Here is a 288,358-nt window from a genome sequence, read left to right on the forward strand (position 1 = left end):
AGAACAGATTTTCAGACAGTACAATTCCACTTGGCTTTGGGACTAAAACAAACATTGGGAAAATTGAAATTCAAAGACAAGGATACAAGAAGTCAAGACACGGGCCATCTCCTGAGCTTTGTGACTCTGCTTTCAGTGTGTCTCTGAGACACTTGAGTATGGAGCAGTTTGAACAAAGTGCCTACAAATGGAGATGCTTTGGTTCTTGCTTAAGGGTGTTATTATATTATACAGTATTTTGATTTCATCGGTTTGAGATTAGTTAATATTTTACTGTTACAAAGATCTTGCCCCTTCAGATGATGGTAATAGTTGAAAACCAAAAAACAAGTTAGAATAATTTTATAACATTATATTTTATTTTTATAATTTATATATAATTTTAATATATGATTTTATAATTTATAAAATTAAAATAATGTGAATGTCAAGGTTTTTAATCTTACCCTGTCCACCCTCCAACACTCCTTCCAGCCTAGGTCTTTGTCTACCAGTTTCTGACTTGTTTTCACAAATGCTGACTATATTGACTCTGTAGAATGTGCTTCTTACACTAGTAAGCAGCCCTGATTGCTCAAAACAAGCACAACATTGATCTCTTAAAAGAGGGGTCCACCTTTTTTCTACTTTGTCAGGCTCTGTCAGCTTTTAGCCTCGTGGCTAAGAGCAGAGAATCTAACTCAAATTTGAGTTTCAACGTGTTTAGACCCTGCAATCTGTCACCTCAAGTAAGTTATTAAGTGTTATACTTTCCTTATATGCAAAATGAGGCATAATAATACTAATGATAAAGGTGATTTATGGGGATCACGTAGGCTTATACATCTGCAGTGCTGACACACAGTGAGTGATCAATAAATGTTAATCATTTTATTATCTTTCCATCCCATCCTCAAAGATAGTTTAAACTTCCTCCTCACTTATATTATCTGTTCCTTTTAATTTCCTGGAACCAGTCCAGATCTACACAAGATATTTGGGTAGATTCAACCTAGACTTTCAGGAGCAGTGATCCATTGTTTCCTCCTTCCGGTCTCTCTTTTTCTCCCCTCCTCTCCTGTTGTTCCTCTCCTTCCCTTCTTTCTTTTCTTCCCTGCAAAAAATAAAAAAATAAAAAATAAAATTACTGAGGGCCTATTACAAATAAGTATTTTTGTAATCATTAAGGGTGAAATAATGATTAAAAATTATCTTTTTTATGAGGATTCCATGAATTAGTACTTCTGAAGTGCTTTTAGTATAATCTGATACATAAGTGCTAAATGTTTGCTGAATAAACCCAGGTTTCTGCTTTGTCCCAATGTCTGATCTTAATCTTCTATTTCCAATGGTAATCAGATTTTTATTTGATCCTCGTGTCTTCATGCCTGCTGTTATGACAAGCCTATTAATTACTTTGATCATGTCAGGACTGAGGTTTGCCTTCATAGTTTTATTTAGGAGCAGAGCAGGAGGAAGGAGAAAAATGTCTGCATTACCTCTTGTTTTCTCTTCCCTTGTGATTTTGGGAGTATTGCATTAATACGTACCAGACCGGCCTTCCATTTTGGGCCAGCAATGGCTACCATGCCTAAAACCCTGCAGCCCCATCCCTCAGTCGGAGTTATCCCATTAAAGCCTACCCAGTAAGCTCTGCTCTTTTAAAGAAGCATGAAGCTATTTCTCTTCAATATCCCTCTTTTTTAAAACATAAAATATCTCTAGTTCTTAATTGATATATAAACTAATATTTATAGAGAGGCTGCCAAATAGATGTTAGGCATATTTGTGAATAACTAGTAGCAGCCAATAGATGGAGTTGAAGTCTGGATAGTAAAAAATAGGGAATTTGTTTTTTTGTGTGTGCTTGTTTTTACTGAAGTATAATTGCTTTACAATGTTATGTTAGGGAATGTGGACTTCGTATTTATCTCTGTCTGTGACTTTCAGATAGTTTGGCTAGTCTTTGAGAATAGCTGTTTTTGTTTTTTTTTTTTTTTTCAATCAGTATTATTTTAAAATAAACTTTGTTTTGAAATATTTAGGTTTACAGAAAAGTTGTGAAGATGGTACAAGAAGAGTTCCTGAATACCTAAACACAGTTTTCTCTCTTATTAACATCTTACCTTTCTATGGCTCATTTTTCACAGTTAGTGAACCAATAGTCACTCATTATTAACTAAAGTCTGCACTTTATTCGAATTTTCTTAGTTCTTACCTAATATTCTTTGTTGTCGTTGTTCAGTCGCTCAGTCATGTCTGACTCTTTGAGACCCCATGGACGGCAGCTCGCCAGGCTTCCCTGTCCTTTATACTTGTTCTGTTTTAAATCCCTTCCAGGATATCATACTGCATTTCCTTGTCCCATTTCCTCTTGACCGTGATTACTTTTCAGACTTGGCTTGTTTTTGATGATCTTGATATCTTTGAGGACTACTGATCAGGTATTTTGTGGAGTATCTCTCAGTGGAGACTTGTTTGATGTTTTTCTCATAATTATATTCATTTTATGGGTTTTGGGAAAATGAAGTAAAGTACCATTCTCATCACATTATATCAAGGATACATGCTATAAACACAATATATGACTATTGATAATAGCTTTGCTTGCCTGGCTGAGGTGGTAACTGACAGGTTTCTTCACTGTAAAATCATTTCTTTTCTTCTCTTTCCATACTGGATGGAAGTCATCAAACTCAGTCCCCACTTAAGGAGGGGGGTGTTATGTTCCATCTTCCTGAGAGCTAAGTAGCTCCGTAAATTAACACTTCTGCTGCACAGGTTTGTCCATTCTCCCCCATGTATATATTCAATCATTTCTTTATATAAACATGAGATCATTGGTATTTGTTTTGTACCTTGGGTTATAATCCAGTACTACTTTATTTGGTTGCATAAATTGTTCCAGCTTGGGTCACTGGGAGTTCTTTCAGTAGGTTCTTATTTTTCTTCAACATACCCCCACCACTCTCACTGTGTGTGATTTCTCCCTCTCTTTCCGGCACTACAAGATGTCTTAGACGCACCTTGCATATTCCTTGCCCCAGTTCTAGGATCAGCCATTTCTCTGAAGAACCCTACTTCCTCTTCCTGGAGAATGATAAAGCCAAGATATAGGTATTGAGTGAGCTTCTTGCTATGGGGATGTCACTGCTTCTAGGCCAGTCTATTTAGCTGCTAGGAGGCCAGAAGGGAGGTTTAGATTACGCTGAGCAGTTGCAATGAAGAATAGCATGGGTTATATGCCAGTTGGCAGTAAAGTGAATGAAAGGTGAGAAATTGCCAGTGAAAGTAAAAAGGGGTAGAAGGGAAGTGGTAGCTTGAGGTGGAGCCTGGATGGTGACCATCCAAAAAATCCTGGGAGTTCAGTTCAGTTCAGTCACTCAGTCATGTCCAGCTCTTTGCGACCCCATCAATCGCTGCACGCCAGACCTCCCTGTCCATCACCAACACCTGGAGTTTACCAAAATTTATGTCCATTGGGTCGGTGACGCCATCCAGCCATCTCATCCTCTCTTATCCTCTTCTCTTCTTGGCCCTAATCCTTCCCAGCATCAGGGTCTTTTTTCCAATGAGTCAACTCTTCACACTAGGTGGCCAAAGTATTGAAGTTTCAGCTTCAGTATCAGTCCTTGCAATGAACACCCAGAACTGATCTCCTTTAGGATGGACTAGTTGGAACTCCTTGCAGTCCAAGGGACTCTCAAGAGTCTTCTCCAACACCACAGTTCAAAAGCACCAGTTCTTTGGTGCTCAGCTTTCTTCGCAGTCCAACTCTCACATCCATACGTGACCACTGGAAAAACCATAGCCTTGACTAGACCAAATTTTGTTGGAAAAGTAATGTCTCTGCTTTTTAATATTCTGTCTAGGTTGGTTATAACTTTCCTTCCCAGGAGCAAGTGTCTTTTAATTTCATGGCTGCAATCACCATCTGCAGTGATTTTGGAGCCCCCAAAAATAAAGTCTGACACTGTTTCCACTGTTTCCTCATCTATTTACCATGAAGTGATGGGACCAGATGCTATGATCTTCGTTTTCTGAATGTTGAGCTTTAAGCCAACTTTATCACTCTCCTCTTTCACTTTCATCAAGAGGCTTTTTAGTTCCTCTTCACCTTCTGCCATAAGGGTGGTGTCATATGAATATCTGAGGTTATTGATATTTCTCCCAGCAATCTTGATTCCAGCTGTGTTTCTTCCAGTCCAGCATTTCTCATGATGTACTCTGCATAGAAGTTAAATAAGCAGGGTGACAATATACAGCCTTGACGTACTCCTTTTCCTATTTGGAACCAGTCTGTTGTTCCATGTCCGGTTCTAACTGTTGCTTCCTGACTTGCATACAGATTTCTCAAGAGGTAGGTTAGGGGGTCTGGTATTCCCATCTCTTTCAGAACTTTCCACAGTTTATTATGATCCACACAGTCAAAGGCTTTGTCATAGTCAATAAAGCAGAAATAGATGTTATTCTGGAACTCTCTTGCTTTTTTGGTCATCTAGCAGATGTTTTCAATTTGATCTCTGGTTCTTCTACCTTTTCTAAAACCAGCTTGAACATCTGGAATTTCACAGTTCACGTATTGCTGAAGCCTGGCTTGGAGTATTTTGAGCATTACTTTACTAGTGTGTGAGAGGGAGTGCAATTGTGCAGTAGTTTGCTCATTCTTTGGCATTTCCTTTCTTTTGGATTGGAATGAAAACTGACCTTTCCCAGTCCTGTGGCCCCTGCTGCGTTTTCCAAATTTGCTGGCATATTAAGTGCAGTACTTTCACAGCATCATCTTTCAGAATTTTAAATAGCTCAACTAGAATTTTATCACCTCCAGTGGCTTTGTTTTAGTGATGCTTTCTAAGGCCCACTTGACTTCACATTCCAGGATGTTTGGCTCTAGGTAAGTGATCACATCATCATGATTATCTGGGTTATGAAGATCTTTTTTGTACAGTTCCTCTGTGTATTCTTGCCACCTCTTCTTATTCTGTCAGCTCCATACCATTTCTGTCCTTTATCGAGCCCATCTTTGCATGAAATGTTCCCTTGGTATCTCCAATTTTCTTGAAGAGATTTCTAGTCTTTTCCATTCTGTTGTTTTCCTCTATTTCTTTGCATTGATCACTGACGAAGGCTTTCTTATCTCTCCATGCTAGTCTTTGGAACTCTGCATTCAGATGCTTATATCTTTCCTTTTCTCCTTTGCTTTTCACTTCTCTTCTTTTCACAGCTATTTGTAAGGCCTCCTCAGACAGCCATTTTGCTTTTTTACATTTCTTTTCCATGGAGATGGGTTTGATCCCTGTCTCCTGTACAGTGTCACGAACCTCAGTCCATAGTTCATCAGGCACTCTGTCTATCAGATCTAGTCCCTTAAATCTATTTCTCACTTCTACTGTATAATCATAAGGGGTTTGATTTAGGTCATACCTGAATGATCCTGGGAGTGTTTGTCTCTAAAGGCAAGGATCTGATGACAATGAAGAAATTTAAGATGCAGAACAGGGTAGACAATTGATTAAGGAAGCCAGACTATTTTATCTGGAAATATTGTACGATTGCAATATTTTGTCACAATTTTCATTAATATTTTCCATTGAAACACCTCATTAAAAATATTCAAAGCAGTTGCTCATTACATATTGAATAATTGTTTCCACCTTCATTTTTTGGGTAATTAACTCTGAGATAGTTCAATATGTGATGGTAATATTTTAGCTCCTCAAAGCTGTGTCACATTATGTCTCCCATTTTACTGTCAGAACCAACCCATAAGATAGGATAAATATAAATTATCTCTATTTTACACTTAAGTAAATTGAGAGGCTGGATTTAAGTAGCTGGCTCAAGGTCATCCTTTTAACAGTGAAAGTGAAACTAAAAGTTGGGTTTCTTTACTGTTGCACTTACAATCTTACCACTTCTTGCCCAGGATTTCTCAACCTGGGCATTAATAATATTTTGGGTCACATAAATCTTTGTTGTGGGAGCTGTCTTGTGCAAGTTAGAATGTTTATTCACATCCCTGGTCTCTGTTCCCTAGATACCAGTAGCACACCTGCCTCCTGCAAGTTGTGACAATTTCTCTAGATGTTGTCAAATGTTCCCTGGAGGCAAAATTGACCTCATGTTAGAGAACTAATGGCCTTAGTTCATAACCTGCTTTTAAGCAATACAGACATTTCAGCAATTAGTTCAGTTCAGTTCAGTTCAGTTGCTCAGTCGTGTCTGATTGTTTGCGACCCCATGAATTGCAGCACGCCAGGCTTCCCTGTCCATCACCATCTCTCGGAGTTCACTCAGACTCACGTCCATCGAGTCCGTGATGCCATCCAGCCATCTCATCCTCTGCTGTCCCCTTCTCCTGCTGCCCCCAATCCCTCCCAGCATCACAGTCCTTTCCAATGAGTCAACTCTTCACATGAGGTAGCCAAAGTACTGGAGCTTCAGCTTTAGCATCATTCCTTCCAAAGAAATCCCAGGGTTGATCTCCTTTAGAACGGACTGGTTGGATCTCCTTGCAGTCCAAGGGACTCTCAAGAGTCTTCTCAAACACCACAGTTCAAAAGCATCAATTCTTCGGCACAGTCCAACTCTTACATCCATACATGACCACAGGAAAAACCATAGCCTTGACTAGACGGACCTTAGTTGGCAAAGTAATGTCTCTGCTTAATCTAGGTTGGTCATAATTTTTCTTCCAAGGTGTAAGTGTCTTTTAATTTCATGGCTGAAGTCACCATCTGCAGTGATTTTGGAGCCCCCAAAAATAAAGTCTGACACTGTTTCCACTGTTTCCCCATCTATTTCCCGTGAAGTGATGGGACCAGATGCCATGATCTTCGTTTTCTGAAGGTTGAGTTTTAAGCCAACTTTTCGCTCTCCTCTTTCACTTTCATCAAGAGGCTTTTTAGTTCCTCTTCACTTTCTGCCATAAGGGTGGTGTAATATGAATTGATATTTCTCCCGGCAATCTTGATTCCAGCTAGTGTTTCTTCCAGCCCAGCATTTCTCATGATGTACTCTGCATAGAAGTTAAATAAGCAGGGTGACAATATACAGCCTTGATGCACTCCTTTTCCTATTTGGAACCAGTCTGTTGTTTGATGTCTGGTTCTAACTGTTGCTTCCTGACCTGCATACAGATTTCTCAAGAGGCAGGTTAGGTGGTCTGGTATTCCCATCTCTTTCAGAACTTTCCACAGTTTATTGTGATCCACACAGTCAAAGGCTTTGGCATAGTCAATAAAGCAGAAATAGATGTTTTTCTGGAACTCTTTTGCTTTTTCGATGATCCAGCAGATGTTGGCAATTTGATCTCTGGTTCCTCTGCCTTTTCTAAAACCAGCTTGAACATCTGGAAATTCACGGTTCACGTATTGCTGAAGCCTGGCGTGGAGAATTTTGAGCATTCCTTTACTAGCATGTGAGATGGGTGCAATTGTGAGGTAGTTTGAGCACAATTGGAATGAAATCTGACCTTTTGGAATTGGAATGAAAACTGACCTTTTCCAGTCCTGTGACCACTGCTGAGTTTTCCAAATGTGCTGGCATATTGAGTGCAGCACTTTCACAGCATCATCTTTCAGGATTTGAAACAGCTCCACTGGAATTCCATCACCTCCCCTAGCTTTGTTCATACTGATGCTTTCTAAAGCCCACTTGACTTCACATTCCAGGATGTCTGACTCTAGATTAGTGATCACATCATCATGATATCTGGGTCACGAAGGTCTTTTTTGTACAGTTCTTCCGTGCATTCTTTCCACCTCTTCTTAATATCTTCTGCTTCTGTTAGGTCCATACCATTTCTGTCATTTATCGAGCCCATATTTGCATGAAATATTCCCTTGGTATCTCTAATTTTCTTGAAGAGATCTCTAGTCTTTCCCATTCTGTTGTTTTCTCTATTTCTTTGCATTGATCACTGAAGAAGGCTTTCTTATCTCTTTTTGCTATTCTTTGCAACTCTGCATTCAGATGCTTATATCTTTCCTTTTCTCCTTTGCTTTTCACCTCTCTTCTTTTCATAGCTATTTGTAGGGCCTCCCCAGACAGCCATTTTGGTTTTTTTTGCGTTTTTTTCCATGGGGATGGTCTTGATTCCTGTCTTCTGTACAATGTCACGAACCTCATTCCATAGTTCATCAGGCACTCTATCTATCAGATCTAGTCCCTTAAATCTATTTCTCACTTCCACTGTATAATCATAGGGATTTGATTTAGGTCATACTTAAATGGTCTAGCGGTTTTCCCTACTTTCCTCAATTTCAGTCTGAATTTGGTAATAAGGAGTTCATGATCTGAGCCACAGTCAGCTCCTGATCTTGTTTCTGTTGACTGTATAGAGCTTCTCCATAGTTGGCTGCAAAGAATATAATCAATCTGATTTTGGTGTTGACCATCTGGTGATGTCCATGTGTAGAGTCTTCTCTTTTGTTGTTGGAAGAGGGTGTTTGCTATGACCAGTGCATTTTCTTGGCAAAACTCTATTAGTCTTTGCCCTGCTTCATTCCGCATTCCAAGGCCAAATTTGCCTGTTACTCCAGGTGTTTCTTGACTTCCTACTTTTGCATTCCAGTCCCCTATAATGAAAAGGACATCATTTTTGGGTGTTAGTTCTACAAGGTCTTGTAGGTCTTCATAAAACCATTCAACTTCAGCTTCTTCAGTGTTACTGGTTGGGTCATAGTCTTGGATAACTGTGATATTGAATGGTTTGCCTTGGAGACGAGCAGAGATCATTCTGTCGTGTTTGAGATTGCATCCAAGTACTGCATTTTGGACTCTTTTGTTGACCATGATGGCTACTCCATTTAAGATATCAAATATTTAAAATTTAGAATACACATTTTTTTGTAATGCATTAGAAAAAAGTTCTGGCTGATTACAGTATTCACTAAATTTCAGAATTGTTTTTGTCTAACATATAGGACATCATTTACAAAGGTAATTTAATAGAAAAAATGATAAAAATGCTAATTTTAGGATTATAATCTAGGAGATGATAACATTTGCTCAGATTAGAGCACATACATGTTAGGATTTCAATCAAGATTAGATCCATTGAGTAAGAAGGTATTGTTCTTCATGGCCTTTTTAATTATAACATCAAACTCATTATATCACAGGGAAGAACAAATTACTATAGCCTTTCTATTCTCTTACTTTTGCTACAAGTTAATCACTAAAAGGCTGTGGCCTATAAGCTTAAATTACACATAATGGCCCATCTCTGGGAAACCTGCTTCCCATGTAATGAGTGTTAAACTAAAATAAATTTGCTTCACTTCAGTTCAGTCACTCAGTCATGTACTACTCTTTGCGACCCCATGAACCTAGCACACCAGGCCTCCGTGTCCATCACCAACTCCCGGAATTTACCCAAACTCGTGTCTATTGAGTCGGTGATACCATCCAACCATCTCATCCTCTGTCATCCCTTCTCCTCCTGCCCTCAATCTTTCCCAGCATCAGGGTCTTTTCAAATGAGTCAGCTCTTCGCATCAGGTGGCCAAAGCACTGGAGTTTCAGCTTCAACATCATCCTTCCAATGAACACCCAGGACTGATCTCCTTGAGGATGGACTGGTTGGATCTCCTTGCAGTCCAAGGGACTCTCAAGAGTCTTCTCCAACACCACAGTTCAAATGCATCAATTCTTCAGCGCTCAGCTTTCTTTATAGTCCAACTCTCACATCCATACACGACTGTTAGAAAAACCATAGCCTTGACTAGATGAAGGTTTGTTGACTAAGTAATGTCCCTGCTTTCTAATATGCTGTCTAGGTTGGTCATAACTTTCCTTCCAAGCAGTAAGCATTTTTTAATTTCATGGCTGCAATCACCAACTGCAGTGATTTTGGAGCCCCCAAAAATAAAGTCAGCCTCTGTTTTCACTGTTTCCCCATCTATTTGCCATGAAGCTTAGCTCTCAGGAAACCTCCTGACCAGGCCCATCCATGAATGACTACAGGAAGGAAGGAATTAATATATTCCTGCCAGAGTCTGACAGAAAGCAGGGCTCTACTTGTGCCCCTTTTAGTATAAAATGAGCCTGAATTCTCACTCATGAAGATGGTTCTTTGAGACACTAGTCCACAATCTTCTTGGTCTGCTGGCATTTTGAATTAAGTCACTATTCATTGCCCCAACAATTTGACTCTTGATTTTTTACTTTCTATGCAGCAAGCAGTACAAGTTTGGACTCAGTTGTTCATTTGCTCAGTTGTGTCCATCTCTTTGCGACCCCATAGACTGCAGCATGCCAGGCTTCCCTGTCCATCACCGTCTCCTGAAGTTTGCTCAAACTCAAGTCCATTGAGTTGGTGATGCCATCCAACCATCTCATCCTCTGTTATCCCCTTCTCCTGCCTTCAATCTTTCCCAGCATCAGGGTCTTTTCCAGTGTGTTGACTCCTCTCATCAGGTGGCCAAAATACTGGAGATTCAGCTTCAGCATTAGTCCTTCCAATGAATATTCAGGGCTGATTTCCTTTAGGATTGACTAGTTTGATCTCTTTGCTGTCCAAGGGACTCTCAAGAGTCTTCTCCAACACCACAGTTTAAAAGCATCAGTTCTTTGGTGCTCAACTTTCTTTATGGTTCAACTCACATCCGTACATGACTACTGCAAAACCCATAGCTTTGACTTTACCTTTGTCAGCAAAGTGATGTCTGCTTTTTAATACACTGTCTAGTTTTGTCATAGCTTTTCTTCCAAGGAGCAAGCATCTTTTAATTTCATTGCTGCAGTCACCATCCACAGCGGTTTTGGAGCCAAAGAAAATAAAGTCTGTCACTGTTTCCATTTTTTCCCCACCTATTTGCCATTCGAAGTGATAGGACTGGGTGCTATGATCTTCATTTTTTGAATGTTGAGTTTTAAGCCAGCTTTTTCACTTTGTCATATTAATGATACTATTGTGACAGTGCTTTTTATTTTTTATTTTTTTTTTTTTTTTTTGCTTTCTTTTTTTTTTTTTTTTTTTATTTATTTATTTTTTTTTAATTTTAAAATCTTTAATTCTTACATGCATTCCCAAACTTGAACCCCCTCCCACCTCCCTCCCCATAACAACTTTCTGGGTCATCCCCATGCACCAGCCCCAAGCATGCTGCATCCTGCGTCAGACATAGACTGGCGATTCAATTCACATGATAGTATACATGTTAGAATGTCATTCTCCCAAATCATCCCACCCTCTCCCTCTCCCTCTGAGTCCAAAAAGTCCGTTATACACATCTGTGTCTCTTTCCCTGTCTTGCATACAGGGTCGTCATTGCCATCTTCCTAAATTCCATATATATGTGTTAGTATACTGTATTGGTGTTTTTCTTTCTGGCTTACTTCACTCTGTATAATCGGCTCCAGTTTCATCCATCTCATCAGGACTGATTCAAATGAATTCTTTTTAACGGCTGAGTAATACTCCATTGTGTATATGTACCACAGCTTTCTTATCCATTCATCTGCTGATGGACATCTAGGTTGTTTCCATGTCCTGGTTATTATAAACAGTGCTGCGATGAACATTGGGGTACATGTGTCTCTTTCAATTCTGGTTTCCTCGGTGTGTATGCCCAGAAGTGGGATTGCTGGGTCATAAGGTAGTTCTATTTGCTAAACATTTGATAAAGGTAGTAAAGAGACTGAAATATATTTTTTAATTGCTCCAAATTTATACATTCTAAATTTCACTTTTCTGTGTTCTCTTTAATCTTATACTTTTACATACCTGATATTTGCATCATGGTAATTACATGGTATAATTTGCATCTTTTTTAACCTAAAATTCTATCATAAACATTTTTTTCTGTTGCTTACATAATATGCATAATTATCATTTTAATTACACCATAATATTCTATGTAGTTGTTAAGCCATAATCCATTTAACTTCCCTTGATGCTATGTAGTCAGGTTGTTTTTGTACCACAAATAACACTGCAACATACATCTTTGTGATTATTAAATTATATTACTTTTGGAGAGAGATTCACAGGAATGAAATTACTGAGTCAGGGTTATGAGCATTTTAGTGGATCATGAAATGTATTGCCAAATTGCTCTCCAAAGGGATTTACACTGCCAGCAGAAATATATGCTTGTTTCAGTTATATTACCTCCTTGCCAGAATTGTGTATTTTAATCCTTTTTTTCTATGTTTTATAGTTTAATAGTCACAAAATTCACTTTGTCTTCTGTTGTTGATGCTTCTGATCTAGGGTGTTGAGAAAAGGAAAGAAATATTTCGTAGATGCCTACACTTGCTATGCACCATGTTAGGAAATTTATACTCATTGCCTGAAATATTGACCCTAGCTCTGTCTCCCCGCTCCAGTGTTTCTCATCAGCCCTCTCCCTCTCATCAGCCTTTCACTTTTCTTTGCAACACTTATAAGTATCTGAAATTCTGCTACACATTTATGTACTACTTAATTTTACCAATTTCTCCAATAAAATGAAAACTCACTGAGTTTTGTCTTGTGTATTGTTAACTATGATAGTACTTGGCTCACAGCAGAGCCTGTAAAAACATTGTTGAATGAAAATATGAAGGATTTAATTAATTAGTCTCAGTTCATAATCATGTCATCTCTAATGACTGGCCACTGAGACTGTTTTGAGATATATGGTGCTGCCTTTTCCTTTCTGGGTACTCGCTCACTCCATCACTTTCTTTTTTTTTTTTTAAGTTTTTTATTTTTTTAATTTTAAAATCTTTAATTCTTACATGTGTTCCCAAACATGAACCCCCCTCCCACCTCCCCTCCCCATAACATCTCTCTGGGTCATCCCCATGCACCAGCCCCAAGCATGCTGTATCCTGCGTCAGACATAGACTGGCGATTCAATTCTTACATGATAGTTTACATGTTAGAATGCCATTCTCCCAAATCATCCCACCCTCTCCCTCTCCCTCTGAGTCCAAAAGTCCGTTATACACAGCTGTGTCTTTTTTCCTGTCTTGCATACAGGGTCGTCATTGCCATCTTCCTAAATTCCATATATATGTGTTAGTATACTGTATTGGTGTTTTTCTTTCTGGCTTACTTCACTCTGTATAATTGGCTCCAGTTTCATCCATCTCATCAGAACTGATTCAAATGAATTCTTTTTAATGGCTGAGTAATACTCCATTGTGTATATGTACCACAGCTTTCTTATCCATTCATCTGCTGATGGATATCTAGGTTGTTTCCATGTCCTGGCTATTATAAACAGTGCTGCGATGAACATTGGGGTACATGTGTCTCTTTCAATTCTGGTTTCCTTGGTGTGTATGCCCAGCAGTGGGATTGCTGGGTCATAAGGTAGTTCTATTTGCAATTTTTTAAGGAATCTCCACACTGTTCTCCATAGTGGCTGTACTAGTTTGCATTCCCACCAACAGTGTAGGAGGGTTCCCTTTTCTCCACACCCTCTCCAGCGTTTATTGCTTGCAGATTTTTGGATCGCAGCCATTCTGACTGGTGTGAAGTGGTACCTCATTGTGGTTTTGATTTGCATTTCTCTGATAATGAGTGATGTTGAGCATCTTTTCATGTGTTTGTTAGCCATCCGTATATCTTCTTTGGAGAAATGTCTATTTAGTTCTTTGGCCCACAGAACTAGAACAAATAATTTCAAGATGTGTATGGAAATACAAAAAACCCCGAATTGCCACAGCAATCTTGAGAAATAAGAATGAAACTGGAGGAATCAACTTGCCTGACTTCAGGCTCTACTACAAAGCCACAGTCATCCATCACTTTCAAGTATGGTCAAGCGTGGTCTATTTCCTTTGGCCAATGAAAGATGAGCAGAAGTGATGTGTGTCTCAGTGGAGTAAACTATTTAGGAGCTGGGCATACTCATCACTGTTCTTTTTTGCCTCTGCTAGAGTTAATGCCTGAGTTCCAAATAGTTTTCCTCTGCCAGTCGAGGTCTCAAATTTAGGATGGCTATTAAATAGATTAGAGCCTCCAAGAAACCATTGGTAAATACATTTTATAAACCAGAAATAAGCAGTAATTAATTTGAGCTAATATTTGAGGGCTGACTGTTACAGTAGTAAAATCTAGTGTAACCCTACTGATGCAGAATTTAGTGGGTGTTAAGTATGTGGTCTAAATCACAGAGCTGGCAGTGGATAAGCCAGGATTAAACCTGGTTCTGTCTCTGCCATTTCCTCTCTCCCAGAGTACCACAGGCAGTAAATAGGTATATTATTTTGTTAGGGCTGCGTACTACAAACTAGGTGGCATAAATAAGAAAAAGTAATTGTTTTATAGTTCTAGGGGCTAGAAATATTAAATAAAAATGTCAGCAAACTTAATTCCTTCCGAAGGCCATGAAGAAAAATTTGTACCATGTCTCTTGCCAGCTTCTGTCTAAGATTCCTGGTATGTCAAAGCATTACCTCAGTCTTTGTTTTCATGTTTTGTTTTGTTTTTTTCTTTTTATTGAAGTGTAGATGGTTTTACTCTCTGCTTTCATCTTAACACAGCAGTCTCCCTTCATGTCCAAATTTGAGCAAGCTTCAGGAGATAGTGAAGGACGGGGAAATCCGGCGTGGTGCAGTCCATGTGGTCGCAAAGAGTCAGACATGACTAGTGACCAAACAGCAACAACCACAGAAGGACACCAGTCTTACTGGATTGGGGGCCCTCTCTTCTCCAATTTGAGCTTACCTTGACTCATGATATCTGCAACCTCTCTGATTCCAAATAAAGTCACATTCTGAGATGCTTTAGGTTACGACTTCAACATACTAATGATAAGGGGACACAAATCGCAGATAAATACCATGAGCTTAGATAAGCATATACACAGTGTATAACAATTCTGTGACTACATCTAGATAAACCTGGATAGAAGAGAATTTACCTCACTGTTGATTCTGTTATCCTTATAGTGTTCCTGGAAATCTGTTGAATTAGAAGGAGCCAGCAATAATGAAAAAAATGGGAGTTGAAAAATTGCAACGTTATCTTTTTAAAATATATATTGTTCAAGTGAACAGTGTAAGAGTCTCAATTGATGGTGGCCCAGCTGGTATGTCCATATGTCTTTAGCATTTCGAGATTAAGACCAAGCATTCAGAATAAATATAAAGGCATCTCAAATGGTATGGATGTGTTCCCAGATGCTGTCACCATATGTCTTATGAATTTCCCATTTAAAAAATACCAGGTCTATATCATTTGGCTTATCTGGTATAATATGCAAGTTGATCTTCTAGCACAAAGCGCTGAATCCACAGATAAAGTAAAATAGAGAAGAGGGCTTGAAATGTTCATAGCACTGAAATTTCACTTTCAATCATTGCAATTTATGTTCTCAAAGGTTGAAATTTCATGTATAATAAAACTATTAATATGGAACCATATGCTAAAAGAATTTTCTAAGAGAGCAAACATAATGATTTGACATCTGAGTTTTTGCAGATTATGACTTAATATAACATCCAGAAATCTCATGTTATGTTTCTTCACTTTTAGTAGTGAGAAAAAAATACCCCAATTTAAGATATACTTATCAACATTGTGTATATAATTATGGCCCCACTTTTGATGATCAGATGACTTTAATTTAAACCATAGAGAGCCATCTGAAATCGTGCAGCAGCAAATAATTCAGAGTAGCAGTAGTGAAAACATCTATCATCAGGCCCACATGGTTTATTACATAAAAGAATCGAGTCCATTTTAGCCAAATTGACTTAATTTTATGGTGTAATTGCACCATGGTTATCTGTGTTCTGTTGGCATTCTTTAGTTCTTCTGTAGGACACAACTGCGAGAGATGAAATTTTAAGGTAGTGGATAGCTGTTGGGGACTAAATTGTGTTCTGCCCAAAATTCATATTTTGAAGCCTTACCCTCTAATGCAACTGCATTTGGAGATTATGATCTTTGGGGAGACAAATAAGGTTAAATGAGATCATAAAAGTGGATCCTAATCTGATGTAACTGGTGTCTTTGTGAGAAGAGGAAGAGATTCCAGGTCTCTCCCTTTCCCTCTGTGTGCACAAAGGAAAGGCCCTATGTAGACACATAGAGGAGACAGCTGTGTGCAACCCAGGAAGAGGGGCCTCACCAGACGCCAGTCTTGCTGGCACCTTGATGCTGAACTTCTAGGCTCCAGTACTGTGAGGTTATAAATTTCTGTGCTTTAAGCCACCCAGCCTGTGGCATTCTGTTACAGCAGACTGAGTTGACAATAGCAGACTGAAAGCATTTGAGCAGGTGGCTGAGGAAGAAAAACCCAAGACAAGAAGGAGAATTAATAGCAGAGTTCAGGGAAAGCCATAGGAAAGTGAATAGGAAGAAAATCTACAATCAGAGCTTCTGAAATTTTTTAGATCAAGGGTACAATGCCCTTTGTAGCTCAGTCGGTAAAGAATCTCCCTGCAATGCAGGAGACCCGTGTTCAATTCCTGGGTAGGAAGATCCACTGGAGAAGGAAGTGGCAACCCACTCCAGTATTCTGCCTGGAGAATACCATGGATGGAGGAGCCTGGTGGGCTACGGTTCATGAGGTTGCAAGAGCTGGACACGACTTAGCAACTAAACCACCGCCACGATGTCCTTTATATAGCCTTTTGTAACTTCCAAGACTTTATTTTATTAGAGCACTGAAAATGATTCATGTTCAAAAGCCTAGGTGGGTTAAAATATTTATATTTGTGTAGTGAGCCAGGATGTACATGATATAATTTAGAAAGATTACTTAAAGCATCAAGCTTGAGGTATTTGGGGGGGGAAAATCACTTTTCTTGATCTTGCTTCTGCTCCTTCTACTAAATAGTTTGAATATCTAAAAAAGCACTTTAATACAAACACATTTCTATCCACTGATGTAACCAGTATTTCTTAATTTGATTGTATAAAAATAAGTGACTGAATAATCACAATTAAAAAAGACCTAAGGGGAAAAGGGATGGGGGAGGGATCAGTTAGGGAGTTCATATGAACATATATACACTACTGTATATAAAATATATAACCAGCAAAAACCTACTGTATGGCACAGGGAACTATACTCAATATTTTGTAATAATTTATAATGGAAAGATATTGAAAAGGAACATTTTAGTATATTTTTTATTTATGTGTATATCTATATTCTTTTTGAGACTCTTTCACATATATATATATGTGAAGTGAAAATCGCTCAATCATGTCCTACTCTTTGTGACACCATGGACTGCAGCCCACAGGCTCCTCTGTCCATAGAATTCTCTAGGCAAGAATACTGGAGTGGGTTGCCATTTCCTTCTCCAGGATAACTTCCTAACCCAGGGATTGAACCCAGGACTCCTGCATTACAGGCAGATTCTTTACTGTCTGAGCCACCAGGAAAGCCCAGTGGCTTCCTTCCATATATATGGATATATATATATATATATATATCCTTGGAGGATAAAATGGCATCAGTTTTCTTGCCTGGGAAATCTCATGGATGGAGGAGCCTGGTGGGCTACAGTTCAAGGAGTTGCAAAAGGGTCAGACACAACTGAGCACACACATGCACACACATATTTACATATGTGTATATACATGTATACACCTAAACAAATATATGTATACCTAGATCTCTATGCTATACTCCTGAAACTAACACAATATTATAAATTAACTTTACTTCAATAAAAAAGTAAAAAATTTTAAAAAGAGATCTAATAATGAACAATTATGAGGTTACAAAATTCTTATGGATTAATATAAAACATATGTAACTTTCCTTTTAAAAAGAAAGCTTCGGAGACTTCACTGGTGGTCCACAGGTTAAGACTTGGCCTTCTAATGCAAGGGATGTGGGTTTGATATCTTATCAAGGCTCTAAGATCCCACATGCCTCCCAGCCAGAAAACTAAAACAGAACACAGAAGCAATACTGTAACAAATTCAATACTTCAAAAAATAAAAAAATAATAAAAAGAAAGCTTTATATTACATATATGTTAGGGAATTTTAGAGATACCACTCTATGTTTATATGTAGGTGTCTATTTAGGTCTCTCTATACCAACATTTGTGTATACTATACATATGATACATATTTGTGGGGCTTCCCTGGCTGCTCAGACGGTAAAGAATCTGCTTGCAATGCTGAAGACCCTGTCAATTCATGGGTCAGGAAGATCCCTCAGAGAAGGGAATGGCTACCCACTCCAGTATTCTTGCCTAGAAAATTCCATGGACAGAGGAACCAGGCTCACAAAGAGTCAGACATGACTGAGTGACTAACACTCAACAACAACAAATATATATGAGTGGAGCTTCCCAGGTGGCCCAGTAGTAAAGAATCCACCTGCCAATGCAGGAGATGCAAGAGATGCGGGTTCAAACCTTGAGTTCAGAAGATCCCCTGGAGTAGGAAATGGCAGCCCACTCCAGTGTTCTTGCCTAGAAAATTCCATGGACAACACTGATAGGCTACAGTCCACGGAGTCTCAAAGAGTCATACATGACTGAGCACACACAGCACATATGTGTGTGTGTGTGTGTGTGTGCATGCTAAATTGCTTCAGTCATGATCGAATGACTGAATATATCTATAATATAATAATATATTAATACTATAATAATTAATATAATGTAATAATAATATATATGATATCCATATAGACAGGCAGTCTTTGTACATTGTTGTGGAACCATAAAAAATAAAATGACCTGCAAACCAAATTCATGCATAAAGATCTTAACAAGCAATGGGAACTATTACAGTTAATCTGCTACCTTTATTTATTTTTCTATTTAAATTTTATTTTTAATTTAAGGATAACTTCTTTACAGTATTGTGTTGGTTTCTGCCATACATCAACATGACCATAGGTATACTTATTTCCCCTCCCTCTTGAACCTCCCTCTCACCTCGCACCATATCCCAGCCTTCTAGTTTGTCACAGAGCCCCAGTCTGAGTTCCCATTGGCAATATAATTTACATACAGTAGTGTATGTTTCCATGCTACTCTCTCTATTCATCCCACCCTCTCCTCCCCACCCCTAGTGTCCACAAGTCTCTTCTCTATGTCTGTTGCCATTACTGCCCTGCAAATAATTTCATCAGTACCATCTTTCTAGATTATATATATATATATATATATATATATATATGTATATGCACTAATGAATGGTATTTGCTTTTCTCTTTCTGATATGCTTTACTCTGTATAACAGGCTCTAGATCCAGCCACCTCATAAGAACTGACCCTTTTTTATACCTGAGTAATATTCCAATGTATATATGTACCACAGCTTCTATCTGTCGGTGGACATCTGGGTTTCTTCCATGTCATAGCTATTGTAAATAGTGCTGCAATGAAAATTGGGGTACATATGTCTTTTTCAGTTATGGTTTCCTCAGGGTATACGCCCTGAGTGGGATTCTTGGGTCATGTGTTAGTTTTGTTCCTAGTTTTCTTAAGGATTCTCTATACTGTCTTCCATAGTAGCTGCATCAATTTACATTCCCACCAACAGTACAAAAGCATTCTTCATTTCATCACAATCTTGTCTCTTATTCTTGTCAAGCATCTCACTTTTACTCAGTTCCTCTGGCTGCACTCATGGAGTTTCTCAGACAGTGGTGGTAGTGCCGAATTCCCATGGTCATTCATGCTAGATGTGAATTTCATTTTGAGTATTATCACCTTTTCTTTGCTGCACTTCATCTTTGTTAGCGATTTCCTCCTTTCAGTTGTGTAATTTTTAAAACTATCACATGGATTTATCAATGGGAGAAAAATGATAAATACAACTGCACACTTTGCTGCCTATGTGTGAGCACATTGCCGCGATCCTTGGCAGACTCTAAAAAAGTGATATGACAGTTTCTTTAGCTTGTTTTCCTTGTGCACTGCCTGCAACGGCTCTAGTAATTTTCTCTTTTAACATGATATGAGGGATGATTGCTGTGTTAGAACTCCACTTACTTAGCCAATGAACTGACTGCATTCCTGCTAGCATAAGCCTTGCAGGGATAAAGCCCCACATGGTGTATGATCTTCTTAATGTGTTGTCCCTCATAGGAATTCTCTAGCCACTAACAGATGGAAAAGAACTAGAACAAATAATTTCAAGATTTTGTATGTGAGTCAACTTGACCTCTACTACAACCACAGTCATCAAGACAGTGCAATTCTGCAATAGAACTACCTTATGGCCCAGAATTGAACACATGTAGTGTTCATCGTAGCACTGTCCAGACATTAGATGTCCATGAGATGAATCTGACATATACACACAGAGAATTCATTTGAATCAGTTCTGACATTATACAGAGTTAAGCCAGATAATACTATATACTTGTATGCAAGACACACAGATGCACTTTTGGACTTGGGGATGATTTGCCATTCTAACATGTCATGTGAATTGAATTGCCAGTCCTGACAGGATGCAGCATATGGGGATGACCTGTCATGTTTGGGAATGCATCGTGATATGATTGGTCACTGATCATTATGTGAGTGTGTTACTTAGCCACTTATTAATGAACTGAAGAGCTAGCAATAACATTGTGAAAAAAATGAAAAAAATGTTATTCGCTCAGTCATGTCTGACCTTTGTGACCCCATGTGTACCATAGACCACCCAGCTCTTCTGTCCATGGAATTCTCCAGCCAAGAATACTGGAGTGGGTAGTCATTCCCTTCTCCAGGTTATCTTCCCAACCCAGGATCCGACCTGGGTTTCCTGCACTGTAGGCACCTTCTGAGCCACCAGGAAAGCACATTATGCAATTAGTTATACCACGATACAGTACCTAAACTTTGAACTCTGTTGTTGGGAGAGTGGTGTTGTTTACCTGAACCATGTGTCTTTTGGGCTGCTAAAACACAGTATCATAGATTGGGTATGCAGAAGGGAATTGCAATCCACTCTAGTATTCTTGCCTGGAGAATCCCACAGACAGAAGAACCATGAGGTCACATACAGTCAGACACGACTGAGCGACTAACACACATAGACTGTGTAAAAGCAAACATTAACGATAAACATTACTTTCCACAGGCCTTGGAGAAGGAAATGGCAATTCACTCCAGGACTATTGCCTGGAAAATCCCATGGACATAGGAGCCTGGTAGGCTACAGTCCATGGGGTCACAAAGAGTCAGACACGACTGAGCGACTGCACTTACTCTAGAGGGTTGAAGTCCAAAATGAAGGTAATTGCAAACCTGGAATCTGAGGAGAGCTATCTTCCTGGTTCCAAGATATCTGTCTTCTTGTATGCTCACATGGTGGAGAGCAGCGAGAAATGAAGCGAGTTCTCCTATAAGGGCACTAACATCAAGAAGGCTCCATCCTTATGGCCTACCTGAGTCCTAAGTCACTTCAGTTCAGTTCAGTTCAGTCACTCAGTCATATCCGACTCATTGTGACCCCATGAACCTCAGCACGCCAGGCCTCCCTGTCCATCACCATCCCCGGAGTTCACTCAGACTCACGTCCATCGAGTCCGTGATGCCATCCAGCCATCTCATCCTCTGTCATTCCCTTCTCCTCCTGCCCTCAATCCCTCCCAGCATCAGAGTCTTTTCCAATGAGTCAACTCTTCGCATGAGGTGGCCAAAGTACTGGAGTTTCAGCTTTAGCATCATTCCTTCCAAAGAAATCCCAAGGCTGATCTCTTTCAGAATGGACTGGTTGGATCTCCTTGCAGTCCAAGGGACTCTCAAGAGTCTTCTCCAACACCGCAGTTCAAAAGCATCAATTCTTCGGCACTCAGCCTTCTTCATAGTCCACCTCTCACATCCATACATGACCACTGGAAAAACCATAGCCTTGACTAGACAGACCTTAGTTGGCAAAGTGATGTCTCTGCTTTTCAATATGCTGTCTAGGTTGGTCATAACTTTTCTTCCAAGGAATAAGTGTCTTTTAATTTCATGGCTGCAGTCACCATCTGCAGTGATTTTGGAGCCCCCAAAAAATAAAGTCTGACACTGTTTCCACTGTTTCCCCATCTATTTCCCATGAAGTGATGGGACCAGATGCCATGATCTTTGTTCTCTGAATGTTGAGCTTTAAGCCAACTTTTTCGCTCTCCTCTTTCACTTTCATCAAGACGCTCTTTAGTTCCTCTTCACTTTCTGCCATAAGGGTGGTGTCATCTGCATATCTGAGGTTATTGAGATTTCTCCTGGCAATCTTGATTCCAGCTTGTGCTTCTTCCAGTCCAGCGTTTCTCACGATGTTCTCTGCATAGAAGTTAAATAAGCAGGGTGACAATATACAGCCTTGATGCACTCCTTTTCCTATTTGGAACCAGTCTGTTGTTCCATGTCCAGTTCTAACTATAGCTTCCTGATCTGCATACAGATTTCTCAAGAGGCAGGCGGGGTGGTCTGGTATTTCCATCTCTCTCAGAATTTTCCACAGTTTATTGTGATCCACACAGTCAAAGGCTTTGGCATAATCAATAAAGCAGAAATAGATGTTTTTCTGGAACTCTCTTGCTTTTTCCATGATCCAGCGGATGTTGACAATTTGATCTCTGGTTCCTCTGCCTTTTCTAAAACCAGCTTGAACATCTGGAAGTTCAAGATTCACATATTGTTGAAGCCTGGTTTGGAGAATTTTGAGCATTACTTTACTAGCATGTGAGATGAGTGCAATTGTTCAGTAGTTTGAGCATTCTTTGGCATTGCCTTCCTTTGGGATTGGAATGAAAACTGACCTTTTCCAGTCCTGTGACCACTGCTGAGTTTTCCAAATGTGCTGGCATATTGAGTGCAGCACTTTCACAGCATCATCTTTCAGGATTTGAAACAGCTCAACTGGAATTCCATCACCTCCACTAGCTTTTTTCATAGTGATGCTTTCTAAGGTCCACTTGACTTCACATTCCAGCATGTCTGGCTCTAGATGAGTGATCACACCATCGTGATTATCTGCGTCATGAAGATCTTTTTTGTACAGTTCTTCTCTGTACTCTTGCCACCTCTTGTTAATATCTTCTGCTTCTGTTAGGTCCGTACCATTTCTGTCCTTTATCAAGCCCATCTTTGCATGAAATATTCCCTTGGTATCTCTAATTTTCTTGTAGAGATCTCTAGTCTTTCCCATTCTGTTGTTTTTCTCTATTTCTTTGCATTGATCACTGAAGGAGGCTTTCTTATCTCTTGTTGCTATTCTTTGGAACTCTGCATTCAGATGCTTATATCTTTCCTTTTCTCCTTCGCTTTTCGCTTCTCTTCTTTTCACAGCTATTTGTAAGGCCACCCCAGACAGCCATTTTGCTTTTTTGCATTTCTTTTCCATTGGGATGGTCTTGATCCCTGTCTCCTGTACAATGTCACAAACCTCAGTCCATAGTTCATCAGGCACTCTATCAGATCTAGGCCCTTAAATCTATTTCTCACTTCCACTGTATAATCATAAGGGATGTGATTTAGGCCATACCTAAATGGTCTAGCGGTTTTCCCTGCTTTCTTCAATTTAAGTCTGAATTTGGCAATAAGGAGTTCATGATCTGGGCCACAGTCAGCTCCTGGTCTTGTTTCTGTTGACTGTATAGAGCTTCTCCATCTTTGGCTGCAAAGAATATAATCAATCTGATTTCGGTGTTGGCCATCTGGTGATGTCCACGTGTAGAGTCTTCTCTTGTGTTGTTGGAAGAGGGTGTTTGCTATGACCAGTGCATTTTCTTGGCAAAACTCTATTAGTCTTTGCCCTGCTTCATTCTGCATTTCAAGGCCAAATTTGCCTGTTACTCCAGGTGTTTCTTGATTTCCTACTTTTGCATTCCAGTCCCCTATAATGAAAAGGACATCTTTTTTGGGTGTTAGTTCTACAAGGTCTTGTAGGTCTTCATAGAACCATTCAACTTCAGCTTCTTCAGCATTACTGGTTGGGGCATAGACTTGGATTACTGTGATATTGAATGGTTTGCCTTGGAGACGAACAGAGATCATTCTGTCGTGTTTGAGATTACATCCAAGTATGCATTTTGGACTCTTTTGTTGACCATAATGGTTACTCCATTTCTTCTAAGGGATTCCTGCCCATAGTAGTAGATATAATGGTCATCTGAGTTAAATTCACCCATTCCAGTCCATTTTAGTTCACTGATTCCTAGAATGTCAACATTCACTCTTGCCATCTCTTGTTTGACCACTGTACAAGGCCAGGGTTAGGGGCCGGGAGGAGCCACCCCATGTCTGAGGCCAGGGGCGAAGATCAACCCGTGTCCAAGGAGTGGTGGCTGCACTGGTGCAGGAGGGCCTAGAGGAGCTATCCCACGTTGAAGGTCAGGAAGGGTGGCGGTGAGGAGATACCCTTCATCCAAGGTAAAGAGCAGTGGCTGTGCTTTGCTGGAGCAGCCTTGAAGAGAATCCCCACGCCCAAGGTAAGAGAAACCCAAGTAAGATGGTAGGTGTTGCAAGAGGACATCAGAGGGCAGACACACTGAAACCATACTCACAGAAAACTAGTCAATCTAATCACACTAGGATCACAGCCTTGTCCAACTCAATGAAACCAAGCCATGCCCGCGGGGCAACCCAAGACCGGTGGGTCATGGTGGACAGGTCTGACAGAATGTGGTCCACTGGAGAAGGGAATGGCAAACCACTTCAGTATTCTTGCCTTGAGAACCCCATGAACAGTATGGAAAGGCAAGATAATAGGATACTGAATGAGGAACTCCCTGGGTCAGTAGGTGTCCAATATGCTACTGGAGATCAGTGGAGAAATAACTCCAGGAAGAAAGAAGGTATGGAGCCAAAGCAAAAACAATACCCAGCTGCGGATGTGACTGGTGATAGAAACAAAGTCTGATGCTGTAAAGAGCAATATTGCATAGGAACCTGGAATGTCAGGTCCATGAATCAAGTCACTTCAGTCATGTCCAATTCTGTGTGACGCCATGGACTGTAGCCTGCCAGGCTCCTCTGCCCCTTGGATTCTCCAGGCAAGAATACTGGAGTTGGTTGCCATGCCCTCCACCAAGAGATCCTCCCAACCCAGCGATTGAACCCTCATCTCTTAAGTCTCCTGCATTGGCAGGCGAGTTCTTTACTACTCCATCTCCAAACATTATCACATTGGGGATTCAGGGTTTAACGTGTGAATTTAGAGGGTGGTGGTGGATATCCAGTCCATAAGCATGCGTGTGTTTAGTCTCTCAGTTGTGTCTGACTCTTTGTAACCCCATGGACAGTAGCCTGCCAGGCTCCTCTGTCTGCAGGATGTTCCAAGCAAGAATAGTGGAGTGAGTAATGAGTTCTGCATCCAGGGGAATCTTTCTGACCCAGGAATTGAACCCAAGTCTCTTGAGTCTCCTGCGCTGGCAAAAGGATCCTTTACCACTGTGCCACCTACACTCCACCAGCAAGTATCTCCCAACATGAGGCTCAAATCCATGACCTTGAGATTAACAATCTCATGCTCCACTGACTTAGACAGTTTGGGCACTACCATGATAACTGAAGTTTTGAAAATCAGAGTTGCATGCACACACACAGACACACACACACAATCAAAGTATCAGAACTTGGCCTTATATTTCAATTATTATTTTTTTCAGGTTTTATCTTTTTTACTTCAATCTTTTTCCTATTCTTTTTGCTGAAATGTTTTCCTCCTCCTGTGTCTCGCTTTCTTGCCCTCTTTCTTTTGTGAATACAAAACACCTAGGAAGGCTTTCTTGGAAAACCTAGGAGACTCTGCAAGTTCCCCATTGCTCTCAGCTAAGTTCTGGATGGACAGTTCTCTAGCCAGTTCATCTCAAAAGCATTTTTCAGGGATAGCTGGAAATTGAGGACGAGGTCATTCTGGCTCAGATACAATAAGCTTACTCTCTGTTGTCACTTGTGAGTTTCTCATGCTTATCAGAATAAATTCATACTCTTCACCGTGAGTAACTCAATTAGTTATGGACCGCTTGAACATTTTTTAGGTCTAACTGCATGAAATCTGTGGTAGAGTCCCTGTTCTCCATTCATCTTTGCATCCACCACTCTGCAGTGTGATTTTGCAACCCCTCTTTCATCCCTTGGAACTTGGCCAGCCTTGGGACTTGCCTTGGCCTGCTGAATGAAATGAAATTGACAATGTGCCAGGCTCTTGCCTGCTTCTTCTCTGTTTATCCCCTGTGTAAAGGAGCTTAGCTAGTCTGATGGAGTTGAGAGACCATGTAAAGAAAATTTAAGTTGTCCAAAGAGAAGCCATCCTAGACTAGTCTATATTCAGATGGCCCCCATACATGGGAGAATGTCCAGTCAAGATTAGCAGAGCTGCCAATCTGGTCATGGGATTAATGAATGAGTCCAGCTCAGACTAGAAAAATAGCTCAGCTGAACCATAGATTTTTGAGAATAGTATTTGCTTATTGTTATAGCATTTAGAAATTTTTAAAGCTTGTTGAATGAATATTAACTAGTTAAATAGTATGTGCTGTTTATAGAGGCAGAGACTTTTTTAAAAAGTACTAACTTTAGCTGTTGCTGTAATCTATAAAAATGTCCTTTGCTTAGTTCTGAGATTAGGTAGCCAGTAAATTCCAAGCCAGTTTCCCCCTTAACATAAAACAGTCTCCTAAGACACTATTAGTGTCACCACTGCTGATCTATCCAACCTGGAGGAGTAGGGACCATGTCTCTCTTTCTAACCACTGTTTAGTCAGCATGTTCTTAATTATCTGTTGTACAAAATCACTCTACAAATATTTTCTGGATGAATGAAGGTTGAATGACCTTCTCGAGCAAGAGCAATACTTCTAGGGAAACCTGATTAATATTCAAAATGTCTCAATATTTTGGAAAGCATTTATTTCTCTCTTTTTAGAAGCAATTTAAAAATACACTTGTTTTGACTCTTGGGAAGAAAATTTTTTTTTACCCTTTTCTACAAATGATAGTGCTTCAGTGCAAAATGAAAATGCATTTATAAATGCAATAATATGAAAGCAGTAAAGAATCTGCTTGCCAAGCAGCAGGTGAGGGTTTGGTCTCTGGCTTGGGAAGATCTGCTGGAAAAGGAAATGGCAACCCACTCTAGTATTCATGCCTGGGAAATCCCGTGGACAGAGTAGCCTGGTAGGCTACAGTCCATGAGGTTGCAAAGGAGTTGGGCACAACTTAGCAAGTAAACAACAGTAACAAATAAGTCAAAGATGGCGTCAGTAAGAATCACCCTTGTTAATTACTGGTGTCTTTGAGACGTGCACTTTCAGCTTTTGTCTGATGGTTGGAGGTGATTGTGCGCCCACTCATCTCTTTTTACGAGAGATCCTTGTGAGCAAGGCCACAGATTTGAAAATGGCAATGTGAATTTTGAATTTAGATCCTATAATCCATCCATCCAGTCACTGGAAAGACTGATGTTGAAGGTGAAATTCCAGTATTTTGGTGATCTGATGTCAACAGCTGACACACTGCAAAAATCACCGATGGAAAAGATTGAGAGCAGAAGGAGAAGAGGGCATCAGAGGATGAGATGGCTAGAGGGCATCACTGATGCAATGGACATGAACCCGTGCAAACTTTGGGAGAGGGGCAGAGAGGCCCGGACTGCTGCAGTCCACGGGGATGCAAAGAGTAGGACATGACTGAACAATACATCCATGGCTCACAAATCTTGGGGTAAGGAGAGCAAAATTGTTTTTATATCTTGACCAAGTCCTGAAGCTCTATCACACCAACATTCAGCTATAATCTAAAGTGAAGGGGACAGAAAAAAAGAAATTGAATACTTTTATATTTCTTCTTAGAAGAGAATCATTCACTGAAAATCTGGAAGAAATTTTCTTAATTGATGTTTTAGAAGAAACTTAACTGACAAAATTCATTAGAAAAACAATGCCTGCCAAATGTGAGATCAATGTTTGTAAGATGTAAATAGAATCACTTGGTATACATCCAGGACAACTTTATAGAGCATGCAATAAAAACTTAATAAATGGTAACCTAGAGGCAGGAACAAGGCTATTTATCAGGTTGGCCAAGATGTTTCTTTGATTTTTAAGTAGAAGTAAAAGACATTTTTCATTTTCACCAAGTACTTTATTGAACAACATATTCACCATTTTGTTCCACTACCTTCTGACATTTTCCAGGCAACTTCATAATTCCTTTTTCCCAAAACTTTTTATCTTTTTGAGCAAAGAACTGTTCCAGGTTCCTTTTATACCTGGGGAATTGAATTTTTTTCCATTAAGAGAATTTTGTAAAGACCAAAATAAATGGAAATTCGAAGGTACAATGTCTGGTGAATACAGCAGATGAATTGGAACTTCCTAGCCAAGGTGCAACAGTTTTTGCTTGGTCATCAAAGCAAGCTTGCCATTTTGGGTCTTCCTGATGGAAAATTGTTGTTTTCTGTTCACTAATTTTGGACACTTTTCGACAAGTGCCACTTCATTTGGACTAACTGGGAGCAGTACGTTTTGGAATTAATCATTTGGTTTTCCAGAAGGAGCTCATAATAGACGACTCCTTTCCAATTCCACTGTATGCACAAAATCACCTTCTTTGGTTGAAGACTGGCCTTTAGTGTGGTCGTTGGTGGTTCATTTTGTTTGCCCCACAATCGCTTCTGTTCCACCTTATTGTACAGCATCTGCTTTTCATTGCCTATAACAATGTTTTAAAAACAAAACATTTTTGTTATGTTTCAGAATGGAGTATTGCATATGGAAATATGGTCAACATGACCAAGCTGGTGCAAATGATTTTCAATGCTTGATTTGGATATTTTGAGTATGTTGGCTCTCTCTTGTGTAGTGTAACATTGACCATTCTCAATTAATGTCTCGATTTAATCGTTGATTTCAACTGGTCTACCAGATCATGGAGCATCATCCAGCGAGAAATCTCCAGCATGAAACTTCACAAGCCACTTTCAACACATTCAAATCCGTGATAGCATCTTCTCCATACAACACAGATCTTGTTTTGCACTTCATTATTTTTTACCTTTCTTGAAATAGTAAAGCATAATATGTCAAAAATGTTGTTTTCCCTTCCATCTTCAGTATTAAAATGACTCCACAAAAATTCACCAATTTTGATGTTTTTTTCTAAAAATGCAAGCTGATATGACATCTGTCTACAATACAATCTAGCAAAACTGTTCCCAGTGAAGTTAAAGACTTAGTTAAAATAACTAAGCACTACTAAAACCAAGTTACAGAAAAATATGAAGGAGTGTCTGGCCAACTCAATACATCTATTCTTCAGCATGTTGCTCATACGTAGGGGGCAGAGTATGTGGTGGACTGTGTACCTGCTCAATATCCCAGGCTGTCTCCAGAAGATTGTCATTTGTAAATAAGAAAGTTGATGAGATCCCAGGGTGGCCCATTGGATGCAGGGGGTCATTTATCTGCCCAAAGGACTGGTCCAATCAGAACCACATGGTGCCCTTCCAAACATTCTCTAATCACTATGGCAATCTGACTTCCATCAGGATAGCAAGCATTCTTTATTCCTCTACCCTTAAGAAAGAATTAATACATGGGACAAAAATCATACTTAATGTTTTCAATTTAATTTTTAATATTTTGTTTGAAAAATACAACTCACAGCAGAGACCTATTTCTTCCCCTACTGCTCTTTCACATAGGAAACTATATGGTAAATGTAACTGAGATTTTTGGCTAGGATAGATCCTGAGAGAAGAGAGGCCCAGTTAGAAGTGGAATAGACAAAGTCTGTCAAAGAAGGTTCACCTCTCTTTTAACATAAAAGATCCTTTTAGATACTCTTAGGAATCAGATAAAACATGTGCAGAATTTCTGCCATGCAAACAGGGACTACTGAAATTTTCAGGCTGACCAATTTATACTGACCTGGGCCCCAGGTAAGTAGAATAAAAAGATGTCTTTATCAGAAAGATATGTGTTTGCCTGCTTTTATTAGACTATATATATACATATTTACAAATAAGTGTTTTTTTTAAAAAAATGTTTTCATTATTCTCAGTAACAGCATCATGGTTAAGGGCTCTTTGCTGACTTCTTGCCCTAAGCATGTGTATCTTTTTATTCTTCTGAATTTCCTTCATAGCAGGATCATTCATTATACAATCTTGGGTCCATGGCATTTATATTTACAGATGACATTACCAGTTTAAATCTGGATTTCTGAGGAATTTTTAACTCCAAGATTCAGATCAGGTTTAGCAAGGTACAAAGATATATATATATATATATATATATATATATATATGGCTTCCAACAAGAAAAGTGTGACTAGCTGGTTCCTTGAAGACTGATGCTAGAACTGAGAAAACAGACCTCTTTAAGTCTTACTGGTAATCCTGCCTCTTAAAATATTATGATCATTTCCTCCACTTTTATTTCCATTAAGTGAATCCTCCACCACTGTTATTGCCTTAAAAAAAAATCTTTAAAGAGTGTCAAGGCATTCCAAGCTTTTTGGTATTCTAAATTTCTTCCAGAACTGAACTTGATAGAGAAATCTGAAAGGTAGAAATAGGAATTTTCTGCTTTTCTGGTCCTACTGCAAGTAGTTTAAATCCTACAGTGATGAAAAAAAGTAAATGATGTCTATCTTGAGAGTAATGGAGAAGTCTTTGGTTATATTTACTTTTTGATTTCTGTTAAAACCGCATAAAAAATTAAAAATTTATTTCCTTTAGTTCTGTCAAGGTTAAGAAGAATCTTTTCAGTCAATTAACTACTTCTCACATAAGACAAAGTTACTCTGTGTAGCTTTGAAAATCACAGTTATTGTTGAGGACTATGTTGAATGGTTTTGTCATAGTCCAATTAATTTTCCTTATGTTATAACTTTCGTTCTTGATTCCACATGCTCAGTGTAAGGGATGCCCCTCAGGGCCTCGACCGAGGGGTGGTGTTAGGGCATGGGTGTGAGAGTTGCAGGAGAGACAGACCTCACACCTAGATTCTTGACATTATATTTAAATAAGATTATTAGTACATTATATTTTGAAAAGTGTTTATTCTTAAAACACTAATACCACATAACTTTTATAACTTTATTTTGACATTTTTTTCATCTTTTTGACAGATAGGTGGTTGCCCAGGACTCCACTGACCACTGAAAGGCCTCGATGTGTCCAGATAATATGGCAGCTGTGGCATATTCACAAAGAATGCTAAATCTGAATTTAAACTTTAACTGTCTCATCCTAGTTGTGTGGAGGTGGTCACATTATTTACCCTGCCTTGTCTTTATTTTTTTCATCTGTAACACTAAAGCCAAACTCTTAACGGTTTACCTGGAGCTATTGTGAGGATTTGGGATTGCAAAGAGTTGGACACGACTGAGCAACTTTCACTTTCACTTTTTTTCATTGTTAGGATTAGACGAAATAACAAAGTATAGTATACTTTCTAAACTATAAAGTACTACAAATATGCAAAGCAAAATACATTGACTATATTTCTTGCATTTATATAATTTAATCTGCATTGTCTGGGGGTGACTCTTTTCTATTTAAATTATGTGGAAACTTGGACTAGCCAAAGAATGGAGACTTTGACCACTCTTGAGATGGTTATCTGTGGAAAATTGTTCAATAAATAGGTATGATTGCTGGATTCAGTCACTTAGACTATCCTAAACACTGCCTGCATTAAAAAACTACAAGTTAACAATTAAATCACAATTGTCAGGAACAAAAATTCAAATAAATAATTTTTAATTATGATACATTACTTATTACAGTAAAAATTGGCATTTTCACCTTCAAAAGCAGAAGCACCAGTCTTAGAATTTATAGAATGAATGGTATTTTAAGTGAAATATAGCATAATATTATGTGCAAACATTATTTTAGTATAGAACATACTTTCTAAAAGTAAAGTAATATCACACACTGAAATCTGTTAGAATGGAAATAAGGTCATGCTGAATAATGAAATACAAACCCCCATGACTTTCAAAGTCCACTTCGAATGAAATATGGTATGCTGCCAAATAGAAGATACATGATAAATTAAAAAGCTTAACTAGCTCAAAGTGGAGGGACTTCTCACACAAATATGACTCGTGTAAAGGTTTCTTTTCACTTAGTCTCAGTGATTCTGTGAGAAATTAAAATGAATGTTTTATTTCAGAATTAATTTTTATTCATTGGTCATCACTTTTTTATTGAACAACTACCTACTCTGTGTGAGGATTTGTTGTAGGTTTAGGGGAGACAGAGAAGAAAGACACAGTCCTGCCCTTGAGGAGCTCACAGTCTAGTGGGGGAAACAGATAAGTTGACACTGATTTTTAAATTATAAAAATGATTAGACAACTTTATAAACCTTTTTTGTCATCAAACACACTTTGGGTGTTACGAATGGATGGTGAAAAGGGATGATGTCCAATGCAGTGAGAGACCATTTGCTTCAATATCATGTGACTTCTGCGAAGGCAGTGATGTGGTTCTGCAAAAAGAAAAAGGAAGTACCAAGTCAGAGTCTTGGGAAGACTAGCTTCATAAAAGACTTTGGTGTTTTTACAAATAATCAGTAGCCTTATATAAAACTGTAGCCCAGATACGCTTAAATTGCAAAAACATCCAGCATTATTTAAATGAGTTGCATATATTATTATATCAATTTAGCTACTAATTATATATTTTATCCAATATTCTTAATTAGCCAAATAGAGGAAAATGTTATACCTGCCTTTTTCAAAATTAACACTGAAATTTGGAGAGATAAATACGGTAATGCCAGACGTGTTAATATTCTGTTCAGCGTTAATGGAATTTTAATGCTGCATGTTGGAGTTTCAGATTAATTGCTCCCTGTGAGACAGATGGCATAGAAGTAGTGGTGAAATGTTCAGACTGAAATGGCATTTGCTAGCTGACAAAGATCCACTTTAAACACTTCATTTTTGATGCATGAATCCAGACTACAGACTGCAATCTCTGTTGTTTACCTCAACCAGAGAATTCTTTGTAGAGACTTTTTAACATTTTTTTAAGCAACTGAATTGTGTACAAAGGAACCCTGCGGAACTGCTAATATTTAAACGGTTTCAGACATGCAATATGGCTGCTGAAATACTGCAGTGGAAATCGATATGACATAATTAATCATGCTACATATAGGTCATGTCAGGATCTAACATAAGTGACAGCCCAAACCAATAATAGCAGCATTACAAAAGGGTTTTACCATCAAATTACATGTTTAGAATGTTTTTCATTGTAGCTTTGACTCTTTATTAAGTCAAAGATATCATAAATAGAATTTCACATAATGAACACATGCCCTCAGATTTCTTCCATGTATGTGTGGCACTTTACAAGTTAAGGTGTTTTGAATAGCTAAAACATTTTTTGAATGTATGTGAATAAATTCATTTTCACTGAATCGAGGCATATTAACCACAACTAGAAGAATATCACTGATGACTGCTTAAGGCATTTTTTTCTAGGTCTTAGCCACTTCAACCTACTAGAGAAAAACAGTATCAGTAAGAATCAGTAGTGACCAGAGCATGTGGACCTTTTTACTAATTCCTGATAAGCCCTTAGAAAGTTTAAGCTCCCATTTAAAAAAAAAAAAAAGTCCTGATAAAAATGTGGACTAATTCAGTGGCTCATCTCTAAGTTTTCTTGAGTATTCCCTCCAAAAGCACAAGCATGCCTTTAGGACAAAAGTGATCTTTCAGAGTTACAGATTGCACTATGATAGAATAAAAGCCATAAGAACTGTGGAAACAGTACATCATAGTTTTATTTCTAGTGGCCCCAGGGGGACTTGAAATCTGTGAACTGAAAAAATACATTTTAATACACAGTGTTTCAGTACAAAACTGACAGGAGTGTCACTCCTCCAGACAGGACCCAGCACATAGTAATTTCTGGAAAGATGTTAAGTTATAAACGGAAGATTAATCAGTCTGTGGCAACTGGTGGGTAAAGAAAGACTGAAGATGTGACACTGGAAAGAAACAAAAGGAGATTTAAACAAGAGGAAACAGATGTTGCTCCAGGCAGACGTTGCTGGCCTAAGTATCAATGTTCTCTTGCCCTAAATAATAATGTCCACGAGGCTCATTAAATTTACTAAAGATGATCCTGAGTGAAGAGGACAACCATCTCCTTGGAAAGCAGAACTGTAATACACTGCTTCTACTGCTGCTAAGTCCCTTCAGTCGTGTCCGACTCTGTGCGACCCCACAGACGGCAGCCCACCAGGCTCCGCCGTCCCTGGGATTCTCCAGGCAAGAACACTGGAGTGGGTTGCCATTTCCCTCTCCAATGCAGGAAAGTGAAAAGTGAAAGTGAAGTCGCTCAGTCGTGTCCGACTCTTGGCGATCCCATGGACTGTGGCCTACCAGGCTCCTCTGTCCATGGAATTTTCCAGGCAAGAGTACTGGAGTGGGTCGCCAGTGCCTTCTCCAGAAATACACTAAGTCCCCCACAAATGAATGAGTTCTGTTCTGAGAGAGAGTTCAAAAGTCCAACAATGTTAGCCTAGATAGCCAAATAACATGATCAGCCATATAGTACTGTACTGTAACAGGTTTGTATACTTTTCACACAAATGATACATAAAAAAAAACAAAGAAAAAGTAAAGAAAACATTTTTAATTTTACAGTATAGTACCTTGAAAAGTACAGTAGTATGGTGTAACAGTTGGCACTTCTTAGCAGTACCAGCTATGTCACCAATGCTTCTGGACATCCTGGGCTTGAAATAAAGAAACTGTACTTCTGTACTCTATACAGCACTGTAAAGTACACAAATGCACAACCACTTGCAGAGGATACACACACGTGACAATGTACGCCAGACACACGAACTAACTTATGTGACTGGACATGAGAATGCACATTTGCATCTTTGAAAATTAGAAACTTGAAGGTTCATATGTAGGGGACTTCCTGTATTAAAAGACCTTAATAAAGCAAAGAAAGTAACAGAAACAAATCACTGGTAATCAATGCAAGGGAGAAAACAAGCAGAGGAAAAACCAAGCGACAGGTAAAAAAGCTGGAGAGTGACAAAGAATGTGCAGTGATTGCAGGGAGAGCATATAAATTTTCATCTAAACCTGGGCTTGAAAGTGAAAGTGAAAATTGCTCAGTCGTGTCCAACTCTTTGCGACCCCATGAACTATATACCATCCATGGAATTCTCCAGGCCAGAATACTGGAGTGGGTAGCCTTTCCCTTCTCCAGGGGATCTTCTCAACCCTGGGATCAAACCCAGGTCTCCCGCATTGCAGGCAGATTCTTTATCAGCTGAGCTTCCCTTGTGGCTTAAACTGCTGCTGCTGCTAAGTCGCTTCAGTTGTGTCCGACTCTGTGCGACCCCATAGACGGCAGCCCATCAGGCTCCCCCGTCCCTGGGATTCTCCAGGCAAGAACACTGGAGTAGGTTGCCATTTCCTTCTCCAATGCATGAAAGTGAAAAGTGAAAAGTGAAAGTGAAGTCACTCAGTTGTGTTTGACTCTTAGCAACCTCATGGACTGCAGCCTACCAGGCTCCTCCGTCCATGGGATTCTCCAGGCAAGAGTACTGGAGTGGGGTGCCATTGCCTTCTCCAGTGGCTTAAACTGGGGCTGTCCCGAATACAGATAAAAGGTCACCTTAGAAACAAGGCATTGCACAGATAAGTGTAAGTGAGCTATTAAGATCTAGGGTTTGCCATTTAAAAGCACATTTTGGTGACCACTAGATCTTCTTTTCATTGCTTATAAGTTCCAAGCAATAGTCCCCCTTTCTTTATGCTAAGTCATAACCAGGTTAAACTCAAGGGTAACTGTGGTTCCAGATTGAGTCCACTTTTAGATCCCAGGACTCTGGGGAAAAGCCTGCTTTTTCTAATCAGTACCCTTACACTTTCACATCAGATTTAAGTTCTAACCTCTGAGATGGCTTTACCTAATTGGATGGAATTAAAAGGATTCTGCTTAGGACTTGTCACTTAAAGGTGGTAGTTAGAGAGATAAACAGATGAAAAGAGAACAGTGAAGTGACTATGCGTAGGGAAGAAAACATTAAAGGGAAATTTAATAATAGTTTCCAAGTACATGAAAGGAGTGTACAGAGAGCACAGGGGCCATCTGTTCATTAATTTCACTAACAGCAAACAAACCCAGACCGTAGAATGAAAGAGATGGACTATTAACCTCAGTAGGCTTTAAGAAATAAGATGAATTCTCTTCTAGCACAGGAATAGTTTTTTCCTGAAAGAATCTAGAGAAAGGACGAACTAAAATCCTTATCATCTATAAAACTCTATGATTCTCTATTATAACAATTACATGTATGTAAATGCATGATTTGAAATATTCAAATGGTATGATTCCTATGCAGGAAGTTATGATGTTGCTCACTTCCCCATCAGCATTTTTTTTAGTAATATTAAAAGAATCAGAATTGCACTTAATATTTTCAGTTCACCTGTATGAGTCAAACTAGGAGACAAGGGGTTTTGCCTTTTAATCTGGTTGAATTCTTTATATGAAATATTAAATCTTACTCATAGACAGGGCAAACTTTCAATAGGCAAACTAAAAATTCATGCACAGAAGCTTAATTCAGAGTCTTAAGAAGAACGTGGTCATACAATTCATCAGTGCAATTACACACACAGAGCTGTACAGAGAAGTTAACAGAGCTTGAGTCCAAAGAGCTGAAGATTAGAATATGTTACATCCATTAGAGAGTGTTCATTTAAGTCCACAGCAAGTCAGTGAGCAAAATACTGAATCCAGTCCTTGAGTGCAGAGGTCCCATGGAAAAATAAGTACTTGTTCCTGAAAAGTAGTTTTGGATTCTTAAATTTGATAAACTCTATGTCCCTAGTATGTCAATTTTTGAAGCTTTAAGTTCCATGTTAAAAATCTTGATTTTTTTATTCATCCTATATCCCAGTTGTACAAATTATACATTGAAATTTTAAAGTTACTTAAAACACAACTGTTATTTATTTATGACATGAAAATTTGGCAATAACTTGCTACTTAGTGAGATCTGCCACTCACCATTTTTCCTTGAAAAAATACAGGGTGATGCAAGAAACAGCACTTCAGATAAGAAAACATAAAAAGTTACTACTATCAAGGGCTATTTGATTGAGGAATGCTAAGTTGCCATTAATGAGTGAAATATCAGTGAAAAACCAAGATATATTTGAACAATAAATAATAAAAATAATAATAATAACCAAAATGACCTAGTATCTAGATCCCTTCTGGTTATAATGGAAACTTGCACAGAAGGACACATACTTTGTATTTGCCTTAGCTTTGCAACTCAATTCTAACACCAGTGCGCGCGAGCGCACATACGTTTATTGCCTTAATTGAAGGTGTTCACAGTGGCCGATTCCCATTATCCAGCTGAAGAGTCTTGCGAGACAGTCTTTAAAGGACCTTCCCTGTGAATTCTCTTCTTGATCATTCTCAATGGGTTGGATTCGGGACACCTACAAAATGTATTTTATTATATATTATTTCAGTGTTTTAAGTATTGACTTACTTGGATAAAGCACTCGTCTATTTAAAATCCGATGTTATATTGCTGGACCAAATGCTGAGCTTAAATACTGTTCTATTTCTTTCTTTCTGGATGATTATAAACAGCTTTTGTTTTTTAATTGGAAGTTATCAGCAATCAGCTTTTATGTTAAACATAAAATGGGATCTGAGCATATGATATCTTGAATTCAGTGATTTGTGTCTTCAACTCTATTGGTTAAGGAAGCTGTGTGGCACAGTGGATGCTGCAGTCAGGTAGTGTGAATGTCAAATGTTTGAAGGTGGGCTCTGCAGCAACTGACATTTTCACAAGCAGTTTAATCTTTCAGAGATCTGGCTTTCTTATCTGTAAAGTAGAAATAATAATACATATTTGAATGGATTTTGATTAGGATTAAATGAGATGAGATGCACAAAGGTCCTCATCTCTCTACCCAAACATATTATGGTTGTCCATAAAAACCAGAAGCAAGATAAAAAGTAAAAAAGAGGAAGAAAAAGAGAGAGAATAAAGAAGTTTTATAGAATTGGTTGGAATTCCAGGATGCTATAGTCTACAATTCTCATATCCAAACGAGCTTTAAAACCCAAATGTTTCTTTTTTGGTGCAAGCTCATTTGGTGGTGTTTCTTACCACCACTGGTGAATTCCTGTGAGGCAATTTGTACTCTGCTGTGCTGCAGAAATATCCATCTTTGATTACAAAGTGATGCTCAAGATCCTGCTTGTGTAACAATACACAGTATTTTCTCCTAAAATATAAAATAGTTTAATCCTGAGAAACATCTAGCACGAATGATTTAGGATACGGAATCACAGTCCTATAACCAACAATTGTTACAGACACAGCCTACATTTTACCAGAGGAAGGTAGATGGATGTCATATTCCCCAATACTGGCCATCTTTATTTTGCTATTTGCTTCTTCCTTCATTCACTGTGTCCTCTGATGAGGCAAAATGAAAAGGAGAAGAGAGAAGGAAGAAAAGCAGTCATGTATGAAGTGTACGCTCTAAGATTCAACTTCATCACAGTAGGTTTTCCTCCTGGTAGAGCCTGAAGTTGGTGAGTATTTCAGAAAAGAGAAATGATGTTAAGTCCATCTAAGAAGAAATTACTAGAGAACTTCAAACTTCAGGCTATGAAACACCGTAAAGTTCATCCAAGCAATTTCTTGTTTTAAAAAGTTGGGGATGTGAGACATAAGAGCTAAAGGTGACAGCACCAGAATTCTCTTGGGAAAGACAACTTTTTTGGAACCATTTCTTTCTTTCTTTCTTTTTTATGGTGGTTCTGTTTCAATTTAACATTTTATAATAGCTCTGAGTTTTGTTTCTTCTCAGGAATTTCCTTCTGGTACTATTTGGAGAAAGAGGCTAGAAACTACTCTCCGAGAGAACTGTTCCTCCCTAGAGAAAGGGGAGAACTCTAGGTGGCTTTCTCTGATAAGCTAATTAACCCAGAGGCAGGCCAAGCTTTTACTGGAGTATTAGCTAAAGATCTTATGAAATATTTCCAAGTCCCGAGGAGCCAAAGAAACTTCAGGCTTTCCACAATGAATCTTTAGAAGCACAGGTTCTCTAATTGGTTGCATGTTGGAATCACCTGGGAGCTTTAAATAAATACTGAGGCAACTCTGGAGACTTGGATTTAATTGCAATGAGGCGTGCCCTGGTCAGTGGGATTTTAAAAGGCTCTCCAGATGATTCTAAGTGTGCAGCTAATATTGAAAACTGTTTCAGAAATTCTGCAGGCCCAGCTGGATCCACGCCAACCGCTGGCAACACGTCCAAATCACCTGAGGTGCCTGATATACTACCAATCCCCTGGCTCAAGCCCAGGCCTACTGGATCAGATTCTTGAGACTGCATTCAGGAGTCTGGCCTTTTTTTTTTTTTTTCGAATGCTGCAAGTGATGGATTCCCTTTTACATCAGTCTGAGAACCACTGCCAAGAGGTATAGAAAAGTGATTAGTTAGCAATGTGAGCACTGTCAGGTATAGACAATCAATTCTTTCTTTAAAATGCTATCACTTCTTTGGCAAAAAGAGCATGGCCTACAAGAGCAGTAATACTGAATGTTTCTCAAAAAAAATAAAATCTTTGTGTTCTAACACTTCTGGGAATAGCTGCACGTTGCATTCCTTGTTGAGAGCTTCACGGGGCATAAGGTGTTGAGAAGATTTGCAATAAACACTTATGTTTCATTTTAGCTCAGTTTTCCAATGTACTGACATGAAACTCCATGCAAGTCTATTAATACGAATGTGTTCATGTTATTTGGTGGATGTCGGTATCCCTGGACTCTATCTGAAGTTTCTTAACTTCCCTAATTCTAACAACCTGTCCAACACTTTTAGTCCACAGTCACAACTACGTTGTCAACCACCAACCCTATTTACCTCCTGGCCTGTCTCCCTCATGCAATAAACTTTCTCCGGCCATTCTGGAAATTTCCCAACCAATAATTTTTTTCATCTGCTCTAGTCCATCTCACTCTTTCTCAATTTTATTTCTATTATATCCATTCTGTAGTCAAGTTGAACATTCTTTGATGGCATCCTCAATTCTCTTGCCCTAGTGCTCTTCTCTCACCTGCCAAACAAAATCTTGGTGTAAGCCGGTTCCTCTGGAACATCCTCTTCTCCCCTCTTTGGCTAACAGCCCTTCAGATCTCTCTTTACAGGATGTTGCAGCATCACTAAGTTTGGATAAGTCAACCATTTATGTGCTCCTCTGACAGGGAGGTCTGGAGTGCTGCAATTCATGGGGTCGCAGAGTCGGACACGACTGAGCGACTGAACTGAACTAACATAACTGCCATCACTCTGTTCTTATAAAATTATTCATAAATCTGTAAGTAGAGACTCATGAGACTGTAAATTCATTCGTCCTGAGAAATGTACCATAGTGTTTCTTATTTGATATTTGTTGCATGTCCCATAGGCTTCCCTTGTGGCTCAGATGGTAGAGTCCACCTGCAATGCAAGAGACCTGAGTTTGATCCCTGGATCAGGAAGATCCCCTGGAGGTGTACATGGCAATCCACTCCAGTATTCTTGCCTGGAGAATCCCATGGACAGAGGATTTACTGTACATCACAACTGATGATAAGAAATATAACTCACCCATGTGCCCATGCCTTGATTTACACTGATATTTTAATCTAATGAATGGCTTATTATTTCTTTCTTTCCAACAAAGGTCTGTCTAGTCAAAGCTATGGTTTTTACAGTAGTCATGTATGGATGTGAGAGTTGGACTATAAAGAAAGCTGAGCAGCTGAAGAACTGATGCTTTTGAACCGTGGTGTTGGAGAAGACTCTTGAGAGTCCCTTGGACTGCAAGATCCAACCAGTTCACCCTAAAGGAGATCAGTCCTGGGTGTTCATTGGAAGGACTGATGTTGAAGCTGAAACTCCAATACTTTGGCCACCTCATGCGAAGAGCTGACTCATTTGAAAAGACCCTGATGCTGGGAAAGATTGAAGGCAGGAGGAGAAGGGGACGACAGAGGATGAGATGGTTGGGTGGCATCACCGACTCAATGGACATGAGTTTGGGTAAATTCCAGGAGCTGGTGATGGACAGGGAGGCCTGGCGTGCTACAGTCCTTGGGTTCACAAAGAGTAGGACACGACTGAGTGACTGAATCACACTGAACTTTTAAAAACACATTAGATTTGCTAAATAAGTAGCCTAATACTACCTGTCAGAGATGAATCAAAGCATGTGGGTAATGGATCAACTGTATGATAAGTTCATATACAACCAGGCACTGATGAAAATTTCTTACTTAAAAAACTTGCCTATCTGGGCATGCCTGGTGCGTCAGTGGCGAGGAGTCTGTGCAGGAGACACAGGTTCAAACCCTGGTTGGGAAGATTCCTCATGGTGCAGAGCAACTAGCCCCGCAGAGCATAACTATTGAGCCTATGCTCTGAAGCCCGGGAGCCACAACTTCTGAGCCCATGGGCTGCAACTACTGAAGCCTGCATGCCCTAGAGCCCATTCATACAAAGTCCTGTGCATAAAGTTTTATATCAGATGTATTCATAATTGGGAAAAACTAGAACAGCCTAAATAGCCTTCAATTGGTAAACAGATTTTAAAAAATGGTGGTACATCCACACAACAAAATACCACTCAGCAATAAAAAAGGAAGGAAAAGAAAACAGGTAAAAAAACATGAATGAATCTCAAATGCATTAAACAAGGTGCAAGAAGTTAGACTCAAAGGCTATATACTGAGTGAATCCATTTGTATGACACCATGGAAAAGGCAAAAACATAGGAATAGAAAACATATTAGTGCTTGCTGGTGTCAGGAGATACAGTAGGAGTTTGCTATCATTTTAGGGTGGTAGAAATGTCCTATAACTTGAATATGGTGATGGTTACATGATGGTAAGGATTTGTCAAAAGTCACTAAAGTGTGTTATAAAAGGGAACTTTATAGGATGTAAATTATGCCTTTGAGTTCATTTCAGTCGCTCAGTTGTGTCCGACTCTTTGCAACCCCATGAACTGCAGCACTCCAGGCCTCCCTGTCCATCACCATCTCCCGGAGTTCACTCAAACTCACGTCCATTGAGTTAGTGATACCATCCAATCATCTCATCCTCTGTCATCCACTTCTCCTCCTGCCCCCAATCCCTCCCAGCATCAGAGTCTTTTCCAATGGGTCAACTCTTCGCATGAGTTGGCCAAAGTACTGGAGCTTCAGCTTTAGCATCATTCCTGCTAAAGAACACACAGGGCTGATCTTTAGGATGGACTGGTTGTATCTCCTTGAAGTCCAAAGGACTCTCAAGAGTCTTCTCCAACACCACAGTTCAAAAGCATCAATTTTTTGGCACTCAGCTTTCTTCACAGTCCAACTCTCACATCCATACATGACCACTGGAAAAACCATAGCCTTGACTAGACGGAACTTTGTTGGCAAAGTAATGTCTCTGCTTTTGAATATGCTACCTAGGTTGGTCATAACTTTTATTCCAAGGAGTAAGCGTCTTTAATTTCGTGGCTGCAATCACCATCTGCAGTGTTTTTGGAGCCCCCCAAAATAAAGTCTGGCACTATTTCCACTGTTTCCCCATCTATTTCCCATGAAGTGATGGGACCAGATGCCACGATCTTAGTTTTCTGAATGTTGAGCTTCAGGCCAACTTTTTCACTCTCCTCTTTCACTTTCATCAAGAGGCTTTTTAGTTCCTCTTCACTTTCTGCCATAAGGGTGGTGTCATCTGCATATCTGAGGTGATTGATATTTCTCCCAGCAATCCTGATTCCAGCTTGTGCTTCTTCCAGCCCAGCATTTCTCATGATGTACTCTGCATAGAATTTAAATAAGCAGGGTGACAATATACAGCCTTGATGTACTCCTTTTCCTATTTGAAACCAGTCTGTTGTTCCATGTCCAGTTCTAACTGTTGCCTCCTGACCTGCATATAGGTTTCTCAGGAGGCAAGTCAAGTGGTCTGGTATTCCCATCTCTTTCAGAATTTTCCGCAGTTTATTGTGATCCACACAGTCAAAGGCTTTGCCATAGTCAATAAAGCAGAAATAGATGTTTTTCTGGAACTCTTTTGCTTTTTTGACGATCCAGCGGATGTTGGCAATTTGATCTCTGGTTCCTCTGCCTTTTCTTGAACATCTGGAGGTTCACGGTTCATGTACTGCTGAAGTCTGGCTTGGGGAATTTTGATCATTACACTACTAGCATGTGATATGAGTGCAATTGTGCGGTAGTTTGAGCATTCTTTGGCATTGCCTTTCTTTGGGATTGGAATGAAAACTGACCTTTTCCAGTCCCATGGCCACTGCTGAGTTTTCCAAATTAGCTGGCATATTGAGTGTAGCACTTTCACAGCATCATCTCTCAGGATTTGAAATAGCTCAACTGGAGTTCCATCACTTCCACTAGCTTTGTTCGTAGTGATGCTTTCCAGGGCCCACTTGACTTCACATTCCTTTAGTAAACTCTAATTAAAAAATAAGGACCATTAAGCACTCCATGAATTTAGTCTAAAGGCCAAGTGGTACCTAGAATTTGATTTGTCAGTTAGTGAAAGCATTAGTTGCTCAAGTGTGTCTCTTTGCAACCCCATGAGTTGTACAGCCCACCAGGCTTCTCAGTCCATGGAATTCTCCAGGCAAGAATACTGGAGTGGGTTGCCATTTCCTTCTCCAGGGACTGAACCTGGGTCTCCCATTGCAGGCAGATTCCTTACTGTCTGAGTCATCAGGGAAGCCCAGTTATTGAGTTATTATTTGAATAGTTGATTGTTTCAGTCACAAAAGAAAGCACAAAATAAATGTATGGAAAGATATTCAAAATATACAAATGAAAATGAGGTACTTCATTTATTTTTGACCTTTAAGATGTATGAAAATTATTAAGAACAATTCTCTTATTCTTTTTATTTTTACTTTATTTTACTTTACAATACTGTATTGATTTTGCTGTACATTGACATGAATCCACCACGGGTGTACATGCATTCCCAAACATGAACCCCCCTCCCACTTCCCTCCCCATAACATCTCTCTGGGTTATCACCGTGCACCAGCCCCAAGCATGCTGTATCCTGCATCGGACATAGACTGGCAATTCGATTCTTACATGATAGTATACATGTTACAATGCCATTCTCCCAAATCATCCCACCCTCTCCCTCTCCCTCTGAGTCCAAAAGTCCGTTATACACAGCTGTGTCTTTTTTCCTGTCTTGCATACAGGGTCGTCATTGCCATCTTTCTAAATTCCATATATATGTGTTAGTATACTGTACTGGCTTACTTCACTCTGTATAATCAGCTCCAGTTTCATCCATCTCATCAGAACTGATTCAAATGTATTCTTTTTAACAGCTGAGTAATACTCCATTGTGTATATGTACCACAGCTTTCTTATCCATTCATCTGCTGATGGACATCTAGGTTGTTTCCATGTCCTGGCTATTATAAACAGTGCTATGATGAACACTGGGGTACATGTGTCTCTTTCAATTCCGGTTTCCTCGGTGTGTATGCCCAGCAGTGGGATTGCTGGGTCATAAGGTAGTTCTATTTGCAATTTTTTAAGGAATCTCCACACTGTTCTCCAAAGTGGCTGTACTAGTTTGCATTCCCACCAACAGTGTAGGAGGGTTCCCTTTTCTCCACACCCTCTCCAGCATTTATTGCTTGCAGATTTTTGGATTGCAGACATTCTGACTGGTGTGAAGTGGTACCTCATTGTGGTTTTGATTTGCATTTCTCTAATAATGAGTGATGTTGAGCATCTTTTCATGTGTTTGTTAGCCATCCATATGTCTTCTTTGGAGAAATGTCTATTTAGTTCTTTGGCCCGTTTTTTGATTGGGTCGTTTATTTTTCTGGAATTGAGCTGCATAAGTTGCTTGTATATTTTTGAGATTAGTTGTTTGTCAGTTGCTTCATTTGCTATTATTTTCTTATTCTTAAGAATATTCTCTGTTGGAGAGAACACCGGATATCAAACCAAAAACCTTAAGAGTACCTTTTCCCCCTAGCATTTCCACTTCTATATATATATATCTTAAATAAGTTTTATTAATTGAACTTATAGGTATGTCTATTTTAGAGATGTTTACCCCAGTATTGTTTATAATTGTGGGAACTTAGAAGTGGAAGCCATTCTCTATGCCTAATAGAGGTAATGGTTAATTTATAAGGATGAAAACTTTCTCAATGTAATTCTGTAATACTGTATAGCACAGTGATTATGATTTTGCACTCTGCAGTGATAAACATGGAACATAAATCAAAAGTGGAAAATACAGTTCTGTATTCCCGTCTCAGAACACAGATAGGTTATATGACCTTGGGCAAATTACTTAACTTTTTTAAGTCTCTCTGAAAAATATGAATAAGATGCATTCAAACGATTTTTGTAAAAACTAAAATGATATGTTATGTTCTTTGCATAATTCCTGACACATATTAAGGTTTCACTGAAGATTTAGCTTTTACAGTTATGCCTGATATGATTATATATTCATTGACCTGTGGCCATATTCACAACATACTGTTACGAGAGCAAAAGCAGGATCAAAAAGGAGCAACCAGGCAGGTCCTCTACCACACACAAACCCACCCACACACTCATGGGGCCTCGAGGCTATTTTAAGAAAATATTTCCAGTGATTACTGTGGTAGGATATGGATACTTTCTATTTGTGTTTTGCTTTTCCAGATTTTCGAATTTTAAACAATATACCTGAATAACTTGTTGCTTCCTTAACAGAAACAATAAACCACAATAAAATGTGGTTGTTTTGTAAGACAGGGAATAAAGTCATTGTTTATCTTCCTACTTTCAGTCAAGTAGAATTTTACATTTTCTCCTCCAAAAATGTTCATAGAGCCATGGTGTTCTGGATTGACTTTGAAGCCCTCCATAGAGTCCCAAGGACCGTCTAGCAAAAGGGAGCCGATCTGAGAGAAGAGGAGAATGAATGGGTAGGAGCAGTTTTCCATGTGTAACTAACGATGTGTGCACTGAGAGGGATTTTTAAAATCCATCATTGTTTTATTTTCTCCTTAACTAATGACTACATAAATCATATAATTTTAAAATGTAGTCATCAACTATTTGTTAGTAAAACGAGATGAGATAGCTTGTTTATATTCAGAAGTAATTTACTGAAAAGAGGCTTTTATAAAAAGCCTGTTAGATAAGATTGAAAAAAAAATCTATCTTTTATTCTTTGTGAATTGTATGATCATGTATAAATAGTGTGGAGAAATAAATAATGAATACAAGGAAGCACAAATAGGAAAAAAGTGACATATGGCAAAGTAATATCAGTATATACTTACTTTTCTAAACTAAAATGTTGATGCCTGGTTGGCATTTTTAAGCCTACATTTAAAATTGTCCTTTTTAAGCAAAATTAAACAAATGAGAACAGAGTACAGCATGCAAACACTGATTTGCTTCAAATATTTTTCATAAGTACTCAAACCTTAGATTGAGAAAAAAGCCCTAAAATATGAGGGTATTTAGTTCCACTAACTATTCCAATATCTGATCACTAATACAGTTGTTTTGACAAGCTCCTATATAACATTTACATTACAGTTCAGCAGCTCTGTAAAACAAAGATTTGCATTCCAGAAAAGCAACTGAATCTCAAATAGACTGCCATCATTATTCAAGCACAACATTTTGAAACCTCAAAGGAATTTATCACAGACAGCACTGTAATGTATAATCATATTTATTTTGGCAGGAAACCACAGGATTGTTTTGCTGTTGCTATGACACTAATGTATGTAACATTTTATAGTATAATATTTTCTGCCACATGTGCTATGCATGATATAGACAATCTATATAAATTTTTAAATCCATGAAATATATCTATAAGGATAGGTATCTATATCTATTAGGATAGGTATCTATATATCTCTATCTATCTATTATCTATCTAGCTCCTGAAACAAAATGAAAATCCTATTAAAGGAAGCATTATTGTTACAGGAAAGAACTAATGTTAAGCACCTACCATGTGCCAAGAAGTTCATTTGTGATCTGTTAATCCCATCAATCACTCCATAAGGAAATGATTATTATATCAATTTTTCAGAAAATGAGGAAAGGAGTACTCATCTAATCCCACCTAGTTTGACTAGCTACAATGTAGTCAAACCAAGCTTCAAACTGAATATGCTTGCATGTGTGAGTGCTGGGTCACTTCAGTCATGTCCAACTCTATAACCCTATGGACTATATATAGCTCACCAGGCTCCTCTGTCCATGGGACTTTCCACGCAAGAATACTGGAGTGGGTTGCCATGCCCTCCTACAGGGGATCTTCCAGACTCAGGGATGGAGCCCTCCTTCCTGCTGCTCCTGTATTGCAGGCGGATTCTTTATCACTGAGTCACCAGGGAAGATCTCAAGCTCAAGACTGCCAGCTGCAAAAGCCTGTCTTTCCATCCTTCACCTACCCTATGCTATGCTATGCTAAGTCACTTCAGTCGTGTCCGACTCTGTGCAACCCCACAGACGGCAGCCCACCAGGCTCCCCCATCCCTGGGATTCTCCAGGCAAGAACACTGGAGTGGGCTGCCATTTCCCTAACTCTGCCTAAATTTCAACACAGGCTACACTCTGATATCTATGATTTTATAATCTGCAAAGCAGTCAATGTAAATGTCAACACATGGCCTTTTCTGGGTCACCATGAATTCCCTTAGAATTTTCTTATCCATATAAATTTCCATTACAGTTGCCATTATTGTTATTTAGTTGCTAAGTTGTGTCTGACTCAGTGACTCCATGGACTATAGCCCGCCAGACTTCTCTGTCCATGGTGTTCTCCAGGCAAGATTATTGGAGTAAGTTGCCATTTTCTTCTCCAGGGGATTTTCCTGACCCAGAGATCGAACCTGTGTCTCCTGCATTGGCAGGTGGCTTCTTTACGACTGAACCACCTGAGAAGCACAGTTGCCATGAGAATTAAACATAACACAGAAATTTCCATCTGTAGTATTATACACTTCTTATGCTATTTCTAGATTTTTTGAGTTGTGATCAATGCTCACAACTTTCATTCCAGTGATGCTTCTGTTGATAAGGGAGTGCTTTCACACTATGAGCTTCTTGGGTAGTACAGGCTAGTAAAAAGTCCCTGATCTACGTACAAAGCTGTAACCTGCAATCTTGTAAATTCTTGCTAGCATTACTTTCCTTCCCTGTTGTAGGCAAAAGGGGATCACTTTTGGTTTAAATGATTAGATCACATAAACCTTAAAAGAAAATAATGGAGAAAAATTTTTTCTCAAAAAGCATTTATTTCCTCTACCTGGCTCTATCCATTAAATAAATTCTCAGAGTTATCTCAGATTAGCCGTAAGTGGCTATAGCAGCCTGTCCTATTAATATATGCCTTAACAAAACTAAAAAAAATGTAGATATCAATTGCTCTTGGATCTATAGGAAATATTTCATTTTCTATCAAATCCCATCCATCCTTATATTTATTTAAAACATTTTTTTCCCTTGCCATATAGTGTCCCCTTCTTTAGATTTTGTTGTTTGGCATCGGTTAAAACTGATGATGCATAAGCATACATCATTTGCATGTGCTTAGCGATGCAAATCTGAATGGTAGCCTTCTGCCTTAAGAGGGAGAATAAGCAGAGGGCAAGAAAGAGGATAAAAATAAAAGCACCTAGTGCTCTGCTGCTGGAATGAATACAGCTTGACCCGGGAGGATCCCTGGAAGGAAAGAAGACAAGGAACTCCTTTTCTGTTCAGTTCAGTTCAGTTCAGTCCTCAGTCCTGTCCGACTGTTTGTGACCCATGGACTGCAGCATGCCAGGCCTCCCTGTCCATCACCAACTCCTGGAGTTTACTCAAACTCACGTCCATTGAGTGGGTGATATGATCCAACCATCTCATCCACTGTCGTCCCCTTCTCCTCCCATCTTCAATCTTTCCCAGATCTGGGTCTTTGCCAATGAGTCAGTTCTTTGCATCAGGTGGCCAAAGTACTGGAGTTTCAGCTTCAACATCAGTCCTTCCAAACAATATTCATGAATGATCTCCTTTAGGATGGACTGACTGGATCTCCTTGCAGTCCAAGGGACTCTCAAGAATCTTTTCCAACACCACAGTTCAAAAGCATCAATTCTTTGGTCCTCAGCTTTCTTTATAGTCCAAGTCTCACATCCATACACGACTACTGGAAAAACCACAGCTTTGACTAGACAGACCTTTGTTGGCAAAGTAATGTCTCTGCTTTTTAATATGCTGTCTAGGTTGGTCATAACTTTTCTTCCAAGGAGCAAGGGTCTTTTAATTTCATGGCTGCAGTCACCATCTGCAGTGATTTTGGAGCCCCCCCCCCAAATAAAGTCTGTCACTGATTCCACTGTTTCCCCATTTATCTGCCATGAAGTGATGGGACCAGCTGCCATGATCTGAGTTTTCTGAATGTTGAGTTTAAAGCCAACTTTTGACTTTCACTTTCACAAAGAGGCTCTTTAGTTCTTCTTCGATTTCTGTCATAAGGGTGGTGTCATCTGCATGTCTGGTTATTGGTATTTCTCCCGGCAATCTTGATTCCAGGCTGTGCTTCATCCAACCCAGCATTTCTCATGATGTACTCTGCATAGAAGTTAAATAAGCAGGGTGACAATATACAGCCTTGATGGACTCCTTTCCTGATTTGGAACCAGTCTGTTGTTCCATGTCCATTTCTAACTGTTGCTTCCTGACCTGCATATAGGTTCCTCAAGAGGCAGGTCAGGTGGTCTGTATTCCCATCTCTTTCAGAATTTTCCACAGTTTATTGTGATCCACACAGTCAAAGGCTTTGGCATAGTCAATAAAGCAGAGTAGATGTTTTTATGGAACTCTTTTGCTTTTTCAATGATCCCGCGGATGTTGGCAATTTGATCTCTGGTTCTTCTGCCTTTTCTAAATCCAACTTGAACATCTGGAAGTTCAGAGTTCACGTACTGTTGAAGCCTGGCTTGGAGAATTTTGAGCAATACTTTGCTAGCATGTGAGATGAGTGCAATTGTGTGGTAGTTTGAGCATTCTTTGGCATTGCCTTTCTTTTAGATTGGAATAAAAACTGACCTTTCCCAGTCGTGGGGCCACTGCTGAGTTTTCCAAATTTGCTGGCATATTGAGTGCAGCATTTTCACAGCATCCTCTTTCAGGATTTGAAATAGCTCAACTGGAATTCCATCACCTCCACTAGCTTTGCTTGTAGTGATGCTTCCTAAGGCCCATTTGCCTTCACATTCCAGGAATCCTAGCCTTAGGTGAGTGGTCACACCATCATGATTATCTGGGTCATGAAGATCTTTTCTGTATAGTTCTGTGTATTCTTGCCACCTCTTCTTAATATTTTCTGCTTTTATTAGGTCCCTACCATTTCTGTCTTTTATTGTGCCCATCTTTACATGAAAATTTCCCTTGTTATCTCTAATTTTCTTGAAGAGATTTCTAGTCTTTCCTATTCTATTGCTTTCCCCTAGTTCTTTGCATTGATCATTTTTCTGTTCAAGAGAAATCTTTGAAGAAAGGACAGGAAAATGACACAGATGAAAGATTGGTGTGTTTCCTAAGGTGGGTAGTATGGAGGAATAGTTTTCCTAATGACACCCTGGCCAGCATATAGCCCTTTTTCACTGTAAATCACTGGTGTGGTTAGATAACCCCTGCATATAGACTGCATTCTTTTGTAACCACAAATTCCTATTTTGAAACTTAATTCCCAACATGATGAGTCTAGGAAATGGGTTTTAGGGGGTGATTAGATCTTTTATGAATGGGATAACTGTTCTTATTAAAGGGACCTTACAGAACTCCCTCAACACTGCTGCTGTGAGAAGGCACAGGGATAAGGCCATCTGTGAACCAGGAAGAAAGCCCTCATTAGAGACTGAATCTGCCAGTGCCTTGATTTCAGACATCCCAGCCTTCAGGACTGTGAGAAACAAACTTCTGTTGTTTATAAGCTACCAGTCTATAGTATTCTGTTATAGCAGACTGAATGGAGTAAGACAACTCCTCTGATCAGAATCACCACCTGACCAAAATACATTTCACTAAACTAGCACAAAGGCTAATGCCAAGAGAATGCACTGGTCATAGCAAACACCCTCTTCCAACAACACAAGAGAAGATTCTACACATGGAAATCACAAGATAGTCAACACCGAAATGAGACTGATTATATTCTTTGCAGCCAAAGATGGAGAAGATCTATACAGTCAGCAAAAACTAGACAGGGAGCTGACTGTGGTTCAGATCATGAACTCCTTATTGCCAAATTCAGTCTTACATTGAAAAAAGTGGGTAAAACCACTATACCATTCAGGTATGACCTAAATGAAATCCCTTATGATTATACAGTGGAAGTGAGACATAGATTTAAGGGAATAGATCTGATAGACAGAGTGCCTGATGAACTATGGACGGAGGTTCATGACACTGTATGGGAGACAGGGATCAGGACCATCCCCAAGAAAAAGAAATGCAAAAAAGCAAAATGGCTGTCTGAGGAGGCCTTACAAATAACTGTGAAAAGAAGAGAAGCAAAAAGCAAAGGAGAAAAGGAAAGATATAAGTATCTGAATGCAGAGTTCCAAAGAATAGCAAGGAGAGATAAGAAAGCCTTCCTCAGAGATCAATGCAAAGAAATAGAGGAAAACAATAGAATGGGAAAGACTAGAGATCTCTTCAAGAAAATTAGAGATACCAAGGGAACATTCATGCAAAGATAGGTTCGATAAAGGACAAAAATGGTATGGACCTAACAGAAGCAGAAGATATTAAGAAGAGGTGGCAAGAATACACAGAAGAATTGTACAAAAAAGATCTTCATGACTCAGAAAATCAGGATGGTGTGATCACTCACCTAGAGCCAGACATTCTGGAATGTGAAGTCAAGTGGGCCTTAGAAGCATCACTACGAACAAAGCTATTGGAGGTGATGGAATTCCAGTTGAGCTATTTCAAATCTTAAAAGATGATGCTGTGAAAGTGCTGCACTGAATTTGCCATCAAATCTGAAAAACTCAGCAGTGGCCACAGGACTAGAAAAGGTCAGTTTTCATTCCAATCCCAAAGAAAGGCAAAGAATATCAAAGAATGCTCACTACCACACAGTTGCACTCATCTCACATGCTAGTAAAGTAATGCTCAAAATTCTCCAAGCCAGGCTTCAGCAATATGTGAACCGTGAACTTCCAGGTGTTCAAGCTGATTTTAGACAAGGCAGAGGAACCAGAGATCAAATGCCAACATCCGCTGGATCATGGAAAAGCAAGAGAGTTCCAGTAAAACATCTATTTCTGCTTTATTGACTATGCCAAAGCCTTTTGACAGTGTGGATCACAATACACTGTGGAAAATTCTGAAAGTGATGGGAATACCAGACCACCTGACCTGCCTCTTGAGAAACCTGTATGCAGGTCAGGAAGCAACAGTTAGAACTGGACATGGAACAACAGACTGGTGCCAAATCGAGAAAGGAGTATGTCAAGGCTGTATATTGTCACCTTGCTTGTTTAACTTCTATGCAGAGTACATCATGAGAAATGCTGGGCTGAATAAAGCACAGGCTGGAACCAAGATTGCTGGGAGAAATATCAATAACATCAAAAATGCAGATGATACCCCCCTATAACAAAAAGTGAAGAACTAAAGAGCCTCTTGATGAAAGTGAAAGAAGAGAGTGAAAAAGTTGGCTTAAAGGTCAACATTCAGAAAACTAAGATCATGGGATCCAGTCCCATCACTTTGTGGCAAATAGGTGGGGAAACAGTGGAAACAGCAGCTGACTTTATTTTTCTGGGCTCCCGAATCCCTGCAGATAGTGACTGCAGCCATGAAATTAAAAGACGCTTACTCCTCGGAAGGAAAGTTTTGACCAACCTAGACAGCATATTTAAAAAGCAGAGACATTACTTTGCCAACAAAGGTCCATCTAGTCAAGGCTATGGTTTTCCTTGGAGTCATGTATGAATGTGAGAGTTGGACTATAAAGAAAGCTGAGCATCGAAGAATTGATGCTTTTGAACTGTGGTGTTGGAGAAGATTCTTGAGAGTGGACTGCAAGGAGATCCAACCAGTTCATCCTAAAGGAGATCAGCTCTGGCTGTTCACTGGAAGGACTGGTGTTGAAGCGGAAGCTCCAGTACTTTGACCACCTAATGGGAAGAGCTGACTCATTTGAAAAGACCCTGATGCTGGGAAAGATTGAGGGTGGGAGGAGAAGGGGACGACTGAGGATGAGGTGGTTGGATGGTATCACTGACTCAGTGAACATGAGATGGGTAAACTCCAGGAGCTGGTGATGGACAGGGAGGTCTGGCGTGCTGAGGTTCATGGGGTCACAAAGAGTTGGACACGACTGAGCAACTGAACTGAACTGAACTGACGCCTGGTCAGTCAAACGGCATGACAAGGCTGTACTGAGGCAGAGTCTACGTCATCTTTAGCATTTACCTGATTTTTACAACAGTCCCTCACAGACTTGTTTCTGTTTGGTTTTGTTCTGCTTCAGTGTTGCTCTCCTTCAATTTATTTTCCATTCTGAACGTGCCATTTCCTTCCTGACACACTTTCTTGGCTCCTTCTTGCTGATAGGGTAACAACCCCACAGTGTTGCATAAAAGACTTTTCATGGTTTTTCATAAATCTGACTGAGAACACTTTTCCATATACTTCTTTTTGGTTTGAATGGTGTGGCTATTGATGAACCTTGCCTATTTTTCAACTAGTATGTTTTATAGATTATAGACATCAACTCACTAGCAAGTATGTCATTTATATTTTACATGTTTATTTTTAAAAATGCTTGAACCTATATTTTCTAGTTATTGCAAGAATGAAACTAATATTGAGTCCCTCCTTTATAAAGTCTACAACTCATCACACTTCCACAATTTCATTGATATTATCTAAGATCTGTCTCATTTGTCATTGCTGCATTAATTAATTTTACAGTAGATCTTTTCTTTAAAGGAATTCAATCATTTTGCCCTGTTTCTGTCACTGTATTTACCATGTGTGTGCGTGCTTGGTCGTGTCTGACTCTTTGTGACCCAATGGATTGTAGTCTGCTAGGCTCCTCTGTCCATAGAATTTTTCAGGCAGGAGTACTGAAGTGGGCACTCACTCCCTTCTCCAGGGGATATTTCCGGCCCATGGGTTGAACCTGTGGCCCCTGAGCTGCAGGTGGCTTCTTTATGTAAGATATGTAAGAACCTGGGAATTCTTACACGTCTGGTGCTTTACGGTTACCTTAATGCTTAAATGACCTTTCGGGTGTGAACAGAATTCTTATGTCACAAACTCTTTCATGGAAACTCAGAAGACATTACATCATTCTATTCGGGCATCTAACGCTTTTGAGGGAGAAGTCTGTAGCCAGCGCGCTGTTAGTCTTGCGTGGTGTGTTCGCTTTGTATTTGCTCTCACTCACTAGGCACACTGTATTAAAACCTCAAAGGCTCAGTTGGCTACCAATAACAAATGTGTGTTTCTTTCTTATACTACACATTGGTGCTTAGGTACTATGGATCTGCTCCAAGCTGCAGGCTGGGCATTGGTCTGCTGCCCATGACTTCCCATTCTGTGACCCAGGCTGTCAGAAACAGCCCGTATCTGGAACATGGGCTTCTCCGAAAGAAAGGATCATGAGCAAAGATTGGGCAAAGCTTATGATGACTCCTCAGGCTTCTGGTTGATGGGCTATCTGTCAAGTTCATCCACTTGTCATTGATCAAGTCCAAAGAAACTGAAGCAGAAAGGATACTCTGCCTATGGAAGGGGGAAGATAGTAATTAGGAACGATAATATCAGCCACCACAATATTTATAGAATTCTTTCTTCAGGATTGAAATTTGAATTTTTCACTGAGAAATATCTAAATTCTAGTATATATTTTAATTTTACCTGGTATCTTGTTAATCCTTCAAGTCTAAAGATTCAGTATTTATCTGGAAGGAAAGTTTCCTTGTAGTATGTATCTGAATATTGTCCTCTTCTTCAACATCCATATAACAAGTGATTCACTTGTTATATTGTGAGGTATATCCTTCATACCTATTATCTTTACTTGGATCAATTTTATTCTCTGTACTTTTACTACAGATTCTGAAACCTGTCCTTAACATACCTGATTTTACTTTCTCCATGGTGGATTTTGTCTTTGTGATTTTGAACTTTCCAGGTGGCACACTGGTAAAGAATCCACCTGCCAGAGTAGAGGCAGGAGAGGCAGGCTCGATCCCTGGGTTTGGAAGATCCCCTGGAGTAGGAAACGGCAACCTGCTCCAGTATTTTTGCCTGGAAAATTCCGTGGACAGATGAGCCTGGTGGGCTACAGTCCATTGGGTCACAAAGAGTCACATATACAGTAGGTGAGCTCACATACACAGTATTGGTTTTAATCTTGCCATGACATTGTTTTCTTAGTTTCCTAATTGTACCTTTGTGCTAGCTATCTTTCATCTCTCATTAAACATATTTTCTTTAATTTCCTTGACAGTAGAAAATATATATTATCTATAATAAATTTAATATCTTGAGCTCATCTTTTTTTCCTAAAAAATGTATTCTGACTCTTAAAAATGTCTCTTCTGTGTCATAAAATCATCTTAAAGAATGTAAGTAACTGTTCTGATTATTTATGCCTGAATCAGCATAGATTTAGCTCAGTTTATCTTCTTAAACTTAATGCGAGAAGATTCAAAGAACTTTTAAGTGTTTTCATGAATAGTCAGGGGATCCTTCACTTAGATCTGGAGCTGAAGAGCTGGAGAATGTAGTTTTACAACATCAGGTTGATGATTTGGCAGCCTGAGTGGAGTGGAAGAAGAAGCTGAGGCCATGGACATTTTCAGGAAGGTCAGTTTATTTCTACACAGTTTCATTGCTGTGGTTGCTGAAATGTCAGGACTGCTATTCTGTTCAGCTTAACCTCTTCTACAGGAGAATGATATAGTCCTTGGATGTAGCTTATTTATTTTTTTGACTGAAGATAACTCTCCATCCCATTTTATAATACCTATTCGGTTCAGGAAGGGATTTCTTCATTTGGCATGGACCGTTATTAATGAGAAGCCTGATCAGAGGAAAGCTTCTTGTCTGAAGGCTTTCTTTTGGGGTGTACTTGCCTATTTGCTAACCCTGTTTCATATGGTGTTGGTTCATGGTGCTGAATCATGTGGTAAGTAAGACTTCTCATTCTCTCAGAGGTTGCTCCTATCTCTTGTCCTCACTCTTTGAAATCTGGAGGATATTACTGGGATTACATAGGATTCTAGCCACTTTTGCAACATCCAACTTCTTTACTGGCAAAGAAAAATTTTAATTGTCCTTTGGTGACATCCATCAAACTGAAACTATTCATACTATATCCAGCAGAAATGCCTAAAATTTTACTCTCTCTAGTTTTTGCTCTCAGTGACACAGCTATTAAGACATTAATTCCTACTTTGCTCTTGCTAATATAGGAGAGTAAAGCTAATGAATATGTAAATGTTTCCATCTTCATTTCCTAGGAGAGGTAGAATCTTTTCATATTGGAGTATAATTGCTTTACAATGTTGTGTTAGTTTCTGCTCTACAACAGAGCGAACCAGCCATATCTCTCTCTATATATATCCCTTCCCTCTTGAACCTCTCTCCCATCCCATACCCATCCCACTCATCTAGGTCATCACAGAGCACAAGCTGAGCTCCCTGTGCTTTATAGCAGACTCCCACTAGCTGTTTCACACATGGTAGTGTATTCATGTCAAACCTCATCTCCTTGAAGGCAGGAAAAGGGGATGAGATGGTTGGAGAGCATCACTGACTCCATGAACCCGAGTTTGAGCAACCTCTGGGAGACAGTGATGGCTAGGGAAACCTGGCGCACTACAGTCCAAGGGGTTGCAAACAGTTGGATGTGACTTGGCAACTAAACAACAACAATCTCCCAATTCCTCCCCTTCATCCCCCATGTCCACATGTCAATCCTCTATGTGTGTATCTGTATTCCTGCCCTGGAACTAGGTTCACCTGTACCATTTTTTTTCAGATTTCACATATATGCACTAATATACGATATTTGTTTTTCTCTGACTTACTTTACTCTGTGTGACAGAGTCTAGGTCCACCCACATCTCTACAGATGACCCAATTTCCTTCCTTTTACGGCTGAGAAATAGTCCATTGTATATATGCATGACATCTTCTTTATCAATTCATCTGCTGATGGACACTTAGCTGCTTCTATGTCCTGGCTACTGTAAATAGTGCTGCAATGAATGTTAGGGTACATGTGTCCTTTTAAATTATGGAAGTTTCTTAAAAAACTAAAAATAGAACTACCATCTGACCCAGAAATCCCACTGCTGGACATATACCCTGAGAGGCAGACTTGTTTTTTGGACTCCTGAGAGTAATTAATAGTGCCTTTCTTTGTATTTTTGCTAACTCCTAAAGCCAGCACCCCTGAAGATTCTGTTTGGGATGCATGGGCTCTTGAAGGCAGGAGCCAGAAAAGGATGAGTTGGAAAGGGAGAAGTGGTGTGACTGAAGAAAAATGTTGGCTCCCTGGGACCTTCAGTTGGTGGGACGTGTGGGTCCTGAAAATGACAGGCACCTGCACACAGCTTGTGTAAGGGCCCCAGGACAGACAAGACCCCAAAGAGAGGTGTGCCTATGGCAGCTGGACCCTGGGCATGAGGCATAAAGACTTGTGCGCTACAACCAAGGTCTCCGTGCCCAATTTGGCAGAGAAAAATACACCAAATGCTCTCAAAAGGCTTGTGTGAGTCATAAGGAAGGGGGCACAGGGATTTAAATAATTCTGGGGCAATTTTTCCAAGGGACTTTTGACTCCAGTGTTCTTGCCTGGAGAAACCCATGGACGGAGGAGCCTGGTGGGCCACAGTCCATGGGGTTGCGAAGAGTCGGACACGACTGAGTGACTTCACTTTCACTTTTCACTTTCCTGCATTGGAGAAGGAAATGGCAACCCACTCCAGTGTTCTTGCCTGGAGAATCCCAGGGACGGAGGAGCCTGGTGGGCTGCCATCTATGGGGTTGCACAGAGTCGGACACGACTGAAGTGACTTAGCAGCAGCAGCAGCAGAGAGAAATATCTTGTGTGGTATTTTGCATAACTGGCTTCATCATATATAGACACATTTTACACACATCAACTTAAAAAAACACATTCTACAATATATCGGAAAACTTTCCACATCTTGATTTACCTCATCCGTTTCAGCTGTTGAACAGTAATAATAATTGGTAATGATTAAGGGCTTCAGAGGTGCCAGGCTGTGCTAAGTGCTTGCTTATTATCTTACTGAACTCTTATGACTGCCGTTCTATGAATCATTCTATGCAGGAGGAAACTGAGTCACAGAGCAATTAAGTAAGCTGCCCAAGATCCAAAGCACCCCAAACTGCCAGCCATTCTACCACTAGAAACTGTGAACAGGAACACCACACGAAAACGTTCTGGATCCTACTGTAGGAATGTAGCCCAGTGGATTTAAGAATTCACTACAGATAAACATTTAGACCTCTCCTGATTTGATATTACAAGTAGCTGTAGTAAAGTTACTGGTAACTTCAATGTTTAGTGAACGTTGAGACATGATGGGCTGGTTTCCACAGATGATTAATTCTTTTCATAAAACCAAATGTAATGAATGTTCAGATTTACTTAGCCTTCAGAAAAATCATGACTTTCCCTCAAACTATGGTAATTAACTATATGACAAACTCCCTATAATTAAGGGATAAATTGTTGGCATTTTATAAGCAAGAACACTTGCATGCTGTAATTATTCTGTAGCTTACAGTTTATCAAATGTGTACTTTGAATATAAGAAGTTATATAAGTACCTAACTTCTAAAAGAAACCCATTGTCTGCTCTACACAAAACCGACAACCAGAAAATGATAGCTTGGCATAACCACGCTAAAACAATAGGCCATAACTGCCAACCCAGCTTTAACACCAGGCCCCCTTTCTCTCCTCAGAGGGCCAGCTTAAGGAGCTAATGTCACTTCCCAACTGCCAATTATAAAGATCAAACTACTAGGGAGGGTTTTTGCATTCACTTGTTTCCCATTGTGATCTACGATGGAAAGCAGTGCATTTACTCCAAATATTCCTTATTAAAGAAGGAAGAGAAAGCTACTCCGGGCTTCTCTGAAGTGATGGCCTTCCTCCATTTCTGGCTGATGGGCAGAAATACATATCCTTTCAGCAGTAGAGTTCCAAGGGGAAGCCCAAGACTCATGATTTTCCTATGTGAGTGCAGACAGGGTTCTGCCTGGAAACAGGGATGGAGAGAGTGGAGAGGGAAGGCGGAGCTCAGCGGGGCAAGTGCCAATGCTCTAGGTGTGTAGACAGAGAATCAAATTAGGTTCCAATCATCTTTATTGCCTAACTATCACATGGAAGATAAAGCACACAAATGGATCATAAACAAAAATGTTAAAGAATAAACACTGATTTCTTGCAATCAATAGATTCTAATAGAATATTTTTGCTTTCATCATCTAGTATCTTAAAAGTCACTGTAAATAAAAATGAATTTGCATAAAATCAAGAACAGAAATATTTTAATCATTTAATACACATAATGATGTAATGGTATATAAGATATTTGGCAAGGCTAGCAGACCTCTAAAGAAACATTTTGCAAATAAATGTTAAAAAGTAGAAGACTGGGATTCCTGTTCAAGTTAATATATTGAGAGGTGCTTAAAATACCTAATTTTTACCCTGATGATTTTCTTCTAAGTATGTTTAAGATCTCTACCTGCTATTGCTTTTTGTATTTAAAGTTCAACAAGATCTAATTTTATATGTATTATTCACTTCAGTTTAGTTTAGTTTAGTTGCTCAGTCATGTCCAGCTCTTTGCGACCCTGTGGACTGCAGCACATCAGGCTTCCCTGTCCATCAACAACTCCCGGAGCTTGCTCAAACTCAAGTCCATCAAGTTAGTGGTGCCATCCAACCATCTTATCCTCTGTTATCCCCTTCTCCTGACTTCAATATTTCCCATTTCCCAGCATCAGGGTCTTTTCCAATGAGTCAGTTCTTTGCATCAGGTGGCCAAAGTATTGGAGTTTCAGCTTCAACAGAAGTCCTTCCAATGAATATTCAGGACTGATTTCCTTTAGGATGGACTGGTTGGATCTCCTTGCAGTCCAAGGGACTCTCATGAGTCTTCTCCAACAACACAGTTCAAAAGCATCAATTCTTTGGCGATCAGCTTTCTTTATAGTCCAACTTTCAAATCCATACATGGCTGCCAGAAAAACCATAGCTTTGACTATATTATATAGAGTTCTGTCAGTAAAGTAATGTCTCTGCTCTCTAATATGCTGTCTAGGGTTGTCATAGCTTTCTTCCAAGGAGTAAGCATCTTTTAATTTCATGGCTGCAGTCACCATCTGCAGTGATTTTGCAGCACAAAAAATAAAGTCTGTCACTGTTTCTATTGTTTCCCTACTTATCATGAAGTGATGGGACTGGATGCCATCATCTTAGTTTTTTGAATATTGAGTTTTAAGCCAGCATTTTCACTCTGCTCTTTCACTTGAATCATGAGGGTCTTTAGTTCCTCTTCACTTTCTTTCATAATGGTGGTGTCATCTGTATATCTGAGGTTATTAATATTTCTCCTGGCAATCTTGAATCCAACTTGTGCTTCACCCAATCCAGCATTTCGCATGATGTACTCTGCATACAAGTTAAAAAAGCTAGGTGACAATATACAGCCTTGATGTATTCCTTTCCCAATTTGGAACCAGTCCGTTTTTCCATGTCCTGTTCTAACTGTTACTTCTTGACCTGCATACAGATTTCTCAGGAGGCAGGTAAGGTGGTCTGGTATTTTCATCTTTTTAAAACTTTTCACTTAGATATGTATTTTATTGGGGCTTCCCAGGTGGGGCTACTGGTAAGGAATCCACCTGCCAATTCAGGAGACATAAGAAAAGAGGATTTGATCCCTGGGTAGGGAAGATCCCCTGGAGCAGGGCATAGCAACCCACTCCAGTATTGTTGCTTGGAGAATCTCACTGACAGTGGAGCCCAGCAGGCTACAGTCCATGGGGTCACAAAGAGTTGGACACAACTGAAGCAACGTAGCATGCATGCATGTATGTGTTTTATTACATAGGTATATATCTTGAATCACTATACTGTATAACTTTTCTTTGCTGTTTACCAATGACATGGACATTTGCAATCTGCTTAACGACTTGAGTTTCCCAGGTGATGCAATGGTAGAATCCACATGCAAAAAGATCTCCTGGAGAAGGAAGTGACAACCCATTACAGTTTTTCTTCCTGAAAAATTCCATGGACTGAGGAGCCTGGTGGGCTATAGTCCATTGGGTTGCAAAGAATCGGACATGACTAAATAGCACACACATAACTACTTGGGAGCTTCTCTTAACTGTATAATGAGAACATTTATTGTAAGAGGGCATCAGCTAAGCCATGGTAGAAAAGAGATTAAAATAATCAATGACTTAGAGAAGGAGTTAATTTCTTTTTCAGAACCACCTAGGGTGTGTATGTGGACTGCTTCATGAGCTCATCCAGAACCCAGGTTGTCCAGGAGGATTGGTCATCTTCAAAAATAAAAGATTATTCCAGTCACTTATCTTTTCCATTTGGTGATAAGGAGTACAGACTGTCCAGCACAAGAGTTTTCAAAGAGATGACCCAGAGGTTGTGGCACCTCCCCTTCTGTTTACATTGCAGGGGTCGAAACTTGGTTGCTATGTCGCACCTAACTGCAGGGCAAGCTGGGGAATAAAGACTACAGCTGGACAACCATCAGTTCAGTTCAGTTGCTAAGTCGTGTCCGACTCTGCAACCCCATGAATCACAGCACGCCAGGCCTCCCTGTCCATCACCAACTCCCGGAGTTCCCTCAGACAACCATGAGTGTAGTTAAAATTGGAGTGAGAAACTCAGTTACTGAAGAAGAGGAGAAGGAACACTGATCATCTATTAGCAGCCTTTGCCACTATAATGATGAAAGTGAAAGCGTTAGTTGCTCAGTCATGTCCGGGCTACCTCTTTGCAACCCCATGGACTGTAGCCTGCTAGAAAGAATTCTTCTTTCCATGGAATTCTCCAGGCCAGAATACTGGAGTGGGTAGCCATTCCCTTCTCCAGGGTATTTTCCCAGCCCAGGGATTGAACATGGATCTCCTGCCTTGAAGGCAGATTCTTTACCACTGAGCCACCAAGGATACTCAGCTTTAAAAATTGCTGTAAAGAACAAAGTTATACTTTGTAGAGCACAGAAGTGGTTTTGTGGAAGCAATCAGGATAGCATTTGGCACAGCGTGCATGATCACTAAATGGTCATTGTTATTTTTATCATCATCATCACCATCATCATCATATAGTGTCTCTATCCTCATTTAAATGCTTAAAATCCTTCCACAGTATCATGGATAAGTGCTTATTTAGCTATTCTTGAATCCCTATAGTAAAAAGAAATTTCATTGCTTTTAAGGTGGGGAAGTTATTAACTAACTTCCAGACATTATTTATCTTCCTACACTTCCTTCTCTTTCATCCTAATTGTGATCTCTGAGATCCCATAAAACAAATTGCATCCCTCTGTCATACAACAGTCCTTCAGATCTTTATGGGAAGCTATTGCTTCTTTCTTGAGTTTCCTTTTCCTATAAACTTATTATTTTTTAAACAATATTTTTGTCCCTTCCAGTCTCATAACTCATGACTTTGACTCTACTCACCATCTTAGACACATCTATTTGCTCACTTAAAAAAATTTGCTGTCAGCTCTTATGTTTTATCAACGTTCATCTTAAAACCATGTCACCAAGAGTGGTACACAGTATACCAAGTTGACCTGAGCAAAGCAAACCATCAATCCCTCATTCAGGACATCATTTTCCCTAAGTGGGACTTAAAACCATATTAACTTCTGGTAGTCATATCGTGCTGTTGACCCATGCTGAATGGTAGGCTCCTATACCCTCTGAGCCTTTTGCATTTGTGCAGTTAACCTAGACATACCCTACCCTACAGGAACTTTTTTTTTTAAGTCCAAATATGAAATTCTTCCTTTATTTCTAGTTAACTGTCAGTTGTACATTTATTGAAATCTTCCAAGAATTTTTAATATTTCATCTAATTTATCAATTATCCTTCACAGATTCACCTGGGGCTTCCCAGGTGCATGGCTCAGTGGTAAAGGCTACACCTCTCAATGTAGGAGCCGCAAGAGACGTGGGTTCGATCCCTGGGTAAGGAAGATCCTCTGGAGTAGGAAATGGCAACTCATCCCAGTATTCTTGCCAGGATAATCCCATGGACTGCAGTTCATGGGGTCGCGAAGAGTCAGACATGACTGAGCATGCATCCTATGCGACCTCTCCATAGATTCATACCATCTAAACCCCCAATTAGCATCTATTAGTAATTTCGTCTAAGATATTGATCAAAATCTGGATGTGGACAGGGCTGAGGAGAAGCCATTAGTAACCCTCTGTTACTAAACGAGAAGTCATTTAACCAGTTACATACGTGCATGAATGCATCATCGCTTAAGAAATATTAACCTATCTAGCTCACAGAAGTCTCAAGAAAAGTTATAACCTGGCTTTTCTGTTCATTGCTATGTCCCATGAGGCCTTGACCTGCTACTCAAAGTGCTACCTTGTCAGGCTCCCTTAAATCCAGCCTGTTCCTCAGGGCCTCACTGATCAGGAAAGCACACTGGTGTTTCCCTGAGGCCAGAACTTTACACACTGAGGTTTAACAATATTTATTGAGTCCTGAGTATATGCCAGTTGTCACACTACACAGATTTTCATACAAAAGAAGCATGGAAGAAATGGAACATGTATTATGAAAAATGTATACATTCTCAAGTAAAACTCTTGCGCATGAGTGGGACCACTGTATAACATTCCTTATCTTAAAGCTATGGCAGATTACAGCACAGTCCATGTACAGACTCAACTTTTAAGCCTGAGAGGCTCAAAGAAATGTTTTCTATGTGATACACATTTTTAAAAGTTGCTCTCTTCAGTGATTAAGTTCTTGCTAAATACCACATTAGACTCTGAGCTTATTTTAGTAAATAAAAAATGTGAAAGAACTCTCAAGAATAATTATTCATGTGCTCTAGATAACAATCACACTTTAGAATTTAAATTATGAATCACCTGTACAGATGTTACCTTTTCCAAAGGACTTTCTACTCGAGGAATGCTTATCATTGGCATCTGTGCCAGGTTATCCGTGTGTGTATGTTCATTTTCTGGTTGTCTTCCTTTGAAATTATTTACCACACATACAACCTACAATTTCAGGAAAAAATACAATTAAAACAAAGCCATGCTCCCTATAAACATGATCTTTGTGAGCAGCCTGATTAATCACAGTAATAACGTATTGGCATGACTTAAACACTACATGTCTATAACTTTACATTCAAATTTATCTTGTAATCCAGTGCAAGTGTGTTCAAGAGCATTCATCAATTAATATGTAGCTCAGTTAATAATGACATTGCTATTATTCCAAAATTTTCATTAAATTAGGTTATAGTCAATGCTCAAACTGATCCAAAAATAACACCATAACCTTATAAAAATTCATAACAAGCTAACCTTTCCTTAATGTGGCTAACCTACAACTTAATTTAAATGTTAATTATATCCCATTGCTTCAAGATCATTACATTCATAATAAACCTACTACGATTGGCACTTTCTAATTTAGTAGCACCATTAACCCTAGTTTATTGTCTATTATTGCATCCCATATATATCTGGCATTTCAACAACAGCTTACTATGGCTACCACTAAAATAGAAGACCTTTTACACAAAGGAAACTGACCCTTGTTTCAATTGATTATATCCCATACTAAACCAGAAGTTCTCATATTCTACTGTGCATGAAAATAAAGTTCTGGCACTTAAAATAAAGACATTCCTAAGCCCTCTCCTAAAAATTCTGATTTCATAAATGAAGGATAAGGTTTAGGAGTTGCCACTTTTAAAAGGCATTTCTGAAGCTTCTGATGTAGGTGGATCAAATTTCAAGAATTAGTGATTTAAATAATACAGGAAAATTAATTGCTTATATTGAACTAGTAGGTAAGATATTCTTGAGCCTTCTTTTTCTGGGTTTTATATTCTATTGTCAAACTGAAATACAGAATTTACTTGTAGCTAGTTTATAACTTAACATTCATTTAATCAATAAATGCTTAATATACAATCACAGGTTTACATTGTATATTTTCCACAAATCACACTGGAAAGTGTAGGGCTCATTATTGAATATTTTCGGAGGTCAAAAATTACATCTTGATTGTTCTCCAGCTTTTAAATTAAATTTTAAAATCTACAAAATAACACACACTATTAGACTTTACCTTGGAAAAAATTTCCTTGCAAACTGATATATACTTATTATCCTTTCAATTCTTTGCATAATTACAGATCAGAAGCACAGATCAAAGCCTAATAACTTAATACTCAATTTCATCACTATCATCCAGATCTTTAGAGTAAAGTCATGGCAAAGGTTTGGAAATGGGTACCTGATAAACATTCTATCAAATGATGAGCCTGCAAAGGACTAATAGATAGTAACTGACCTAGAGAAGAGGTCAGCAAATTTTGTCTGTAATGAGCAGATAGGACATATTTTTAGCTTTGTGGGTGTATAATCTCTGCAGCAAGTATTCAGCTCTGCCATTTTGGTGTGGAAGCAGCAATCAAGCAATATAATCAAGAATTTGAGCTAACAACAATATAACAAACAACAGTTTCATACCCATTTCATGAAATACACACACACACACACACACACACACACACACACACACACACATACACACACATTTTCTTTGCATTAATATTATGCATGCTAAGTCACTTCAGTTATGTCCAACTCTCTGTGACCCTATGGACTGTAGCCTACTAGGCTCGTCTGTCCATGGGATTCTCCAGGCAAGAATACTTGAGTGGGCTGCAATGCCCTCCTCCAGGGGATCTTTCCAATCCAGGGATCAAACCCTCATGTCTTATGCCTCCTAAATTAGCAAGTGGGTTCTTTACCACTATGGCCACCTGGTAAGCACCATTAATATTATATAAATTTGTGGAAAATCAGCAGGTGAAAAAAACTGCCACAAATTCTGAATTAAAATTTGCTGAAATAACTATATACACAGACAAATGGAAGTCATTATATGAAGAACAGATTTAACAGTGGCTACTGAAATTAGTATAATTGCTTTTTATACTAATTTCGGTTCAGAAAACTCTGAAAGTTATTACCAGTTATCTTGTTGCCTTAATTGAGGGTCAGGACAACACCACTGAAGCAGCTAAGAATTCACATGTGAAATATTTAAATGCCTAACACATAGCAGATATTCATTAAAGCATCTATTAGCATAATGATTACTCTTCATTACTGTTATTATTTAAATTACGAGGAAGGAAATTATCAAATCTTCCTTAGAATCATGTTCAAATATTTAGTAAGTCTTGTCTGGTAACATTCACAAATATGAAATTGACTTCCTATTAGAAAAATGCTCATAGGAAATAACAATAGACGTGGTTTTTGATGCTGAGGCTGAATGTTCTGTTCTTGGACAGTCCTCTGGGTCTCAGTTTTCTCAATTTGAAAGTGAAGAGGTTGTGACAGATTAGCAAAGTCAGCTGCATTTCTTTGGCTGGCAAAGGTATGAAAAATTCAACAAAAGTTCAAAAGAAAACCCAAGATGTGCCCATCTTCTGATCCTACTCCAAACCTTGATCTTTTTCTGGATTCTCTCAGGGAAAGGAAATTCCCCCTCATCCCCAAACGCAGTTGCATGTGGCTGAAAGCTTGAACACTTCCTGTACTCAACCATTCAGTTTGTTCAATTCTTCTTCCTAAAGATTTTGAATTCTAATATCTGCCTTGTTCTATCCCTAACACCCTAACACCCTAACACCTAGGGTGTTCTATCCCTAACACCCTAACACCTAAGCAATCATCATTACTTGTCTGAATTCCTGCAAGGCTTTCTCAAGACTAAATCCAATCTTGACTCCCTCCAATCCCTCTCTACAAAGAGGTGAGAATGGTCTTTCCAAAATGCAAATTTTATCATGTCAACCTCCTTAAAACTACTTTGTGGCTTGGCTTCTCATTCTTCTCAAAATGCAAACTCAGGTCCACCTTTCAGCCTTCTTTCTCTGTTTTCCAAACACCTATTTCCTTTCGCTTCCTTTTGTTTGGAATACTCATGTCCACTGTCTTTGGGCATATCTCATTCATCTGTGATATCTCATCTCTGCATCACCACCTTATTAGTCTTCCTTGATCCCAGGCTGTTTTTATTTGCTGGCAAGGACCTGTGATTTTTTTCACTGAAATATCTATCTCTATATGAAATTATATATCTGCAAGCATAGCATTTTGGTTGATGTGATTCTCTTCCAAGGTTATCAGCTCTATGGAAGCAGACATGCTTCTTTTTTGGATCACTATTCTATTCTCAGTGCCAGGTGAATGAACAGATTAATAAATGATCATGAATCCAGGATAAAATTTCTCAAATTTTCTGATGTTCCCATATAATTGAAAGTGACTTTCTTTAGAAACATTCTGTTTTTACATTAGTGGTTTCCATGAGTGCAACTCTACCCTCTCTTCCAAAAAATTACACTAGTAATAAGTCACCATTACATATAGATTTTTGTTTTCTTTTTCCAGTAGTGATAATAAATTAATTTGATCCATTTGTGATCAGTTTGCCTCTTCCTTGTGGCAAATAAAACATCTCTGCTGTATGGGGTTATGTGCATGGGCTTTGGGCTCAAACAGGCCTGGAGCTTAATCCTGGGCTCTTCCATTTACTAATTCTGTGAGCCTAAGCAAGTTATTTAATATAACTACATCTGTCTGCTTTATCTGCAAAATTAAGACAATAATAATTATGTCTCACTGTGCATGAGAATTAATTGAGTTAATACAGTAAAGAATACTCAAATAACTCTTTATTATTACTATTAGGAATATGCATGATAACCTGACAAGCTCTTGCTTTGGTCAGTAAAGTTGAATTATCCTGCCTGATACTGTAATATCCATCTTTCTTGCAAGTACTTTGAGGCATTCATTTTTATAAAATAATATGAATCAATCTACAATAATAAAGTAATCAAAGGTGAAGAGTATTGTATCCATAGCCTTCTCTGTACCATGCAATTGACTGACTTGACTACATATGTGATTTCACTTAACCCTCAAAAGAGCTTTGGGAAGTAAATAAAACAGTTCATTCATTCATTCATCAAATATCTCCTGAGAACTTCCTATATACCACTGGGAATATAGTGATGAAAACAAACACCATCTCTGTAAGTGGTTTACATTCTAGAGAGTTTGACAGCAAAAAACAAAACCCAAAATATTATATGTGGTATACTAAAAGTTGAATCGTGCAGTGGAGAAAAGTGAATAGGAAATGAGGAAGGGAGTCTGGGGGAGAGGTAATCACTTTAAATACAGTTCAGGGGAGGCTGCACTTTAGGAATAATGAGGAGCTATGTGGGATGGTCAATATCACACATTGAGGAAAACTGGCAAAAAAAAAAAAGTGGCAACAACAGGATTCAATGTAGGTTTTTCTGACTCCCACACCTGTTTTGTTCTCTAAAATATACACAGGAGCATTCCAGCAGAGGCAATGTGCAGGATGGACAGAGTGTGTGAGACAGAAAGAAAACTGACTGGATTCCAAGTGTGGGATTTCCACTGTAAAAAAAAAAAAGGGGGGGGGGGAAACATAAACTTGACCAGGAAGAGTGCAGCCAGACTCCGGAGGATCCCAGAAGCCCAATGGAAGTGTCTGGTTTAATCCAGCACGAAAGAAGCTTGGTTTTCTGTTTGTTTTATTAGTAATGAATTATATTATCACGTGTATGAAGCAGCATGCAAGGCATTTGGAAGAGAGTCTAAAGTGAGGAGGTAGCTAGGAACCAACAGATATAGAAGAGGTAAGCAATTAGATCTCTACAATCAAGAAGTGATGGTCAGAACAGCAAAGAAGTAAGATACGGGAGAAAGATTCTGTAGTGGAAATGAGCTTCAACTAGATGAATCACTAAGTGTGGGGAGAGTGAGTCAAAGGCATATGCTAGACTTTGGACGTGGGTGACAGGGAACATGAATGCCTTGAACCAACACACAGTGGCTTGGAGTAGGTTAGTGGTAATTTTATCTTGGAATCATCTTAGTGATCTGCACACACTGCAGAATAATTGAAAACACTCCAAGATACTGCAAGCCAGAGCTATAGTCACTGCTTGAAATAAGTATTCTACTTAGTTGCCCAAATGAGAAACTCGAGAATCATCATAGATTGTTGTCCACTTCATCCTCATCAATTCCATTGTTTCATCAATTTCCAAACCATCCCACCTCCAGCCAGCGTCCCCTCCCTCTGTGCAATCAGAGGCCCATCCACCACTTCCCTGAATCTGCATAACTTGTCTCTATCCTCACCTGGAGCTTTATTTTCCAAAAACATATTTTTAAAGCACAAATCTTATCATAGAGTAAAAGCGTCTGAAAGGAAACAATCTCTCATTTATAAAATTATTTCAGTCATCCATGTGGCCATGAACTAAACATACACACCATTTTGTTTACACATTATCAGTCTGTGTAACAATCCTTCAAGGAGACTGTAACCTTATTTAAATCCTTATTGCCAAATTCAGTCTTAAATTGAAGAAAGTAGGGAAAACGACTAGACCATTCAGGTATGACCTAAATCAAATCCTTTATGACTATACAGTGAAGTGCAAAATAGATTTAAGGGACTAGATCTTATAGACAGAGTGCCTATGAACTATGGACTGAGGTTCATGAAATTGTACAGGAGACAGGGATCAAGACCATCCCCATGGAAAAGAAACGCAAAAAAGCAAAATGGCTGTCTCAGGAGGCGCTACAAATAGCTGTGAAAAGAAGAGAAGCGAAAAGCAAAGGAGAAAGGAAAGATATAAGCATCTGAATGCACAGTTCCAAAGAATAGCAAGAAGAGATAAGAAAGCCTTCTTCAGTGATCAATGCAAAGAAATAGAGGAAAACAACAGAATGGGAAAGACTAGAGGCCCTTCAAGAAAATTAGAGATACCAAGGGAACATTTCAGGCAAAGATGAGCTCAATAAAGGACAGAAATGGTACGGACCTAACAGAAGCAGAAGATATTAAGAATAGGTGGCAAGAGTACACAGAAGTGTACAAAAAAGGTCGTCATGACCCAGATAATCACAATGGTGTGATCACTCACCTAGAGCCAGTCATCCTGGAATGTGAAGTCATGTGGGCCTTAGAAAGCATCACTACAAACAAAGATATTGGAGGTGATGAAATTCCAGTTGAGCTATTTCAAATCCTGAAAGATGATGCTGTGAAAGTGCTGCACTTAATATGCCAGCAAATTTGGAAAACTCAGCAGTGGCCACAGGACTGGAAAAGGTGTTTTCATTCCAATCCCAAAGAAAGGCAATGCCAAAGAATGTTTAAACTACCGCATAATTGCACTCATCTCACATGCTAGTAAAGGAATGCTCAAAATTCTCCAAGCCAGCCTTCAGCAATACGTGAACTGTGAACTCCCTGATGTTCAAGCTGGTTTTAGAAAAGGCAGAGGAACCAGAGATCAAATTGCCAACATCTGCTGGATCATCGAAAAAGCAAGAGAGTTCCAGAAAAATATCTATTTCTGCTTTATTGACTATGCCAAAGCCTTTGACTATGTGGATCACAATAAACTGCGGAAAATTCTGAAAGAGATGGGAATACCAGACCACCTGACCTGCCTTTTGAGAAACCTATATGCAGGTCAGGAAGCAACAGTTAGAACTGGACATGGAACAACAGACTGGTTCCCAATAGGAAAAGGAGAACATCAAGGCTGTATATTGTCACCCTGCTTATTTGACTTATATGCAGAGTACATCATGAGAAACGCTGGACTGGAAGAAGCACAAGCTGGAATCAAGATTGCCGGGAGAAATATCAACAACCTCAGATATGCAGATGATACCACCCCTATGGCAGAAAGTGAAGAGAAACTAAAAAGCCTCTTGATGAAAGTGAAAGAGGAGAGTGAAAAAGTTGGCTTAAAGCGAAGATCATGGCATCCGGTCCCATCACTTCATGGGAAATAAATGGGGAAACAGTGGTAGACTTTATTTTATTGGGCTCCAAAATCACTGCAGATGGTGACTGCAGCCATGAGATTAAAAGACGCTTAGTCCTTGGAAGGAAAGTTATGACCAACCTAGACAGCATATTCAAAAGCAGAGACATTACTTTGCCAACAAAGGTCCATCTAGTCAAGGCTATGGTTTTTCCAGTGGTCATGTATGGCTGTGAGAGTTGGACTGTGAAGAAAGCTGAGCGCTGAAGAAACGATACTTTTGAACTGTGATGTTGGAGAAGACTCTTGAGAGTCCCTTGGACTGCAAGGAGATCCAACCAGTCCATCCTAAAGGAGATTGGTCCTGGCTGTTCTTTGGAAGGACTGATGCTGAAGCTGAAACTCCAATACTTTGGCCAACTCATGCGAAGAGTTGACTTATTGGAAAAGACCCTGATGCTGGGAGGGATTGGGGGCAGGAGGAGAAGGGGATGACAGAGACTGAGATGGCTGGATGGCATCACCTACTTGATGGACATGAGTTTGGGTGAACTCTGGGAGTTGGTGATGGACAGGGAGGCCTGGTGTGCTGCGATTCATGGGGTTGCAAAGAGTTGGATACGACTGAGAGACTGAGCTGAACTGAACCTTATTTAAAGAGGAAGAAACTGAGGTTAGGTAAATTGCTTAAGGGCACAAATTGAGTAGATAGTGAGGATGAGATTCAACCAAACTTTTGCTCTCTTTCAACTCTCTGGGAGCTGACAGAGGCTTCCAAATCACCTACATTTTTAAGCAAGAGCCCAAATTACTGTTATACCACATGAGGCATTCAGAGTATCCCCTGTGTGCTTTTTCATTCCCCTTCTTGTCACCCATGTTGGATGACTGGTATCATTTCTGGGTGCCAGATGCATACTGTGCCTTCAGCCTAGAATACAGGAGGGCCTTCATACATGCTTATTTTTTGATATATTTTCTGTTGCCTGTGCACTGTGCTCTTTGCCCTTCATTCCTTATGCCCCAAGCTACACCTATCTGCTTTACAAATTCTTCAAGTTTATATATAGTCTCTTCTTTCTGATTCGTCCCTAATTCAAACAGAGTAGATCTCTTGAGTATATGTACCCTACATCTACCATTACATCATCCTCTATAGAACTCTTCATGTCCATCTTGTCCCACCTGACTGCAATCTATTTAAGTACCTGGACTGGATCCTTTTCATGTACTTATTCCCAGCACCAAGCACAATGCCTGGATTAGAGTAGGGTCTCAGTAAATGTTTGTTTCATGAACGAAGAAAAGGAGGGAATGTTTAAGGGAATAGACTGGCCATTACTGTCTGACTCCAGAAACAGACTCCCAGAGAAGACAAGTCATATTTATCTGAGACCCTTTGCAGGCCCAGTTAAAGCACTATTCAGATGTAACTGCATTTCAGCTCCATGGGTCTGGAACATCTTTGCTGGTACCTCATCAGGCTACATCTTCTCCTCCTTTGGGTATAGGAGGAGACTACTGTATAAAGCAAAACATACTTTTGCACTGACATTAAAATCAGAAACACTGTTTTTATGGATAAAAGCTTGTTTAGTTATTACATGGTTAAAGCACTTCCATATGACCTTTTTATAAGGTCCTCTTCCTGGATGCATGGGAATGCTTGAAGGGCCCTATGGAAGATTCTGAGTATGTCCAATAAGATGGTCTTGAGCTCAAGGGGGACCCCTAGTCCAATTAATCATTCCCCACGTGGTTCTCAGACGAGGAAGTGAAAGGAAGATATGAGTGCTCTAGACTTAACCTTGCAAGGTATCATGATGTTCACTGGCAGTCAAGGGAAGATGGCTACAGCCACAAGAGGAGATGAAGCCTGATGAAACACCAGCAAAGATGTTCCAGACCCACAGAGCTGAAATTCCGTTACATCTGGCACTAGCACTTTAATGCTTCAACTTTTGGCATGCTGTTTGCTGTGCCTATGATTATTTTCTTAGGATTTATGTGAAGCATTTTTTTTGTTTGTTTTATAAAAAGTTAGCCTGTTTCAACTGTCTTAAGTGAAAGCAAGGGAAAGGTTGGGGGCCATGCCTGGGCCCCTGTTTGCATGAGGCTACAGGATACCTCTGGGGGTGGGGAAGGTAAGCCTAAGTTTCCAAGGGACCTTGGACACAGCAGGGAAAGGCATCAGAAAGAAAAATAGCAAATGGTCTAGAAAGGGATCAGGGCATAGTCACTACTTTTACCACAAGAAGTTCTAGAAGAAATAACCTATATAAAATGCCCAGCACATAACAGTGCGCAAATCATTGGTAGCTGGAAAGGTTTGTATAAGCTTTAACATACTGTTATAAACAGGGAGGCCTGGCGTGCTGCGATTCATGGGGTTGCAAAGAGTCACACACGACTGAGCCACTGAACTGAACTGAAAATCAGATTGAAACAACTAAACCTACAGAACTAAAATCTACAGAAGTAGTCCAAGGAGATTTTTACCGCAGAAGTAGAGATGGCAGGCTTGCCTCATTAACAGTCACTACGTGTATGCCTCACTTCTTGGCAGAATCTGATTTGAGTGATATTGCCTTGGAAACTCTCCATGGGTTTTCAGTCACTGAAGGCGACCGGCTCATCTCACCAGTGAGGTTCACCTGTTAGGTTCTGGGACTTGGCAGCTCAGGAGAGGACTGTTTGGAGGCACCAGGGCACTTTGGGATACTCTACATACTTCAAGACGCTAAGTGCCCTGAGGAAACTTTTTAAACATACATATACACAATGGAGTATTACTCAGCCATTAAAAGAATACATTTGAATCAGTTCTAATGAGATGGATGAAACTGGAGCCGATTATACAGAGTGAAGTAAGCCAGAAAGAAAAACACCAATACAGTATACTAACACATATATATGGAATTTAGAAAGATGGCAATGATGACCCTGTATGCAAGACAGCAAAAGAGACACAGATGTGTAGAGCGGACTTTTGGACTCTGAGGGACAGGGAGAGGGAGAGGGTGGGATGATGTGGGATAATGGCACTGAAACATGTATACTATCATGTAAGAAATGAATCGCCAGTCTATGTTCGATATAGGATACAGGATGCTTGGGGCTGGTGCACGGGGATGATCCAGAGAGATGATATGGGGTGGGAGGTGGGAGGGGGGTTCAGGATTGGGAACTCATGTACACCAGTGGTGGATTCATGTCAATGTATGGCAAAACCAATACAGTATTGTAAAGAAAAATAAAGTAAAAATAAAATTTTAAAAAAATTTTCCCATTTCAAAAAGGTCCACAATAAAGTTTTATGTGTGTCTGGAAAAAAAAAAAAAAAACAAACCTATTTGTAGGAAAGGAATGGGAATGCAGATGTAAAGAACAGACTTGTATACACATTGTAGGAAGGACAGGACAGGACAAATTGAGACAGTAGCACTGAAATATACAGGCTACCATGTGTAAAATAGTTAGTAGGAAGCTGTTATATAACATAGGGAGCCCAGCCTGGTGCTCTGTGATTACCTAGAGGGGTGGGATGAGGGGGTTGGGGAGGGAGGCTCAACAGGGAAGGGATATGCGTGTGTGTGTGTGTGTGTGTGTGTGTGTGTATAAATTATGATTGGTTTGCACTGTTGTACTACAGAAACCAACACAATATTATAAAGCAATTTTCCTCCAATCAAAAAATAAATTCAAAAGAAAAAACATCTAGGGAGGTATGAGTGATTTTTAGCCCCATTCCACTTTGCCTGAAAATAGTCTCTTCACTTTTAAATGTAGAAAATACGCACTTTTCACCCCAAGCTTGACTTTAGGCAGAACAAATGAAGGAGAAGAAAGAAATGAGTGATTTAAAACATACATATTTCCATTTCAGAGACCACCTTTCGAAAACTAAACCCAGTGATTCACACCTGTATTGTCTAGTGGGTGGCTATACACATTAATTAACAAACAAATTATATTTAAAGAAACTTGTACTTACAAGAAATACTGCTATAGATATTCCAACCAGAAAGCCTGCTATCACATCAGACCAATGATTTCGATATTCTGCAACTCTGTTCAGTCCAGTAAGAAAAGCCAAACACATTAAGCCTAGGCACAAAACGGGCTTAGCAAGTCTTGTTCCTTTGGCTTTGATTGTGTTGGTAATGTACATCTGAAATAGCAAACAAAAAGCGTGAATGCATTTCCTTATATATGTACACTTTATATATGTATCAGGACACACATATTTATAGGAACAGATATATTTATATAACTCAAATAATTAACTACAGTTTATAAATTTTTTGAAGAATTTTCTTAAAAGTAGAGTTTAAAAGTAGTGATTAGTTAATTGTACTTACCTTATATTGAGTAATGGTCAATTCTTATGTAACATTAATCATTTAAGATACTGAGTTGCAGACATTCCAAGTCACTTTTCATAAACTTTTAATTACTTACTCTCATTTTATATGAATTTACATTTTATATGAATACTACTGGAAAGGGAAAATTAATGAATGTTTTTAATGTTTACATTTCTGTATACCATATTGAGAGGATGTACACTTTATAAAAGGGACTTCTCAGGTGGCTCAGGGGTAAAGAATCCACTTGCCAATACAGGAGGTGTGGGTTTGATCCCTGGGTCGGGAAGATCCCCTGGAGGATGAAATGGCAACCCATTCCAGTATTCTTGCCTGGGAAATCGCATGGACAGAGGAGCCTGGTGGGCTACAATCCACAGTATTACAAAGAGTTGGACAGGACTGAGCTACTGAGAGTGCATGCATACTTTATAAAAATCAAACTTGTGAGCATATCTATAAAAAACAAAATCAAGTGGATTTCACTAAATAGATATTACTTATAAAAATAATTTAAAGTTCATTACAGTACCAACATTTACTTTTATGCTGCTATCTGAAATTGTGAAAATACTTTGTTTAACAAATTTTATCAACCAGCATAAGAATAACAACAAAAAACCCTTAATTATATGGGAGAAATGTGTCAGTTAAACCAAAATAATCAGTAAACACCTACATTTTTGGCATCTTCATGTATGCTAATGAAGAACGTGTAACTGTCAGCTGGTTGCACAGAATGAAATCTTTTCAAGTTGTGAGACACCATGGTCAAGAAACCCAGTTCTTCCCCAATCTGATTTATTTTATAGCTCAACTGCTCATAATTTCCTATATGCATTTCTGTAGAAGTGAATCTGTTGACTGTGAAGGAGATGTGTGAGTTATTTCAAGTCACTGTGTGTGTTTAGTTGCTCGGTTGTGTCCAACTCGTTGTGACCCCAAGGACTGCAGCTTGCCAGGCTCCTCTGTTCATGGGATACTCCAGCAAGAATACTGGAGGAGGTGGTCGTTCCCTTCTCCTGAGGAATCTTCCTGACCCAGGGATTGAACCCCAGTCTCCTATATTGAAGGAAGATTCTTTGCTGTCTGAGCCACCAGGGAAGCCCCTATTTGAAGTCACTGCTGCTGCTGCTGCTGCTGCTAAGTTGCTTCAGTCGTGTCCGACTCTGTGCGACCCCATAGATGGCAGCCCACCAGGCTTCCCATCCCTGGGATTCTCCAGGCAAGAACACTGGAGTCGGTTGCCATTTCCTTCTCCAACACATGAAAGTAAAAAGTGAAAGTAAATTCACTCAGTCGTGTCCAACTCTTAGCAACCCCATGGACTGCAGCCTACCAGGCTCCTCTGTCCATGGATTTTCCAGGCAACTCACTAGTAATTATTAAAGAGATGGCTTTCACAGTACAATAAGTTTTTATGACATTAATGTCAGCATCTGATACTGATAATATAGTCAGAAAAATACTTACAAATGCATATAACCACTTGCCTATTGTCCTCAGTTGAATTAAAAAAAAATACATTTGACTAACAGATTAAACCAAATCAGCACTTAAGCTTTTAGTCCATGGCAGCCATTTTTGGGTGCTATGAAAATCAGTAATTCTCTTTTCTTTTTTTTTTCTGGGCAAAGTTTGTAGCCCTGTGAGCTGCCAGTACACATTATGAATATTTAAACAGTTCATATGATACAAGGTTTCTATCTAGCCAAGTTCTAGCCTTTTGCAAACTATCTTAGGTCTCAATACTCTAGGATATATATTTTAAAAGCTGGATTATCTTCATTTTGGCATTTGACCTTCAGAGCTATGTCTGTGTATTCTAAGCCTGTGCTTAGAAGAGCTGAATAATCTCAGTTAAGAAGAATAAGTAGACATGAGAGAGAAACAGGAGGAGATGAGAAGAGAAAAAGATGCTTTTGCCATTCCAAGAGAATTTATTAAAGAGTTCTGCCCACATGAGTAACAAGACAAGAATATCACACCACTTCAGGTTTCCAGTGATGCATCTAGTAGAGTAATTTCTTATTTGACTCACACATATAAATAGGGAGTGAAATTTAAGCTGCTAGTGAGATTTTCTGACTGATTACTGACTTCTTAACTTTGCATTTCTTCATGTCTGTCAGAACACTAAAAGACAACTACCCTCATTAAGACAAAATGAATATGAAATGATAACTGAATAATATTAATATGCTAATAATCATTAGAGCTATGATTTTCATGCGCGATGTCTGTTCAAGACAATGCTCTAAGCATTTTACTTATTAAGTCCTCAAAATAACCATAAAATATCATCATTACCTTCATTTGACAGATAAAAAAATTGACTCACAATAAAGCTTATTATAAAGAATACACAATTGGAGTATTGAGGGTGGCACTTTTGAGACAGAGAGATGTCAAAGGGAAGTAAGGATAGAGCATTTTGGTGCCTCCAACCTTCCTTTCTCTTGATTAATTTCTTGCTTGGAAAAAAATGGCCAGTGAACATAAACTAAGTATCAGTGAATGCAAGAGAAATAAAATTAAAAACAGGGGAAAGAAGGCTATTACAGCACATAGGGATGAGGCTACATCTGTACTCTACTATTAGGGAGAATTAGGAAATGGTATAAGTGTGGTTTGTGTAGAAAATCTATAGAATCTAAATAACTTTGGAAAGTATTTGCCTTCTCCTTCATCTCCAGAGGCCACCTCAGATAGAGCTCAGGCCTTACTTGTCCAAGTTGTGTTGGCTTATTAGTAATCCTTGAGCTTGGGCTATGATCCTCTTAAGATTCTCTTAAATTTCAATTCATTCCTAAGTTGTATGACTCAAGTATTGTTTATAAGTGGCCCCAGGATACAGCCTGGTCACTATGCAAACTCATGAAGAAGCTTCTATAATAGGAATAGCCTGGGATTTTGCTCTTCTTCCAACAGACCCCACTTAATGTCCAGAACCAGAAGAAAAGAAAATTGAATGCAAAGGGTTATGAAGAAGGGTGACATTCATTCAAATACTTTCAACTTTAAAGTGGATCATAACCCTTTATAATGCACAGATTTTTCTCAGTTGGCATGGATGTCACAAAAGAAAATTTTGAGTTTTCACTTATACATACTAGAAAACTTTCTGGTTCCCCAGTACTTATGAATATGACTGCCTTTTAACCAGTCTAATTGTGTTATCCTTACAGAAGGTCTATTATCCCTAATTTGCAGAAAAGGAAATTATGGCATAAGAATCTATTAAGCAAGTTGGATGCAGGACAGAAATTGATTATTTATGCTCTCTTGGTTTTTAATTCACTTACGAAACCATCTAGGTTAACCAGATGTCAAAATTTAACTAAAATAAAACACAAACAGAAGGGAGTATGATTTGAGCAGGATGGTATCTGTTCAGTCCTCAGTGGATGTTCACTACTTTATAAGCCAAGATATTTAGCCATACTTGGGCAGTTCTTATCCATCCATCCCACAAATATCTATTAGCACAAATGCAGAAAGCTCAAACTGGTCATTTGCTATCTGCTAACAGCTGGGGTATATTCTTCAACTCCTTTTCCCTTGTTTATACATTGTCTACAATAACTGACACATATATAAAGGGGTTTTGCTTACTTGAGTGCTTTTACTAAAATATAATTACAAAGCTCAGGCTTCCCTGGTTGGCTCAGACAGTACAGAATCTACCTACAATGCAGGAAACCAGGTTTGATCCCTAGACTGGGAAGATCTCCTGAAAAAGGGAATGGCTACCCACTCCAGTAATCTTGCCTGGAGAATTCTATGGACCGAAGAGCCTGGTGGGCTATAGTCCACGGGGTCACAAAGAATTGGACACGACTGAGTGACTTAACACTTTCACTTCACAATCACAATGCCCATGTCATGTAGTAATGTGAATGGACACAATTGTAAGAATAATCATCGAAATCTTGGGTAAACTGAGAAAGCACTGTATAATTTTAAAAACAATACTATTATAAAACAAAAATAAAAACACAAATGTTTGTGTTAAGCACTTACTATAAACCTGAAACTATTATTCAAAGAGAAGCCATCTAGGTTATATCCAGAAGGATGAGCATGAGTTCTCAGTGAAGACGAAGTGGGGGAAAACACTGTCCTAGACCCAGGGAGAGCATCCATGGCCCACTATATGTCTCCCAACACCTGCATCATCCCCACAGCACTCACCACAATGTATGGTTTATACTAATTTGCTCCCTTCACTATACTAATGACATACAAGGCAGATCTGTGTTCTGTACTGTAAACCTTGTGCGTAGTTAGTCCTTTGTCTGAAACACTGTAAGCACTTGAAATAACTATTAGACTAAATAAAAGAGGGAATAAATGAAAAATGCAAAGGTACAAGAGAATGAGTATGGAGTATTTCCCTCACAGCATTTGCCACTATCTAAAAATCATGTTCTCTATTTTGTGTATGTATGTTTATCTGTTGCCTCTATGAGAATATTCCATTAGCGTAAAACCTCTGTCCATTCACAATTCTACCTGAAATTCATTGCTGTTGTCATGGTTTAGTCACTAAGTCAAGTCCAACTCTTTGTGATCCCGTGGACTACAGCCCACCAGACTCATCTGTTATGAGATTTCCCAAACAAGAATATTAGAGTGGGTTGCCATTTCCTTCTCCATGGGATCTTTCCAATCCAAGGATCAGTGTCTCCTGAATTGGCAGGTAGATTCTTTTACCACTGAGTTACCAGGAAAGCCCACTTGAAATGCACAGAACTCCTTTTACATAGAAGGTACTCAAAAATGTTGAATTAGTGAATGTGTAAATGGTATGCTTGGGGAAAAGTGAATTTTTGAACTTTTGTCAGAAAATACACATCACTATCAGAAAATGTCTTGCATATGCCTTTGTTTACTTGCTATTGTCCTTCTCCTCCTGTCTATCTCATATTGCCTGAATCAAAACTTGATACAGGACAGGCACCTGTGATAGAAAGAATATTAGCTCTCTAACAATGCTGAAGCTCTAATCCTGGGAACTTGTGAATATGTCACCTAATCACATGAGTGTTTAAAAGTGGATAACCTTCCCTAGCTTTAGTCAGAAAGAGATCTGAAGATGCTATGCTACTGTCTTTGATGATGGAGAAAGGGAGCCACTAAGCAAGGAACTGAGATATCCTCTGAGATCTGGAAAGGTAAGAAGTGAACTCTCTTTAGAGCCTCTTGAAGGGATGCAGCCAGGCTGAAACCTTCAGTTTAGCCCAGTGAACCCATATAGAACTCTAGGATTATAACTTTGGGTTGTTTCTAAGTCCCCACGTTTGCGGTATTTTGTCATGGTTTAAAAAGAAAACTACTATAATCAATCAATATCTGCTTCATGCGTGAATGAATAAATGGACTGGAATTTGTAAAAATGACCTATAAGAGAGAACTGTGGCACCGAGATTAGATCATCTGCTCTGGAATCAAAGAGTTTTGGGTTGAGTCCCAGCTCTGCCACTTAAACAAGTGAATAACTTAAACAAGGTATTCAACCTATTGAATCTTTGAACTCCTTATGCATAAAATGCAAATGACAGAAATATTACCAGGCGGTATGGAAATAATTAAATGATGTAATACAGGTAAAGTACTTAGCACAGCGATAGTGCACAGTAAGCTCTTAGTATAAACCACACATTGTGGTGAGTGCTGCGGGGATGATGCAGGTGTTGGGAGACATATAGGGGGCTATGGATGCTCTTCTGGGGTTCAGTCATGGTCAGGTTGGAGAACACAGCAGGACACAGACCGACTACATTGTGTGTTGCTGCGGAAGTGCCTGGTGAGCGGAGATCATCGGGGCTGAGCGTGGAAAACCCACATTCTTCTCTTGCTTTCATACTCTCACTTTTTCCTTATGCTATTTTGCCATTTTCCCTCCCTTTCATGTTCTCTTAAAAGATGCACTAATTATTTGCAGGTGATTATCATGAACTCTCTTAGCCTTTGCCTTTTCTTTACTACAAACTAAAGGCCTTGATTTCATCCATCCGTTTCTATATATATATTTCTTTATATATAAGGGCTTCCCTGGTGTCTCAGATGGTAAAGAATCCACCTGCAATGTGGGAGACCTGGGTTTGATCCCTGGGTTGGGAAGATCCCCTGGAGGAGGAAATGGCAACCCTACCCCAGTATTCTTTTTTTTTTTCCCCAGTATTCTTGCCTGGAGAATCCCCATGGACAAGAGCCTGGTGGACTACAGTCCATGGGGTCACACAGAGTCAGACACGACTGAACAACTAAGCACACGCAAAGTGCTTGATACACGGTACAGTAAAAGTGCATATATATACATGGTTTCAAATGACACTGAATATAGTTTCCTGTGCTTTACAGTAGGTCCTTGTTTATTTTAAACATAGAAGTGTGTATATGTTAATCCCAACCTCCTAATTCACCTTCACCATCACCCTTCTGCCAACCACTCTGGTAACCACAGATTGATTTTCTATATCTGTGAGTCCATTCCTGTTTTGTAAGCTCATTTATATCATTGTTTAGATTTCACATACAAGTGAACTCATATAACACTTGTCTTTCTCTTCCAGACATACTTTACTTAATATGATAATCTATAGTGCTGCAAATGACATTTCATTTTTAATGGGCGAGTAATATCCCATTGTGTACATACACCACATCTTCTTTATCCATTCATCTGTCAGTGGACACTGAGGTTGTTTCCATGTGTTAGCTATTGAAAATAGTATTGCTATGAAAACTGGGGTGCACATACCTTTTCACATTAGTTTTGTCTGGATATATGCACAGGAGTGGGATTGCTGGATCATATGGTAACTCTAGTTTTTTAAGGAACGCCCATATTATTCTTCATAGCAGCTGCACCAATTTACATTCCTACCAATAGTGTAGGAGGGCTCCTTTTTCTCTACACACTCTCCAGCATTTAATATTTGTAGACCTTTTAATCATCACTATTCTGACTGGTGTGAGGTGACACCACATTGTGGTATGGATTCGCATTTCTCTAGTAATTAGCAATGTCAAGCATCTTTTCATGTGCCTGTTGGGTATGTCTTCTTTGCAGAAATGTCTTCTGGCCATTTTTTTGATAGATTGTTCTTTGATATTAAGCTATATGAGTTCTTTGTATATTTTGGAAATCAATTCCTTGTTGGTACTATCATTTGCAAATATTTTCTCCCATTCCTTAGGTTGTCTCCTCATTTTGTTTATGGTTTCCTTTGCTGTGCAAAAGCTTTTAAGTTTAATTGGGTCCATTTGTTTATTTTTGTTTTTATTCCATTACTCTAGGAGATGGATCAAAAAAATATTGCTGCAATTTATGTCAAAGAGTGTTCTGCGTATGTTTTCCTTTAGGAGTTTTATAGGGTCCGGTCTTACATTTAGGTCTTTAATCCATTTTGAGTTTATTTTTGTGTATACTATTAGAGAATGGTCTAGCTTCATTCTTTCACCTGTAGCCATCCAGTTTTCTCAGCACCACTTATTGAAGAGACTGTCTTTTCTCCATTATACAGTCTTGCCTCCTTTGTCACAGATTAATTGACCATAAATGAGTAGTTTATTTGGATTGCACCCTATAGTCTTGGGACTTCTCTGGTGGCTCAGACGGTAAAGCGTCTGTCTACAATGCAGGAGACCCGGGTTCGATCCCTGGGTTGGGAAGATCCCCTGGAGAAGGAAATGGCAATCCACTCCAGGACTATTGCCTGGAAAATCCCATGGACAGAGGAGCCTGTAAGGCTACAGCCCATGGGGTCACAAAGAGTCAGACATGAATGAGTGACTTCACTTCACTATAGTCTTACTCATGAAACTACAATTCACAATCAGGTTAGAACTGGATTCTTTAAACTGATATCCAAGTTTTGACTACTTTGATTAATACATCCTTAAAAGCAACAGATTTTTTTTTAATTTTGGTTTTGCTTTTTTAAATAACTACATAGCATTTCTGGTCATATTGTTTGTGGTCTTCACATGGACCAATGCCCTACCAAGTTCCTCTTATCCTGGATTCCTGGAGTTGTTTTCAAAAAAATCAAATTTCATAATTGTTCTCAAAATATCAGTCCACCTTGTCAAAACCATTTTGAACTGTGAGGCTAACATCTATCAAACTAGTTCTCCTTCTCTCAGTTTCTTGTTAGTACCATACAGATCACCAATAAAAAGACAGTGTCAAGGGTGGAACTCCATGATGCTCAACTGGAGACTTAGTCGCAAATGGGTATAAAAACACTGAACAAAATATGGAGCGTTCACTTATTAAGCCAGGTGTGCGGTGACCTAAAAGTCTTATTATTGTATCCAAACTTATCTATGATCATAAATTTGCCAAACTGCAATGTAAATGTATCTGATGGGGTAATAGAACGGTGTATTAGAATAGAGCTGTGTAATTCTATTGTAACCGAATTGTGATGAAAAGTAATGTGATGGTGGAAAGGCCATGGACTTTGTACCAGACAGATTTGTGTTCACCTAACTCAGACTTTTCAGAGCTGTGATGGGAAAGTGCAATAAATGGTGGTGTGCTGAAGTCATACTTTAATATACTACAGCATAGGTTGTATGGAGCATGCATTTACTTCCCCTCACCCCACAAACTGACCTAAACTTTATCATGGGCATCCATCCCACACTGGAGAGGAATGGAATGGGGGAAGGGAAAAACCTGAATAAATGCTCAGTTGTTCTGAGTTTCTCTCTGTTCTCTTTCTGGAAAAATACCCTGGCCCAGTTGGAGGCCTTCAAGACTGCATGGCTGAGGAGAGGAGGTGATCTCAGGGTGGCCACAGGGCCGTCCTGCTGAACAGCCTCCCCTGACTTCCCTTTAGCTCAGATGGTAAAGAATCTGCCTGCAATGCAGGAGACCCAGGTTTGATCACTGGGTTGGGAAGATCCTCTGGAAAAGGGAATGGCAATCCACTCCAATATTCTTGCCTGGAGAATCCCATGAACAGAGGAGCCTGGCAGGCTATAGTGCGTGGGGTTCAAAGAGTTGGGCACAACTGAGTGACTAATACTACTGCCACACCGTGCTTCTCCCACGGGTCTCCTGAGCCCTCTCAACAACCACTGTGAATGTCCCTGTGGCCCCCCTGACTTGGCACATTTAGGCTCACACTCTGGTCCTCAGCACATCCCCTTCTGGCCTTGGGGATTTCTGCCCTCTCTAGCTTGGCTGCAGCTTCCTGGGGCTCCCATAGGACCGTCTGCTCTGCTGCTTTACCCACCTGCCACAGGGCTGCCCTGAGGTTAAGCTCTCCCAGTTTCATGACAGAAAATAGACATAAGCCCATCCATCTACTTTCTCTTTTCTCTTAAACCTTTATGGAGTATCTGTAATCTGGTGGTCAACTGCCTTCTCAGGGTTTCTAAACTAAGGGTGCTCACCCCAATGCTGATACCTGCCATTCTACCCTTTTCTCTCCTCCAATCCTCCCACTTCTTGGCAAAGAGATGGCACCGTCCGCTCCCAGGTGTGGTTGCACCATCCTTTTTATATCCATTATATCCTGTGTACTCTCTATTGTTACCTTGTAATAATATATGCAAATCTTCAAATTTTGCTTTTGGTATATAAAGGTAGCTTTGGAATTTAGAAATTCCTGTTCTCTTAGGACAAATGAGACTTGACTATTGAAGCCAAACACCACCTTCCTTTTCTAACTGGTACTGGCCCATCTCTTTTCTCAGTTTTATTGAGGAACAGGGCTTCCTTGGTGGCACAGTGGTAAAGAATTCACCTGCTGATGCAGGAGACGTAAGACACAGGGGATCGATCTCTGGGTCAGGAAGATCCCCTGGAGTAGGAAATGGCAACTTACTCCCAGTATTCTTGCCTGGAGAATCCAATTGACAGAGGCATCTTGAGGGATACAGTCCATGGGGTTGCAAAGAGTAGGACCCAACTGAGGGACTGAGCATACACACACACTGAGGTATAATCGACAAATTTAAAAAATGGATATACTTAAGGTATACAACATGATGCTTTTTTACATGTGTTTTAAGGGAAGAATTGATTGAAACTGCCCATCCTGGCCATGCACCATATTAACTATCTACATCAGTTCTTTTATGACAGGAGGTCCTGGTAAGGAATACGGAACTAATGAGCCACCACCAAGCAGAATTCAAGAATTAGGGAGGGTCAAAAGGAGACACAACGTGTCCTACCAACTTCCCAGATTCCTCCTTGCTGGAATCCATCTTGGCTGAGCAATGCATACACCACCAAGAAGGACGGACCCTGAGCCAGAATGACCAGCCAGGGACAACCTGAAAACTCATCCTATTATGATAAAACTCAAGACTGAACCAAGTGGCAGAGCAGTCCTCCTTAGTTCCCTTACCCTGCTGGTCCCTGCTGGGGTGCCCCTCCCAAAAAAAGTCTCTTTTTTGTTAGTATGTGTGTCTCCTCAGACAATTCATTTCTGAGTGTTAGACAAAAGCCCACTCTCAGGCCCTGGAAGAGGTCCCCCTTTCTGCAATGTGAGAAAGGTAATCACTACGGTCAAGCTAATTAACATAACCATTACCACACATAGTGACCATTTTGTGTGTATGTGTGTGGTGAGGACATCTAAGATCTACCTACCCTCTAAGCAAGCTTCAGGTCTACAATACAGTATTGTAAACTATAGTTACATTGCTATATATTAGATCTGTGTGGTATGTATAGATGCAATACTATTCAGCATTAAAAAAGTAGGAAGTCCTATCATTTGAGATAACACAAATCAACCTGAAGGACATTATGCTAAGTGAAATATGCCAGTCAAGAAAAGACAAATATTACAAGATCTTACCCATATGTGCAATCTAAAATAGTCAAACTCATACATGCAGAGAGTGGAGTGGGGGCTTCCAGGAGCTAGAGGACAGGAAATTGGAAGATAGATGTTGACCTTTCTCTTATGGTATGTTCTTCTCTGAGACACTGAATAACAGATGAGAAATCCTAGAGCTATGTTGTACAATATAGAAGCCACTAATTAGAACTATTGAGCACTGGAAATATGGGTAGTGGGAACAAAGGACTGCATTTTTTAGTTAATTTAAATTTTAAAACTGGCACTTGCTTCGATTATTAGAAAACTTTTAAATATATTTGGAATAAATTGGTTATGTGCTTGTACTTTTACATTGTAAATTTTATGAAACCTAAATAGAGAGCAAATACTTGAGATGAAAATGTAGTATCAGAACTGAGATGTATTATAAGAGTCAAATAGACCCTGAACTTTGAAAATTTTGCAGAAAAAGGAATGCAAAATATCTCATTAATACTTTTTATATTGATACATGTTGAAATTTTAAAATCTGGATGTACTTGGTTAAATAAAAATATTTCAAAAATTAATTAAACTTTTTGCTTTTTAAAAATATGACTATTAGAAAACTAACAGTCATTTATGTGATTCATTTATATTTCTACTAGATAATGCAGGCCTAGACGAGAGTATCATGATCCAAAAGAAATGAAAACTATATCAGTTAATATTCAAAAATATTATCCTCACTTCAGCATTTATTGCTATCTTATTACTTTATTTATCATATTGGTTGGAATTGGATACTGTACATAAAATCATTTTTTAGGACACTTGCGCTCTGTCCGACAATAGTTATCTATATCTTTTCAGTTCAGTCCAGTCACTCAGTCGTGTCTGACTCTTTGCGACCCCATGAACCACAGCACGCGAGCCCTCCTTGTCCATCACCAACTCTTGGACTCCACTCAAACCCATGTCCATCAAGTCGATGATGCCATGATCTTATCCTCTGTCGTCCCCTTCTCCTCCTGCCCTCAATCATTCCCAGCATCAGGGTCTTTTCCAATGAGTCGACTCTTGGCATCAGGTGGCCAAAGTATTGGAGTTTCAGCTTGAACACCAGTCCTTCCAATGAACACCAAGGACCAATCTCCTTTAGGATGGACTGGTTGGATCTCCTTGCAGTCCAACGGACTCTCAAGAGTCTTCTCCAACACCACAGTTCAAAAGCATCAATTCTTCGGTGCTCAGCTTTCTTTATAGTCCAACTCTCACATCCTTACATGATCACTGGAAAAACCATAGCCTTGACTAGATGGACCTTTGTTGGTAAAGTAATGTGTCTGATTTTTAATTTGCTGTCTAGGTTGGTCATAACTTTCCTTCCAAGGAGTAAGTGTCTTTTAATTTCATGGCTGCAATCACCATCTGCAGTGATTTTGGAGCCCCCAAAAATAAAGTCTGGCACTGTTTCCACTGTTTCCCCATCTATCTGCCATGAAGTGATGGGACTGGATGCCATGATCTTCGTTTTCTGAATGATGAGCTTTAAGCCAACTTTTTCACTCTCTTCTTTCACTTTCATCAAGAGGCTCTTTAGTTCTTCTTCACTTTCTGCCATAAGGGTGGTGTCATCTGCATATCTGAGGTTATTGATAATCTTGATTCCAGCTTGTGCTTCTTCCAGCCCAGCATTTCTCATGATGTACTCTGCACAGAAGTTAAATAAGCAGGGTGACAATATACAGCCTTGACATACTCCTTTTCCTATTTGGAACCAGTTTGGTGTTCCATGTCCAGTTCTAACTGTTGCTTCCTGACCTGCATATAGGTTTCTCAAGAGGCAGGTCAGGTGGTTTGGCATGCCCATTTCTTTCAGAATGTTCCACAGTTTATTGTGATCCACACAAAGGCTTTGTCATAGTCAATAAAACAGAAATAGACGTTTTCTGCGGAATTCCCTTGCTTTTTCCATGATCCAGCGGAGGTTGGCAACTTGATCTCTGATTTCTCTGCCTTTTCTAAAACCAGGTTAAACATCTGGAAGTTCATGGTTCACGTATTGCTGAAGCCTGGTTGGAGAATTTTAAGCATTACTTTACTAGCGTGTGAGATGAGTGCAACTGTGCGGTAGTTTTGACCATTCTTTGGCGTTGCCTTTCTTTACATCTATTAATACATTACTGTTTCAAGAAGCACACCATGTAATAAAATGATTTTATGAAATTATCTTGAATGTTCAGAGTTAAACTATCAGTTCAGTTCAGTCGCTCAGTCGTGTCTGACTCTTTGTGACCCCATGAACTGCAGCACTCCAGGCCTCCCTGTCCACCACTATCACCCAGAGTTCACTCAGACTCACGTCCATCGAGTCCGTGATGCCATCCAGCCATCTCATCCTCTGTCATCCCCTCATTCTCCTGCCCCCAATCCCTCCCAGCATCAGAATCTTTTCCAATGAGTCATCTCTTCGCATGAGGTGGCCAAACTGAAGTTTCAGCTTTAGCATCATTCCTTCCAAAGAAATCCCAGGGTTGATCTCCTTCAGAATGGACTGGTTGGATCTCCTTGCAGTCCAAGGGACTCTCAAGAGTCTTCTTCAACACCACAGTTCAAAAGCATCAATTCTTCGGTGCTCAGCCTTCTTCACAGTCCAACTCTCACATCCATACATGACCACTGGAAAAACCATAGCCTTGACTAGATGGACCTTAGTCAGCAAAGTAATGTCTCTGCTTTTGAATATACTGTCTAGGTTGGTCATAACTTTTCTTCCAAGGAGTAAGACTCTTTTAATTTCATGGCTGCAGTCACCATCTGCAGTGATTTGGGAGCCCAAAAAATAAAGTCTGCCACTGTTTCCACTGTTTCCCCATCTATTTTCCAGGAAGTGATGGGACCGGATGCCATGATCTTCGTTTTCTGAATGTTGAGCTTTAAGCCAACTTTTTCACTCTCCTCTTTCACTTTCATCAAGAGGCTTTTTAGTTCCTCTTCACTTTCTGCCAGAAGGGTGGTGTCATCTGCATATCTGAGGTTACTGATATTTCTCCCGGCAATCTTGATTCCAGCTTGTGTTTCTTCCAGTACAGCGTTTCTCATTATGTACTCTGTATAGAAGTTAAATAAGCAGGGTGACAATATACAGCCTTGACGTACTCCTTTTCCTATTGGGAACCAGTCTGTTGTTCCATGTCCAGTTCTAACTGTTGCTTCCTGACCTGCATACAGATTTCTCAAGAGGCAGGTTAGGTAGTCTGGTATTCGCATCTCTTTCAGAGTTAGTCCATTTTTCAGGTTCTGATTATTATAACAGCTTTTAAAAATATTTTACCTCTAAAATATTTTGCAATTAATCAATTGCTTCATATTTTATTGATACTCTTTAAATACTTGGTGCATTCCATACTTAGTCAGTGTAAATCAGGAAGAAAAGCTCAACTTTAGGAATTTAGTGATCTGGGTTAAAATGTCAATCCACCACTGGTTATTTCTGTGACCTTAGAGTACCTAATTTCTGTGAATCTTATATCATTTGTTAAATGAAAATGATAATATCAGTTTGTAGGATTTAGCACAATTATCTCACAAGTTTTATTACTGTCACAAGGCACCATGAAGATTTGTGCTTGCTCTGTGCCAGGAATGAACCTAAAGGATTAAAATGATATATTTGGATTAAAACTACATTTTCTGAGAGAAAAAACACATTATATTGCTTAAATTATGGGCATGGGAATAAAGGTCCTTGAACACATTGCATCTGAAAAACCAAGAGTGGCCATCCATTTTCTTTACAATATACTTAATGGGTCCCTAACAAAAGATTACATAATCACAGACACAGAATTTATCATGTAGTTGATGTCCCTGAATGGGTAATGCTAGGGAGTCACAAATGTGAAGTGAATGAACAACAAGCTCAGTGTTCAGGACCAGCTGGTACGTGCAGTTAAGATCAGAATACGCTCAGTGGCTCAGCTGCCCTCAGCACAATGGCCGACTGATGGTTTGGCTCTGAATAACAACCCTTCATCACTGACACATTTACCTTATTCCTTAAGTGCAGCCGTGGCTGGTTTCACATGGAGACCATTTCTCTCCAGTATGACCCCCATGATAAATATATTGTACACACAGCACTTTGTCCATCAAGCAGAAGAACAAAAATGTTTTTACGAGACATTTTCTCACATTTCCATCGTGTAACAGCTGTTTCCATTCGCCACACAAAAAGTAAACAATATTCAGATAAACCTAGGCTTCTGTCGTCCTCATTTTGCTCCCCAGCATTTTGCTCATAACAATTATGAAAAGACATCATTTTTGTACTGAAACAATATATATTTTTTCTCCTTTGCTAGCTTATGAAGGATAGAAATATCCTTTCCTTTTTGTCACCTCGGTGACTGACACAGTGCTTGGCTAACTCTCAATAACTAATCACACTAAACCTTAAGATCCCCTGAATGCTTGCTACATGTCAAGAACGGTGCTAACTTCAGTACCTGTGTCAATCATGTAATCCAAATAACCCCATGACTTTGGGACTTAACAGTAGCAGTAACTAAGACATAGAAAGGTTTAGCAACTTGCCCACGGACTTTTGGCTACAAGTGGTGGAGCAGCATTCCAAATTCAAGAAGCTAGTGAGGGCTTCCCTGGTGGTCCAGTGGTTAAGACTCTGGACTTCCAATGGTGGGGGGGTGGGGGCAGGTTCAATCAGTCCCTGGTTGTGGGAATTAAGATCCCACATGCCAAAGGGCATGGTCAAAAAACTATAAATTTCAATCAGTTAGCTGCCTAGTCCAGGCTTTGACCACCGCCACAGCACATGCAGTAGCCTCTCTCAGTCAGAAGACACAGATTCAATCCCTGGGTCAGGAAGGTTCCCTGGAGAAGGAAATGGCAACCTAGTCCAATACTCTTGCCATGGAAAAATTAGATGGACCCAGGAGCCTGGTGGGCTATAGTCCATGGGGTCACAAAGAGTCAGACATTACTGAGCAACTGAGCGTGTGCGCGTGCACACACACACACACACACACACGCACACGCACACACACACACACACAGACACCCCTTGAGATCAAGGGCTGAAAGTCTTTGTCTTCAAATTCTTAGCATATTACAGGTATGCAATGGTTTTTGTTAAATTAATGACTATATAATTGAATTAACTGTTATTGTCAGTGTTTTGAATTAAACCAACTAATTACTGTTTGTTTAAATCTAAATTTTTTCTTTAAAATGTGGCACAAGCGCCATCAATTGATAAATAGTGAATCAAGATTATTTTACTTTGAGCCCTTCTAGATATCAGATGTTAAGATAATTAGTGTCATTGAATATTACTGAAAAAATGAATCTAGAGCTGTGAGTTTAAAGAAAAGGACAAAGTTTACTGCTAAAGAAAAACCTTGGGAATTGTGTGACCATGAACTCAACAGTGTTCAGGGAAATAAGCAGGCAGGGAAACCAAAGCAAGTGAACAAAAACTACTGCCATCTTGGGTTTATTTGCACTGGATTAGTTTTTAAGGTGCTTGTGTAAATATTACATCTTTGACATTCCCTAATATTTGTATTTGTAAAGCATTTTGTGTTCACAGAACTAAAGAAGTGCAAAATAAGGAAGTTCACAGATAATCCAGATGCTTCTAAATCATATTCCATTAATTCTTGGGAAATTCAAAAAGGGGCTTCTAGAGCATGTATGAGGAAGTGTGGTGAGAGGATTGCATGATTCTATGTTTCCAGGACTGGTTATTTAATTTGCAAGGTCCAGTGCAAAGTGAAAATGAGAGATCTCTGTGGAGAGATCATCAGCAATGTCAGGATGATGAGTAGAGCATCAAAACCAAGCATGGGGCCCTCCTGAGCACAGGCCCCACGTGACAGTACAGGTTACACGCACAATGAAACTGGCCCTACCTGTTATGATTCCCATTTTATAGAGCCACTGGGAAAATTACCTGAAGGAAAAATGGATTACAATGGGCAGGAGGAGACGCTATAGAAGAGGCTATAGGAAAATGATATTGGTAATCCAGGCAAGCTACGATGAGGGCCCCAACCACATCTGTAGGTGTGATGAAGAGAAGGATTTTATGCTGGAGTAACACCTCTTATAAGAGTTCAACTTTTCTATTTAATTTTCCCTATTTCAATTATATTTGTAAATTACCCCCAAACTACCATCTTAACACCACAGGCCTTCATGAAATGAAAATAGCCAGTAAGAAAAGCTTTATAAAGAAAATCAATTCCAGAATGAGTTTAAAAGACCATGTCTTTTAAAAATGTTAAAAATGGTTCACCTGAATTAGCGAGTGTCATCGTCAGTTAGTTAGACTTAATAGCAATGAATATATGAGCACACTGGGGCCATTAGGAACACTTAAGTATAAGAAATATGTCTGACTGATGTGCAGTGGCTATCTTTAGTGTTCTGGCAAGTGCACTGTGATTTCTGGCTCGCCCTAAGAAGCCAACTGTGCTGGAACATTACATAATGCCACTGCCATGTGTGAGTCAAAACTCTACTCCTGGGAAACTACAGAGACATTAGCCACTCAGAACAAAGGGTCTCAGGTAAGGCACCTGGAATTCTGCATAGTCAGCACCCCAGTTGTGGGCCTTGGTTTTACCGGCTGCACTGGGGGGCAGTGGAGGGGGTGTGGCTGAGAAAGGACACGTGGGAAGCATTCTGGATTCAGACTTTGGCTTCAGCATACACTGACTGTGTGACTTTGGGCAAGTTATTAAATTTCTCTGAGTCTGACTTTTTTTCCGTCTTTAATTTGAGAATTGTAATAGCTCACAATTGTGAGGCCTGAGCAACACCAGCTACAGAGCCCCTTAGCACCGTACTGGCACACATGGTAAAAGCCTGTCACTTGTTATTCAGCTATTCACACAAATAAGGTGGACCTCTTTTTAGGGAAAGTGAGAATCAAAAGAGCGTTAATTTTTAGGGCTTTTTTTGAGTGTATAAGTATTGTGAAGTTGACTGCTGGAGGGTCCAAGGGGTGCTGCACAGCAGGGATCCCCAACCCCTGGGCCACAGACCGGTTCTGGTCCACGGTCTGTTAGAAACCAGGCTGCACAGAAGTGAAGCTTCATCTGCATTAACAGCCACTCTCCATCACTTGCGTTACCACCTGAGCTCCACCTCGTGTCAGGTCCGCAGCAGCATTGGATTCTCATAGGAGCACAAACCCTACTGTGAATTGTGTGTGTGAGGGATCCAGGTTGTCCACTCCTTATGAAAATCATGATTTCCATGGCCCGCCCTGGTCCATGGAAAAATTATCTTCCATGAAACTGGTCCCTGGTGCCAAAAAGGTTGGGGGCTGCTGCTGTACAGGATGCTGAGGTTATGTCCATGAGCAGCCTCAGACTGGGTTGGGGACAGAGGTCCTTTCAGCCAGCATCTCTGTGGATCTAACTAAGCTGTGTCCACATTCTCAGGCAATGAGGAGAAAGTAGGATCATTTAAGGCTGTACAAAAGCACCTCCCCACCCTCGAGATGTGCATGGATTCCCTTCAGGCCTCATCTCCAATGATGAGACTGCGTAACGGTTTTCCTAGTTGAGGTTACAGTGGCAAAGAGGCTCTGGGGGAGGGCCTGTGGAGACCTACATAAATGCCAAGGTGTATCCCCATTACCTCTCTTGTCTCTAATAAAATGCCAGAGAGATAGAGTGTCAATGCTTAATTTACTTAGTAAGACCTATTTATTCAGAAGAATTGATCCAGGGCTTTGTATAGGCACAACCTCTGAGTATCATTTTCTCCATCACTATCATTAGAGACTATAGATTTACTAGGGGGCAAGGGCAAAACATCTTTTAAAAGGTCATAGTAACAAATAAAGAGCATCCGAAATGGGTTGTCATTATTTGAACCAATCAACAGACGTTTCTAGACTGCCTTATACTCATGCTACCCCTGGCATTGTGATGGCTATAAAGGAATGGTCTCTAATGCCAGTGAATGTATAGTCTACTGGAGGCAGAAATATATAAATGATAAAACAACTGGGCTAATCTTTACCTTTTTTAGTGCTCCTTGACCAAGGCCTTTCCAGATCAGAACAGGAGCAGTGACAGCAGTCTACCCCAGGTGCAGGCAATAGCAGGAATGCAATAATAAAACCAACTATCTGCTCTATATAATTGCCAGGCAATTCTAAACAATGTCAGTGAATACAGACTTCTGCTGTTCAGAATCCTGTTGGTTGTGGCAGACTGTATTCTTCAAAACTGGCTGCAACCATCTCCCATTCCCTTGTCACCCCCTCATTAAAAGGTGAAGTCAAATTCTTCTCCCTTTGAAACTGGGCTATCTTGTGACTTGCTTGTAAACAACAAAACACAGCAGATGTGACACTATGAACTCATAAAAGCCAGTGAACTTCTGCTTTGTTCACTGAAACACTTGTGCTTGGAGTCTTGCAGGAAACCTGACCCACCTGGAGCTGCCATGTTGTGAGGAAGCCAAGACATACAGAAAAGTCACTTATAGGTAGCCCAAGTCGTGAAGTCCTCCCAGACCTGATGCAGCAACTGAATGAACAATCCTTCAGATAGTTCCATGCCTGAGATATCAAGGCAGCCCTGGAGCCAGTCTTTGAGGCCAAAACATCATACAGATGAAAGATAGCCAGGCCGCATCTTTCTAAATCTCTGACCTACAGAATCTGTGAGCACAGTAAATTGTTTTATGCCACCAAGACTGGAACAGGTTGTTAAGGAGCAACAGTAAGTGGGACACTGGTTTAAACTGAAATAATTGCTATTGTTACTGTTGAGTGTTAATATATATAATGATCTTCAATCAGCATATTTTTACTACATAATTTCTAATTAATATTGTATTGTACATGGAAGTTAATTTGACCTCCCAGCTATAGTAATTTCACCTTCTGGCATGTGCATTCAGCTATATATATTCATCTGGAGAGTAAGTTTGCTCTAAAGACTGGGAAGCATTCAACCATGCCTTGGCTATGAAGTGTCTCCAATTCCTATGGTACTAAAATGATAGCTTAGTAAAGGTAAAGATGAAGAAAGAGAACTTGAACTATTTCGATTCTGCCAATTTATGTGACTACCTGGAGTTTAACTTAATGAAAAATAGGTTATTTCAACATAATAAAATCACAAAATAATGTAAATACGGAGTACAGTATTTTGCTGGGAATGTACAAATTTTACTTCACACATAAAATATTTTACTAAATTTTAATGCCTTTAAAATATATGTCCATTGACAGATGAATGGATAAAGAATTGTGGTACATATATACAATAGAATATTACTTAACCATAAAAAGGAATGAATTTGAGTCAGTTCTAGTAAGGTGGATGAAGGTAGAACCTGTTATACAGAGTGAAGTAAGTCAGAAAGAGAAAAACAAATATCATACATTGATGCACATACATGGAATCTAGAAAAATGGTACTGATGAAGCTGTTTGCAGGGCAGGACTAGAGATGCAGATATAGAGAAAAGACTTGTGGACAAGTGGGAAGAATTGAGCGAGTAGCACTGAAACATATACATTACCATAAGTAAAACAGATAGCTAATGGGAAGTTTCTATACAACACGGACTGCTCAGCCAGCTGCCCTGTGACAACCTAGTGGGGTGGGGTGGGGTAGGGGTGGGAGGGAGGTTCAAGAGGAGGCGATATAAGTATACTTATAGCTGATTCACGTTGCTGTGCAGCAGAAATCAACACAACATTGTAAAGCAAGTATCCTCCAATTAAAAATATTAAAACAACTTTGTTCACTTTAAACTTGAAAAATGAATCAATACTATAATGTTTATTACTGTTACCATGTAACTATTGCGGAAAGTAATTTTTCCATCCAGAGGAAGGGATACTAAAGAATGATTTTCTTTGGTGTCAAACATGCTAGGTGTGCCACTGTAGATAAGTAGATTGAAAGCGAAAGTGAAAGATGCTCAGTCGAGTTCCACTCTTTGTGACACCATGGACTATACAGTCCATGGAATTCTCTAGGCCAGAATACTGGAGTGGGTAGCTTTTCCCTTCTTCAGGGGATCTTCCCAACTCAGAGACTGAACCCACGTCTCCCATATTGCAGGCGGATTCTTTGCCAGTTGAGCCACAAGGGAAGCCCAAGAATATTGGAGTGGGTAGCCTATCCCTTCTCCAGTGGATCTTCCTGACCCAGGAATCAAACCAGGGTCTTGTGCATTGCAAGAGGATTCTTTACCAACTGAGCTATCAAGGAAGCCCTTGATAAGTAGATTACTTTCAATTAAAAAGATGAGAGTAAACTCCAAAAAGGAAAGCAACTTTGATCTAGGTAATAAAGACAAAGAACTTGTTTCTTTTCACTGCAAAATGTTTGAACCCTGTTCCACACAATATACTTCCCACACGGGAAGCATAGAGTCTATCCCACTACCAAAGCCAACAAGAGCTGGACAGTGCCTTCCTCAAAGTCCCGGCCAGAAGTTTGCTGGCACACAAGCCACACTCAGTCAGTCAGATATGCCTGAAAGTGATGCAAAAAAGCAGACAAAGTGAAATATCCATTTTATTAGCAGTTGTGGTGGCAGTCAGGCCGGTGGAGGCACTACCAGAGGGTGGCCATGTGGGGTCCTGGGTCCTGCAGGCACAGCAGTGTATCCTCACCGTGTCCTTCCTGTGGTCAGGTTCTGGCTGCTCAGGTTCCATCGGTTCCTACTCATTCCCTGAACTTAGTTTGTAAGCCCGTCCTTTCACCTCATTTGGGCCAAATCAGCCAGATTCACTTTCCATTATGTGTAGTGGAGAACTCTGGTTGATACATACAAAGATGATTAGAATTTTGACTAGCTGAATATGGAGGTAGCAGGTACTGAAGATATTGTATTAATAGGTCAGGAGAACAGCAAATGTAAAAGTACTAAAGTGGAAAAAATATTGTAGTTAGTGACTGGTGATGATCTAGTGTGAACTGAGTTCAGGTGACCTGGGAACTGAGCTCCTGAAAGAGAGTGCGGTGAATGAAGGGAGGTGTCTTAGCTGAAGCTGCCATAACAAAATACCAGAGACTGGACAACTTCAATGAGAGGTATTTATTTCCTCACAGCTCTAGAGGTTGGAAGTCTGAGGTCAGGGGCCAGAATGACTGGGTTCTGATGAGAGCTTCCTTCCTCGTTTATAGAAAGCTGGTTTCCTACTGTGTCTTCATATGGCACACAGAAAGACCCAGCTCTCTGGTGTCTTTTCTTATAAGGGAACTAATCCCATCTCGAAAATCTCATCTAAACCTAATTACCTCCCAAAGGCCCCACTTCCAAATGCCATCAAGTGGAGGTTAGAGCTTCAATATGTGAATTTTACAGACAGAAGTCCACATAGTGAAAGCTGTGGTTTTTCCAGTAGTCATGTATGAATGTGAGAGTTGGACCATAAAGAAAGCTGAACACTGAAGAACTGATGCCTTTGAATTGTGGTGCTGGAGAAGACTCTTGAGAATCCCCTGGACAGCAAGGAGATCAAACCAGTCAATCCTAAAGGAAATCAACCCTGAATATTCATTTGGAGGACTGATGCTGAAGCTGAAGTGCCAATATTTGGCCACCTGATGTGAAGAGTCGATTCACTGGAAAAGACCCTGATGCTGGGAAAGACAGAGGGCAGAAGAAGATGACAGAGGATGAGATGGTTGGATGACATCACTCACTCAATGGACATGAGTTTGAGAAAATTCAGGGAGATAGTGAAGGACAGGGATGCCTGGGATGCTGCAGTTCATGGGGTCGCAAACAGTCGGGCATGACTTAGTGACTAAACAACAACAGGAATTTTTCAGAGGACACAATTCAGTCTATGGCAGAAGGGAACACAAGCTTAGCCAGGAGGAAGAAGGTCTCATAAGCCACATACAGGGGTGTGACCCTTGAAGGGTTGATGAGGGGAGGCTATGAGGAGCTTTTGTGCAAAAACAGACTTGTTTACTGCTTTAGGAGTGTTACTCAAGTGGCACAGTGTAAAATGAATGGGGTGAGTGAAGCACTTTCTTAGGAAGCTTCTGTGAGAGGCTACTGCAATAGTCAAGGTGAGTGACTTGAACCATGTTCAAGGAGAAGCATGAGGGGCAGGGTGGAGAAGACAAGCCTAAATTTGAGAGATATTTCAAATGTGGAACCAATATAATTAATCAGACATCTGGATGTGGGGGTGTGGAAGTGGGAGGAGTTGAGGATGACTCAGAGGTTTCACTTGGGTAACTGAGACAGTAGGAATGCCAATAATCAAATCAGAAGATAAAAAAGCAGTAGCTAGTTTGGAGCAATGGCCGGTCATGATTTCAATTTTTGAAATGCAGAATTTAAGAAGCTGATGAAATACAATATATTTACGTTCAAGTTAGGAATACACACGGAGTTCAGGAGAATGGTAAGGCCAGGGAAGGAGCTTTGGGGTTCACTTGAAAAGACATGGAAGTGGCAATGAATGAGATCACCCATGAGAGGGATAACTGAGGGAACAAAAGGAGGTCAAGGATGGAAGTCTGGTAAATGCTGGTAGGTGGTTTTATGACATTGCAGTAAAGCACTTTTAATAAGGGAGGAGGCCAATTTAGAAAATAAAATGTTCCCAAAGTTTAAAAAAAGAAAAGTTCAGATAGAAGGGGGTGATCAAGAGTCTTGCTGATAAGTCACTTCAGTCGTACCCGACTCTGTGCGACCCCATAGATGGCAGCCCACCAGGCTCCCTCATCCCTGGGGTTCTCCAGGCAAGAACACTGGAGTGGGTTGCCATTTCCTTCTCCAATGCATGAAAGTAAAATGGGAAAGTGGAGTCGCTCTTTTGTGTCTGACTCTTAGTGACCCCATGGACTGCAGCCTACCAGTTTCCTCCTTTCATGGGATTTTCCAGGCAAGAGTACTGGAGTGGGGTGTCACTGCCTTCTCCAGATCAAGAGTCTTAGTAATGTTGAAATGGTCAGACAAACAAATGTCTGAAAAGGCTTTTGATAAGATCTCTGGTGGATGAAGTCTGAAGAGTAGTTTAGGTAGAGTGTAGCTGGGGTGGAGAAGAACAAAACCCACATAATTACTAGTTTATAAGGTGAGGGAGTATCAGTTAGTCTTTCTAGATGCAGTCTTTCAGCAACGAGAAGTTAGTTCAAATTTATGGATGGTATTGTAGGGTTGTCGGTTTTATTTTTTGATGGTGGAGATTTTACCATGTCTCAAGAAATCACGTTTTCCTACATTGTACATAAGCTAAAAGCACACATTCCTATATACAAAAATATGCCTGATTAATCTGTCTGACAAAGGAAAGAAAGCAGTAAATATACTATCTGTAAAACATTTAGCCCAGTAAGCATGCCATAATAACAGTTATTATTTTTACACTCTAAATTTCTACACTATTATAGGAGAATTTCTATTTGTTATTTGAAGTCCTTTGTTCTCCTTTCAAAATTTTCTTTACATGGCATAAACAAACAAAAGGCCCAAAGCAGACTGTGTTCACAGGAGAAGGTAATGTCTTTTGTAATACAGTGGAAGATGTGCCAAGAATCTCCTTGAAATGAACTATCAGTTCAGTTCAGTCACTCAGTCGTGTCCGACTCTTTGTGACCCCATGGACTGTAGCATGCCAGGCCTCCCTGTCCATCCCAACTCCCGGAGTTTACTCAAACTCATGTCCATTGAGTCGGTGATGCCATCCAACCATCTCATCCTCTGACATCCCCTTCTCCTCCTGCCTTCAATTTTTCCCAGCATCAGGGTCTTTTCCAATGAGTCATCTCTTCGCATCAGGTGGCCAAAGTATTGGAGTTTCAGCTTCAACATCAGTCCTTCTAATGAATATTCAGGACTGATTTCCTTTAAGATTTGAACTATAGCGTCCATCCATTTAGGAGAAGTTTGATGACTGAAATAACAGTTATAATTTTTGCTATACATTATGGCAACTTCAAATGCAAATACATTTGGTACAGAGAGGATCACAGAAGATGATACAGCATGCTCTTAACCCCTTGCTGCTCATTATCTTATGAGAACCTCTCTAAGTTAGAACTAGATGAAAGCCATGTAGCAGCCAGAGAGGTAAGTTCCTCTGATCTCCTCTCAGCAAAAATCAAGCTATTGTGCTGTTAGGAGAGAAGTGAGCTGAGAGCCTCTGCCTTTAAAGCAGTTGGATTCACCATAGTGTTTGAGCAGATGCCACAATCTTCCTGGCCAGCCCCAAATCAATGACTAAGCATAGCATGGGTTCTAAGGCTTGCCCATGTATGCCCAATGTGGGCTCTTTTCATGGACAACCTCTGCTCAGAACTGGCTAGGACTCTCCCTATCCAATCTTGTGTCTTTCCTCTAACTTCTGCAAATATTGCCCCCCCTCCAACCCTCCAATAAATCTCTTTCACTTCTTGGAGAATCCTGACTAATGGAGTCGGTACCAGGGCTGGTCTAAGATAGCAGGAGGTAAGATACGTTTGGGAACATATCCTGGCTGGAAATGAGGGCCTCATCCTACGTGGTGTGTGAGGCACAGACAGTCCACCAGGTAGCTATGCAATTGCTAAAAGTCATCAGTAGTGGCTTGGAAGAATGCTCTGGTAGGAACAGGCTAACTCATCAGTCCCCAACCATTTTGGCACCCAGGACTGGTTTCATAGAAGACAATTTTTCCATGGACCAGGAGAAGGGGGAATGGTTTCAAGATGATTCAAGCACATTACATTTATTGTGCACTTTATTTCTATTATTATTACATTAGCTTCAGCTTGGCTCATCAGGCATTAGATTCTGGAGGTTGGGGACCCCTGGGCTAAGTAACTCATTCTGGTTTGCACAAACATCCCTGATTTCAGCACTGAAAGTCTGAAGCCTGGTGGTTGGTCCCTCTAGGTGGGAGGAAGATGTCAGCCAGGTCAATGATTCAAGCAACTGAGGAATCAGGGAAACAATGCCTTCAGGGATAATAAAATTGGCTGATTCTTATTAAGTCTTGCTGGTGCCCTACAGAGAGAAAATGAAAAGCTGAGGGGAGTTAACAAACGAATGAAAACTGAGTGTGTAGGCCAGAGAGCCTCTTTGGTAACTTAGAAAGAGGTTGTTTATTCTGTAATATGAGGGTAGAAGAAGCTGAAGACCAACTTATGACTTACTAACTAAAAGTCAAGGGACCTTCAAAGGTGACTGAGTGCTCAGCTAAAACAGGTCCATTATGCACACAAGGTCAGGACCCTGGTGCAGAAAATCTGAGACCTTTACACAAAGGACGGGGACATCTGGGTAGATATGACTGAAGATTTTGATTAACAAGGCTGCTGTAAACCCTTAGAGCCTTCAGATGTGGCCCACCTCTACCTACAAAATGCTAGTACTCCCTCAGCTTACCCATGCCAAGATGCATGACTGGGGAAATAAGAAGTCACTCTCCCCCAATGCACCAGGGGGTCCCTCATGATCTGCCCCCACTGCTCCTCCTGACTGCCAGGCCAATGACTAGGATTAAGTGGCCCAGGATGTGAGGACCCTGATGAGAAGCAGATAGACTCCACCCTTAAGAAGCTGCAAGAATTAGCCAGCATACACAGGCTGGAGGCAGGACAGACCTAGGGGGCTAGATTTTGAAGGAACTTTATCAATAAGAATGAAACAGAAAAAGGATAAGCAAATGTCTGTTGACATAGGGATACTTTCCCTGAGCACTTAGGATTTAACAATCTTGCAAGGCTCCAGGGGACAGTAGAAACACCTTGCTGGGCTGGCTCCTAAAAGCCTAGAGAAAATGACTGCTTTCTCTTAATAAACCTGACATGCCTGAATTGCCCTGGCAGTTGGTGAAGGAAGGAATGAGAAGTCTCAAAGAAATGGGCACTGCTGGAATGGACATATGATATGATCACAAAGGCCTGCTAGAGGGTTGTGCATCATGGAAGGACCTAGGTGATGAGCTATTCATTGAGGTGTCAGGCAAGTGTCAGCAAGAGGGCCACCAGCACGATGCAAAATCCCAGCAGCACCCCTCCTGCACGGCCAGGATGGTAGAAGAGCCTATCACAGAGCTGGGCTCCCCAGTACCCATGTGGATGATGGGAAGCCTGAAGAAACAGAAGCCAGTTATGGTGCTGAACCATCAGAAGCAGGGGAGGGGTGGGAGGGAATGTCTCAATTATTATAATAATGCAGAGGCCTGAGTGACAGTCAAGGGGATTTGACCAGCTGAAAGTTTTAGAGATGACTTATAGATCATAGCCTTTCCTCGGAGCAAAACAGATTGGAGAGCCAATGAGACAACTTTTGGACCCAGAGGGAAGGATCTGCAACACTACAGAAAATACATATTTTATGTATTTATGGAAAATATATATTGTAATGACTTTCCCAGTTCTGCCCCAAAAGGACTGATGACCATTCATTCAAGTGACTATACACTGGGCAAAAGAGAATATCCAGATATTTTGAGGACTATTGGACACAGGATCTGAGTGGACATTGTTAACCTGGATACCTGAATGAACATCATCATGGCCTCAAGGTAAAGTAGGGTCATGTGAGGACTACATAATAAATGAGTCCAGACCAGACTCTGGCTCACAGTGGATTTACTAGGTCTGAGAGCACAGCCAGTGGTCATTTTCCCCTAGGCAGGTGGAGTACTGGGGGAATTCAATTGGAAGCTTATGAAAACAGTATTCTTCCACTCCTGCCAGGATAAAAATGAAAAATCCTATTACATTAGGAAAGGGAATGGTAAAGATTTAATGCCACCACTTAGGATCTCAAGAATGCAGGGGTTGCAGGTCTCCTCATGTGTCCATTTAATTTACCAGTCTAGACAGATCCTAGAGAATGACTATAGATTACTGAATCTTCAACCAGGTAGAGGTAACCACTGATTTGTCAAATGTGTTCTTTTCTGTCTCAAGCAAGAAGATGTAATCGGTCCGCTTTCGCTTGGAATGGGCTGCTCCTCACCTCTCAGTTTATGTCAGTGCTGTGTTAACTTTCCGACTCATTTCCCACATCATAGTCTGAAGTGAGGTGGACATTTTGGACATCTTACTGAAAGCCATGTTGAGCCTTTACATCCAAGACATCATTCCGATCAGGCAAGATAAATGAGAGGTGGTTAGCACACTGGAGCCTTGACAGACACTCGGGGAAACATCCCACACTCATGAATACACTTCTGGCCCGTAACATCAAAGTGATACTGCCCACCACAGAGGTCTAATAAGCATGAAGCATGGCCAATGGTAGCTATGTTACCATGCAGTCGACTATCATACTTATAAAGAAGTTAAAGATAAGTTAAAAGTTGTCCTTTTTAAAGCCATTAAAGTTCTGTGCCATCTGAAAACACTATGCAGAACATAAGATACTCAAAATTAAGGTTCATAAGAATAAAATATGCATTTACTTAAAATCAAAGTACAATTAACTCCAATAATAATGACCATTCATATTACTTTTAGTGTTTGAGCTACTTGGCTGCCTGGAAAATAGGACCCAAACCAGGAAATTATGGAATGCATACTTTTTGGACAACTTTCCTAATTCATATTGTGTAACATTTCAGTGAAAATCAATGGACTAGTTTCCTTCACCGACTATGTGTAAGGCACTGGGAAACAGAATGCAGTTGCCTTCTCTTCACTGGGGCACACCTCAGGAAGCAGTGCGATGTAAGAAACCTAATACTCGCTCTGGCGTCACACCACCCTGGGTCACAGTCCTGGCTCTAACAAATACTAGCTGAATAACCTTGGGCATGTTAATTAGCTTCTGTGTAAGAGTCAGACACGACTGAAATGACCACACACGCACACATGCAAGCATCCTTAGTTTTGTTACTGGTAAAATGAAGATAGCCAAATTTCATTCCAGCCATTGTGAAGATTAAGGCATAGAGAGTTCATGGTATGGTGCTAGACTGTTCAGTTCAGTTCAGTTCAGTTCAGTTGCTCAGTCGTGTCCGACTCTTTGTGACCCCATGAATCACAGCACGCCAGGCCTTCCTGTCCATCACCAACTCCCAGAGTTCACTCTAACTCACGTCAACCAAGTCAGTGATGCCATCCAGCCATCTCATCCTCTGTCGTCCCCTCATCCTCCTGCCCCCAATCCCTCCCAGCATCAGAGTCTTTTCCAATGAGTCAACTCTTCGCATGAGGTGGCCAAAGTATTGGAGTTTCAGCTTGAACATCATTCCTTCCAAAGAACACCCAAGGCTGATCTCCTTCAGAATGGATTGGTTGGATCTCCTTGCAGTCCAAGGGACTTGCAAGAGTCTTCTCCAACACAACAGTTCAAAAGCATCAATTCTTCGGCACTCGACTTTCTTCACAGTCCAACTCTCACATCCATACATGACCACTGGAAAAATCCATAGCCTTGACTAGATGGACCTTTGTTGGCAAAGTAATGTCTCTGCTTTTCAATATGCTATCTAGGTTGGTCATAACTTTTCTTCCAAGGAGTAAGCGTCTTTTAATTTCATGGCTGAAGTCACCATCTGCAGTGATTTTGGAGCCCCCAAAAATAATGTCTGGCACTGTTTCCACTGTTTCCCCATCTATTCCCCATGAAGTGATGGGACCAGATGCCATGATCTTCGTTTTCTGAATGTTGAGCTTTAAGCCAACTTTTTCACTCTCCTCTTTCACTTTCATCAAGAGGCTTTTTAGTTCCTCTTCACTTTCTGCCATAAGGGTGGTGTCATCTGCATATCTGAAGTTATTGATATTTCTCCTGGCACTCTTGATTCCAGCTTGTGCTTCTTCCAGTTCAGCATTTCTCATGATGTACTCTGTATAGAAGTTAAATAAGTAGGGTGACAATATACAGCCTTGACATACTCCTTTTCCTATTTGGAACCAGTCTGTTGTTCCATGTCCAGTTCTAACTGTCGCTTCCTGACCTGCATACACGTTTCTCAAGAGGCTGGTCAGGTGGTCTCATATTCCCATCTCTTTCAGAATTTTCCACAGTTTATTGTGATCCACACAGTCAAAGGCTTTGGCATAATCAATAAAGCAGAAATAGATGTTTTTCTGGAACTCTCTTGCTTTTTCGATTACCCAGTGGATGTTGGCAATTCGATCTCTGGTTCCTCTGCCTTTTCTAAAACCAGCTTGAACATCTGGAAGCTCATGGTTCATGTATTGCTGAAGGCTGGCTTGAAGAATTTTGAGCATTACTTTACTAGTGTGTGAGATGAGTAGATGAGTGCAATTGTGCAGTAGTTTGAGCATTCTTCTAAGTTACTTAATTTGTCTGCAATATAGGTCACTAGTGGTATTTTATGAACAATTATAATCCTTTTCATTATCATTTTCATCTTTATGTACAGTCTTTCTTAAAAAAAAATTTTTTTTTACTCTTTTGGCCACACCACGTAGCGCATTGTATCATAGTTCCCTGACATTGAAAGTGAAAGTGTTAGTCACTCACTCATGTCCAACTCTTCGCAACTCCATGGACTGTAGCCCACCAGGCTCCTCTGTCCACGAAGTGGACAGAATACGGCAAGAATACGGGAGTGGGTTGCCATTCCTTCTCCAGGGCATCTTTCCGAGCCAGGGATGGAACCTGGGTCTCCTGCGTTGTGGGCAGACTACCGTCTGAGCCACCAGGGCCAGGTGTCAAACCCACGCCCCCTGTACTGGCAGCATAGAGTCTTAGCCACTGGACCACCAGGAAAGCCCCAAGGTCTTTCTGGATTTTAGTAATTTAAGTCTTCTTTCCTCTTTTTCTTGGTCCGTTTAGCTAAGGGTTTGTCAGTTTTGTTGGTTTTTTCAAAGAGCCAGCTTTTGGTTTCATTGATTTTCTCTATTGCTTTCTATTCTCTAATTCCACTTATATCCACTCTAATTTTTATTATTTCCTTCCTTCTACTTCCTTTGGGTTTAGATTTCTTTTTTTTTTTTTTTCCTTAGGGTTGAAGATTGAGTTACTTTTCAATAAATGAAAGCTTGGCTCCATTTAGCCGTAGCATCTAAGTAAGCTGGTGAAAGTGTGAAAGTGTTAACTCGGTCAGAAGTGTCTGACTCTTTGCAAATCTATGGACTATAGCCTGCCAGGATCCTCTGTCCATGGAATTCTTCAGGCAAGAATACTGGAGCGGATAGTCATTCCTGAGAATTCTCCAGGGGATCTTCCTGACCCAGGGATTGAACCAGGGTCTCCTGCATTGCACACATATTCTTTACTGTCCTGAGCCACCAGAGAAGTCCAAGCAAGCTGGTGATGGTGTATAAACCCTGAGGTGTGCATCAAAGCACTGGCTCTGGGTCTACATCTGATTTTCCTATTCCTGTGCTCTCAGAGAAAACAGGGGTCCCACAGCTGCTAAAATCTATACATTTCATATCACTTGACTCTGGTCTCATCAGCACTAGGACTTTCAGTCTTAAGGAAACCAGGTGAATACAAATGCTTATCATTTCAAGTCTGAGATTGACCATCTCCTTAAAATCGTCCCTTCACTTTTAGTTTCTTTCCTTTTTAATTCCCTCTTTACTGTTGATGTAAAGAATCTGCTTGCAATGCAAGAGACCCTGATTCGATTCCTAGGTTGGAAAGATCCACTGCAGAAGGGGTAGGCTACCCACTCTAGTATTCTTGGGCTTTCCTTGTGGCTCAGCTGGTCAAGAATCCAACTGCAATGTGGGAGATCTGGGTTCAATCCCTGGGTCAGGAATATCTCCTGGAGAAGGAAAAGGCTACCCACTCTAGTATTCTGGCCTGGAGAATTACATGTACTGTATAGTCCATGGGCAGAGAAAGCAATGGCACCCCACTCCAGCACTCCCGCCTGGAAAATCCCATGGACAGAGGAGCCTGGTAGGCTGCAGTCCATGGGGTCGCTAGGAGTCGGACACAACTGAGCGACTTCATTTTGACTTTCCACTTTCATGCATTGGAGAAGGAAATGGCAACCCACTCCAGTGTTCTTGCCTGGAGAATCCCAGGGACGGGGGAGCCTGGTGGGCTGCCGTCTATGGGGTCTCACAGAGTCGGACACGACTGGAGCGACTTAGCAGCAGCAGCAGCAGCAGCAGCAGCAGCAGCAGCAGCAGCAGCAGCAGCAGACCATTTTAAACTTCAGGAGGAGTTTACATCAGTATGTACAGGCTTGATGACTTCTACATACTCAATATATATTTACAGGAATTGCAGTAAATAGAATCATTCTAAAGAACTGCTTCCGTATGGCATTTATTTGCTTATTAACTTGAGCATGAAGTCTCAGGTTGGTTTACAAGGTCTTTCTGATCTATTTATCCTTGCTAATTCTTTAACCCCACAATCCCACCCCCACCATATACTCCTTATGAGAGGTACCCTCCCTCAGTCCCTCCAAAATATATCCGCTGTTTTTTGCTCCTGGCCTTTGCTCTCCCTGTCCCCTTACCTGGATTGACTCTTTACCTATTCAAATCATATTCACCTTCAAGACCCATCCCAAGTACCACTTACTTCTGAAGCACTCCCCACGGTGCTTGCCAATAGGGATCTCTTCCCCCTTGGACTCTCAGAGAAAGCGCTGAAGGATCCCCCAGCTGCTCCAATCTATACATTTCATATTATCTGACTCACAGGCTCCCACTGTCATTACCAGGTACATCAACAATCATATTTCACTCAGAACTTTATTATCTGTGTACCATCCACAGGAAAAACGTATCCAGTAGGCACAGTGATACTTGTAAGGACCTATGAAACTGTCTTAATATTAACACCAGAAGGTAAAAGTGAATAATAAATAAAATCTTCAACATATATTATTTATAAATTTGTTTTTATAGCAATGAAGTCATAACATTATACACATGCTGTTGTTGCTGTTTAGTTGCTAGTTATGTCTGAGTCTTTTGTAACCCCATGGACTGTAGCCCATTCGGCTCCTCTGTCCATTAGGGTCTCCAGCATTGGCAGGCTGATTCTTTATGGCTGATCCACCAGGGAAGCCCACATATATATATATATATATATATATATATTTAGGGGGTTCCCAGGTGGTGCTAGTGGTAAAGAACTTGCCTACCAATGCAGGAAACATACTAGACACCAGTTCAATCCCTGGGTCATGAAGATACCCTCAAGAAGGAAATGGCAACCCACTCCAGTATTCTTGCCTGGAAAATCCCATAGACAGAGGAGCCTGGCAGGCTACTAGGGTCACAAAGAGTGAGACATGACTGAAGCTACTTAGCATGCATGAACATACTTTTTAATGGCAGAAGTGGCCCATGAAGGTACACATCCAAATGCTAGGGACTACAGAAGTCATAATGGAGCCCCGGCTATCTTATATTGCCCAATGATAGTAAGTCCTATTTTCCTAATTAGAATATCCAAAGGCTGTCAGCAATCCTCAAACCGGAGTTTGCTAACACCTAAAGCTCAACATTCAGAAAACGAAGATCATGGCATTGGTCCCATCATTTCGTGGGAAATAGATGGGAATCAGTGGAAACAGTGCCAGACTTTATTTCTGTGGGCTCCAAAATCACTGCAGATGGTGACTGCAGCCATGAAATTTTTTAAAAGACGCTTACTCCTTGGAAGAAAAGTTATGACCAACCTAGATAGCATATTGAAAAGCAGAGACATTACTTTGCCAACAAAGGTCCGTCTAGTCAAGGCTATGGTTTTTCCAGTGGTCATGTATGGATGTGAGAGTTGGACTGTGAAGAAAGCTGAGCACCGAAGAATTGATGCAAAAGAACTGCGGTGTTGGAGAAGGTCCTTGAGAGTCCCTTGGACTGCAAGGAGATCCAACCAATCCATTCTGAAGGAGATCAGCCCTGGGATTTCTTTGGAAGGAATGAGGTTTAAGCTGAAACTCCAATACTTTGGCCACCTCATGCGAAGAGTTGACTCACTGGAAAAGACTCTGATGCTTGGAGGGATTGGGGGCAGGAGGAGAAGGGGACGACAGAGGATGAGATGGCTGGATGGCATCACGGACTCGATGGATATGAGTCTGAGTGAACTCCAGGAGATGGTGATGGACAGGGAGGCCTGGCGTGCTGTGATTCATGGGGTTGCAAAGAGTTGGACATGACTGAGTGACTGAACTGGACTGAACTGAACTGAACTGAAGAAACCCCAGACATATTAATGAAATTCTATGACATATTTCTCAATATTTCAAAGAGCTTAATAGAAAAGTATATTTACCCATAATAAGCCCACATGCACTAACTGAAATGTCAGTACTCTTTGCCTTTGCCTGGAACTATACTAAGTCAGTTGGCAACAATGGTGATCTCATGCTGCTGAGTGGTTCTGATACGTGGAATACACAAGGAATTTTTGAGATGTAATCAGAGATGGCAATGGCACCCCACTCCAGTACTCTTGCCTGGAAAATCCCATGGATGGAGGAGCCTGGTTGGCTGCAGTCCATGGGGTCGCTAAGAGTCAGACACAACTGAGCGACTTCCCTTTCACTTTTCACTTTCATGTATTGGAGAAGGAAATGGCAACCCACTCCAGCGTTCTTGCCTGGAGAATCCCAAGGATGGGGGAGCCCGGTGGGCTACAGTCTATGGGGTCGCACAGAGTCAGACACGACTGAAGCGACTTAGCAGCAGCAGCGGCAGCAGCAGAGAACCAGATGCCACTACAAATCCATAGGTCAATCACAGAATACCTAGATATAAGTATCACTTACAGAAGCCAGGTAAAATTATGGTGACGAGGCAGAGAACCCATGTGTCTTCAATCATGCACTGTTTATTATTTAATAATTGTATGTATGCAAGCTCAATAACTGCATTGTGCAGTTTCAAACAGCATATTACATTTTTATTATTATGACCATTGTTTAATATCTGGGCTTAAGTTGGGATGGGAAAGTGTTACTATGTTAAACAGAACATTTGAAAACATGGAGTTCGTGGAGGAGTGGTAGCTGGGAAGAAAAAGGTAAATTATAAAAGGGGTCTATGGTGGTGAAAATACTGGAACCCAATGGGTACTTGGCAGACAGCTTTAGTTCCTTCCCCTGCCCAATACCAATTACCATACAGCTGAAGGATCACAACAGAAATGTCAGTCGACTAATAGCAGTGTGGCACCGGTGGTCAAGTGACAGCATAGCAGCCACATTATGAGTAGATGCTCAACAAGTACTGTTTGATGTATTGTCTACCAGACACAATTTTGCTCATTTGAAATCTGGAGCTCAGGGATCTTATACAGGTCAGAGTTAAATGACTCCTGAGTGGGGATGATTTCCAGGAACGGCTTTCTGATGTCAACCAGGTCTCACCAGCCAGTGAAGACAAATTTGTGAAGATAGTTCAGAGATTTTCTTTTTACCTTCTCCAATCCTTTCTCCAAACACTGCCCCCAACTAGATGGTCTCATGGAGTCAACTGCTTCAAAAATGGGCATGCTTCCCCCAATTCTGGAGGAGGTTTAGGGTGGTTTGTTAAGCAGCAACAGATAATGCAAAAAACTAATAAATATAGTTGACCCTTCCCTTTCTAAAAAAAATACTTTCAGAAAACCTGAGGTCAGAATTGGAAGTGATCTACAGAGACCATTCTATGACTTTTTGTTTCAATGGTTTATGAGGTTAACTGGAAAAGCATCAAACATTATGTCTCATTCCAATTCTGGAGTTCATTTGATTTTAACTGAAAAACGTTTTATCCATTTTATATGAAAAGAAATGCCACAAGCTTAATTTAAATATTATTCTAATACAACTCAACACTGAATTATAAATTTAATGGTTGAAGGTTAAATAACCTCCAGAATTTCTTCCTGGGAAACCGACAGCATTTGCAGAAATAGGCATAGTATTTTCTTCCCTGAAAGTTCTCAGAAAAGCAAAAGATAACAACTCTGTGATCAAATTATCCCCACAGCCTTAATTAAAGTCAGATGCTAAGGGAGAGTTCAAGTTCCTTCATTTTATTTACTAATCCACAAAGAGAAGCATCAGGAAAATGTTCTTCAATTCTTATTTGCATACTTCCTAATAGGGCTCATTTATTTTTATTTATGTGTTTATATATGTTTATAACACCTTCACCACAATAAACAAATATATCTCTGCCTAAATACAGCAGCAATAAGCATATTTCCACAGAGAATATGAAAATATGGCTGTTTTCCCCTATTCATCTACATGTAAAAATTCTGGCAAGCATTTCCTGTTGAAAACCCCAACATTTTTATTATAAAGTTTTCCCAAGGTGTCTCCAGTGAAGCTGGAGAAAATATATGCATGTGTATAGGTTCAGATATAACAGCAAATCCTGACTGTACTGCCTCCATTTGCAGTAGGAGTTATGTTCAGGGTTGCCATAGCAGCCACCCACGCTCACACACACACAAAGGGGTGGTGGAAAAGAGAGAAAGGCAGTTAGCAGAGAACAGAATCTATTGTTAAAAAGACAGCGGTACCTTTCAAAGTAATTACAAGCAGGAATCCTGATTTTCAGTCTGAACTGCTGTTTAACGATAGAAGATTTCTGAGTGCTAGATTGTTATCACATTTTTTTTTCCTCTAAACATATCTACCACCTAAACCTTTGGTTTTAACTTTTATGGATGCAGAGGTTATGCAGGACCAGGAGGGGATTCAGCTAACCACACACACATTAGGGCTGTTGCTGCTGCTTAGTTGCTTCAGTCGTGTCCAACTCTCTGAGACCCCATGGACTGTAGCCCACCGGGCTCCTCTGTCCATGGGATTCTCCAGGCAAGAATATAGGAGTGGGTGGCCATTCCCTCCTCCAGTGATAAATAATCAACTATTACACAAATAGTAAAAAATAATAAAGAAATTCTAAAATAAATAAGAACTAGTAAAGTATTAAAGAAATAAAAGTAAAGCACTCGTGCCTGGCATATACTAAATGCTCAATAAATGTTTGCTAATAATAATTGTTATTGTTAAAACATCTCCAAGTGCTTATTACAGACTAGAACAGTGTGTGTGTGTGTGCTCAGTCACTTAGTTGCGTCCGACTCCTTGAGTCCCCATGGACTGTAGCCTGCAAGGCTCCTTTGTCCATAGACTTTTCAGGCAGGAATATTGGTGTGGGTTGCCATTACTCTCCCATGGGATCCTCCCAACCCAGGGATTGAACCAGCATCTCTGGTGTCTCCTGCATTGGCAGCTGGATTCTTTACCACTGTGCCAGCCTGGGAAGCCCCAAGTCTAGACTAGATAAGTGTGACTTTTCATTCAGACGTAGCTTAAATAAGTGCCTTTAAGTAAGCTGGTAAAACAAACAAAAAACAGATAAGAAGTTGCTAAACAGATGCCAGCAGACACACCATTTTGGCAGAATAGAAGCACCAAGAGTTTCACTACACTAACACATTAACTACCATTGGCATACCCTGATCACACAACAAAATCTATATCAGTGCTAAGATAATTATGTAACAGTATCTGGTGTCTGAGAGTATTCTGGAATTTGTCTCAAGTCACTGGCTTGGTCACATGTCTATATGCAAGATGTGTTTACAATTAATGTGTGTTAGTTGCTTACTTGCGTCTGACTCTTTGTGACCCCATGAACTGTATAACCTGCCAGGTTCATCTGTCCATGGGATTTCCCAGGCAAGAATACTGGAGTGGGTTACCATTTCCTTCTCCAGGGGATCTTCCCAACCCAAGGATCTAACCTAGGTCTCTTGCATTGCAGGCAGATTCTTTAACCATCAGAACCACCAGGGAAGACCTTTACAATTAACATCCAGATACAAATACAAACATAAGATTTAGATGTGATGACAATGAAAGAAAAATATTTTACTGTTCCTGATTCACACAAATTTTAAATCTTCATACTAAGGCTAACTGCTCCACCGTCTAGAGGAGCTGGAACAAACAGTCAAGCAATTTAGAGACTAAGAAAGAACACACATGGATTGGATTTTATATCAAGTCTACAAGTACCTTAAAATGTGCAGCAGAAAGCAAAACTAATGGGCTAAAGAAATCAGGGGCAATTAGAGAAACAGTGTTGGGAGCAGTATGAGGGTAAGAAGAGAGTTGTAACTGGAAAACTGTACAGAAGAGAAAATGAATAGAATGAGATTTGTTCCTTAATGCTATAAAAATTTTCCTGATGGGATTTCTTTTAAACTCCAAGAAGTGAATGGTAGAATTAGCTTGGCTTAAACGTTTTAAAAATGTTAAAACGCACACCCTTATGACCTCCAAAATGACTGTGCCATTGTGAGTATTATGTAGGATGCTATAGTTCCACTCTTAAATTGTCTTTTATCTAGAAATCTTTATTTCCAATATCAAGCAGAAGTGTCACAGGAAATATTCTCTCTTTTAGAGATAAACTGACAAGCTTACGTTAGGAACATTAAAAACATTTCCATAAACGAATAGCTCTGAGGGGAAAAATAAATCTGAGTTTTTCCAAGCAATTAGAAATTAGTCAAATTTGGCTGACGTTGGCCCTGAGATTTCTTGTCAATGAGCTGAAATTAGAAGTAGTTACTGGCACCATTTACTAGGAGAACTCCAAAAGGAAAAATGTTCTGCACTTCTTACTGGAGCTAAGAAAAAATCTTCAAAGAACACTTTTGGAGTACAACTTTATAGCTTCAAGGCAGCCTCTGGTGATAAAGGTTAAGAACGATGGATACAAACACTGGGGACAAGAGCTGCCAGCCCAGCATTAATGCACTCAGTGGTGACCACTTCCTTCCACCTAAACATCCTAAGACAGCTGCACCTACGGTCTGGCTCTTACCACTAGAATGACGGCAAATACTCAAGAATGAATAAAACGTGTATAATTTTTAAGGGCATTTTGGTTAGTTCTATAACAAAATACTAAAACAGTGGCTGAGATACTAAGATGATAGAGTTACCAATAAAAAAGAACTTTCTAGAGAAAGAGTGCCTCTTTCCCTACCTTCATCAGGGAACACTGGAAGTTGAGCAGGCAGCAAAGAGGCCTCAGTAGTTCTCTTAATTATACTATTATAAGTTTATAAGGACTGCAAAGGACAAATTTGTTTCCATTAAGCCCTATTTAATATAAAGACAAACATATTCTCAAATGGAAATGCTAATGGCTATATTTTTTAATACAACAAACTACCCACACATAATCTCATGAGAGTCGACTGACTTAATTTTAGTCACAGTACCAACAGCTTTTATTAAAGATAAATTAAATGGCCTGCAGAAAACTGTTAATGTGACTTCCATTATGGCAGGGAGAAATAATTTCTACTTGGGGAGAATTACCAGAAAGACAAATTAAGAATGGCTTCTAATCCTTACTTACTGTCAGATACATAGCTGCATAGACACTGAGAGCCGCTTCTTTGGATGGAAATGTCTTCCTTGCTCTCATGATGAGATCTGGGTTGCCTGTGCAGGCTTCTTCCCCACTGATGAACTGCGTATATTGCTGACACCCAAGTGCCGTGTAGTTGGGTTTACACAGGGCAAGAAAATGGGGAGCCAGGTTTCCTGTGACAACTTGTCCAGCATTTACAAAGATATCTGTTGCAAACAGTCCAAATGTATAAATTCCTGAGGAAGAAAAACACGCCATTTTAAACTCTTTGCTTTGTTGTGCTTCAGTTTACAATAAACCAACATGGAAATATTTTAGAAACTATGGAATCGTTCATACACGTCCATACATATGGTTCCTTCCATTTCACTCCCTCCAGCTTCCCCCTTTGCTTTCTGAAGTAGTGGGAGTGTTAAATTATTTAACATATTGAGTTGTCTGCCACTGGCTACATTTTTATGCATGGCAGGTTTATAAGACATAAGATAAAAGAAGAAAATATGTTCTAAGACTGTGTTTGGGTAATGTGATGTTTTAAATGGAGACGTGTTTCCCTTGAGAGGGTTCAGTCTATCACCTTCTACTAATGTTAGCAATCTTTCTTTTTTCCCTATTTTTGAATATCTTACTAACATAATACAGAGCAGTCATCTCCCTTTAATTATACCTCTTAAGCCCATTCTAACTGGTATTAACTCAGCTGGAGGTGCCAATTAGCAAAATCTTAGGCCATCAGTTTTAAAAAATCATGTAACTGCTAAGTCCCAGCTTATTTTTTATGTATTGAGTTTCAATTTCTCAAGTTTGGGACAATTTAGTAAATAATAAAGCAATTAGATTATAATTTTTAAATTATCTTCACAATATTAAAATTTACTTGCTTTGTTTACCTGGACATAGAATATTAAGTACATAAATTTCCCCCCTTTTGTAAGGAATATGTCAATTTACTCAAAAACCGAAACTATTTTCTAAATTCAATATAATTGGCCACTAATGCCAAAACTTATCTCTTATTTAGGTAAGAAAGGCAAAACAGATTCTTTGGCATCATTGTCAAACTTCCAGCTACAGTCTACAAGGATGTGGTATCAATGTAAAGAAATCCATTCTTTCATAATTTTTTATAATAAAATCCATCAAGGACATTTTAAAACTATACCAAAATACTACTTTCCAAACAGCTGGTTCATTAAAAAGGCATATAATTCTATTATGATAATTAGATGATTTTTTCTTTGTCATGTATTTCTGGATTGTTTGTTTCCTAAGGCTTTATATAATTATTGACTGTTATGTTGCAAATCAGCAGGAAAAAAATATTTTTCCAGGATTAGATACATGACTATCCTTTTCATTTTCAAAGTATTATATAAGATTATAAAAGGTTCTAACACCCAAATCCGCACACAGCAAAACTCCATGAGTATATAAACCACAATGAAACAAAGACCTTAGTTCTTTATTGAAAACATTTACAAGGAAGAGCTTTCTTTCCATCTTACCAGCATTCCATGAGTCATACAAGTAAATGTTATTAAAATCAGAAATTTGGCAGAGACAGAGAAAAAGAAGAGAATGAAGCTCAATAAAATGTTATTGTATATACCCTCACCTTTCAAATCTCATGGCCTAGCACAGGAACCTAAATGGCAAGTGTTCATCTCTCTTCCCTTGGAATCTAGGCTAAGATGTACTCATTTTATTTAACTAAACCATTCTTTTATCTGGTATAATAAGTTTTCCTGTCTAGAGAGGAATATTTGATAAAGATATGGAAATGTCTCTTGATATTTATAAAGCTCCCAAATGTGCTTCAGAATTAAAATAGTGCATCAGGCCCAAGTCCAATATTGAAGTTGACTACAAAGATACTTATTAAAGTGAGATCCCATGAGTGTATCCTCCAGATACACTGGAGTGTGACCTCCAGAATAAAGTCACTAAAAAAGAGTGATGTCTTATTCTATAGTAATGCTTTTCTTGCAAGCTTCCCTTTTATTATAGTAAATTAGAAACATCCAAATCATGATAAACAAGGAAACAAGAAACAAATCAAGTACTTCTAAATATCTTTTAAATCACATAAGTAAGAAACATGCACAGGCTTATATGCATACTTTATGCCATTCAGGCAGAGCTTGTTTTATGGAGCTTCACTTTATTGGACTTCACGAATAATACTTTTTTTTTTTTTTTAACAAATGGGAGGTTTGTGGCAACCCTGTGTTGAGCAAATCTACTGGTGCTATTTTTCCACTAATATTGGCTCACTCTGTGTGTCTCTGTCACATTTTAGCAATTCTCTCAAGATTTCAAAGATTTTCATTATGATTTATTTGTTATTGGTCATCTATGGTAGTTCTTTGGGTGCAAGACATACTGTACTCATATAAGGCAGTGAACTTGATAAATGCGTGTGTTCTGACTGCTTTACCAACTACTCATTCCCCTATATTTCTCTCCCTCTCCTCCAGCCTCCCTACTCTCTAAGACACAACATTACTGAAACTATGCCAATTAAAAATCCTACAATAGCCTCTAAATATACAAGTGAAAGGAACAGTCACACATCTCGCCCTTAATCAAAAGCTACAAAGGATGAAGCTCCATGAGAAAGACATGTCGAAAGCTGAGACAGGCTGGAACGCTAGGTCTCTTGTGCCATTTAGCCAAGTCATGAATGCAAAGAAAAAGCTCTTTAAGGAAATTAAAAGTGCTACGCCAGTGAACACACTGATGATAAGAAAGTGGAACAGCCTTATTGCTGATTTGAAGCAAGTTGTAGTAGTCTGGACAGATCCAATCAACCACAGTCCTCCCTCAAGACAAAGCCTAATCCACAGCAAGGTCTTAACTCTCTGCAGTTCTATAGAGGTGAGTAAGTTGCAGAAGAAAAGTTTGAATCGAAGCTAGCAGAGGATGATTCATGAGGTTTAAGGAAACAAGTCATCTCCATGGAAGGAAAGTACAAGCTGAAGCATCAAGTGCTGATACAGAAGCTGCAGTGTTATTCAGATGACCTAGCTGAGATCATTAATGAAGGTATCTACATTAAAGAACAGATTTTCAGTGTAGATAAAACAGCCTTCTATTGGAAGAAGATACCACCAAGCACTTTCAGATCTAGAAAGAAGAAAAATGCCTGGCTTTAAAGCTTCAAAAGACAGGCTGACTCTCTTCTTTGGAGCTAATGCAGCTGGTGAATTTAAGGTGAAACCAATGCTCACTTACTACTCTGAAAAGTCTAGGGCCCTAAAGAGCTATGCTAAATATACTCTGCCTGTGCGCTATAAATGGAACCACAAAGTCTGGACAACAGATTATCTGTTTATAACATGGTTTACTAAACATTTTAGGCCCATTGGTAAAACTCGCTGCTTAGAAAAAATATTCAAGTTATTACTGCTCACTAACAATGCACCTGGTCACCCAAGAGCTCTGATGGAGATGCACAATGAGATTAATGTTGTTTTCATGCCTGCCAACACAACATTCATTCTGCAGGTCATGGATCAAGGAGGACTTTTGATTTTCAAGTCTTACTGTTGCAGGGACGAGCCAATTCTGATTCCATGTTGGATCTGTTTCTTTGATTTTAATCTTCACTTTTCATTGTTTGTTTGTTTGTTTTTTTAACTATATCACACATAATGATCTGTCTCCAGGAACCCTGCCCCTCTGCCTTTGTTAGAGACAGTCTAACCCAGCCCACCTGTGAATGGCTGCACAGAAGAAGAAATTAACATATCCCCTATTTTGCAAGATAAATACCTTTTTACTTTACTTCCTCACCTCCTTTCCCTCTCTGTTCTATAAAAGACGTTGGCACCCAGACTCCAATAAGATGGTCATTTTGAGATATTAGTCTGCCATCTTCTTGGTCAGCCAGCTTTCCAAATAAAGTCATAGTCCTTGCCTCAACACGTGGTTTCTTGGTTAACTGGCTCACTGTACAGTGAGCAGAGTGAGCTTGGTCTCAGTAACATTATTATTTAAGAAGTACATTTCATAAATTTGTAGCTGCCATAGATAGGGATTCCTCTGATGGTTCTGGACAAAAGGAATTTAAAATCTTCTGGAAAGGACTCACTATTCTAGATACCATTAAGAACATTCATGATTCATAGGCAGAGGTTAACATATTAACATTAATAGGAGTTTGAAAGAAATTGACTTCAACCCTCATGGATGATTTTGAGGGGTTCAAGAACTAAGTGGAGGAAGTAACAGCAGATGTGGTGGAAATAACAAAAGAATTAGAAGCAGAGCCTGAAGATTTGACTGAATCACTGCAATCTCATGATGAAACTTGAATGGGTGAGAATTTGCTTCTCACAGATGAGCAAATAAAGCGGTTTCTTGAGACTGGAATCTACTCCTGGTGAAGATGTGAAGATTGTTGAAATGACAACAAGGAATTTGAAATACTACATAAAGCAGCAGCAGGGCTTGAGAGAACTGACTATAACTTCAAAGGAAGTTCTATCAGGGGTAAAATGCTATCAAGCAGCATTGCATGATACAAAGAAATCACTAGAGAAAGGAAGAGTCAATCACTATGGCTAACTTTGTTATCCTATTTTAAGAAACTGTCACAGCCACCTCAATCTTCAGATTCTACCAATATGATCAGTTGAGGCAAGACTCTCCACCAGCAAAAAGATTACAACTCATTAAAGGTTCCAATGATGATTAGCATTTTTTAGCCATTTTTATTTTTAGAAGTATTTTTAATTAAAGTATGTATTTTTTCAATAGACTAAAATATAACTTCTATATGCACTGGGAAACCAAAAAAGTCATGTGACTCACTTGATTGTGATATTCACTTTACTGTAGTGGTCTTGAACTGAGCTCAAATATCTTAGGAGGTATGCCTGCATATTCTTTAGAAATATGGGTGCAAGCAAATAAAAAATTTTTACTTAAGTAGGCATAACATAATTTAACAGAATTTAGGAAAGTTCAGTTTCATCAAAAACACTTCAGTTCTAAGTATATTATTGCTTATTTTGTTACTAAATGATTCTCATGCAAAGATTAAATGGGTCAAGAATACAGTATTGATATATGTGACAAATATAACTTGTAAAGTTTTATATAAAAGTTATTCTTTCAACAGTATAAATGAGAGCTATGGGGATATATAAGTGGATGGCAATAAAAAGAACACTCTTAGATATGAAGACCTTTCATCTCCGGAGAGCTTTAAAATCATGATGACATCTGATTAGTCTTTAATGGGCTTTCATATAGATTAGGGGATCTAAGCCGTGTTCAGAAAACTAAGATCGTGGCATCTGGTGCGATCACTTTACGGGAAATAGATGGGGAAACAGTGGAAACAGTGTCAGACTTTATTTTTGGGGGCTCCAAAATCACTGCAGATGGTGACTGCAGCCATGAAATTAAAAGAAGCTTATTCCTTGGAAGGAAAGTTATGACCAATCTAGACAGCATATTGAAAAGCAGAGACATTACTTTGCCAACAAAGCTCGAAATACTCAAGGCTATGGTTTTTCCTGTGGTCATGTATGGATGTGAGAGTTGGACTGTGAAGAAAGCTGAGTGCTGAAGAATTGATGCTTTTGAACTGTGGTGCTGGAGAAGACTCTTGATCATCCCTTGGACTGCAAGGAGATCCAACCAGTCCATCCTAAAGGGGATCAGTCCTGGGTGTTCATTGGAAGGATTGATGCTAAAGCTGAAACTCCAATACTTTGGCCACCTCATGTGAAGAGTTGACTCACTGGAAAAGACCCTGATGCTGGGAGGGATTGGGGGCAGGAGGAGAAGGGGACAACAGAGGATGAGATGGCTGGATGGCATCACCAACTCGATGGGCAGGAGTCTGGGTAAACTGCAGGAGTTGGTGATGGACAGGGAGGCCTGGCGTGCTGCGATTCATGGGGTTGCAAAGAGTTGAACACGACTGAGCGACTGAACTGAACTGAAATGAACTGAAGCACAGTATCTCCACAGTCCCCATTTTGATCCCATCAATATGAGAATAACATCGAAGGGTTATAGTACCCAATACTAATAAGAATTTATCCTAAATGTTGTTTAGTATATACAGTTGTATTTTTTCTTATTTGATAAAGCCAGGAAATAATAATCTAAATTAAGTTTAATTGTTTCAGTTAAAACCTTGCCTTGGCCAAATGTCTATTGAATTGAGATGATTTTCAGTAATTCATCAATATTCATAGGCATTCATGCTAGAATCTGAGATTTAAAGTATCATTAAATCTTGTCCGTTAATAAAATCACCAACACAGTTTTGTTGGTTTTACAAAAAAAAGCAACAATTGAGAAGTAGCTCATGGAGTGCTACTTATTATAATTAACAAACACAGCATTTCTTTTCTTTGTCCAGCTATTCTTTTTCATCTTTTGTGATATTCAGCAATCAACCTAGATCATCATTTCTACCTAAGCATTGTTTCTGAAGTTTAACAAACACTAAATCATTTCTTTTATTTACATAATTTTTAATTTCTTTTAGAATATTAAATATCTAAGTGTGGTGGGATTTTTTTTCCCTTAAAATAATGTGGAAATGACATCATGAAGTGGAGTTTTGCAGAAACTAATATGAGAAAGGAGACAAAATAGTATGAAGTGTTTATTTTAAAACCAAATTGACACATTTCAAAGAAAATATAACCTAATATTTGCAAACAGTTAAAATGCTGGTCATTTTAAAGGTTAGCTTATCCATAAACATTATTTCAGAAACAATAAAAAGAATTCAATGAACACATACCAAGAAATCGTACAGTTCTCCTCACCAGTGGGTTTATATAGCAACAGTCTCCAGTTAAAATAGTTTTCTCCTGGTTTTCAAAATCCCTTGTGGCCAGTTGTAGGCAAAACACAGCAGTTTCTCCAACTATTATCTTGCAAGGAAATAAAAGATTAAAGAATATTAGAATTTAACCAGCATAAATGCAGAATATTTCTACTTTTAAAAAATGGATAAAAAGGAGTTCTTCTGAGTGGTAACAATCTTGATATAAAGCTGAACCATATTTGGTTGACCAAACCTTTTTATTATAACCTCCCCCCCATATATATAAAACCCATATTTCTCTTAATTCAAAAATGTATGAAATTAATATGGTATGGGATAAGGGGTGGGATGGGATAGAGGTCCAAAAGGGAGAGGATATATGTATACATATAACTGATTCACTTCATTGTACAACAGAAACTAACACAATATTATAAAGCAACTATACCCCAATTAAAAAACATCCCCCAGCAAGGAACTGGAGCAAGTGTCATGTATCATAAAAATATTGATGAGGAAATGACAGCTTGAGGAGGTTAAACAATTTGCTCCCCATAAGGCCAATCACAAGCCAGACAGAAATTTCTGACTCAGTCCTCTATCTGTTGACACTATTTAATACCACAAACAACCACACTAGAAATAAGATTATAAGAAACGAAACCAGAGCCAACAGCACATCTTCCAATTTGTCATTGTTTAGGTCACTTTTTAGGTCATCTTATCAAGGTTAAATTCCCTGACACCCACTAGAGAAGTGATTTTGGGATCTTTGTGGAAAGCAATATCTATCATTACAAGATATTCAAAATTCTAAGTGGCAGGTAGACAAGGAGTGTTTGACTGATTCTGCCCTCTGAGCCTTCTCTTCTCCAGGGCAGGTATCATGGTGTCTCCACAGACAGGTTGGCTCCATCCCACAGTACACTGAACCCCGAGCTCAGTCTGTTAACACACTACAGTCCCTAGACTGTAGCAGACACCCAAGAATTCTGAGTGTATGAATTAATTCATCCTCGGTAGATCAGAGGTCTTCGTCTGCCTCTTTTACTTGATTCCTAATAACCAACATTTTCTGCCTTGTTTCTGCAGTGAAGGCTCTACCCTATACCCTAGTTCCTGTAACCAGGTTCTGTGTGCTTAGTTTCTGACTTGCTTACCCATTTACAGTTACCAGACTAAAAGCTGCCTTGTTCAGGCTACTCTTCCGAGTTCCCCTAATGATAACCTCTTGCTTGTCTGAATCTCTGCATGTTGCACTTTTCTGAGTTTTCTGTTTATGTCTTGAGCATACCTGACAAACACTGTCAAGGTCAATATTATCTGGCTACCACTAAAAGTGTGTGGGGGCTAGTTGTTCAGTAGTGTTGGACTCTTTGCGACTCTGTGGACAGTATATCCCACCAGGCTCCTTTGTCCATGAGATTTCCCAGGCAAGAATACTGGAGTGGTTGCCATGCCCTTCTCCAGGGGATCTTCCTAAACCAGGGATTGAACCCAGGTCTCCTGCGTTGCAGGCAGATTTTTCACCACCTGAACCACTAAAAGAATCCCACTCAAACTGGATTAAGAAGAATAGGGAATTTAATCTTAGGTTGGCGGGTTATGTCAGAACCTAGTGTTGTAACGCACAGGATTAGGTCCAGGGTTGGAAATGTCTCAGGAGTCCAGGCAGCCATTCTCTCAGTCTCCTTCTTTTCTGGAGTCACGCTCTCACCTCAATTCTCTGAATGTCTGACTCATTCTCGTCTTTCTGCAATCTGCGTCTCCTGCTTCTTAGTGTATATGAGTGCCCCAGCAGGCTTGCCCCAGCAAGAACTCTGTGTTGAACATGTCAGCTCAGTTCAAGGAAAATTCAACTAATTAGATTTACTGAACCTGGAGTCGAAATTCCTGGAAGGTTCAGCTTGAGACAGGTGTCTCTTCTGGTCCAATTAATCAAGGTTAAGAAGGTGTGCTATGGTGTATGAAAACTGCCTGATGGGTATAAAGGTTAGTTTTCAAAGAGTCGCAGTGATGTCTACTTCAAACTCCCATCCACTACACCTTGCTGGACCTCTTCCCTGCTAGCTCTTGCCTAGACTAGCAATTTCCATCATGTTCTCTGGATACCGTGTTTTTTTGCATACCTGGACTTTACCTAATCAAATGCATGTGCCTAGGCCCTAGCGTCTGCTTTTCTTTAGTGGGTACGTCTACTTTCCATGCTCTAATTCTCCCTCCCTCGCTGGGATATCTATGGGACCCCTCAACCAAATCATATTCTTAACTTCCCCCATCTCAACCTCCTAAGTCAAAACTCCCACTGCTACAACTCTCAGATAAATTCAAGTAATGAAAATAACACAATTCTTATTATGATGAACGCCTAGATGCCTCTGAGTTAAGGACACTGCACTGATCTTTAAAGAAGGGTTTATAATCCAGCTGGGAGGACACAAAATGAAACTATGGTGGAAGGCTGTACATGCTGAGTTTTGACTGGTGTGGATAGTAAGTGCCAGTAGAACATTTAGGAAGTGTCATGGACTCATTGAAGGCATCTATGGTGGCCATGAAATGTGCGCCACTAGGATCTCTGCTCTGGGAGGTTTTTGGTCTGATGGTCCCAGTTGTCACTCCTTTGGATTAATTACTGGGTCACAGGTTTCCCAGATGGTTCAGTGGGTAAGAAATCAGCCTGCAATGCAGGAGGCTTGCAGGAGATGCAGGTTTGATCCCTGGGTCAGGAAGATCCCTAGAGGATGGCCACTGCAGTATTCTTGTCTGGAGAATCTAATGGACAGAGGAGCCTGGCAGAGTATAGTCCATAGGGTTGCAAAGAGCTGGACACATCTGAAGTGGCTAAGCATGCATGTGACGAAGCACTGCCTGTGGGGTCTCCTAGAAGTGGCTAAGCGTGGTGGGGGAATTCAGGTGAGACTATTCCTCCGAGATGTGACATAAAGACTCCCCACAATTCTGGTCAAAGTTTTCTTGGAACTATGCTGTGCTCTGAGGTGCCTCCTACCCTATCCTTCCTTCCCTCTCTCCTTCACATGAGTCAGATCTTCATCATAATCTGAATGCTCTCCTTGCTTCTCTGGCTTACCACCCTCCAACTTTTGTCTTTTACAAATGTTTCCCTTGATAAATCTCCTATATATTTAGTCACATTTGGTACCTGCTTCTAGGAGAGCCGGTAGCTCAGATGGTAAAACATCTGCCTGCAATGCAGGAGACTCGGGTTCAGTCCCTGGGTCAAGAAAATCCCCTGAAGAAAAGGAAACAGCAACCAACTCCAGTATTTTTGCTTGGAGAATTCCATGGACAGAAAAGCCTGGTGGGCTATAGTTGATGGGGTCACAAACAGTCAGACACAACTGAGCAACTAACACTTTCACTTTTTTCCCTAGGAGAACCTAAATTAACATGACATAAAAGAAAGATAGGGGGCGATCCTTACTATACTTCAAGGAAGAATAATTAGTAGACAGATGGAGAGAATTCTGATGCAAGCCCTACAGAGAAGGCAGTATTAGAACAGGAAAGGAGAGAGCATTTCTCCTGGTAGCTCTCAACTTGACCTGAACATAGGCTAAGGTGGATTAAGTTTGCCTTGGAGGCAGAGGCTCTGGTCAGTGAATTGCAGACCTAAATTTCATGTTCTTTGATTTTTATTTTGATTCTTTTTCTCTTAGCCTGTCAGAAGCCCACTCTAGAGGACTTCATTTCTCCTAAGGCTTTCCCAACCCCTGCCACTAAATATTTCTCTCTCCCTTGGGCTCCAGATGCAAATCTCCACTTATTACATAGCAAAACCACTTATTACATAGCAAAATCTCTGCATGCTCAGATTGGCATGTTGAAGTGCTCTAAGTCTTCCCATCCGAAACGAAATTCCTGTCTCCCACCCTAAACCTCCTGTCACCTTGGACACACAGGCTGAAATTCTCCCCTTTACCCCGACACTAAACCTTCATTTCCTTCCTTTGCCTCTATCAACTGTTAAATTCTATCAGCTTCCTTGCTCAGTCCAGTAAAGAATCCACCTGCAATGGAGGAGACTGCCTGCAATACTTGAGACCCTGTTTGATCCCTGGTCGGGAGATTCCCCTGGAGGAGGAACGGTAACCCTCTCCATTATTCTTGCCTGCGAAATCCCATGGACAGAGGAGCCTCGTAGGTCACAGTCCATGGGGTCACAAGAGTCGAACGTGATAATCACTAAACCATTCCACCACCACCAGTGCTCTTATATTTTGATTATATTTCAAATATGTCCACTTCTATCATTCTCCCTATTTAAAAATTCAGTCCCTCATCATTTCTTTCCTGCATTAAAACATCATCAGAACTCACCTCTGTGCTTTCATATTCCCTGCTCAAATTGTGTGCAATCCAGGTCCTCTACAATTTCCAGTGTGTCTTCATAGGCAATGCAATAACAGGAGCTGTTTACAGACTATTTACAGATGAACCTAAACCCATCTTTTTCAGCTTCTCTTATAAACCTCCAGACATGCTATGTTACAGTCACAGCTAAACATTTTCATTCTCAAACATACCAGGCATTCCCATATATTCTGGCTTTTGTACTTGGGCAATGGTAGGCAGTTCTGTTCTTAAGACATGATTTACATATTGCCTACTCTACTGCAGCTCTATTCCTGGGACAAGCCATCCCTCCCTCTCTGCATTCCAATAGCTCTTTGTACATTTATTATGGTACTTTACACATGCTCTTATAAGTATCAGCAACATCTGTCTCCTCCACTTAATTGAGAGGTTCTCTGCGACAAGGATTGTATAATGTTTTCTTTATACTTTCATATTAAAGCACAGTGACTGGCAATGAATATGAATGGCTGCTAGAATGAATGAAATTTAGCTCAGTCTGCCCTTAGAGATAAGGACACCGATCCAGAGAGAAATAAAGAAGTTAATCATGTCTATTCCTGGCACAGCCAAAATTTGAATCCAAGATCAGAGCTATTTTCACCACAGCCTCTATCTAGGACTGTGTAAGCCTTTCCTCTAATTTTTCCAGGTTAAGCCAGATCACCTGCCTGCTCCACTCTGACACTTCTCAAGACTCAAGTCACACCCAGGAGTTCCATATTATTTCTATAGTTTTAAGGGAAACTTGTTGGGGCACAAAGCACCTTCACAGCTCCTGGGGTCTCTAGGTATGAGAGAGCTGAGTATAGAAAGACTTTCCTGATCCTTTTGACGCACATTCCCACCTTCCAACAAAGACCAAAAGAGCTTCACACCATCCTTTCTAACTCTGCCATTATTATTATTTTTTCAAGGTTCTGTTTTCAGAGAAATTTCTTCATATTTCTACTGCAAGCTTTTGGTCCTTATATGTAACTGAGTTTTCACCACCATTGTCAAGAGAAGTTCTTAATCGGGAGTCACTGCCTGCCATTTTCATTAGACTCCCAGAGAAGCTCTTCGTGAAAGATCCTGATTGGCTGTTTTCTCTCCTGGGAGTGGGAGACAGGAAGCATGCCAGGACAAAGACACAGAAGCAAGAGATGGAGAGGCTAAAAGCTTTGTCACTCCATCCTTTGTAGGTTTCCTTGATAAAATTCCCTTTCTCTGTGAACTTATAACTGAAAGCCATTTCCAGAGAGAGCTGAGGGGACAAACAGTGCTAACCGAGCACGGACCCTCGCCCTGCCTGCCACAGGCCGCAGCTGGCTGCAGGGAGTGAGAAAGGAGTGGAACACTGGGAAGGACATCGGTGGCTCTGGTGGGGAAAATCGACTGATTCCCTGAGGGCCAGCAGTTCACAGGGCCCATTCCTCCCCTACCTCAGCAAAGATTCTGATTCACTGGGAAATAATAGAAAAAGGGAAAAAGACTCTAATGGTAGAGGGGGGTGTAGGCTGGCACAGGAAGAACACAGCAGGAAGCCCTCAGGTCATTTCTTGCATCTGTTTTCCAGCTCCCCTCACATGGACTCACTAACCTCATCCCACCACCAGCCCTCCTCTGTCAAGAGAGGCGAAGGCCCCTGCTCCCCCAGTTCTATAGGAAACCCTGAAGCAACGTCCGTGGAAGTTCACTCAAGATCTAGGACAATATATCCGGACTGTGATAAGACGCCCACCAAGGGCTGGGGAGCTGATACTGAAGGGCTGTCACTACCTCACAGGGCTGCGTGTGAGCAAGCGCTGTTGCTTGAGTCACAGTCCCCTCCCCACCGCAACCTGACAGTCTACCTCCTTGGAGGAAACAGTTGTGCTCCTGAACCTCTCCCGCCCTGAAAATGGAAGCCCTACAGTCCACTGAGCAACCAAAATGGAGTACTGTGTTCTAAGTACTATGTTCTAGTACCATGATACATCCTCCTCCAAAGGAGCCATCTGTCATGCTTTACTGAACTCACGGCTGACACCACGAAGCTCCATGAACCCTCTCTTGTTTATCAAGCTGTACCTATACATCCCCCCGCCTTCCTAAATGACCCTTCCATGTCTCCATCTCATCTTTGAGGATAGATCTGGTACCCAGTTCTGTTTTTATCTTCTACCCTGTTCCCCAGTGAGTAAAATGCCCCAGCTGGCTGATGAATAGCAAGCTACAAAAATGCAGCTGTGAATCATAAACCACTAAGTATAAATATCTCTGTTATGAGCACATGCTGCCCTCATACCTCAACTCCCAAAGGCTGACCCTCTGGGAGATGTATTTCTTAATGACAAACTGAACCAAGTTTTTTCTTATGACATCATAGTCAAACTCCGAACAGCTTCATGTTTTCATTTATAAAACATCCGATGAGAAATTCCTCTCCCCTTCAACTGCTGGCCACTCAAACATACCCATGCTCCATCAGCTTGAGATTAGTACAAGAAAAATATTTCCAATGTACTGCTGCAGCAGAAACCATGCAATCAGTGTGACTACTTGGCACGCATCTCACACACTTCAGATATATGTCAGATAATACCTGGAAAGCAACTTGCATTCATAACAATTTAGTAACGGCACACAGTTAAATTTTAAAATGTAGGAGGGTACCAGGAGTTTATATGTGGAGTCCTATCAAACACATCATGCATTCTTGGTTATTATAAAGACACATATATAGAGAGTGAGCTCATTTCCCATCTAGCCAAGGAAAGTTCTAAGCTATACTAGGAGGGAAAAAGATACATTGGGTACTATCTTATTAACTTTGTATCATGATATAGAGAAACAAGTTTCTCCCATGTACATATGGATTTCATACTTGCTAAGTAAGAAAGTTGCTAACTTCTTGGAACAGTTTCTGAGTAAAACTGAGGTTCAGAGAGACAAGAATAAATTGAACTAAAAAAATAATACTTGGCTTCCCTGGTGGCTCAGATGGTGAAGATTCTGCCTGCAGTGCGGGAGACCTGGGTTTGATCCCTGGGTCAGGAAGATCCCCTGGAGAAGGGAATGTCTATCCACCCCAGTATTCTTGCCGGGAGAATCCCATATCTCATAGACAGAGAAGCCTGGTGGGCTAGGGTCCATGGGGTCGTCAGACATGACTAAGTGACTAACACTTTCCCTTTCCCAAAGAAGTAATAGTTGTACGATCCCTCCTAGCATTTAAGAAACTATGGCTATGTCTTGCTACAACCTGTAAATGTCAGAATTTGACCACCAAAAACTTGTGTTCTCGATTTCATAGCATAAAGTAGCTACTTAACTTGGACCAACATTCCCTGCACACCTGCCTCTAGGTGACTTATACCAAGGGATGAGTGACTTATGACAGTTTTAGACCTACAAGGCAACAAATCAGGTGTCTTTCTCCATGTTCTCTGCCTCTATCTGCTGACTAGAGCAAAGAGATTTCTGGGTCCAGCAGTTGTTGGTGCCACAAAGTGGAAGGAGGCCAGGTCCCCGGAGGTAGCGGGCCTGCACTGGACTACTTCGTGAGTGGATGATAAACTCTAGTGTATGAAGTCATTGAATTGTGAGGCTAGTCACTGAAATGTGATAGTGGCTAGAACTTGCTAATTTACCTGTTTTTCATAAAAAAGGGTTAAGTCTCAGGCTTAGAGTGTTCTGCAGAAAATAACGGTCTAGAATAAAAAAAAATTGATTTTCACTGTATTTATTTTATGGTTACCTTCTATATCAAGTGATGCTGGTATTCCATTTACAGTAATAAATTTCTTTTATAATAATGTTGGTAAAGTAGATTGGCTTGAAGAAGAAATAAATCATAGTTGAGGTGATATGCGGCCATGATAGAAATCATGAAGGTGAGTCCCTGAGAGGCAAATCTGGGAAACTTTTAATAATTGCTAATATAAAGCTCCGACAAAGCAAAGGAAACAAGACAAAAATGCAGCCTATGGAATGGGAGAAGACACATACAAATCATGTATCCAATAAGGGGTTGGGAAGATCCCCTGGAGAAGGGAAAGGCTACCCACTCCAGTATTCTGGCCTCTAGAAATCCATGGACTGTACAGTTCATGGGGTTGCAAAGAGTCAGACACAGTTGAGCAACTTTCATTAATACTAATTCAAAACATAAGAACTCACACATCTCAGTAGCAACAACAACAAAAACAACCCAATTAAAAGTGTATGAAGGAACCGAATAGGCAGTTTAAAAAAAAAAAGATATACAAAAGACCAACAGGTACATGAAAAGGTGCCCAACGTCACTAAGCAACAGGGAATGTAAAGCAAAACCATAGTGAGAGATCACCTCACACTTGTCAGAATGGCTATCATAAGAGATGACAAGTGTTGGCAAGGTATGGAGAAAAGGCAACCCTTGTGCATTGCTGGTCTATTGATCAGAATGTAAGCTGGTACAACTACTACAGAAAACCATATGGAGGCTTCTCAAAAAATTAAAAATAGAACTACCATGTAATCCAGCAATCCCAAATCTGAGGGGTATTTATCTAAAGGAATTGAAATCAGAATACTGAAGAGACGTCTGCACTCATATTCATTGTGACATTTTTCAAAGTATCTAAGATGTGGAAACAACCTAAGCGTTCATTTACAGATGAATGGATAATAAAGATGTTTCATATATATGTAGTGGGATACTATTCACCACAAGAAAGAAGGAAATCCCACAGTGTGTGACAATGTGAATGAACCTTAAGGGCATTATGCTAAGTGAAATAAATCAGATAGGGAAAGATAAATATTGCATGGGATCACTTACACATGGAATCTAAAAAAAAAAAAAAAAAAAAAAAGAAAGAAAGAAACAGTGAAATTCATGGAAACAGATTAGAACAGTGGTTTGAATCCCAGGGACTGGGAAGTTGGGGAAATGCAGATATACGTGTCAAAGGGCACAAACTTTTAGTTATAAGATTAACATCTTCTGGGGGTTTAATGTACAGCATGATGATTATAGCTAAAAATACTGTATGATATACTTGAATGTTGCTAAAAGAGTAGATCTGAAACATTCTTCGAGGGCTTCAAGAATAAAGTTGAGTTTTTGAATATGTCATGTTAATAGACCAGCTGGGAGGTTAGATTGATCCTTCAAAAGTGTTTGTCACAGTTGGCTTTGCTTCCCTAAACTTTTTGGAAGTACATCTGCCACGTGATGTGTTGAATGTGGTTAAGTGAATGAATAAAATATCTGGTAAAAAAAAAAATTCTCATCACACACACAAAGATGGTAATCATGTGATGGGACAGAGGTGTCGGTTTATGCTATGGTGGTAACCGTTTTGCAATGTAAAATGTATCAAATTAACACACTGTAACCTGAAACTTATACAATGTTATATGCCAATTATATCTCAATAAAGTTGAGGAAAAAGCTTTTAAAAAACTTACACGACATGTACTACTTTTTAGGGACTATTCTCAGTACTTTGGAAATATTTTCTGTTGTTGTTCAGTCGGAAAGTTATGTCCAACTTTTTGCCATCCCATGGACTGCATCATGCCAAGCTTCCCTGTCCTTCACTATCTATAGGAGTTTGCTCAAACTCATGTCCACTGAGTTGGTGAAATTTAATATTTAAAACAATCCTCTGAGATAGGTATTGTTATTGAAATCCAGCTGCGGATGAGGAATATCAAGCAGAGAAAAAGTGCCTACAGTTGGGTACAGGTTGGGTACAGACTGAGGAACCAGCATCTCAACCCAAGGCAGTCCACCTCCTGAGACCATGCTCTTTACATGTTACTGGTAGCAGTTAAGATGTGGGTGTGTGACAACCAGGAAGCCTTAATACCCTAGGGAAAGGACAGTTTTAGCGCAACCGTGGCTCAAAAGCAGCTTAGATTGAAGGATATGAAGCCAAGAACTGGATTTACTCCTGTGAATTAAGGTTTGTAGTCTTTAAAAAGGAGACTCCTGTTCAAATGCGGAGGACAGGGGACAGGAAGGCAACCAATGGATGGGGCGATCATAATGAATCAATTTTTAGTTGGGAAACTAGAGGAAAGGGATCTGCTTTTTTGAGAGTGCTCTACGGGCAGAGATTCGTGGTCCCGACAGCAGCAGCATCCGCAGCACCTGGGAACTGGATGAAAATGCTGCTTGGATTCTATCCCAATTCTAATGACTCAGCAACTCTGGGCAAGAGTTCAGACCATTAATGTTCCAATAAGCCCTCAAGCTCTCTCAGGTCTTCCCTGGTGGCTCAGTGGGAAAGAATCAGACTGTCAATGCATGAGACACGGGTTCCATTCCTGGGTCGGGAAGATCCCCTGGAGGAGGGCATGGCAACCCACTCCAGTATTCTTGCCTGGAGAATCCCATGGACAGAAGAACCTGGCAGGCTACAGTCCATAGGGTCGCAAAGAGTCAGACATGACTGAAGCAACTTAGCAAGCAAGCAAGGGAATGTGGGATGCCTGGAACAGCATAACAGAGCAGTTTGATAAATTGGAATAGTGTGAAAGTCCAGACGCTAAGCCTGGGGTGCATACGTGTGTGCAATGGGGGACCACGGTGGAGCAGGATGAGGATATAAAAGAAACATGGTCTACCTAACAACAAGAAGCGGACTTACATGCTATGCTCATTCTTTTTTTCTAATGATTAGAAGCTTGTAAAAAAAAATTAAAACTTCTTTCCTAATTGAAATAAAAGCTAATTAAACTTTACATGACATAAATACTTTGCTCAACTGTTCATATAAATGTAGGAGACATAAGGTATGAGAAAAATGAATCCTAAGAGCACTGTAATAAAATTCATTCTGTATACTTGTGTTGTTTTTTTAAATTTTCTTAACATATAAGGTCAGATTCTGTATGTTCACAAATCTGCAGTCCAGTACTGTTATAATGCACCTGCCATTCCTCAAAAGAGTTAGTTCATCATCAATAAAAGAAAAGCTACGTCGTTCAGTTGTGTCCCACTCTTTGTGACCTCATGGACTATACAGTCCATGGAATTCTCTACACCACAGTACAGGAAAGGGTAGACTTTCCCATCTCCAGGGGATATTCCCAACTCGGGGATCGAACCCAGGTCTCCCGCATTGCAGGCGGATTCTTTACCAGCTGAGCCACAAGGGAAGCCCTAATAAAAACTAGTATACAGGTTATTAGCTTGCTTTCAAGCTCTTCTAAAGTACATGTTTGAATTAATTTCCCCTGTTCTTATCAATAATAAAAAAGCAACATGAGAAAATTTAAATAGTCTTTGGGACTTGAAGATAATAAAATTTCTAGAAATGAGTCTTTGAAGCGCAAGCAAAAATTAAATGTCCCTATGTCAGTGCTTCTTTCACTTTCACTTTTCACTTTCATGCATTGGAGAAGGAAATGGCAACCCACTCCAGTGTTCTTGCCTGGAGGATCCCAGGGACAGGGGAGCCTGGTGGGCTGCCGTCTATGGGGTCGCACAGAGTCAGACACGACTGACTCAGCAGCAGCAGCAGCAGCAGCACGTCAGTGCTTTTAAAACTAAGTTCAACAGCATGTTAACTAGTTTTTTAAGAGGGGTTGTGGGGAGACTCTTGGGTGAAAAAAAATCAGCTTTAAACTCTAACCCCTCCTGGAGAGTCACAACGCATATTAGCACATCAAGATTCATAATTTCCAGCTGCCCCAGAATGGTATTATTCTACTGTCTTCATTTTACAGATGAGGACACTAAGGCGTAGAGAGATTACCTGCTTATCTAAGGGCATTCAGGTAAGAAGTCAGGAAGCCAGGACTCACTCAACCTCTTGCGGTCCAGTTCTGGCATTCAAGTTGACACTGTACTGTTTTATTATTTTGTTCTAATTTAGGAAGAAAAGTCTGGCAGTTAAGGCTTTCTTGTCTGAACTTTCTGCATTTAAAGGTGTGATTTCCTCCCAATTAGCTTTCCCGCATGACCCAAAGCATGACAGTCTGTTCAGTAAAAGTGTTACCTTTTCTGCCCAGTGTTCCCCAAACTTCTCTCATCTTAGCAATCTGTCTTCCAGGTAGAGACTGTATCAGAAACATTAGGCAAAGTAAGTAAAAGCAAAATCTTCCTTATTTTTTAAGAAGAGAAAAATTCACATTTAGGAAGAATTAACTATATACCTATGATAACTGGATAAAAGAATTAGGGCTCTTTAGAACTAAAAAGCTGAGAAATACTAACTTTATAAAGTAATGATGAACTCATGCACCACTCCTCTAACATTAGGTAAGTGAAGTTGCTCAGTCTGTCCGACTCTGTGACCCCATGGACTGTAGCCTATCAGGCTCCTCCGTCCATGGGATTCTCCAGGCAAGAGTGCTGGAGTGGATTATCATTTCCTTCTCCAGGGGATCTCCCGACCCAGGAATCAAACCTGGGTCTCCTGCATTGCAGGCAGACGCTTTACCATCTGAGCCACCAGGGAAGCTAACATTAGGTAGAGAATGTCTAAAACAAAGAGATCAAGTATTAATTCACACAATGAAAGAGAGAAATACTACTCTGAAAAATGACACAGGTGGGAAATGCAGAGGCAGTTAAGAAGTGCTCTGAGATGTTTTTGTGAGCAGAAAACAGTCAGGGAAGTAGAGTGGGATTTACCTGACCTTTCCAATCAATGGCTAAGAAAGAATGACATTTCTTCTCTATAGTACAGAAGAATTATACTTTTCCTCACAGGACTTCCTTGGAGTGTCTACGGGCTACTGAATCCAGGGCGAATCATCCCGGGTCCTGAAATGTTGCATTACTGTCTTATGTGAAAAGTAGAAGTGTTAGTCACTAAGTTGTGTGGGACTCTGCAACCTCATGCACTGTAGCCTGCCAAGCTCCTTTGTCCATGGCGATTCCTCCAGCAAGAATACTGGAGTGGGTTGCCATTCCACTCTCCAGGGGATCCTCCTCACCCAGGGACTGAATCCATGTCTCCTGCATTTCAGGCAGATTCTTTACCATCTGAGCCACCGTCTTATAGTAGACAGTAATTTTACCTTTTTTTTTTTTCCTGGAGAATCTATACTTCTGTTTGGTTAAGATTTCTCCTGGACCAAAATGCAAGTTTCTGTTGTATTAATATACCAGGATTGAATGATTCATGGTCACCTTCAAGTGCCTTACCCACATATGCATTCAACAGACTAAACTCTGTGTAACACTCTTCTTTTCATAAAAAATAAGCTTCTGAGGTGACAGCTCTGCCTTGGAAAGGAGAAACAATATTCCCTGCAATTTCAAATTCATCATACAGATCTTTCTCTTGAGGCCATCTTCTTCCGGTTTTCCTGGCTTTCATTTCTGTCATCTTTAAATAGACTGGCATGACAAATGTCTTTTAAGGCCATTCATTTTTACTTAAAAAAAAAAAAAAAGACTAGACATTTAAAGAACTTTATTTTTAAAACACACTCGCAGGGGGGAAAAAGGTTGATTACACAGGAAATCCTTCTACTTTAACAAGTCATTAAAAATGTTGATGAGAATGTATGAAGATTAGCATGATTGAAACCCAAAAATAAATGAATGAGACGAATCTTGGAACAGAAGCTCATTTTGCAGTCTGGTCTCACTTGCATTTGGTGTATGTGTAACTTTTCAGCTTATTGCTCCCAGTGTATTAGGGAAATGTATAATTATAACTTAAATGTGAAACCCTAACAGTTCTGATTCAGTTGACTTCATTAATAAGAAAGCCAAAGTAAGGGTTTCCAAGATATGGGAAATACGTTTCAGAAAACTGATTATTATCCCAAATGCTCTGAATTCAAGCTTATGATATATACATATTTATTATATAAATTCAAAAATACATTCCCTTCATTGTCATTTCAAAAAGTGATGTATGTAACACTTACCATGGGCCAGGTACTGTTCTAAACACCTTACGTATGTCAATTTGTGATCCTCACAATTACCCTATGATGTAGGCATTATTCCTTTTCACAGGTAAGTGAAAGTCGCTCAGTCGTGTCTAACTCTTTCAGACCCCATGGACTATACACAGTCCATGAATTCTCCAGGCCAGAATACCGGAGTGGGTAGCCTTTTCCGTTTTCAGGTGATCTTCCCAACCCAGGGAGCGAACCCAGGTCTCCAAACATTGCAGGTGGATTCTGTACCAGCTGAGCCACAAGGGAAGATCTTTCACAGATAAACTGGAGCACAAAGAGATTAAATAATTTTCATAAAGTCTAATAGCTAATGGCAAACCTGAGATTCAAACCTGGAAGCATAGCTCGAATTTTAATATTATATTCATCATTAAAGGTTTTTGCAGGAATGGAGTCAAAGCACTTAATAAAATCCATATTAACCTACTTTATGACTCAACGTCAAGGTTGACATTGTAATATTTTATTACTTTGCTTTAAGAAGAAAAGTCTAGCAGTTAAAGTTTTTCACCTAAACTTCTGCACTTATGAATATAATTTCCCCCAATTAACTTTCCTGAATAAAGCACAAATTTGGAATTTGACCTAAAAGTTAAAAAAAAAAGCTAGATGAGGCTTACAGATAAGGTATTCTAATGAAGAGTTGTTATTGTTTTAGTTGCTAAGTTGTATACAACTCTTTGTGACCCCATGGACTGCAGCCCACGAGACTCCTCTGTCCATGGGATTTCCCAGGCAATAATTCTGGAGCAGGTTGCCATTTCTTTCTCCAGGGGATCTTTGATACCAGGGATCAATCCTGCATCTCCTGCATTGACAGGCATATTCCTTACCCCTGAGCCACCTGGGAAGCCTATAACAAACAGTTATATGTATTCAAACAGAATGTACAGAATCTGTATGGATAGGCAGAGTACAGTGGGGCTGGAAAATTTAATTTCTGCAATGTCTTCCCAGCCTTCTGCATCTTACTTTAGAATCAACCTGTTACTCCAAAATGTCATTTTGAAATACTGCTGCTGCTGCTGCTGCGTCACTTCAGTCATGTCAGACTCTGCGCGACCCCATAGACGGCAGCCCACCAGGCTCCCCCGTCCCTGGGATTCTCCCGGCAAGAACACTGGAGTGGGTTGCCATTGCCTTCTCCAATGCATGAAAGTGAAAAGTGAAAGTGAAGTCACTCAGTCATGTCCAACTCCTCATGACCCCATGGTCTGCAGTGCACCAGGCTCCTCCATCCATGGGATTTTCCAGGCAAGAGTACTGGAGTGGGGTGCCATTGAAGTATTAGTGATGCGGAAGTTTGGTGGGAGTTTCAGATAATTAGCAGGAAGTTCATTTTTAAAACTTTTAAGAAAAATTACAGATTCATATTTTTTTCTCAAAGGAATAATAACTAAATATGTATTTGCAGATGTTTAACAGAATAGGTGGCTCAGTGGTAAAGAATCTCCTTACCAATGCAGGAGACGCAAGAGACGCAGGTTCGATTCCTGGGCCAGGAAGATACCCTGGAGGAGAAAATGGCAATCCATTCCAGTATTCATGACTGGGAAATACCATGGACAGAGGAGCCTGGTGGACTACAGTTTACGGGGTTGCAAAGAGTCAGACATGACAGACCACACATGCATGAGTCCTTTGCAATGGAATAGTGGAAGCCTACAGAACTGATGTAAAAATGTGTCTACACATACGAATTATTAAGGGAAAGAAAGTCTGACTTTGAAATCCCTTATCTCTTTTGTATATACCTTACTCAGTTTCTCTGCTATTTTCCTACGACTACTCCCTGTGAGAATCACATTAACTTTTACACATATTTGAACATGCATGTAAACAAACTGCCCTTAGATAAGAATACCTGACTTCTACATTTGGGAGGAATTTGATCTTATCCAGACCCTTTAACCTTCAGAAAACTTGTTCAAATGCCCAACCCAGGCATCATCTTAGATTTTGCTTCTCTCCTGAGTCCTATTGCAGGCTGTCAAAATACTGAGAGTCATCACTTCTCAGCAGTTAGCAAGAGGGTTGCTGAAAACATAAAATGCCAGCTCAAAGCCCTCTGGTGCCAAGGTCCATAACTCTGAGCAGCAATATCCAATGAAGAGTTTAGAAGCAGTTTCCCCCTGTTCTGTCGCTTCTGTTTCATTCAGAAATAAAATGAATCTTTCTGATCTCTTTGACTGCATAGAATATATTCATGTTAATGGTTCTGGTTTTCATATTGACCCCAGAGGGTGCTGGCCTGCTTCGATCTCTCCACTGGGATCACCTGTGTGGTGGTCTGGTAACAACAATTCAGAAGGTTAAAGGAGCCCCCACTTACAGAGGACAGTACTAACTACTGTATGAAGGACATAAGAATTTCTTCAAATTCTCTGGTTTCCACCTCTGACTGACCCACAGTGGATCTTGAGAGGTGCTAGGCCTGAACAGACATTGGATGGGAAGGACAAGAGTCCTCTCAGGGGTACGAGAAGAGGGTTCTGGTTAAGTAGCCTCTCTTTCCAACTCTAAAATGCTACAAAACATCTCAAAATCATAATTTTTTGACCTATTGCTTATTACATTTCACAGTTGGTAGGCATTTTGAGAATTCTGCAATTCAGTGCCAAAAGGTAAATTTGTTAACAGATAGCTGAAATTTTATGAACATTTGAATCCTGTGAATATAGCACTCAAAGACTCAGAAAAACATTCCCTCAAAAAGTGACAGGAAACAATTCTACTTAATGAGCAATTCTGAGCACAGTTTTCTGGCCAGCAGTTTTAGACAGCTATTAAAATCTCAATCAAGTTTGCTTTCAAAATCTTAATTATAATCTCTCCATACGAACTTAAGCAAAACAGTCGGAATGAACCTGTTATGTGCAGCACTGATCATTTTAAAGGTTTATTCAGTATCAGTATTTATAATTCATTACAGCATTAGAATATTCAAGTGAGTTAAAATTCTTCATATCTTGAAATAAAACAAAAGCCCTACTTAATAAACATTGATTGAACCTAAACTTACATGAAGAAGATACAGTAGTTTGCTAATCAGTGTTAGAAGCCTCTCTTCCTCCTAGAGCCTTGATTTTGCTCAGTTAGCAACCTTCTCTCCCGGCCATGATCTTCTGGGGAATCAGGGCCACCTTGGCCTCAGGGGATGAATGATCTGTCAAGTCCTGATAGCTTCATGTGTGACTAGTTCAGGCCTGGGTATGTAATGAAATTCTGCCTAAGGAGGGATGAGGTGACTGCTGAGAGTGGGTGCTTCTATAATAGGGATTCTTGCCTAGAAACTAACAGAAGAAATATTCTTCCAGAGATTATCAGGTTTGCATGTGATTCCAGAACAAGGGGGGCCACTGCATAATTGTGAGGGGAGCCAGCAAGAGCAGAGTGGTGGTGGTTTAGTCACTAAGTCATGTCTGAATCTTTCGCAACCCCACGGACTGTAGCCCCCCAGACTCCTCTGTCCATGGAGTTCTCCAGGCAAGAATACTGGAGTGGATAGCCATTCCCTTCTCCAGGGGAATTTCCTAACCCAGGGGTCAAACTGGTTCTCTTGTATTGCAATTTCTCTGGCAATGCAGGTGGATTCTTCATCAATACTGAGCCACCAGAGATGCTCCAAAAAGCAGAGCAGATATGTATTTTGTCAGAATGGAAAGAAAAGGGCAATCTGGCTCTTTAGTTCATTGTTCAGAAACTAAATTAGACATTTTTGAGCCATCCGAACTTGGTACTCTCTGTTATATGATGCAATAAATTTCCCTTATTGTTAAATGGTTCAGTTAAGAGTTTTCTGTTATTTACAGATGTAAGCAATGTAACCGATACAAAAAATAAGGCCCTGAATTTGTGAAGTACTATGGAGGATTTAAAATATAGAAAAACTACATTTAAATACAAATAAGTACAATACCATGTGGTAAGTATAGGGGGTTGAAAACTGGAAGGGAATCCATTAAACTGGTGATGGTACGGTGGGGAGTGAGAAATAAATCTCATGAAAGTTGACTTTAATTTTTTTCTTTTTAATATGGCAAGTGGCTTAAAAGGATAGGGCTATATTTGTAGCCATGACTGTGCTATGCTCAGGCTTGTTGGATTCTTTGAGATCCCATGGACTGTAGCCTGCCAGGCCCCTCTGTCTATGGGATTTTCTTGGTGAGAATACTGGAACGGGTTGCCATCTCCTCCTCCAGGGGATCTTCCTGACCCAGGGATCCAAGCTGCATCTCTTGCAACCCTGCAGTTGGATTCTTTACCACTGCATCATCTGGGAAGCCAGGGCTCTGTTTACCTCAAAGTTAAATAGAGTGAAGACTGCGGGATAAGACTGAAAAAAGGAACAGGAAAAAGAGCTTTATAGGTGGGGTAACCATATAATTTGTTATTCAAACTGCTACACTTTTGAGTGTGAAGTGGGAGCTGAGTAATACTGACATGAAGACAAAAGGAATAAACTGGGACTGACCCAGGTAAAAAATCAGCTGGTAAAAAATCCGCCTGCAATGCAGGAGACCCGATTCGATTCATGGGTCAGGAAGAGCTCCTGGAACATGGGTAGGCTACCCACTCCAGTATTCTTGGGCTTCCCTGGTAGCTCAGACAGTAAAATAACCAGCCTGCAATGTGGGAGACCTAGGTTTGATTCCTGGGTTGGGAAGATCCCCTGGAGAAGGGCATGGCAACCCACTCCAGTATTCTTGCCTGGAGAATCCCCATGGACAGAGGGACCTGGCACGCTGCAGTCCATGGGCTCACAGAGAGCTGGACAAAACTGAGTGACCAAGTAGCAGCAGCAGACCCAGACAAGCCAAGACTTGCAGTTACCACAATCACAGGGCAAAATGGAATGTAAATAAAGTCTCAGAGGAGGAAAAGTATAGGATATCACTAAGAAACAGTAACCGGGCCAGTTTGGCTGGATGTAGATGACATATGGGAGCCTAACAAGAGATTATCTTAGATCATGCTGTAAATGGCTTGAGATCTAGGCGAGAAGTTGGTACTTAATTTTGTTCCCAGTCAGAGCCTATAACATTTTGGGGCAGGGGAGTGGTATGATAAGACCTGTGCTTCAAGAAAATCAATCTGGAAGCACAGGAGACTAGTGGAAGGGGTGAAAAGCCGGGTTAAATAGCTGTTGCAGTAATCCTTCCAGGTAATGAGCCAGGTTTAGAGCAGTGGGGGAGCACAATGGTACATGTAAATAATGAAAGGAGAGCAGGAAAAAGAAAAGCCTAAGAGTATGTTTTGAGACCACCTACAGCCTCTGTCCCTGGAATTCTCCAGGCAAGAATACTGGAGTGGGTTGCCATTCTCTTCTCCAGGGGATCTTCCTGACCCTGGGATCAAACCTGGGTCTCCGGCCCTGCAGGTGGATTCTTTACCTGTGAGCCACCAGGGAAGCACACAACTATGGAGCAGGAGATAAAGAAAGGAACACAGAAAGGACACAAAGCAGGAATGTCAGCAAGATGGAAGAAAATGATCATGTCAAAGAAACCAGGAGAGGAGAATGTCATGGGCTGGAGGTCCTTGACCAGCAGCATTCGGTGTTGCAAAGAAGAGGAGGAAGTTAATATCCAAACAAGAGGTTGTTGTCGGTGACCTCCAAGAAAAGGTCTGGCAGTGATGAAAGCAGAAAACGTTTCCGTCTTGCCTTTGCCTCTCACAAAACCTTGTTAGCTGAATCAATGGGGCAAGTCCCCAAACGGTCTAACCGTAAATAACCTGACAATGAGATCAGCTTAAATAATGAGGTCAATTTGGTGAGAACTGAAAGATGGGACTCTGAAATGGATAACAGTGCCTCATCCTACTTCATTCTTTGCTCTGTATCTCCCACTACCCACCCTATTCACAAAACCAGGGCCACTTGGGTATATTTCTTTATCCTTTATCCTCCAGATTTAATCTCTGGTCTCCCTGATCCCTGAAAACCCTGACTTCAGGTGGGAGAGAACTACACTGCTATAGCCCAGGCTCTGTGATTCAATATCAAGTCTGCCGCTAATTCAAGTTGAACATTCTGGCCTATATTTGACAATGAGATTTATGCATTGTTCCTGAAATGCAATTGCTACTTTGTGCCTGATTTCTGCTCATTCTACCTTGGTCACCTATTTAGCACCCCAGTGCCCTTATGGATGAGACTGGCAGTCCCCCTCTGTCTTCCAGGCAGTGGACCTCTTCTAACTTAGCAGGAAGTCTTCCCCACACCCACCAGCTCTTAGGTCCTGGGAACTTTGTTCTGCCCAACACCAGGACATGCCCCCAGGCTGCCCTGATGGAGCCTCTCCTACAATACCTATTTTCTGTAACTCTTCTTCCACAGCGTGTGTTCTGCTGCAAGACCAGATGCCCAGAGCATCCTTGGGGTAGTCTACCCTCCTGTGCTCTTTCCTCAATTGTTCCCATTCCCAGCTATTCCTGACTTGATATCGTCCATTGGATTACAGAATGGCTCTCTGCCTCATCTATGCTGATATAGGGCAGTAGATGTTTGTATCCAATCTCATCTTTGCAAAGAACATCCTGGCAAGTGGGAACACTTGGAAACTGTAATCAGAGGAAAACAGATTCTGCAATGTGCTCCTCAGGGGCTTCCCTGGTGGTTCAGATGGTAGAGAATCTGCCGGCAATGCAGGAGACCAGGGTTCAAACCCTGGGTTGGGAAGATCCCTTAGAGAAGGAAATGGCAACCCACTCCAGTATTCCTGCCTGAAGAATGCCATGGCCAGAGGAACGAGTGAGCTACAGTCTGTGGGGTCGCAAAGAGTCAGGACACAACTGGGCAGCTAACACACACACACAATGTGTTCCTCTATTAACAAAACCCATGGCATGTGATTCATATACTTAGAGATGTGTAAGAAGCAACTGAGAAGCTCTGATCCACACATATAAAAGAACTAAAGGTTGCAACAGTATAGTTTTTGATAATATTCCTAGTATGAATAAAGCTGTCAACAATGATATTTTGGTGACAATACTTGAATTAAAAGTACCAATATACCCTATGTGTAATTTCAAATAGTAAAGTATTTAATCTTTTGATATCTATCCAGCCTGATTTGAAGCCTCTAATATTGCAAGGAGATCCAACCAGTCCATCCTAAAAGAAATCAGTCCTGGGTGTTCTTGGAAGCAATGATGCTAAAGCTGAAACTCCAGTACTTTGGTCACCTCATGCGAAGAGTTGACTCATTGGAAAAGACTCTGATGCTGGGAGGGATTGCGGGCAGGAGGAAAAGGGAAAACAGAGGATGAGATGGCTGGATGGCATCACTGACTCGATGGACGTTAGTTTGAGTGAACACCAGGAGATGGTGATGGACAGGGAGGCCTGGCGTGCTGTGATTCATGGGGTCGCAAAGAGTCGGACACGACTGAGCAACTGAACTGAACTGAACTGAATATTACTAACTGAGCACAAACATGAACACAAGCTTCTCTTGATGGGGGTATTTGCTTGAAAAAGGGATTGGCTGGAACCCAAGAACATTTACATAATTAGCACCTTCAATAAAAGTGAAGGAAGAGAGAAACACTTCCCCATTTCCAAGACATCTGGGCCCAAACTCCATCACACCAACAAAGAATAAACAATATGTCCTCGTGAGTGTGGTGAAGGACATCATATATTAATATTTGTGTTTTTATATATATATATACAATTTTCCCACTACCTTGTGAGAGTCTTTTCATTGTTTAACCTCTACTCCCAATAAGTTGCCTGACACGTAACAGATATTTACTAACAGTTACATGAACCAATGAATGAAAGAAACGAAGAAAAAAATACAAGTGATAGAACTGGGGCCTTAAGGGAACTTGCTGCCACTGTGTAGGCTGAAGATAAGACAAAATCCTATTATTTTTTTTTAAAAATCAAGAATGCTTAAATGATGCCTTGAATAACCTTTCTCCACATACTTCTTTAACATAAACAAGGAGCTGGCAAAAGAAAAGGGCAATTGGAGGAGAATCCACACACAGTAATGAATTTTTTCCTCCAACAAGATTCATGGAAGGGAAATCTGTAATTTCCCTTCTGATCTAAGTTTAAGCTTCACATCGTGCTAATATTTTCACATCTTTCTCTATTTCTTAACCTTGATGAAAAAGCATGTTTTAAAAATCATATCTGAAGTGATTACAGTAAACCAAGTGCTTGTTACTTTGAGAAAACTTTTTAAAATATCTATCCAGGTGTGTCTTCTGAAGTACAGCTCAAAATGCTGCTGCTGCTGCTGCTGCTAAGTCACTTCAGTCGTGTCCGACTCTGCGCGACCCCATAGACGGCAGCCCACCAGGCTCCCCCGTCCCTGAGATTCTCCAGGCAAGAACACTGGAGTGGGTTGCCATTTCCTTCTCCAATGCATGAAAGTGAAAAGTGAAAGTGAAGTCGCTCAGTTGTATCTGACCCTCAGCGACCCCATGGACTCCTCTGTCCATGGGATCTTCCAGGCAAGCATACTGGAGTGGGGTGCCATTGCCTTCTCCACAAAATGGTGCATATCAATCCAAAAGTATTCCTTAAAATCACAAGAAAAATAGATGAGGAAACCACTCAGTTTCTCTAAGATAACAAGAAAAACATCTCTACGTCAGCCCTGTCCAATATGTTGCCATTAGCCTTGGGCACTTACTTGGTTATTGAGCTCTCATAAAGTGGCTGATCCAAATTGAGATGCACTGTAAGTGGGCTTCCCTGGTGGCTCAGATGGCAAAGAATCCACCTGCAATGCAGGAGACCTGGGTTCGATCCTGGGTTGAAAAGATTCCCTAAAGAAGGGAATGGCTAGCCACTCCAGTATTCTTGCCTGGAGAATTCTATGGACAGAGGAGCCTGGCAGGCTACAGTCATGGAGTAACCAAGAGTCAGACACGACTGAGCACACCCACATGCATATTTCTACTAGATATCATGGGACTGGATTCTATGTTTATACTCCCTGGTCCATCAAAATTGCAGATGGTTCAGGAGATTCTGGTTTTCAGAGGAGCCAGAGGAGAAACAAGATCTACCAGGGTATCACGGATATAGATTTTTAGGCATTTACTTACTGTGCACATCTGATTGATTTTCTAAGGTAGAAATACAAAATTAAATAAGAGAAGAGCTTTTAGAAAACTTTTCACCATGTTTCTTTGTCTTTTGGTCTTTAAAAGATAAAATGCTCTATAATAAACACTCTACCAAACAACTGAGCATACATCTGTGGATGGATTAAGTAAATACACAGAAAACTCCAGTGTGTTGGATGGGTATTTTAATCAACTGTTCTGACATTTGTCATGCTCCTGAATTAGATCCCGCTCTGATGTGTCAATTACACATCCTGAAACAATCAATTCACCATCCATTATTCTAACAAGGTCTAAGTAAAACAAACAGATCAGAAAGGAATCAACTCATAAAATTTGTACCTTTTTTCCCGATATTATTTCCAATATTGTTATTGTTTCTATAGACATATGGTAATGTATCTAGAACTTCTAACTTTTTTCTTGACTACTAATTTTTGTGAATCAAGTAATGTTTCTATAGACAGACGTTTTTATAACCCATCTACTTAAATGCAGCAAACTCAATAAACTCTTTGAAGTGAACCAGCTTCTCCCCTTATAAAGTCTCTCATCTTTGCATTATTTAAGTATACCTTTTTCCTGGTATGTTTTTAATCCACTCAGTTTCCCTGTAAGTGGCTGATATTTGCGGATATAGGGAGGGATGGTTTATTCTCCGGTCAAGAACTGGCCTAAGAATACTACTGCTGGGTAACTTGCTCCTGGATATGTGATATGAATAAAGAGTTTTTAGTATGTTAATATATTGGCAAAGGCTAAAAATCATAGACAAGGCTCTTACAGAACACTGCCATCATATATAGTATATACTTCTACTACAGTAGACCAAGCTTTTGGAAAGTACCTGTTAAATAAACCAGTAATTAAAGATAATAAAGATGAAAAGGAGATGGTGTAATAGTACAAATGCAACTCTTTTAAAATGCTCATGCAAAACCACCTCTGGTGTTATAGTTATGCTATAAATCATTAATGAATGCAACTTTTGATGAAAGTTGTAAGATTTTTTGACAGTTCCAAGGTTTTGTCAGTCAAAAACCAAGGAAGAAAAGCAGGAATGAGTTTTAATTCCTCTAATGTCTACAACTAGCGTTTTTAACTTGTATGCAGAGCAAATCACGCGAAATGCCAGGCTGGATGAAGCACAAGCTGGAATCAAGATTGCCGGGAGAAATATCAACAACCTCAGATACGCACATGACACCACCCTTATGGCAGAAAGCAAAGCAGAAATAAAGAGCCTCTTGATGAAAGTGAAAGAAGAGAGTGAAAAAGCTGGTTTAAAACTCAACATTCAAAAAACTAAGATCATGGCATCTGGTCCCATCACTTCATGGCAAATAGATGGGGAAACAATGGAAACAGTGACAGACTATTTTCTTGGGCTCCAAAATCACTGCAGATGGTGACTGCAACCATGAAATTAAAAGACGCTTGCTCCTTGGAAGAAAAGCTATGACCATCCTAGACAGCATATTAAAAAGCAGAGACATTACTTTGCCAACAATCTATGTAGTCAAAACTGTGGTTTTTCCATTAGTCATGTATGGATGTGAGAGCTGGACTATAAAGGAAGCTGAGCGCCAAAGAATTGATGCTTTTGAACTGTGGTGTTGAAGAAAACTTTTGAGAGTTCCTTGGACTGCAAGGAGATCAAACCAGTCAATCCTAAAGGAGATCAGTCCTGAATATTCATTGGAAGGACTGATGCTGAAGCTGCAACTCCAATACTCTGGCCACCTGATGAAAAGAACTGACTGATTGGAAAAGACCCTGATGCTGGGAAAAATTGAAGGTAGGAGGAGAAGGGGAAAACAGAGGATGAGATGGTTGGATGGCATCACCAACTCGATGGACATGAGTTTGAACAAGCTCCAGGAGATAGCTATGACAGGGAAGCCTCATGTGCTGCAGTCTATGGGGTCACAAAGAGTTGGACATGAGTGAGCAACTGAACTGAACTGAATGTCTACAATGGTTGAATCTCAGCTACAATTCCTGACTCTTTTATTTTATCTTTGTATTATCAGATCTTTGCCCAGTTCCTGGCATAGAGAAAAATATTAATATGAATGTCTGCTGAAGAAAGGAAGGAAGAAAGAGAGAAAAGGAAGCAGAGAGGGAGAGGGGAAGAATGAAAAGAAACTTGGCTTGGTTGAATCACACACTGAATACCTGCCAGCTGAATGAATGATATTCTCTATGAAAATGTAGGATCTGACTATGGTAGGATTTGTGGATCTGACACCATGTACCATGCCCTGGCATCAATGTTTCATCACCCATCCATTCCACACACTCACATAACCCATGCAGCTCCGAATTTACGCCTTTGCTAATATATTAATATGATAAAAAACTCTTTATACATATCACATATCTAGCAGCAAGACAGCTTCCTTTTTATGGCACCATGAGAATCCACAAGTCCTCACATTTACATTTTTATCATACCTACTTATCTGGTATCGTGCAACAACTGAGAATAACTTGGGAACAGAACTTACAAAAGGAAATATGAAAAGATAGTTAAATACAAATGGATCCCAGATAATACTCTGGGAAGAAACTAACACTCCCTCCATTTTTTCATTTCCATCTTATTTAATGTTCTTACAGTTCAGCTCTTTTCTCCTAATTCAAAATACCCATAAATTCTTAAATTTGAATCCTTAATTCAAAATATATATATTATTCCGGTTGTTTAGATCAACTCGGTATAGCCTTGATTCACTCACTGAATATGTTTACATCTTTAAACCCACCTCATCTTACTTTTGGGCTTCCCTGGTGGTTCAGCTAGAAAAGAATCTGCCTGCAATGTGGGAGACCTGGGTTTGATCCCTGGGTTGGGAAGATCCCCTGGAGAAGGGAAAGGCTACTCACTCCAGTATCCTGGCCTAGAGAATTCCACCGACCGAATAGGCCATGGGGCCTCAAAGAGTTGGACCCGACTGAGTGACTTTCACACACATACACACACGTTAGTTTATAAGCGCTATGTTTTCAATCAGCATTACAGCTATCTGATGTTCATATGGAATTCTTACCACACTCTCTAAATCTTTTTCCTCCACTTGTGATGGGTTTATTGTTGCATTTGGACTTGTTTCAATTACACATGAATTATTGCTCCTTCCTACTGTTTCTTACTTTCTTTCTCCTTCTAAAAACTCCCTAAAGCAGTCAATTGGACTAAATGAAAGAAGCATACTCCCTCTTTCCAAAGTTTCCCCTGGAACCCCTCAGTACATCCCTTGCATGTCATTGGAGGTGGCAGGAAAAGAATGGATTTTGGAGGCTGGGAGATCTTCTGGTTTCAAATTGCTTAACTGCATGCAAGTAACTTAACATTTTTTAAGTCTCAGTTACTTCTTTTGCAAAAGGGTGACAATACAAAAAGACAGAACCTTTGTGAAAGCTGAATCACACACCCCCCAAAATTACCATGTTTTAAAGCACTAGCTTCTCTACAATGAGCAAGTGCTATAAGAAGACCAAGAGTCAATGAGGTCAGGTCTCAGGGTACACTAATTAGTAGCAGATCCATGATCCAAGCTCAGATCTATCTGATCTAAATCTACCTCAGCAAATATTAGTTCTTTTTCCCTTCCATCCAAATCCAAACATGCTTGTCCTTCATGGACGCATCCTGCATTGAGTAACTACACTACCATGTTCCCAGAGAAGCCTTCTCAATGTAGTGTGTGTTATTTGCTCAGTTGCCTCTGACTCTTTGAGACCCCATGGACTGGAGCCCACCAGGCTCCTCTGTCCATGTAATTCTACAGGCAAGAATACTGCAGTGGGTAGCCATCCCCTTCTCCAGGGGATCTTCCCAACCCAGGGATCAAACCGAGGTCACCCACATTGCAGACAGATTCTTTACCCTCTGAGCCACCAGGGAAGCCCCTTCTTTGTAGGCTGAGTTCAAACTGATCATTTTCTTCACTGGTCAACCACAGAAGTTCCCTCGATATTCATTCAGACATCAAACAGTGGCTGAGTCCCAGGTGCTCTTCTAGTACCAGGGTGAGTTTTTTAAAACATTAAGGTTATTTCTGCATAAGCCTGGATCCTTGACTGGACCATGAGCTTCCTGAGGTCAGGAAAGCCCTGCTCATTTATCTTCACACCGGCTGCCCTTTTCTTTACTCTCTACAAAGCACGTTAAAGATCAAAGGTTTAAAACATCAGGGACAGGTCTAATCTAAACTCTGCCACTGTTTTACTGTAAGACTGTGAGAAAATTTAATTTTTCTGAGCCTGGGTTTTATCATCTCTAAATGATTATAAAGGATAAGAGGTCATGAGGTTGCTACTGACGATGTCTCATCATTACTATTTAACACATGAACGCCAGAACCAATGTTCTGCAGATCACTTCTGCAGGAGCAGCTGTAAGGTCTGAAGTCTGGTTCCATACCAAGGCTTTCTGAATTCTGTTGCCTCACATCTGTTGTTTAAACTTGGCTCAGAATCAATTTCTGAGCCTCTGATCACTGCCTACTGGGAAGGATTCCTGTTCTCCACAGCTAGTGATCCTAATTTGGGCTGCCAAGCCCCATAGCCCCAGACTGTGTGTTTGGGGCCTCATCTCAGAACCCTGTTCTGTCCCCTTGACTCTTCTGGATGTGCCTATTCAGACCAGCCTGCCTTTTCTTACTCAGGATGCCTTCCTCCATATCACCACCTCTTTGCTTTCCAGCACTGCCCTGCCTTGCCCTACTTCTCAGTGTCCCAGTTCCAGGCTGCCATCCTTTTGGTAAACCTCGATCAGGACAGGTCCCTGATGAATAAGTGACCCTCTATCAGAACTGCCTGCAAGAAGCCTGCCTGCCTACAATTCAAGCTGCCATCCTTGATTCAGTCATAGCAGTCCTAAATGTACCACCTCTGTTACCAAACCCATATTGGGCATCAAGGATGCTCTAGACCCCTTTTCTTTTGGGAAAAACAAACAAACATTAACATCCTGTGGTCTTTCTGAACCTCCCACTTCTTTTTACTTATGCCCAGCTTTTCCAGACTTGACCAGCTTATATATTGCCAAAGCTTTGGCTGCAGTGTTCTTGACATGCCATTAACCTGACTGCTTTTACATGTTTCCTTTGCAACCTTTAATGCGTTTCCTCTTTACAAATCCCTTTAAGTTCTCCCTTCCAGGTGGATGAAGCCAAGACACTAACACACTCACATCATAAAATTTATGCAAATCCAATTAATCCAATCAAAGCTTGTTTGTGTAAAAGCACATCTTATGTGCTCTTTAAAGTCATTTCCCATGAATGGAAATCTTAATTAGATGACTAAATTTAGAAGGATAGAGCATCTTGCAAGAAAAGCAAGCACATTTAATCCTTAATGCCATAAACTGGAAAATCTGAGCTTCACCTACCAAGAATAGTACAGTTCCATTACACATAAATTTCAACCTGTGCTTTTTAAAAGAACTGCACGAGCATGTCCTCACATTTCTAGAGCAACAGGCAGATGCATATTTTTCACTTCACTATCCAATTTAAAATGAGAAGACTGAAGACATTTACTACACAGGTGAGTACACCTGTTAAGTAATTTATAAAATGCGAGTTAAATGACCTTATTATAGAAGCAAAACACAGCCAATAGTAACAAAAATATCCCAGCCAATTTTAATTTTAATTGTGCATACTAACATAAGCTTTTGCAATTATACAAATTTAGCATTGTCCATTGTTGCAAATAATGATTTAATATTATGTAACATATGTGTTGGAGAAGACTCTTGAGAGTCCCTTGGACTGCAAGGAGGTCCAACCAGTCCATTCTACAGGAGATCAGCCCTGGGTGTTCTTTGGAAAGAATGAAGATAAAGCTGAAACTCCAGTACTTTGGCCACCTCATGTGAAGAATTGACTCATTAGAAAAGACTCTGATGCTGGGAGGGATTGGGGGCAGGAGGAAAAGGGGACGACAGAGGATGAGATGGCTGGATGGCATCAGCGACTTGATGGACGTGAGTTTGGGTGACCTCCGGGAGTTGGTGATGGACAGGGAGGCCTGGCATGCTGTGATTCATGGGGTCGCAAAGAGTCGGACACGACTGAGCGACTGAACTGAACCAAACATATGTGTCTGAAGGGTTAACTTCTTAGTTAAAATCAGTTACAGAAATAAAGTTACTTTGTAAGACAGGCAGATTTAGATGTCACATTTTGTGGACAGATCAAGTGAGCCTAGAGGTTAGATAGTATACCACAGGTTTATCTCTCCAAGCTGATAAGGGAATTATTACTTCAAACCCTTGAGTATTACTATAATGTACTTTTCACTAAACATCCTTATGTTCTGAACCTAATTACCTTTCTATTCCAGATACCCTTAGAGTTTCTTCAAACAAGAAGGTTTCTCGAGTCTAAAAGACTTTGTTCTTTGCTTGGAACACCCTTGCCTCACTTACCTGACTAGCTAATATCACCTCTCAGAAATATCTTTCATGCCTTCTTCCCTTTTCCTCATCCCAGATCACTGTCAGTTATCAGGTTTAGGATATTTCAACTCTTCACCTAAATGGAACTTGAGTTCCTAAAGAATGGAGATTCTTCCTTCCATCTTTGAATATGTAGAGCCCCTGACACCACAAAGCCTTGTCCAGGGAAGTCTGATAAATATTTCCTAAAGAATAAATGAGGAATGAATTACTAAATACCAGATCATTGTGCTTTAATGTGATTGGGAGTAGGCTATTTCCTTTGTAACCACTGGATTCTTTGGAGAGGAACTAATTTGCACTTGTTTGATATTTCACCCTAATTGGGAAATCCTGAATTTCAATGAAAAGTATCCATAAACAGTAAAATCCAAATTTCATTTTCCTGGTTCCTTCTGAAGTTAATTGAAGTTGTAAGTGATTCTGCCTGCACCAGAGCACTGAATCTTCCTTTACTCATTAATGTCATTCTCTAAAGCACCACTAATTTTTATCACTCTCTAAGGAAAGAAACTCCTCTCAAAAATAGTTTCATGTATTGAGTCAAATGTTTCAACTCTTAATCTATAATTACTAATGAAAATGTACAGAGTATGATTCAGACACCCTGAGTGACAATAAAATCTTGACTCATCTCATTTAAAAATCCTGCTAACGATGATCTGAATCCTACTTGAGAACATCAAAAAAGTTTTCTAATTACCAAACATGCAAACTTCACATGTGAAATGTATTGGTGGTTTAATTTACCAAATAGAATGGAAGATGATATGCTCTTTAAATCAACCAATTTGTTTTGAGAAACATAAAGTAATGAAAATAAAGAAAATATCACATTTGATGAAGAAAGAGCATATGCTACATAAATGCTTATATGTGTGGTGTTAGTCATGTCTGACTTTTTGAGACCCCATGGACTGTAGCCAGCCAGGTCCTCTGTCCATGGAATTCTCCAGGCAAGAATAGAGTGGGTACCCATCCCCTTCTCCCTGGGTTGGGAAGATCCCGACCAATTTGTTTTGAGAAATATAAAGTACTGAAAATAGAGAAAATATCACATTTCGAACCAGCGTTTCCTGCACTGCAGGTAGATTCTTTACCATCTGAGCCATCAGGGAAGCCCACATAAATGCTTAAGTAGTGACAATTCAAAGTAATAAAAATTTAATTGTGCCTTGGACAATTAAGGACATGGGGGAAAAGACACAGTGGTTACAGAGGCAAAATGTGATGATGTTAAACATTTTTACAACAAATGATAGATGTTTGAAATATTCTCCACACAAAGCAAAGAACATTTACTTTTAACTACATTCTATATGTATGTGTGCTTGGTTACCCAGTCACAGCCAACTCTTCGTGGCCCATGGACCACACAGCTCACCAAGCTCCTCTGTCCATGGAATTTTCCAGGCAAGAATACTGAAATGGAGTGCCATTTCCTGCTCTGGGGGTCTTCCCCACCCAGTGACTGAACTCGTGTTTCTTAGGTCTCCTGCACTGGCAGGTGGGTTCCTTACCACTAGGGCGACTTCTTTGAATACATGGAAAAACTGAGTGTACATGGGAAACTATTTGGCATTAGGGATGGCTGGTAAATAAAGTTAAATCTTAAAGATGGGTTTTAGAAAAATAATTTGGACTTTATGGTTTAAGTATCTATGAATAGGCACCCCAAATAATTTTAATTTATACTTCTCTAATTCTCTTCTCTTGAAACACACAAATCATTATTTATATCTACTATTTGAAAGGCATTCTATTGGGCATTACGTGGTGAACAAGAGTCAAAGATATACAAGATATATTTGCTCTTCTATAAGAATTTACAATCTTTTGATGGCCATAATATTTGCATGCAGTTAACCATAAAAAGCAGAGACATTACTTTGCCAACAAAGGTCCATCTAGTCAGGGCTATGGTTTTTCCAGTGATCATGTATGGCTGTGAGAGTTGGACTGTGAAGAAAGCTAAGTGCCGAAGAATTGATGCTTTTGAACTGTGGTGTTGGAGAAGACTCTTGAGAGTCCGTTGGACTGCAAGGAGATCCAACCAGTCCATCCTACAGATCAGTCCTGGGTGTTCATTGGAAGGACTGATGTTGAAGCTGAAACTCCAATATTTTGGCCACCTGATACGAAGAGCTGACTCATTGGAAAAGCCCCTGATGCTGGGAAAGACTGAAGGCAGGAGGAGAAGGGGACGGCAGAGGATGAGATGGCTGGATGGCATCACTGAATCGATGAACATGGGTTTGGGTGGACTCCGGGAGTTGGTGATGGGCAGGGAGGCCTGGCGTGCTGCGGTTCATGGGGTCACAAAGAGTCAGACACGACTGAGCGACTGAACTGAACTGAACCATAATGCAGAGACATGTAGTATACTACACTGTATAGGCTACCTACAGTTGCAAAGATTTTACTAGTCATTTGATTCCAAAAGGGCAAATCTGATCATAAGAAGTTGCATGGAGTTCTGTCTTAAAGACTGAACTCCTAGATCAGAGTCAGAGAAAGTGCCACAATCTCTTAGCAATGTTTGCTGTGGTCATGGGAGGAACAGTATACGTTGTCATACAGTATTTTTGCCTACTTGGTGAAAAATTTAACCTACTTCCTTTATAGATATCTGACCATAAAATGATTTTATACTGATCCCAAAGCAAAAACCACTAAGAAAAAAAAAAGGAGTATGAAAAATTTCTGCTCTATTTGCCAGGAATGAAAGTACATCTGAAATACACTATTTGGTACTGGCACCATGCTTTACAAACACAGGACATCTGAGAAAATCAGATGTGAGTGGCCAGAATGGTAAAACGGACTCAAATTCATGCGTTGTCAAGCTGAAGACCATAAATCGCAAGAAGAGTCAGAGAACTGAAAGATAACTTCATACACTGGGCTTCCCTGGTGGCTCAAACTGTAAAGAATCTGCCTTCAACGCAGGAGAACCAGGTTTGATCCCTAGGCCGGGAAGATCCCCTGGAGAAGGAAATGGCAACCCACTCCAGTAATCTTGCCTGGATTCCATGAACAGAGGAGCCTGGTGGGCGACAGTCCATGGGGTCGCAAGGAGTTGGACACGACTTCTCCACTAACACTTTCACTGGGCAACCATCTAGGCTGTTCCATTTGGCTTCAGAAGGCGAGAGACCACTAAGCAGAAGACAAGGAGACAGGCTTTCCCTGTTAAGGTAGACTGTCCTAACAGTCAGACGTGTTTCATGCACAGAAAGGGCTTCTCTGGGAGCCATGAGTCTGTTTTCTGCCCTGAGTGGAGTTAAAACCAGTTATCTGAGGTTACAGTGGCCAAAAAGCTATGTGGCTTTCTCCAGGTCTCAAAAGTAGCAACTAGCGGAGCAAGGAAGACAACTCAGGTCACTCGCCAGTCAGATCAGTGAGTCACTGCTCCTTTTATTTAAATTTCATATCCATGAAACCTGCATACACAAAATTTATTAACAATTCTCTGCATTCACTAGTTCCATAAAATAGTATATTATGACTACGGTTCCTTTTGTCTTGCTTTCTCTCCTCCTCCCCACTCTACACCTGCAATTCCTCCTGTTTTATGTAAGTATATAAGGGCAAAGAGTTATTTAAAAAGGAGTTTATAGGAAAGATTACCATTGATTAGATGCATCAAGAGAAGTGTTAGGAAAAAGATGGGACTGGGGCTGCCCCCAAAGAATAGAGATTATTTAAATAGATGGAAACCAAGAGCAGGGAGAATTACATAAAGCACAGAGAGCTGCACTTTCTTAGGTCACTGCTGTTTCACAGGAAACAGCACCACAGGACTGGACCAAGATTCGAGAGTATTTCTAAGTTCCTCTAAAAAAAAAAAAAAAAGGATTCAAAATATATAAATATATAAATGTCTTTTTCCCTGAAATATATCACTGAATAGTTTTTCCATGACTCTAACTAGTTGCCAAACTTATGCCAAACTAGTATGCTAAATGTAGTAACTATGCCGTGAGTGCAGTTGTTCAGTTATATAGTGTGACAATTATATTGTGCCATGTTAAAATCATATTATAAGAATTTAAGATCTGTGTATCAAAAATGGGTAATTTTTTGTTATATCCATTTGCAAATTTCAAATGTAGTTTTACTTTTTGTCTGAAAAGATTTGATGTCAACAAAATAAAGGAAAGCATCATAGAACCAAATGATTTTGGTTAAATTAAATGCTTTTTTCCTAACCTGCTACTACCTCTTCACTATCACAGATTAAGTGTTAACTGTAAATACAATATTCAATCGACAGTATAAATTCATAAAAAAGAAGCTATCACAATAATCACATACTCTTCATCTCTATCTTTTAACTATTAATAATACTGCTATGCAGAACGATTTCTTGTAGGCAGTCATAACCCCTCCCAGAGATGACAAAAAATTTGGTCCTGAGAAGGAGAACCATCTCTGTGTTAAAAGCGCATATGCAGGTACATCACTTCCTTGCTGTGGGGTCATGAGCTAGCTGATTAATCTTTCTGAGCATCAGTGTCCTCATCTGTAAACTGGGATAACAATAGTGCCTATCCCTAATATTGCGAGGATTAAATTAGTTAATATGTGTAAAGTACTTAGAAAGATTGCCTGTATATGTCCCGCTATCCGTGTAGTTTCTCACTGGCTGCGTGGCCTTGGGCAAGTCATTTAATCTCTCTGGCCATTCATTTGGAAATTAGGAGATGAAACTAAATGATCTCTAAGGCCTCTTTCATGATGAAAAAGTTCCAGCTACAAAGAAGCATAATCTCTCTCACAATGGGTTCACAAATCTTTTCCAAAAATGGAGTGGCAGAAAAAGCCTGTCAGTGTGGCTTGAATAAAGTGTCTACTGGATTCCTCTATCTGTATTCTAGACTGAGCCCCAGGAAAAAGGAAAAGGGGACCCCAAGGAACCATGTGATGGAGCCAGTGAGAAGAAGAAACAAAGGTCTCTTTGTGAGAGACCAAAAGGGTTGTCACGTAGTTTTGACTAAGTCTCTTCATTCATTTGAGTAACTCAGCAAAGCCCACGCTGGAAAGGCACGTGTGAAGGAAGAGGTCATTGCCACCAACCGAAGATAGTGGTTTGTTTTTCAACTGGAAATGTCAGGAGCTCATTTTAAATTACAAGATGAGGCCCCAGGTGCACTGCCTTTATCCAAGACTGCTCAATTTTGATGTTTGGGAGAACATGGCATTCTGCTTTGATGAGATCTCTGGAAATACAGGATATTTCTCAGTGTCAAGAGCACTTCCGTGCAATCCAGTGTGAGAAAAAGCTAAATCTGAAATCTCGATTAAAAACCTCGATAGGAAAGTACAGTTTTTGCCGGCCCTGCTGAGAGCACCCTTAAAAGGGGGATCATTATGCTCGAAATGCAAAACACAATTTCCGCAACATAGAAGTTCTGGTTGTATCAACACAAGTCCTTAGAGAGGAAATGCCGCAAGCTACTTTGGTAACTGCAGATATGTCAGGACTACGTTTGTCTTTAAGCGCCCCATGATTTCATGAGCCTTTTATTTCCGGAGATTGTTGTGAGAGATTTAGAGAAGGGGGAAATTAGCTTTAATCCTGTTTTTGGAATTTGGAGCAAGCCAAACAATCTTGATAAGCCTTGTTTTCAAGGTAAGCTACCCATGGAAAGTACTCAACAAATGTTTGCTCAGGTAAAGAAGGAAAGAGGAGGGAGGGAAGAAAGAAATCCCAATAGTCACAAGAGTTTTATCAGAAAGGTCACACACCAAAGAGACTGCCATAAATCTTTTTGCCATCATATGCTAATTAACAGGGGTTCTCAGGTGGCACTAGTGGTAAGAACCTGCCTGCCAAAGCAGGAAGCATAAGAGACACAGGTTTGATCCCTGTGTTGGGAAGATCCCCTGGAAGAGGGCATGGCACCCCATTCAAATATTCTTACCTAGAGAATCCGATGGACAGAGGCTATAGTCCATAGGGTCATAAAGAGTCGGACAGAACTGAAGCAACTTGGCATGCATGCATTTTAATTAACAACTAAAGCAGCATTGTTGATTAAAAAAGATATATATTTAACTGATCAAAGTGGAGAATTTTAGTTAGCATGATAAATGCTAAAAAAAGGACTCTTACTTGGTAAAATTCAAACTATGCAGATTGACTAAAATAGTTTGGAAATACTTCCTACCCTTGAACAAACAAGGTATAAAACTCCTGCAAGGCCTGTAACCTACAGCCCTCTGACTTGGTTCTCAATGGGCAGGAGTATTTCTGCTTGAAGTGTGTCAATTGGGGGACACAGAATCATACCTTGACTATGCTTCTTTTCTATATATCTTGCATATAAGGTTTATACACTTAAAATACGCCAAAGGACCAAGATCTGCCAGTTTATTAAACTTACAGAACAGAGTGTATGGACTACTTTGCCTATTTTAATGAATGGTTATTAAGTGTGTGCTCAGCAGAATTTGGCTATTATAATCTCATCATCACAAACTTCAGTTAGTCCCTGGATAATTTATCTACCCAAAAATAACCAAAGAGCTGGGCATGATGAGTCAGATTATAAAACTCCGACTTTGAGATGCTCAGATCTAGTGATGGAAACATGAATAAAAATAAATACAACTTAAAGCACGATATAAGGTTTTTTTAATGCCATAATGTGCTAAAGAGGTCACACACGAGGTAAAGAACCCACCTGCCAATGCAGGAGACTCAAGAGGTGCGGGTTTGATCCCTGGGTCAGGAAGATCCCCCAAAGAAGGGCATGGTAACCCACTTCAGTATTCTTGCCTGGAAAATCCCATGGACAGAGAAGTCTGGTGGTCTATAGTACACAGGGTTGCAAAGAGCTGGACAAGACTGAAGCAACTTAGCATACAGGCATGTGCTAAAGACGTGAAGGAATCATAGAAGTGAATGCAGCTATCTCATCTAAGGAAGAACATCTGCTCACAGGAGTTGGTGCTTGGTCTGAAAGGATACAGAGGAATGTTCCAGAAATTTTCTTTTCTTAGGAGAAGGGTGGGGGAGCACTATAAAGGTTAGAAGCAAGGGAGATAATGAATCCATATAAGAAATTATAACTTTATTAAATACCACACACACACACACACACTTCCATTCACACATGTTCTCTCAGTGAGAAAAGTCCACCAAAAGGCTGTCTTTAAAGTTTCAAATGCACCTGATCTGGAAAAAAATCTCAAGATTCTGTTTTCACCAAAAAAAAAAAAAAAAAGTGATTTTCCTGACAGTGATTCTCAAACTACATCTGTCATAATAAGACTAAAAAAGTAACCAGCCTGCTGAGTGAAAACTGGCATTCTCAGAAATAGTTTAAATATTACTGAATATAGAACTCCATTTCACATGCTATATTCAGATAAAATATCTCCCATCAAAATGATATTCCTATGATTTTCCAAAGGCTGTTAAAAAGATCTTCCTAACTATACGTTGAGATCTCTGACCTCAGAACTTGCCTCTTCCACCTATCTACATGGAATGTTGAGCTGGGAAAAGCAAGTTCTACTGGCTATTCCAGGTAGCTCAATGGTAAAGAAATTTGCCTGCCAAAGCAGGAGACACAAAAGACACAGGTTTGACCCCTTGGGTCGGGAAGATCCCCTAGAGTAGGAAATGGCAACCTACTCCAATTTTCTGCCTGGATAATTCCGTGGACAGAGGAACCTGGCAGGCTACAGTTCATGGGGTTCCAAAGAGTTGGACACAACTGAACATGCATGGCATGGCCACTGGCTATTCCAGTGGTCTTAGAAACCAATGAAGTTTTACCTTTGAACACAGATTGTAAATTCCCCTTTTCATGCCTGGTTGTAAATGAGCTTATACATTTACAAGCATAAGGTTACTGTAAAATGCACAGTGATATATAATCAAGATGCTTTAACTCTCCCCTGTCTTCTAGGAATGACACCATTTATGCTGTGAATCCAACTGGTAGGCAATGGTAGGTAGCCAAGAGAGAACAGGACTTGAAGTAATTGATTCAGATCCCAGTGGAGCAAACTGCTTAAGCTCCTTAGATGTGTTACCACACATAGTACCTAAAAAAGTTATTATGAAGAGTTAATGACTTACCACTTCCATTCAACAGAAATGATTACGGGTGACATCCTTTTGCCATGTACTACCAATAGATGTCATTGGCATTTATGTTAAAAGAGCAGCTATCACTTACTATTTCATGCATGTTTATATTTAATTCTTAAAAGGTATGGGAAGTATCATTTCAGTCTTACAGACAAGAAAGTTGAGGATAAGAGATATAATTTCACGCACAGTGTCTGAACTGTCAAAGGGCAGTGAATATGCCTCCCTTGTTAATGTCAAGTAATACCATTGTACCTAGCACACAGTAGATGTATTGTTATGATTCCAAACTTATAAATAATGACTTTTGGGAACAGTTCTAATTTAAAAATTAATATGATACAATGCATACTTAACAGATGGTATCAACACTGCTCCCTGGAAACATTATTTCTTCCAAATTATACAAATGAATGAGATGACTCTTTATAATAATCTTGAAAATAAGAGCTTATTGAAATATTTTGAAAGACAGCATTGGGTGTTAGAATTATGAGCTATAATAATTAGGCCATTTCATACTGTTGGCTTTTTATTTTTGCTATTCTCTCTACAAGAAACTAAGAAAAGAAGTATGAAAATCTCATTCATTTTTCTACTCCACAGAGTAAGTGTACTGGGCTGGCAAAGCCATGCTATAAGCAATCTAACCATCTCCAATGACCAAGCAGCTAGATAACCCATGTAATCTGCTCATGTTATGTTTTCCTTATATGCAGGCAGTGATTTATTGTCTCTAACATGCATTTACACCCATTTGATTCTCAAAACTCGTTCCACAAGACAGGAAAGATGGGCAGGAATAAGTCAACACTTTTTCAGACAAGGTAACTGCTGCAGAGAAGCCACAGGGATAATGAATGACGGAGGATGGAGGGGGTGGGGGAGAAGGGAAGAGAAGGAGGAGGGGCAGGAGAAGAGGCAGAGGGAGAAGAAGAGGATTCAGATTCCTGACCCCCATAACAATCTCTTAATCAGTATGCAAAGGGGAGGGGATAAATGAAAAAAGAGACTATCAACGGAATGCAGGGAGGGAGAAGGGAAAGAGGGAGGATGAATATGAATGAATGAATATGAATGAGAATATCTAAGTAAAGAAAAGCCCTCAGAGACATGAGGAGGAGTTTAAACAGAGTCATAAATCCTCAAAGTGTAGTTCTTAACTTTTAGGAATCTTGGGCATTTCTGACAATCTGATAAAGCCACCAGGCTCTTACTAGAAAAATGCACACATGCCTGCACACACATATGGGCACACATACATACATAAGGTATTTTATACCACAATTTCAGTGTGTTCACTACTCCCCCCAAATCTAGTGCTAGGGTCCATTTTAAGAAACACGTCTTAGATGCAGAGGACGCCTCAGCTCTCCGTGCACAGCTGTTTGCAGATCTAGAACCAGAGGATTCCAGAGAAAAGCAGGTACCCGCAGCACCGTACCCATGTGCACCACAGAGATAAGAAACGTGGCTGCAGATCAGAACAGAAACATCTCTGAATCCGTCCTGTCGCCACCCACCTTTCCATGACATTTCAAGCTTAATAGGAAACAAATCAATTTCCTACACTACACATTGAAACCATTATCTACTCTGGAACACAAAGTTTCCCATCAAATCAAAAAAAAAAAAAAGAAAAGAAACCGAAGAAAAAGGTTTGACAAAAATTTGACCCTTTCAGTATGGAATCCCTATGACTAATTATCTTTAAAGATCTGTTTGACATGTAAGGATAAAGGTACATTACAAAATAACTAATTACACGGGCTTTGACGATTCTGGCACTGTTACTGTAGGACTCTGGACTGATCATCTCACCTTTTTACATCCAAGTCTCCTTCATAAGTTTACTGTGAAGATTAATTATATTAATGGATTGAAAAAATGTAATACAAGTCTGACGTCTAATCTCAGTAAACATTTCATTTCTCATTAAAAAGTGGGCTTAAAGATAGTGTGTATGTTTAAAGAAAGTATGTTTACTATGGTGAGCATTAAACAAAGGAACACATTAAATTTATGTTACACAGTGTCTGGCACATAGGAAATATTAGCTACTGTTACCCTGAAGAAATGAAGAAATGAAGGTGCTGTCAAAGGCAGAAATCACTGACTGGATTGGAAGAACAGAGGTCTAATTGAATTCTACTGTTTTTGCAATCAGGCTCCCCAATTTTGTGGGTGATGGATAGAACTAGGTGGCTTCTGTCCACCTCAAATATTTTATCAGCCCTGGAGCCCCTAACAAAGGTATTTTGTTAGATGCCTTAAATAGGCTGTGTGATTAATTATCCCCAAACCTTGGGAGGAATAATGGTAGCTAACACACACATACACCTGGGCCCTAATCTGATATTTACATACGTTAACCAATTTCATACTCATAGGATCTCCATTTCACAGAAGAAACAGGCATAGACAGACAGGCTCAAGTTCACATAGCTGGAAAGTGGTAAATCTGGGCTTGCAATCTGACCCCAGAATTGTGACCTTAACCTCTATAGACACTGCCTCTCAGGAAGCATATCGTTTAATCCTTGGTTTATAAATAAGTAAAATTTCCCAAGTTCACATGGATAGTGAAAAGAAGCAGGATAAGAATTCAGACCTAACGCTAGTGTCTGTGCTTTTTCTCCTGCCCACACCACAGAAGTATAGTGTATTCTGGGAGTGGAGACGGGCAGCGTTAGGAGTGGGCACCCATGGCAAGATTCAAGGAAGGAGAGGTCTGTGGGGAAGCTTTGAGTATTTAACAAGATGGAGCTCTGGATATGAGATATCTTTCTATCACCATCTACTTCCACCACATTTAGAAATGCAACATCCTTGGGATAGCAGCAATAGCAGCTCCATGCCTCAGTCTCGGAGCCGGGGGAGTTTCCTGCGGATGCAGGCATAAAGAATCAGAAATATTCCCTCACTCTCAAACGTGCCCAGCTCAGTGTTGTTTTTCCAGCCTTCATTCTGGCTCTATGAAGAGGGATGGCTTAGCTTTGTTTCCTTCAGATCATCTGTGTTACTCAGAGATCTAAGGAACAACAGGGGCCAGTGTAGTGGCCACTGTATCCAAACGTAGAGAGCAGAAACCATTGTCAACACCAGGTCTTTTAATCAACAAAAAACACAGGTCCCTTATTAAATTTACATCTGTAAATCCTAGAGGCGGTGCTTTTGTAAACGCTTATACAGATCAAACTGAACAGTACCTGTTTTAAAAGAGTTTGTAAACCATGTCATCTTTGTAAATGAGTCAAATTACAGGTGTTTCCTGAGAATACAATTAAAATAATAATATTTCACAACACAAAATAGACCTGAGGATAAAGAGCCTAAAATTATCTTACACAGATATTTAATAACAGAAGAGCCCTACACTACGGTCCCCAAAATGTCCTAAAACACCACCCATCACACAAGTCCCTACTCAGTTCCCAACAAATTGAGAAAAACTCAGCCTGACACTCCAGGACTCAGTGCTGAGACCCTAGTCTTCCTCTTCAGCCACATATCCCTGTGTTCCCCGCACACCACCTTAGAAACAAGACCGGCCACTCCCTGTTTCACAGGTACAAGCTGCATTCTCTCTACCAAGCACGTAGTTCATGTTCATACAGCTGCGTCTTCGATGTCCTAACTCAAACTCCATTTTGGCCCTCCTTCAAATCACATCCCAAAAGCCGCCATTTGCTTCAAGAACCCTTTCTCCCTCTCTTCAATTAAAAATGATCTTGTCCTCTTTGAACCATCAGGGGTCTTTTTGGTATACCTATGTGTGTGTGTGTGTGTGTGTGTGTGTGTGTACACATATACATATATGTGCAGATAACACTTCTTTTATGGTGATTTATGACTTTTGGCATGGTTTTTCCCAACTTAGCATGTAAACCCTCTAGGATCAGTGACCATAGATTACTTCTGAAATTGCCTTTTTTATAACCACTACTCTGGCTAAGAGAGTGCATGCAACACAGGAATTCAATAAGCATTTACTGAATTACTATTTTGTTAATAATGTTAATTATAGAGTGATCTCCTATGGATTATCAACTATGAGCCAAGAATGATATTTACATATTATATCCCATTTAATATTCAAAATCCTATGACTTAGAAAATCAAGAATTAAGGAGCTGTAAATTAGTTGTTACACAGCAATCAAGGTCACATAGCAAGTAAAATCCCCAACTCTTAATGTAACAGCAGAATGCACTTTGAATCTGTCAGACTCCATACATTCACCTCAAGTCAACATTACAATAGTTGACAAAATGTAAAGAATATATTGCTTTTCACTTTTAGATAAATAAATCTGGTAAATTGGAAACCAAACCACTGATTGTGGTAGTGAGGAGAACTACTTTCCAAAATTAGTTTTAAGGATTAGAAATGAGTTTGAAGGTTAAACATATATATATTATATAGAATCTTTATCACTATAGTCCAAGAAATGTAGAAGATGGGGAAAGAGACCATTGGAGGCATTTGTTTAGAAGAATGATTTATGAGTAAGCTGAACTGGAATACTGTAATGGAAAAGGGACAGGTTTGACATAGTAGGGTTAAAATTCTGGACGTAATGTTTTTAGGCTTGGTCCTTGGCAAGTTAATTAACCTTTCTAAATCTCAGTTTTCCCAAAGGTTAGTTGACAATAATAACAGCTTTCATAAGTAATTCAAGTATTAGATAGGTATAGGGAATAGGGCTTCCCACGTGGTGCTAGTGGTAAAGAACCCGCCTGCAAGTGCAGAAGATATTAACAGATGCGGGTTTGGTTCCTGGGTCCAGAAGATGTCCTGGAGAAGGGCATTGCAATCCACTCCAGTATTCTTGCCTGGAGAATCCCATGGACAGAGAAGCCTGGCGGGCTACAGTCCACAGGGTCGCAGAGTTGGACACGACTAAAGAGACTTAGCACGCACGCACAGAGGATAAAATCCAACGAATGACAGGTATTGCTAACACTATTATTAGTAACACTGTTTTCATGAAAAGTGATTGGGCTAAGTCAGTGTTCTTGAGAGGAACGGAAAGGCAGGGCTGCCATTACTGTTCCCAACCATTCACACTGTGAGAGTGTACTAGTGGGAAGAGCGGAAGAGGAAACAAAGGCCGGCATCACAGCTAACCTCAAAACCCCAACACTTCCTTCTGTGCACACTGACTCCCAGATTCTCTCTCTTGTAACTAAAGAACTGAAAATCAAAACATGGGAATCAAGTCGGGTCATTCCTTTTAAAATCTCGTGAGTATATTCTGGATCCTCACCCTGGCAGCCTTTCTCAGCTTCTTTCAAAGAAAGTGTTCTCTGGAACTAGGACAAGCAGTATGGCACTTGGCATCAGGTCGCAGAGGCATCAAACACCACACCCACCGTCTTCATTTTCAGGTGCTTCTAGTTTATTATCTGATCCTCGGGGGGCCTCAAATGTTAATCGACTGTATATCCTGGAAGGGTTGCTCTGAGGAGTGTATGTGGCCCTGACTATTCAGTGCCCAGCACAAAGTAGGCACTCAATAATGACTAATGAATTCCCTTTCCCTTAGTAGCTCCCCCTAAGTGGGGAATAATCAAGTTCTTTGTGCAAATATGTTAGCATCTCTAAATGGCACCTCAACAGGGATGGATACTTGGATCTGAAAAGTGCTATCTCATTTAAATGAGACACAGAATGGTAATTAACAACTGACAAGTTACAGACATTCCTGATTATGGTTGAAACCAAACCAGTGTCCTGAAAGTGACAGGCTTTTTTCTTAAAAAAAAAAAAAAAAATCTTGAAAAATCCCTGAGCTATTTAGTCTCTTGAAAAACATGTGCCTTGGAAACCCAACATCTGCAGAAAGCAAAAGGGCCTGATTACCAATTAATTTTTTCTCTTACAGCTTCTCAAATAGAGGTGAGAAAATAAACATGACACCATATTTGGACTTTCTGACATAGTTTAGCAAATTACAATGGAAAAAAACAAACATTTTCTTGTGCAAGGTCTAACACTTTTCAAACCAGTAAACTTGAGCTGGATTTGAAGTCAACTATCACAGTACCTGTGATAAAGTTACTTTAAAGTTACCAAGAAGTTTCTTGGCTTGTTTATGGAATTCCATGATGGGTGGGAACTTTTCATTATTTTGTAAATTATTGACTAATTTCCCCTGAAATCAAAGAAACCAAGAGTATTCAAACCTTAGATGTTCTTAACATTCATTACTGCAACTCAACCACTGAAAAAAAAGTACCTTTTCTTTCCCCCTTCATTTGTTATCTGCTGAGAGAGAAGGGAAGAAGCTACCACAGGAACGGAACCTCCAGTACTTTGACAATATTAAAGGAACCATATATTGTCTTCCGAAAAAACAGGAATTCTCTTACCGATAACTTTGCACCACATTCACATAAGAAATTATTAAACGATTATTAGCTTCGTAATTACATATGTATATGTGTGTGTATATATTTATGTCTGTGCAGGCGTGACAGTAGACACACGCACACACACAGTTCATAAACCCAAGAGACATTCTCAGAGAGGCTCTAGGGGAAAAAGACAAGCTGCCCAGGGAGTGGAACAGCCTTTAAATAAATCTTGTAATTTAAGCACAGCTCCCGCTTTTCAGCAAGCACTGCTTCTGGAGCCTCTTCATTTAAGAGTTCTCATTTTCTTTTTTAGGTATTTGTTCCCTGGTCAGCTTAGTGCCATTGGCACTGCCTTTCGGGAAAGAAAGCAGGCGGTAAACCGGACACATGCGCCCCGACTCTGGAAGCAGGAGTCCCTTCCACAATCCAGCAATTGATCCCCGTCTCCCTCTCGCCGGCCCCGCTGCCGCTCGCCTTCCAGTCGCTAGGTGAGAGGCGGCGGCCAGCAGAGCAAGGCCACAGAGTAGATGAACTCAAGATTTAACCCGATAACTCACCTCCTCCCCAGCCCCGACTCCCACCCGTCACCTCCTACAACCCCCTTCCCTCCCATCCCTCTTCGTGACACCCTACGGTGCAGCCATCGCGCGGGTGCGGGGAGGCAGGAGCGGCAGCCGCGGAGAGCTGGGGGCTTCCTTGGCACCCACCCACGACGCGCCCTAAAACACTGTCCTCTGGGGAAGGGGCTGCCGGCAACTTGGAGGAACTTAGAAGGCAGAGGCTCAGGCGCCCGGCCCTCGGCGGGCCCTCAGCCCAGAAGGCGAGGGGAGGAAACACGGTGTCGGGGCGAGGGCGAGTGCCCCCGGGCTTACCACGAGCACGGGGACCCCGGCGGCCAGAGAGTAGAGGAGCACGGGGGGCACGGCGCTGCTGTCCTCCGGGCCCGGGTAGGGCTTGCGGTAGGCGCTGTCGTGGCAGAAGAAGCCCTGCACGTTCACGGTGAACGTGTCCGTGTACTCGAAGTAGTACGCCAGCATCACCGTCCCTGCCATGATCACCATCTGGAAATAGAGCATGCTGCTGGTGAGCGCCGCGGGCCGCAGGGGCATGCACGCCCCCCGGGCCGGGCCGAGCCGAGCGGGCGACGGACGGACCCCCTCCCGGGTCCGCCGAGGCAGCCACCCGGGGGCGCGGCGGCGGGGGCGGCAGGAGGACGAGGCGCGGGAGGCGGGATGGAGCTGCCGGAGGAAGAGGCGGAGGCAGGTCCGGGTTTCGAGGCGCCGGCGGGCTGCGGAGGAGGCGGCTACCCCCCGGACGAACCCCTGCTCCCCTCCCCGCCCCCTGCCCGCCGCAAGCGCCGCCCGCCCGAGCGCGGGGTCGCGCGGGAGGGCGGGGAGTCCCGGGCCGCCGGCAGCGGCCAGGCAGGAGACGGTCCGCGATGCAGCCGCGCCGGACCGAAGCCGCGGGCCCGCCCGGCGGAGGGGTGGACCAGGCGGCGGCGGATGGGACAGCGGCACCTGTACCCCTCGGAGGGCAGACGCGGTAGAGCTGGAGCAGCTCCTCGCCGGGGTAAAAACCCAAAAGAGGGGGAGGGGAGGCAGCAGAGAAGGAGCTTCTAGAAACTCCCTTCTGAGGCAGCAGCTGGACGGTTTAGGAAACCCGCACAACGCCTGGGAAAACGGTGCGTGGATGCGTCTTCCGGGGGCAGCCCCGCGAAGCGCAAAGTCCCGGTGGCCTGCAGCGACTTTCAGCCGGCGCTCCCTGGGATTCCTTAACCCCGCGCAGGACACACGCCCAGCGCTGGTTTCTAGGCGCAGAGAGAAGCATCATCTCAGAGGATTTTAGATTCGGAGTTTCTCTGCCTCCTCCTCCAGTTTCCTAGGGCTTTGTACGTAAAAACAGAGCTCCGGAGTTCCGGAAGCATCATCTCTTGTACAACGGCCCCTTTCTCGCTCACGTATTCTCCTCTGGCTTATCATCTCAGTTTCCCTTTATTAGATGCCTGTGAGACGAGGCATTGCAAATTCCTAGGACCCAGCGGTGGCAGCCACTAGGGAAGGAAATACGGACCGTTTGCCTCACCTCGCTATTCCCTGAGTTCCCCGGTATTGCTGCAGTTCCCAGGGGTCAAGTGAAAGGATCGGGAGACAAAGAGGGCTCACACCACAGGCATACAGAACCCTCCAATACACTGGCCATGCACGCGTGTGCGTGGGTATGTAAGTAGCAGTGCAACTGCATGTATGTAAAGAGCCCGTTCGTGTGCCATGTGTATCCCTGCCTGCAAGAGTGGGCAGCATACTGAGGGGACATGGGGGTGGGAGAGCTTAGGGGAACCTGACACTGCTTACCTTCCACTCCAGAGAGAAGGTAGGAAGCCTGTATGCAAGGCGAGGGGATGAGAGTACTCCCGGAGCCCTGCTCTTCTCATTAAAGTGGAATCAATCTAGCAGATTTCTAGAATATTCATTTTAATTGGTTGTAGCTTGATGATTTTTAGAGGTGGGCCTTTATCATCAGTAAAGAAACATTTTTAGGCGAAAAAGCCCTTTTAAATTTGGCAAATGATTGATTGTTTAGGATAAGATAATAAAGGCAGTGTGAATATGATGTAGAATATTTTACCTCCTACGGTGTTACAGACCTCATTTAATAACTAATTACTTAGTAGTGCTTACCAGATAAACAACACTTAACAACCTGTATAATAAACAGCTTTGGGCACTGGGAGTAAACTGTTCCTAAATGGACAAAAAAGACATCATATTGTGAAAATGTAATTACTGCAGAGATGCATGGTCTCGGGCTTCCTTTAGAAAATCATTCTAAGGCTGTATTAGTGTCTGAACTGCAAATCTGGTTCTAAATAGGAATCCCCCAAACCTTCCTATTTAATAGAATTTTTTGAAGAATGGTGCTAATTCTAAAAGGTAGTTTTTAAATGTAACTTTGGATTAAGGAGAGTCTAATGTAGGTAATTTATTCAAATTAATGAAAGCATTCATTTTGACAAATTAATTTAAATTAAAATTTAAAATGCATTGTAATGCATTTTACACAGTGTCCTGGTGTACTGTGTGCCTAGTGGGCTTCCCATTACAGTAGCGTGTGCTTCAGAGACACCAGGTCCGGAAGGTCACCTGGAGGAGGGCATGGCAACCCACTCCAGTGGTCTTGTCTGGGGAATCCCACGGACTGAGCAGCCTGGTGGGCTGCTCTCTGGTGGGTCGCAAAGAGTTGAACACAACTGAAGCGGCTTAGCCTGCATGCACGTGTGCCTAGTACTATGCATAACACAGCAGTGCTGTTCACTGCTCTGTCCTCATCAGTGAGTAGGGAATGGTACATTGTGCCATTCACAAAGGTATTTAATCTGAATAAATTAAGGACCTTACCCCTCTAAACTTAAACAACAGGAAAGTGTTTTCACATATAAAATTATTGTCAAGGTTAGAGAATCACCATCTTTATCTCTCTAGATAAACCTAGCCTATATCCTTATTTGCAACACAGGGCAACATAATAGCACCAACTCAGGGTCCTGCCTCTATTCAAGTCGTTCTACCACTTAACCAATTCAGGAAACCTGGGCAACATGCTGGACCTCTTCCTGCCTTAGTTTCATCACTGATAGAATTGATACTGGTACTTACTTTACAAGGTTGATATGAGGATTACTGATGCTTATTTCATTATATCCAGCACATTGTGTTTAAATTCTATAAAATATACCCTAGTCAGACATGTTTTTAGCAGCCTTAACCCAGGCCACTCTAATACCCATCCCCAGTCACTTCCTTCTCATTTTACTGCTTACAAAATGATTCTGGGCGTATCCATATTTCTGTAGGAATATCTGTTTTTCTGTAGATCTGTGCACATTCCATCTTCTGTTTCAGATGGTATCCATCTCAAGAATAAGATATTATTTTCCTTCAGAATTCTCAATGTCCCCATTATTTGTTCATGTTAGATGGTCAAATTGGTGTTGCTGACTGATTTGTGGTTGAGTTACCATCCAGTGCTGAAATTCAGAGTTAATGTTGAATCTTAACTCATGTTCTAAAGATACCAACATAAAATTTCTGTGAATGTTTCCACAAATTGGTTCTACATAGAAATGGTGTGAGGCTGGTGAAAGAGCATGAGCAGTGTGCCCTTGGACTGGTTCCTTTCCTTTCCTGAGCCTGAGGTTTCTTAGAGACAAAATGAACCAATTTTTCTTACCTCTGGGCTTATTTTGACAATTAAATGAGAATATGTAAAATGCCTGGCCCAAAGAAGGTACTTATTTAGGTTAGAAACACTTCCCTGTTTCTTCATTTTATTTTCTTATGAATCATTAAAGCTAATTCTTTTCCAAAATATGTATTTTCAATTTCAAAGAATCCTTTGGAACCCTGCCTCAATTATTAATTTAACTATATGTTTCTAGATTAAAAACAGCACTACCCATATTTAATCTTTTGGAATCTTGCCCAAATTCTTAATTTAATTCCTAGGCATATTATTAGTCTTTCAAATGTGTTGTAGCAGTCAGTCTTTCTTAACAAAAAGCAAAATCCTCCCCATCTTAGCTCCCACCAAATTGGATAATATAGATCAAAAGTGTGGTATTTAGAGCTCTCTTCTTTTCCAACTTCCAGTGATTCATATTGTATTTATTTGTGCAGGACTTAACAACCACTCCATCCTACCATGTTTCGCCACCTATAAAACCATGATAAATCCTGGGACAGATCTTGGGGCAATTATTTATCAGTTCCAGTACGTCTCATCCACCGACCGCAATACTCATGTTCTAGTAAGAACTAGTAAAGTGCTAGACTGGCATAGGAAGATGTAGTCCTTGTCTATATGGTTTGTAACTTTTCTTCTATAGATGGAAGACAAACATACAAAAAGTCAGGGTGGAGGTGTTCTTTAGATTGGCAGCAAATGAAAAGACCATTTGAATAGTCTTTGGGAAGTCAAGTACTGAATATTTGTGGCTAGCTAGATGAGTGAATTAGAGAAGGCAATGGCACCCCACTCCAGTACTCTTGCCTGGAAAATCCCATGGATGGAGGAGCCTAGTAGGCTGCAGTCCATGGGGTCTCGAAGAGTCAGACATGACTGAGCAACTTCACTTTCACTTTTCACTTTTATACATTGGGGAAGGAAATGGCAACCCACTCCAGTATTCTTGCCTAGAGAATCCCAGGGATGGGGGAGCCTGGTGGGCTGCCGTCTATGGGGTCACACAGAGTCGGACACGACTGAAGCGACTTAGCAGCAGCAGCAGCCGCAGCAGATGAGTGAATGAATGTATTATTCTTCAGTTTTAGAACCTCAGATGCCTAACAGAAGGGAATAGGAAATGGACCTGGCTTCTCAATATTATGACCAAGTGGGTTCTGTACATCGAATCTATGCATATCAAGAGTCAGATTGAGATTCCCTGCTCAAGTTCAAGGATTTGGACCTCGTTAATTTATAGACAGAATGTTTGTTTAAAGTTAGGATCCGGCTTTACTTATTACTAGACTTTATTTATTGTTAGCTTTACATCACAGCTATTTCTGTTTTTTCAACTTTTTATTTTGCATTGGAGTATAGCCAATTAACAGTGTTGTGATAATTTCAGGTGGACAGCAAAGGGACTCAGCCATACCTATGCATGTAACCATTCTTCCCCAAAGGGATTCTTCCCTGGTAGCTCAGTTGGTAAAGAATCTGCCTGCAGTGCAGGAGACCTGGGTTAAATCCCTGGGTCATGAAGATTCCCTGGAGAAGGGAATGCAAACCACTCCAGTATTCCTGCCTGGAAAATCCCATGGACAGAGGAGACTGGCGGGCTACAGTCTGTGTGATCGCAGGAGTCAGACATAACTTAGCGACTAAACCACCACATTCTTCCCCAACTCCCCTCCCATCCAGGCTGTCACATAACATTGAGCAGAGTTCCATGTGCTATCCATTTTAAATCTAGCAGTGTGTACATGTCCATCTTAAACTAAGACTTAGAGAACAGACTTATGGTTCCTGGAAGAAAGGATGGGGAAAAGGGAAAAAGGGTGGTTAGGGAGTTTGGGATAGACAGAATATTTTTGGCAGAGATGCCTGAGCATTTCCAAAGACCAAAGAAGATGCAGAATTATAAACATTGTCTTCCTAGTGTTTAAGGTAATTCAGAGGTAAACCCAGGCATTTTCCTGACATTTTTCTCACTCCATGTACAACAGAGATAAATAACATTACAATGTCAATGCATAGCTGAGATGAAGAGGTATGAAGAATTCAGAAGCTCTCAAAAAAAAAAAAAACACTAGAGCCTTCTTTTAAAAACTTCAAAAATCTGTGTTCATAGTGCTTAACCTGTGCTAGAGATGTTTAAGGAGAATCACACATGTGACAAGTCACATGACTTTACACTAGTGAGGAACTTTAAATATTAACATATATATTAGTAGGAGATCTCATGGGAATAGGTTTGGAAAAAGGCATATTTTAGGCCAGATAACTGCATTCAGAATAAGTAAGGACATCTGGTAATTCATTCTAATACTTACTGAACTGCAAAAGACAGTATCTTAACAGATCTTTATTGATGTGGATCTAGAAAATGAATAAGTGCACCACTTTACTAACCTCAGGAGAGTTTGATTTAGAGAACACCCCTGAAGCTTGAATAAGAAATACAGTAGGACTGGTTAACTCAAGAAATGTTGTGCTTAAACCCTGTCATATAAACTCAAAAAGACAACATCCTCAAAGTCAAACTAAAGAGAGCTAGGAACATTCAGCATTATACCTATAACTTTTTCATTTTTGCCGTCATAGCATACTACATCCTCACAGAATTATTTTCAGTGCTTGATTTAGGAGGTAGTTTCTTTCTCAAGAAAACTGGAAGAGAAACCAGCTAGAATAGTAATTTGTATCTCTGTCTTTGCGGTTCCTGCTGCAATGGGATGTTTATTTCAAAAGTCAGATGCTTTCGACTAGGGGAAGGGATACTTACCTTCAACTGCTAAGTCACTTCAGTCGTGTCCGAATCTATGCGACCCCATAGACGGCCGCCCACCAGGCTCTGCTGTCCCTGGGATTCTCCAGGCAAGAACACTGGAGTGGGTTGCCATTGCCTTCTCCAATGCATGAAAGTGAAAAGTGAAAGGGAAGTCACTCAGTCGTGTCCGACTCTTCACGACCCCATGGACTGCAACCTACCAGGCTCCTCCACCCATGGCATCTTCCATACAAGAGTACTGGAATGGGTTGCCATTGCCTTCTCTGATCTTCAACTAGGACCACTAAGAAATCTTGAAAGTGCCTCACTCTATGGCTATGTTACAGCTGTTCTAGTCTATATTTACAATGTAAGTTTTCACTTTCAAAACAACACTAATGAAGTACATGTTTTATTAGAAAACCTAATTATATTTCACTGAAAGGAAAGGTATGAAATTGATGGGCCAAGTTAAAGCACAAAATAATTATTAAATAAAGACTGGGAAATAATGAAAAAAAACAACATGCTGTTATTTAAAATTATTATGTTATTATCCTATATTTAAAATTTAAATTATTAAGTCAGTGAAAGTTAATTAGGACATGTGGCTAATACTTAAACTGTATGCCCATGACAGTCATTTAGCCTCTCTGAATCTCAGTTTGCTCATCTGTAAAATTGGGTTGATGAATCTTTACAAAGCCATCAAATGGCTTATATTTATAAACACTTAATAAATATTAGGAGAAGGCAATAGCACCCCATTCCAGTATTCTTGCCTGGAAAATCCATGGACGGAGGAGCCTGGTAGGCTGCAGTCCACGGGGTCGCTAAGAGTTGGACACGACTGAGCGACTTCACTTTCACTTTTCACTTTCATGCGTTGGAGAAGGAAATGGCAACCCACTCCAGTGTTCTTGCCTGGAGAATCCCAGGGATGGGGGAGCCTGGTGGGCTGCCGTCTGTGGGGTTACACAGAGTCGGATGCGACTGAAGTGACTTAGCAATAAATATTAAAGCACTGGACAAATCTGCGTTAGAAAACATTCTGATTAGGAAAAGAGGATACCTAATCTGACCTGGATTTTCTCCCCAGCACTGTTTCAAATCACAAAAGCTCAGATTAATTGCTGCCTGGTCTGTTGCTATATCTGTGAATATTGAATTGTTGACCATATGTTTTAATGATAAAAAAGTTGTTACCTATAACTCCATGGATCCGTAACATCAAGGAAAGTTTCAAAATATTCACATTCCCTAAGAATATCTTTAAACAATTATTAAGGATAAGAACATAAAAGTGTGGCAGTTAAGTATGATGGATAAGCCCAAGGACCCAGAACTCTACAGAACTGAGTTCATATCTTTACTCCGTAGATTCTTAATTGAGGGACCTTGGCCAAGTCATTTTAATATCTATGGTGTCCTAAAATGTGGATAATGTTGCCTGCTTCACCAAGATGTGGTATAGAACCTTGGCCACTCACAACTATAAATGATCATTACGGATATTGTTACTCTTCTGGTATAATTAATCCTGCCACTGCTGTGTCAGCAAAACTTTTATTGATCCATTTGGAAATGTGCCTGCATAAAATTCTGCTGAACTATCTATGTAACATCATGTTACTTGAAGACACCTGAAAGTCATTATGTGTGCTATGATAAATGAGAACCATCCAACTAAACAAAATCACAAATCCTGCTAACACTTTGAGAAACAGAGTTTCTTTAGCAGCGATATGGAGCATGTGGGAAAACTATGGTTATGACAGCTGTGGGTCCTTTGTCAAGGATACAGCTTGTGAATGCTAATCAGCATTTATTCGGTTGTCCTTCAATGCACTAGGTAGTGGTTGAAACAAAGATATAACAGAAACTAAACACTCAAAATGGTTCCTTCTATTCATATGTGGTCCAGGGTCAACTATTAGTTTAATATCAGAGGATTTTCAGAATACTGTTTTAGTGAGAACATAAAGGCTTCTGGCATGATGAATTTCTGGCCTAAATTTCATCTTTCTTGAATGGATTAGTAAATGACTGGGCTTTTTTCCATCTACAGATTTACAACTATAAGCATGGAAAGTAATTTTTTGGACAAGTAAAGACATAATGTCTTAATTACTGAATTGGAAAATAGTAGCAGAAAAATTTTCATTAAAATATAAGTGCATGTGGATTGTATCACTTTGAAAGAAAGTGGAGGAAATATTTGGAAACGAAACATCACTGTGCATATTGTTGTGTTCACTCTTGTGATTAGCACTCTATGCTGTTGAGTATGATTAATCATATTTCATTACTATAATCAATGCCTCAGTGTGTAATGGTGTCTTTAATTTAATGTAATTGATAAAGATAAAATATTTTACTTTGCTTTCCACTTACTGATATTTTGCTTTAATACTTCTTTTGGCTCCTACATATCTCCAATAAAAATAGAAGAAGATGAATAGTAAAATCTTAATTAACTTCAAAAAGGCTCTTAAATAGGGTATCCTGGGAAACTACTGCTTTTATTAATAGAAACCCTCTACCGTTTTTTGTCAGAACTGTTAAATTAGTAATCAAATTGTGCTGAATATACTACATTTTTCTTTGATGATCTGACATAGGGGTCGTTATTTTGAGTTCAGTTCTCACTATTCATTACTATAGTGGTTCAAGATGTAGGAGATTAATCTTTGTAAGTGTTGATGGTAGGATAAATTCTGGGCATTTTGTTTAAAAAATGCCCCCAATATATTTTTATTTATTTGAAACCACAATACTATTTATTGAGTGACTACTATATGCTAAAACAGTTCTCCACTCCATTTACTGAAGAGATATGACAGCATCAGTCTTTCAAAAAGTAGTATATAGAATGCTACCATGTAGTGAGGGTCCCAGTCTATGTGGAGTCTAGTTTAAATAGATGAGATTTTCACTAATCAAGATACTTGTTTGTAAATCTACAGCAGCATAAAATGAAAGTTGCTCTGCAGTGCCACAGAGTTTTCATTTCAGTGCTTAGTGGACCTGTAAATGAGACCATAGGCTTGGGGAGAAGATGCCCCGTGTCCTTTTAACTTTGGATGATCCACCTTAGCTATTGAACCAAACCAGAAATGAAAGTTTCTGCTTGGGTGGCTATAGCAAAATACCATAGATTGGGTAGCTTAAACAATAGAAATTTTTGTTTTTACAGTTCTGGGGGCCAAAAGTTCCAGATCAAGGTCCCATCAGGCTTCCTTTTTTTTTCCCCCCCTTGGTGAACCCTCTCTTTCTGGATTGCTGACAGTGCCTTCTAACCATGCCTGCATGTGGCCTTTACTCTGTCCTTGCATGGAGAGGTAGCTCTTCCTCTTCTCACAAAGACACCAATCCCAGCAGATAAGGGTCCCAGCCTTATGACCTCATTTAACCTTTGTTGTCTCCCTTTTAGAGGCCCTATCCTCAATAGTCACACTGGAGGTTAGAGTTTAACAATATACGAGTAGTGAGAGGACACTATTCATTCCATGAGAGCATTCCACTGCTCTCCCAATTCGATATATATTAAAGTGTTTCATTGGGTTGCATCATATGAAATAGCCATTCGAGGGCATGAGGAGAAGGGGCAAAAAAGGATGAGATGGTTGGATGGTATCAATTGGATCGACTCAATGGACATGAGTTTGAGCAAACTCTGGAGATAAGTGAAGGACAGGGAAGCCTGGCCTGATGCAGTTCATCAGGTCACAAAGAGTCAGATATGACTTAGTGCCTCAACAACAACAACAACAGGTGAGAAATAGTTTGATTACTGGCAACGTCCAGGTGTTTATTTCATACATTGTAACATTAAGAAAGAAAAAGTTTATTTTCACTCACTTTTTAATCATGTCTGAGCCTCCCAATCTGATAGATTTCTACTTGAAGTCTTTAAAGTTGTTTGAGACAAGTGAATTTTTACTACCTCATTGTAAAAGTCAGAAAGCATGAGTTAAAATTGAATCAATGGCACATAACTTTAACAATTTACTTGGCAATACAACTGCTCTAAAACCCACCTCAGCATAATTTTCAGACGATAAATGTTGGTACCTGAAGGACAGTCTTACTCAGTTGTGCGGCCGGAAGTGTAAAATGAATAAAGTATGTGGAGTTTGGGCTAAGCATACATACTTTTTACCTTTGGGTCAGAAATTTAATTGCTTCTTCTTGCTCAAATTGATGAGGAAGCCAGATGCTGTGCTCCAGGAATTGCAATACATCATTTACTGACAGGTAGTAGAGTCCAGTATCAAGTGAGATAAGAATGCTTAGAAATCAGCTTCATCGGAGGGCTTAACCAGTGCTGTCCAAATCACCCAAACCTCCTTTGCATTTACATATTGCCTCCTTCTCACCAGCTGGCTATGACTGCTTTTTGAGGAGCTGATGAAATACACGTCTGTTACAAATCATCATCAGTTTACATGGACCCCCAGTTCTGCTGCTACTGCTCAAAACAACTTTACCAGATGCTGGGTCTCTAGAAAATTATTCTGTTCAGTCACCTTGTATTAGAAAAGCATGCAAACTAGTGGTTTGCATTTGTTTAAATACATATTTAGAAATTTTTCTCTGCAAAGATCTGTACCAAGCATAGTAAGAATAAATTACCTCCCATCTGCTCACAAAACGTATTAATCAGTAGTATGAATTTCCACACCTGAAAATCAGGAAGATGAAAATTACTAAAAATATATACTGTACTACCTTAACTTAGTGGCAGATGGAAGGTAATACACACACTTTACTATGTGCCAGACATTTCACATGTTTTAATTGTATTCGTGCTAAGTTACTTCAGTTCAGTTCAGTTGCTCAGTCCTGTCTGACTCTGCAACCCCATGGACTGCAGCACACCAGGCTTCCCTGTCCATCGCCAACTCCCAGAGCTTGCTCAAACTCATGTCCGTTGAGTCGGTGATGCCATCCAACCACCTCATCCTCTATTGTCCCCTTCTCATGTTTTCAATCTTTCCAAACATCAGGGTCTTTTCCAATGAGTCATTTCTTCAAATCAGATGGCCAAAGTATTGGAGTTTCAGCTTTAGCATCAGTTATTCCAATGAATATTCAGGACTTATTTCCTTTGGGATTGACTGGTTTAATCTCCTTGCAGTCCAAGGGACTTTCAAGAGTTTTCTCTAACACCGCAGTTCAAAAGCATCAATTCTTTGGCACTCAGCTTTCTTTATGGTCCAACTCTCACATTCATACATGACTACTGGAAAAACCATATCTTTGACTAGATGGACCTTTGTCGGCAAAGTTATTTCATTCATGTGCAACTCTTTGCAACACTATGGACGTGTAGCCTGCCAGGCTCCTCTGTCCATGGGATTCTCCAGGCAAGAGTAATGGAGTGGGTTGCCATGCCCTTCTCCAGGGGATCTTCCCAACCCAGGGATTAAACTCAAGTGTCTTGAGTTTCCTGCAGTGGCAGGCAAGTACTTTACCACTAGTGCCACCTGGGAACCCCACTAATATTTTTTAGGTATTTCTAAAACTCTGTAAGTATCATTACCTCCCACTCTGCCAAGACTGAATTTCAGAGAGTTGCCTCCTAATCCATGATTAATAATAGCAGTTCATTTCAGTTCAGTCACTCAGTCATGTCCGACTCTTTTGGACCCCATGAACTGCAGCACGCCAGGCCTCCCTGTCCATCACCAACTCCTGGAGTTCACCCAAACTCATGTCCATTGAGTCGGTGATGCCATGCAGCCATCTCATCCTCTGTCATCCCCTTCTCCTCCTACCCCCAAGCCCTCCCAGCATCAGAGTCTTTTCCAATGAGTCAACTCTTCGCATGAGGTGGCCAAAGTATTAGAGTTTCAGCTTTAGCATCAGTCCTTCCAAAAGAACACCCAGGGCTGATCTCCTTTCGAATGGACTGGTTGGATCTCCTTGCAGTCCAAGGGACTCTCAAGAGTCTTCTCCAACACCACAGCTCAAAAGCCTCAATTCTTCAGCGCTCAGCTTTCTTCACAGTCCAACTCTCACATCCATACATAACCACTGGAAAAACCATAGCCTTGACTAGACGGACCCTTAGTCAGCAAAGTAAGTGTCTCTGCTTTGAATATGCTATCTAGGTTGGTCATAACTTTCCTCCCAAGGAGTAAGCGCCTTTTAATTTCATGGCTGCAGTCACCATCTGCAGTGATTTTGGAGCCCAAAAAAATAAGTCTGACACTGTTTCCACTGTTTCCCTGCCTTTTTCCCATGAAGTGATGGGACCAGATGCCATGATCTTCGCTTTCTGAATGTTGAGCTTTAAGCCAACTTTTTCACTTACCTCTTTCACTTTCATCAAGCAGTTCTGATGTCTAAATCTACAGCTGGCTGGTCCCTAAGAAATTTCTATGGCATCATATTGACAGTTTTTAACGTGTTGTACCAATTCTGCAAATATCATTTGTATTAATGTAAGTGTATTAAAATATATACTTGAATAGATAAATAAGCTGTGGTATATCCATATTAAGGAATGCTACTCAACAATGAGAAGGAGTAAAACTCCGTAGCTTGGAGGAATTCAAAGGCCTTATGCTGCGTGAAAGAAGTCATTTCAAAAGGTTATATACTGTACAATTCCACCTTTATGTCATTCTGAAACTGACACATCTGCAGTGATAGAGTACAGATCAACGCTTGCCATAGGCTAGGAGTGGATGGATGACATGATTTTAAAGAAATAGCACAAGGGAGTTCTTTGGGTGATGGAGCTGTTCTGCATTCCAATGGTTGTAACAATTATCTGAAATATACATGGGTTATAATTCATAGAACTGTACTCAAAACAGCAATAAAAAATTGAAAATGTTTGAAATGTGGAAAAATTATAGAAAAGACATCACTGTACTAATAAAACTTGAAAACTTTATAGTTTTATTCTTACACTTAGAGATGACATGTTTTGTGAGAATTTTTCATCCCATACAGAAAGTTGTAAATTATGACTTGCCTGTATTTGAAAGATGATATGTACCTGTGGCAGTCTTTTGGAATATATGTCCATCTCTTAACGAATATTGTGAACATTTCAGAGAAGAATTCAGTGTATTAATGTAAACATACCATTCACTATCTGAGAAGAATATAGATAGGGTTCTTCTGCCAGACCTCCTTCTCATGGTAGCAGTTGGCAGAAATAGACACCTTGTCCCAATGATTAGGGAAAAGCATACCAGTTCCCTTGTAGAACTAGAGAACTAGGAAAGAGACGTTGGAAAAAACACATTACTGCCTACTGAACCTAGAAAATGGAGTTTGGAAGCAGGTGGGGCTGGTGGAAGGAGAGAATGCCAGAATTTAATCTGGTCATATCAAGTAGTCACTCTCTGGCCACATCCACTGACCTTGTCCACATGCCATCCCTAAGTGTAACAGCTTAGTCAGGACTGATTTAGCAACTTGCATCCCTGAAAACAGAGGCTGGGGAGGGAGGGACTGGCCCTTTACAGGAATCTTTTATAGCTGCAAAAGGTTATTGAGCTTTCCCAAGACATCAGACATGTTACTAAGTGAGTTAATGTATGAGAAAAGTGTGTACTATAACTTGCAGGTTGTCATAGAAGTGTTGGGCTTCCCTGGTGGCTCAGCTGGTAAAGAATCTGCCTGCAATGCGGGAGACCTGGGTTCAATCCCTGGGTTGGGAAGCTCCCCTGGAGAAGGAAACAGCTACCCACTCCAGTATTCTGGCCAGGAGAATTCCATGAACTGTATAGTCCATGGGGTCACAAAGAGTCAGACATGACTGAGTGCAAATGCTGTGCTGTGTGCATAGACATGTTAGTTCTTATTAACCTTAAAACTGGAAGACTGATTCAGTGGGATATATTAACCTAGAGGAGGAGCATCCGTAAGGTAACCAAAGTACCGAATGCTCAGCCTTTGAAATTTTTAAACGTGGCTTTCTGGTGGACATAATCCATATATGCCTGCACACTGCAAATATACATCCTGCACATTAATAAATACATATGAATGAGATGGAAATTGTGAATTACTCAAACCACAGCAGCCCATCTTGATGAGATTACCATTTCAGAAAAATCCATTAAAATGCAAATATGTTAAATAAATCAAATTTGGGAGGTCAGATTTTCTGGGAAAGTGCAGTCGGTTAGCAATACCGCATCTCTCCAGGATTTCCATCTGAATTGTGCTAATGATGTGCAGACTCAGAGTGCAGTGAAAGAAAAACTTCCGAGACTGTGGGCTTCAGTTTTAGCAGATGTTGTGTGTTCTGATAACTAAATCAAAAGGAGCTGGATAAAACCTTTGCACAGATTTTACATATATTTTCTAGGAGAGAGACACTGTAATGAGTATTTTACAGGCAAAAACAAGGAAATAGACACTTTTAAAATTACGTAATTCAGATATATCAAAAGATTAAGTACATTCACAGTGTTACACTAATGTCTTCTACCGGGCATCCTGGTCAAAAGCTTGAGTTCTATTTTAACAGTAACTTTCTAGGCAGAGCTCCTCCTCATCCAAATGATTCACTGATAATGAGAATGACACTTCTGATGCTTCTGAGGCTCCCAGGCTTCTCAAAGGAAAGCTAAGATTCAGACATGAGATAGTAAAAAGCTATTTGGTTCATCATCAGTGCCTTGTTCTGCCCAATGCTTAGTCTTATTCTTTGAACTCATTCAAGCAGGACTGTTTAAAGCCGCTGTCTATGGCAACCTAGTGCATGAAGACTCAAAACATTGTGTGTGTGTGCGTGTCTTGTTTGTACACTTCAGAGCACTTGTACCCCTGATGATATTCTGGAACTCCATCTTCCTTTATGGTAACAGGGTTCCCCAAATTTGCTGCACATTTTAATCCCTAAAAAGCTTTTAGAAGTTTGCTGGCCAGGTCATACACCATATTAATAAATCAGAATGTTAAGAGTCCTGAAAAACTGTCTGAAAACCAGGCAGTAGTAGTTTGTCTTATTTTGTTTTTTAATAATCCCTCAATGATTCCAATATGAGCAAAATTTGGGGACCAGAGCCAGGCATCCTGGAATGTGAAGTCAAGTGGCCCTTAGAAAGCATCACTACGAACAAAGCTAGTGGAGGTGATGGAATTCCAGTTGAGCTATTTCAAATCCTGAAAGATGATGCTGTGAAAGTGCTGCACTCAGTATGCCAGCAAATTTGGAAAACTCAGCAGTGGCCACAGGACTGGAAAAGGTCAGTTTTCATTCCAATCCCAAAGAAAGGCAATACCAAAGAGTGCTCAAACTAATGCACAATCCAAGCCAGGCTTCAGCAATATGTGAACTGTGAACTTCCAGATGTTCAAGCTGGTTTTAGAAAAGGCAGAGGAACAAAAGATCAAATTGCCAACATCTGCTGGATGATTGAAAAAGCAAGAGAGTTCCAGAAAAACATCTATTTCAGCTTTATTAACTATGCCAAAGCCTTTGACTATGTGGATCACAAGAAATTGTGGAAAATTCTGAAACAGATGAGAATACCAGATCACCTGACCTGCCTCTTGAGAAATCTGTATGCAGGTCAGGAAGCAACAGTTAGAACTGGACATGAAACAACAGACTGGTTCCAAATAGGAAAAGGAGTGCACAAGGCTGTATATTGTCACCTTGCTTATTTAACTGATATGCAGTGTACATCATGAGAAACTCTGGGCTGGAAGAAGCACAAGCTGGAATCAAGATTGTCGGGAGAAATATCAATAACCTCAGATATGCAGATGACACCACCCTTATGGCAGAAAGTGAAGAGGAACTAAAGAGCCTCTTGATGAAAGTGAAAGAGGAGAGTGAAAAAAGTTGGCTTAAAGCTCAACATTCAGAAAACAAAGATCATGGCATCTGGTCCCATCACTTCATGGGGAACAGATGGGGAAACAGTGAAAACAGTGTCAGACTTTGTTTTTTGGGGCTCCAAAATCACTGCAGATGGTGATTGCAGCCATGAAATTAAAAGAAGCTTACTCCTTGGAAGGAAAGTTATGATCAACCTAGATAGCATATTGAAAAGCAGAGACATTACTTTGCCAACAAAGGTCCATCTAGTCAAGGCTATGGTTTTTTCAGTGGTCATGTATGGATGTGACAGTTGGACTGTGAAGACAGCTGAGTGCTGAAGAATTGATGCTTTTGAACTGTGGTGTTGGAGAAGACATGAGAGTCCCTTGGACTGCAAGGAGATCCAACCAGTCCATTCTAAAGGAGATCAGCCCTGGGTGTTCTTTGGAAGGACTGATGCTAAAGCTGAAACTCTAATACTTTGACCATCTCATGTGGAGAATTGACTCATTGGAAAAGACTCTGATACTGGGAGGGCTTGGGGGCAGGAGGAGAAGGGGATGACAGAGGATGAGATGGCTGAATGGCATCACCGACTCGATGGACGTGAGTTGGAGTGAACTCTGGGAGTTGGTGATGTCCAGGGAGGCCTGGTGTGCTGTGATTCATAGGGTCACAAAGAGTTGGACACGACTGAGCGACTGAAATGAACTGAACTGAACTGAATTTATGGCCAGTCTGACATAGAGCGTAGTGCCAGTGCCTGATACACGGCTGGCACTCCATGGACATTTGTAGAATACATAAAGGAATTCAAACTCATATCAGGCAGTCTTCTAGCTATTGTGGTTTGATTGCACCTGGCTTCCCTCGTGGCTCAGATGGCAAAGAATCTGCCTGCAATTTGGGAGACGTGGGTTCGATCCCTGAGTCAGGAACATCCTGGAGAAGGAAATATCTATCCATTTTTGCCTAGAGAATTCCATGGACAGAGGAGCCTAGAGAGCTATAGTCCGTGGGGTCTCCAAGGGTCTCACACAACTGACCAACTATCGCAACACCTTTTGCAGTAATTTCCCCAATACCCACTCCTCCAGATGACAGAAAGACAAATCGCAAATCTCGTTACCTAAAATATTCAAATCAAAACAACACCATACTATTTTTAAAATCTTGAATTATAAATGATATATCTATCAATTATAAAATTCCATCTTGGTAAGAACATGGTGACCATCCTAAGAAAATAATTGAAACTTAATAAAATGGAGTTTAATCATGTTATTTATAACATGACAAAATGAAAGGATTCAAATCTCCGGCACATTTGAGCAAATTATGAAAAACAGTTTCAGTTCAGTTCAGTCGCTCAGTCGTGTCCGACTCTTTGCAACCCTATGAATTACAGCACACCAGGCCTCCCTGTCCATCACAAACTCCTGGAGTTCACTCAAACTCACGTTCATCAAGTCGGTGATGCCATCCAGCCATCTCATCCCCTGTCGTCTCCTTCTCCTCCTGCCCCCAATCCTTCCCAGCATTAGAGTCTTTTCCAATGAGTCAACTCTTTGCATGAGGTGGCCAAAGTACTGGAGTTTCAGCTTTAGCATCATTCCTTCTAAAGAACACCCAGGGCCTATCTCCTTTAGAATGGACTGGTTGGATCTCCTTGCAGTCCAAGGGACTCTCAAGAATCTTCTCCAACACCACAGTTCAAAAGCATCAATTCTTCAGCGCTCAGCTTTCTTCACAGTCCAACTCTCACATCCATACATGACCACTGGAAAAACCATAGCCTTGACTAAGTCGACCTTTGTTAGCAAAGTAAAAAACAGTTTATTATGCCACAAATAAAAATACTCATTAAATGCTTTTTAAGAATGCTGAAAATGTTTTATTAGAATAATCATTAGACTCAGATTATTTTATTATCCCTCTCTTTTTCTCTATTTCTAAAACTTTATTGAGAAACATATCACATTCATAAAGATGAAACAAAACAAAACACAATGATGTCACTGATAAGGCCATAATTTAGGTCTAAATTGATACAGTAAGCCAAGACAATGTGCCTAAAACAGGGAGTAAGGCATGTCTCACAAAGGAAATCTACTTATGTAACCCCATTCTCATTTAACTGTATCACAAATACTATCAGTTTAGCCCACACTGTGGTCTGGAGTACTTGGCAGTCATTTCACAGGGTAGGTAGTACCTGAGTGGAACTATATTTGGATTTTAATCAGAGGAAAAATTCTGGCAGGAATTTAGAAAGCTCGAAGTTTTGAACCAAGAAATGGAGGGTTGGAGTGAGGTTGTCGTGTCTCCGACGCAGGTGGAAGGTTGACTTAGTCAGAGTAGACTGTCGGTGTTGGGGAGAAATGGGAAAGGATTTTTAGCTGGGAGGCTAAACCCAGATTGTAGCAAGCCTTAGCAAAACAGATTCTAATAGTTTGAGTTTTTCCTACAAATAATATGCTGCGTCCTCAGATGCTCAGTTGTGTCTGACTCTTGGTGACCCCATGGACTGTAGCCCACCAGGCTCTGCTGTCCATGGGATTTTCCAGGCAAGAACACTGGACTGGGTTGCCATTTCCTTCTCCAGGGAATCTCTCCAGCCCAGGAATCGAACCCACCTCTCTCATGTCTCCTGCATTGGCAGGCAGATTCTTACCACTAGCACCACCTGAGAAGCCCTCAAATTAATGGGGGTTCATTTCCCTGGTGGCTCAGATGGTAAAGAATCTGCCTATAATACACAAGGCCCTGGATTGGGAAGATTCCCTGGATAAGGGAATGGCAACCTACTCTAGTATTTTTACCTGGAGAATCCCTTGGTCAGAGGAGCCTGACAGGCTATGGGTTCACAAAGAGTCAGACACAATTGAGTGACTAACACCTCCACTTCCACTTCATCTGAACAGACTGGTTAGGAAACAAATAAGTTCACACAGCACATTGTAAGGACTATCTGGACATTGGTTTGTATATAATTCACAAATAAATTCTATGGAATGGGAAACACACCCAACTGAGCCGTTGGGAAGCAAAGGCAGTTATCCAAAAATGCAAGAGTGATCTTTTAAAATTCAATGCTAATCATGTCATCCTGCTGTTAAAATACTTCAGTGACTTTCTTTGATAGAGAAAATACACCTTAACATGGTGTACAGAGCCCTAGGAGGCATGACCCCCACCTGCTTCTGCACATCCCCTACTGTCTACTATTTTCCCTTTAAGGTTATCTCTACTTCTTGCAACTTTCACTCACCGTGCTACCTCCAATTATAAGGCTTTTGCACATAGAGAATGCTGCCAGCAATGCTCCTCTCTGCCCTCTTTGTTAATTAACTCCTGCTCATACTTTATATCTCAATTTGAAGGTCACTTCTCGGAAACACAATCTCCCATTTCTCTAATCCTCCTATTAAAGGCTCACATAGCACCAAGCACCTTTAGACATTGTAATTGTCTACGTTAAGATTGGCCTTCTCTGATGGCTCAGCAGTAAACAATCTGCTTGCCGATGCAGGAGACATGGGTTTGATTCCTGGGTAAGAAAGATGCCCTAGAGAAGGAAATGGCAACCCACTCCAGTATTCTTGTCTGGAAAATCCCATGGACAGAGCAGCCTGGCACGCTACAGTCCATGGGGTCCCAAAAGAGTCAGACACAACTTAGTGACTAAAACAACATGTTAAGATTATATATTTGTTATAACAATATTAGCTCAATGTGCTATTGTTATATATATTGTTAAGATTATATATTGTTAAAGTTACTATTTGATAACTCTTTGTACACTTTTCTCAGCCTCATGAAATCTGAATCATTGGTTTACCTATCTTTTATATCTCCACTGCCTAAAAATCTTCCTAGCACCTGATATATACTCAATACATAGTTATTGAATGCATGGGTGATAAATGCAGAGTAGAAGAAAGTGGTAGAAGTACAAATTGAAGAGAAAGGATAAGTGGCAGAGACATAAGAAAAACCACTAGGAAAAAGGAGAGCAATGAATTAAAGATGCTGCTGAAGATTTTTGTCTGGATGACTGGATAGTACCATTGACCATAATGGAGACGATCATGGGGTGAATAGGTTTTGCATAGTAAAGTTTTTGCCTTATATACATTAAACTCAGAGACACAGAATTATCTACCTAAAGATTATGACTAACCTAAGAATGAAGAATTTCCCACCTTGGGTGTATATGCAGAGTTCTGCATTTCCTTATGGAGAAACTTGTGTTAGAGTAATACTCAAGATGTGTCTTACTCATTTCTGCCCAATAGGAAGCAGTGATTTATCTGACTGGGAATGCAATGACAATCACTGCTTCACGTTCTCCACTGGATAAATCTTATCTATATAAAGTCTCAAAAATCTGGAGATCCATTTCCCCCTTTCAGTGGGACACAACCGTTCTGGGTATGTATGTCTGCTCTACAAATCCAATTTGTTTCCTTAAATAGATTCCCTCAATCTCTGAGCTTGGGCCAGGTGGAGAAACAAAGAACATTCCATCCCTTTTTGGACCATGGATCTATAGAAACAGTTAACATCCAATTACGAATCACCTGTGTCCAGTTTTTCACTTGCTTCAAAATTATGCAGTAGAATCAAGAATGTATTAGCCTCCTACAGCCCCAATATTCTGGAATGTTTTAGAAAGAAAAGTATAAGTGTGGAGAAAAATAAAGCAGCTAGTCCAGCAGAGAAGTAATGGTTAAAAATGTTTGACAATATCAAGGATTTTTTCCAGTGTCGGGTAGATCTTGGAGGGAGAGTTCGCAGAGGATGTATGAGGAATACAAATCAAATTTGCCAAGCAGGCATGGGGCATGAAAACAGAGTCTGAGCCGTGGAATGTGGCGACTAGGTACCCAATCTCCTGTACAATTGTAATTGTACAATGCTAATCATGTCATCATGATTAGCAAAGAGTAAGCCAGGTTTCAGAAAGCTGTAAGGACACAAAGCCATTGGGTCTGCTTAGTTTGAGAATCAGTAATGTGAGGGGACTAGAACAGTAGCTGTGCAAGGTAAAGACTTTCTTGTTCTGTTCTGTTTTCCCATGAAAGGAAGAATCAGAGCACACATTTGATGACTGAGAACCAGCAGAAGCGTGAGTGAATAAAGGAGCCAGAGGGGAAGAGCTCGTTTTGATTCTGAAAGGAGCAGAAAAGAGTGAGAAGATGAGATGAGAAATAGGATCACCCTTCGTGAAACCATCTTTCTCCACTGAAACTGATGGAAAGCAGAAAAAGGTCTATGAGGGCCTCTATCAAGGGGAAGTGCAAAGAAAAGAGCCAGTAAGAAAGTCTTATCAATCAAAACATAATGTTTTCAAGAAAGCTGATGGTTCTCACTTTATCTGAAAATAGGCACTGTTTCCTCTTCAATTTAATTCTGGTATCAGTCTCTCTTTATAGAGTAAGTGAGACATGTACTAAAATAGAACACAGTAACCCAGTTGAAAAAAAGCAGAAGTTTAGAAGACTATATATATATATATATATATATATATATATATATGAAGGGACCTGGGCATCCCAATTTGGAAACCCATACCCCTGTGAGAAAAAAGTTTAATCTTGAAGTTGAAAGGCAAACCTTAAGATTGCTGCATCCAAGAAACATGGCCTCCACTCCCTTGACTTTCTATCCCACCAACTCCCCTTCTTCCCTTTCCCCTTGGGAAAAAGTAACAAGGACACAAAACACTTTTATTTTTCTCTTTTTATCAGTTAAAATAGCTTATGAATATGACTCCTTTTTGATGAATCCTATATCAGAGCAACTAAAGTTGTGCCAAGTCCACTGATTGATCCAGTGCCATATTTTGAGGCTGAACTAAGTCATGGGACACATCCAATCAGCATAGCATGGGAAAACTGAAAAGCAGAAAATTAACCCCATGAGGTTTTTCACATGGTCTAGCACTTGCCAGTGAAAATCAGTAATGTATTATGCACCTCCGCCTTTTTACGAGAAAGATGAAAACATTTCAAAATGTGGAGTAAAGCTGCTTTGTATTAAACCCAAAAAGGAAAAGCAATGTGGTCCATGGTAAGATTAATTACATATAAGATCATTATGTTGCAATGATTTTTTTCATGTGAACTGAACCTGAGAAAAACAAGTTTATTAATTATCCATTTTCATTTGTTCCCTTTTAAAAATTGGGGAACCAAGAGGAATAAGATAGTTCAACACTTTCCCTTGAATCCGCAAGTTTGTATCAATGGAAAGTAAACTTCTTAACATGAAAGCATGAACAAAATGAGTTATAAAAGGGGTTAACTACTTTCAGGATGTGATAATAAAAAATAAGAAGTCCAACATTTCTTTTACGTGGTTTATATTGTACAAACCACCTGATATTTTTGCACTATTATTATGGAACGTTTCAAACACTCAAAAAAGTTTATAAATGTTTATATATATATATATATATATATATATATATAATTACAAACTTACAGATTTAAAAGTATTTGAGGTGTTTAAAGCCATTAGACTGTTATTCTTACTTATACTCCATCTACCCTATTTTTGGCCAGAGAGCGTCTTCACATTGGTTTCCTGTGTCTTTTTGGGATGTGGTTTCCTTGCCTCTGTTATGGTAGGGTGTCCCTGAATCGTCTTGTACGTGTTTTGCTCCAGACCTGGAATGAGTCGTTTTTCCAAAATACTTTGATTCTGAATAGGGGGAAATGGTATTTATAAACCACAACCTGATCAGTAAGGATTGTTCTGTTGCCACCAGGTTGGTCACTGTTTCTAGGTCTTTTCAATGGATAGAGCTTTTTTTTCTTTTAGAGAAAATACACCATGAACTCATACTGACATTTTAATTCAAGTTAGAATACCAGATTTGTATTTAACCTCTTTGGTCTTATATCTGTACTTCTTTTTCCGGTTTTGAAATTTCTTCAGTTGCATAAGCTAGAGTACTTCACAGTCAGCAAATGCAGAAGTAAAATCATGATTGCCTCTGACCTTCTCCACATCTGATTTTCCCTTCTCATTCCCTGTTCCAGTGAAAAGCAATGCATTGCATCCATCAGGTACACCACTAGAACCTTGGACGTGATTTCATTGTTTACTGTCTCATGCACACATTAAGTCAGTTTCAAGTGCAACAGATTAGACCTGCTCTCTCTGAAAGCCTCTCCCTTCCACTTCTCAGCCACCATCTTAGTTCAAGCCTCAAGGTTTCTTATCTGTTCCATGCAACAGACATGCCCTCCCTCTCAGTGTGTGCCTCTCATATCTCCTCCCAACATGTGAACAAATAATGTCATTTCCTTACTTAAATAAGAATCTTTGGTGCCATCTCCTCTTGGTATGCTCTCCACCTCTCTACCATCTTTAAGACTGCAGACCTCTGTATGCTTAAAGTTCTTCCTTATCCCTCTCCTTTTACAAGTTTCTGCCCATGATACTTCCACATATGCTTGTTGAGTGAAAATCCTTCCGCTGCCTTCTCTGATAACTCCCATGGGGATGAAGACCGCTGATGGGTGTTCACACAGTTTTTTACATTTATCTTTCATTCTACCCACTTTACTTCCTATAGTTACTGCTTTTGTGGTCTTATTTGCTACTATACTATGTGCTCCTTTAGAGCACAGATTATATAGTTAAGAACCAATTGTTGATAGTAAATACAGTTAGGCTTATATTCTAACTTTGTCTTTTCCTAGCTGTGCAATTTGAGCAATTTAACCTCCTTTCCGGACCTTAGTTTCCTCATCTGTAAACTACATATGGCTGTTGTGGGGATTAAATGAGGCAGTGCCTATAGAGTATTTGATATAACTTCAGCTCATTAGAGCTTTCAGTAAATATGTTACTACCATCATCTATGTCAATAGAAGGTGAATGAAGGTAAAATGAGGACAAGGTCGGTCTCCAGGGAAGGCATTCTTAGCACCAAAGGCAGATCCTGATGCAAGAACAGAACTCAGGGCCCACTGGGGACAGAAGCTGCAGGTCAGCAAGTGACTCCCTAATTAGACCAGGAGTGACATCTAAACCAGACCCAAGAGGCAACTCTCAATTGAGGCTGTCAGGAGATGGCTTGGAAGCTAGGTAAAGAAAAGTAGGACGCACAAGAGACAGTTCTCAGAAAAATGCTTTCTATACAGCTTTTCTGGGTTGGGAAATTTGAAGTTACATGGCTCTTTACAGAGAAGTATTTGGGTTTCCCTGGTGGTCTAGTTAAGAATCTGCCTTGCAATGCAAGGGACACTGGTTTTGATCCCTGGTTTGAGATCTCACATGCTGTGGAGCAACTAAGCCCATGCATCACAACTATTGAACCTATGCTCTAGAGCCCGAGAGCCACAACCACTGAGCCCACGTGCTTCAGCTACTGAAACCCACATGCCTAGAGCGTGTGCTCCACAAGAAACGAAGCCATCACAATGAGAAGCCCATGCACTGCAGAGAAGAGGAGCTCCCACTTGCCACAACTTGGAGGCTGCACGGCAACAAAAACACAGCACAGCCAAAAAATCAATAAAATTATAACAACAGCAACAACAACAACCCCTCAAAGGTTTAAAACAGAGGAGCAGTATTAAAAACAGATGCCTGGTATTAAAGGTGGAATTTTGTCTCCCCAAAACAATATGTTGATGTCCTAGTCCCCAGTGTCTTATTTAGAAGTACCATCTTTACAGAGGTAGTCAAGGTAAGATGAAGTCTTTAGAGTGGGGTCTAACCCAGTATGACTGGTATCCTTATAAAAAGGGGAAATCTCGGCACAGAGACAGACATGTGCAGAGGGAAGATGATGTAGACACCCAAGGAGAAGATGGCCCTGTGACTGGAGCCCTCAAGCCAGTAATGAATAATACATTCTTCAAGGAATGCCAAAGACGTGCCATCAAACATCAGATATTAGAAGAGGGAAGGAAGGCTTGTCCCCTAGATCCATCAGAGAAAGCATGGCCTTGCCAACACCTTCATTTCTGAGTTGTAGCTTCCCGAACTGTGAGACAATACATTTCTACTGTTTTCAGTTACCTAGTTTGGGGTGCTTTGCTACAGCAGTCCTGAGAAGCAGATACATCTGATAATACAAAATAATAGTTCTTTTGATCTGTGCATTAGACACTGAGCTAAGCTCTTTTTACAAGTTTTCACATTCAGTCCTCACAGTCCTATGGATTGGGAGCAACGTGTCTATATAAAATAAAGTGATCATGCTGAGGTTTTTTGCTTCCTTGGTGGCACAGACAATAAAGAATCTGCCTACAATGCAGGAGACCTGGGTTTGATCCCTTGGTGGGGAAGATCCCCTGGAGAAGGGAATGGCTACCCACTCCAGTATTCTTGCTTGGAGAATCCCATGGACAGAGGAGCCTGGTGGGCTACAGTCCATGGGGTCACAAAGAGTCAGAACCATCTGAGCGACTAACATACACACACATATATTGAGGTTTAGTGAGGTTAAGCAATTTACCTGAGATCACACAGCTGATAAAGTGAAGTGGAAGTATCTCAGTCGTGTACTACTCTTTGAGATCCCATGGACTATACAGTCCATGGAACTCTCCAGGCCAGAATACTGGAGTGGGTAGCCTTTCCCTTCCCCAGGGGATCTTCCCAAACCAGGGATCAAAACCAGATCTCCTGCACTGCAGGCAGATTCTTTACCAGCTGAGCCACAAGGGAAGCCCAGCTGATAAAGGGCAGAGCCTAAATTTGAACCTGCTCATACCTGACAGTTCATGTTCTCATCACTACATACTGCCCCCTGATGCCTACAGTAGCAAACTGGAGCTTTAGAGTAAATATGGAGCAATGCCTGAGTTCAGGGTATTGTCATATAAATAAATGACAAGTGTCATCTGTGTCTGTGTGCCACCTTCCTGCAGTTGTGATACCATGGAAAAGAATAGAGTTAGATGATCTGAGCTCAAGCTTAATTTTGATTAGAATAGATGTTTGATTTGGGGCAGACATTTAACCTCTCGATTTCTTCTTATTCGGAAAAAAATCTCCTGATGCTGCAATTTCTCCTTGTATCACTTTGTAGTTATTTATTCATTTGTTCATTAAACAAATGTTTCCTAAGCAACCACCATGCTATGCTGTGCTCAGTCCTATCCAACTCTGCAGCCCCATGACTGTGACCCGCTAGACACCTCTGTTCATGAAATCTTTCAGACAAGAATACTGGAATGGGTTGCCGTATCCTCCTCCAGGGGATCTTCCTGACTCTATGATCAAACCCACATCTCTTGGATCTCTTTCATTGGCAGGCAGATTCTTTGCCATTGAACTACCTGGTAAGCCCGATTATATACCATCAAACAAGATAAGGTATTGGGATTTCAAAGAGTGAAAGGCAGCCTCTGCCTTTGGGAACTTTCAGGTCCTATTTCAGCAGTTGTGTTGATGTTAAGGATGAGTCAGATGTTTTTTCCGCTATTTCTTCAATATGTGTAGAAATTAAGAGCATAATTTAGAAAAGACAGATCTAGGTTTGAATCTTGGATTTCCACGTATTGTTTATGTGATGTTGGGCAGGTTACTTAATCTTCTACTCTTGAATTCTCTTCTTGGCAAGAATAAGATTATATTAATGTTATATTTCCATTTTGCAGGTATGACCTAAATCAAATCCCTTGTGACTATACAGTGGAAGTGACAAATAGATTTCAAGGGATTAGATCTGATAGACAAACTGACTGAAGAACTATGGACGGAGGTTCATGACATTGTACAGGAGGCAGTGATCAAGACCATCACCAAGAAAAAGAAATGCAAAAAGACAAAATGGTTGTCTGAGGAGGCCTTACAAACAGCTAAGAAAGGAAGAGAAGCTAAAAGCAAAGGAGAAAAGGAAAGATATACCCATTTGAATGCAAAGTTCCAAAGAAGAGGAAACAGAGATAAGAAAGCCTTCCTCAGTGATCAATGCGAAGAAACAGAGGAAAACAATAGAATGGACTAGAGATCTCTTCAAGAAAATTAGAGATACCAAGAGAACATTTCATGCAAAGATGGGCTCAATAAAGGACAGAAATGGTATGGACCTAACAGAAGCAGAAGATATTAAGAAGAGGCAGCAAAAATACACAGAAGAACTGTACAAAAAAGATCTTCATTACCCAGATAATCACGATGGTGTGATCACTCACCTAGAGCCAGACATCCTGGAATGCTAAGTCAAGTAGGCCTCAGGAAGCATCACTACGAACAATGCCAGTGGAGGTGATGGAATTCCAGTTGAACTATTTCAAATCCTAAGAGATGATGCTGTTAAACTGCTGCACTCAATATGCCAGCAAATTTGGACAACTCAGCAGTGGCTACAGGACTGGAAAAGGACAGTTTTATTCCAATCCCAAAGAAAGGCAAAGCCAAAGAATGCTCAAACTACCAAACAGTTGCACTCATCTCACACACTAGTAAAGTAATTCTCAAAATTCTCCAAGCCAGGCTTCAACAGTATGTGAACTGTGAACTTCCAGATGTTCAAGCTGAATTTAGAAAAGGCAAAAGAACCAGAGATCAAATTACCAACATCAGTTGGATCACTGAAAAAGCAAAAGAGTTTCAGAAAAACATCTACTTCTGCTTTATTGACTATGCCAAAGCCTTTGATTGTGTGAATCACAACAAACTGTGGAGAATTCTTTAAGAGATGGGAATACCAGACCACCTTACCTGAGTCTTGAGAAATCTGTATGCAGGTCAGGAAGCAACAGTTAGAACTGGACATGGAATGACAGACTGGTCCCAAATAGGGAAAGAAGTACATCAAGGCTGTATATTGTCACCTTGCTTATTTAACTTATGTGCAGAGTACATCATGTGAAATGCCAGGCTGAGTGAAGCACAAACTGGAATCAATATTGCTGGGAGAAATATCAATAACCTCAGATATACGGATGACACCACCCTTATGGCAAAAGCAAAGAAGAACTAAAGAGTCTCTTGATGAAAGTGAAAGAGGAGAACGAAAAAGTTGGCTTAAAGCTCAACATTCAGGAAACGAAGATCATGGCAGCTGATCTCATCACTTCATGGCAGATAGATGGGGAAACAATGGAAACAGTGAGAGACTATAGTCATTTTGGGGGGGCTCCAAAATCACTGCAGATGGTGACTGCAGCCATGAAATTAAAAGACACTTGCTCCTTGGAAGAAAAGTTATGACTGATCTAGACAGCATATTAAAAAGCAAAGACATTACTTTGCTGACAATGGTCTGTCTAGTCAATGCTATGATTTTTACATTAGTCATGGGTGGATGTGAGTGTTGGACCATAAAGAAGGCTGAGTGTCAAAGAACTGATGCTTTTGAACTATGGCATTGGAGAAGACTCTTGAGAGTCCCTTGGACTGCAAGGAGATCAAACCAAGCAATCCTAAAGGAAATCAGTCCTGAATATTCATTGGAAGGACTGATGCTGAAGCTGAAACTCCAATATTTTGGCCACCTGATATGAAGAGCTAACTCATTGGATAAGACCCTGATGCTAGGAAAGATTGAAGACAGGAGGAGAAGGGGACGACAGAGAATAAGATGGTTGGATGGCATCACTGACTCGATAGACATGTGTTTGAGCAAGCTCCAGGAGTTGCTGATGAACAAGGAGCCTGGCATGCTGCAGTCCATGGGGTCACAGAGAATCGGACATGACTGAGCGACTGAACTGATTGATATTGCCATTTTGAAAGTTAAATGAATAAAGGGTACAAAGCAAACAGTTGAGTGCCTGACAAATCAATAGGCTTAATGAATCTGGTATTATTAATCATTTGGTACATTTTTTGGAACATAACTAATACTCCAATGGTTAATAAATTAGTGAGATTAAATAGCATAATAAAAGTATTTTATTGAGTATCAGGTTATAAAATGCAATATATTTTCTGCAAATATCCATATGTACTCAATTATTCCATTACCAGTTTTCTCCCCAAAGGATACTATTTGAAAACTGTTAAAAATGCTGATACTTTTTAATTTTCTGGAAATATTGGTGATAAAAACAAATTGTCAGTGTTTGTTCCACAAGTCAGACAAGGTAACTAAATATGAGTGCACTGATAGCTCATTTGCATGCAAGATAAATTCAGGGCTATCTAAGTGACCGTTTTGCTGGAATCTGCGGCTTAGTTAAAAATTAGTCTGACTCATAATTTTGACAGATTAAAGTAAACAATGACGATAAAAAACAAAAATGACCAGATTGTTCGAAATATGCATTGCTTTTTATTTACTCATAATGTGACTGTCTCTGAAAGTCTAAAATCTGTCAAAGGCCAGCCTGAATAACCTATTCCAGAAACTATTTACAACCGCTGGCCTAGACTAAGTACCAATATGTTTTTCTTTTATTCCTTTCACCTTACACCATGTTGAAGCAATTATTTGAGCATGGATCTTATTCTTTTGTTGTTGGATTCTACACTTATTGCACGAAAAAAATAAATCTATACGATTAGTATCTTTTCTTCTCATGTCACTTAATATAGTGCTTTGCACAGAAAGAAAAACCTATATTAATTTAGAAAGAAATGAATTTAGGAAATTCATTCATTAATGAATTTAGAAAATCAGTCGATGAATATAGGAATGAATAAATTAATAGCTGCATTTCTGAATCACTACTTTATTCAGAAATATTTGTCATAAATATTATCAACATTTTGAATGCATATATTTCCAGATTTCAGAAAAATTGGTTGATGTATTGCAGTGAGCCTACCTGTCACCTTTCACTCATTAAGTCAACACTGTTTACTGAGTGCCAATTATATACCAGGACTGGGAAACCTGGCATGCTGCAATCCACGGGGTCACAAAGAGTAGGACATGACTGAGAGTCTGAACTGAATTATATACCAGGTACTATATAACAGAGTAAAGATCTGTTTATCTACCAACAGAATGTTCTTTCTAGTGTGGAAAATCTACTGTGTTTTACCATTATCTTTCAGATAAAATTGACAAATTTTTAGCGTGACACACATGTATGTGCCTACCTCGCTCAACTTATATTTTGCTTTGTGGACTCCTTGCCCCCGCAAGTCTATTCTCTAGCCTTGGAACCCCCTGCCATTTTTCACCATCATATAAACTTTTATATAGTATTTCCCATGTCCAAACCATTCTCATCCATTTTACAATAATCTCTGTTCAGTATTTTAGACTCATCTCAAAGTCACCTACTCTTGGCAATTTATCTGGGCAGAGTCATCCTGACCTCGTTATGTGAAATTTCTCTTTGCATCCTTTATTTGTTTCTGTCATCACTTTAATGTAATCTATCATTATTGTTGAGTTACTAGTGACTCTTTTCTATTGGATTCTAATTTCCTTGATAGGAAGCCATCTGACTCATTTATCCCTATATGCTTTAGTATTAGGAAAATCAGAAGTGCTCAGTAAATTTCTCTATGAATGAGAGGAAAAAAAAAAAATCAAGGGATACTTTAAACTAGTCATTTATTATAATTACCAAATTCGCCATTGTAATGAGCATATGTTGCCTAAAATATGTTAACAACAATAATCAGTTCAGTTCAGTCTCTCAGTCGTGTCCGGCTCTTTGCGACCCCATGAATCACAGCACGCCAGACCTCCCTGTTCATCACCAAATCCCAGAGTTCACTCAAACTCACTTCCATCGAGTCCGTGATGCCATCCAGCCATCTCATCCTCTGTCGTCCCCTTCTCCTCCTGCCCCCAATCCCTCCCAGCATCAGGGTCTTTTCCAATGAGTCAACTCTTCGCATGAGGTGGCCAAAGTACTGGAGTTTCAGCTTTAGCATCATTCCTTCCAAAAGAAATCCCAGGGCTGATCTCCTTTAGAATGGACTGGTTGGATCTCCTTGCAGTCCAAGGGACTCTCAAGAGTCTTCTCCAACACCACAGTTCAAACTCATCAATTCTTCGGCGCTCAGCCTTCTTCACAGTCCAACTCTCATATCCCCGAAATGCATTTGAAACAATTTAAACTGAACATTTATATTTAAAATGAAAGTGTATACACACAATGCTTATTCATTTCAGGGTGACCTACTTTTAAAAGGACTTGTGATTTGTGATTTTCCTCCTTCCAGGAATCTAATGGAACAACAGTCTCCATCCCCTTGAGGATGGGTGTAGACCTGTGACGAGCTTTAGTTTAAGCATTGTGAAGGTAAGTTGAGTGGCAGCTTCCACCTGGAAGCCTGGGGAAAACAGAGTTGATTGCTCTCAACATGACACCGTACTGGCTTGTATGCTTCACTGAATGAAGAATACAAGGAACGGGGCTCACTACTGACCTGAGATGAATATGTTGCAGGAACAAAGAAGACAAAACAAATAAACAAATCCAAATCTTTTGTTGCTGGAAGCCACTGAGATTTTAAGGGACTAAAAAAAAAATAATAATTACAACATATTTTAGTCTATTTGATTAACACTCAGTATATTTGCATGTGAGAATTTTTCAATGATATTTTCCTATATAATTTCCTCTCATTCTCGGTCATTATTTAATCTTCAGAAAGATTATGAACAGTATTAAAATGAGGTTTTCTGGTTCTGTCTGTATCTTTAGCAGGAATGCTTAGGGAAAGAAATTGAGGCCATCAGTATCAAAATCATACATTTTGATGAGAAAAGGGGGATAACTGAGGTTAGGTGAGAACATGAGAAGTGGGTTTGGTTTAGAAGAAGTTAACATTAGAAAAGAGTCTGTGCCTAAGGTCTGATGCCTCACTTGCTCATGCTATTGTCTCTTTTTCAAAAGACAGGGGCAAAGAGTAACTATATCAATATGAATGCAATAAGTCTATTTCGGAGCAGAGAACAAGTTATGTGCAAGTACCAACCTCACAGCTTTCATTAGTGCCGTGGGGTCTAAAAGGGAGAACTTGACAAGGATCCCTGCTCTTGGGTTCCTCCTCTTCAGGGTGCTCCTCGGATCATGAATTTCAAACTCTTTGAGTCAGGCTCAGTTTATTCAAATTTGTTTCCCCAACATTTTCATGTAAAAAACATTTTCTTGAAGATGTTAATTGGTTCAAGTGGACTCAAATATTTACTATAGATGTTCCAAGGACAGGGAGGAAAAGACAAGTTGACTACTTATTATTCACACAGACACATGTAATTAAAACAAATCTCAAAGTAAAAACATTAAGCTTGTCTTAAGACCAAAGAGAATGAAATAGAAGAAAATCAATAGCTTTTTCAAGTTTTCATATCAAGTCCCCAGTCTTCGAAATTTGAATTCAGAGAACTTAATAGCTGGTCAAATTCCTACACTAATTAAAAACTTTATATATCTTCCCTTTAAACTTCAATGAACTAATTTGTATCAACATTTATTGTGTTTTAAACAGCTATTATCTCATTCTATGCTTTGTGTGTACTTATGAAACTAAAACCTTTCTGAGATGTCATGAGAAGATGTGCCTTACTCTCTGTAAAACTCAGTATATCCCAGTATGATTTTCTCATCTAACTAGAACATTCACTACGGCATCCTTTAAATAGTAAGCTCCTGATGAATTTAAATGCTGACAGTTCATCAACTAATTGACAGAATCTTGAAGGGCAAAGAAATGATGAAGGTGTTATGAAGGACTGCCAATTGCAAATCAATCAGAAATGCATATAAAACAGCTCTTCTAATGTAAGTCAATGTAATTAGATTTGCCCTTATTTGATTTGCACATTACTTTTCAGAAATTTACCTAATGAATAAAAGACATGTATGCATAAAATTAATTCAGAAGTTTAGCACTTGTATGCTCTGCCTCTAGGTTGCAAATTTTTCAAATTAATTTCTAAATTTGCTGAAACAAATTTTTAGTCAAATGAGAGTAACTCTTCTTACACAAATTAGTCACACAAATGCATTAAAATGCTTATGTATTTCCAACACTTGAAACTTCCTTTGCCACACCAGATCCTCATCTAGGTCCATTCAGAAGCCTCTAAAATCTATCTTTCCTATTTTCTCCTGCTTTTCAGACCTACCTTTCCAACTCCAAAAAGAACACATTCACCAATCCTGAAACTCAGTATAGAATGTATTCTTTCAAAACCAATTTATGGAACACTAACTTTGTAGGTACTGTGTTAAGTGGGAAAAGACAGCACTAACCAAATAATACATTCCTAATATTATTTAGGTTCTAATCTTTGATTCCAAACTACACCCACTGGATAAAAACTCTTCAGTTGTTCCCATCACTTAAAGAATATTTTAGGTTGTATTCTCTGGAGTCATTGTTTTGTTTTTTTCCCTCACTTCTTATACTTTATCTTATTTATTTATTTATAGTTGAAGTACTGTTGATTTACAATGCTGTGTTAGTTTCAGGTATATTGCAAAGTGATTCAGATTCTTTTCCCTTTTAGGTTATTATAAAATATTGTATATAGTTCCCTGTGCTATACAATAGGTCTTTGCTGGTTATCTATTTTATACATAGCAGTGTGTTAATCTCAAACTCCTAATTTATCCCTCCCTCCTCTTCCCCTTTGACAATCATAAATTCATTTTCTATGTCTGTGAGCCTATTTCTGTTTTGTAAATAAATTCATTTATACCATTTATGTAGATTCCACATATAAGCAATATCATATGATATTTGTCTTTACCTGGCTTGTATATATATATACATATATATACACTATATCCTCTTTATTCATCTGTCAATGATCTTTAACTTTCCAGATTATTCTTCAGAAGACACTGAGCTTAATTATCACATCACACTTTATAAAAATGACTTTCAATGAATTTTATGCTAAGCATATCAATTCCATGATTTTTTATCATTGTCTGATCCTTTTTAAGTGACACCAACCAATTTTCAGCTCCCTCTTGATGCCAGCTCCCAGGTTTTTATTGTCTGTGTCCTAGCTTCTCACCATTGCTGTCAGAATTCTCTGCCCTCTTCTTTTCAATATCATTTCTTCGCTTCACTGAAGCTTCAACTCAAGCCTCACTTTTCCCCTGATATTTTTCTCTCTAACCTAGTATTTACAGATAGACCTTTTCTCCAAAATTCTATAATATGACAAGTCAACAATTTGGTTCTTCATTCTGTCCCAACTTATATCGTTTCCTGATTATTGCACGTTAGCCACCAGTCCTCTTCTGTTCATAGGGTTCTCAGAACTGACAAATAACAATGCTCATCATGGAGTATTTTGTCCCCTCAAAAATGGCATTAAATTTTCTCATTCTCTTTTAAATATCCCTCATTGCTTATAGCAAAGGCTCTGTAATAGCAGTCTATTGATGATATGTTTATTTATTTATTTATTTCAAGACAGAAAACCTGGAATCTTCAAGTTTACAGGTTGCTAACTTTCCTGTTATAATTAAACCTTGAAGCCCTACTTGAAATATTCTACTCCTAGATTCCATATATCACTATCTCTCTCCAGTGAAAAATTTAGTTTCCCACATCAGAAAGGAAAGTGAAGTCGCTCAGTCATGTCCAGCTCCTTGCGACCCCATGGACTGCAGCCTCCCAGGCTCCTCCATCCATGGGATTTTCCAAGCAAGGGTACTGGAGTGGGTAGCCTATCCCTTCTCCAGAAGATCTTCCCGACTCAGGGATTGAACCTGGGTCTCCCGCATTGCAGGTGGACGCTTTACCTTCTAAGCCACCAGGGAAGCCCTGCAAGCTTCCCACATCAGAAGTTTCCACTAAATAATGAAGCCACAAAAATGTGACCCCAGAGAGCATTTATTTACATTATTTATTTCTTTTTGCTATAAGAATTTCCTTTAAACCTGGTGTGTCTTCTAGAAGATATAGTTGGTTTTAAATTAGCACATTTTATAACTTGTACTAAAATCTATCCACTATCTTTGTAAGCCCCAAATCCTAAAATAATATTTTTAAATTTGTAGCTTACTACTCAGTCTACTCTTTCCAGACACACTTACACATGGTAAGACTGTGGACCAATATCTCCCTGTCACCCTTTACCTTATAAGAAAGACAAGGCCAGTCTACCTCCATTTGGCCAAGCCTTCTGTAACCACGGGAACCAAAGAATGTAAACATGGAGGTGCCCTCTAACTGGGTACATGCGTCATGTTTTATGTGGCTAGTCTGTTCTTCAGTGAATCCTCTTTGCCTAATCTTCAAGAGGATCACAAATCAAAAGCTGCATTATTTTTATTTTCTATGCTCTTGGTTACTTCACCTAATAATATCACATACAGTGTGATTCACAGGAGCCACAGCTTAAATCTTGTTAGGGATTTGCCTAAGGAAATGCTGTGTGCTTCTTTTCCAAGTCATCTGCCAAAGCTTCAGAATCTCCTGTTCATTCTGGATAATACACAAAGAAAGAGAGAAAAAGCTGATCCTCTGTTTTCTTTAAGTTAAATCCTGCCAGGAAAGATTAAAAAGAAAATCTGTCCTTTTGTATGTCAATGTTTATCCCTAGATGGGCGGGTCATGGTGGAGAGGTCTGACAGAATGTGGTCCACTGGAGAAGGGAATGGCAAACCACTTCAGTATTCTCGCCATGAGAACCCCATGAACAGTATGAAAAGGCAAAATGATAGGATACTGAAAGAGGGACTCCCCAGGTCAGTAGGTGCCCAATATTTTACTGGATTTCAGTGGAGAAATAACTCCAGAAAGAATGAAGGGATGGAGCCAAAGCAAAAACAATAACCAGCTGTGGATGTGACTGGTGATAGAAGCAAGGTCCGATGCTGTAAAGAGCAATATTGCATAGGAACCTGGAATGTTAGGTCCATGAATCAAGGCAAATTGGAAGTGGTCAAACAGGAGATGGCAAGAGTGAACGTTGACATTCTAGGAATCAGCGAACTAAAATGGACTGGAATGGGTGAATTTAACTCAGGTGACCGTTATATCTACTATTGTGGGCAGGAATCCCTTAGAAGAAATGAAGTAGCCATGATTAGCAACAAAACAGTCCAAAATGCAGTACTCGGATGCAATCTAAAAAACAACAGAATAATCTCTGTTCGTTTCCAAGGCAAACCATTTAATATCACAGTAATCCAAGTCTGTGTCCCAACCAGTAACGCTGAAGAAGCTGAAGTTGAACGGTTCTATGAAGACCTACAAGACCTTTTAGAACTAACACCCAAAAAGAGGTCCTTTTCATTATAGGGGACTGGAATGCAAAAGTAGGAAGTCAAGAAACACCTGGAGTAACAGGTACATTTGGCCTTGGAATACGGAATGAAGCAGGGCTAAGGCTAATAGAATTTTGCCAAGAGAACGCACTGGTCATAGCAAGCACCCTCTCCCAACAACACAAGAGAAGACTCTACACATGGACATCACCTGATGGTCAACACCAAAATCAGATTGATTATATTCTTTTTAGACAAAGATGGAGAAGCTTTATACAGTCAACAAAAACAAGACCAGGAGCTGACTGTGGCTCAGATCATGAACTCCTTATTGCCAAATTCAGACTTAAACTGAAGAAAGTAGAGAAAACCACTAGACCATTCAGGTATGACCTAAATCAAATCCCTTATGATTATACAGTGGAAGTGAGAAATAGATTTAAGGGACTAGATCTGAGAGATAGAGTGCCTGATGAACTATGGACGGAGGTTCGTGACATTGCACAGGAGACAGGGATCAAGACCATCCCCATGGAAAAGAAATGCAAAAAAGCAAAATGGCTGTCTGGGGAGGCCTTACAAATAGCTGTGAAAAGAAGAGAAGCAAAAGCAAAGGAGAAAAGCAAAGATATATGCATCTCAATGCAGAGTTCCAAAGAATATTAAGAAGAGGTAAGAAAGCCTTCCTCAGCAATCAATGCAAAGAAATAGAGGCAAACAACAGAATGGGAAAAACTAGAGATCTCTTCAAGAAAATTAGAGATACCAAGGGAACATTTCATGCAAAGATGGGCTCAATAAAGGACAGAAATGGTATGGACTTATCAGAAGCAGAAGATATTAAGAAGAGGTGGCAAGAATACACAGAAGAACTGTACAAAAAAGATCTTCACGACCAAGATAATCAAGATGGTGTGATCACTCACCTAGAACCAGACATCCTGGAATGTGAAGTCAAGTGGGCCTTAGAAAGCATCACTAAGAACAAAGCTAGTGGAGGTGATGGAATTCCAGTTGAGCTGTTTCAAATCCTGAGAGATGATGTTGTGAAAGTGCTGCACTGAATATCCCAGCAAATCTAGAAAACTCAGCAGTGGCCACAGGACTTGAAAAGATCAGTCGTCATTCCAGTCCCAAAGAAAAGCAATGCCAAAGAATGCTCAAACTACCACGCAATTGCACTCTCATCTCACATGCTAGTAAAGTAATGCTCAAAATTCTCCAAGCCAGGCTTCAGCAATACGTGAACCGTGAACTTCCAGATATACAAGCTGCTTTTATAAATGGCAGAGGAACCAGAGATCAAATTGCCAACATCTGCTGGATCATCACAAAAGCAAGAGAGTTCCAGAAAAACATCTATTTCTGCTTTATTGACTATGCCAACGCCTTTGACTGTGTGGATCACAATAAACTGTGGAAAATTCTGAAAGTGATGGGAATACCAGACCACCTGACCTGTCTCTTGAGAAACCTGTATGCAGGTCAGGAAGCAACAGTTAGAACTGGACATGGAACAACAGACTGGTTCCAAAGAGGAAAAGGAGTACATCAAGGCTGTATATTGTCACCCTGCTTATTTAACGTCTATGCAGAGTACATCATGAGAAACGCTGGGCTGGAAGAAGCACAAGCTGGAATCAAGATTGCTGGGAGAAATATCAATCACCTCAAATATGCAGATGACACCACCTTTATGGCAGAAAGTGAAGAGGAACTAAAAAGCCTCTTGATGAAAGTGAAAGAGGAGACTGAAAAATTTGGCTTAAAGCTCAACATTCAGAAAACTAAGACCATGGCATCCAGCCTCATCACTTCATGGGAAATAGATGGGGAAACAGTGGAAACAGTGTCAGCCTTTATTTTTCTGGGCTCCAGAATCACTGCAGATGGTGATTGCAGCCATGAAATTAAAAGACGCTTACTCCTTGGAAGGAAAGTTATGACCAACCTAGATAGCATATTCAAAAGCAGAGACATGACTTTGCCGACAAAAGTCCAGCTAGTCAAGGGTATGGTTTTTCCAGTGGTCATGAGAGTTGGACTGTGAAGATAGCTGAGCCCCGAAGAACTGATGCTTTTGAACTGTAGTGTAGGAAAAGACTCTTGAGTATCCCTTGGACTGCAAGGAGATCCAAACAGTCAGTCCTGAAGGAAATCGATCCTTAATATTCATTGGAAAGACTGATCCTGAAGCTGATGCTCCAATACTTTGGCCACCTGATGCGAAGAGCTGATTCACTGGAAAGACCATAATGCTGGGAAAGATTGAGGGCAGGAAAAGAAGGGGATGACAGAGGATGAGATGGTTGAATAGTATCACTGACTCGATGGGCATGAGTTTGAGCAAGCTCTGGGAGTTGGTGATGGACAGGAAAGCCTGGTGTTCTATAGTCCATGAGGTTGCAAAGAGTCAGACAGAACTGAGTGACTGTACTGAACTGATGCTAATAAAAGGAATCTGTGTGAGCTTTCTCAATCATGTCTAACCTACAGCAAGCATCTTGTGTAGAACATAACAAAGCCTTGCAAAGTAGATGACAAAAGAATAAATAAATGAATGAATGCTAGTTTTGTTTAAATTTAATATTTTATGGTAATGGCTTTATTTTTCAAGTATATACCAGTCATTAATGACCATTCTTGAAATTTGGGGAATATTTTGAAGCATTTTACCATTAGCAAACTCCAAATAAATTACGGGTTTTTAGGTGTCATATGGACATTTTACAACCCAAGGAGTTGTCTAGATTAATAATGAAAGGAGCAAAGGTGATAAAACTGTGAAATAGTAAGTTTCCATAATATTTATATCAACTCAGTACTTAAATTTTTGTGTCAATCAGATCAAGGTGAAATTTTCCACCATCAGAGTATCTATATGCCCGTGAAGGTAATCATCCTGACTTGGCCACACTGGGTTAGTTCTTGTATACGCTCCTACCATTCTCCTTCTACTTTGTTGTGTGGTTTTGCCTAGGTTTCCCCAATCCCATCTTTCCATACACAAATCCTGCGTATCTTTAGTAGCAGTTTCAATGACATCTCTTCTATGGAGGCTTTCCCTCAGCATCAACTGAAATGACTGTTTTCTTCATAAGATTTTTTTTTTTTTAAGATTTTAACTATTTGGTTATAACTACTTTGGTTTTGGAGAAGGCAATGGCATCCCACTCCAGTACTCTTGCCTGGAAAATCCCATGGACGGAGGAGCCTGGTGGGCTGCAGTCCATGGGGTCACTAAGAGTCGGACACGACTGAGCAACTTCCCTTTCACTTTTCACTTTCATGCATTGGAGAGGGAAATGGCAACCCACTCCAGTGTTCTTGCCTAGAGAATCCCAGGGATGGGGGGAGCCCAGTGGGCTGCCGTCTATGGGGTCGCACAGAGTTGGACACGACTGAAGCAACTTAGCAACTTTGGTTTTAACTACTTGGTATAATGACCATTAATTTAAAGGGCAGACAGTCCATTCCATTTCAATATGTATTGACTGAATGGTCAAGAATAGGGCACTATAATCACTTTACTGATTTGACAAAGAGGAATACTTGTAACAGATACAATTATTTTTGTTTATTATACGATTTTCTTTTTATAGGCCCATAGAAAAACAATATTTCTCAACTTCTTTTGGATTTGCATTCAGGCTGTGTGACTGGTTCTGATAAAAAAAACGTAAACAGCAGAAATGACTTGTGTTGAAAAAATTAAAACTAGTGAATATAACGTAAAAGATATAGATTCACAGATATAGAGAACAAGCTAGTGGTTACCAGTGGGGAGAGGGAAGGAGTAGGGGCAAGATAGATGTAGAGGATTAATAGGTACAAACTACTATGTATAAAATAAATAAGCTGCAAGGGTATATTGTACAGTACACGGACTATGGTCTATATTTTATAACTAAAAATATAATATAGCCTCTAAAAACTGTGAATCACCATGTTGTACATCTGAAACTTATGTAATACTGTACAGCAATTATGGTGGTTTAGTCACTAAGTTATGTCTGGTTCCTGGGACCCCATGGACTGTAGCAGCCCATGCTCTTCAGGCCATGGGATTTCCCAGGCAAGAATACTGGAGTGGGTTACATTTCCTTCTCCAGGGGATCTTCCCAATCCAGGGATCAAACTGCATCTCCTGCATTGCAGGGGGCTACTGCTGAGCCACCAGCAACACACAACACACCAGCCCACAGCAACTATACCTTAATAAAAAAAACAAAAAGAGATGACTTGGTTTGAATTAAACGGAGGGAGCTATCAGCACCTGACCTCATGCTGTGCCTTCTCAAGCAGCCATGTGTTGAGGTGGAGGAACTAGGACTGAGGTTTATGACTAGTTAACCATGGTCAAAGATTCACTCTCTCTGATCAATACTTGGAGGAGACCCCGTGCTGACCCACATGACCCTTTGCATGCATGAGAAATGAACTTACTGAATGTGTCCCCGGAATTTCAGGATTAATTTTTAATCATGAATAGCTTTCCTTATCTTGACATTTATTCTCTCCTATCTCAGAGGATCCAGTGAAGAAAAACACTTTTCACCCATATATGCTATGCCAAGTATTATGCAAATTGCTTACCTATATTAATTAATGTAATAATATATTAAAATATCTGGGCTTCCCAGGTGATGCTAATGATAAAAAACCTGCTTGCCAATACAGGAAATGTAAGAGATGTGGGTTCAGTCCCTGGGTCAGAAAGATCCCCTGGAGGAGGGCACAGCAACTGACTCGAGTATTCTTCCCTGTAGAATCCCATGGACAGAGGACCCTAGTGGGCTACCGTCCATAGCGCTGCAGAGAGTCAGACATGACTGAAGTGACAGCGCAACACAGTAAAATATCATGGAAACTATAAATATTTGTGTAAAAGGATTAATAGTTTGTTCAAGCACATGTCTTTCCACCTTACTGATCTGCATGGTCCTTAAGAATGGATTGGAATATAACTTATTTATCACAGGCAGTACTGACCAATATTTAAGAATGTGGGTTTTAGACTCAAATCTGAACCATACCACTTACTTGCTGCATGATTGTGTATTAGTTACCCAGTACTTATGTGTCATGTTTGCTTATCTCTAAAACACAGTGAATAATACTACCTACCCCACTGAATTTTTGTGAGGCATAAATTATTTGATACACATAAAGTGCTTAGGAAAATTAAGGCTTCAGAATATTTTGCTGTTATTTTTTCCCACATGTTCTTCTCAGAATTCAGCAGTATTTTGGGAGAGTAAATAGATAAGAAGGCTATGTTTTCTCATCTCTGTTCTGATGAATTTCCTTGGATTATAATATAACTTTACATATCATGTCTTTAGTCAAGTTTACTATAGTTTCTTTCCCACATTTTATATTCTGTGCTTTTAGCTTACATTTTTATATTAAGATTATCTTTAAAAAATATAAGAAAAATATTTTTTCATGCCATATGGATGTACACATGACACATGTTGACCTTAAACAGAGAACTGTTTTTTATCTGCTAAGTTGGTGGAGATAGAGAAGGCTGCTCTCAGACATCTATTTGCATAAGTTAGTTTGAATGGGGCAGACTCTGAGGCAATGAAAGTGGGCAGCGCAGTGTCCTTTTCCCGGAGCAATACTACAACGTAAATAAATCGTAGCCCTGTGGAAAGGAAAGAGTCTTAAACACAAGGAGATGCTTTCATGAGGAATGTTGTGAGACTAAGGCACTTGAAGTGTTGAGTCAGATAAGCCTTCACTTTTAATTAAGGAGCCCAACCTTTACAGTTTCTCTGCTAATTAAAGCTGTGTTGATAAAATTGATGTTTCCACAGAGACAAATTTACTCTTATACTATTAAAATGTAAAGCACTATTGTATATTTATATGCAGTAATGATTTTATTTATGCTTTTTTAGGGAGCCAGGATTTAATCCATAATTATAGATATGAGCTTGAACAAAGAATATATTTTTTATTGAATGAAAGATTTTAAAAATTCTATTGTGCTTTACAATTTTCAAAAGTTATGTATATATATGTGTGTGTGTATGTTTTATTTTATCTGTAATTAAGCTTATTTGACTTGAACATCTTGTAAAATAATCTGAACTCAATAATTTTGGTTTACCAAGTTAATCAAACAATTTTTTCAGTTTTTCATTTGTTCAACATTTACTCATCAGTTATTTATTGAACAACTACCATATGCCAGGCACTGTGTGAGGCCTTGGTTTTGCACTGGAGAGCAATATAGACGTTGTCTCTGTTCCCATGAAGTCTGTAGTCTAGTGATAGACACGTGGAGTCAACAAGTAAATATGTCATTGTGAAGGCAAAAAATATCACAGAGAAAATGAATAAAACTGATTGACAGAGAATACAGTGAGAAGAGTCACTTTACTTTGGTCTTTCAGGGAGAACCTCTCTGAAGAGTCATTTAAACAGAGACCGGAAAGTGAGAAGAATCCAGCCTTACAGAGTCTGGAAAATAACATTCTAGATGAAGGGATGACTGAAAAAGTTGCAATGAACTTTATACACTGGATGGTAGGTAGTGAGAGAGTGATATTAGCTAGGCCAAAGAATAAAGAACATTATAGTTTACAGGAAAGAGCTGAATTTTTTCTAAGTACAACGAGAAGATATTGAAAAGTTTTACACAGTTATGAATTGATTTGTGCTTAAAATAGGTCATAGTGACTAGTTTATTTAAAAAAAAAAAAGAGGTTTCAAGCTGGAAGACATGTATAAAAACTGTTACCATAAGCCAGAGACTTGGACCAGGACAATAAATAGGCAGAGAAGTTCATAGATTAGAGAGTGATTTAGAAGCAAAGTCAATAGGGAGCTTCCCAGGTGACTCAGTGGTAAAGAATGCAGGAGACACAGGTTTGATCCCTGGGTCGGGAAGATCCCCTGGATGAGGAAATGGCAACCCACTCCGGTATTCTTGACTGGGGAATCCCATGGATAGTAGAGACTAGAGGGCTACAGTTCACGGGGTCACAAGAGAGTTGGACACTACTTAGTAACTAAACAACAACAACAAAGTCGATAGGATTCAGTGATGGATTGAATATGGCAACATAAAGCATAGAGAGGGAAAAGAGATGTCCAGGGTGATTTCCATGGATGTGGTAATAAACATCATGCCCCTGAGTGGATGACATAACCCCGTGCAGAGATGCACAAGACAGGAAAGGTTATCTGTCTAAAGTCCAGCTTCTTTTGAATGTCTGAATCTTCATACATTCACTTTGGAGCTATAGGAGCATCACATCCTGAGCTGCAGCTAATTTAAAAGCAGGGGATGTACAGCTAGACAATTACAAAAAAGATTTTGAAAGGCTAATTTCTACTTTTTTCTCATCAATTTGTTCCAGCCTTTAGTATATGTGTGAGAATTAGAAATATAAAGACTTGAGGGAAATAACACAGGAGCATGAGTAGAAAGTCATAGAAAATTAGTGGCATAAACTAATTAAGTCTAAAAAAGATTTAAAAGTTGGGTTGTTTTTAAAATTTAGGTGAATAAATAAAACATTTCAGTTCAAATTTTCATGTACTTCATCAAGCTTTGCTCTCTCCAAAAATATTTCTAAAAATAGAAATTTCAATGTCTCACTGAGTGGAAACAATGTGTTTTTCCAGTTTTCCATGCTGAATTGTTTAGGCAACTCCATAATTTCATGGTTCTAAAGAGTGCTTTCATTAATGAACATAGAGGAAAATGAAGACAAATGGGAAAATAGTTCTTATCAAGTAGTTAATTCAACTGCTATTTCTATAGATCCAAATTTCAAAGGTGTACAAATGATGCTTATATTTAACCCAGCTGTTACGTAATTTAACTAAATTTCCAATAAATACCATGCTGCTACTGCTGCTAAGTCACTTCAGTCGTGTCCGACTCTGTGCGACCCCATAGACAGCAGCCCACCAGACTCCCCCGTCCCTGGGATTCTCCAGGCAAGAACACTGGAGTGGGTTGCCATTTCCTTTTCCAATGCATGAAAGTGAAAAGTGAAAGTGAAGTCGCTCAGTCGTATCCAACCCTCAGCGACCCCATGGACTGCAGCCCACCAGGCTCTTCTGTTCATGGGATTTTCCAGGCAAGAGTACTGGAGTGGGTTGCCATTGCCTTCTCCAAATAAATATCATAGTTTGGACTAAATGTTAGAAAAGCAAATTCAAATGTGGGATGGGGAAAGATTTTAATTTGGGGCAGAGTCAGGAATGAGGTTTTGGTAAATGGTAACCCTATTTGACACTTTTAGTCTCTTTGAATTTGTTTATATATCTATAAAATGAGCATAATATAACCCTTAGTGTTGTTAAGAAAGTTAACGCAGATAGTGTATGCAGAATGCAGATGTATTGTTAGGCATCACTGATTGCTCTGAGAAAATATACTATGTATATGGACCAGAAGATAAATATGTATTATATACAGTGCAAACAAGTTATAGTAAATTACATACTAGAAGATAAAACAAGTGGTAGTATTATTTAGCCAACAAATGTTTATTGAGAGCAGTTACTTGAAAGATACAATCTGGATGCTGGAAACAGAGAAGTGAGAAAAAAAACTCTCATATAGATTATATTCTAGCAGGAAAAGCTGTTTCTCAATAAATACCTATGTAATATTTAGGTAGTGATAAATATGAAGAAAAATTATGCAAAATGAGAAAGGTAGAGACGTATTATAGGATAGTTAGGCAATAAAGTGAAATTTGAGCAGATACTAAAGGAAGGGATCTATGAAGTGGCCAGCAGTAAAGAATCCACCTGCAATGTAGCAGACCCAAATTTGGTCCCTGGGTTGAGAAGACCTCCTGGAGAAGGAAATGGCAACCCACTCCAGTATTCTTACCTGGAGAATTCCATGAACAGAGGCGTCTGATGGGCTATAGTCCATGGGGTCACAAAGAGTCAGACATGACTAAGCAACTAACTAATTAAAAGAAGTGAAAGACAAACATGTGACTATGTGCGGGGAAAATGTTCTCAGGGAAAGGAACAGCAAGTGCCAAGGTTTGAGGCCTGAGTGTGCTCATTGTGCTTTTGGATTTCCAAGTAGGACACTGTGCCTGGAGCAGAATAATTGAGATGAGATGAGGTCAGAATGAGAAATTAGCAGCAGATGACATCATAAAGTTAGTAGGGTGTAAGATCATGGGAGCTTTTTATTTTTTTAACAAAATAAATCAGTGGAAAATGAGGTTGATTTAGCAACCATACAACCAAAGAAATTTCATTAAGTTTTTCTTCTACTTTTTTCTCGAGTATAACTGCTTTTTTCACTTTCTCTATTTGGTACTATGGAGGACAGAAATAAGATGACACCACCCTTATAGAAAAATGAAGAGGAAATAAAAGCCTCTTGATGAAAGTGAAAGAGGAGAGTGAAAAAGTTGGCTTAAAGCTCAACATTCAGAAAACTAAGATCACGGCATCTGGTCCCATCACTTCATGGCAAATAGATGGGGAAACAGTGGAAACAGTGTCAGGCTTTATTTTGGGGGGCTCCAAAATCACTGCAGATGGTGATTGCAGTCATGAAATTAAAAGATGCTTACTCCTTGGAAGGAAAGTTATGACTAACCTAGACAGCATATTGAAAAGCAGAGACATTACTTTGCCAACAAAGGTCCGTCTACTCAAGGCTATGGTTTTTCCAGTGGTCATGTGTGGATGTGACCGTTGGACTGTGAAGAAAGCTGAGTGCTGAAGAATTGGTGTTTTTGAACTGTAATGTTGGAGAAGACTCTTGAGAGTCCCTTGGACTGCAAGGAGATCCAACCAGCCCATCCTAAAGGAGATCAGTCCTGGGTGTTCTTTGGAAGGAATGATGCTGAAGCTGAAACCAGTACTTTGGCCACCTCATGCGAAGAGTTGACTCATTGGAAAAGACTCTGATGCTGGGAGGGATTGGGGACAGGAGGAGAAGGGGACGGCAGAGGATGAGATGGCTGGATGGCATCACCAACTCAATGGATGTGAGTCTGAGTGTACTCTGGGAGTTGGTGATGGACAAGGAGGCCTGGCGTGCTGTGATTCATGGGGTCGCAAAGAGTCGGACACGACTGAGCGACTGAACTGAACTGATGCCTTATAGTGAACCAAAATGATGTTATTATTCACCTCTTCTTTCCCCAGGCCTCTACCCTTACCATATTCCATTAAAGGAATAAAGAAAGAGAAAGCTTCCCAACTAAACTTTCAAAACTTCTGTCAAATTTATATCCTTAAATGATTTCACATAGGAAGAATACGTTTGGTTTTGACTTATTGGGATCTATATTACCCTTACAAAATGAATAATACTCCTAACTACAGAAGCTGAGATGATCAGAATTGCACTAGATGTCCTCAAATTTTTCTTTTTTAGTTCTAAAATCTTAGAACTCTGTGTAGTTAAATCAGCATGCTGCTGCTGCTAAGTCGCTTCAGTCGTGTCCAACTCTGTGCGACCCCATAATCAATAGCTAATGAATAAGCCACCAGCAATAGCTTTATTTTAATTTTCTTTGCATGACTTTTTCTTCCATTAGGTGTATATATTTCATGATTTTTGTCATTAAGTTGTGAGAAAAATGTAAATTCTATTTCTTTATAAATGATTTTCACTAAAAGTTTCTTCTGAATGGTGAATGGAAAGAATGAAAAGCATACAAGAATGATTGCACAAATATCATAGTGTTGCCACTGCAATAGCATAGTGATATACATACAACTCCTCAAGAATATACTTTGATGCTTAAAGGTTTGTCCTTTTTGTCTCCAGACAAATTTAAGTTATACAATGTATATATAATGTCAGGCATTATGTTGAACATTTATGTTGTTATTTAATTTGTAGGACAACAGTATAAGTGTCGCTATTCAATATTACCTACAAAGAAATTCAGCCTCAGAGAAACAAAGTATTTTCCCAGTATTGCATATATTCTTAAGCAAATAGTTACACGGATACATAAAATAACGCCTACATGTTTAGTTCAGTTCACTCACTCAGTCATGTCCGACTCTTTGCAATCCCATAAATCACAGCATGCCAGGCCTCCTTGTCCATCACCAACTCCTGGAGTTCACTCAAACTCACGTCCAACAAGTCGGTGATGCCATCCAGCCATCTCACCCTCTGTCGTCCCCTTTTCCCCCTCCCCCCAATCCTTCCCAGCATCAGAGTCTTTTCCAATGAGTCAACTCTTCGCATGAGGTGGCCAAAGTACTGGAGTTTCAGCTTTAGCATCATTCCTTCCGAAGAACACCCAGGGCTGATCTCCATTAGAATGGACTGGTTGGATCTCCTTGCAGTCCAAGGGACTCTCAAGAGTCTTCTCCAACACCACAGTTCAAAAGCATCAATTCTTTGGTGCTCAGCTTTCTTCACAGTCCAACTCTCACGTCCATACATGACCACTGGAAAAACCATAGCCTTGAGTAGACGGACCTTTGTTGGCAAAGTAATGTCTCTGCTTTTGAATATGCTATCTAGGTTGGTCATAACCTACATGAGCTATTATTGCCAATTCAACTTTAGGAAAAACATGTTAGAGAAAATAAATGATTACACATATTGAAAATACATATCATGAGCTGTCACTGAGGATTTACTGTTTATTTATGGGGTGTATTATAAATTGACCTTCATCATAAGAAACTTAACCAGCTCAATGCCACCATCCTTTTAAATGGAGAGTATCATCTTTGATGTTTGTATAATAATTTTGATTTTGGAATCTATCTTGCCTGAGTAGAAGGAATTATCAGATGAAAAACTTGCTTCCAGGCATTTTTGCCCTATATAGAAGTAGTAAAGGGAGGTGTCAAGTTGACAGCAGTCTGAAGGAGGGAAAACAATATAGTCATCAATATGTAACATGACTAGAAAACTCCTTGAAGAATTTGATGTGTGGACAGTGCTTTGAGGCTCTGTAAGGGACTCTCACTTGGATTATTGGCAAGAGTTCAAATCTGAGGAGAGTCAGCAGTCCTAAGACTATACCCACAAGGTCCCAGAAACAGACCAATATTCTAATACTGCTTTAAGGGAAATCATTTCCATCACTTTTATTGATTTTGCAACACCAAGACTCGTGAGAAGTCCACACATTCTACGTCTGTTAGATGAAGACAAGGAATCTATGCTGGCTAAATTCCATTAGAAGGTCTCTTGGCTATTAAGCTAGACTTGAAGACTGCTTGATTCAAATGCCTTCATACAGGAAATTAGAAATCAATTACTGTACTGAAGACCGTTTATAACAAAGAAATCATTATACTTCTGAATTTTTAATATTTGCTTTAACTTTTAAATTTATTTTATACTCCTTGAGTTTGCCTTGTTATTCTTTTTAAAGTTCTCGAGCTGAATGATGTGTTTATATCTTGTTTAATAAGAGTTCTAAGACTAAGATAATTTCTCTGAGAAATGCTTTTTTCCATAATTTTTAACGTCTTTATCTTAGAAGTAAATTAGTGTAATAAACTCCCATTTACTCAGGTCCAAATATATCAACTGGTGGCCCATCTTCTTTCACTTTCTCTTACTGTTGGATTATTTTAAAAGAAATCTTAGACCTTGTATCATTTTATCTATCAGGATCTTGAAATGTCTATTAAATATCTTATGCTCTACAAGTCTCTCTCTTTCTCTTTCCATCTCTTTCCATCTTTTTACTGAAGAAATCTGACTTATTTTTTCTATTATTCTTTAGAAGCTTTCCAAGAGTTGATTTTGATGATTATTTTCTTTACTATCATGTATCATATTTTTTTCTGTCCCTTGTTTCCCCTTTAAATTGGTCTTTATCAGAGCAGATTTGATTTCAATCAAAGGTGGAATTATGTACTTCTATCAAGAAATACATTATGTTGAATGTCTTTTTGTCATATTACAGTCTTTGTTGATTATTGCCTGGAGTATTTATATTAGTTCTGCCTTAGGGGGTTGCAGAGTAGTATTTTCACTTTTATCATTCTTTTTTTCATTTATTAACTCTAAAATTTCCATAAGAGGATACATTCACTCATCAATTATTTGTTTTTTTCTGGCGTGTATTTCCTATGTGAAGGACAAGATAAATAATGGATTCTTTTCTTTTTCACATTTTTCAATATTGAGTTGATTTCCTATCACCTTCATAGATATCCAAGGATTAAAAAAAATTGCTTGGGGGAAGTGAAAGGATCAACAGATTTAAACATACTTGATGTGTTTCAACCCAAGGAAGATTTTTTTTTTCCAGGATATTCACTTTCTCCAGTGGAAATCTTTCCATGTTTATTCTGGAGTCATTTTGACATGAACTCAGTATACCGTGAAAACTTTGTTTCTGTTATGAAAAATACTCTGGACTAATTATGTACATTTGTACATTTCTTAACCCAGAAATGAAAACAGCTTTCCTCAATGAGTTCTGGTTCCTTTTGGTAGAAAACAACATCCAGAGACCACAGTCACAGTGCTGAGGTCACATCTCATAAACTTTAAGAGAAACTTCTTATCATTATTTTCTAAATAACAATAATTACAACTTTAATTTTTTCTTTGACCTAAGAGACACATTTTAAAATTTTCTAAGTAGTCAAGTGTTTTCCATAATTATCCACCTGGAAAAGGTTAGTTTTCATTCTAATCCCAAAGAAAGGCAATGCCAAAGAATGCTCAAATTACCGTACAATTACACTCATCACACATGCTAGTAAAGTAATGCTCAAAATTCTCCAAGCCAGGCTTCAGCAATACGTGAACCATGAACTTCCAGATATACAAGCTGGTTCTAGAAATGACAGAGGAACCAGAGATCAAATTGCCAACATCTGCTGGATCATCAAAAAAGCAAGAGAGTTCCAGAAAAACATCTATTTCTGCTTTATTGACTATGCCAAGGCCTTTGACTGTATGGATCACAATACACTGTGGAAAATTCTTCAAGAGATGGGAATACCAGACCACCTGACCTACCTCTTGAGAAACCTATATGCAGGTCAGGAAGCAACAGTTAGAACTGGACATGGAACAACAGGCTGGTTCCAAAGAGGAAAAGGAATACGTCAAGGCTGTTTATTGTCACCCTGCTTATTTAATTTCTATGCAGAGTACATCATGAAAAACGCTGGGCTGGAAGAAGCACAACTTGGAATTAAGATTGCCGGGAGAAATATCAATATCCTCAGATATGCAGAAGACACCATCCTTATGGCAGAAAATGAAGAGGAACTAAAAAGCCTCTTGATGAAAGTGAAAGAAGAGAGTGAAAAAGTTGGCTTAAAGCTCAACATTCAGAAAACTAAGACCATGGCATCCAGCCCCATCACTTCATGGGAAATAGATGGGGAAACTGTGGAAACAGTGTCAGCCTTTATTTTTCTGGGCTCCAGAATCACTGCAGATGGTGATTGCAGCCATGAAATTAAAAGATACTTACTCCTTGTAAGGAAAGTTATGACCAACCTAGATAGCATATTCAAAAGCAGAGACATGACTTTGCCAACAAAAGTCCATCTAGTCAAGGCTATGGTTTTTCCTGTGGTCATGTATGGATGTGAGATTTGGACTGTGAAGAAAGCTGAGCACTGAAGAATTGATGCTTTTGAACTGTGGTGTTGCAGAAGACTCTTGAGCATCCCTTGGACTGCAAGGAGATCCAACCAGTCCATCCTGAAGGAGATCAGTCTTGAGTGTTCATTGGAAGGACTGATGTTGAAGCTGAAGCTCCAATACTTAATGGCCATGTGACGCAAAGAGCTGACTCATCTGAAAAGACCCTGATGCTGGGAAAGATTGAAGGCAGGAGGAGAAGGGGACAACAGAGGATGAGATGGTTGGATGGCATCACTGACTCAATGGACATGAGTTTGGGTCAACTCTGGTGGTTGGTGATCGACAGGGAGGCCTGACATGCTGTGATCCATGGAGTCTCAAAGAGTCGGACAGGACTGAGCAAATGAACTGAACTGAACTGAACTGAACCCTTTTGCTAGTCTTTTCTTTATCAGACAAAATCATGCACACAAATTTTGCTTTTTGTAGTTAATGAGTTTTTGGTGGCTTAACATAATATTGGAAAATAGTTCATGAGCTTCTGCAGAGTAAGTATCATATCTGTTGTATGATGCTTAAGTTTCCTAAACAAATTTATATCTGTATCACTTAGACCCTGATCCTGGTATTTTGCAATTTGTCCACCCAGGTAAGCTGTCTATTAAGTAAGAATCTAAGATAAAAGTTTAAACAAGTTAGAGGTAAGTGTATTTTTCTCTTTTGTAATAGTCCTAACAGAAACAAGGGAAACTTGCAAGTCCTTTCAACCTGCTTTTCTGCTATTTCTAGGAGGTTCGTTTTCATCCACATGTTAAATGGCTCACCACAATGTTCACATCTCAGCCAGCTGGAAGGAGAAAGGGATCATAGGGACAAATATACCTCTTCTTCCTAAGAACAGGACCTAGCAGTTACATACACAAATTCTGCTCACATCCTTTGGACCAGAATGTGATATATAGTCACACTGAGATGCAAGAGAGGCTGAGAAAGAGAATGCTTATTTTAGGTAGCGCTTTTAAAATACGCTTATTACAAAAGAAGATGAGAAATCATATTGGGTCAGGAGTGTCAATTAGCAGTTTTAGTATATAGCCTGAAGGATGCTTCATCCTTGAAATCACAATTTCCCCAATATTTGTTTATGTTTGGTCTCTTTCATTAATCTTGGCTTTTGAAGTCTAATGTTTTCCTTTGATCTAGGTATAGGCTTTATTTCTAATTAGGTAAATTTCTTCATTATGTCTGGAATTTTCTGTTCTTTATGTATGGTTATTTTCTTCAAGCCCACTCATTTCTTTAGGACATGTTTAGTTTGGATTTGTTTTTGCTACTTAGTTGCTAAGTCATGTCCAACTCTTTGGGACCCAATAGACTGTAGCCTGCCAGGCTCTTCTGTCTATGGGATTTCCCAGGCAAGAATAGCAGGATGGGTTACCATTTTGCCATTTCTTCTCCAGGGGATCTTCCCGACCCAGGGGTGGAACCTGTGTCCCCTGCATTGACAGGCAGATTCTTCACTGTGAGCCACCAGGGAAGCCCTTAGTTTGTATTACAAGCACATAAGTACATAATTACAAAGCACATATTTCTTACTGGTGGAAGGATTTGAGCTGGATGAATACCATGTCTGGAAAGGGAATCTCTAATTTTTGGTAGAAATTTAGACTGATGAACTCTAAGATTTTTCTCAACTCTAGGAATCTCCGATACTATAAGATGTTTACCTTATTTTCTCTTGTATGCACCTTTTATGGATTTTATGGACTTTGCGAAATCTACAAGGTGTTCTCAAGGATGTTAAAGTCACAATAACCAGAGTAAGATACAGGTATGTTATTTGTAGGGAAATATTTGCCTACATGGACCTCACCATCTTGAATGAATTGTTTTCTTACTGAAGTTCTTATGAATCTCCTGAATCTTCATAAGCAGAGTCTCCTAGAGTCACTGTTTTTTCTCTTTCCCAAGGGGACATCTCAAGAATACATGACTGGGTGTCCTTTATGCCAAGAAGTTTCAATAAGCTACTTATTCATATTTGGTTGCGCACTTATCATGTGACAGACTCTGCTGTGAAACAAAGATGAAAAAGACTTGATGTGCCCTCATGAATCTTATAGTCTGAATATGATGATATGGGCATATGATTGGAAAATTTCTCTACAAAAATATATTAACTCTTAGAACATATATAACGCAAACATCTGTGGACAGTAGAAAAAGTCTGGTACTCATAAGATTTTTAGTTAACTATCAATGAAGTAAAAAGTCCTGTTTACACAGACCAGTGTTCATATTTGTTCAAACTATTGAAAAAAGTGGAAAGTCCTAAGGTATCTTGAACTACTGATTAGAATAACTGAATAACTAATAAATCAGTCTAGAAATTTTGGGTGGAAATAGAATAATTTTCTAAAGTTCCTTTACACAGTATAGAATTATAGAATTCTACAGAAGTCCAATAGCTAACATCTAGCTAATGCATCACTGTATCAACAGATTTTTCCCATTAATGTTTCAGGGAAAAAAATTATCTAGCAGTACCAAAGCACTTTCATAAAATCAGAGCCCAGTTATGAAGACTGAGTGAAAGTATTAGTTTTATTAACCATGTGTTTTATTTTTATAATACTTAAGTGGTGATTTAGCATACTTCTTTGTGAAAGTTAGTTCAAAAGAAATTTATTGAAACAAAAATGTGCTAAGTTTTAAAGAAATACTTAGTAAAATACCCACAGTTCATGCCCAATGGGCACACAACCTAATTAGACTGATTGGCCTAATGCCATCCCAGGAACTCACCCTACATTAACCACTCAGTTAACCACATTTTAAAACTGGGCCAACAATGTTAAAACCTCATGGGGTTCATTATGCCTTAGTACAAACTGGGCACCTCTAAAATTGCAAATGACTTTAGGAAATAAAAGAACACTGGCAACAACTTTTGTTATAATGCTGACCCAGGCACCCTTTCACCATATCTCTGTTATGCTTGTTTGTATCACCCTTCCCACCAGCTTTGATCAAATACTTTTGTAGCTACTTGTTGATGGTAATTCTGTTTTATGAGCTGTGACTGAAAGTTGTCTTATCCTACATACTTCACTAAGCTAGGTCCATTTTCAAATGGAAACACACCAAGGACTATCAAAAATATTTTTGACACAAGCTGGGAACATAATATTTGTATCATACCTGTTATGTGTCTGTCATACCAAACAGGAAACATTAATAACAAGATGGAGAAATGTATCAGCTGACATTGAAATCTGGATCGAGAACTGTCTACATCAGTCTACCTTAAGGACGACATAGCTGCAGAGAGCATCCCTCCTTCTCTCCTTTTGGGGGTTTTAGACAAAATGAGAATCTTAGACAAAACTCCTAAGGCCCTGTTAATGCTTATGTGTCATGAAAAAGACCTGGAAGGTACCACATGTCCTAAGTTGATGAGTGAAGTTGATGTGGGGATGAAGTATTTGGGGATCCAGCTACGGTACCTGCCAGAGGTTGTACAGTGGTCTGGCAAGGGTTGAATGTACTATAGCCAAGTACAACTAAGTACACAACCCTGTAACCACACGTAGGATCTCTTACTTGTAAGTGAAGGGATGGTTGAGTCAGGAAGGCAGGATCTCTGGGTCCTGATCAAACGAAAGAGGATGCAATAAATTCCCCAATCACAAGCGTTAGCACAGTACACCACCAGCAGGGCATACAGAGACCTGTGTGCAGGCCTGTCTCTCCCATCCTCTCATCACCATGGGTTATGTAGCCTTTTATATCTCTTGAGAACATCTTGGAAATATCAGAGAAAGGACAGAGAATCTGGAAGATGGAGAATTTGCTTGAATAAGACTGTTATGTAAAGGAAAAGTTGAAGTTATTGGGTCAATGTAAGTTACTGGATTAAACTAAATTCTATTTTCCATGTTCCTTAGGATTGTTGGAGAATTGTAGGAAAGGTGATTTTAAAGAAATAATACATTAGTTATAGGACATTAGGCAGATGTGGGTGTAAACGGAGGACTCATTTGCAAATATCTACACTGAGTAAACAATTAAGTAGTTGTGTATTTGTAATCCGTTGCCTTGGTGAGGGTTGGCCATGTTAGGACAGTCAGGAGCCCTTGTTTGGGACTGGCCCTGTGCAGTCTGTGTGTGCCCTGTGGCTTTGGTAGGGGAGCTGAATCTGAAGGCAGCAAGGGCTGCCTCTTCTGCGATGCCCTAGTGCTGCTGCCTTGGTGGGAGGGAAGCCTGGGAGTTGGAAGGGCTAGAGTCAAAGCCCTGTGCAAGCTGCAGTTTCTCCTGGGAGCAATGGCTGTTGTCCTGCTATCAGGGAGTGGGGCTGGGGCCTCAGGGGCTAGAGCAGGAGCCCTGAAGGAGTCGAGCTTCTGCTCCTAGCCATGGCAGTCTCTGCTCTGATTGGGGACAGGTGTGGGGCCCAACTCCCTGGAGCTGCTCTTCTGAGCTCTCTTTGCTTTTTCATGGTGCAGACAATTGTGGTCTCCGCCTTAGCAGGGAGAAGTATAGGAGCAGGGTGAACTGCAGCAAGAGGCTGATGTGGGCTATGGTGCCCTGAGGCAGTTTTGGCAGGTGGCCAGAGCATCAGGCAGTTTTTCATCTGCTGCCTCTGCCTTGGTCCTGAGAAAAAGCTAGCCTGTGCATGTGCTTTTTAAGAGTGGAGTCTCACTTTCTTACAATCCTCAGGTAAGCCCACTAGTTTTCCAACACATCAAAGGAACTCATCTTCCCAGTGCTGGACTCTACTGGGGTCTAAACTCTCACTTCTTAGGGAGGGTCCCCAAGCCTGTGATATCCCCTTTCTCTTCTGGATCACCCCTTAAGGGTGTGGGTCCCAACTAGATCAATTGTCCTTCCTGCATGCGTGCTAAGTAGCTTTAGTCATGTCTAACTCTTTGAGGCCCTATAGACTGTAGCCTGCCAGGCTCCTCTGTCCATAGGATTCTCTAGGCAAGATTACTAGAATGGGTTGCCATGCCCTCCTCCAGGAGATATTCCTGACCCAGGGATCGAACCCATATCTCTAAAGTCTTCTGCATTGACAAGCAGATTCTTTACCACTAGTGCCACCTGGGAAGCATCCTCCTTTCCTGTCAGACTCTTTCCTCATAGCCTTAGTTGAAGAAGAGCTAGGTTGTTCTGCTAGTCTTCAGGTAATTCTTATTGAGAGTTGCCATGTATGTAATTGAAACTTGGATGTGCTTATGGGTTCCCTCAGTTGAGCTCAGTGCTTCCTACTCTATCATCTTGATCCCCCTCTATCAATGATATATTATTAAGGGAAAAATACATTCTTACAAATAAGTGGGCACTTGTACAGTGGATGCCCCATGTATAATTTTAAGGTATGTGTGTTCATATGAACAGGAAAATCCCTGGGAGGTTACCATGACAATGTTAACAGTAATGTCTCTTGGAAGTAGAATAACCAATGATTTCCATTTTCTTTTCTCTGTTTAAGTATTGTTTGAAATATTTGCAACGGCATGCTTTATATTTATAATTTTAAAAAGTCAAGCTATTTTTAGGAAACATATCCAAAAGTTTATATACAGTATAATGCTGTGAAAAAATGATCAAGCACCATTATTATAAAATATAGAAGGGGCATAATCACCACAAGCTAAATCCTAAGCAGTGTACTCTGCTTCCATGCTGTAAGATAGAGAGAAATATGATGTAAGTGAATCAACAAATTTTCCTTCCACTGTGGCTGTGAGGAGTCACATCCTTGGCTGAGTGTCCTGAATTTGCACATTATAAGAGAACAGAATTATTCTGTCTTTCCTTCACTGTATAGAAAGAAGGAGCTTTTGTAACACTCTTGAGATTGGAGAGGCACTTACTGATTTTATTAATGAGGGTAACTTATAGGAAATCATTTAGTCTCCACAACAAATCAGAGACTTTTAGATCCTTGACCCCAAGAAAACACTACCTTTCTCCAGAACCCCTCAGTTGCTCTTCTTTATTGGAGGATAAGTGATTTAACTGGCTAATGCAATGAGGAATTTGGGCATAATTTTTAGGGCCAGAGGTGTTCTATTCAAATGTAGATAATGAGTAATTTGGGGCCTCCCTAGCATCTGGGAGGATAAAGAATCCGCCTGCCAATTCAGGAAACCGGGGTGGGGGTCAATCCCTGGGTTTGGAAGATCCCCTGGAGAAGGAAATAGTAATCCATTCTAATATTCTTGCCTGCAAAATAGCATGGACAGAAGAGCCTGATGGGTCTCAAAGAGTAGGACATGACTCAGTGACTAAACAACAGCAGCAAACACAAAGGGCACAAATACTGGGAAAATCAATAGCAGCTTTCAGTCAGTAACATATTGAAGGAAAATCTCAGCTGAGGCAAATATGAAGATTCAGAAAGGATCCCCTTAAGATACAGTATTCTTAGGCCCAAGGAATTCCAGAAGAGGCAATAGCAAAGGGGCAACCCACTCCAGTGTTCTTGCCTGGAGAATCCCAGGGACGGCGGAGCCTGGTGGGCTGCCGTCTATGAGGTCACACAGGGTGGGACAAGACTAAAGTGACTTAGCAGCAACAAAGATGCCTTGAGATGTTTCTGAAGCTGAAGAAATCCGGAAAAAGAGTAGAAGACTGACATTGTGGAGAATGTGATGCAGTGAACCTTGGAGTTCTGACTCTTTTAAAATGTTGGGCATCCAGATCTAAGGGGGTGTGGAGTTTGCATCCCCAGGCATCATGCTTTCTCCTCAGCATCCACATGCCAGAATCATGCTGGAAGAGGATGGCTCCAAGGAGATATGGGAAAGAAAAGATGTGAAATGGACATAAAGTGAAAGACGAGAGCTTCAGATAAGGCCTGGAGGCTGAAGAGGCCATCACAGCAAATTTGCAGTATTTGTAATGTAGAAATATGTCAAACACAAGAAACAACGTCATAATCAATCTCTTAATGGAAGCATTCTCATGACTGAATTTATATTCATGGTTTAAGGACTCAAAATAAACTCTCCTAGCCTATCAGGCATTCTGGCAAGACAAATCAGATCTACTGTATTTTTCTGCTATGGTTCAGTGCTGATGATGGCCCTGTGACATCATATTATGCATGGGGACAACTGATGAGGGAGGACTGGAATTACCTTATCTCTTCCAAACTTTATGAGCGAAGGTTGCAGCTGAGATCATTTTATGTGTCCTATTGACCCTGGATTTTTTGCCTGATAATATTATATATGAGTGTGACTTAAAATTGGAGTCATTAAATTTCAAAGGTGTTGGAGAGGCTATACCTATTCCCATAGAAAAAGGCCAACTTGCTCCTAAAAGAACTCCAACTGCATGTGACTGAGATGATTCTTGTTGAAAAGAGAAAGAAAAGTGTATTGAATAAGCAAAATTTTGGATTTTTGATTTCCTGGAAGTTTCATTAACTTGAATCAGATTTTGCTTTTGCTTTTATATGGAGTTTTTGCATAGCTTCTAATAAGAAGCATTTGACAATGTAGCGGGGCATAATTTGAGGTTAGAAATTGAACAGAGAAAGAGTTTTGGGCCATGAACACATTGTACTCTGTGAGTTACATCAATTCACTGCTTATTCTAAGTTCTGTCTGAACTTTCTGAATGCAAAAACTGAACTGTTGACCCAGAAGGAGGCCCAGGGGACAATGGTGGGCCATCGCGCATCTCTGATACCCTTCTAATTCCTCCTCTGAAGAGGTATTGTTGCAGGAAAGAGCCAAAACAAGTTAAAACCGTTTTTTTTGTTTTTTTGGTATTTTTTACTTTAACCTTTGCTTCCTGATTGCTTTTGTTTACTAAAAGGATATTGTTTATATATAATGGCCTGCCTTGGGGAACCCTGCCCATCTGCTTGAATGTTAAACCATAATGCATCTGTTCAGGACCTCTTCCACCTGTGGGTGGCTACAGGAATGAAAAAATGAAAACACCCCCTTCCCTAGACTTGCCATTCCAGGTATTTGCAAGATTAATGGCCTTTTTATTTTTCTTCTTCACTGGCCACCACCCCCCACCCCCCGCCACCCCACACTTTTCTAGCCTATTAAAGAATCCGACATCCAGACTGTGATAAGATGGTTATTTTGAGACATTAGTCTGCCATCTTCTTGGTCCCCTGGCTTTCCAAATAAAGTCATATTCCTTACCTCAACACTTCATTTCCTGTCATGTAGTTAGCAGAGTGAGCTTGGACTCAGTTTAGCCACTACCTTGGATGACCATAGGCTTGGTTATTAAAAATAAACAATTGCATAAGAACAAAATTTGAGAATATCAGGGAAGAAAACTCATTCCCTGACTTCCTTCTCTCTATTTCCATGTAGCAAAGACAGTATGCAACATATTCCACGCACAGGAGCAGAGACAAAACATCTGATTGGTGAGATCTAGAGGAGCTTAATGTCTATGAGCTGCATTTACTGCAAGGCAGTGTTGCTCTGTTGAAATGCTCCCACATTGCTAAATAATCCCCACCCCCCAATTCCAGTCACCCACCAACCCACATGTGCTGAGGGCCAAGCCACACTTGCATTCCCACCCTGTGGTCACCAAACTGAAACATGCCTTGGTGAGCCCAGCTTGGCCTCTGTTCTCCCTAACTTAGCATCTCTGCCTGTGAATCAGGCAATACTTCCCTGGGACTGTGGAGACTCCACTCAGGAGGGGCTACCAGAAGGACCAGTCTGGCCTCAGATCCAGACTGGGTTCTCAATCCCACTTTATCAGTAAAATTGGTACTTAATTGTATCCCTAATTTAACCCCTCCATTCTTTTTATCAATTAGCTAGAACCAGGACAAAAGGATGGTGAGTAATTAATAACCAACAAATTTTACAACAAAAATGTCCATTTTTATTGATATGCGAAGTCGCTTTAGTCATATCCGACTCTGTGCAACCCCATAGACGGCAGCCCAACAGGCTCCCCCGTCACTGGGATTTTCCAGGCAAGAACACTGGAGTGGGTTGCCATTTCCTCCTCCAATGCATGAAAGTGAAAAATGAAAGTGAAGTCACTCAGTCATGTCCAACTCTTAGCAACCCCATGGACTGCAGCCTACCAGGCTCCTCTGTCCATGGGGTTTTGCAGGCAAGAGTACTGGAGTGGGGTGCCATTGCCTTCTCCATCATTGATATAGTACTTCATAATTCTAAGAACAATTTTCAAAACATAATCAAAGAGAGATAGGGAGCTAAGAAAGAATGAAACTAAGATTAAGACAAGACAAAGAACAAAAAAATGGCAAACATTTTATAAGCCCAACTACATACATGCACAAACAATTTTTTCCATTTCTGGCTTCAAAGGGAAGAAATAAAGGCAGTCATGAATATATTTAAAATGTATAAATGGCTACCTATATAGATGGAAGATTGGATTTTTTAGGGAAAAAATTCTCAATTTTAGAGTAAATTAAAAATGTTTATCCTATTTTAGATTATTAAATTATTCTTGCTCTGGCCTTGACATACTCAATATAGGAAAATCCAACATAGTAAAATTTCCTCTCCTAGCGTTGCACCGCCTCCTTCCTACTTCCAGCTCCATACAGCTGGCCACAAATTAGTCAGAGTTTCCCTAGGAAGTGTCTTAAATTGTCAGGAAGAAGACCTAACTTATAGCATCCATGCTGCTTCATTGGTACCATATGTTCTATATGATGCTTCACTAGCATGAAACTCTCTGTTCTCGAGAATTCAGAGACTGCTGACTACCACCACACAGCTATAACGGTTGTGAGAGTCTTTCTTGCTGCTTTCCTGGGTACCCAAGACCTCTGAATGTCTACTCTGAACCCTTAGTTACAACAAAAGTCTACATGGTCTATGAAATGATGTGGGAGCAATCTTATTTCCCTTTGAATATTTTTAAAGAAATTTTTACTACAATGGTGGAATTTAGTGTTGTCTGTGTCGCAAAGTCTTACAGCATTTTGCAAAAGAAGTCTTTCTGTTTTAATTTATAGGTCCTTGAAGCTGAGCCTAGAATGAAATCATGCATCAACCAAGACATACTGAGTTCCTCCTCCTCCGATGACTTTGTTATTGGATCCCAGCCATTTGCCTGGTTTCTTCTTCTTTGGAATCAGTTTTCTTTAAGGTTTTTAATCTCTTACTACAATTAGACTTCTTTGGAGCCAACGCATCAATTCATCAGGCATGATAGGATATTCTTGAAGTTCAGCAATGAACCCAGTTATGTCTTTTTTCCAGAAAGTTTCTATGTCACTGGAAGATCTATTCTACAACTTATCTAACTATGCAAAAATCTCACCATTAGATTGTGCAAAGGTAGTAGCTTAATGTGAGATTTCTGCTACATGGTTTATAATTCTGTAGAAATAGAACATAAAATCATGTGGCTTAAAGAGAATTAGGAGACAGCACCTCAATAACTCATTAACTGCTAGCAGTATCACATAAAACATGTTTTTATAAACACATACATAAGAATTAAATTGATTTACTAGGAAATTCTTATTGCTCTTTATTTGCTGAGTCAATGGCTATTTCCACAAGTATAGCTGCAGGTAAAATCTCATAACTTACAGCTGAAATAGTTAGCCTTTTGACATAGTGCCGTGATTAGCAAAGTCTCAGAAACATTAGTCACTTTGATTGGCCACTCTATATAAGGACTAATTCAGTTCTTAAGTTACTTTAGGAAAAGATTGGTCATAATTCTACCATATTTATGAAAACTGTCTTGAGTTTCTTTGGCTGTTGAAGGCTTCTTTCTTTTAAACCATTTAATAATTGTCATAGACTTGGATGGTATTATGCTTAGTGAAATAAGTCAGATAAAGACAAGTACTGTAGGTTATAATTTATATGTGATATCTAAAAAGTAAATCAAACTAATGATGATAGCAAAACAAAAAATAGATACAGATATATAGGAAAAAATCTAGTGGCTACCAGTGGGAGAGAGAAAAGAGTAGGGGCTATTAAGAGGTAGAATATTAAGAGATACAAACTGCTATGTTTAAAATAAATAAGCTACAGGTATATATCATAAAACACAGGGAATACGGCCAATGGAGTATAATCTTTAAAAAATGTAAATCACTATGTCATACACCTAAGACCTAAGAGACACAGGTTAGATCCCTGGGTCAGGAAGATCCCCTGGAGGAGGAAATGGCAACCCACTCCAGTATTCTTGCCTGGAGAATCCCATAAAGAGAGGAGCCTGGCAGGCTACAGTCCATGGGGGCGCAAAGAGTCAGACACGACTGAAGTGATTTAGCACACACGTAGGACACGTGCACACCTAAACCATATATTATTGTAAATGAACCATACTTCCATAAAAAAACTATTAAAAACTCTAAAAAGTAGCTCCTAGGGAAAAAAATCATGTCTTTCTACGATTTTTTTTTTCTTTTTTCCTATTTGGAACCAGTCTATTGTTCCATGTCCAGTTCTAACTGTTTCTTCCTGACCTACATACAGATTTCTCAAGAGGCGGGTCAGGTGGTCTGGTATTCCCATTTCTTTCAGAATTTTCCACAGTTTGTTGTGATCCACACAGTCAAAGGCTTTGGCATAGTCAATAAAGCAGAAATGGATGTTTTTCTGGAACTCTCTTGCTTTTTCCATGATCCAATGGATGTTGACAATTTGATCTCTGGTTCCTCTGTCTTTTCTAAAACCAGCTGAACATCTGGAAGTTCACGGTTGGAGAATTTTGAGCATTACTTTACTAGCATGCGTGATGAGTGCAATTTTGCAATAGTTTGAGCATTCTTTGGCATTGCCTTTCTTTGGGACTGGAGTGAAAACTGATCTTTTTCAGTCGTGGGGCCACTGTTGAATTTTCCAAGTTTGCTGGCATATTGAGGGCAGCACTTTCACAGCATCGTCTTTCAGGATTTGAAGTAGCTCAACTGGAATTCCATCACCACCACTAGCATTGTTCACAGTGATGCTTCTGAAGTCCTACTTGACTTTACATTCCAGGATGTCTGGATCTAGGTGAGTGATCAAATCATCGTGATTATCTGGGTTGTGAAGATCTTTTTGTACAGTTCTTCTGTGTATTCTTGCCACCTCTTTTCAAACATGAGTTTGAGTGGGTTTTGGGAGTTGGTGACGGATAGGGAGGCCTGGCGTGCTGCAGTTTGTGGGGTTGCAAAGAGTTGGACACGACTGAACTGAACTGTTTTTTCTAGTTAAAATGACTCTTCTAAAATTTCTGAGGGACTTCCTTGGTGGTACAATGGATAAGAATCTGCCTACCAATGCAGGGGACATGGGTTTGGTCCCTAGTCTAGGAAAATTCCACATGACATGGAGCAACTAAAGCTGTGTGCCACAACTACTGAGCCTGTGCTCCACAACAAGAGAAGCCACTACAATGAGAAACCCGTGCATTTCAGTGAAAAGTAGCCCCTGCTTGCCACAACTAAAGGAAGGCAGTGCAACCAAAAATAAATAAATACATTTTTAATATTTCTGGGGGAATTAACTTCATATGTAAAGTATAACTTCCTATGAAAGCAGAATAAATACCTAAGAGCTACCTTGGGATCTTAAATTAGGTGAAAATGGATGGCAAGAGGGTTTACCAACAACAGTGAGGCAGGAACAAGTAGAGGTTGGTCCAAGGGAAAAAGAGGGTCACAAAAAGATTGGTGGATGAAAGTTAGTCAGATAAAATAACATTTGAAGATATATGGGACTTTGAAACAATACATTAATGACATTTCTCACAGAAATCTACAGCATGATTATAGTCTATGGTCTATGTTAGACAATGGTCTATATAAGACAACATGGATTATTAAAATTAAATATTTTTACATTTGTATTTTGTATCTGAAATCTTGTCAATTTATGTTTCATACTTATTGCCTATCTTCACTGATAAAGTATGGAGTACATAAAAGCTAAGATTCTCTTTTCATCTTGTCTACTGCTTTACCCCCAGCTCCAAACACAGTGCATGGCACAGAGAAAGTGCTCAATACCATTGTTGAATAAACTGAAAGTCTTGAGGGGCTTCACAGAGATGGACTGAAGGAGCGAGGCTCTCAGAGGTTGTCAGCTGCAGTTAGAGCAGAAAGACCCAGAGGAGACATAGAGCAATAGCATTTGTCAGGCTCAAGGAAGGATGGGACTGAGTGACTTGATTGCTACCTTCCTATCTTGATATACTTGGAAGATACACACCTTACATGGCAGAAAGGAGGGACCATGAAATACTCAGAATACCTAGTTTTTGTGTGTATAGCTATCTTCAATTGGATCATAATGTGAAAACAAGATTCCACCTTTTATTTATTCAAAAATATGTATCAAGCACATACTATGTGCTAACGATACTGCTACATGTACTGCTGCTGCTCAGTCGCTTCAGTCGAGTCCGACTCTGTGCAACCCCAGAGACGGCAGCCCACCAGGCTCCCCCGCCCCTGGGATTCTCCAGGCAACAATACTGGAGTGCGTTGCCATTTCCTTCTCCAATGCATGAAAGTGAAAAGTGAAAGTGAAGTGGCTCAGTCATGTCCGACTTTTCAAGGCCCCATGGACTGCAGCCTACCAGGCTCCTCCGTCCATGGGGTTTTGCAGGCAAGAGTACTGGAGTGGGGTGCCATCGCCTTCTCCGGCCACATGTACATAGAGGTTTAAATAATGGAAAAATAACCTCTGTTCTTACAGTCCTTATCTCTCCATTGAATAAATAGATATTGAATAAACATAAACCAAATTTATAATTCCTGAAACTGGAAATAGCCTAGATGTCCTTCAGTGGGTGACTAGCTAAAGAAACTATAGTAAGTCCACATCATGGAATACTAGCTGGTGACATAAAGGAAGGCACTACTGATATGTGCAAAGACCTGGATGACTCTCCAGGGAATTGTACTGGGTGAAAATAACCAATATTTATTAGTTGCATGCTATATGATCTCATGTCTATGACATTCTTTAAATGAAACATTATAGAATTGAAGAACAGATTAGTGGTTGCCACCTGTCAAAAACAGTGCTGGGGAAATGGAGGTGACTGCAATATAAAAGGCAGCTCAGTGGATCCTGGTACTGATGGAACTATTGTATATCTTGACTATATTGATAATAAAATTGCGGTTGTAATGTTTTACTGGAGTTTTCAAAGACGTTACATTTGGAAGAAACTAAGAAAATGGTACTAGATGTCTCTCTGCTGTTTCTCACAATTGCATATAAATCTACAATTATATAAAATTAAAAAGTTTCCTTTCTTCAAAGTAGGACTGAATTTAAAAAAAAAAAAAGCTCTCCTACAGAATATTCCAGAGTCCCAGAGTCAAAGAGAGCTATCTACTCAAGGTGTAACACTGGTTCTTGAATACATAGCAGGGAAAGAATAGGTGGGAACCAGTAACATTTAGGGGGAAGAAGATTGCACATATTATGGGTAAAGAAATTTCTCTGTGGACTTGGTATACATAAAATGGATAGGATGGGAAACAAAAAATATTTGGGGTACATTTTAAGGAAGCAAATATGCTATCATGTATGAGTATTCGAAAGAGAAAAAAATCACAAAACATCTTAATGAAATAGGAGAGAATAGAAAGGAAAAGAATGAAAAAAATCTACTTACTGTGGTTATACGAAATGCATTAAGCAAGGCTTAAATGGAGAGAAGTTAGCTAGGCTATTAAAGGCACAGAAATCAAGAGGGGGCATGTTCTAGTTAGAAGTGTAAAGTACACAAATGCTGGGGGCTCTGACTGTACAGTGCATTCACGGAAGTTCTCCTAACTGGACATGACTGAAACTGAATATGGACTGTATGTATAGAGGGTACACAGGCTTCCAGGGCCAAACAAGATCCTTCTTGTAAACCAAGCTTAGGAGATGCATGTCTCTCCCTCCTGAAAGTGGCAGCTAATTACTGAGAAACTCTGTTTGATTCTTGTTGTCTCCTACCTTCTCCCTTCATGTTTATTTTCCCTCCTTCCTTAGTTCCTACTCTTCAGAAATGCACAGAACTAGGCAGGAAGAGTGCAGAATCATGATAGTGTCTGCTTTGAGGGTTTATATAGTCCACTAGAAAAAAATTCACATTGTTAGCTTACCGTCTCTGAAATTAAAAAAAAAAAATGTATTGAAGTATAGTTGATATACAATGTTGTATTTGTTTCAGGTATAGGCAATTTATTTTTTGTTTACATTTGGTGACAGAGAAGGAGATGAAAATAAATTGCATGTGTATCCAAGCTAAAAATAGCAGGGAATTACTAGAAAATTATAGGCCTGTTTGACTGCTTGCTATCTCCTACCCTCTCCTTTCTTATTTTTTTCCTTCTTTCCTCCCTCCCTTTTTCCTCAGCCTTCTTCTCCTTTCACACTCTTTCTTACTATTATATTATCAAAAATGCACATGCAGTTACCTTACTGTCTTTTGAATTTATTTTCTGTTTACTTTTGGTGCTAGAAACAGAAAAGAAAGTAAGTTGTATTAATCTCTATAATATTCCAGCCTCTGTGTTTTTCAACATTTTGTATGTATTATCTCATTTTATCCTCACCATTGCTGTGTAAAGTAGGAAAACCATGTTTAAGCATGTTAATGTATTATATAAATGATTTTCATAATTAAAACTGGAATTTCATCCCTAGGGTATTCGAAACAGTCTAGACAGCCATCTGTTATGAGTACTCAAGTGAAACCCTGTGGGATGCTGTAGCCTTGGCTCAACGAATCTGTCAGCTTCTGTGTATTTCAAAAAGAAATCTAGACTTCTATAATTAGATGGCAGTAGTGGTTAACTCTTGCATTATTCTCAGAGGAGTTAAATGTGATCAGTTTTTGAAGGAAAAAATAACTAGATGTTTTACTGTGTCTTCTCACTAACAATGCCATGTAGTTCTCAAATAATTATATTTGACTTGCTTGAGACTCCTAGGGATTTCACCTTCTTAAAACAGTCTTCCTTTCTGTTTTCAGTAGTTGCAGAGTTGTGTTGGTCAGATTTGTATTTGAGTTTAAAGGATGAAGAAAATAATAGAGTTTGAAGAAATCCAAGGCCCTGCAAATGGCTACTCACGCCCTATACGTGGGATTCAGGAAGGAGTCGTGTCATCAAAAATTATCTTGAGCGATCCTTTTGTTGTTGCTGCTGTTGTTTTGTCACTCAGTCATGTCTCTTCATGACTCTTTGCAACCCCATGGGCTGTTGTAGGTCTATGGGATTTTCCAGGCAAGAATGCTGAAGTGGGTTGCCATTTCCTTTTTCCAGGGGATCTTCCTGATCCAGGAGTCCAACGCATGTCTCCTGCATTGTTAGGCAGATTCTTTACCACTGAGCCACCAGGGTAGCCCAAGAATTTCTAAGAAAAGGAAATATCCTCAGATACGCAGACATCATATTTCTGCATTTAGAGAACTGTTTCCTCGACAGGAAAATTTTGATTCATCTTGCTACAAAGTGTTTTACTAAGTCAGGAATATTATCTTCATGCAATTCTATTAAATCTTGGTTTCTGATTAGTTGGTTTAGACTGATGACAGTAAGTACATTGGAAAATACATCGCTAATACAAAGCAGTGGAATGATGCCAGATCCTGGCTGTTGTAGCATAAGCTTTGCCTCCGCCTGGCTATTTAACCTGAAGCAAGTAGGTGACTTCACCCTGTGAGTCTGTGTTTCCTTCTCTGAAAAGGAAGGAATCAGAAATCTGACCTTCAAGTTGTGTTCAGTGCTGCAGGAACCACTGGGTCAGGTAGAACTGTGCTCAACTCATACTCTTTTCTGACTTCTGAGACTCTCTATGTCCTAGGTCTAGGGCAGCGGTCCCCAGTCTTTTTGGTCCCAGGGATTGATTTTGTGGAAGACAGTTTCTCCACAGACTGGAGTGGGGAATTGTTTCAGGATATTCAAGCACATTATATTTATTGTGTGCTTTATTTCTAATATTATTACATCAGCTCCACCTCCGATCATCGGGCATTAGATTCCAGAGGTTAGGGACCCCTGGTCTAGAGCCCACCTGTGAGCAGCCAAGTGCAAAGTCAAGTCTTAGTGGCAATCCTGTTTGGCCTAATGGTTCGGTCATGACTGGAGAGGGGCTCATGCCAGCCCATCCCTAGTTTATAAAGAAACCCCTCTAGATTGTGTGGATTTCTGAAAATAAAATCAGCCAACTGAGGCTCCTTTTCCAAAAGGGAATAAAAGGTTAAACAGAAGACTAGCAAAGTGATGTTCATGCCTAGCAATGATAAAGGCAGAGCTTCTTTTTTCCTTCTTCATTCCAGGTACTGCCTCATTTGGGAAGTTTCTCTAGAAACTACTTTGCTAGGAGAAATTGAGAAGCCAGATCTTTTACACTTGTGAGGTCACCTGATCTGAAAGCACGCTTCAGCCAGAATGGGCTGCTTCCTCAGAAAATCAAATATCATCCAAGCCGGAACTTTTGATCAGAAAATCTGAAAGGAGATGCTTTTCAATCTAAATTCTGTAAATCCTAATATAGAATTTTAAAAGTCTAGCCAGATTTTGAGGGCAGTGAAATTAGGCTGTATGATACTAAAATGGCAGACACGTGTCAACAGACATTTGTCCACACCTGTAGAATGTACAACATTAAGCATGAACCCTAAAGTAGACTGTGGATTTAGGGCAGTAATTTATGTGTAGGGTAGTAATTTATGTGTAGGGTAGTAATTTACAGCATAGACTCATCAGTTGTAACACACGTACCACTCTACATCAGATGTCGGTAGTGGGGAAAGCTGTGGGGGTGGAGGAGCAAGGAGTATATGGCAACTCTCTGTTCCCATATATTTTCTGTTCAATTTTGCTGTGAACCTAAATCTGCTCTAAAAACCTTGTTTGTCTGTTGTCCAATCATGACTGCTTCTTTATTTGCCAGCAAGAAACTGTTCATGAACTGAAAAAGTGTTACTATTAAATGAACCATACATGGGATGGTAATATCCAGAAAGGCAGGAACAAATTCTCTTAACATTGTTTCTCTGTGTTAAGAACAATGTCAGATGCAGAGAAAGCACGGGTATATTTAACTAAGTGGTAAGTAAATAGACGCATGCGTACATGAACACAGGCCGTGTTTGGGATATCAACACAATGGTGAGCAAGATCTACAAGTTCTCTGCCAACACTGTGTTGGTAGAACAGATAGAGGCATGTCTGCTTTGCGTTGTGACCACTAACTTGAATGGGATCAGACTCTGTGTGTGTGTGTGTGTGTGTGTGTGCGTGTGTCTTGTGTTCCTGCACACACAGACTGGGAGAACAGACAATTACATCTGGGGCAATAGTTAGGTTCTTAATTTTTCAGAAGGCAGCACAGTTAAAGAGATGAGAAGGCTGATTATAGCTCAAAATATTAAGAGGAAATTACTAAGATAAAGAGTCTAGCTCTTCTATCTAAGGCAGCTAAATTTCTTCCTCTTATCTCTCTGGGCTGGTGAAATGGAGCTGGACCCTTTGGTCCTGCCCACCTCCCCATGTCCTCAGCTTCTCTTTTGTGTTTGGAAAAACTTTAGCTAAACAGTAAGTCTAATCTAATCATAGAAGTGAGAACATGCAGAAACGAAGGAAAAGAGCCAAAGGAGACCAAATAATAAGAGTTTAGTCATTAAGCATTGTCAGGGACATCTAGTTCCTCCTCAAGGCTGATAGAGAATATTCTGAGCCATATCCTGTGAGCTTTCATATAGGCACTGAACCCCAGCAGGTTAGCTACATGATGACCAGACTACATGATGATGTAAACTGCCACAGTTCCAGTTCTAAGAACTGTTTCCAAGGAAATGGGAACAAATGGTCCCTAGAACTGAAGAATAACTGTACTCAAAACATCAAGATGATGCTGATCAGACCAATTTTAAGGTGACTGTCAAGAGCTGACTGTGCCGTCTACATATAACCCCCTCCCTCCACCTATCGAAGCTCTAGCCCACTGATTGTCACTGGGGAGAAGTCGACCTTTGGACAGGAGTCCATTGGCACCCTCCCCTCTGGTTGCCAGCATCCAAAATAAAGCCAACTCTCCTTTCCACCAACCAGGCCTCTTTAATGACTTTTGGGAGGTGAGCAACTAGACTTCACTTTTGATTACACTGGGACAGCTTATATTACTGTCCTGGAAATGGACATCTCTGTCTAACGGTGCCAAAGGGAAGACTGAATCTGAGTTGGTGCAGATGACCATAAACTGCAAGGCTGTTGTACCCTATAACAGCTTATCCCGAGGTAAGTCCCAGAGATGTCAAATTCTAACGAAGCATTATACATGTATATAGTTTTATTGTTAACAACTTTAAGCACTTATTCCTCAGCTTAAGATTTCATTGCAAAATGATTCCAATTTTTTAAGTTTGCAAAACACTACGTTAGTTATTTTGTGAGAATTGTTAGAATTACAGCTTTAATAGATCATCTAGCTCTAATAGATACTAGAAGAGTCTCTAATTTCTTTGTTCATTGTTTCACACAACTAAAACATTCCAGAATATATCGACTTGACTTGTACCTTACTAATAAGTTCAAACTCTAAACATTACCTCACTATTCTCCACTGTTTTTCATGACAGTGATATTATTAGCTTTCCTTCTCAGCTTGGAAAACTAAGATAGAGACTGACTCAGCTGGAAATAGACCAAGTGTCATACCCAGAAAGAGACCCAATTTGTACTAATGTTAGAACTGACAGATTCTTTGAAGGCAGGAAATATGCCATTTTCTTTAGAGAGTCTCCACATTTCCTTGCACTGTGCTCTGAATTTGATTGACTTGAAGCAAGCATCAGATAACATCATATTCTTGGAACAGAGTAAATAATATTTACCTGGACACTTATGATAAATAATGGCAAATGAATTGCTTAGTTGAATTTCTGTAAAAGCCACAAATACCAACCAAATAAGAACTATAACTAAACAAATCATGTAAATTGTCCATGCTGCCCTGATTTAACATAAATGCTCAGAAAAATTTATTAAGCCACTGGTACAAAAACAAAATATAAACCTCTGGAAAAAAAATATAGAGTTGAGGAATGCCAAGCCATTTCCTAGTGTTTTTAAGGATTCCAAGTTGACTGTTCAATTAATATTTGATCACTCACTTATTTAATCATTTGATCATTATTTAAATGTTTATTGAGTGGTTTTGTCACCGATTAATTTATGTCATTATTCAGTCACTCATACTTTTAGAATTTGTCAGGTGCTAGGTTCATGCTTCTCCCAAAGATTTTATGTTTGAGTCCAGCTCCAATAAAACAACTCGTGCAATAGTAGTAAAGAAAATATGAAAGGCTGTGTAGCAGTTTTCTAATACTCAACCAGTACTCGGCTCTAAACTGTCCTTCAGCCCTTTGTTTAATACTGTGTGTCAGACACTTGACCAGGCACTTGTAATATAGCCATGAGGTATACATATATATATATATGAGAGTCTCTGCCTCTTCCAAGAAGCTCACATTTTCATGGGGGTGGGGAATAAAACAAACAAGCAGACAAAGGCTTGTATAATGTCAGATGGTGATAAGAATTATGAGGAGAAAATAAAGTAGAATAGGGATCAAAAAGTAACAAGTGTGGTCGTTTAGAAAGAATGATGAGTTAAGTCCTTTCTGTGGAGATGGTGTCATAAGAGAGATCAGAACTAAGTGAGTGGATGAGTTCTGTGAGCATCTGGGAAAGGAATCTTCCAGGCAGAGAAAAGAGCAAGTGCAAAGGCTCTGAGACAGGAGCATTGCTGACTTGGTAAAAGAGCAGCAAAAAGGCCAGTGCAACACAATGGAAGGTGATAGGAAATGAAATCAGAAAGTGAAGTCACTCAGTCGTGTCTGACTCTTTGTGACCCTGTGGACTGTAGCCCACCCGGCTCCTCCATCCATGGGATTCTCCAGGCAAGAATACTGGAGTGGGTTGCCATTTCCTTCTCCAGGGGATCTTCCCGACCCAGGGATCGAACCCAGGCCTCCTTCATTGCAGGCAGATGCTTTAACCTCTGAGCCACCAGGGCAGCCAATGAAGTCAGAGATGTAGCCAAAATCGAAAGAATGTAGCTCTCTATAAACCATGGAGATGATTCTAGACTTTTTCCCTAAATCATGCTGAGATGTCATTAACAATTTTCTTTGGAAGGTAACCTGGACTCCCGGAGATGGCTAGGATGGGCAGGAGACAAACCAGGGATCAGTTATTCAGTTGCTGAGTCATCTATGGAGAAATGATGGTGACAGTGTTGAAGTAGAGATATAAGAATTGGTTCAATGGAATCTATCATCTTCATCATTAGAAATGATGACAAAATAGTTATGGTATCTGTGTTTCTGAAGATGAATTTTCTACTTTTAGCTCTGACTTTTAAAGTTACTCTTTTTGTCAAAAGGTAGAAAACTTATCAGCCTCACTGCTTAAGTGTAGCAGAAACCGCAGCATATAACCTATATAGAAAGCTTATATAAAGAAGCACATTTCAATAGGGAGACAGAAAAACCTTTTTTGAGGTTTACCGAGTAGCAACGCTGGGTTTCCCAGGTGGCTCAGTGGTAAAGAATTGGATCCCTGGGTAAAGAAGATCCCCTGCAGAAGGAAATGGCAACCCACTGCGGTATTCTGCTCGGGAAATCCTGTGGACAGAGGAGTCTGGCAGGCTACAGTCCACGGAGTCACAAAAGAGTCAGACATGTCTTAGCAACTAAACAACGACAAGAAGTAGCAAAGCTAGCTATCATCTACAGAGCAAAGTGAGAAGTCTTTTCACTAATAAAGACTTCACAAGTCTGTTAGTCAATGCTCTTAGCTGCAACCAAGAGAAATCTATTCCGATTCATTTAAGCAGAAAAAGTACTTATTGAAAGTATACTGGACTTTCCATGGAATTTTGGTAAGTGTGGAAAAACAGACTTGTGCAGAAGCACAGGAAGTCAGGCAGTAGCAAGAAGCCCAGCCTGAATCCTGTCACAGGGCTGGTCTAGTAAAGACACTGGCCTCTAGGTGCTACAGTGCCCAATGCAGCTGCCACCGCCTGGTGGACCAGCCCTGGAACTGGATGCTGCCACTGGAACCACCGCCGTAGCTGCTCTTGGAGTAAGCAGAGAGAGTAAAGTCACTTAGTCGTGTCCGACTGGTTGTGACCTCATGGACTGCAGCCTGCCAGGTTCCTCCATCCATGGGATTCTCCAGGCAAGAATACTGGAGTGGGTTGCCATTTCCTTCTCCAGGGGATCTTTTCTGACCCAGGGATCGAACCCGGGTCTCCCACACTGCAGGCAGACTCTTTACCATCTGAGTCACTGCTGCCTCTATCACAATCTCCCTATCTGCTTCTATTGCAGTCTTTGTATCTGCTTCTATCAATAGCTGCTGTCTGAATGGCTACAGTATTTGATTGGTTGATCTTCAGTCAACTATGGGGCTTCCCAGGTGGCACAGTGGTAGAGAATCTTCCTTCCGCAGCACATATACTAAAATTGAAACAAAACAGAGAAAATTAGCATGCCCCTGCGCAACGATGACACGCGAATTCTGAAGCGGGTGTTTTCCCCCCTCCCCACCGCCACCCCCCGCGGGGGTGGGCCTGGCCGGGTGAGGTGGGGGAGGGAGCGGAGCTTCCCGCATAGCTCAGATAGCAAAGAATCCACCTGCAATGCAGGAGACCCTGTTTTGATTCGTGCATCGAAAAGATCTGCTGGGGAAGGGATAGGCTACCCACTCTAGTATTCTCGGGCTTTCCTTGTGGCTCAGCTGGTAAAGAATCCGCCTGCAATGTGGGAGACCTGGGTTCGATCCCTGGGTTGAGAACATCTCCTGGAGGAGGGAAAGGCTACCCACTCCAGTGTTCTAGCCTGGAGAATTCCACAGACTATACCTATGGGGTCGCAAAGAGTCGGACATGACTGAGTGACTTTCACTTTCACTTGCCAGTGCAGGAGATGCAAGAGACATGGGTTCAATCCTTGATTCAGGAAGATACCGTGGGAGTAGGAAAGGGCAAACTGCTCCAGTATTCTTGCCTGAAAAATTCCACCGACAGAGGAGCCTGGTGGATTAGAGTCCATGGGTTCGCAAAGGGCTGGATATGATTGAGTGACTGAGGACACATACGCACAGGTAAACTATACATACTCTGCTTCAAGAATCTGGAATAATGTGCATCTAGTCAGTTAGCTTTCTAAAATGGGAATCAGGCTCCATCTTCCATAAAGACCAAAAATTGTACACACAGCCTAAGGATTCACACAACATAGGAAGTAGGAAATTCACACAGTGCAGGAAAGGAGACCAGATACAAGAAGACAAATATATGGACAAAATCTATTGTAAGAAACGGCAATTACAGAAGCCAAGACCAAAAATTGTCTGCAATAAGTAGTGTCTTATTCCAGAACATTTTATTACAGTGCAAACCTACTAGAAAAATGGTGACAGGGGCTACACACACACAGATAAAGAGAACCTAAAAGAAAACAAATTCAGAATGAAAATAATTCCTTTAGCTGAGGATTTTCAATTTCTTAAGGAGAAATCAGACATTTGTATATGAATCCCTTCATTTTTTAAGATCTAGTCCAGGGCTGGCTTGTGCACAGTATATGAACCTTCACTTCACCTGCTGAGCCAGTGCAGATACTGATAATCAAGAGTCTTGTTTTTTCAGACTTTTGGACACATTGGGAGGAGAGGATGGGATGATTTGAGAAAATATCATTAAAACATATACATTACCATATGTAAAACAGTCAGTGGGAGTTTTATGTATGACACAGGGAACCACAAAGTCGGTGCCCTGTGACAACCTGGAAGGATAGTGTGGGGAGGGATGTGGGAGAGGGGTTCAGGAGGGAAGAGACATGCATGCCTATGGTCAATTCATGTTGATGTATGGCAGAGGCCATCACAATATTGTAACTATGCTTCAATTAAAATTAATTGATTAATTAATTTAAAAAAGAATCAGTTCTTCCATGTTGAACACAAACTTGACTTCAGATTTCTTCTCACCACAATGCTACCAATTGCTAACGAATTGGCTGAAATTAATTTTCCTATGTCAAAGTACCTATTAAGGAAAATGCCTATTTTTCCCCCAAGAAAGTAGATTTGATGTCATAGATATACATGGGGGTGACCCCAGATAATTACTACCATTGAGATTCTTTCTGCTTTCAGCAGTGTGCTGAAGAAGCTGTGCAGCACTCTTTAGACCATTTTATTTAACAAGACTTCCTTCTTTCCTTGTTGAAGAGATTCTGCTATTTTATACATTAGCAAATGCCTCATTGTATTATATTTTTTTAAATCATAGTACTTTCTCAAATACAGGATCAGGAAGTCTTTTTGTTTTGGCTGTTCTGGGTCTTCATGGCAGCCCACAGGCTCAGTAGACATGGAATGTGAACTTAGCTGCCCTGAGACATGTCCAATCTTAGTTGCCAGACAGGGGATCAAAGCTGTATACTCTGAGTTAGAAGGCAGATTCTTAGCCACTGGAGCATGAGGGAAGTCCCAGGAAGTCTTACATTTCCTAATGTCTGTCTGTAGGGAATAGTGCCATTCTCTACACAGTGGTCTGCATTTATCTTTATGATATAGATATAGACTAAGCAAATATGTGTATAGGTATTAATATCCTTTAGAAGTTCACATTTTGCTATTTATCAACTATTAGCTTTCCTTTTGGAGAAGGCAATGGCACCCCACTCCAGTGTTCTTGCCTGGAGAATCCCAGGGACGGGGGAGCCTGGTGGGCTGCCGTCTATGGGGTCGCACAGAGTCGGACACGACTGAAGCGACTTAGCAGCAGCAGCAGCAGCAGCTTTCCTTTTACTCCGTCTGTTCTGATAATTACTCATTGTAAGAGACGGGCATTAGGAGAAAAATCTTTTCCCACATGTAAAATTTTACAAGCTGCGACCACCTCAAGATAACATGGAATGAATCTCTTTGAGTAAGAGCTCCAAAAGCCAAATGCAGTGACAGGTTGATAGAGTGCCACGTTTGTATTACCCACAAAAGGCAAAGTCTGAACGTGTTGATACAGTGTCAGAGTAGATTTAATGGTCACTATGAAAAGTTGCGGGGGGATTTAAAGGGGAAGCATTTTATAACAGCTCACTAGAATGGTCATGCTACCAATATGAAGGCAAGGTTCTTTGTTAACCAAGCACAGTTTTCCTAGGTCTTTATTCACTTGAACATGGTAATCTTAAAACATAAATTGAGTAATAAAAATGTCAGCATTTTTTCAAACTCATTGATTGAGAACATGAGAACTTGTTCTTCTCTTTTCTAACAGTGTATAAACCATGGTCACAAGGTGGCTGCCACACCTTCGTTCATGTCATCTGCACTAGGGGAAAGAGTAATGGGAAATCGTGATGGGAAAAAACGTGCACACAAGATTAGTCTGGTCAATATTTTATTAGGTGACAAAAGTTTTCTATACCTCCCACCTGGTACCATATTTTCATGTTATTAACCATAACTATGCTACATGGCTATTCATAGCTTCAGGGACAGCTAAGCTAAGAAATTGAGGTTTTAGGTGAAACACTGCTACCCAAAAATAAATTAAAGGAGAACAGGAGAACTTTAAATGAAAGCTTACTGTGAACAGAAACAAGATACAGAACAATTACAACATCCCAGAGAATTCCCTTCTGCTGACCCTTTAGAGTCAGACCCTCCCCTCTCGCTAACTTCTGGTACCCATCTTTTTTTAGAGGGCCATGTCAATGGAATTATACTGTATGTGATCTACTTAGATTGACTCATTCACTTAACACAATATCTTTGCGCTGTACCCATTTTGTTGTATATATTAATAGATTTTATGACTACTATTCCATTGTATGGGTTAAGGACAGTTTATCAATTAAAGAGATGAAGCAAAACTACCCCCATATTGCGGGCCCTGTTCACTGTACTGAGCTGAGTGTTATGTACTTCCTAAAATAATTTTTAAATGGGAAATGATAAGGAAATGGATCATATTTTGTTTCTACATTCATCAGTATTCATAAAATTAAGCAAATTATTTAAACTTGTCTGATCAAAAAAGCAAAGAAAGCTTTTCCTTATAATAGCTAATATATAAATGGATAATCTCATCAATAAATGGCATAGTAATAAAATATATTTTTGCCTTTATCCAATCAATTAGCTATTTGGATCAGTTTTTAATTAAAAAGAATGTGCTTTATAGGTAAATGAACAAAGAAGCAAGGAACACAGATTTCAGTGGGGAACATTGTAAAAATTTAGACCTAGGGATAATCATTATCCTGAAACAATATTGATATATGATTAATGACAAAACTCCTATTTTCATTCCACCTAATGACATTTAAGATTGTATATAGGTGTTTTAGTGTAAACTGGCCTAGATTGGTTTTCTTTACTTGAAAATTTTAAAATGCTAAAATATTCAAAAGCTAAAAAGGCTTTTTTTTTAGCTTCTTAAAATCATTATCAGCTTTATTAGGTAAAATTGATAAAATTTGGCTGCACATATACAATATTTTGGACTTCCCTGGTGGCTCAAGAAAAGCACATAGGATTATGGAAGATATAAACATATAATTCATAATGCATAGTGTATATAACTCATGGGCTTTTCCGGTGGCTCAGCAACAAAGAAGTTACCTGCAATGCAGGAGATGTGGCCTGTAATTCAGGAGACATGAGTTTGATCCCTGGATCAGGAAGATCCTCTGGAGAAGAAAATGGCAACCCACTCCAGTATTGTTGCTGCTGCTAAGTCGCTTCATTCGTGTCCAACTCTGTGCGACCCCATGGACTGCAGCCTACCAGGCTCCTCCGTCTCTAGGATTTGCCAGGCAAGAGTATTGGAGTGGGTTGCCATTGCTTTCTCTGCACTCCAGTATTCTTGCCTGGAAAATCCCATGGATGGAGGAGGCTGGCAGGCTACAGTTTGTGGGGTTGCAAAAGAGTCTGTATATGACTTGGAAACTAAACAACAAATACAGTATATTACATACATACAAAATACCACACATATTTTAAATGCATAAGTTGGTAAGTAGAGATGATATATACACCCATGAAACCATTATCATTATCAAGATAATGAACAAATCCATCAACTCAACTTTTCTCATGCCCTTTATGTAAAACTTCTTCCCCTTGCCGCTTCCCTCTCTCATGCTTCAGCAAGGACTGATCTGCTACATATTATTTCACTATATATTATTTTTTGTGTTCTAGAAATATATAAATAAATAAACCAAAATAGGATATAGTCCTTTTAGGCATTGTGACTTCTTCTGCTTGTCATAATTGAGATTCATCTATGCTGCTAGGTTTATAGTTTATGCCTTCTTACTGCTGAGGAGTTTTATGTTATAAATATGCAATGACTTGCTTACAATTCACTTCTTTCTCTTTCTCTCTTTTCATTTCTATTAGGTATAACTGACAACAAATCCTTCTTCACATCTGACTTTGTTTCCAGATCTTTAAATATCCTCATAACTTACTCATATCAATTTGTGAGGCTTAGTTAAAGCCCTTCGGTTTTAAGTAATAACTTAAATGATACAAATTTACACCAAAAGGAAAATTAATTATTAAGACATAGATTTTAAAATGTAACACATGGCAGAAGAATGAAGCTTGCTTTCACAAAGAAATAGAATTGGAAATTGGAAAACTACCAAAAAGCAAGGCAGCTAGACTCTCATTCTTCTTCTTTCCTAGCATATCAAATTTCTCTGATTTGCTTCAGAAATACCTTGCCATGATTTCCTTAATTCCTAAATATACCTATCCTCAGTTCAGGCAATATTCAGAGACTCATTTGTATTTCTAAACACCAATTCCAAATCTCCATTGTCATGAACTGACAGAATCACCTTGAATCAGATATCCTGGTATAAATAACTGGTCAAAAGAAAAAACTACAGAAAGGAGGTAATGCTTCTTAGGTTTGCTTCTACAGGTTCTGCTTGTTCAAATGACTCAAGTATGGGGTAATTGCTTATATGAAGTTACACAGTCCTTGAGTGCAGGAACACTCAGTTTGGAATACTCAAATAGGATGAGGACATAGAAACAGCACAATAACCCCTTGTTGAATAAATAAACGTTAACAACTAGCAGTATTGAGAACCAATATACTAGGTGTAGTACTAAGTACATTATGTGAAATGATTTACATATTGTTGTTATTTCTAGCAACAGTCCTGTGAACATGCACTCAAACTATTTCCATCTTACAGAAGCAGAAACTGAGTCTCAGAAAAAAAGTAACTTCCAAAGCTTTAACTTTTACTAAGAGATGAATTTGAATCCAAGGATCTGACTCCAAAATATGATTATCCACTAAACAAGACATTCTGCACCAAGTGATTCCAGGTTTCACAGGAATCACAAACATCTCAACTTAGTGGGCTTTCTAGCACACTGCCTCTTCATTTTATCAGTATTAGTAGTCTTGGTTCAAGTACAGCTACTTTTCTTTCTTTTTTTTTTTTTTTTTCTTAAAAATGAACCAAATGAGAAAAAAGAAGCATTTGTGAGAATATATACCTACAGTTACTTATATAGGGCTTGATAGACTGTCTTTCTCTGGTGAAATACATTTTGTAAGGCATACCATGATGCTTGTTTAACTTACATGCAGAGTACATCTTGAGAAATGCTGGGCTGGAAGCAACACAAGCTGGAATCAAGATTGCCGGGAGAAATATCAATAACCTCAGATATGCAGATGATACCACCCTTATGGCAGAGAGTGAAGAGGAACTAAAATGCCTCTTTATGAAAGTGAAAGAGGACAGTGAAAAAGTTGGCTTAAAGCTCAACATTCAGAAAACGAAGATCATGGTCCCATCACTTCATGGGAAATCGATGGGGAAACAGTGGAAACAGTGTCAGACTTTATTTTTCTGGACTCCAAAATCACTGCAGATGGTGACTGCAGCCATGAAATTAAAAGACGCTTACTCCTTGGAAGAAAAGTTATGGCCAACCTAGATAGCATATTGAAAAGCAGAGACATTACTTTGCCAACAAAGGTCCATCTAGTCAAGGCTATGGTTTTTCCAGTGGTCATGTATGGATGCGAGAGTTGGACCGTGAAGAAAGATGAGCACTGAAGAATTGATGCTTTTGAACTGTGGTGTTGGAGAATACTCTTGAGAGTCCCTTGGACTGCAAGGAGATCCAACCAGTCCACCCTAAAGGAGATCAGTCCTGAGTTTTCATTGGAAGGACTGATGTTGAAGCTGAAACTCCAGTACTTTGGCCACCTCATGCGAAGAGTTGACTTAGTGGAAAAGACCCTGATGCTGGGGAGGGATTGGGGGCAGAAGACGGCGACAACAGAGGATGAGATGGCTGAATGGCATCACCTACTCGATGGACATGAGTTTGGGTGGACTCCGGGAGTTGGTGATGGACAGGGAGGCCTGGCGTGCTGCGATTCATGGGGTTGCAAAGAGTCGGACACAACTGAGAGACTGAACTGAACTGAACTGATGATGCTTTTTATGGCATGAAGAAAAGCTTTTGTTTGGAAGGTGCTTTTTATAGTTGTTTTAAATTGACCAATTCTTATAGAGATGTAACAGATCAAATCCTCTGAACATTTCTTATTATTCCTGTAGAAAGTTGGCAATGTCAACCATCAAACCATCTTACAATGGATGTAAGAATCACAGCAGGGTATTAGTGAGTCCAGGAGCTGTGATTGAAGGCCTGTCTGAAGTTGTCTCAGCATAGGACTCCATAGGATAGAAAAAGGAATAAGCCTTATGGGGAAGATGCTTTTGTGGAGTCTGAATGCTACCTGAAGGGAGTGCATGTAAATTACCAGGTTACCAAAGCAATCTAAATTGTCTGATGAGAAACATATTGTATACAGCATCAACACTGCTTTGTTCCTTTAGAAGAACTGAACTGAACTGAACTGAACTGAAGCTAAGAGTCGTGCATGGCTGAGCAACTTCACTTTCACTTTTCACTTTCATGCATAGGAGAAGGCAATGGCACCCCACTCCAGTACTCTGTTGCCTGGAAAATCCCATGGACAGAGGAGCCTGGTGGGCTGCAGTCCATGGGGTCGCTAAGAGTCCAGCACGGCTGAGCGACTTCACTTTTCACTTTTCACTTTCGGTGCATTGGAGAAGGAATGGCAACCCACTCCAGTGTTCTTGCCTGGAGAATCCCAGGGATGGGCGAGCCTGGTGGGCTGCTGTTTATGGGGTCGCACAGAGTCGGACATGACTGGAGCGACTTAACAGCAGCAGCAGCAGCAGCAGCAGCAGCAGCAGCAAGCAATAATAAACTAAGATAATAAATCCATTATTTACTCCAAGGAAAACCAAGAGAAAGGAAATGAACCAATAGTCCATTACTTGAACAGAATTTAAAAAGCCATAATCATAACAAAAATGTTGGGTACAGACTTTACCAGAAACTCTGATACATCCAAAATAGATACTGCGTACTTTTAAGGAGAATCTTTTTCACAGAAGCTTCCATAGGAGAATGCAAGGCTTTCCAAGTGGCGCAATGGTAAAGAATCCTCCTGCCAATGCGGGAGATGCAAGAAATGTGGGTTTGATCCCTGGGTCAGGATGATCCCTTGGAGTAGGAAATGGTAACCTACTTCAGTATTATTGCCTGGAAAATTCCATGGACAGAGAAGCCTGGAAGGCTATAATCCATGGGGTTACAAAAAGTCGGACAGAACTGAGCACACTCATGCATGCCCACGTGCGCATGCACACACACACACACACACACACACACACACACACACACACACAGAATGGAATGTAGAGAAAGGAGTAAGGAATATAAAAGATGTCTTCATTCCCTTAAAGGCTAGTGAATAGATGTTTAAAATTTATGATTCAAGACAGTAGTATACACATGTTATTTGGAGAAACAAATGAAAAAGTTACTTTGTAGGAAGAGGAGACAGAAACAGGAGGCTGCACTTTTTAAATACCTTTTTATGCTTTTTAACCTTTTACGTTATATAAGTAAACTTATAGATAAAAATAAAATGAATTTTAAAAAGAAAATTTATGGTAAGTCATATGCTAAAATATGAATAAGATTACCTATGAGTGACATTATAAGGAAAATTGAGGCTGCCTGCCATCAGCTGACCCCATCCTCACTCCCTGCTTTCTTTTTCCCTACAGCACTGATCCGCAATTTATATTGTAAATATTCTACTCATTTATGCGTCACTTGTTTTCTCAGCTTATTGGACTGCAACAGCCATGAGGGAAGAGATATTATCTATTTTCATTACCTCTGTATCACCAGAGTCAAAAACAATGCTTGCTTCTTAGAAGGCATCCAATAAACAGAAACAAATAAATGATAATTTAAAAAATTTTGCTATCATATCCATTTTTAAAGCATTATTTCTTACTTGAAAAACAGAAAGAAAATAAAAGCAACTTCTATTTTAAAGAAAAAATTTAAATGCTATTTGGGAAGAAAATAGGGGAATGAAGTGGATGTTCAAGGAGGTAGAGATGGTTTGGTCTTGCTTCTTTGAGAAATATCACCCAGGTGGTGATAGTGGTAAAGAATTCACCTGTCAATGCAGGAGATGAATGAGACGCAGGTTCGATCCCTGAGTCAGGAAGATCCCCAGGAGTCAGGAATGGCAACCCACTCCAGTATTCTTGCTTGGAAAATGCCATGGACAGAGGAGCCTAGTTATAGCCCATGGGGCCACAAAGAGCTGGATGCAACTGAGCACGCACACAAGGTAGCAAAAACAAAGAACTTGGAGTGTGCAAACTGCACTCAAGTCTGTGAAAGCAAAGGAGTAGAGCTACCCAAAGGAAGGCCAAGGAAACCAGATCAGAGTATCTTTTTATATTCTGACTGTCGGGTTAAGTATTGGGTGGATGCAGTTGATAAAATGGAGAAGGAGGACCATGCCTGGCTTTTTCCTCCTTAGCATAGTTTAGTAGACTAATGCTATTCAAAACGTTTTTTAATCTAATCTCTAGTTCATTCAACTGAGGCACAAGTTAACATCACTTAAAATAAATTGATTGACTAGCAGTTTCTTTCATACATTATCATCAGTTAAAATACTATTTAAAGTTTGTTTAAAACATCTAGTCACCATTCATGCATTACCCCTTCAACTTCAACTGTTTTCTATCTCTGCTCAACTGTTTTCCTGGATTGACTCCATATATAATTTAGCAATTGTTCCCAACTCACCTTAAAACATTTTTTTTCAGTTGTTAGAATCCTTTTGAACATCCATTGCTCTCCAAACACCAGACTGTTTTGGTTTCAGGAACCACGTGATTTGGCATTAGAGGTTGTTAATTATCCTGCTGTGCTCCAGTTCTCCGGCTCCAACTAAACTGGAGAACTTAAAATAGTGAAACACTTCGATCTGTGCCTCCCATGGCCAGCCTTATTTAGCTACTCAGGAACTTCTACTTGTTTAACTCGTAGTCTGACTGAGTTAAATTCTTCCTATTGCCTTTCATGCTATTTCTTTTCCAGGTAATGGAAGAAAAATTGGTAGAAGGAGCATGTTGTATATCTTTTACCCAGCTATAAAGAAAGCATTTTCTCTTGTCCATTATTCATCAGTCTATTTATCTTTATGTAAATATTGCTTTTACTAAGGCTAACATTCTCTGTTACAAATACTAGACATAGTTAATTTTAGCTTGCTTTGTATTTTTGCTGTATTTTTACAAAACTTTGTTTCATAAAGGAGCTTTGTGTCTTGTATTTCTAGAGTTTTAAAGTGTATTTTTAAGTAATTGGAAAGTTTGAAAGACTGAAAACCAATTTGAAGTTTACCTCATCACTTTCTCTCTGCTAATATCTTAATACCATTGCCTTTAAAGACATATGATTGCTGTGAATCATTTTCAGAAGGATAATAGAGAACTATATTGCAGTGATGAAAATGGGAGATTGACTCCAAGAAAGCAAATGTTATGTCTGAGCACTAAGCTATAATATTGTTAAAGCCATCATTGCAAGAAGCAATTATCAATTACTGTTTCTGGCTTAATTGCAGTATTACTTTTACTCATTATAACAAGGACAATATACCTATAATAAAGATGAGATCATGGTAAAATGTTTTTGTGGTACCTCTAATATTGTGCATATACTTAACAAAAAATATATAAAAAATAAATATTTTCACTTTGGCTGGCCAAACAGGTTTTGATTAGTGTCCCTTTTCCATTGTCACCAATGCATTATGAATATTTTGTTTATGCACACATGATCTAAAAAGCAAATGTGGGTAATGGTTCATCCAGATGCACATTAAATATCTCATGAACTCTCTCATGGGGGTACACAATTGGCTTGTGCAATACAAAAATCTTGACAATATACCCTAATTTCGCATAAGCTCAACGTTCCTATACACCTTGATAAAATAGTGAGTCTAAAAGAAGAGCATAGGGTGGAAAAGAAAGAGAGAGAGCAAAATGAGATGGAGGGAACCAAAACAGCTGAGTGGTGACGACGCAGAAAAAAGATGGAAGATCCTGAATTGCATGACATCAGCGTCAGCACTTGCTGGCTAATTTAGGGTCAGCTAGAAAATGGCGACCCACTCCAGTACTGTTGCCTCGAAAATTCCATGGACAGCTGAGCCTGCTGGGTTACCATCCATGTGCTTGCAACAGTCGGACATAACTGAGCACAGCACAGTTACAGTTATACGTATATTAATCAACCAAGTAAAGTCAACACATGGAGTTCCAGAACAAAGCTGAGAGGTCCTAGGATAAGAATAACTTGTGGAGGTAGGAGTAAATATTAGAAAGGGGAGGCAGAGAAAAGAAAATGTGTTCATGAGATAATGAAGCTATAGATCTAGAAAGGCGTTTGCACATGACATATGTGTGGCACATGCTCCTAATCCTCATGACCATGAAGCATTTTGGAGGAAAATGCATTCATGACATTACAGGTTTCCATAGTTAAAGCTTCAATGGGAACAGAAGATATATGGAGTAACTTTTAGGGGGTAGCATATTTCTTTTGCTTAATATGTATTCTAAAGTCGACTTTCCACAACTTTCTTACCTCTACAAAGATGAAACAGGGAAATATTGTGTAGCTCCTAAACTCTTGGCTCTGATGATTTGGAAACATGTTTTCCTGTTCAGACAAGGGAAAAAGGAGACATGATTTTAAAATCAGTTTATTCATGGCTGTATGCTCTGTGGTTTTCTCTGGAGGCTGAGATGGCAAAAACTCTGCCTGCAATGTGGGATACCTGGCTTTTATCCCTGGGTTGGGAAGATCCCCTGGAGAAAGAGATGGCAACCCACTCCAGTGCTCTTGCCTGGAAAATCCCATGGACGGAGGAGCCTGGTAGGCTGCAGTCCATGGGGTCGCTAGGAGTCAGACACAACTGAGCAACTTCACTTTCACTTTTCACTTTCATGCATTGGAGAAGGAAATGGCAACCCACTCCAGTGTTCTTGCCTGGAGAATCCCAGGGACAGGGGAGCCTGGTGGGCTGCCATCTATGGGGTCGCACAGAGTTGGACACAACTGAAGTGACTTAGCAGCAGCAGCAGCAGTAGCAGCCAGTATTCTTGTCTGGAGAATTCCATGGACAGAGAAGCCTGGCAGGCTATAGTCCATGGGGTCACAAAGAGTTGGACAAAACTGAGTGAGTAATATATATATATATATACTAATACATATACATACATATATATATATATACATATATATATACATATATATATATACTCTCTGGACTGTCTGTAAATTCTCATTACAAAGCTAACCTTGTCTTTACCAGAAAAGGACAGTTTGCATCCTGAGTCATTATTTGGAATGCCAGAAACATCGTATTTTCTCACTTGTATTGCACTTAGCATCCACAGGGATCCTTCTTTTAAAAAGTTAACTCTGGCTTGAGAGAGCATCATTGCCACTTTCACCTGGTTGCAGGGATAACCAGATATTCAACGTTTGATTATATTTGTCTCAGAGATAGACATTATGACTATGGAAATTGTGCACTGAAGTTCACTAGGCACCATGACCACACGTCCTCTTGTCACCTCTGTGCCTGAAAAATAACCCCTCCCTCCCACCCAATCCTACCGTAATACTAAACATTCCTTTAGATGTGGGCTTTTCAGGTGGCACTAATAGTAAAGACCCTGCTTGCCAATTCAGGAGAAGTACTCTTGTCAGTAACCTGATAGGGTACCCCTGACCCAAAGAATATGATGAAGGAGAAAGAGGTCCTGAACTTTGATCTGTGGCAGGAGCTCAAATTACAAGGACATTCCTTATTGTCCTCCCCACTTGGTTTGGAAAATTTACAGAATGAAATATTCTCAATGCAAAAAACCACTTGATTAGGTTAATGAGTCAAAACTGTGAAAATGTGTATGCAGAATTACTAGCTAATATATTTTGTTTATGATCTTCATGCAAATAAATAAGTAAATTGCTTCCGTTACTTCAGATAGTCAAGGAGGGAAAATCTCACAGTCAAAACCTTAGAGTCTAAATTAAATTTTTATTTATAATTACAAGCAGACAGTGACATGCAAAAATATATGTGCGTGTAGTCGACTCATTAAAGAGACAAAATATCCAAATTTTGGTGTTCATCTGTAGATGAAGCTGAAGTGGTAGAAAAGTGTGATTTTTATCCCCTGTGTTGTGGTGTCATGACCAGGCCCCAAATGTGATGTGTGCCGTATTCTAAGTTCAGCTGGTTTTAGCACTTGGTGTCTGCTTTCTTACTGAAGGAGCCAAGGCAGCTCAACTACTTCCACTCTCTTCCCATAATTCAGTAATTTTCAGTGGCATGCCTCATTTCAGGAGATATTTAGAAATTGTATATGCGAATTTGTTGTTGTTCAGTCGCTGAGTTGTGACCCCTTGGACTGCTGCACACCAGGCTTTTTTGTCCTTCACCATCTCCGGAAGTTTGTTCAAACTCAGGTCCATTGAATCAGTTATGCCATCCAATCATCTCATCGTCTGCCATTCCCTTCTCCTACTGCCTTCAATTTTACCCAGCATCCAGGTCTTTTCTAATGATTCGGCTCTTTGCATCAGGTGACCAAAGTATTGGAGCTTCAGTTTTAGCATCTGTCCTTCCAATGAATATTCAGGGTTGATTTCCTTTAGGACTGACTGGTTTGATCTCCTTACAGTCCAAGGGAATCTCAAGAGTCTTCTCCAACACCACAGTTCAAAAGCATCAATTCCTCAGCACTCAGCTTTTTTTATGGTCCAACACTCACATCCATACATGACTAATGGAAAAACCATAGCTTTGACTATATGGACTTTGTCAGCACAATAATGTCTCAGATTTTTAACATGCTGTCTAGGTTGGTCATAGCTTTTCTTCCGAGGAGCAAGCATCTTTAAATTTCATGGCTGCAGTCACCATCTGCAGTGATTTTGGAGCCCAAGAAAATAAAGTCTCTCACTGTTTTCATTGTTTCCCCATCTATTTGCCATAAAGTGATGGGACCGGATGCCATGATCTTGGTTTTTTGAATATTGAGTTTTAAGCCAGCTTGTTCACTCTCCTCTTTCACCTTCATCAAGAGGCTTTTTAGTTCCTCTTCACTTTCTGCCGTAAGGGTGGTGTCATCTCCATATCTGAGGTTATTGATACTTCTTCCAGCAAACTTGATTCAAGCTTGCACTGGCATTTCGCATGATGTACTCTGCATATAAGTTAAATAAGCAGGGTGACAATATGTAGCCTTGATGAACTCCTTTCCCAATTTGAAACCAGTCCATTGTTCCATATCTGGTTCTAACTATCCTGACTACATACAGGTTTCACAGTGGGCAGGTAAGGTGGCCTGGTATTCCCACCTCTTGAATAATTTTCCACAGATGTTGTGATCCATACAGGCAAAGGTTTTGACATAGTCAATAAAACAGAAGTAGATGTTTTTCTGGAATTTTCTTGTGACCCAACAGATATTGGCAATTTGATTCCTGCTTCCTCTGCCTTTTCTAAATCCAGAATGAACATCTGGAATGTCTCAGTTCACATATTACCGAAGTCTGGCTTGGATAATTTTTGAGCATTACTTTGCTAGCATGTGAAATGAGTGCAATTGTGTGGTAGTTTGAACATTCTTTGGCATTGCCCTTCTTTCGAATTGGAATGAAAACTGATCTTTTCCAGTCTTGTGGCCACTGATGAGTTTTCCATAATCGCTGGCATGGTGAGTACAGCACTTTTACAGCGTCATCTTTCAGGATTTGAAATAGCTCAGCTGGAATTCCATCACCTCCACTAACTTTGTTTGTAGTGATGCTTCCTATGATCCGCTTGACTTCCCACTCCAAGATGTCTGGCTCTAGGTAAGTGATCATACCATCGTGGTTATCTGGGTCATGAAGATCTCTTTTGTATAGTACTTCTGTGTATTCTTGCCACCTCATCTTAATATCTTCTCCTTCTCTTAGGTCTTAATGTGGGAATTAAGTCATCATAATGAGTTGGACTTTCTTTTGATGTTTAAAGACAAGGACCAGAAATACTACATGTTCTGCAGCACCCAGGACAGTTCTATGCATCATGAAAAATTGTTCCTGCATTCTGAGCCACTTTCTAATATCCCACTGGCTTACACTCACTTTAAATATATTAGTAGTAGCTTGTGATGGTGAAAAATAGAAGTTGTGTGACTATGTAAGTGAAGATTATTATGGATGGGAAAGCTTATATAGAATAAAGAAATTGTCTCACAATGAAAAAAAATTTTTTATGGGGTGCCTCTTGTTTACCAAAGAATCTTTCCTGCTACACACTTAGTTTAAAAAGTTTTCATTGTATGGTGGAAATTCATGATACGCAGTGATCTTACTGATATCTGTTCATAAAATTTATTTTAAAATATTTCATTTTACTTCCATATGTGAAACATCTCTATGTATCGATCGATAGATAAAATATATAATTAATTTTGAAGATAACAGTAAAAAATCTGTGTGATGATAATTATACATTCTAATTAATTTTTTTAATGTGCATATATTTTTCAGTTTTACTCTAAATGGTCAACATAGTCTTATAAAGAAGTGGTAAGACTGGGGACAAGGGGTCACTGTAAAGTAGCCTGCATGCCCACTGTCTGACAGGGAGGGACATTTAATTTTCCCACTTCATTTTCCCATGGGTGGAGCTGAAATGAGAGAAGGAAGCTGGACTTTGAGCTTCCTTGCTAGCAACACACTCAAGAAAAGCACCTTGTCAGGCTGAGAAATCCAAGCAAGAAGACAGTGCAGACAAGAATACCTTTGAGGGGCAGAGGGTTCTGAGCTTCTTTGCAGAGAATCTTCAAAGAAGCCCTGGGAGAAAAGTCTGTGAATTAATTCCACCACAAAAGACTCATCCAAATTGACAATGATTAGAAACAATTTGGCACCCCACTCCAATACTCTTGCCTAGAAAATCCCATGGATGGAGGAGCCTGGTGGGCTGCAGTCCATGGTGTCGCTAAGAGTCGGACACAACTGAGTGACTTGACTTTCACTTTTCACTTTCATGCATTGAAGAAGGAAATGGCAACCCACTCCAGTGTTATTGCCCGGAGAATCCCAGGGATGCGGGAGCCTGGTGGGCTGCCATCCATGGGGTCGCACAGAGTCGGAAACGACTGAAGCGACTTAGCAGCAGCAGCAGCAGAAACAATTTACTTGAGATCCCCAAAGTTCAAGATGAGAAAGAGAGAGAAAGACAGAGAAGCGGATGGCTGATGCCAGGGTCTTGCTTCAGTTATGGGTCATGCAGCCCTTGGATGTCTGCACACTGCAAGCATTATCAGTCAGGCAGGGTTACCCCAAGCAGCTGCTCCTGCACTATTCTCCTTCCCCTCTTCAAATATAATATAATGTAATCTTTTACAAAGCTTAATATGTACAGTGACTGAATGATGAAAAAGGAAATGTGGTCTTTATTAAACTAGAAGGAAAATAATGATTAATACTGCAGTGGTATATTGCCAGGATCATTTTCAACATTTTCCATCTTGGTATAAGTTACCAGAGTTGTCCTTTTAAAATAAAGATGTGATTCTTCACATTTTGGTGCCCCCTCTTGGAGACCAAGAACAAAGGTAAGGATGAACTTTTGATAACTTTTAGATGCTAATTTGTCACACATATCATAAAATTAATATATTTGGGTTAATTTTACCTAATTCTGTGCAAGTTGTCAATTATTTGGAATTTAAATAAAATCAGGTGCTGAGTAAAGCTATAACATGGCAGCAACAGGTGAGCTAACCATGAAGGAATGGCCTTATACCATGTACGTTATGCTTTAGAATCAAGATATTTTGATCTTTTAAATGAGTAAAGGCAATTTTTCTGCTTATATGTTCAGTATTGGTAATCTATTTTTCAGAAATGTTTAATGCTTAGTTAACTTATTTAATATCTTCTATAATATCTGTATAAAACTAAAGTCAAAAAATTTCCTGCTAGATCTTCAATTACTGTTTGAGAACCAGACTCTTTCTTGAGTGATTTATGGCATGACTTAGATGTAGGATAGCTTAGAATATGTTTACAAATTCTTTGATTAATTTCCCTTGCCTGCACTGAGTGACTTGATTCTACTGAATGGAATAGAGCAGAAGGGATGGTCTGTGATTTCAGAGACTTAGTCATAAAAAGCACTGTGTCCTCCAGTTGACTGGTTTGCTCTTAGGTTGCTGAGTCTGGAGCCAGTTACCTCCATGCTATGAGAAGAGGTCCATGTGGCAGGAATGATGACTTCCTGCCAAAAGTCAGTGGGGAACTGAGATCCCAAGCCATGTGTAACAGCCTGTAAACAGCCATGTGACTGAGGCATCTTGGAAAGGACCTTCCATCCTCAGCCAAACCTTCAAAATGCCTACAGCTCCTACCAGGTCCTGACAGCAGCAGAAAGAGGAAGCTGAGCCAGAACTGCCCAAATAATCCACTCTTCCAAAAACTCTGACTTACTAACTGTGCATTGTCTTAAGCCACCAAATTTGGGGGTGAATTTACTTGCCTGGAGAATCCCATGGACAGAGGAGCCCAGTGGGCTATAGTCTATAGCGTTGCAAATAGTCAGACACTACTGAGCACACACACACTTTATACAACAATAGATACTTACCACAAGTATTAACTGTGATTCACATGCATATTAGCTAACAAAGAAGACTCATCATAAACGTCTTCTCTTTTTTTTGGAATGGTGTTCTTTGTAAAGATATACAAAGATATTCTGGGGAAGAGAATACCTAACAGTAAACATCAACTCATTTTAACATGCGTGTATGCTCAGTCACTCACTCCTGTCTGACTCTATGTGACCCCATGGACTGTAGCTGGCCAGGCTCCCCTGCCCATGGGATTTCCCAGGCAAGAATACTGGAGTGGGGTGCCATTTCCTCCTCCAGGGGATCTTCCCAACCCAGGGATAGAACCCACATTTCCTGCATCTCCTGCGTTTGGCAGGTGGATTCTTCACCACAGAGACACCTAGGAAGCCCTTTAATTTCTTAGTGGAATAGAATCACAAGAAGCTATGCTTGGAAGTGGTTATTTTGTTTTAGTTTCTGCACGTGATCCGCTCACTTATGCACTTTTCAGTAGACTTATCGCCACGTCTGCCCCTGAGCTTTCTGCTTTGTTTCCAGGTTGGTATCAGGAAGGAAACAAGTGACTGAAAAAGGGCTAGGTTTGGATGGAGTCTGATGAGAGATGGGAGTGGAAGTAAATCTCGAGTGAAAGAATTCAAGAGAGATGCAAATAGGAAGCTGGGTGTTCACTGTGTTATTTCCTGATTCAATCTTATGAAATTGCCACCTTTGTAGGTCAAAGCTGGTTGAATGTTAGAAATTTCATTTGGCTTAAAATATTCTATTTATTTTGCGTTAAACACATAATATTAAAAATAAATATACAAATATCATGAATAAATAGAGAGAATATATGTATTTTTAAAACAAATCCTCACTAGCTTTATCAGTTAATTCAGTTGCTAAGTCATCTCTGACTCTTTGTGACCCCCATGGACTGCAGCACGCCAGGCTTCCCAATCATCACCAACTCCCAGAGCTTGCTCAAAATCATGTCCATTGTGCTGGTGATATCATCCAACCATCTCATCCTCTGTTGTCCCCTTCTCCTCCCACCTTCAATGTTTCCCAGCTTCAGGGTCCTTTCCAATGAGTCAGTTCTTCGTATAAGATGGACAAAGTATTGGAGTCTCAGCCTCAGCATCAGTGATTCCAATGAATATTCAGGACTGATTTCATTTGGGATTGACTGGTTGGATCTCCTTGCAGTCCAAGGGACTCTCAAGAGTCTTCTCCAACACCATAGTTCAAGCGCATCAATTCTTTAGTGCTCAGTTTTCTTTATAGTTCAACTCTCACATTCATACATGACTACTGGGAAAACCATAGATTTGACTAGACAGACCTTTGTTGGCATAGTAATGTCTCTGCTTTTTAATATGCTGTCTAGTTTGGTCATAACTTTTCTTTAAGGAGCAAGAGGTTTTTAATTTCATGGCTGCAGTCACCATCTGAAGTGATTTTGGAGCCCAAGAAAATAAAGTATCACACTCTTTCCATTGTTTCCCCATTTATCTACCATGAAGTGATGTGGCTAGATGCCATGATCTTAGTTTCCTGAATGTTGAGCTTTAAGCCAACTTTTTTACTCTTTACTTTCATCAAGAGGCTCTTTAGTTCTTTTTCACTTTCTGCCATAAGGCTGGTGTCATCTGCGTATCTGAGGTTATTGATATTTCTTCTGGTAATCTTGATTCCAGCTTGTGCTTCATCCAGCCTGGCATTTCACATGATGTACTCTACATGTAAGTTAAATAAGCAGGGTGACAATATACAGCCTTGACATACTCCTTTCCTGATTTGAAACCAGTCTGTTTTTCCATGTCCAGTTTTAACTGTTGCTTCTTGACCTGCATACAGATTTCTCAAGAGGCAGGTCAGGTGGTCTGGTATTTCCATCCCCTGAAGAATTTTTCCACAGTTTGTTGTGATCCACACAGTCAAAGGCTTTGGCATAGTCAATAAAGCAGAAATAGATGTTTTTCTGGAACTCTTCTGCCTTTTTGATGATTTAAAGGAAGCTTGCAACTTGATCTCTGGTTCTTTTGCCTTTTCTAAATCAAACTTGCACATCTGGAAGTTCATGGTTCATGTACTGTTGTAGACTGACCTGGAGAATTTAGAGCATTACTTTACTAGTGTGTGAGATGAGTGCAATTGTGCGGTAGTTTGAACATTCTTTGGCTTTGCCCTTCTTTGGGATTGGAATGAAAACTGACCTTTTCCAGTCCTGGGGCCACTGATGAGTTTTCCAAATTTGCTGGCATATTGAGTGCAGCACTTTCACAGCATCATCAATAGCTCAACTGGAATTCCATAACCTCCACTAGCTTTGTTTGTAGTGATACTTTCTATGGCCCACTTGACTTTGCACTCCAGGATGTCTGGATCTAGGTGAGTGACCACACCATCATGGTTATCTGGGTCATGAAGATCTTTTCTGTACAGTTCTTCTGTGTATTCTTGCCACCTCATCTTAATATCTTTGGCTTCTTTTAGATCCATGCCATTTCTGTCTTTTATTGTGCCCATCTTTGCATGAAATATTCCCTTGGTATCTCTAATTTTCTTGAAGAGATCTCTTGTCTTTCCCATTCTATTATTTTCCTCTAATTTTTTGCATTGATCACTGAGGAAGCCTTTGTTGTCTCTCCTTGCTATTATTTGTAACTCTGCATTCAAACGAGTTTATCTTTCCTTTTCTCTTTTTCTTTTATCTTCTTTTTATTCTCAGCTATTAGTAAGACCTCCTCAGACAACTATTTTGTCTTTTTGCATTTCCTTTTCTTGGGGATCGTCTTGATCACTACCTCCTGTACAATGTCTTGAACATCCGTCCATAGTTCTTCAGGTACTTTGTCTATCAGTTCTAATTCTTTGGATCTATTTGTGACTTCCACTGTATAATCATAAGGAATTTGATTTAGGTCATACCTGAATGGTCTAGTGGTTTTCCTACTTTCTTCAATTTAAGTCTGAATTTGGCAATAAGGAATTCATGATCTGAGCCACAATCAGCTCTCAATCTTGTTTTTGCTGACTGTATAGAACTTCTCCATCTTTGGTTACAAAGAATATAATCAATCTCATTTCGGTATTGACCATCTGTGATGTCTGTGTGTAGAGTCTTGTGTTGTTGGAAGAGGGTGTTTACTATGACCAGTGTGTTCTCTCGGTAAATCCCTGTTAGCTTTTGACCTGTTTCATTTTGTACTCCAAGGCCAAATTTGACTGTTACTCCAGGTATCTCTTGAACTTCCTACTTTTGCATTCCAGTCCCCTATAATGAAAAGGACAACTTTTTTGAGTGTTAGTTCTAGAAGGTCTTGTAGGTCTTCATAGAACCGTTCACCTTCAGCTTCTTCAGCATTACTGGTCAGGGCATAGACTTGGATTACTGTGATATTGAATGGTTTACCATGGAAATGTACATAGATCATTCTGGCATATTTGAGACTGCATCCAAGTAGTGCATTTCAGACTCTTTTGTTGACTATGAGGGCTACTCCATTTCTTCTACGGAACTCTTGCCCACAGTAGTAGATATAATGGTCATCTAAGTTAAACTCACCCATTCCAGTCCATTTTAGGTCACTGATTCCTAAAATGTCAATGTTCACTCATGCCTTCTCCTGTTTGACCCTTCCAATTTGCCTTGATTCACGGAGGTAACATTCCAGGTTCCTATGCAGTATTGCTCATTACAGCATTGGACTTTACTTCCAATACCAGTCACATCCACAGCTGAGTGTTGTTTTTGCTTTTGGCCCATCTCTTTCTTCTTTCTGGAGTTATTTCTCCACTGATCTCCAGCAGCATACTGGCCACCTACCAACCTGGGGAATTCATTTTTCAGTGTCCTGTCTTTATGTCTTTTCATGCTGTTCATGGGGTTCTCAAGACAAGAATATTGAACTGATTTGCCATTCTCTTCACCAGTGGACTGTGTTTTGCCAGAACTCTCCACCATGACCTGTCCATTTTGAGTGGCCCTACAGGGCATGACTCACAGTTTCATTGAGTTAGACAAGGCTGTGGTCCATGTGGGGACTTCCCTGGTGGCTCAGATGGTAAAGCATCTGCCTACAATGTGGGAGAACCGGGTTCGATCCCTGGGTTGGGAAGATCTCCTGGAGAAGGAAATGGCAACCCACTCCAGTACTCTTGCCTGGAAAATTCCATGGAGGGAGGAGACTGGTAGGCCACAGTCCATGAGGTCACAAAGAGTCAGACATGACTGAGAGACTTCAATGTCAATGTGGTCCATGTGATCAGTTTGATTAGTTTTCTGTGGTTGTGATTTTCATTCTGTCTTCCCTCTGATGGATAAGGATAAGAGACTTGTGGAAGCTTCCTGATGGGAGAGACTGACTTAGAGGGGGAAACTGGGTTTTGTTCTGATGGGTGGGGCCATGCTCAGTAAACCTTGAATCCAATTTTCTATTGATGGGCAGGACTGTGTTCTCTCCTTGCTTGACCTGAGGCCAAACTATGGTAAAGGTAACGAAGAACTAACTTTATATCATTTATAGCACTAATTTTATAGCATTTAAAAAAATCATTAGGGCACCCAAAACCAAAATGAAAGAAATAAATGAAAGACAAGAAGGGACAAAGACGGGAATTTGGTTAGTTAATTCCTCGCAGGTGGTATGGTCTCAGTACTCTGCTTGAATTATGACTTTGTCAGTCAGTATGTAACACTGCACAAGCTATTTAGCTCTGACAGTCCTCATTTTTTTCATCTATTTCATGACTAGTAATAATAACCTACTGCACATTTGTTTTGAGGATCAAATGAAATAGCATGTGAAATACTGTGTATGAAGAAGACAGTCAGTGTTGTCCGCTCCAAACAGGTTCTGGATATGTGACCTGGAAAAGGAGTACATCAAGGCTGTATATTGTCACCCTGCTTATTTAACTTATATGCAGAGTACATCATGAGAAACGCTGGACTGGAAGAAACACAAGCTGCAATCAAGATTGCCGGGAGAAATCTCAATAACCTCAGATATGCAGATGACACTACCCTTATGGCAGAAAGTGAAGAGGAACTAAAAAGCCTCTTGATGAAAGTGAAAGAGGACAGTAAAAAGGTGGCTTAAAGCTCAATATTTAGAAAACGAAGATCATGGCATCTGGTCCCATCACTTCATGGGAAATAGATGGGGAAACAGTGGAAACAGTGGCAGAATTTATATTTTGGGGCTCCAAAATCACTGCAGATGGTGACTGGAGCCATGAAATTAAAAGATGCTTACTCCTTGGAAGAAAAGTTATAACCAATCTAGATAGCATATTCAAAAGCAGAGATATTACTTTGCTGACTAAGGTCCCTCTAGTTAAGGCTATGGTTTTTCCTATGGTCATGTATGGATGTGAGAGTTGGACTGTGAAGAAGGCTGAGCGCCGAAGAATTGATGCTTCTGAACTGTGATGTTGGAGAAGACTCTTGAGAGTCCCTTGGACTGCAAGGAGATCCAACTAGTCCATTCTGAAGGGGATCAGCCCTGGGATTTCTTTGGAAGGAATGATGCTGAAGCTGAAACTCCAGTACTTTGGCCACCTCATGCGAAGAGTTGACTCATTGGAAAAGACTTTGATGCTGGGAGGGATTGAGGGCAGGAGGAGAAGGGGACGACAGAGGATGAGATGGCTGGATGGCATCACGGACTCGATGGACGTGAATCTGAGTGAACTCCGGGTGTTGGTGATGGACAGGGAGGCCTGGCATGCTGCGATTCACAGGGTCGCAAAGAGCTGGACATGACTGAGTGACTGAACTGAACTGAACTATAGTCCTCAGATCCCAGTGAAGCAGATGGAGCATAACCTTCTGTCTATGAAACTATACCTGAGATCTTTGTGATAGGAAGAAAGGAAATTATATTTTCCAGATGTTATGAGCAGAGTGGAAGTCCTAACCTACTAGTACCTCATAATATGACTGTATTTGGACCTAGGGCTTTAAAAAGCTAATTAAGTTAAAATAACATCATTAGAGTAGAACCTAATCCAATACAGCTGGTATCCTTATAAGAAAAGAAGTTTAGGACACAGACACACAGGAAAGACATCTGATGATGTGGAGAGCAATGACCATCTAGCCAAGAGTAAATTTTCACTGCCAACACTTTGATCTTAGACTTCTAGCCTCTAGAAGTGTGAGAAAGTAAACTTTTGTCATATGAGCTACACAGCTCTAGCAAGCTAATACACTAGGTAATAGCTAACAAGGTATTAGATTGGGGTCTCATATACTATTTAAAATTCAATCCTTATTTAGCTATATATCAAGGCTATGGATTTTCCTGTGGTCATGTATGGATGTGAGAGTTGGACTGTGAAGAAAGCTGAGTGCTGAAGAATTGATGCTTTTGAACTGTGGTGTTGGAGAAGACTCTTGAGAGTCCCTTGGACTGCAAGGAGATCCAACAAGTTCATTCTGAAGGGGATCAGCCCTGGGATTTCTTTGGAAGGAATGATGCTGAAGCTGAAACTCCAGTACTTTGGCCACCTCATGTGAAGAGTTGACTCACTGGAAAAGACTCTGATGCTGGGAGGGATTGGGGGTAGGAGGAGAAGGGGACGACAGAGGATGAGATGGCTGGATGGCATCACTGACTTGATGGATGTGAGTCTGAGTGAACTCCGGGAGTTGGTGATGGACAGAGAGGCCTGGGGTGCTGCGATTCATGGGGTCTCAGAGAGTCGGACACGACTGAGCGACTGAACTGAACCGAACTGATAGTTGGGACTAGTGAAAGTGAAGTCGTGTCCGACTCTGCGACCCCATGGGCTATAGCCTACCCAGGTCCTCTGTCCATGTGATTTTCCAGGCAATAGTCCTGGAGTGGATTGCCATTTCTTTCTCCAGGGGATTTTCCCAACCCGGGAATGGAATCCGCGTCTCCCGCATTGTAGACAGACTACCGTCTGAGCCACCAGGACTAGCTGGTATCCAAATAGCAGTTTTGTGGTAAGGAAAGATTACATTTTTTGGAGGGGAGATCTTAAGAACTGTTATTAGCTATACAATCTTGGGAAATCTTTTATATAGCTATAAAAGAGATTGAAAAGTTGAAAGAATTATTCAAATGTAAGTTATTTTGGAAGTTTTTTTTCCTCATTCTGGGAAAATTTAAAAAATTTAATATACATAGAAAAGTCTAATGAATTTAAAATGCCTTAACTGTAACAAATTTAAAGTCTGTAATAATTTTCCTGGTGGGTACAAATGGAATGCTAATTAATATTAGTATCAGAAAAACATAATTAGGAAGGTAAATCTGTTGTATTTTCTATCTCTGAAACCATGTAACACATTCTATTAGAAATGATTTAAGGACAATCAGAAATTTGGCTTAACTTCAATGTATCTATTCATCATCAGTGTGAATAATTAAGAGTGGATTGGACATTATTGCTACTTTTGTAATATTATTGTGTTCTTGAAGTATTAAATATCTGCAGAAAAATTCAGATATTTTTAAAGCAAAATTAATGTAATTAAGTTGTACCAATGCTATTCTGTTATTGCCAGAGTTCCCTACAATATGATTCTGCATTTTATTGGCATTTATATATTGCTTTAATACCTTATTCTGTATTAACTGATTTACAGTAATTGTCCCTTTGTGACTCAAGCAGTGCATAAATATGAATTCACCCTGTACAAGAAAATAACTTCACTGTTTATCAATTGTAGCTTGTATTGAAGAATTTCACTAAATGATATTAAAATCATCCATAATGCCAATAACTTTGTGTGCCTTTGGGTACTGTTGTAATGGGTTATATCTAACTTCAGGGAATATTTGGTGAAATTATCTTTTCACCAACCCATAGTAATTTAATTGGTAGCTTATATGCATTTTCTTGAAGAAAGAGAGTGAGAAAGAGAAAAAACAACATATGAATATTAAAAAATCTTGTCTTTATCAAGCTCTAATCTTGACTATTAAATAATGAGGTTTGTGCTACTTTGAAATAATAAGTGAATATGGCAATTTGCTAGCAAGTGCAGGAGTAGCACATATAAAAAGCTACTGACTGAGTTCTTGAATGTGTGTTTAAACCGACCATCCCACAGATAAACAATTCCCTCATGACTTCAGTTTTGAAATGCTTTAGGATACTTTTCAGATGTTATAATAGAGGGCTAAAATCACAGTATTTTTAAAAAGAATGTATTTCCCCCCTAAAGAGTGAAGTAAGTCAGAAATAGAAAAACAAATACTGTACACTAATGCATATATGTGAAATCTGAAAAAAAAAATAGTACAGATGATGTTATTTACAAAGCAGAAAAAGAAACAGATATACAGAAAAAGTATGGATACCAAGGGGGAAAGGGGAGAGTGGGTGAGATGAATTAAGCCACTGAGATTAACATATGTACACTGTTTATCCTGTGTATAAAATAGACAGCTAACGAGAACCTACTGTGTAGCACAGGGGACTATACAGCAGTACTCAGTGCTCTGTGCCGACCTGAATGGGAAGCAGGGCCAAGAAGGACGGGAAATATGAATACATATAGTTGACTCTCTTTGCTGTATAACAGAAACTAATACTAAGAACTAAATTGTAAAGCAACTATACTCCAATATTTTTTTTAATCTAGATACAAAAATAAATAAAGCAATACAATTTATTTGAAAAAATTAATTTCACACTTAATAATAGTCCAGGCATACATGGTGTGGGGCAGATAAGGCAGCTGCATAATGCTGAAGAGCCAGGCTCCTTCTATCATGTTGCTCTGCTGTCTAGGCGTTTTCCTCATCCACTGCATAGTCCAATACAACTCATTTTCACTGTGGTCTGCTTTCCAGGAAACACGAAGAGGCAAGGAGTAGAAGGATGTCCTCTCCCCCGGAAGACATGTGCATATCACTTCCGTATTGACCAGACACAACAAAAAAGGCCACACCCACCTGCAGGAGAGTCTGGGAGATGTGCCCTGCTGAAACTTCTATCTACATGTAGAAGGAATTGGGGAATCAGTAATCTTTGCCTGAATGAATAGATGGATTTTCGTTTTCTTTGCAGAGTTTACTTCCAAATCTGTGAACCAAATCTGTCTTTTCTGTGATTTCAGAAAAGACCCTATCGGAGATTCTAGCCATGTCTTTAGGCTTTGCATGGATTCAACAGTCCAGCCAAAAAAGCGAAATAGTGTGGCTGATGTCCAGCAATATAGAGTGGGTGCTTTACAGTCAATCAGAAAGTCTCACTGGATATATCAGAGCTGTGGTCATAAACATGTTATTACATTTTTTCTCAATAGAAACATAAACTGTGAGATAAACTTAGCTACCTAAGTTTGCAAAGATTTTAAAAAGCACTAAATTTGTCACTGATCACTTCAGCTTTCTTTTGAACAAACTGGTCAAGTCTTGGTTCTTCTAGATATATTAAGCAGTGTACTAATCACAGCAGCCTGAATTTACATAGTATAGTTTTGCCGTTATTAAAATGGTTCTAATTTCTATTTTATCAACTGAAAAATTGATTTATTTTTTCTGAGTATAAAATTATTTAATTCTCTTTTAAAAAGTCGCTCAGTTGTGTCTGACTCTTTGCAACCCCATAGACTATACAGCCCATGGAATTCTGCAGGCAAAAATACTGGAGTGGATTGCTTTTCCCATCTCTAGGGGATCTTCCCAACCCAGGGATTGAAACCAGGTCTCCAGATTGCAGGTGGATTTTTTACCAGCTGAGGCACCAGGGAAGTCCCAATTCTCTTTATAAAAACATGCAAAGAAGAAAGCAAAAATAATTAATAATTTTACTGTTTAAAGATAATTCTTTATTACCATTTTGGTATATATTCTCCCAGGCTTCTTCAATGCATACAGAATATAAAGTAATAAGTTTATTACACATTAGCTTATTAATAATCATGAATTGTTTAGCATCCATCATTCTACTCAGAGTTCTAAGGGAAGCTCTACCCAGATTACTTGGGATCCTCAAAATCTGGAAATGTTCTGACTTTCTTGTTCATCTTCTTCTTATGTGCTCTATCAATCTCATTCTTAATCATCTCATGGTGTATGTCACCTTGGATTGAGATGATTAAAATTTTTGTAACTTGATGATTTCCATACAGAAAATCTGGGGAAAGATGTGCTTTCTCCCAATTTTCTCATTCATACTTAACTGAGAATAGGTTTTGTGATGTAGCAATTCTTGGTCTTTCCCCAATTTGATCTGACTTCTTGGTGAGGGAGTGTTAGTCTTCCAGCTAAGCTACAGTCCATGTATTATCTATGTAGCTACCTTTTTTCTGGCATACTCAAGTAAGTTAGGTAATTTCATTTACTACCTAGTAACAGTAAAGTAAATTGTTCATTAGGAACTCAGCTGAAAGTATTGCCTTGAAGCTGATGCTTATCTAAGTTAGATATTATAATTTTATGCTCACTCTTGTGTAAGTTTCATTTCCCAAATATTATTAAACTTTTTCAATGAAGCATATTCCACTGCCTATTATCGGCCATTGCTGTTGCTGAAAAATATGGTGCAAATCTATTTCTCACTTCTATGTAGTTATTTTTTTTTTTTCCTTCTTGTAGGCTTTTAGAATCTGCTCTTTGTTCCTGGTTTTAGAAAACTTAGGAGTATATGCCGAAGTATGAATCTTTCACTTTTACTGCTCAACATGTTTAATCTTAGGATTTATGTTTTTCCTTGTCTCTGATAAAAACTCTTGTATTATTTCATTGACTAATATCTCTCCTATCTTCTTAGAAATGCTTTTTAGTGTATGTTTGACCTTCTTATTTAATTTTCCATGTCTCATCACTCCCCTTTACATTTTTTATAATTTTGTCTTTGTGCTCTACATTCTGGGAGATTTTCTCTTATCTCATTTAATATTTTTGTACTGTAAAGATGTCATATTGAGACAGCAGGATACACGTTACAAAATTCCTTTTTGTCCACTTAAAATCATATATTGTAACTTTGGCAAGTAACATCAGTTTGTCATTAACAAATTTTAAATAATTGCCTACAATAACTATTTAGTCTCACAATTAAGATTGGTGAAGAACCATGTGAGTGCAGTAAACTGAGAATTTCATAAATGATTTCTAAGTTAATGTAAGTAGACTGAAATAACTTCAAAATACCCAAAATCTTAAGATGAAATATGAACAGCTTAAGTCCACTGTTGAGGTCATAAACTGCAGAACTGAAACTATAAGACGGCAACTCTGACTGACAGAAAAAATTTATATGCTTTTCTAGAGTACAGAAAAAAAAAAAAAACTGAAGATATAACATGGAATTGAAAATGGAGATCTACTATATATTATAGATCTTTTCCAAAGAAGAAATCAGTTAAACTTGAGGGCCTAAATCTCTTTCTATATGTAGGTCTTCCCTGGAGTTGATATAGAAATAAGGTCAGCATTGCTCCCTTTTGAAAGGCAGTCTAGTCAGTTAGTACCCTTTCTTTATGCTTCCATCCACTGACTACTTACAGGAATTTTTTTCACAATCACAATTGGTGAGGTGATGCAAACTGGGGGCAACTGTAACTGCGCTGTATAAGAACTCCTCGAGAGGACAGCCTGGGACAGCTCACCTTAGACGTGGGGTCAGTGTTTTTTCTTTTCCCTTGGGTGTGTGTGTCCTGGATTCTTTTTTCTTTCCTATTAGAGAATAAGATGTAAGACTTGGTGAGGACAGAGGAGGCCACTGAATCGTTAATGGTCCTCATTCTCTTTGACAACAATGGTAACTCTTAAGAAAACTGAAAGGAGTTCAGTTCAGTTCAGTTGCTCAGAAGTGTCTAACTCTTTGTGATTCCATGGACTGCAGCACGCCAGGCTTCCCTGTTCATCACCAACTCCCAGAGTTTTCTCAAACTCATGTCCCTTGTGTTGGTGATACCATCCAACCATCTCATCCTCTGTCGTCCCCTTCTCCTCCTGCCTTCAATCTTTGCCAGGAGCAGGGTCTTTTATAGTGAGCTGGCTGTTCGCATCAGATGGCCAAATTATCTGAATTTTAGCTTCAGCATCAGTCCTTGTAATGAATATTCAGGATTGATTTCCTTTACGATCAACTTGTTTGATCTCCTTGCAGTCCAAGGGACTCTCAAGAGGCTTCTCCAACACCACAGTTCAAAAGCATCAATTCTTGGGTATTCAGCCTTCTTCATGGTCCAATTATCATAACCATACTTGACTACTGGAGAACCATAGCTTTGACTAGACAGACCTTTGTTGGCAAAGGTCTTGAAGAGATCTCTAGTCTTTACCATTCTATTATTTTCCTCTGTTTCTTTGCAATGATATCTGAGAATGGCTTTCTTATCTCTCTTTGCTATTCTTCAGAATTCTGCATTCAAATGGGTATGTCTCTGCCTTTTAATATGCTGTTTAGATAGGTCATAGCTTTTCTTTCAAGGAGCAAGGGTCTTTTAATTTCATGGCTGCAGTCACCATCTGCAATGATTTTGGAGCCCAAGGAAATAAAGTCTCTCAGTTTCCATTGTTTCCCCATCTACTTGCCATGAAGAGATGGGACCAGATGCCATGATCTTAGTTTTCTGAATGATGAGTTTTAAGCCAATTTTTTTCACTTTCCTCTTTCACTTTCATCAAGAGGCTATTTAGGTCTTCTTCACTTTCTGCTATAAGGGTGGTGTCATCTGCATATCCGAGGTTATCTATATTTCTCTCGGCAATCTTAATTCCAGTTTATGCTTCATCCAGCCTGGCATTTTGTATGATGTGTTCTCCATATAAGTTAAATAAGCAGGGTGACAATATACAGCCTTGACATACTCCTTTCCTGATTTGGAACCAGTCTGTTTTTTCCATGTCCAGTTCTAACTGTTGCTTCTTGACCTGCATACAGATTTCTCATGCGGGGGGCCTGGTATTCCCATCTCTTGAAGAATATTCCACAGTTGGTTGTGATCCATGTAGTTAAAGGCTTTGGCATAGTCAATAAAGAAGAAGTAGATGTTTTTCTAGAACTCTCTTGCTTTTTGATGATCGAATGGATGTTGGCAATTTCATCTCTGGTTCCTCTGCCTTTTCTAAATCCAACTTGAACATCTGGAAGTTCATGGTTCATGTACTGTTGAAGCCTGTCTTGGAGAATTTTGAGCATTACTTTGTTAATGTATGAGATGAATGCAATTGTGTGGTAGTCTGAACATTCTTTGGCATTGCCTTTCTTTGGGGTTGGAATGAAAACTGAGCTTTTTCATTCCTGTGACCACTGCCAAGTTTTCCAAATTTGCTGGCATATTGAGTGCAGCACTTTCACAGCATCATCCTTTAGGATTTGAAAGAGCTCAACTGGAATTCCATCATCTCCACTAGCTTTGCTTATAGTGATGCTTCCTAAGGCCCACTTGACTTTGCATTCCAGGATGTCTGGCTCTAGGTGAGTGGTCACACCATCGTGATTATCTGGGTCATGCTGATCTTTTCTTGTACAGTTCTTCCGTGTATTCTTGCCACCTCATATTAATATCTTGTGCTTCTGTTAAGTCCATACCATTTCTGTCCTTTATTGAGCCCATCTTTGCATGAAATATTCCCTTGGTATCTCTAAATTTCTTGAAGAGATCTCTAGTCTTTCCCATTCTATTGTTTTTCTCTATTTCTTTGCAATGATCACTGAGGATGGCTTTCTTATCTCTCCTTGCTATTCTTTGGAACTCTGCACTCAAATGAGTATGTCTTTCCTTTTCTCCCTTGCCTTTAGCTTCTCTTCTTTTCTCAGCTATTTGTAAGGCCTCCTCAGACAATCATTTTGCTTTTTTGCATTTCTTTTTCTTGAGGATGGTCTTGATCACTGCCTCTTACAGGAGTGAGGGACTCCTATGAGATGGGAGCACAGGATAGGAACATAGGCCTTATGGACTCAAATTCAAATAGTAGAGTGTTTTAAAGTGTTTCTTTGTCAACACCATATCTTATGAACACTCTCTCCTTCCTGAAACTGAAACTTGTATGGGTACAGTGGCTGTTTAAGCCCAAGTGTGTTTCTTCACAATCCTGGTTTCCTTAAAGAACTCTTTCTGTCTTAATTAGCATCTATCATTTCCTTTTTAAGTGCTATTTAGAGATGGATTGAATAGAACAAACCATATTGGCATGAATAGGACTTCATATTTGTTGGTAAATTTTCACTAGAGACACTGAGATTCTTTGGGAAGGGGGCAGATTTTCAGAGACTTCACTGAAATGGAAGATCAAATTCTATCTATAGGTTTGGAGTTTTGGGGTGTTTGCTTTTGTGATTGTTTCATTGAGTTTTCCCTTCAACTTTGCTTAAAAATATATATATTTCTTAGATGGCAAGACTTTTGTTCTCATTCATATGTTCATCTGGAAATTGATCAGTTTTATCATCCTTTCCTCTGGGTTTCTAATATTTACTGCTATCATCAGGGATTATTTAAAATCTACCAAAAACCCTAAATTGGAAAATAAAGCATAACGTCCTCTCAAATATCCCCCAATCAAGCTGCACAGGCCACAAAAATTGGCTCCTTTACCCTACTAAATTCTAGAGATCGGGGTCTTTGACATGTTTTAACCAGATCCAATCTGAAACATAAGGAAGGGGTACATCAGAGAGACAGTGGGGATAAACCACACAAATCCTGAAAGATTAGTGCAATGCCCTGTTTGACCTCAAAGGCTTAGAAATTGATGAACTGATATGGAAAATAATCTCAATCAAGTTAAACAGAAAAACAAACAAACAAAAAACCCCTGAAAACTGCTATCGCGCTCAGTTGCTCAGCTGTGTCCAACTTTTTGCTTGGCACCAATTCCAAGCTTCTCAAGGCTGAACAATGACAAGCTTCTGATTATGCCCATTTTACAAGTAAAAGAAGTGAGTTTTACAGTAACTTGCCAATGTCAAACAACTAGTATTAGAGGTGGTACACTGATATCAAGGTGGATGTATTTTCCTATACTGTCACATCTCCCAATCAAGATACAATATGTTAAGTGTTGGGATGCATGTAGCCCACAGTACTGTGATTCAGGTTTCACTGTGTGTGTGTGTGTCTTTAATTTCCTGTCTTTTGTTTCCACGAATCATATACTGAAATTGAAAGATATGAAAATTCACATGCCCAAGTGTAATTATTCTGTTCAACAACAATCTCTTAATATGTAAAGGTTTACTTCATCTTCCTATTGGGATCACTCATCTGGCTCTCCTCATGAGAGAAAAGCAGTCTGAACAAAAAGATTCTTTTTGGTCTGAGTAGAAGCAAACCATCCAGAGAAGTCTCCAGCAGGGTTAAATGTAACTGACAATGCAGCTTCCCTTTTTTGATCTTTTCTCCAGACCCCAGTCAGCCAATTCATTCTTCCAGGTGTGAATCCTAACAACTATAGCTTTTTTCTGGTATATAATAAGGCGTTTAAAAATTCATTTCTTCCTTGAGACATAAACACTATCAGTCATTGTCTTCTGTCCTTGATTGTGGAGAACTTTCCTAACTTCTTTTTAATTTGTTACACATTGTGCTTATTTTGCTCTTTAATTTAGCTGTCCTTTTATCAGATTCCATTCTGTTTTCATAACTTCCAGTTCATCTCCCATTCCCTTTTAAGCTAACCCCTAAGTGCAAATAACCACGCTTGTTTTTGTAGAATGAAGTGGATACTTTAATAGGATTAAAAAAATTAATTTGTGAGCACAAAACCTCTGGTTTAGAAGTCTCTTTAAGAACAGTTCCTATCATAATAAACACAGTTGATAAGGAAACATTCTGTAAATATCAGCTGAAAGAAATAAACAAGGCAGACAGAGACTTAGTTTTATTTCTTTATGCCCATCTGTGCTTTGCGTTTTCAAAACCTAAGCCCTTCCAAAAGCTTTCAGGCAAAGTCAGCACAGCTGTTTATTTTTTTTTAGTTAACATTCCTTGATAGCCAACGTAATGGAGAAAGGACATTAATATTTATTAAGCACCTTCCAATGTCAGGCATCATGCTAAGCAATTTTCACCTGCTATCTTAAATCTTCACAAAGTTCTCCTTTTCAGAGATGACAAAATAGTGACTCAGACTGGTTAAGGTAAGCTTGGCTCACTCAGAATATGAAAAAATCACAAGAGATTATTGCTCTTAATGGGACAAGTAAAAAGATGGATGGATGAACTCCAAAAATTAGTTTTTATAGCTCACAGAGAGGTGAGGTACACAAAACACTAATGGAACTAAACTTGAGAGTGTTACAGTGTCTTCCTAGGTCTCCTGGTGGGTTCACCTCTGGAAACGTGGTGGGAAACACTGCAAGCCAAACGTACACAGTAAGGTTGCAAAGCAAGGAGAAACCAGCTAAACTTTTAAAAGTCTCTCATAATGCTACCGAGTCCAAGCTCACTCTGCTCACTGCATGACAGGCCAATGAATCCGAGAGAGGAGGTGTTGAGGCCAGGAAAATGACTTTATTCCAAAAGTAGCTGACTGAAAAGACGGCAGCCTAGCACCTCAAAATAACCATCTTACAGGGGTCTGAATGCCAGTTTCCTTAATAGATCAGAGATGGGGGGAGGTGAGGGAGCGAAGTAAAAGATCATTAATCTTGCAAACATCTAGAATGGCAAGCCTTGGGCAAGGGAGGTGTTCATTCCTTCCTTCCTGCCTTCTACAGGTGGACAAAGTTCTGAACAAAGGCACTTTAGTTTAACCGTCAGGCAGAGGGGCATCCTTTTAAGTAAGCCATTATGTATGCTTATAACAACAAAAGCAATGAAAAACAAGTCAAAAAAAAACAGTTTCTACCACGGAGTCAGAATTGGCTTCTTCTCTGCAACAAAAAGTTGATAAGTCAGACTAGAATCTTGAAGACCTCCAGGTATAGAACAAGTCTGCACCCATCTGCCAACTCTTTTCTGTGGGGTCTTCACCAGTACACAGGACAGAACTGGGGAAATAACAGGGGGAGCTGAAAGAAATTCCACAAATTTCCTGAGGGTTATATTAGGAACAGGGGAGCTCATGAAGGACTAAGTGCAGAAAAAGGCAACAGATAGAGATCTCTGAAATGATGAAAGGTGGGAGTAGAGCTGGAGTGCTGTTATAGCTTTCTGGTGACCTAAAGCGCAGGACTGTAAAACACTGAGATATCTCGAGATTTTTACTGGTGCTTAAATCCCAAGTCCTGCTTGAAGGAGAGTCCGAACTGAACTCCAAATTATTTGGAACAAGTGGTGTTTTGACATTAAACCAAAATTCAACTCATTCTAGACTCAGTTTGGGTATAAATTACACGAAGAAGCATGATCATTAATGGGAACAAATGTCATTTACTTCAATATCCACTATTCTTTTATACCAATGTGTGTGCTGCATGCTTAGTCTCGTCAATCACATCCAACTCTTTGCAGCTCCATGGATTGTAGCCCATCAGGCTCCTCTGTCTGTGGGATTCTCCAGGCAAGAATACTGGAGTAGGTTGCCATGCCCTCTCCAGGGGATCTTCCCCTGACCCAGGGATTGAACCCATGTCTCCTGCATTGCAGGCAGATTCTTTACTGACTGAGCCACCAAGGAAGCCCCTTGTGAATATCCAGACTACACATTATAACCAGGTAAAGAACCTTGGACTGCAAGGAGATCCAACCAGTCCATTCTGAAGGAGATCAGTCCTGGGTGTTCTTTGGAAGGAATGATGCTAAAGCTGAAACTCCAGTACTTGGCCACCTCATGCGAAGAGTTGACTCATTGGAAAAGAGTTTGATGCTGGGAGGGATTGAGGGCAGGAGGAGAAGGGGATGACAGAGGATGAGATGGCTTGATGGCATCACCAACTCGATGGACATGAGTCTGAGTGAACTCCAGGAGTTGGTGATGGACAGGGAGGCCTGGCGTGCTGTGATTCATGGGGTTGCAAAGAATTGGACACGACTGAGCGACTGAACTGAACTGAACTGAAAGAAGCACAGAAACAAGACCTATTCTCAAAAGGAAGATGAAAAGGGACTTCCCTGGTAGTCTAGAGGTTAAGCCTCTGCACTGCAGGGGGTGTGGGTTCAACCCCATGCCCCATGGCATGGCCCCAAAATAAAACATAAGAAAACATTTTTTGAAAAGGAAAGGATGGTCAATAGAAACAGGCCCAAATGTATTCCAGAGATTAGAATTAACAGACAGAAATTTTAAAATAACTTTTATAAACATGTTAACATGCTCAGCAGAAAAGTTAAGTACTGAGCATGAATGGATATTTAGGAAAAAATCAACAACGCAAAAAACAAATGATAATTCTAGAACAAAAATATACAACAGTAAAAATGAAAGTCATTTCATATTTCTAAAAGCAGAAAGCACAATTCAAAAGAAAAGACCTATGGGGAAAAAGAAAGACCTATGAACTGTATAAATATCATGATTTTTATGCCCACAGAAAGTTAAGGTACAAAAAAGGTGAATGGACTCATTTCAGAGCTCCATAAGCTCTTGCTAGAAGTGGAGAATGCCCTGCCACTCTTCTCCTAGATAGGCCAAAGGTAAAACAGAATGGTTAAAATATTTTCAGGAGATGAGAGTTATTAAATAGAAACTCTGAGATTTTTATTCAGGTCATTCCGACACCAAAGCCTGGGCTCTTTCTATTATAAAGCTCTGAATCTCAAATTATGCGCTCACATTTCTTAGTATAGTATTTTTATTCAGTTACTTCCTACCAGATGTCTCCTAATTCAGATAACAAAATGCCTGTGGGCCAGATCTGTGTCCTCTAAATTAGTTCCGTCTTCTGTAATCCCAAATTGAGATATCTGCATAAAAAAATTGCTACATATATGTTGTCAAAACTAAATCAGATCTGCTCTAAAAGCCAATTCAGATGGAGTTGATAGAAAGATACAGACATAGACATAGACACAGACGTTATTTAGAGCCTAGGGGCACACTTTTGCTGGATCTCCATCTAGTATTATTGATCCTAAACTCTTTTATTTTTGCCCCCAGCCTCCACCATTTACTATTCTATTCTATGTCTTTGATGTGATTAAACAGGAGTCTCAAAATCAGATGTCTTCAGTGGCCAGGGAGATCAATTGCACCAAGCTGGGTAATCAGGCAATACAGAGCTGTGAGAAATGCAGGAATGCAAACAGCTGTAAAGTGAGGCCATGCCAAAATATATTCAAGTTCAAATATATCTGTAATAGTCTCCTGAAAAACATTTCAGCCAGATCTCTTCCCTGCACTGCCAGTGTGCTCTGCAGAATAGAGCACTGTGGTTAAAATTCCCTGGACAGACAAAACTGATTTCAAGTTTCAGTTCTACCACTGCTGACTTTGGTAACAGAGACCTCATCACTGACCACTTTTAGCTTTAGAACACTGCATAATCGGACAATAATAGTAACAGTACCTACTTCATGAAAGTGAAAGTGTAAATTGCTCAGTCTTGTTCAACTCTGTGCAACCCCATGGACTATAGCCAGCCAGGTTCATCTATCCATGGGATTCTCCAAACAAGAATACTGGAGTGGGTTGCCATTCCATTCTCCAGGGGATTGTCCTGACCCAGGGGTGCACTGCAGTCAGATTCTTTACTGTCTGAGCCTCCACTTCATAAGTCATTCAATTCAGTTCCATCACTCACTTGTGTCTGAATCTTTGCAACCGCAGGGACTGCAGCATGCCAAGCCTCCCTGTCCATCATCAACTCCTGGAGTATACTCAAACTCATGTCCATTGAGTCAGTGATACCATCCAACCATCTCATCTTCCGTCATCCCCTTCTCCTGCCTTCAATCTTTCTACATTTGCAATCTGTCTGCACTTGCAGTTATTCCTATAAAAATAATGTACATGATCAAATATTAAGTAGAATATTAATACATATATTAACTACAGTGACTTACTGATGACTAGCAGTGAGTCCATTATTCAATAATGGCATCTATATTTTTTTATGTCATGTTCATGAAGAGCCTATAATTTATATATTTTCAGAATAATTTTTCCTTCTAAAGGCCACTCTAGATACATTCCACTGTCATTCAAAAGAAAACTTGATGACTCTGCAGACTCTTCTCTATCAAAAACACTCCAAATATTCAATAGGGAAACATTTAAATACAATGATAATAAGATTTCTTCTGGAGTAACCATTGAAATGAAAATGAAGTAGGATTATGGCTCATTTTATATGTTACATTTATCTATTTGTCATCTTAATAAATTGCTGTCGACAGGGTAAACCTGTTGGCTGCTATTTCTATTGCCAGCAACCTATTTATATGCACCATATAAATGCTTTATGGGTAGATTACTCATCATATTTTGACTTAGAGCAAAATAAAGACATTAATTTGCTGAAGGACAGTAGTCCATCTCCCATAGTTGCAGTCTTTTTATGACTTTAAAATAAATATTTTAAATCTTGACAACATCATAAGACAGCATGATTCATTTTCCTGAAGTGTCCATTGATCCTTTCTGTTTCTCTATGCAATTTTGTATGCAAAACTTCAATATAAACTTTTGCTGTAGAGCAGGAAGCTGTGATCAAAACCATTCCCAAGAAAAAGAAACGCAAAAAGTCAAAATGGTTGTCTGAGGAAGCCTCCCAAATAGCTGAGAAAAGAAGAGAAGCAAAAGGCAAAAGAGAAAAGGACAGATACCCATCTGAATGTAGAGTTCCATAGACTAGCAAGGAGAGATAAGAGAACATTCCTAAGTGAACAATGGAAAGAAATAGAGGAAAACAATAGAATGGGAAAGACTAGAGATCTCTTCAACAAAATTAGAGATACCAAGGGAATATTTCATGCAAAGATGCACACCACAAAGGACAGAAATGGTATGGACCTAACAGAAGCACAAGACATTAAAATAGGGTGGCAAGAATACACAGAAAAGTGAAAGTGAAAGTCGCTCTGTCATATCCGACTCTGTGACCCCATGGATTGTCCGTGGAATTCTCCAGGCCAGAATACTGGAGTGGGTAGACTTTCCCTTCTCCAAGGGATCTTCCCAACTGAAGAATAGAACCCATGCTTCCTACATTGCAGGCGGATTCTTTACCAGCTGAGTACAAGAGAAGACCAAGAACACTGGAGTGAGTAGCCTATCCCTTCTTTGGAGGATCTTCTCGACCCAGGAATTGAACAGGGTCTCCTGCATTACAGGCAGATTCTTTACCAACTGAGCTATCAGGGAATACACAGAATAGCTGTACAAAAAAAGATCTTAATGACCCAGATAACCATGATGGTGTGATCACTCATCTAGATCCAGACATCCTGGAGTACAAAGCCAAGTGGACCACAGGAAGCATCACTATGAACAAAACTAGTGGAGGTGATGGAATTCCAGTTGAGCTATTTCAAATTCTAAAAGATGATGCTGTGAAAGTGCTGCACTCAATATGGCAGCAAATTTGGAAAACTCAACAGTGGCCATAGGACTGGAAAAGGTCAATTTTCATTCCAATCCCAAAGAAAAACAATGCCAAAGAATGTTTAAACTACCACGCAATTGCACTCATTTCACATGTTAGCAAAGTAGAAAATTCTCCAAGCCAGGCTTCAACAGTATGTGAACTGAGAACTTACAGGTACTCAAGTGAGATTTATTTTTTTTTAAATTTATTTTTAGTTTTTTATTTTTTAAATTTTAAAATCTTTAATTCTTACATGCATTCCCAAACATGAACCCCCCTCCCACCTCCCTCCCCATAACATCTTTCTGGGTCATCCCCATGCACCAGCCCCAAGCATGCTGCATCCTGCGTCAGACATAGACTGGCGATTCAATTCACATGATAGTATACATGTTAGAATGTCATTCTCCCAAATCATCCCACCCTCTCCCTCTCCCTCTGAGTCCAAAAGTCCGTTATACACATCTGTGTCTCTTTCCCTGTCTTGCATACAGGGTCGTCATTGCCATCTTCCTAAATTCCATATATATGTGTTAGTATACTGTATTGGTGTTTTTCTTTCTGGCTTACTTCACTCTGTATAATCGGCTCCAGTTTCATCCATCTCATCAGAACTGATTCAAATGAATTCTTTTTACGGCTGAGTAATACTCCATTGTGTATATGTACCACAGCTTTCTGATCCATTCATCTGCTGATGGACATCTAGGTTGTTTCCATGTCCTGGCTATTATAAACAGTGCTGCGATGAACATTGGGGTACATGTGTCTCTTTCAATTCTGATTTCCTCGGTGTGTATGCCCAGCAGTGGGATTGCTGGGTCATAAGGTAGTTCTATTTGCAATTTTTTAAGGAATCTCCACACTGTTCTCCATAGTGGCTGTACTAGTTTGCATTCCCACCAACAGTGTAGGAGGGTTCCCTTTCTCCACACCCTCTCCAGCATTTATTGCTTGCAGATTTTTGGATCGCAGCCATTCTGACTGGTGTGAAGTGGTACCTCATTGTGGTTTTGATTTGCATTTCTCTGATAATGAGTGATGTTGAGCATCTTTTCATGTGTTTGTTAGCCATCCGTATGTCTTCTTTGGAGAAATGTCTATTTAGTTCTTTGGCCCATTTTTTGATTGGGTCGTTTATTTTTCTGGAGTTGAGCTGCAGAAGTTGCTTGTATATTTTTGAGATTAGTTGTTTGTCAGTTGCTTCATTTGCTATTATTTTCTCCCATTCAGAAGGCTGTCTTTTCACCTTGCTTATATTTTCCTTTGTTGTGCAGAAGCTTTTAATTTTAATTAGATCCCATTTGTTTATTTTTGCTTTTATTTCCAGCATTCTGGGAGGTGGATCATAGAGGATCCTGCTGTGATTTATGTCTGAGAGTGTTTTGCCTATGTTCTCCTCTAGGAGTTTTATAGTTTCTGATCTTACATTTAGATCTTTAATCCATTTTGAGTTTATTTTTGTGTGCGGTGTTAGAAAGTGATCTAGTTTCATTCTTTTACAAGTGGTTGACCAGTTTTCCCAGCACCACTTGTTAAAGAGATTGTCTTTACTCCATTGTATATTCTTGCCTCCTTTGTCAAAGATAAGGTGTCCATATGTGTGTGGATTTGTCTCTGGGCTTTCTATTTTGTTCCATTGATCTATATGTCTGTCTTTGTGCCAGTACCATACTGTCTTGATGACTGTGGCTTTGTAGTAGAGCCTGAAGTCAGGCAAGTTGATTCCTCCAGTTCCATTCTTCTTTCTCAAGATTGCTTTGGCTATTCGAGGTTTTTGTATTTCCATACAAATCTTGAAATTATTTGTTCTAGTTCTGTGAAAAATGTGGCTGGTAGCTTGATAGGGATTGCGTTGAATTTGTAAATTGCTTTGGGTAGTATACTCATTTTCACTATATTGATTCTTCCGATCCATGAACATGGTATATTTCTCCATCTATTAGTGTCCTCTTTGATTTCTTTCATCAGTGTTTTATAGTTTTCTATATATAGGTCTTTAGTTTCTTTAGGTAGATATATTCCTAAGTATTTTATTCTTTTCGTTGCAATGGTGAATGGAATTGTTTCCTTAACTTCTTTTCTACTTTCTCATTATTCGTGTATAGGAATGCAAGGGATTTCTGTGTGTTGATTTTATATCCTGCAACTTTACTATATTCATTGATGAGCTCTAGTAATTTTCTGGTGGAGTCTTTAGGGTTTTCCATGTAGAGGATCATGTCATCTGCAAACAGTGAGAGTTTTACTTCTTCTTTTCCAATTTGGATTCCTTTTATTTCTTTTTCTGCTCTGATTGCTGTGGCCAAAACTTCCAGAACTGTGTTGAATAGTAGCGGTGAAAGTGGACACCCTTGTCTTGTTCCTGACTTTAGGGAAATGCTTTCAATTTTTCACCATTGAGGATAATGTTTGCTGTGGGTTTGTCATAGATAGCTTTTATTATGTTGAGGTATGTTCCTTCTATTCCTGCTTTCTGGAGAGTTTTTATCATAAATGGATGTTGAATTTTGTCAAAGGCCTTCTCTGCATCTATTGAGATAATCATATGGTTTTTATTTTTCAATTTGTTAATGTGGTGAATTACATTGATTGATTTGCGGATATTGAAGAATCCTTGCATCCCTGGGATAAAGCCCACTTGGTCATGGTGTATGATCTTTTTAATGTGTTGTTGGATTCTGATTGCTAGAATTTTGTTGAGGATTTTTGCATCTATGTTCATCAGTGATATTGGCCTGTAGTTTTCTTTTTTTGTGACATCTTTGTCAGGTTTGGGTATTAGGGTGATGGTGGCCTCATAGAATGAGTTTGGAAGTTTACCTTCCTCTGCAATTTTCTGGAAGAGTTTGAGTAGGATAGGTGTTAGCTCTTCTCGAAATTTTTGGTAGAATTCAGCTGTGAAGCCATCTGGACCTGGGCTTTTGTTTGCTGGAAGATTTCTGATTACAGTATCAATTTCCGTGCTTGTGATGGGTCTGTTAAGATTTTCTATTTCTTCCTGGTTCAGTTTTGGAAAATTGTACTTTTCTAAGAATTTGTCCATTTCTTCCACGTTGTCCAATTTATTGGCATACAACTGCTGATAGTAGTCTCTTATGATCCTTTGTATTTCTGTGTTGTCTGTTGTGATCTCTCCATTTTCATTTCTAATTTTATTGATTTGATTATTCTCCCTTTGTTTCTTGATGAGTCTGGCTAATGATATGTCAGTTTTATTTATCCTTTCAAAGAACCAGCTTTTGGCTTTGTTGATTTTTGCTATGGTCTCTTTTGTTTCTTTTGCATTTATTTCTGCCCTAATTTTTAAGATTTCTTTCCTTCTACTCACTCTGGGGTTCTCCAACTCTTCCTTTTCTAGTTGCTTTAGTTGTAGAGTTAGGTTATTTATTTGACTTTTTTCTTGTTTCTTGAGGTATGCCTGTATTGCTATGAACTTTCCTCTTAGCACTGCTTTTATAGTGTCCCACAGGTTTTGGGTTGTTGTGTTTTCATTTTCATTAGTTTCTATGCATATTTTGATTTCTTTTTTGATTTCTTCTGTGATTTGTTGGTTATTCAGAAGTGTGTTGTTCAACCTCCATATGTTGGAATTTTTAATAGTTTTTCTCCTGTAATTGAGATCTAATCTTAATGCATTATGGTCAGAAAAGATGCTTGGAATGATTTCGATTTTTTGAATTTATCAAGTTTAGATTTATGGCCCAGGATGTGATCTATCCTGGAGAAGGTTCCATGAGCACTTGAAAAAAGGTGAAATTCGTTGTTTTGGGGTGAAATGTCCTATAGATATCAATTAGGTCTAACTGATCTAATGTATCATTTAAAGTTTGCGTTTCTTTGTTAATTTTCTGTTTAGTTGATCTGTCCATAGGTGTGAGTGGGGTATTAAAGTCTCCCACTATTATTGTGTTATTGTTGATTTCCCCTTTCATACTTGTTAGCATTTGTCTTACATATTGTGGTGCTCCTATATTGGGTGCATATATATTTATAATTGTTATATCTTCTTCTTGGATTGTTCCTTTGATCATTATGTAGTGGCCTTCTTTGTCTCTTTTCACAGCCTTTGTTTTAAAGTCTATTTTATCGGATATGAGTATTGCCACTCCTGCTTTCTTTTGGTCTCTATTCGCGTGGTATATCTTTTTCCAGCCCTTCACTTTCAGTCTGTATGTGTCCCTTGTTTTGAGGTGGGTCTCTTGTAAGCAGCATATAGAGGGGTCTTGTTTTTGTATCCATTCGGCCAGTCTTTGTCTTTTGGTTGGGGCGTTCAACCCATTTACGTTTAAGGTAATTATTGATAAGTATGATCCCGTTGCCATTTACTTTATTGTTTTGGGTTCGGGTTTATACCCGCTTTTCGTATTTTCTGTCTAGAGGATATCCTTTAGAATTTGTTGGAGAGCTGGTTTGGTGGTGCTGAATTCTCTCAGCTTTTGCTTGTCTGTAAAGCTTTTGATTTCTCCTTCGTATTTGAATGAGATCCTTGCTGGGTACAGTAATCTGGGCTGTAGGTTATTGTCTTTCATCACTTTAAGTATGTCTTGCCATTCCCTCCTGGCCTGAAGAGTTTCTATTGACAGATCAGCTGTTATCCTTATGGGAATCCCCTTGTGTGTTATTTGTTGTTTTTCCCTTGCTGCTTTTAATATTTGTTCTTTGTGTTTGATCTTTGTTAATTTGATTAATATGTGTCTTGGGGTGTTTCGCCTTGGGTTTATCCTATTTGGGACTCTCTGTGTTTCTTGGACTTGGGTGATTATTTCCTTCCCCATTTTAGGGAAGTTTTCAACTATTATCTCCTCAAGGATTTTCTCATGATCTTTCTTTCTGTCTTCTTCTTCTGGGACTCCTATAATTCGAATGTTGGAGCGTTTCATATTGTCCTGGAGGTCTCTGAGATTGTCCTCGTTTCTTTTAATTCGTTTTTCTTGTTTCCTCTCTGATTCATTTATTTCTACCATTCTATCTTCTATTTCACTAATCCTATCTTCTGCCTCCGTTATTCTACTATTTGTTGCCTCCAGAGTGTTTCTGATCTCATTTATTGTGTTATTCATTATATTTTGACTCTTTTTTATTTCCTCTAGGTCCTTGTTAAACCTTTCTTGCATCTTCTCAATCCTTGTCTCTAGGCTATTTATCTGTGTTTCCATTTTGATTTCAAGATTTTGGATCATTTTCACTATCAATATTCGGAATTCCTTCTCCGGTAGATTCCCTACTTCTTCCTCTTTTGTTTGGTTTGGTGGGCAACTCTCCTGTTCCTTTACCTGCTGAGTATTCCTCTGTCTCTTCATCTTGGTTATATTGCTGCGTTTGGGGTGGCCTTTTTATATTCTGTTAATTTGTGGAGTTCTCTTTATTATGGAGCTTCCTCACTTTGGGTGGGGTTCTATCAGTGGCTTGTCAAGGTTTCCTGGTTAGGGAGGCTTGTGTTGGAGTTTTGGTGGGTGGAGCTGGGTTTCTTCTCTCTGGAGTGCAGTGGAGTGACCCGTAATGGGTTATGAGACATCAAAGGTTTTGGGATAATTTTGAGCTGCCTGTATATTGAGGCTCAGGGGAGTGTTCCTGTGTTGCTGGAGAATTTGCGTGGTATGTCTTGTTTTGGAACTTGTTGGCCCTTGGGTGGAGCTTGGTTTCAGTGTAGGTATGAAGGCATTTGATGAGCTCCTATTGCTTACTGTTCCCTGAATTCAAGAGTTCTCTAATGTTTTCAGGCTTTGGGTTTAAGCTTCCTGCTTCTGGTTTTCAGTTTTATTTTTACAGTATCCTCTAGACTTCTCCATCTATACAGCACCAATGATAAAACATCTAGGTTAAAGATGAAAAGTTTCTCCACCTTGAGGGACACTCAGAGAGGTTCACTGAGTTACAAGGAGAAGAGAAGATGGAGGCGGTAGTTAGAGGTAACTGGAATGAGATGCGGTGAGATCAAGAGAGGAGAGAGCAAGCTAGCCAGTAGTCACTTCCTTATGTGCGCTCTATAGTCTGGACCGCTCAGAGGTATTTACAGAGTTATACGGGGAAGAGGAGAGGGAGGAAGTAGACAGAGGTGACCAGGAGGATAAGAGAGAGGAATGAGTAGGAGAGAGACAAATCCTGCCAGTAACCAGTTCCTTAGGTGTTCTCTACCGTCTGGAACACACAGAGATTCACAGAGTTGGATAGAGAAGAGATGGGGGAGAAAAGAGACAGAGGCCACCTGGTGGAGAAAAAGGAGAGGCCAGAGGAGGAGAGAGTGGACAAGCCAGTAATCTCGCTCTCAGGTAAACTTGGGTAGTGAAGTTTGGGTTTTTAAATGTACAAAATTGACAACAAAGATTAAAAATCTGGAGTAGAGGTTGGATTTTCAAAGATACAATATTAAAGAAAAGCAGAAGGAAAAAGGAAGAAAGAAAAAAAAGAATTATTAAAAACAAACAAACAAAAAAAAACAAAACAAAACACCAACAACCATCCAAAGAGTATATATGGTGTTTGCCTTAAAAAAAAAAAAGTCTTTTTTTTAAAAAAATAGTAATACTAGGTTATAGAAATAAAAATTAGAGGAGAAATAGAAGACTTAACAATTAAAAAAAAGCTCGGAAAAAAAAGAAAAAAAAAAAGCAAAAGGCAAAAAAAAAAAAAAAGAATGATTTTAAAAATATTAAAAAATTAAAAATATATCTGGCTCTTCTCTGATGTTATGGGCCGTGTGGGCTCACTTCCAAGGTGGTTCCCTCTGTTTAACTTCTTCTGTTTGCTGGTTTTTAGGCTCACTAGTTCAGTCGCGCTGTGGGGAGGGGGGATGCTGCAAACAAATAGCACTGTCGTGTGTACACAGTATCTCTGCCCCGCTTGACCTGTCCTTTCTCGCAGCGCACAAACCGCTCCGGCTCTACGATGCTCAGCCGGGAACCGTCTGGGGCCGGCCCTAGGCTGCGTGCACTTCCCCAGTCCAAGCCGCTCAGGTTCGGCCCTCAGGCAGCCCTCAGAGGCACAAATGAGGCTGGGACTGCGCTTTGTGCCCTTCCCAGGTCCGAGTAGCTCAGGAGTTTGGCGAGCGCGATCGCCGCGGCTTGTCACCTTTTCCGCCGCTGCCGCTCAGCTCTCTGGGTGGACCGCTGGCGCACCCCGTGAGGCAGACTGTGACTGTCCAGCACCCCCAGAAGTCTTAGCAAAGTAGCCTGCTTGCAGTTAGGTACATAAAGTCTCTCCGGGTCTGCAATTGCCCCTTTCCAGTCCTTACGGCTCTGGCTGCCTGTCCCCGGCAGGGAATGGTCTGCAGCCGGCTTTTTCCACTCTGTCCTTTGTTCTGTGCTCGGTCCTGGCGGGGTCTTATGTTCGAGCTTTTCGCGTGGTAGCTATCCCACAGTCTGGTTTGCTAGCCCAAGTTAGATCGTTCTGGTTGCGCGTGGGGCGTTCCAGCCCGATTCTTGCAAAGCTCTGCAGCCCGCGCCTCCCGCGCGTCCCTGCCCTGCCCCCACTTCCCAATGGCGGATGCAGGCGTCTGTGCTGCTTTTCCCCTGGGGGAGTTACTGGTGGGCTTGTAATCTCTTGGTTTTAATTATTTATCTATTTTTCCTTCCTGTTATGTTGCCCTCTGTGTTTCCAAGGCTCGCCACAGACTCGGCAGGGAGAGTGTTTCCTGGTGTTTGGAAACCTCTCTTCTTAAAATTCCCTTCCCGGGACGGGCTTCCCTTCCCGGGACGGAGCTCCCTCCCCACCTCCTTTGTCTCCTTTTTCGTCTTTTATATTTTTTCCTACCTGTTTCTGAAGACAATGGTCTGCTTTTCTGGTTGCCTGATGTCCTCTGCCAGCCTACAGAAGTTGTTTTGTGGAGTTTGCTCGGCGTTGAAATGTTCTTTTGAGGAATTTGTGAGGGAGAACGTGATCTTCCCGTCCTATTCCTCCGCCATCTTTCCCTCCCCCCCCTCAAGTGAGATTTAAAAAAGGCAGATAAAGCAGAGATCAAATTGCCAACATCTGTTGGATCATAGGAAAAGCAAGAGAGTTCCAGAAAAACATCTACGTCTGCTTTATTGACTATGCCAGAGCCTTTGACTGTGTGGATCACAACAAACTGTGGAAAATTCTTCAAAAGATGGAAATACCATACCACCTCACCTGTCTCCCATGAAATCTGTGTGCAGGTCAAGAAGCAAAAGTTAGAACTGGACATGGAAAAACAGACTGGTTCCAAATAGGGAAAGGAGTACGTCAAGCCTGTACATTGTTACCATCCTTATTTAACTTATATGCAGAGTACATTATGCAAATTGCCAGACTGGATGAAGCACAAGCTGGAATCAAGATTGCTGGGAGAAATATCAATAACCTCAGATAAGCAGGTGACACCATCCTTAGAACAGAAAACAAAGAAGAAGTAAAGAGCCTCTTGATGAAAGAGGAGAGTGAAAAAGCTAGCTTAAAACTCAACATTCAGAAAACTAAGATCATGGCATCCAGTCCCATCATTCATGGCAAATAGATGGGGAAACAATGGAAAATGAGAGACTTTATTTTCTTGGGCTTCAAAATCACTGCCGATGGTGACAGCAGCCATGAAATTGAAAGACGTTTATTCCTTGGAAGAAAAGTTATGACCAACCTAGACAGCATATTAAAAAGCAGACATTACTTTACCAACAAAGGTGTGAATAGTCAAAGCTATGGTTTTCCCAGTAGTCGTGTGTAGATGTGATAATTGGACCATGAAGAAGGCTAAACACTGAAGAACTGATGCTTTTGAACTGTGGTGTTGAAGAAGACTCTTGAGAGTTCCTTGGACTGCCAGGGGAACAAACCAGTCAATCACAAAGGAAATCAATCCTGAATATTCATTAGAAGGACTGATGGTGAAGCTGAAACTCCAATACTTTGGCCACCTGATGTGAAGATGTGAACAGCCAGCTCATTATAAAAGACCCTGCTCCTGGGAAAGATTGAAGGCAGGAGGAGAAGGGGACAACAGAGGACAAGATGATTGGATTGCATCACCAACTCAATGGACAAGAGGTCGAGCAAGCTCCTGGAAATGGGATGGACAGGGAGGCCTGGCATGCTGCAGCCCATGGGGTTGCAAAGATTCAGACACGCCTGAACAAATGAACAACAACAATCTCACAAAATTAGTAATATTGCTGCTAAGCCACTTCAGTCATGTCCGACTCTGTGCGACCCCATAGACAGGGGCCCACTGTCTCTGGGATTCTCCAGGCAAGAACACTGGAGTGGGTTGCCATTTCCTTCTCCAATGCATGAAAGTGAAAAGCGAAAGTGAAGTCACTCAGTTGTGCCCGACTCTTAGCGACCCCATGGACTGCAGCCTACCAGGCTCCTCCATCCATGGGATTTTCCAGGCAAGAGTACTGGAGTGGGGTACCATTGCCTTCTCCAAATATTATTAACTTGCAGTATGAAATATTATCAACTTACTCAATAGATATTTATTAATGAACCATTGTGTGCCAGAACCAAAGGAGACAGTGTTAAGGAAGACTTACGTGGTCTCTGACCATGAAACTTACTATCTAATGTGGAAGACACTTATTTAAGAAAATGAAATACTTAATGAATTACATAAGAAAGAATTTATTTACTTTCCATTGTGATAAATGTTTCAAGCAAATGTAATTTGCATTTATTTATTTATTAAACAC

The 288,358-nt window shown here is 39.9% G+C and overlaps 1 protein-coding gene and 1 pseudogene across 2 annotated transcripts; one reads left to right on the forward strand and one right to left on the reverse strand.

Moving 5' to 3' along the window:
• Positions 1–31,583: 31,583 nt before the first annotated feature.
• Positions 31,584–167,013, reverse strand: PLPPR5 (phospholipid phosphatase related 5). 2 transcript variants are annotated; one of them, XM_004002220.6, is made up of 6 exons: positions 166,593–167,013; positions 121,398–121,530; positions 114,611–114,861; positions 75,141–75,317; positions 64,158–64,277; positions 31,584–32,336 (listed from the first exon to the last, which is right to left on the reverse strand). In XM_004002220.6, the coding sequence occupies exons 1-6, from the start codon at positions 166,827–166,829 to the stop codon at positions 32,304–32,306; spliced, it is 951 nt and encodes a 316-aa protein (XP_004002269.1). In that variant the 5' UTR covers positions 166,830–167,013; the 3' UTR covers positions 31,584–32,303. The 2 variants fall into 2 exon arrangements, with proteins under 2 accessions (XP_004002269.1, XP_012032346.1); XM_012176956.5 differs by having other exon boundaries at positions 64,143–64,277.
• Positions 167,014–239,625: 72,612 nt separating this feature from the next.
• On the forward strand, positions 239,626–239,722 carry LOC114111197 (U6 spliceosomal RNA; annotated as a pseudogene).
• Positions 239,723–288,358: the final 48,636 nt, after the last annotated feature.

This window comes from Ovis aries, chromosome 1 (genome assembly GCF_016772045.2).
Source record: "Ovis aries strain OAR_USU_Benz2616 breed Rambouillet chromosome 1, ARS-UI_Ramb_v3.0, whole genome shotgun sequence".
Taxonomy (NCBI): Eukaryota; Metazoa; Chordata; class Mammalia; order Artiodactyla; family Bovidae; genus Ovis; species Ovis aries.

What these genes read in the sequence shown, in the direction of transcription:
- PLPPR5 (XM_012176956.5), bottom strand. Translation starts at nt 166,829, where the DNA reads ATGCCCCTGCGGCCCGCGGCGCTCACCAGCAGCATGCTCTATTTCCAG. An exon ending in CCGGGGTCCCCGTGCTCGTG is followed by an intron (nt 121,531 to 166,592) that starts GTAAGCCCGGGG and finishes TTTCCTTGCAAG; the next exon opens with ATAATAGTTGGAGAAACTGC. An exon ending in TATCTATAGCAGTATTTCTT is followed by an intron (nt 64,278 to 75,140) that starts GTAAGTACAAGT and finishes CTGAAATTGTAG; the next exon opens with GTTGTATGTGTGGTAAATAA.